The sequence below is a fragment of the Silurus aristotelis genome (assembly GCF_946808225.1).
Source record: "Silurus aristotelis genome assembly, chromosome: 1".
NCBI classification, from domain to species: domain Eukaryota; kingdom Metazoa; phylum Chordata; class Actinopteri; order Siluriformes; family Siluridae; genus Silurus; species Silurus aristotelis.
This window is the reverse complement of record NC_139574.1, coordinates 25,889,569-26,171,876: the sequence shown is the minus strand read 5'-3', so window position 1 is coordinate 26,171,876 and position 282,308 is coordinate 25,889,569. Positions and strand designations below refer to the sequence as shown.

The 282,308-nt window shown below is 38.5% G+C and overlaps 10 protein-coding genes and 1 long non-coding RNA gene across 33 annotated transcripts in view; 6 read left to right on the top strand and 5 right to left on the bottom strand.

Annotated features, from left to right (window-relative positions):
- Window positions 1–13,082: 13,082 nt before the first annotated feature.
- On the bottom strand, window positions 13,083–15,661 carry snx10b (sorting nexin 10b). Its single transcript, XM_083556928.1, has 4 exons — window positions 15,216–15,661; window positions 15,028–15,128; window positions 14,225–14,326; window positions 13,083–14,066 (listed from the first exon to the last, which is right to left on the bottom strand). The coding sequence occupies exons 1-4, from the start codon at window positions 15,306–15,308 to the stop codon at window positions 13,865–13,867; spliced, it is 498 nt and encodes a 165-aa protein (XP_083413054.1). The 5' UTR covers window positions 15,309–15,661; the 3' UTR covers window positions 13,083–13,864.
- Window positions 15,661–19,308, bottom strand: cbx3b (chromobox homolog 3b). 4 transcript variants are annotated; one of them, XM_083556885.1, is made up of 5 exons: window positions 19,104–19,308; window positions 17,420–17,565; window positions 16,909–17,074; window positions 16,536–16,696; window positions 15,661–16,417 (listed from the first exon to the last, which is right to left on the bottom strand). In XM_083556885.1, exons 2-5 carry the CDS (start codon window positions 17,557–17,559, stop codon window positions 16,300–16,302), a joined length of 585 nt encoding a protein of 194 aa, XP_083413011.1. In that variant the 5' UTR covers window positions 17,560–17,565; window positions 19,104–19,308; the 3' UTR covers window positions 15,661–16,299. The 4 variants fall into 4 exon arrangements, with proteins under 4 accessions (XP_083413011.1, XP_083413009.1, XP_083413008.1 ...); XM_083556883.1 differs by having other exon boundaries at window positions 16,903–17,074; window positions 19,104–19,301; XM_083556882.1 differs by having other exon boundaries at window positions 16,281–16,412; window positions 16,531–16,696; window positions 16,903–17,074; window positions 19,104–19,301.
- Window positions 19,309–43,052: 23,744 nt separating this feature from the next.
- pde11al (phosphodiesterase 11a, like) lies at window positions 43,053–60,741 on the bottom strand. Of its 3 annotated transcripts, none has more exons than XM_083556634.1 (21): window positions 58,798–60,741; window positions 55,454–55,612; window positions 54,842–54,931; window positions 54,351–54,491; window positions 54,198–54,262; window positions 52,896–53,016; window positions 50,049–50,124; window positions 49,378–49,445; window positions 49,151–49,243; window positions 48,987–49,037; window positions 47,593–47,739; window positions 47,327–47,434; window positions 47,130–47,239; window positions 46,902–46,992; window positions 45,715–45,815; window positions 45,218–45,295; window positions 45,043–45,106; window positions 44,853–44,927; window positions 44,573–44,656; window positions 44,334–44,491; window positions 43,053–44,254 (listed from the first exon to the last, which is right to left on the bottom strand). In XM_083556634.1, exons 1-21 carry the CDS (start codon window positions 59,545–59,547, stop codon window positions 44,197–44,199), a joined length of 2,688 nt encoding a protein of 895 aa, XP_083412760.1. In that variant the 5' UTR covers window positions 59,548–60,741; the 3' UTR covers window positions 43,053–44,196. The 3 variants fall into 3 exon arrangements, with proteins under 3 accessions (XP_083412760.1, XP_083412761.1, XP_083412759.1); XM_083556635.1 differs by having other exon boundaries at window positions 43,053–44,491; window positions 58,798–59,248; window positions 59,332–59,695; XM_083556633.1 differs by having other exon boundaries at window positions 43,053–44,491.
- On the top strand, window positions 59,293–72,905 carry spmip4 (sperm microtubule inner protein 4). Its single transcript, XM_083556859.1, has 9 exons — window positions 59,293–59,548; window positions 66,728–66,958; window positions 67,619–67,690; window positions 67,786–67,815; window positions 68,015–68,205; window positions 69,740–69,828; window positions 70,353–70,527; window positions 71,002–71,096; window positions 71,307–72,905. The coding sequence occupies exons 2-9, from the start codon at window positions 66,825–66,827 to the stop codon at window positions 72,153–72,155; spliced, it is 1,635 nt and encodes a 544-aa protein (XP_083412985.1). The 5' UTR covers window positions 59,293–59,548; window positions 66,728–66,824; the 3' UTR covers window positions 72,156–72,905.
- Window positions 72,906–75,966: 3,061 nt separating this feature from the next.
- On the top strand, window positions 75,967–135,423 carry osbpl3b (oxysterol binding protein-like 3b). 3 transcript variants are annotated; one of them, XM_083556660.1, is made up of 23 exons: window positions 75,967–76,423; window positions 100,981–101,189; window positions 104,641–104,757; window positions 105,819–105,872; window positions 108,869–108,982; window positions 109,569–109,733; window positions 110,237–110,348; window positions 110,584–110,687; window positions 111,958–112,047; window positions 115,024–115,183; window positions 116,549–116,679; window positions 120,899–121,006; window positions 122,406–122,540; window positions 123,544–123,637; window positions 123,820–124,064; window positions 128,338–128,475; window positions 128,720–128,783; window positions 128,888–128,966; window positions 130,703–130,847; window positions 131,611–131,755; window positions 132,127–132,253; window positions 133,559–133,681; window positions 134,360–135,423. In XM_083556660.1, the coding sequence occupies exons 2-23, from the start codon at window positions 101,094–101,096 to the stop codon at window positions 134,454–134,456; spliced, it is 2,643 nt and encodes an 880-aa protein (XP_083412786.1). In that variant the 5' UTR covers window positions 75,967–76,423; window positions 100,981–101,093; the 3' UTR covers window positions 134,457–135,423. The 3 variants fall into 3 exon arrangements, with proteins under 3 accessions (XP_083412786.1, XP_083412788.1, XP_083412787.1); XM_083556661.1 differs by having other exon boundaries at window positions 76,085–76,423; window positions 104,646–104,757; XM_083556662.1 differs by lacking the exon at window positions 120,899–121,006 and having other exon boundaries at window positions 76,054–76,423.
- A 9,927-nt stretch (window positions 135,424–145,350) lies between these two features.
- Window positions 145,351–156,395, top strand: gsdmeb (gasdermin Eb). Its single transcript, XM_083556868.1, has 9 exons — window positions 145,351–145,990; window positions 148,444–148,636; window positions 150,805–150,979; window positions 151,941–152,058; window positions 152,194–152,310; window positions 152,884–152,999; window positions 154,228–154,432; window positions 154,565–154,638; window positions 154,947–156,395. Exons 1-9 carry the CDS (start codon window positions 145,759–145,761, stop codon window positions 155,196–155,198), a joined length of 1,482 nt encoding a protein of 493 aa, XP_083412994.1. The 5' UTR covers window positions 145,351–145,758; the 3' UTR covers window positions 155,199–156,395.
- On the bottom strand, window positions 145,988–150,109 carry LOC310734623. Its single transcript, XR_014536103.1, has 3 exons — window positions 149,385–150,109; window positions 146,942–148,985; window positions 145,988–146,667 (listed from the first exon to the last, which is right to left on the bottom strand). It is a non-coding gene; the product is annotated as an uncharacterized lncRNA (long non-coding RNA).
- Window positions 156,396–157,626: 1,231 nt separating the features above from the next.
- On the bottom strand, window positions 157,627–177,594 carry pals2a (protein associated with LIN7 2, MAGUK p55 family member a). 4 transcript variants are annotated; one of them, XM_083556804.1, is made up of 13 exons: window positions 177,398–177,594; window positions 173,324–173,432; window positions 169,127–169,245; window positions 167,966–168,118; window positions 167,542–167,691; window positions 164,329–164,556; window positions 162,492–162,623; window positions 162,282–162,378; window positions 162,073–162,144; window positions 161,790–161,951; window positions 161,432–161,634; window positions 160,767–160,895; window positions 157,627–160,618 (listed from the first exon to the last, which is right to left on the bottom strand). In XM_083556804.1, exons 2-13 carry the CDS (start codon window positions 173,352–173,354, stop codon window positions 160,442–160,444), a joined length of 1,653 nt encoding a protein of 550 aa, XP_083412930.1. In that variant the 5' UTR covers window positions 173,355–173,432; window positions 177,398–177,594; the 3' UTR covers window positions 157,627–160,441. The 4 variants fall into 4 exon arrangements, with proteins under 4 accessions (XP_083412930.1, XP_083412931.1, XP_083412932.1 ...); XM_083556805.1 differs by lacking the exon at window positions 177,398–177,594 and adding an exon at window positions 177,090–177,191; XM_083556806.1 differs by lacking the exon at window positions 177,398–177,594 and adding an exon at window positions 176,704–177,005.
- Window positions 177,595–195,483: 17,889 nt separating this feature from the next.
- LOC310734544 (CREB-regulated transcription coactivator 2) lies at window positions 195,484–219,020 on the top strand. 5 transcript variants are annotated; one of them, XM_083556680.1, is made up of 16 exons: window positions 195,492–195,902; window positions 205,169–205,270; window positions 205,988–206,101; window positions 207,035–207,096; window positions 208,014–208,082; window positions 208,671–208,771; window positions 208,882–208,908; window positions 209,023–209,102; window positions 209,188–209,237; window positions 209,323–209,555; window positions 210,078–210,225; window positions 210,256–210,538; window positions 211,075–211,563; window positions 212,500–212,586; window positions 214,715–214,919; window positions 216,145–219,020. In XM_083556680.1, the coding sequence occupies exons 1-16, from the start codon at window positions 195,729–195,731 to the stop codon at window positions 216,345–216,347; spliced, it is 2,427 nt and encodes an 808-aa protein (XP_083412806.1). In that variant the 5' UTR covers window positions 195,492–195,728; the 3' UTR covers window positions 216,348–219,020. The 5 variants fall into 5 exon arrangements, with proteins under 5 accessions (XP_083412805.1, XP_083412808.1, XP_083412806.1 ...); XM_083556679.1 differs by having other exon boundaries at window positions 195,484–195,902; window positions 210,078–210,538; XM_083556681.1 differs by having other exon boundaries at window positions 210,078–210,538; window positions 214,715–214,880.
- Window positions 219,021–221,502: 2,482 nt separating this feature from the next.
- On the top strand, window positions 221,503–259,298 carry dennd4b (DENN/MADD domain containing 4B; the record flags this gene model as incomplete). Of its 9 annotated transcripts, none has more annotated exons than XM_083556553.1 (29): window positions 221,503–221,950; window positions 244,518–244,822; window positions 245,114–245,366; window positions 245,623–245,692; window positions 245,948–246,117; window positions 246,306–246,547; window positions 246,847–246,913; window positions 247,470–247,528; window positions 247,645–247,789; window positions 247,945–248,120; window positions 248,329–248,429; window positions 248,519–248,734; window positions 248,972–249,117; window positions 249,312–249,445; window positions 249,548–249,662; window positions 249,956–250,162; window positions 250,510–250,638; window positions 250,789–250,933; window positions 251,021–251,155; window positions 252,289–252,508; window positions 252,694–252,970; window positions 253,104–253,208; window positions 253,492–253,667; window positions 254,153–254,312; window positions 254,397–254,636; window positions 254,723–254,822; window positions 255,588–255,753; window positions 256,028–256,086; window positions 256,177–259,298. In XM_083556553.1, the coding sequence occupies 28 exons, from the start codon at window positions 244,527–244,529 to the stop codon at window positions 256,320–256,322; spliced, it is 4,455 nt and encodes a 1,484-aa protein (XP_083412679.1). In that variant the 3' UTR covers window positions 256,323–259,298. The 9 variants fall into 9 exon arrangements, with proteins under 9 accessions (XP_083412679.1, XP_083412677.1, XP_083412681.1 ...); XM_083556551.1 differs by having other exon boundaries at window positions 254,150–254,312; XM_083556554.1 differs by lacking the exon at window positions 221,503–221,950 and adding an exon at window positions 241,960–242,135.
- Window positions 259,299–273,394: 14,096 nt separating this feature from the next.
- Window positions 273,395–282,308, top strand: part of LOC310740093 (immunoglobulin superfamily DCC subclass member 3) — a 19,392-nt gene continuing 10,478 nt past the window's right edge. Inside the window, exons 1-6 of the mRNA XM_083566558.1 lie at window positions 273,395–273,672; window positions 280,087–280,392; window positions 280,953–281,097; window positions 281,235–281,365; window positions 281,476–281,613; window positions 281,990–282,148. Coding sequence (XP_083422684.1) covers window positions 273,594–273,672; window positions 280,087–280,392; window positions 280,953–281,097; window positions 281,235–281,365; window positions 281,476–281,613; window positions 281,990–282,148 — 958 coding nt within the window. The 5' untranslated portion in view covers window positions 273,395–273,593. The remainder of the gene's footprint in view (window positions 273,673–280,086; window positions 280,393–280,952; window positions 281,098–281,234; window positions 281,366–281,475; window positions 281,614–281,989; window positions 282,149–282,308) is intronic.

The following is a 282,308-nucleotide window of genomic DNA, read 5'->3' as shown; positions in this document are numbered from 1 at the left end:
TTAACTCATTCAGCCGGGCTGCACACAATAAATAGAGAAGACATTTTTTAATTTGCTGATTACACAATGCTGCAAAGTATACTAATGTAGAATCATCGTGCCATCCCTATGTAACCAGCATAACAATTATCCCACCATGACCACTACAATTCAGCAACAGTAAGTAAAGAAATATGTCCCTGTAGAAATATCAGTTAAATAAAATTTTCGAACCCTAAAGCTGCTAAATCTTTGTGCCAGAGCCCAGATGCAGATTACATGCGATATCCCTCATTTTCCATCAGATTATGTCTGGTTTATTGTATCAGGCAACAGAGAAAATAACTATATAGGATCAGTTCCATTCTGACTATATAATGATGTTTGTTTGAATATAAAAGGGAAATGTAAAATCCCAGATCCTTTTTATCACTTGGCTTTGCACTGGCTGTAAAATAAATAAGGAGCTTCAAAAAACAAGTGGATGTTTTCTTGTGTTATCAGTGCATATAGAATACATTCTAAAAGAAAACTAAAATAATACTTTTACAACCCTGAGACAAAATTAAATCCATTTGTTTAAATAGTCAAATTATTTTGTATGCTGTGCATGACTGATGGATGTGACAAATAATTTAGGCCACAATAACAGCATCTTTATATGTAAGGGAACATATAATTTGATGTATTACCACTTCAGAATATAGCACTTAATGTGTTTGTGGTATCAATAAGTGACTTCACCAGCACAAATTCATAAAAATGAGAATGAATGCATCTGCTGTTCTTCCATGAACTAACAACGTAAAGTCTGTGAATCATTCACATTACCAATGTTCTTTTTTTTTTTCCCCTTTGTAATGCCTTTCCAGGCCTGCATTGAAGCCAGTTTAGGACTTTCTGGCCTCTTTTTTAGCATGTAAAATGTATGCATAATTAAATTCAGGACAGTTACTCAGTATAAAACATTTCCCATTTTTCCTTCAATGAACTCTATGGTTTGCTTGGCAGCATGTTTTTTATTATAACCAAGTCTGGAAGCATTTTCTTTTCCAGAAATTGGAAGATTTTGTCTCCTTTAGTTTAATCGTTTATAATCATACTGCATACACTGTTTTTTACTAACAATCGACAAGCTCAAAACCTTTCTATTACTTTGAAAGGCTAGACGTCTGTTTTAATCTAATCTACACCTAAACAGTGCTTTCTGGTAGATTTCCATCTTGCAGTGTAGTCATTATAATTCAGCTGGTGAAGTCCTCTGCCAGAAAAGTATTGGCTATCTCAACACTGATTAACAGTATTTTCTTACAGTGCTGTTATTTTCTTTGAACGCTTTGTTGCTGATTTTATAGCCTATTCAAGATTGTTTTAGTTGAGTCCAGTTCTTTTTTTTTTGCCTTTGTTTAATTTCTTTGATTCACAGCTCTGAATTATTAATGTTGATTTATGACTGCAGGCTCCAAGGCCTCCCACCACTTACACAGTAAAGCAAGGACTTTAATATCTATAAATTAAGTATCTGTCTCTAATATCTATAAAATCTATATATTTATATACATTTGTCTTTATTTACTATTGACTTTTGGCCAATACGTGCAGTACCTCATTCTTTGGGTGGAGAAAGTAAATCGTTCTTATGCAAATATTTTAACAATTTCTAAATGGTGTACCTGTGAGAAGCTTATGTCTAAAAATGCAAAAGAATAAGGGAGAATGAAAGAGGCTGGAGATACGAGCAGAGTGGACGTAAGGCACCTGTGGTGGGAGGTGGGGGTTCATTAGTATTCATTCTACATTTCTCTTCAGTTCCTGAAGACAGAAAGAGGAGGGGGGGGGAAGGACACACACATTGGCTCTGCAGCTTTACTTCAAAGACTGAAACAAAGAAGAAAACAATGTTGTGGTGTAGAAAGTCTAACAGTGTAACCAAATTAAAGAGTGTGTCTGATTCAGTGTATGACTCATGTTTAGCTTAATTCAAAGTCTTATACTTTGAAAACATTTGGAACAAACGCTTGCATTCTCCATTGTCTTTGGGTTACCGACAGAGCTTTAGTTTTCTCCCTGTTCTCTTTACTGGTTACCGTGGTCCTGTTTTATAGGACCTGGGAGGGTTGAGGCAGCAGATGGGCTGCCCCGCTGTGTGCCTGATTGAAATGCTGGAGCTGAAGCATACAAGTAAGCACACTCTTCCCAGCTTCAGTCAGCACAGTCCAGCCTGAGAAACAATCAACCTTGCAGGGACTCTGCTATTCTGGGTGAAGGACAAGTGGACCCTGCCAGGACTAGGGACACTAAGGTCTTGCTCGACCTATGACTCCACCATCATTTATACACCTGCTGCCTGCCTGAAAGGGTTGGCTGAGCTTTTGTGGACCTGTGGTCCTCTGAATGCTCTTGACTTTTTTCTTTGTAAAAACATACTAAAGATATTCTAAAGAAAGCACTTTCAAACACTGTTAAAACTCAATCAAAATGAAATCAAACAACCAATGATTAGTAGCTTTTATGTGTATAATTATAATGTCACATCAGTGCTATATTTAAGCATGAATATAGATATAATATAGAATATAATATATAGCATACAAGCACCACCACTGTGATATCTTTATTATTTTTCAAGAAAAGTACTCTATGGTTTTCAAGTAGAAATAATGTTTTAGTAGTGTTAAGAATATCTGCAACCACATTTTACAAAGCAGCATAATCAGTATTCACTGCAGTACCAGCAGGAGATCAGTCAGATGCTGATGGAGCGTTTAATGCAGAAATCACAGATTTGAGTGTACAGCAAAAGAGGTCTACAGACAGTATTCAATTTTCAGGTGTATGATAAGGCTCCTGTTTCAAACTTTAAATTTAATGGATGTGAGTTACATAATCAATAGAAAAGGTCCAAACTAAAAAAAAAAAATTGCTACAAAAATAATTACACTTCATACAATATATAATAAATATGTAAATATAAATATAGATTTGCTGTATCTATGTAATTTTTAATATGTTCACACGTGTTCATAGGTTCACACCACCTACCATCTCACCTATATGAATACAGAAATTCAGTGTTGTTGTTGTTAATTAAAAATAACTATTACAGTGTACAAGTACAGTGACAGCACAATGTCTTTCCCTCACAAATATATTTTTTTCGCTCAAGAAAAAAATTTTTTTTCAAGGCATAAAATATTGGGAGTTTTAAAACTCAATTGTCTCAGCTAAAAATAGCATTTTTATTTTGCAAGTGTCAAGTGGATGAAAATGTCATATTAGATTTAGATAAATAATGGAATAATAACAGTATTGGGCTTAGGTTAAGTCCCTCTGTAGATATCCTAATTTTACCTATAGGTACTTACACTTATTAAGTAGGCCTATAATTCTGGATACAGTGGTAGGGATGGGTACATTTGGCATTGAATAGGGAAGGATGGGGCGTTTTTGTGTCTTTGTGATGATATATAGTGCTTCAGGCTGGGGGCTGAATGATGAGGAGCCAGCCCGCTGTCCTCTGGGTGACATTCAAAGCCCTCATAAATCCAGGCCTTTATAGTAGCAGATCGTCATAAATCCCACAGTCTAATTGGAGGTGTAATGAATTACCATAATTAGTCATAGGCAATATTACATTAAAAGCAGGGTGTGTGTGCTGCAGAGATGAGTCCACTACGGCTTGAGGGAGCGCAGAGTGTAGCTCTCAAACTGTGAATATTTCAAGAAATGGAATTTAATACAATATAAATTTGAATCCTCATACAGCATAAAAAAAAAAATACTTATTTGATTAATATGCACTGACGTGTGTTATGAATTTTCATTCTTAATGTAACCTGCCATCCTGCTTTGAGCTTCAGTTCCAGGTTCTAAACTACAAATAGCTGATTAAATACTTGCAAGGTTTGGATGCTTAGATCATTAAAACCAAAATATACAAAAAAAAAACATTGCCTGGATCCAGATTAATTAATCTATTTTCTGTCTTCATTAAAAATTCTTTAAACAATTTGTCTAAAACCTGTGTGACCTGTTTACTACCATGTACATGAGTTGCAAATAGCTCTTGCAAACACAGGGCAGTGTGGTCCACTTATCCTTTTGCCCCACAGCAAATAACTTGGTACTGAGGGAACTACACTGCGGTGCCAAGGGCTGTTTGGCAAAATATTGCTCGTCAGTTTTATGATGCTAATAAATGATGTTGTTAATGGATCCACACCATGTCGTGTGCCCAGCTCAAGACAGCTCCATCTAAGACTCTTTTATTACAATTTGATCCTAAAATATAAGGTTTTATAGATAAAAGCCATAAACCAATTAATCATGTGGGTGCTAAATTCCATTAATGATACTGAAACATTTCTAATTAAATTGGGCAACTATAAAAGGATATGTTTGATTAGACACAAAGGAAAGGAGAGTTATAGGGGAAGGATAGAAAGGTCAGAAAAAACTGAGAACTGAGAAGCTGCAAGTTCAGACAAGGTGTTTATTTGGAGCTGCTTTTTGTCCTGTATGCTATATTTGGCAGTCATTGATTTTAAGCAACCTAATTGGTTAATCAGGGTTAATGAATGTATGTGACACAACTTGGTGGGTGATATCATTATAGTTATGGAAAATTTGCAGTCTCTCACTTTAAGACTCTGGCAATACATTTTTGGTCTATTATTCTTGACAACTTGAGAACTTTGATAACAATCTTCTATACTTCTGTCTCTTCTTGCCAAAGTTGTTCACATCAAAAGAAAAATGTATCTGACATTTTTTATCTTTTTTAAAAAACCTTTCTTCCCTCATTTTTACTCATTGTCTCTAAATAACTGGGGTGTTCTGATGTGATATTCTGAGGCTCTTTTGGGGACAAAATATATGTACTGTATATATATATTTTTAACTGGCCTTCTCTCAGCAAACCATTAAGGGCACGTCTTCATTTTTTGCCACTAAATCAGACATGGAAGCTGCTGAAATGTAAGCAAATATTAATTGGGGTCATCATCTGGAGATGCAACTCATGCTCAAGACTAACATAAAGCACTTTGGTGGGACCCAGAGCTATACAGACAAGGATGCTGATGCATTACATTTCTCATGATTGCTGGCTGCAGCTGTGATGATTCATTATGACAGGTGAACTTTGCCTTCGTATTTTAGGTGCTGAGTGTTTTAGCAATTAAAAAGGCCTATGTTCATCTGAGTGGCTTTTAAACTACAATCTTTAAATAAATTTGGTCATAAATATCACATGAAGGTGTTCTTTTAATTGTTTTGTATGTTTTCACCCATTTATCCTAGTGTATTTAATAAAGAAATAATATATGGCTGAGTTTTTTTAAGAACAAACTTTTATGAGCCATTGTCTGCAATCAGTGTCTTTGTTTTAAATCAAGGGTCTCTTCTTTTGTCTGGACAGCATTGCTAAGAGGAATATATGAGCAATTTGTTAAAAGCACTATGTCTACTGATCCCTGGGTGTTATTAATTGCTGCCTTTTAAGTGCCATTGGGAACAGTGGGCCACCGGGTCTAAGTAACAACCACATTTTCTACTGAGACACCATGGTTGTTGGGATAGTACTCCTAACCCTTGTGACTCAGACATTATTCATGGAAATTCAAGCGGTTACAAGTGGTTATGCTGGTCCCGTTCCAAATCATTTGAAACAAAGAAACCATGCTTCACATTTTAGATATTTTACAGTGTTTACAGTGGCTAATATTTTGTCAGTATTTTGTTCTTATGGTCACTTCTTTTAAGTTCCAGGTTCTCCTCTTTACTACTGCCTACACAATCAAATGGACTAGCTAATAAAGAAAAGTCATTTTAACTATACACATAAATTAAGTTACGGAAGTTACGTCCACAGCCTACAGAAAAGGTGCTTTTAAATGGATTTTCACTGCACGTACATGAGAGTGAAAAAATAGAGTTAGCAACAAACACAGCGCGATGCAAGAGCTCACCTTTTATGTGCCTCTGACACACCTGGTATTGATTGAGATGCTTGTTAAAATGGAAACTTAACTGCCACACGTGGAAAAAATATATGTGTCCGGTGTGAATTGGACTGAATGGAGCCAGAGGAACACATAACATTACCAAAGAATGAATGAGGTAAATACTCAAACATACCGTGGTAACCATGTGAGATTTGGAGGGTTGCCCTGATGGAGAAGGTCAATAACAGTTACCTTTTAGAAGGGTAGAAATGTAATAGATTTCTTTTGAAATGTTAATAATTTGGAATATTTTGATAGATTTAAATGGTGTTGTCTTACGTGAAAAAAAACAACAACAACAACAAAAACACAGTTGCTAAATCAGGGAAGAAAATACTGTAAGATCTGACCCTGAGCTGCTTTATTAATTCAGTCAGTGCTCGTCATTATGTTTGATATTGATATGATTAGAATTGTGACATTATCACATATGACATAAACATAATCCTGGCCCTGCTTTGTGTTTAAAAAAGACTGATGGGGTTTCATTATATTTATTTCTGACCACAAAAGCCAATGATTTGTTGTTTTATTTTGTAGGAAGCTAATGAATAATAAATAATTTTCAGCTAAATAATTTTAATTGTGGAATTTATAACCCATTTAAGAAGTATTTTAGCTAGACAAATTACAAAAGCAGGATAGTGCCTAAGGAGAAATGTGTATATTTGTGTTTCTCCGGTTCGCTCACATGTCTTTTAATCCTCTGGTGTGGGTTTTAGCTATCATGTTTACATTATCCGGTACATGCCAAATTTTCTTTAATAGCTTGGAGTACAAAATAAACTGATTCGATAATAAACTACTCGCAGAGCACAGAATGAGTAATAGAAAACAGTGGAAACGAGGTGAAAGTTTTATACTCTCTGCTATGCTTTATTTAGTGAGCTAGATTTAAAGGGCTTGCTGCATCTAATAGCCCAACATATGTGCAAAGCCTCAGAGAAAGCCTCTACTTTCACCCTGTGGTCTGAGATTACAAAAGAGCATTCATTTCTCTTTTAAACAGAACTTATATTTTAGCTTGATAGCTAACATTAGCACTGATTTTGTAGGCATTGTACTACAAAGTACTAACTGGTCAGCAGGGGATAAAATATAAGCCTCTATTTGAGAGATTTGGTTGTATATTTGGTTCTAAGAGAGTTATTAATTATTATGTGTATTATGTGCACAATAAAGTTATTTATTTTTTATAACACTTCTGTAATAGTAATTAATCACAACTTGTTGCTATTGCTACATCCCAGACTGCACCCTAATGTACTAAATATTTGCTGGGACAGTAAAAACTCTTCTATTTAGGCATATAGTATTTCATTCTTCATTTCATTGGCTCTGTATATGTACCTTGCACATTGACAATAAAGTTGAACCTAATCTAATATATACAGCATTAATCAGTAAACATGTGGTTTGGGATACAACACATATTGAAATCACTTTGAATAAATGCTTTGGCAGCCAATCCAAAGGCATTGCACAGAACTCCTTACACAATTTTCTTCCGAAAGTGGCATTCAATAGAGATGGTAAAAATCCTCAAAAAAAAAAACACTTTACTGTCTTATGCACAGCAGATCTCTGAAAATGGCATAATCGTTTGATAAATGTGGTTTCACTCACACTATAACATTTCAAAAAGAAGTGGACTGGCAGAGAGAGAAAGAGAGATCAGCTTGGCAGCTAGAAGAGACATATGTGCTGAAGTTTCTCCCAAAATAAATCAGCACTATAAGTATGACAGGTGTTTGTCCACCTGCTATAAACATCTCGCCCATGCCCTTGGCTGCCTCATCATGGCGTGATTATTTACTGGGCTATGGTCCTGTTTACTCTTATGGTCTTCGCAAATATGATTGTACTCCAGCTGTCCAGTTAAGAGACCCAGTGCTTGTTAGTAAATGACGGATGGTTTTGCATGCCCATGGGGTGAGCTTGTCAGAGCAAGGAGTAGCCTGAAATGACAGATGATATTACAGTTATCTGAGATTGGGCATAAGCTGCCAAACTGTTTTTTGCTGGTGGATGCTAAACCTGCAGATACACACATACTGTCACTCTCACGGGTGCCTGTGGATGTTAAACTCGAACTAGCACTAAGTCAAGCTCAACCTTGCACTTTCTTAGTATAACCCCATCAGGGTCTCACTTAAACTATGGATGGATGTGGATGAACCATGTCCACGGTGGAAGCGTTGAGCTTAGCAGCATAACTGCTGAGGTTCATGCCTCTTTTATTTCAAAAGCAATGCTTTCTTTATAAATGGCAATTTTACCAGCATTGATTTGCTTACCAGCAATGACTTGCAATCTAAGTCTAGGAGATATGTATGAGGTTATAAAAAAAGATACTTGCTTTGGTTAATTTAAAACCTATCTAGGTAAGAAGAGCTGTGTCCCTTGTGCATAGTTTGCTGAGAGCCAGGAACTTGAAGCCAGGTCTCCAATTGCTTTGGGGCATCCTTTTAAATTGATATGAGGTTACCAGAATTAGAAAGGTGAGCATCACCTTCATGGAAATGGGGACAAAACCATAGAGACATTAAACATTTTAATATCACTTATACCATTTATATTTTAATTGTTTAATAATTCCTCATTAGAGTACAACAACACTACTGCTTACATGCAAAATTGGCAACTAAAATGCATTAAATGCACTTCTGCCCATATGTGAAATGTAACATTAGGTTGTCCTTCAGGAATTCCTGCCTAAATTAGGTGAGTATGAAGTGCTCATAGTAAGAGCATTATATGAGTAGCAGGTGTGGTAATTTGAGTCATTTGTGGTAGAGCGATGATGAATGGCGTCTGGAATAAACAATCAGACCTGGGCAGTGGATCTATTGCCGAGTAAGGAGAATTTAGTTTCATCATAAAAGAATTCTCCCTCCCTCTATTTCACTCCGACACTTTTATGCTTTTTTTATTTTCTAGCTCGTTGCGGCCGCAAGCTGCATGCTGATTTATATGACCTGGCAGGGATACAAGGGGCCCTCGAGAGATCGAGTCCTCTTCTGAGCACCCCCTCCACACACACACACACACACACACACACACACACACACACACACACACACACACACACACACACACACACAGACACGGCTTACCCAGTGAACACAACCTTCATTCCCTCTAGCTCCCTTTCGTATTTCCCCCCTCTAACAAGATATTAGCTTAGTGCTATTATTTGTCCCACTGTGAGGACTTCAGGAAACCATGCTTCTTAAAGGGCAGCACACAAACCCATTTAAAAGGTGTCAGAGGCAATCACAGACACCCACTGATTCAGGCAATGGGTATAACTAAGCCCTTTTGTAAGATAAGCTTTTTTCATAAGAGCTTGTTCTTCATTGTAGAGCTCTTTCTACATAGTAGAGTCCTAGTGCAAGCCTTTTAAAATGTGTATAGATTCATAGTTGGACATCGCCAGAGGCTGATGACATAAGATCAATCCTTATCGTCTACAGCAACATTATTAATGTGTTTAGGTGATTTTTATTTTAGTTTCATTGTTGCCCACCAGCTTTAAAATTCAAATTTCTCCACAGACATTGTTGTTCTTTGGGTTTTGGAGATTCTTACAATGCATCACATATACCTAATATTCTATGAGGAAGGAATTATTGTGAAACAATCCATATGTGTGGATGAGGTGCTCCCCAGGGTCATGGGCTAGAAAGTACAGGTCACTGATGACATTTAACACCCAGTCAAACAGCACTGCACCAGTGATCAGCTGCTATAATTCCTTTATAATTTTGCTATCTCAAGCCAGTGTGTACCATCACTGTCTGCTTCATGCTGCTGGCACCCAACCAAGTGTAACCACGCAAAGGTAGCCTGTCAGGCTTGATGAATGAGGGACAAGCTACATCCAGCTTCATTTCCTACTCGACGTGTGATTGACAGCGAGAAAATGTCTGGTTCAGGTAGCAGTGACAGAGAGAGCTGTTCCTCAGATTGTGCTAGATGTGGAGATGGGATATACAAAGCCAGCCCCCTCCCTAACATCTTATGAAAGACAAATGAGTTATTGCATGATTTTGCTTGTAGATCAGAGTTTTACTATGTATGTGTGTGCTTAGGCTTTCAGGTGGTTACTCCAACAGACTTAAATAACTTTTTATTTTTATTTTGCAGTGTTTAAATTTTGCAGTGTGTATTTAAATACAACATTTAAACATCAAACAACTGACCTTGCTAGACTAATTCTTGATATGGTCGTTTACTTAAAGGCAGTGATTTATTGAAGGTAGGTTCTTATTTGTGAAGAGGAAAATGGGCATTTGTCATTCACCACCTTTGACAACAAGGAGAGGTGCATAGATACTGATTTGCATCTCATTTCATGCTATTTATATAGCTTATGACAAAGTAAAGGTCAAATTCAAGGTGTGTGAGCATGTGTATGCATGAGTGTGCTGATTTGTGATTGGAATGGACTGAAGCGCTGATGTGCCCTGTAGCAGATGGTTGGAGTCCCCTGTGGAGCCGTTCCTTTCCTTTCTCTCCTTCTGTAGCTTCTGTTTCAGAAACATTCTGCTCATTCAGCACTAATATATAATTTCCATTCATATTTTCGTCCTTTTACAATCTCTCTCTTTTTTTTTAAATGAGACAAATATGAAGCATTCGTTCTTTAATGCCTGGCTATGGCATTTAGTGGGCCTTAATATGGAGGATTTTTACCATTGTCATGGCAGCTGATTGGCATTTACAGCTAAGGTGGTTATTGCTTTCTAGTCTTTTCAAGCAAACAAAGTAACATTTACAGAGTCAGTAGTTCTTCACTGTCCTTTGAAATGTGATACTATGTTTAGATTAAGTGAGTTACTGTGCTTCCTAAGTTTCTACTGAACTGGTAACTCTTTCTAACATCTTTATAATACAATACATACATTATGTCTATGTTCCCAGGTGAAGAAGAAATTTTTGCAATTTTAATTGTCACATGTTTATATGTTCATATACAAGGGATGTGTACTTCAAATTTAAGGCATTTACAAAAATCCTTAGTTAGCAGTAGTGTCTGTACATTCGACACAGCACAAGACCATTCCTGCTGTTAAAGCTGGCCATAGATGATCGCGTATGTCCGCAGTGAACACCAAACCACTATACTGTGTTTGTGCCTCTTGGTGAAGGTACAGGAGGCGTACCTTTGATTGGCCCTGGCCTCTGCCCTCTGCCTTTAATTGGACTATTCTGTCATGAGCAGGTGATGGCTTTCCTATTTGAATATCAGCCACATCCACACTGTGGCAGCCATGACAGCTTCATTACTACAGTGTGTGAACAGGACGGGAGGGGTAATGTAAGCACTGTATACACACATGCACACACACATTCTTTTTATGAGCAAGCCGACAGACCCTGAGAGGATTAATAAGACAGCTTCAGTAGAGAGTCCTCCCATTTCCCATTTTGTGCGCTCGCCCCTGCCCTTCTAGTCCATAGTGAAAGCAGAAGGGCTAGAGGTGCCTTTACCTGTCTGTCATTGAGCTGGGAGCCCTTTGTTTCTTCTCATTATGAATTTATAATGAATATCACTGTCACAACAGGATGGCACAATAAACTAATTAATGTAGCAAATGTGTCAGACATGTTACAGCTTATGGCATGTTACATTAGAGTAGTGCAGCCTCTGCTGCAGCCCTGCATATAGGAAGCTTTAATGCACAGTGTAGTAGATAAGATCAAAATTTAAATACAGATTATTACCTGGTTAAAATAATAAGCAAAGCAATTACAAAAGTAAGTCTATGTACTAAGCACACTGATGAACAAACATATAATAATAAAAATGAGAAGAATCATCAGTTGTTCCAGTTCAATTCACAGAGTTTGACACTGCAAAACTTGTTTACAGTGTTCTTCATATTTTGTGTTTTAATACTGGCCCAATTTCAGTTCAAAATAAAGGTTCATGAAGTAAAGGAAACTATTTATGAATATTTGTAGAAATATTTACGCAGTTGATTTATTTGCAATATGGAATATTTTCATGTATAACTTAATGTATAATGACTGGAGCCCGGGTCATTCAATACATCTTTTCTGTATTAATAGTCAAAATTATAAGCACATTCATGTACTAACATTCCTAAGAAAATACCAAAAACACTATATGACCAAATGTTTGTGGACACCTAGCCATCACACCAAGATGTGCTTGTAAAACATCCCATCCCTTAGTTTGTGCACAGGGTTATAATGTCATGCTGAAACCCGTTTGGGTTTTGTAGGTCCACTAAATGGAAAATTGCAATGATACAGCATAGAAGGACATTATATAAATTGTGTGTTTCCAATAATTTGTCAGCAGTTTGGGGAAAGCCCACAAATTAGTGCAATGGTCAAGTGTTCCTTGAACGTTATCCATAGTGGGTAGCTTGTTTGTTTAGTTGTTCCTTCCCTTTACCAGTGTGGTGAACATTTGCACTAAACAGTAGACCAGAAATAAAATGTTGTTGACATTGCAGTACGTTTAAAATGTCACCTGCTCCATCTGGGTTGCTGAAGAACCAGCTCATGAAGAAGTCGGCCCAGAGTGTTTCAGCGTGGTAGGTGGACAGAATGACGGCTTAATGACATTACCCAACACACCTGTCAGTGTGGTGAGCCACTCACACTGTAGCAAGGGCTGCGCATACAATTCAGGTTTGTATGTGTGTGCACGTCCTATGGCACTCCAGTGGGAGCTCTATGGTCCCAGGCCTGTCAGCCTTACTAAGAGGCAGCTGACTGCATGGGGAGCTTATTAAGACACACTCCATTGTTAGTGAGCCAGTGGCAGGCAGCTGACACGGTCCTTATGGGAATGCCCGGGTGTGGGAATGATGTTCAGGGAGCAGGCGATTAGAGGAATATCTCAACCTGTTGACTAAACCTGAACATAATGCATAATTCTTTAACAGAGAAAGACAGGAGCAAAACATTGGGGCGGGAAAGAGGACATAAGGGCCTCATCTTTTTTTTTTTCTTCTATCTGAGTCTTGTAAGATGGAGAAGGGAAAGAGAAAGCAAACTGGGATTGGTTTGGATAGGTTATTTTATAAATAAAAGACAGGTTTTTTATATATAAAAGCAGGTTTTACATTTTGTATTTATTTTTCTTACTTTGTTCTACTCTTATTTTTAGTTCTATGATCTGTAGTGAAAAAACTGGTCAAACATATCAAAGTGACCTTCACAAAACGTATATTAAATTCCATTACACGCAGACCTGCACGTTAATAGAAGACTACAGTAAAGACTAGACAGCTCTGTAGTGTAGCAGCATTTTTAGCAAATAAATATAGCAGAAGCGCCACCTGCTGACCATAAGCACACAGCATTTTAAACCGTTTTACACATTCACCAATTAGAAAGATTTGTATTGGGAGTCTCTCTGCATTAGGAAGACACTTAAAATAACAACAATCTACACAAAAGCTAAAATTCATCCCTCAGTAGGCACTCTTAAAACATCCTTTCAGTTGGCTTGTGAAGAGACAGTTAAGGATAGTTTGCAAGTGCACAGTAAATTCATCCTATAAAACTCTCAAGACCCATCTGTGGTTCAAACATTAAAACATTTCAGAGACCACACGCTGAATGTTTTCCCACAAATTCAGTCCAATGAGGCTTTATTATTAACTAATAAAGATAAATATTATATATATAGTACATATTCACAGCACAAAAAGGAAAGAGAAGGACCAGCTTCGATGAATCAGTTAGCAGTTACACTTTTACATGCGCATTTATCCCATTTTAGCTTTAACCTAAATTGGCTTAAATTTTGGATCCTGCAACAAATACACTATGATTAAATGTTTTTACAGAGATTCATCACGCTGTATGAGCAAAATAAATATGACAAAATCCAATCAATCTGAGTCAGTTTCTCTTTCCTCTAAGTTCTTTACAGAGCCAAAACGTTGTGTCTGGGAACCCGAGTTCTGAATTGCCTCAGTGACAGTATAGTGGCTCCTGCCCTCAGCACAGTCCTTAATCTTCCTTATGCTGAGTTGAGATTGCAGAAAGAGGTGCAGACAGCTATCAGACAGCAACACTGGGTTGCGAACAATCCTAAAGAAACACACAGGAACAAGACTTTAAACCCTTCAAATGATGTGTTCGAACTTGACTTGCAACACAATGATTTGGACAAACTACCTTGCAGTCACATTTGGATTTGGCATAGGCATAAAAATTATACTTGAGCGCTGTACTTGCAAGAGACTTACTCTTCCAGGAAGTGCCTTAGTCCTTCCATGCGAGCACTAATCTGACTGGCATTGTTGAGGCTGAAGAAGGGGTTTTTGGGGGGAAGCTCAGGTAGATTCACTCTAAATGTCACACCACAGTTAAATTAATCTTTACAATATTATACACTTAGTATTTAAAGCAAATATTTCATACATTTTCTGCAGGAGTAAAATACTTAGATAGTCTATAAGGTCAGATACTTGTGGATGCCTGACCCATATGTTCTTTGTGAACATACCATACTAAAACCACAGAGTCAGTGCGCTTTCGGATTCTGTTTCCCACACCACTGTTTTGAGGCAATTCTACTAGATTTTAGATTATGGCTGTGGGGGTCTGTGCCCATTTTGGCATAGGAGAATTGGTACTGAATTTTGATAGAAACAGCTGGTGTGCAGTCCTTGTTCCAAATGCAGGTCATTCAGGTTTTTCCACAAGAATGTTGGCAAACAATGCCTTTATGGACCCTGTTGCACAGACGTAATGTCCTGCTGAAACATGTTTTTGAATGGTGTAATGCTACACCACATAAGAAACAGAATTGCTTCATTCCTGCTTTGTGGCAACAGTTTGGGGAAAAGCAATATGTACATGATGGTCAGGCATCCACATACTTTTGGCTATGTCATGTCATTAATAGTACATGTTTAGTAAATATGTTAAATGGTAAAAATAGGATTATAAATTAAGGGTAAATTGTAATACAAATGAACTCATAGATAGTAATATAATTTTATATAAAGTATATCAATGTTATATACATGTATTAAAGAATACATACACAAGCAAGGCATTCTTCTGCAGCTTCTGCCTCAACCATACAAACTCGCTGTACCTCCTTCGTACACAAGAATTCTTCTTATTAAAGGCCAAGCTGTTCGTCTATGAGCACCAAGAGAGACAGATTTACTGGAATCACACACATCCTAAATCAAATTCTATAGTTAGTCAGTTAGTTATAACACTTACATGTATGCAAATTTCATAATCCATATATGCATGCCAGAAATCCTCCTTTTGAATGCGAGGATCCCGGACCCACACACTGATTATTTCCTGCATGGGACTATAAAGATGACAAGCAGACAATGCTTTAAGTACAACAAAATGTCAGAGAGAAAATGGGAAGTTGTCAAATTATAGGGAACTTTTTAAAACTTGTAGCAATTCTGGAATTACTCATGATGCTGAGAACTAGTTTTTCCATTTGGGCAAAAAAACGCACTTCTCTCTTTTGATCTGTGAGATTCAGAATCCTCGGTTATAATCGCTAATACCGATGTTAAGATTAAATGGAGGTCAAACAGAAAACAACAAAAACTTTTGAATACTTTCCATTTGTGGCAATCAAGCCTGATATACACATTATCAAAGAAATGTGGCAACAATAGTGTATGGAAAAAGAAACAAGACATTCTGAATTTCGGACATTTATTAACCCCCAACTTTCTCGCTCCTCATTAAAGCACACTAATGAACAATAAAGAGAAAAAACTAGTAAGGACAAACTACATTTCTCAACAATGCACTGTGCTGGTGCAGATGTAATAAAATATCACACTGCTTTTAAAGAAAATAAATGGTCTTAAAATGCTACATTTGTATTTCTTTGTGCAAATGAACAAAACTACAAATTTCACAGATCACTGGTCTTAATCACAGTAGAAGTGCTAAAACAGTTACACAGAGACCAACAGTTACAGTCATTACTCCTAATATTAAAGTTTTCATTAGTACATTATGTTGCCCCAATAGGTCTCTTAAAGTTGAGTCAAACTGGCTAAACATTAAAGCAATTAGGTAACACTTTGTACTTAGATCTACAGTTCAAATACAGCACCAATTATCCAACCATTTATTCTATAATCTAGATAATTTATTATACTTGTTACAAGACATCACTCTATACAGTGCAGTTCAGTGTGCTTTGACATGTTTCACAGTGTCTGGGAATTTACACACTTTCACAACAAGACTTTTCACAGACATGAAAACCCAGTGGAAATGGTGGAGAGGAATCTTCAAAAGCTGCCATGTGCTTTTCAGTTCATTGTCACTGTTCCTCTTCCTCATGCCAGCTCAGTTTATCCTCATAGAAACCAATAACCATCTTGGGCCATCTTACACTGGCCTCCCTGGCCGACAGCAGTGCCACATCATCTGTGTCTTTCCTGAAATGGCACAATTGTTTAAGATCTTTATCTTCTAAATAGCAAAATGTAAATAAACATGGAACTTGATGTCCTAATCTGTAAACAAAAACCAAAAGTAACATGAGAGGAACCGTGCCATTTGATGAGGAACATGAGCTCTCCTTGCCGGTCGGTGGAGCCAATGATGCGTTCTGGTTCTTGGATACGAGGGTGGTTGTTGGTAGTCTCAGTGTTGTGGTCTGCAGATTCCCCAGTCTCACACTCTGTCTGCTCTCTTTCAGAGTGCTGCTGATGTTGCTTGTAGTCACAAGCAAATATACGACAGTAATTACAAGACATAAGGTGAAGTCTGCTATGTGTACATTACAATAATTTCAGCATATCACTAGTGCTTAAAAAGGATTACTGGAAATAAATTGTTTCAATGTTTTTTTTAATGAGTGTGTATTTTTTTTTATTCATATTATTTTATAAGCTGGCAAATATGGTATAAAATTACCTACACTTACAAGATTAGCATCCAGCTCTGTCTGTTCTTCTTTGGGCTGAATAATAGAATCCACAGGGAAAATGTCTGTTCTTTCTGTCTCACCTGAGACATCTAAGTTTCTAAGAAACTCTTCAATCAGCTCTGGGCAGTCCAGATTGTCTTCTGGCTCCCAAGTGTTTTCAGCACTAGGAAGATAAAGTAGAAGAAGGAGCTTAACATTTGCATTATGTCTTGAGGTGTAAGGAAACAACAAGTGAAAGAGTACTTTTCCTGAGCTGATTTTAATAATTGAGAGTCTGATTAAGATGAAATGGGGTAGAAATATAATTGGTGGATTTCAGAGGTTTGTAAATATTAAAATATATAAATATCTGAATAATATTTAAATGATCCAATCAGTTAAACATTTTAATCTGTAGCAAAGCTCCTGGATTAACCCTTTGAAACAGAACAAAAAACACTAAACAAACAAAACAAAACAATGCTGTATACATATATAGCAACCCTCCCAGACATTTCCAGACACTCACTCCGTAAAGCCTTTCCACTTCAGGTAGTATTCCACTTTTCCATCGTTGACTCTTCGATGAATTATTTTTTCCACAGCAAACTCCTGTACAACTGTTGTCTCTTCTGCTTTCCTGTTTTTCACATTCTGCTTTTTTCTCATGTTTTCCTGAGACACATGAACACATGTGGCCATTTAGCCAATAAAGAACACAGACCTGTTTTGTCGCTATAACAATCAGGCAATGTGCTTAGTGAATGCTACAATAAGACTTCAACATCAGGTACTTGGCTGCAATGTAACGTGAACACTACCGTATGTTCTAAAATTTTAGGTCTGTATTTTCAGTGTGCAAGCCAACTGAATGGGGGAATTTTTAGAATGCTACCTATGACACACTGGACTCTTGTCCACTTTGGGCACATGGGCAACCCACCTCATATCAGACCCAGCCAGACATTGGACCCATACATAACCCCCAATGTGGGCTACACAACCATGTTCCTGCATAAGGCCATTGTTGTTGTGTATGAGTTAGGATCAAAACATTAAATAGCAGTTTATCATTGTTTGTAATACTAATCTTGATTGTTAATGATGAGAAAAATTATAAATTTACTTGTGATTCCAATCATTTCAACATATAGCTTTTAAATTTGCAACATCGAGGATTTTGCAATCTTTCAGCTGGTGATGCTTCACAATTTGTTTACTTTTGCGCATGCGCTTAAATTCCTAGAGGCTGCAACAGCATTGCAAACCGGACTTCCGGCTTCTTCGCGATTCGGATTTATTTAACCTATAAAAGACCCTTGGTCTCTTTTTTAATAAGAAAGTTTCTGGTTTTCACCTAAAGGTCATTTCAAGTAGTCTGTAAAATCCTTGTTTATCTTGTGTCACATTACAGTCTAATTTACGTTGCGTTTAAACAAAATAAATATAAAGGAAAAAAGGTGCTACAATTTTGCACATGCAAATTCAGTAGGCTACACAGGTTTCTCTTATTATTGGGCTCTATTGACGATGATGATTCAATACATTACTAGTGCAGATTGTTGTATTATAAAAAGATACCGAATGTTTTAAACTGTTTAAAAGGTTTGATTGGATCTATGTTATATTTTAAGAAACGGGAACAAGAAAACTTTGCTAGAAAAAAAGGACAACTAACAGTGGTCTGCTGTCAAACGTTTAGAGAACAAATAACCAAAAACTAAATATTTTGGGCAAAAATAATGGATTAAAAAAAAAAAAGATTAATGTACACCTGATTTTCACGTCCCCATAAAACACCGCACTTACACACACATTTATCATTATTAAATATTATAATATGTCCTGTGAAATAACATCTTTACATTAAAACTGCACATGCTGATGTTTCACTGGAGGTTGTGACTTGAATAAACTGCGCTATTTAGCCGGAAATAGAAAACCTTAGGAGTCGGTTTAAAGAGTCGACTCCTTAACGAAATGCATTATGACTAAGCGGTGACACTAATTAGAAATTAAAATAAAACGCTTGCACGGCAGTTATGATTGTTATATTGTCATTATCCGGGTGTCTAGACAAATGTTATTAATGACGTTGTCTTCTGGGTGAATGAAGTGTGCGTTAGATTTAGAACATTTCAGCAACATGAAAGTCAGTTTCATAGATGAAGCATGACCACAGAAGAAGGATGTTGTAAGTGTGAACTGCCTACCTGATAATGTTACAGGCTTCTCCCAGTACAGATCCCAGTACAGATTCCAGTCCCGCACTCGTCCTCAACCGATTCTCGTTTGTAATCACTGCTAGCGATCATACGTGTGATGTGCTTTGGGCGAAGGTGATCATCAGATCCTGTAGGAGCTTTGTTGTGTTTACAAACTTTACATGAAAGAGTTAAATAAAAAATGGCAGTGAAGCAGACGCACCGGAAGTGAAGAAGGAGGAAGCGGGGAGAGAGAGAGCGAGAGAGAGCGAGAGAGAGAGAGAGAGAGAGAGAGAGAGAAACCTACTTGTGGACCAATCACAGATCATTTACAGTATAAGCTGTTACACACCAATTTACACACACACACACACACATATATATATATATATATATATATATATATATATATATATATATATATATATATATATATATATATATATATATATATATGTATTTGTGTGTGTGTGTGTGTGTGTGTGTGTGTGTGTGTAAATTGGTGTGTAACAGCTTATACTGTAAATGATCTGTGATTGGTCCACAAGTTTTTTTTACACACACACACACACACACACACACACACACACACATATATATATATATATATATATATATATATATATATATATATATATATATATATATATATATATATATATATATGTATTTGTGTGTGTGTGTGTGTGTGTGTGTGTGTGTGTGTGTGTGTGTGTGTGTGTGTGTGTGTGTGTGTAAAAAAAAAGCCAAAGAGCAGGTTTATGGATGTGGTGAAGGAAGACAGATGTGGTGAAGGAAGACAGATGTGGTTGGGGTGAAAGATCCAGATGTACAGGTCAGAGGGGTATGGAGAAGGATGACCCGCAGTGGCGACCTCTAATGGGAGAAAACGAAAAAAGGAGATTATATCAATCCAGCTGAAGTATTAATGTTCTGGTATGAACTGGCAATGAGGACGACAAAACCTGATTTTTTTTTTTATTTTTACTTTGAACCATAAACAAACTTAATCCTCTTATTCTTCTTTCAGCTTCTATCATTAGGGGTCGCCACAGCGGATCATTCGTCTCCATACCCCTGTCCTTTACATCTGCCTCTTTCAAACCAACTACCTGCAGCATGTCTTCCCTCACCACATCCATAAATCTCTTCCTTGGTCTTTCTCCTTTTCTCCTTCATGGTGGCTCCATCCTCAACATTCTTCTACCGATATACCCCATGTCCCTCCTCTGCACATGTCCAAACTATATAAATAAACTTACTCTATATTTACAAAATCATCAGACTTGCAGTACCAGTAGATGGCCACTTGGGGGAACTATTGATCAGCTGTAATAAGTAATGTGTCGCAAGTCTCTTACAGCAACCTCGAGAGAATTATTTAAAGCCATCGGAAATAAGCAACTTGTGAAACCGTACAATAAAAACGTAACCTGTAGAAGCTAATACAGATACAATAATTTTACAGGTGATCAATTGGCTAAATTTCTTACGTAAAGTTAAATGTATTGCACATATGTTTTTTTTTCTTGTGTATTTTTTTAACACTTTAACGCATGACACAGCCATTTCACAGCCATTTCCATACGTAGACGTAGACGAGTCATTAGCCTATTTTGCACCACGAAGTAGCAAAAGTGATATTAGTATTCAAAGAAATCGAGCCTCGATTCTAAAGCAAAACTTGATACAAAAAAAGCAAAATAAATAAATAAATATTTTGTCAGCAGCACCATTGGTAATTTTATTTATTAAACAAGTGAAAAATAACTGCTATGCTTTATATAAGGACATATTAATTTTTCAAGTATATGAATCTCCTCTTCCTGAGATGCTCCTCCTCAGAGGAACCGCTAGTGGGCAGTACATTTCTGTACCTCCCCTTTTGGAACATAACTGACACTCTCACACTATCCAATCAGAGAGAATGCTGAACCTGATTGGTTTACTTGTTCAACCAATCGCAACTTGCGTTATAAAAAAAAAGTGGTTTGTGATACAGGGTTACTTTTTTAAATTTACATGATTAAAACTAATCTCTTTTAACGAACTTTCTCAGTTACACCTTAAAAACTTAAAACACATTAAAGAAGTAAGATGTTTAAGGTGTATCTTGCAGACCTTTCTCAATTGCTTTGCTTCTTCCAGCTACAAGCACTGAGCCAGAGAGGGAGTTACACTGCAGTACTAGTAAAAATTAACCATCATAAACTTTTACTGCATATTAAATGGTACATTTACCTTTTCATTTATTGCCTCCATTGATTTCAGCCATGATGCAAATTCAAAACCATGAATGAATTTTCTTACAAAAGAAATAAAATACAACAAATTCCTGTCTTCACAACAGAGTGACTAATTTAAGTTTGGAATAATGTCTATAAGGCTTTACCTAAAACATGTAAAAACCAACCAACCAACCAACCAACCAACCAAAAAAACATGCAGAAATTTGCATGGGGTTAACAGGACACTTTAACATCCTCATGCAGTCACACACTGATTTACAGGCCATTCAAAAGTGGAGTCACTTTTCATCCTGCCTTATTTATGATAGCTAAACTCCACAGAGAAGGTAAAAAGTTTATAATCACGGTTACTGTTTCCATTATGGATAAATTTGCTTCTGATCATAGCAATTTATATATATATATATATATATATATATATATATATATATATATATATATATATATATATATATATATATATATATATTATATAGTATAAAGGGTTAACTCTTCTTTTTAGAAGTAGTGCTGCTGTTTGCTAGTTTATTTTTACTTTTTTAGTTGTAGTAAATTTTGTGTATCGAAATTCTCTAAGCTGTGTATTTGCACAAAGAGCTGAAAAATAATGAATTTTTATAACTAGTTTTTCATGACACCATTATTTGTCCAAAATAGCTTTTACACACATAATATGCATGGCTTCACTGTGCCATTTGTGCAACAGAGCTCTCTCTCTCTCTCTCTCTCTCTCTCTCTCTCTCTCTCTCTCTCTCTCTCTCTCTTTCTCTCGCTCTCTCTCTCTTTCTCTCTCTCTCTCTCTCTCTCTCTTTCTCTCTCTCTCTCTCTCTCTCTTTCTCTCTCTCTCTCTCTCTCTCTCTCTCTCTCTCTCTCTCTCTCTCTCTCTCTCTCTCTCTTTTTCTTTCTTTTTTTTTTTTTAAATAAACCTACTCTTATTGTTCCTATGAGCTATAACAGGGCTTGTCAGCCTGAGGGCTGTGTGCATAATGGCTGACAGATGGGTTGCGGTGTGTAAGTGCTCCTGTGTTTCTGTGTCAAAACCCTGCTTTTTGCAGTCCCTTTCCTTAGTCTGCTTTATATCTAGTGCGGAGTGGCAGTTTTGGAACATGCCGTGGGTGAACGTGCTCTTTACTGCAGCCATGGCCCCTGTCAGGCTAGAAATGTGTCCAGATGGAAGAACCCCACTGTGCATGCCTGGCCAACACGATGGGGGTCCAGAGAGCTGATCTGTGAGCTGTTGGTCGGCTGTGACTGGGCTTTTTCTCTGCATTGCGTTCCTGGATCCTGGCACGCTATTTCAGCCTAGCTCAAGTTACGGACGCGCTCATGCCGGTTGTGTCAGACATGTTGTTTTTTCAGTGTGTCAACCCCATGAACCCTGGCCAGATTAGCTGGAGTTTATTTAATGAGAATGTTGCAGGCACACTTAATTCATGGAGAGGTTTCTGAAAGGGTCAACTGATTTACAGTGAGGAATTTTTGAAGGTGGTTAAGAACTCATACAGTACATTCTCCTGTTCCAGCCAGAAACACATAAGTCATGTTTAGTATACTTCCACAGAGTTATGTATTAACTTGCTTATGAATTGAGTTATTTGATTACTGTCAAATCATGTAATAGACTCCCTAAATAACAACGCTCAATGCGTAGATTTCCCAGGTATGGAATATATTTGTAACTCACTTCTGTGTTTCTTTAAAAGATAAACTTTTAACCATAATTTACAACAGTATAAAATTATTATTCCTGGTTTATGTTAAGTGAAGTATATATATATATATATATATATATATATATATATATATATATATATATATATATATATATATATATATATATATATATATATATACTTCTATACTTCACTTATAACATTTAGCTGCAGTTGAAATAGTACTGAATGCATAGAAGAAGAGCTTAACAGAAATACACAAATTATTATCAGGCCTTCAATGTTCCAAGGTTAAATACTAATGGAAGCCCCAATCAATAAATAATCTTAAATTACACATTGCAGCTGTTTGCTGTCACGTAATTAAGATTAGTGACCAGGAACTGATATTGCAACCAGAACCTATTTTTCCATTAAGTGAATAACTGAAGCACAATTATCTTTTGGTTTTGAAATTTTAAGCACACTTTAAATATTGATATATCATATCTATAAACCAATACATTACAGAATTGTCGTTAATGCATAATTTAATGTAAATTATTTATAGACAAAAAAAAAAAAAATTATCTTCAGTCATGAGTGATGAAATTGATCAAAAGTACTTGTTTAAGCCATCTACTATTTAACATTTCTGAGTCTGTGTCTTGTTTAGGTTTCATAAAAAAAAACCCCAAAAAAAACCAATAATAAAATCGGTTCAGTATGAAACAGATTCTACAGAATGTCTGTAAAGTCTTTACATTTCTTTACAAGCTTGCACATTGCAGTTGATAATTTATATTAGGATTGTTTTGTTGTAAAAATTTCACCTGAATCAATGAAATCTGCTGCTTTCGGTTTGAGCGTCTCATACCCTTCACAGTAGTGTATTTGTAATAACCGTCAGCTCTGTGTGTTTTTTGATAGAATATATCTATAACACATCTCACTTTAGTTTTCCATATCAGCACTCAAATCGTCATTATCAGCGGTGTGTCAGCCACACTTAGGGCAGTCATCTGTCATTTTGCACTCTTTGCTTTGAAAAGGCCGAACCTGACACCAGCTGACAGCCTCTGTTGTTTACCCTGCTGCATCGACACGGCTGATTGTTCGGTGAACATGACACTGCATACTGGGCGGGCGCCTGGGCCCCCTCATCACCTAACTCTCAGCACCTCTGTCAAGCCCCAAACCTAACAGAGTATCAGATTTATGAGTTCATATTCGAACAATCTGTGGTGCAGGAGATGATTTGGGTTGGAGAACAGAGGATGGGTTCAGATTGGAACTGACATCCTGGAGAAAGGCCGAGGTAGTAAGTGAAGAAAGACCACCGAATCAGCTTTCAAAGAACTTCTTCTGTAACTCAGTGCTCTACAGTTTATTTCATTCTGTTCAATATAAAACAAGTCTTGAGCCTGACTACAATCTAAATGGTGACTCAACCCTGAAAATCCTTTAACCTGCCGTAATGTAAAGTTTTTAAGGTATCCTAAATAGTGTAGACAATGAGTAAAATTACTTTTTTTAGTTGTCTATTTTCGAAATAATCAAAATTCCATTTTGGTAATATAGATGGATCTCTCTATTCATCCCATGATTTCCATTATAGCATCATGTGGTGTATTATACAATATGATATCTTCTTGCTTAACCTTTTATGCATTACAATTTTTGTTAGAAAATGTAGTTTAGAAATGTTACTGATGCATTTTACTTAAATCATAAACTGAACATCTAAAATTACATTTTCATTTCAAATTGTTTTTGTCAACACATTAACCAAATTGCAGAATGAATTAATCTACCAACTATGATACAAGTGAAATGAAGTCCTAATTACAAGTTCACTATTTTAGCTCTGCTGTACCTGAATGAACTTGTACTATACTATACTATATAAATACTTACTATTTGTAGTAAGTGTGCAAGTACTATGTGTGCAGATAAAATAAGAAATAAATGAGAAAAATTGAGAATTATAAGAGAATAATATTTAGAAAATGTTTATTTAGGATCACCGTAAATTATAAAAAAAAAATGAATTATTGGTTTTCTGTGTATTGGTTATGTAGGCCTATAAACAAAATTTGTTTGCTTATAATAGCAAATATGAAACAAACAACAACATACAACATCATATTGCATAATACACCAAATAAATAATTAGTAAAACTTACCAGACATTTTTTTTTTATTTTCTTACTCTAGGCTATGTGTTTTTAATAATTATTAATGTGAAATATTTTTAACTTGTTTATTTTATTACAGTTCATTGGTCTTTTACATATTACTGTGTAATTGTCATTTTTACAAACACTTATTATGACAGTATTTCTATCAGAAAGGTGTTTAGACAGATAACAGGAAAATAAATTCTGTCGACAAAATAAGAAATGTTTTTTAGATGAATGGGTAAACTTTTAAACTTTCCAACAATGGGTTCAATGTGCAAATGGTTTGAGACCCTTTTTTTTAATAATTGCTTTTTGTGTATTTATCAATTAATATTTAAAAATAATTTTTTTTTTACATAAATGAACAAACATTTTACTATTGAGAACACAAATATGTGTGTGTGTGTGTGTGTGTGTGTGTGTGTGTGTGTGTGTGTGTGTGTGTGTGTGTGTGTGTGTGTGTGTGTAAAGAGGGGTGTTTAGCGTTCTTGAGTGGAAGGGCCTCTTGCTCAATACAGAGACGTGAATGTGTCTAGATGTGTGTGAAAATATCAACAAAGAAAGATCTGTTGGTGTTGCTCCTCTCTGATAAAGGCTTTTCTGGTCACAGTAGTAGACTGTTGGTGCCTCTACATACTTGAAGGAACAAGCATTTAAGCATTTAATGCATAGCAAATTGGGTGGGAATCTCTCTCTCTCTCTCTCTCTCTCTCTCTCTCTCTCTCTCTCTCTCTCTCTCTCTCTCTCTCTCTCGCTCGCTCTCTCACTCTCTCACTCTCTCTCTCATATCATAGACCCACCTTCATTTTTTCTCTTACTTTTTGACCAATAGGGATTAGTACTTTAACAGTGCAGTTAATGCAGATATGCAGTGTTAGTTATAAAGAGGCAGTAGGGTTATGTTGAGTGTGTCCATGTGTGTTTATGGAAAATGAATGTTTAAAGGGGGTGGGGGATCAGTGACTGTGAGAGAGTGTGCAGACATCCTGTGTCTGACAGGGATCACATTCAGCACAGAACCCCACTTATTTCCCCCCTGCAGGCCACACACAAACCTCTCACTCACTCTAATTAAGAGAGAATGCTGTGTGTTCAGCATGCAGTAGTATCGGGAGAAAGTGGTAGATCGGCAGAGACAGACAAGCAGGGAGACATTGAAAAAAAGAAAAATAGGGGGCAACAATTATCTTTTCCTTTTCAGTCTTTTCCGGTAAGCCTTCAAAAGCCCCCTCCTCCTGATTATGTGCTGTAAACCTACTCCTCTTCTGAAGCCGTAATGTCTGTGGTCATTATAAGTGCTGTGCAACACAGTTGAGCAGGACTAGGTATTGACCCGTGACTCCAGGATATTCTCTGAGAGGAAACCAGAGCTTGCATCAGGATCTGCTCCTGCATAGACTGCATTATTTAAAGTCTTGCCCGAGGGGATATGCAGCCTAATGGGCTCCCTAAAAGCACCTGAGCAGAAGGCTGTGGTCAGTGTGCACATTAATCTTCACATCACCTGTGGCATTCTGCTGCATGACAGCTCATGTGGTTCACATTGTAGAGGTCAGATATATAAGAAGAAAGATTGTAGGGGCTTTTTTTTCCGTTAAGTGCAATAACACAATGTAGTGTAATGAAGAGTAGTGCAAGGAGTGTTTTTGCAAGTAAAGTCAGATTCAGATCTGCTCTAACTGTGAGAAACCCAGGAATAGGCTTCCATGCCTAGCAAGCATGACTTGTTACTCAGGATAAATGAATGAACAAACAAATGAGACAGAATAAATGAATTAGCAGATCTGCATACTTTGTGTATGTACCTAATGTTATGCTAACCTTCTTCTTTACAGCAATAAAATAGATCCGACATTCAAATCCCAGGGAATCATTATCAGTAGCACATACCACATACCAAGTAAAAACAAATAAAGTAGTATCAGTTTTAACGATCTGAGATGATAAATTCCAGTGAAATGTTTAGATCCGTAGAAACATCTGTATTAGCTAAATTATTACATTTGTTTGCAGTTGAGAAAAAAATATCTCAGACTAATATGTCTAAATATATAAACAGCAAGTGGAAGATTTTCTCTTTTCTGGTTTTGCATTGGTAGATAAATAAATTAAAATCCCTTGTGACTTTTTCCAAACCTTGGTGGTTTGAACATAGATGAATTCTTTATTCAGTATGATATATTTCTCAAAGTTGTACTATAACATATACTTCTGCCTTAAAAAAATTGAGATGTTTTTGCATGTAAATTTTTATCCTAAAAAAAAAAAAAAAAAGGAATTTGTATGTGAAAAAACATCCAATTCAGATTAATATTTCTTTCATTAGCAGTGCAAGCAAAGTGTTTCTGAAGCGACCAGTTAATATCCAAAATTAACATATTTTCTGTGAGTGGCTGTGTGTGTATTTGTGTTTGGAAAAAAGTAGTATTTCGGGGGAAAAACACACTAGTGGGAAACTGTGACTGCTCTTTCACTTCAACAGGTGTTGATCCCATGGCAGGAAGTTTCCGTAGCACAACACGAAGTCCATTGGAGCTGACATCAAGCTGACAGGCGGGTGAATGACACCAATGAGAATGGAGCGCTATCCTCCGGGCCAAGCCGCCTCACAATGAGTGACAGGGTGCAGGCGGGAGAATAAGCTGCCTTTGAACCTGAAATGATTCTTTTTCCTCTTTTTTCTCAGCCCTTTTCTTGCTTTTCTCATCTCAAGGTGCACGTTCCCCCCCCCCCCCCGCCCCAATTCCTCCATTCCATTCAGCAGCATTTTGTTTCCTCCCTCTCTCTCTCTCTCTCTCTCTCTCTCTCTCTCTCTCTCTCTCTCTCTCTCTCTTTCTCTCTCTCTCTCTCTCTCTCTCTCTCTCTCTCCTTGCATGTGTGTGTGTGGACAGAGTGGAGAGTCAGGCGTGTTAAATGCTTTCCTTTCACTAGTGCAACGTGTCAGTCAGCTCACTGCTCCTGTTTTGTTTGGAGCTGTCAGCCCTGCTGGAACAGGGAGAGGAAAAAACAGAGGCGTGGAGAAAAAAGGAGAGGAAAGTCACAGGGGAGAGTGGGATGTGTGGGTGGAGGTGTGGAAAGGCAGTTGGCAGGCCTATAGGAGAGCTTGACCCACCTCAGTGGCACACCTACAAGTTGTCTGAACTGTTTTAGAAAATTGCTATATGTCTTGAGACTGGGCAATGTGACTACGACAAAAGACATAGTTTAATTTCTATATAGTTAAAATTTAAATTAAAGAAAATAAAGTTCTTTAGCATAAATGTACTTTTTTTTGTCCATAGCATCAATCCAAACCTATATTCAAATACTTCTCAAAATGCCCACATTGTTAAAGAATCAACAGTGTACTTCAAAATACTATAGTAGGCAGAAATCTTTTGCTATGCTGTTTTTCAGGTCTATTTTTTGGGAGTAATTCATAAAGAAAAGAATTAAACTTGTAAGCATTCTGTGTTTTAAAACCCCCTATGTTGTAGTAAACTGAAATATATGTAGACATGTTTTCTACAAAGTTGCTGTCAATTCTCTTCACCCTGTCATCTGGTCTTCTGCATGTTTGATTATAAGCTGGAGGAGCATGTCGTGCTTCTATCTGGCTGTTTGCTTTGACCCGACTCATCTTTTGTAGCACAGCCTCCTCCACTCTGCCTGAAGAGCTTCCTTTAAAGAGTGCCAATCACAATCAGGAGAAGGAGGACTCTTTGACAGCTCCCCCTCCCTATAAGGGCCAAGGGTGGGAGGTTAGGGTCAGGCTACGATGAGTGGGCTCACTGAAAGTGAGAGGGTGAGGAAGGAGAAAGGATAAGGGAATGAAAAATATAAACAAATAATACAGTTAGCAAAATTCAATACAATGTGAAATGATATTACCAAATCATGTAAATTCAAACATCATCTTACGTCCTCTGGGGTTATACAGAGAGGGATTGAGGAGTGAAGTTGCTGCTACAACTGCTCTCCAAGCTGGAATTGAGCTGAAGACTGGCATACATCTGCCCTGGCTCTTTGCCTTGCTGAGTGTCAGGCTGCAGATGGAAGTGCTTATTTGTAATAATAAACCCTGGGAATGAGGGAGATCTGTGGCCTCACATCTCACTGGCTGCATGCATGAATCCACAACTGAACTGCTTCTTATTTTCTGCAGTCCAAAAAGATCAGGAACCAGCCCTATATATTTCTTAGACATATCTTTTTCAAAAAATAAGGAAATGATGCAGGTTTGGGATGCTCTTCTGTGTTGAATCAGTGTTCATTATATTAATTGTTTAACATTATTCCAAGCCTTTATTTCAATAGAACGGATATAAATATAATATCAATTGCTACAATGCTACAAAATCTCAGGTAAGGATGCAGGGACTAAGCATAAATCACTATTGCTAAATTAACACACTGAGGTGAGTTAATACTGTTACCTTCTAATGAATACTGAGTAATTACTCTGTGAGCAGTAATGAAGTATTGGGCTGGTTGTTTATTATGAGCTAAGCAATATTAGTTGTACATATGTTTTGGAGACTGTGGAAACTTATTAATAACATCAGCTCCTCAAATATATTAACCAACTAACACCAACTAGTTAAATGTTAATATTATAAAGATAAAAATAAATATGAAATAATTGCTGTAGTAAATACTAACTTACTTCATATGTACTACTATTAAGGTTACTGCTATTAACCTATTAATGATTATAACTATAAATATATGTACTATATACAGTATTTATTATTAGATAAGCAGAGTAAGTAGTAGTAATGTAGGTTTTTATATAATTAGTACTATTAATTTTTCTGCCATTCATTTTACTTACTAGTTATCCATAGACTTAATCAGGAGAGAACATGCCAAAAATATATAGTGCTAGTGTATACATTCTGTCAGACTTGTGTGGAACAGTCATACTAAATGTGTTTATTTATTTTTTTTATGTTCCTCTGGGCCAGTTGGTTAAACTGGACATTTCTCCACAGTCACCAAAACGGTGTCTTTCATCTCTGTTTTTTTGTGGGATGTTGACAAAAAATAAAAATGAGCTGACATTCAACGCAGTGCCAAAATCAATGTTTACCATAAAATGATTCATACATTTCTTCACTGGTATTGTCAGACCAAATTTACATCAAAGAAAGTATGATTGACCACTCACAGCCATGGCGAGATTTGGATTAGTTGGTTTAAAGTGTTGAATGTCCACAAAATGTCAGCAATTTCCCTCTGCAAATAAACACACAACACTCCATGGTTGCTGCAAGCTCCCATCCCACAGCAAGAAAAACAACACCTTCTTCTTTCTGAAAGTGGCTGAACTCTTACTGCCCTCATATTGGGAACGTGTAGACAGCAACACACAGCAAAAACTGAATGAGGTAACTCTATGTGTGAAATCCACATGGCTAAAGAAGCATCCATTTCTGATCAGAATGCAAAAATGCATTTAAAAGAACTCAACTGCAGCCACAGTAACACACTGTGCCTTTTGATAGTGCTCAAACAGTTTCCCTCATTAAATGGGTCAGCAAGCCAATTATTGTACTACACCTTAATCAGAAGTCAGTTCACTAAGAATAGTCAATTAATGCCAAGCCAAGTTTACTGTCCGCCATATGACTCAGTCTCAGAGCGCCTGTCAATAACAGTGAGTATTATGGCTCTGATTGGACTTGCTTTTGTTAACGAACAGGTCAAACTGACAGGCTTGACAGCACTATGGCATGATGTCTTTGTGGACAAGAGAAGAGTGAAGTCCTGCTAGGCCTCACTGTCATGCTGCAGCTGCTGTCTGTCTCTTCTCCCCCCTCCCTTGCAAAGCTCCAGCTCTGCGTACACAGTCTGTTGACCCTCTGAGCTCTCTGCTCCCTCTCTCTCTCACAGCTGTGCAGCTTTGAACTCTAGATCGGTGTGTTAAAAGCAGCCAGGGCCAAATGCTGTTCGCAGTGTCACCCCAAGGCCTCACAAGCTGTTCTGAGTGATCCCGTTTTCTTCAAGCGAGAAGATCAGATATGCTGGAGGAAAACGAGACTGTTCATATGTGTAGTCTGATTCATTTCTCTGCCTGTGTTTCAGCTTCATGGTTATTATATTATCAAAAACAATACAGCATTGTTTCTTCACACTGTTAGTGGCATGTAACCAGCACTTATTACTTAATAAGGTTTTCTTTTTTAGAAACACACCATGCCCTGGGTGGATTTATTGAGGTTAATATTTTTCATCTAAAAGCAAACCTGCACAATGAGTGCAATTTGCTGCACAAAGCAAAAAAACACTGATATATAGAGCTAGTTTGACTTTAGTCATGTGTACACTCATATACTTTACTTTATGTGTTTATAAAGCACAATTTTAAAAAAAGGGAATTTGAACAATATCTGTTTTATTCTCTTAATTCATGCTTACCTTATTTAAACTTGCTTTTCACACACTTTAACATAAAGTTTCACCTGTAAGATTTTTTTTCTTTCTGCTTTTTAAGAAAATTAATACACTGTAGAAAATCTAATATGTGTTCTCTACAGAGGCAAAGAAATTTATACTATAACTATAACTATAACTGTAACTTTTTTTTTTTTTTTACAAATCTGCCTGAATAGAAATACTTTTTTATTAAAATATTGTGGCTAAATATCCAACCTCAACAGCAGTTAAAAATGAAAAGCAGAGTTGGAAATTTAAGACTACTGAACAGAGCAAAACATGCAGCTTTTTCCTTCTAACAGAGCAGTGAATGCAGGACCATCTTTTTAAGAAAACAAAGCCGAAGTCCACTCTTGTATGAATGTGCACTAATTGAGTGAGACAGGCCTCAGCTGCCTGCCAGTCACAGAACTTGTGCTTTTTTTATTGGGCCTATTTGTTTGCCTTGATTACATCCAGCATCATAGCATGAATCCTGTCATCTCATTGTCAGTCTTGTGGTTATATACTTTGCAGTATGTAAACAAATATGCCAGTGCTTTCAATAGTTGATATTACATTTTACAGAAGTCTGGCTTCAGGCAATAGAAAATTGCATGAAGACATCTGAGAATTTTTAATGCATGCACATTAATTTAAAATAAATTGATGAAAAAGTATGATGTTTAGTAATTTATTTTTTTTTACCTTTGCCTATTTTTAGACTGAATAAAATGTCGTTTAAACTTCCTTTTAAACATTTAAAGCCAGCCAACAATTTCTTCATAATAAAATGCATTTCTGATCAACTACTTCACAGGAACATGTCTTTTTTTGCACATATAGGTTTATATTTTGAAGAGAATTAGAACAATTAAAATTTACATTTAAGCCATGTACCATTGCTTTAAGTCTGTGTACTTAGAGACATGAGAAACAGATGGCAGCAACCTTTTTTTTGTTTGTTTTTCTTTTTTCAAATGTAGCAATGTCACATAGCAAAAATTTGTCTCTATTTGGTGAGTTTTATTCCCCACAAGTCCTTGAAAATGTAGCCTGCGGCTCTTTTTCTGACCAACTACCTGGAACTGACAAAACCAGAAATGGATTTAATTCAGCCATGCTCTGAACTGTCTCTCTTAATTTGGAGGCCATTCTGAAGCAATCTGGAAACTGTTATTCAGTCAGTCTTCACCATAATTGCATGCAGCTGAGAATTTGGTCCCATGTGACTAGTGTAAGGTTTTGAGGGGTCCTTGTATGTAGAGAAAAACTTTAGATATAATAAGCACAATTGATCTTGTTCTAATTCCTTGCAGGAGTGGACTCGTGCTCAGGAAACGGGCTGGCACACGGAAACAGGCCTCTGTTTTTCTACATGTTCAATCGTACTTGTACATCCATTCTAACAATCACACTAATGTATAAATAAACATGCATGCACATTCCTATGGAGACATGCAGTCACTCTCTGTCCATCTTATCTCTCTCTCTCTCTCTCTCTCTCTCTCTCTCTCTCTACACACACACACACACACACATACACACACACATACACATGCATAGACACGCAAATCCAAACAACTGCACACATTGACTTAGATCTGGTCGTTTCCGAGAGCGGAAATCTGCAGCTTGTTGTTTTGGCATATGTGACACAGTAAACAGTCCAGCAGTTTGTTTGATTAACCCTAAGTGCTGTTGACGGCGGGTGGTAAACATTGTGGGCTTTAAGGTTGTCTTCAACTCAGAGGTCAGGAAAAGAACTGAGAGAAATTTGATACCCACAGGAGTGGTAGGAACTCAGGAATCCACATGATGGTGGAGCACTGCCCTGTGAAATTATGATTGAAACTATTTCTTTGTCTGTGTAGTAATTTTACCTTCTTACCTGTAGTCATATTCCCAGGTGGTAAGAGAAACCAGGAAAAAAAGCAAAAACTATTAAAAAAAAAACAAAAAAATATACTAATATTTAAAAATATATAAAATATATATAAAAATATAATAAAAAATGTATATACTAATAAAAGGCATGCATGGCTTTTCTTGTGTCAAAAGCATGCTTATTTAAAGATATTCAATCCCTTACATACCATGATATTACTTTTCTGTCAAAAATGTGCCATAAATATTATGTATATATTATACACATATAAAAGTATATACAAGTCTTAATGTCAATATATGTTTGGACTTGGATTTGTGCATTCAGCCTTTGATTCTGTATGTTCTATCTATTTATGTCAATATATATATATATATATATATATATATATATATATATATATATATATATATATATATCAGAGAGCAAGAGAAAAGGAAAAAGATCAGAGAGAGAAAAAAAGATGGGGTACGACAGGGGAGTGGTAAAAGAAGGTCAAAGGAGGTGAGTCAGGCCAGTCAATGAAGCCATCATTCTTCAGAGTTGAAGACCTGTCTGTGCAGCAGATGAAATATAGGCCTTTTGTGTGTCTGCAGACGAACGACTGCCCTGATCTGTAATGTGAGAAACACAGCTTTATCTGCAGCCGCTGCACTTTCTGTGTATCACACTGAGTCTCTTTGGTAATATACAAGTACACCAATGACCACCCAAGCACATTTGATCTAATCTTTCCCCTCAAAAACATGTTTTATTTGCAAAGTTTTATTTTAGAAGGAGCAAGAGTTAGAGGACTGCAACTGCCCTTTTTTTCCCTTCCTCACAAAGGAGGCAGATTAGACCCAAATTAGATTCAAATGTTTTGTAGAAAGGAGGTCCACAAATGTTGGTGTCTCCAGCCTCAAAAGACATTGCAGGAACAGGCTCATCACTTTTATTCTCTCTAGGGAAGCTTATTAAAAACCGGTACCCTCATTCATGCATATGGTGGAACAGCAAAAGTGTTGCTTCTGGGTTCCAGGTTTAAGTATGAGTTCAGGTTAGAGGTGGACTGGCAATGTTTAAAAATTTGTTTCTGTGTAACAATATCAATGTTTATCATATACTAATTGTTATGCAATGTTAATTTAATATGTTTTCACATCTAAATCACAAAAGACCAAACGCACATAATGGCCCTTTGCCAATTACGATCCTTTCTCAGACCGTGTTAAAATATTCATGCACACTGGAAAGTCTGTCCCTCGGAGAGGAAAAAAATCTATGAGCATGGCACTGGAACCTTAATCTATCACTAGTCGGCCATTATCCCTGCAGCTCTCATACCCGAGTGCCTGGAGACTAAAGGACTCCTCAGCTTCTTGCCCCTTTTTTTTTTTTTTTTACAGCTCCCGTTTCACTTAATGTGTCCATTAGTCTTTGCAAGGCAAGTCAATTCAATCAGCATGCATTTACACCCAGTATTACTTCCTAATCATAGTGGAATTTTTGTCATAAGTTATTGCTGGGTTATTACACAATTCGTAATGGTTTCAAGTTATCAGAAATGTGTTAAAAATTTAAAAGCAATCACAATGTCCTAACAGCTGGTTGGGATTTAATATAGAAAATGTGGAACATTACAGGGCTTTCAGATATTTTATCTTTCCTGTAATCTATCAATCTCTCTTACAGTTTAATTGGGTCATTTGAAAAAAGCCAGAGTTGAGGGGAAAAAAAATATTCACACAGGTTTTGTTTTGTTCTCATGAAAACACACATCCACTGTCATAACTGTCCTTATACACACACTTGATTTCGTTATTATGATTTAAATTCAATTAATAATTTTAGCCAAGTTTTAGTTAGTTGTCAATAGTTTTTAAAGATTTTTTTCAATAATAAATTTTTTGTATATTTTTATTATTTTATGTTTTAGTTTCAGTTTAGGTTCAGAAAAGTACATATGCATATGCATAAGCAGCATACCTAAATTATGTATGTTAATCTTACCTCTTATGAAAACATTCTGTAACATTTGCCCAGTATATAGGCTTGATTGTAGTAATGTTATCCCCCTTTAGCGCTTCAGTAGACCTGCAAACTAGTAAGCTGAGTAGCTGAGTGAGAGGGAAAGTATGTTTTCGCTATGCAACTAGCTGCCACGGAGAGTAGGTATGCATCAACAGAGACAGCCTTAAAAAATAAGATTACATCTTATATTAACAACTTAAACAAGCAAATAACTGACTGAAATTACTGTAAAAATACACCATGTTGAAGTGGTTCGTATCCCCTGAGAAAAGACTTTTGTTTAGATTTCAACATGACTCATTGTAGTGTATAGTCTTGCTGTCTGAAAGGGTTTTTGATTAAAGGACTTAACTAACAACTAATTAATTTTAATGTCATCCCAAAGATCCACCAGCCAAATATCTGGTCAACACTTGTTTTATTGTGTTTTCTTTTCTGGAATATTTCAGAGAAGGGTTTATCTGCTTGCGAGTCTCAGCATCAGATGCCTCCTCTATGACAAACAGATATCTTTTGGTTTCCAAAGTTTAAATATGTTATCCACATTTATGCTATTTTCAGGAAATAGAACACCATGACTCCATAGACTTTTCTGAGCAAGGCTTAATCACTGAGGATTTAAAAACAATCTTAGAATTACATCATTAAAAGTTATTTCAGAGTTTTTTAAGCAGTTAGTGGTGAGTTTTCTGACAGGATCCAGGCAAAATCCGCAGTTGGTCATCTGTGATTTCTGCCAAACTGCCTCTTCTTGTGAAAATAGAAGGCTGGCCATGTTTAGTGATGAAAAGTAGCATACTCTCCAGTAACAGCTGAAAGCCTGGCTTGTAAGACTAGCTGACTGCAGACCTCAGGGCATGTCTCTTAGCTCATATATGAACTCAAGGCCCTTAAATGTCATATGAATCATATGAATACTAACCCATATATGAGTGCAAAGCCAGACAGCTAGCAGTAACAATGAAAATCAGAAACATTTACAAAAAATTAATAATGGCTTCCCATATTAAATATGTGTATAAAATTAGGAGTGAATGTAACTCTTGTTAACTCTTTGTATGTTTGCTAAATACTGCATTATATCTGAAGATATTTTTTGTTTCCACCAGCAGTATTGCCAGACCTTGGATGTTGTCTGGATTGTTCAGCATGTTGCAACACTTCATCATATATCATCATATAATAAATACGTGTCCACTAAGGAAAACACTGACTATGTAATCTAATACTCTAAGTAGCTTAGTTTCCATATTCCCAACAAATTACACAGAGAACTACATTATTTTTTTTCATAGTGTCTGTCAAAATGTCTGTTTTACTAGCATGTTTTTGTACCACTAAATATGATTAAGTTAAAGTTATAAAGTTTCTTACTCCAGTGCAATGTACACTCCTTTGTACAATCACAGTTAAATTTTACTAATATTGAAGTTTCTTTTTCACAAACCACCTTTGGAGAAGTCTGGATTTAAATGCCTAATAAGCATACAACATGAAGATAAAAATTTCAACTTAAAACAGATCTCATCATCTTCAGGTTGACACAATTTTGGATTATAATTCATTGCAACATTAATATATAGAATAGTAGGAAAATTGGCAAATAATTTAAAGAAGGTTTATCATGAGTTTTGTTAATAAGTCTGCAGATAAACCCAAGAAAATGTTATGATTCCAACAGCAGTTTGCAGGTGCACGTCTACAGCATCTAGTTACGATTATACAATCAGGGTAAGGGTGAGATTTGTTGTTAAGCTCTTTTCTTTGGAAAGTCTACATATATTTATGTGGCACCACTCAAATCTGCAGTTGGTGATATAAAGTCACAAACAGAATGCAAAAGAGAGTATCAGGATGAATCTCACATATCTAGAGAACAATTATAGCAGTAGAAATGTGTCAGTGTCTGGCAACATAACATGTCTCACCATTCCATCTTTAACTAATCTGGGTTAGAGAAAATCTTGTGAGAGAAAAAAAATCCCCAGTTTACCAAAATGCTCTTTGCCTATGAACACACAAGATCTGATCCTTATTGTTTATTGTACATTTCATAGTTTTAATTGCCTGACGAACCAACGTAGATTCCAACCTAGTATTAAGATTTAGACTGTGTCTGAGTTCTAAGTATGAGGCCACACTATTGCGGAGTCTGTCTAGGAAAATAGGTAAGCCCCGTCCTTTTGTCTCCCTATTCTAGGTACTGATAAAGAACCTGAACCTTTTGATTAATGTGGGCAATGTAGATTAAAGTAAAAGTAATAGTTTTCATTATGTTGGTAAGATGAAAAAAGATGTCTGTTTTGGACCAAAATTAAATATTATTTTTCACACATGTATAGTACAAGTAAAATACAGTTAATATTTTTCTCTTGTTAAAAAAATGGCACACAACTTACAAAGTAGCTTGAAAAGAAATACAACATAAAAGACTATTCTTCACTTTATTTGCCTCTTAGATGTACAACAATATTCTATCATTTACCTTTTTATAAGTTCCTTTATAATATGGATCATATCTCTCTTTGAGTCAATAAAAGTGGCAATTCAGAAAATAATGCTCTCACTGTTCTGTCAATTTCAGCATACTCTTTCAGTGGCTGGATGTGCAATTCAGCAGAGGTTGTTGTGTATTTTACCTAAGATTTCAGGTACCTAACTGTTCTAACATGACACAATACTATTTTTCATATGTTCTACACATGCCTCCAAATCTGACCAACATCTGATGATGTGTGTTTCTTTACTTTTTCTTTCGGCTGCTCCCATTAGGGGTCCCCACAGTGGATCATCCGTCTCCATACCCCCTGTCTTCTACATCTGCCTCTTTCAAACCAACTACATGCATTTCTTCCCACTCCACATCCATAAACCTCCTCCTTGGTCTTCCTCTTTTCCTTCTTCCTCGTAGCTCCATCTTCAGCATTCTCCTTTCAATATACCCCATGTCCCTCCTCTGCACATGTACAAACCATTTTGGGCCTCCCTCACCTTGTCCACTTTGTTTGATGGTGTTAGAGTTTGAATGCGACATATAAAGCTTCAGTTTAGAAGGCTCTTTTTGGTATTACTTTCAAAAGGCAAACAAGGTTATGTGTTGTATTTTTGGTTAATTTTGCAAAGAAAATAGTAGACACAGAAACAAGTGGTGTTTTATAGTTGAATGAATTCTGCCTGATGATTTCAACCTCAAGCAAACAAGCGTAGGAACTGGAAAGCAATCTAAAATGTGGACCAATCACAAACAGGGGAGGTCTTAGAACCACAGCCAGGATATATACAAGTAGTAGCTGTTCTATTCTAATATGCATATTTGTTTCTGTGAAGCAGATAGAAACTCTGTGAAGAAACTTTCCACCATTTTTGCGGTAATTGTTTTAAGCTGTATGCTAAATTCTATACTTTGTTCAGATGCATCTCTAAAAGTGTTTACTATAATATTCCCTCATATGCTGGACATGGGTTTGTATTTTAGTATAAGACAATAAATTAACACTGATAACAACATTTGCATTTACATTTATGGCATTTTGCAGACGTCCTTGTCCAGAGCAACATAAAAAAGTGCTTTGAGTCTCTATCAATGAATAAATCTACACTGCTAGGCTCTATTACAAACACAAGATAAATCAGCCTACGATTTGTTGAGATAATTTTTATTTTATTTTTTATGACAAAGCAAACATGGAAAAATGCTAGTTTATTTGGTACAAAAATAAGACCATATCAGCCATATGAATGTTTAAGAGGCTTGGGATAGTTAGGAATGCCCGAATCCACCTTTGTAAGGCTGTCTTTTTTCGGCCTGTGAATATCTTGTTCTGAGTGAAGTTAGCATATGAATGACAGAGGTCTTGCACATGTAAAGTTAACGCCTCACTTGTTACTATCTGGGGTGAAATACCCACCCGTCCGTCACACTGATGGCTCTGACAGCCATTCAGCAGAGCCCGAGGAGCCACAGTTTAAAATCAAAGCCCTTTGACTGAAGGAATCCAGGCCCACTCTGCCAGAGAGAAGGGGTGGAGTAGCCTGTCACAATGATGAGGCCTTGTACCAAATGAACCAATCCTAAAAACAAGAACCTGCAGTGTTGATTGGTGCTCTTCATCACTTTGCAGCCGTGCTAGAAAATCAAGCCAGTGTCTAAAAATCTTCGGTGTACATTTGACATCAAGTCAAGCAGCTACACTGTGGGAGGCTTTACCATGTTAACTGTTAAACAAAAAAGACACCACATAACAGGAGACTCACTTAAAAGTCATGAATTCTCTTGACTATCAATTCTCTGTTCCACTGAAGGGGACCAGTGAACAGTTACAGAGACAACTTGTTTTTTTGTTGGTTTTTTTTCTCCATAAAATGGTTTGTTTTGCATGTGTTATGTTGTATAGTTAGTTTTAAAATAGCCTCAAAAACCTGAAATATGGTGCACATAATGCCCTGCTACAACATGTGCTATTTGTTAAAGAGTTATTTTCCTTCTTCAAGAAAGAGCACATAAATTTACTTTTTTACATGAAATATATCCACAGCGTGCCAGTAAATCTGTGCGCTGTTATTCAATACTGACATCCAGAGCAATACCTAAAAAGAGACATTGAATAATGAGAGTTTACAGTTGTTTTTTGAGAGAAGATTAAACAGAAAAGCCTCTCTTTAGGGCCAGTCCAATGAGGTAGTGCTCTTGTGTATTTAATAGTCAGGCTAATCACTTATACATGCAGGACCTCTCGAAAGGTCCAGACTTAAATTGAATATAACAGTAGAATAATTAATGAATTGTGTATGATGATATTGTATCTACTGGCATGTCGTAAAGATGTTTATGCATGTGTGTGTGTGTGTGTGTGTGTGTGTGTGTGTGTGTGTGTGTGTGTGTGTGTTTCATCACTTGGGAATGAAACCGATACAGATTTGCATGACATCTTTTGGAGGTAAATTTCAGGTCAGTTTCCATGTGCTCCCTGAAGAAGTTACTGTAATACTGGCAATGAACACACCTATGTGTAATGCGTTGATCTCACTCTTCTGAAAGGGTAGGTTATCCAGTTGAAAAATATGTTAAAAATAAAATGAATAAAATGGTGATATAATAATATAGTGAATATTTTGTGCCTTATTTATATTGCAGCTGAAAGAGAAGACTTAATCAATGTCTAATAATTTCTAATACATGTGGTCTTTGATAAAGAACATCATATATTAAATTTGTGGCATATGGTTAATAGGATTTAGATAAGCGAGACAGAAACCACTAATCATTAACATATCATTAACCACTTATAAGAAAGAGAATTACACAATACTAGGCATGGAAACTTCAATCATTTAGATGAATTTTTTCATCTCATGTCAAAGCTTGAAAATCTCTTTTAGTGCAGTCTGCCTCCTGAAATTTTAATTCATTGCCATACTGGAGCACTTTCAAGTTCTCATTTCTCACATGTGAAGAGTGTTTGAACAGTTTGTACTGGTAGGTGACGATACAGAGCCAAATGTGCTAATGCTTAGCAGAATGCACAAGCGAACTGAGATTTACACACATAAACACATAGAAGCAGACACACATCAGATGCTGTGAATAATTTAGATTATTAATGTTTGGTGTTATAGCAGAGATTTTATCAATTTCCAACTTGTCTAATAGCCTAAATAATTAGTGTCGGATGAAATCACAAATGTACATGTAGATAACTTTTCCCTTATTGAGCTAGTCAGTAAAATGTATTGAAATAAGAACAATTTTAATCAGGAAGCATTGTATGTGTCATATAGTGAAAGATAAAATTAGATAAAATTAACAAATTCTGTGTATTAGTCTTCTTTGTGAGGGAACATGTTGCACAGCAGCAGTCATTCACATTGTTATTAGATTTCACCTGAAGAAAACACTCAAATGTTTCTTATAACATTCTGTGCTTTTGTTTTCTGCACTTTTTTCTTTTTTAAGCTCTTTCAACACTTAAATAGATACTTCAATGGACTACAACATATTTATATACAAAAAAAAGCAAAAATCAGATATGATTTTCAGCCTGAGCTTCATCTCATACCAGATGGCAAAGTCCACTGGATTTAAACCGTGATTTGTTTTATGAATTTTTGATCTTGAATGATTCATATGCACTAATGCTAATAAGTTCCCATGATCGACTGTTTGTTGGAAAACTTCCTTTGCATATTATGCCAATTTTTTTTAAACTGGATATGAATATTCAAAGACTGCTTGAGTAAACAAGTTAGTTGATAAATAGCTGTCATTTAGCCTTTGCCAAATGTGCATATGATTTACTAAACACTCCATTCTTATTACTTAACTTAATATCATCCCTAAATACTACTTCATTACACATACATTATACATTAAACATTAACATATTAAACGCTACCACTAATGTTTACAGTCATTCTTCTTTACAAATAATTACCTTATTAAAAGGCTATGCTGTGTTAATTGTGTTTAGCTGATATAAGTGGAAAAAGGTGATTATTGAATTTAACTATTAGGTTTATATAGTAAAATATTGCTGTTAAAATAAGAAAGGGCAAAACAAATAGATCTATAGTTCAATAGGGGAAATGTTCAAGCTATACACTGTGTGTAAAATGTTCTGAATTTTTTTCATGCTGTTTTTTGCTGTTTCCTTTTTGAAAAGTCAGTGGAGCCATGCTGAATAATAGATTAAGATTTGTGTAAATCTTTTGCCCGCTTAAGCCCTGTGTGTCAGCAAGACTGTCCAGCACAAAGCTTCTCTCTGCTGAATCAACTTCCAGCTTTATTAAAAGCACTACTTCAAACACTTCCTATTCTCAAGACCCCTTGTTTGTTAACCAGATCAAATGCTCAATTGCAGCTTTAAACTCCTAAGAAGTAAATAAGCTACATGCTCAGAATATTTTGAATGCTTAATGGTTCTGTGACTTGGATTGGTCTCTCTTCTGGGAGAACCTTTAAAAAGCACTGTACAAACAAAATGATTTCTGGGTCTAACCAGTTGAATAGCCTTAAACTTTTTAAATGAATGCACTCAAATAAAAGTGAGTTTGTTTTTCAAGCAAATTAATTATTTTTTTTATGGTTAATGTCCAAAAATAAAAATGAATGACCATATTTTTCATTCAAATATCCAAATATGCCAAAATGGGTTCACAACCTTTTTTTTTTTTTTACATTTGTCTTTGAATTAAGCCGAAAAGAAATCCATCCATCCGTCTTTGAATTAAGCTACTATTTATTTTGTGACTCTAGTAAATGCATGCCTACAGAAAATATAAAAAATGTAATACCAATACCTCACTTATTAAAGATATTTTGACTAAATAAAATCTATAGACAAAAATTAAACATTTTATTGAAATTAATTCAATATATTTTCTAAAACTAGATGAATAAATTGAATACTAGTTATTTAAATGAACATGCCTGAAGTTCAACCTTTGCTACTACTGTTTATTTAAAATGATACAGCTTTTTGTTGTGCTTGTATTTACAGAATTTACCATTATACTGTACTGGTTGTACTCTTAGTGCTATATAGCTCTAAATCAGATGAGAAAAAACCCCACATAGAATCTAGCATAACAGTATATTTTATTTACAAAACTTGTGTTTTTTCCTAAACATTTAAGAATCCAAAAAGTGCAAGAATTATAACATGAATCATTTTTATAAGGCAGACAAATTTTGGAGCACACCAGTATGCATGCTTATAACCTTGAACAACAATCTGCGGTGCATCTTAAAGAAATTTCAAAGCAGCAGACTGCAGCGTGCAATACTGTGTAATTCATTTGCATTGCATTCACAGTGCTGGTACGAATGTTGTGGCAGTTTAAGTGCAGTGAAAAAAAAACAGCAATTTTTATCAGATGTAGTTTGGTGACATTAAACAACATTACATGCTCATAAATTACATGCAAAACAAGTGATTTATAAGCATAGCTTGTAAAGATTGTGACACATTACTCTGGTAAGCCTTATTGGATCTGTCACCAGTTCTTTTTTTATTACATATGACAAAGCCAAATGACCACTGTATAAGTAGTCTAGTACATATGAATGTCTATGTTTCCATCCGAAATCCATAAATAAGTTTGTAATAAGCATGACACTGAAAACAAATAGGGTGTTTAACAATTTATATATTCATTAATGCTAGGATGTAATCAATTCTGAGCTCTCTGACCAGTGTGTCTAATACAGTACTCGCAGAATCAAAACAACCAAACATATTCAGTGTCATGAATAAATTTCACTAAATTACATATTTTGTGTCATTTTATAAATAGCAGTAGTCTGAATAAACCACAAACCCTTAAGTCATGTTCAAAAAGCCATCGGGTGCAAAATAATCACAGTTATATAAATTCACAGTGATTTAAATGTTGATCTGGAGTAATATGATGTCTTATGATTAATTTAACTTAGTATAACCATATCATCACAGTATTAAGCTTAAGAAGTAGCACATATTCTCCTTTTATTTCAGTGCATAAGAGACCAAGTCATTCCTCAAAACTCAACACAGTATAATATGCAATGTGTTAGTATGCTTTCTGTGTTCTGGAACAGGTCAGATTGATCAAAGTTTTAGTTTTATTGACTATAAGCAAGGCTATTAATGTTATTACTTAGAAGCCAAAAGATCCTGTGATGTTGAAATCGCCTGTGCCATGATTCTGAAATTCCCTGTGCATTGCAACTTTAGTTTTTTTACTTTAAAAGCATCTTCCATAAGTTTTGTCCTCTGATTTGTTCTGTTGTGTTCTAATTTGACTCCTCCCTATGGGTGGACTCTGTGATCTGACTGGTTGCTGCAGATTCATAAGACAGCTTAAGGGTGGAGTCTGTGCACTGACTGGATTCTTCTTTATCCGCTTCTGGACACAGATTGGAAGACTCTGAGACTTGGTGTGCTTGCTGATAGGACAAACAGAGTTCCTCCCATTTTTTTTTATTGGCATGTATTCCATCAACCATTGGCTGGAGCTTCCTATTCATCTTCAACAAAGCCTTTTCAAAAAATGACTTCATTAATAATTGTGCCAAAATTACAGGAAGGTAGATTCATTTGGTATGTTTGTTTGTTTTTACCTCATACAGTGGCTTACAAATCCCATTGATCCATTCAAGCTGAAGTGCTGGAAGTTCATCTTTACGATTGCGATCAAAAATGGCCTTGGTGAGAATAGACACGAAATAATAGGATTTAAATTTGATTAATAATAAGAATTCAGCATATTTCTAAGTATTGTTAGCAATAGATGAACAGAGACTCATTTACATTAATAATGCATTGGTAAGAGGGATTATGGGCTCAGAAATTGAGACAGTGTCTTAATTTAAAGGGCAAAGAGAGAGCAAAAAAACTTACAGATGGTGTTAGCTTCAGCTCAAATCGCTCCCTATCACCTTGTTCAAAAAACTCACTAGTCACCAACTCTGCCACCTGCAGTGAGAGACAGCATTACAGTGAATCAACATTCACTACACACCGATGTTGCATCTAACATCCATATTAAGCCTACAATAGACACAAAAAAAAAAAAAAAAAAAAAAAGGACCTGTTTAGAGATCTCCCATGGTCGAGTCACAGCACCTACGTCACACGCGGTCATAAGCATGGACCTGTTATGGGGCAGTATTATGTTTGTCTTAATGTTTGTCAGTATTATATTTGTCAGTATTATGTTCACTTAAATATTTTTGTATACATTTAAATTATTGAAAATATTTTACCTGAAAATGTCTCTGTGCTCCTGTGTTGACCAGCTGAAATCTTCAGCCAAAACATACTGAAAGAATTTGGTTCTTTTTCTTTTATTGAGAAGGGAAAAAAATGGATATGCTGTTGTTTGTTTGACAAAAGATGAAAGGTAGGCACATTATTAACATTATTAAAATCCATTTAAAAGACCACACACACACACACACACACACACACACACACACACACACACGCACACACACACGCACACACACACAAAAAAAAAAGAATATATATATATATATATATATATATATATATATATATATATATATATACAGTGTGTATGTGTACATATATTGTGTACATATATTGTCTCACCAAAGACAACTAGGATTGCCCCTGTTCTAGTGGCGCCCTCCTGTGGCTGCTTCATATATTGTGTGTTCATAGACATTGTGCTCTTTTGCCACTAAATGTTAACATAATGCTGTGGACAAGTTCTTAGTGATTGCTGTGTAAAACTTACTGGAAATGCAAAGTGAGATCTGTAGACAGAATGGCCTGCTTTAACAACTGCATCATGTTGCTGTACTCTTTGGAGCTGAGATTTGCAAAAATATTGTGCCCCTGTTGGAAATAACATAGTGATGGATATTATTGCCCTAGTGAGTTATCATTATACATTACTGAGTGTGTATGCATATTTCTGGGAAAAAGTAACACTTTAATATTGTTCTACCTACTTGAAAAATGAGCTCAACAGAGACAGCATGTACAAGATGATACATTTTAAAAATGCATTTTAAATTTCGGTTCTTCGATGGCTTGGGATTACAATGCTAAACAGGAAATTAGGTTTGTTATAGATGCAAAACTAAGATCAAAGTATAATGAATCTTAGATGTTCTATAATGAACAAATTCAACAGGTTTGTTAACATGTGCATGTACATGTGACAGCTATATGTTTACACTGCACCATAGTTGAGCTGTTAGGGAAAATTCTATACATATAGAAGATGGCAAGTTTTAGATTCTGAAACATTTTCAGATTAAACCTTTAGATTCATGTTATATCTTAACATGACTGTAAATAAGATGGTAAGACTTGGACTTGTTTGAGCAGCTTTTTTAGTCATAATTAGCACCCATTACTACTAGCAGATGCAAGCATTGCTGTGAGGCAGTAATGCTATAAGACAAGTTCATTTCTAATCAAAGAGTGAGAGAAAGCAGCATATGCACAAAGCAGAATATGTAGACCTTGAACATTTCTTCTCTCTGAACTTCAAAAGAGGAAATCTCATCTCCAAGGATGACCAAATCCTGATGCAATGTGTGCATATGCTCTAAGTCTTAGTTTGTTCCGTTCTACAAATTGGGATAAGACTTTGTTATTCAAATAGACACAGTCTTCCATTTTCCTCTTTCTACTTCAGTGGCACAGACCCAGAGGGTGTCTTCTTACCTCGGTTAATTGGCTAAAGGAGCTTATTATACAGCAACAGGAAATCAATATGGAGGTTGGTAATGATTAAACAGCTGGGAACTAAAGCGCCCAATTAATCAACACTGGCAGGGTCTTTAAATCTCCCTTTATTGCTAAAACATACCAAAGGCAAAAGCTTATGAGCTTATGGAAGAGACAGGGGGTCATTTCTCATGGGTTATGTACAGGACAGTATTGACCATTGAATTGCAGAAAAATAGTCACCTCACTCTGCAGGATCATAACAGCATGGTTAAAGTGGTGATGTTCAAGAGTAGCAGACGTTCCATACAACAGTGCCAGTGCTGATCCTGATCTGCACAAGAAAATACAAATCACCACTGGCAAATAATAACAGGTAGCTACAAAATTAATGAAATGAAACTATGCTGCTCTCATTTGGACGGACCCTGGACTGTTAAACTGATTATGTGCAAAATATTTTTGGCTCACTTGGCTTGAAATGCATTGTTGGTGCCACGATGATCCAAGTCATGGCACAGACATCCAACCATCAGTGCCAGAATCTCTGTGTCTGTTAGAACATCCTGGAACCCTGCAGTCTGCCAAAAGACAAACCTTAATATATTTGCTTAGAATCATTGGCTTAAAAGATCATTGGCTTAGTTATTTTGATCAGGTAGACTCACAGTTATCATGACAAACATACACTGGGAGACACTGAAAGCATGTCTCCAGTTGTGGTAGGCCACAGTGCGGTAGTTCTTCCTTACAGTGAGCAGCCAGCGGCACAACACCTGAGCAGGCGAAGAAGAAACATTTGACTATGTCTTGCTTCAATTCCCTCCTACTGAGCATAAATCTTGAGCAGTTCAGCCTCTACTTTTCTTGGGATGCATTAGTAAGTGACAATTATTATGGCTGGGAATATGACTTCAGTGCCTCCTATCCTCACCTCATAATCAATCTTAAACTTTTGCACAACACTAAGCTCCAAGAACATGCGCAGGGAGGCAGTAATCATGGCATCGTTGTCCAGTGAAAAGTCATTGAAGTGGAACGCATCGATTCCCAGCTCACTGCTCAGGGGGATCTTAGCAGCCTGGAAGAGTAGACAGAGGAGGTTATGGGCAAACTGACCAAACTGACAATAATAGTAGACTTCAGATAATTAAACATAACAGCAGTGCTAATATGAAATGAACTAAATATCATTTTCAATTCTCAATGTTAATTGAGGTTATCATAATAATACACCTGAACTCAACATCAGACAACTTTAGCAATGGTCTTGAAACCCTCTAAGGTGGTCATGGGGTATTGTATATTTAATTAATGGTTGAGGACAGACTTTATCATTACAGAACCAACAACAATTAGTTTCTTCTATTGGCCATATATACACTTTGATTGACTAGTTTGTTCCTTGACAGAACCATTTTAAATAGTAGTTTTTATGTTTGCATGCAGTTTTCTGTATGTTTGCAGCTTTCCTTGTGTTCTGTATGTCTGGTTGAGTTAATATACACACCAAACCAGGCAGCAGGATAGACTAGGATTTATTTTATTTCCTTTTCAAAATGACATTGGCTTTTAGCTAAATGTTTCTAGTTTCATTACATTACATCACATCACATCACTTGAACACAAATAAAATAGAACCTTGTTTATATGCTGTGAAATGTGCACACAAGGGTCCATTAACCTATTAGTAGTTTATCTGTACAATTCTATCTCTATTTAGTTGTAGATTAGAGAGGAACTAATGTCCTTCCTAATATCCAATGAATGTAATGTGTAGAAATAAAACTTTCTTTCGGCTTCTCCCATTAGGGGTCGCCACAGCGGATCATCCGCATGTTTGATTTGGCACATGGTTTTACGCTGGATGCCCTTCCTAACACAACCCTCCCCATTTATCCAGGCTTGGGACCAGCACTAAGAGTGGCTGGGGTTGGTTCCCTGACCGGGGATCGAACCCGGGCCACAGCGGTGAGAGCGCCGCATCCTAACTACTAGACCACCAGGGACCCTAAACGTAATGTGTAAGAATAACATACCATTAATCCTAAGAATTTATACTTTTATCAGTTTAAAGTATGCATGTAAATCACTGGCTGACATGAAAAACTCCTGCACTTACATTTTTAAGCAAGTTATAGTTTTTAAGCTCTTTTCTGATGGCATTAAGAGTTTTTTCAATATCCATTTGTTACAACAGAAATCAGTGGTCTAGTGTTGAGACATTTTCTATACTGGCTATACAAATTTTATTCAGGTATAAACTTATTCTTTACAAAAACAGCCAAAGGATGATAATAGTGAGGTTGTGTTTTTGTGTGATGTTACCTTGAGTCGATCTACTTCAGCTTTTGAGCATGTAGCATGATAAGACAGCATCTGAGGACATAGATATTACATATAGATAAACCCTTAAATAAAAGCCATTCTCCATGAATTAGATATTACACATTGTTGATCCAACTTGTATAAACAAATTACATTCTGCTTACGTCCAGAGCCACGGACTGTTTTGCCCAAGCTTTCTTCACCTGGTTGTACATCATTGTATTGTTGATGCCAAGGCCACAAAAAATAACAAAGGCCTGTGACAAGCACAATGCATTATTATTTATTATGAATTATAATAAATGATAATTATTATTATTATTAGTAGTAGTAGTAGTATCTTTCCATTTTCAATAGAAATAAACAGTTAATAATACAGCAAAACTCACACCTCAAATAATCTTTGATCTGCATCATTAAACGTCTTCCTGTCCAAACGATTAAGAATCTGGGCAACACCTTGAATATGTGAGAGAGATTTTAAATGTAGATGCTTTTATGGACATGGACATGGCTCATAGCTCATTCACTCATTTAAGTCGCATTTGCCAGACATTTGATTGTCCAGAAGGTGGAGCTCTTATTCAAACAGACTGTCTAACTGTAACCTGCCAGAAGGACCAGAATGAATTAATATATCTTTTTTGTTGTGTCACAGCAAACCACAAGCTCTAATTCCCAGCAGACACTGCAGCCTACAAACATGACCGCTGTAGACTACACTCACCAGAACTTATGTGCACACCCCTACTTTTAAAGTCACCCAGTTTCTGACTGAGCATACTTTAACTCAATTACATAGATACACACTGCCATAATCTTAAAGCGCTCATTCATTCATTACCATAGCAAAGCAAGCGTTCAGTTTGCCTCAGTGTTTCAGTCTATACCAACACTATTTATTCTGTGATGTTGACCTGGTTTCTCTTATTTCTTTCTACTCATTTATCCTGTTGACTTATATGTTATACCTGATATTAAATAAGGGAAGAAAGAAGGTATGTCTACTTAACAAACAGCAATATGTACATGTATGTATTAACCACAATGCAGAACACTCACCGATTATTTGATGGGTTCTGTTCCAAATGGGCACACACAGCACTGACCTGATGTGAAAGCCTGAGGCCTGATCAGCCTGTGAACAAACACATAATTTGTGTGTCAGAATCAGAATCAGTTTTATTGCCAGATATAGCTAAGGGTTCAGCAAAGAGCACTTTACAGTACTAGGAATTTGTCTTGATGTCAGGTACAAACATATACACAGATAAGAAATGTGTACACTGTTTTTAAATAAACTATAATTAATTAAATAAATACTGTATACAGAAAGTGGATTTGCATGAGAAGTAGTGCAAGTTAGAATGTAAAAGTGAAAGTGACTCCAAACATATATACATACATGAAGTATGTACACAATCTAGAATGAAATAAATATTTTGTACAGAAGTGTTTTTGGAGTGGGGTCATCTGGGGGTTATTGGGGCACTGTGCAGCAGTCCGACTGCAGTGGGGAAGAAACTGTTCTAGTGGCATGAGGTCCTGATCCTGATGGAGGAACTAAAACAGTTTCCAGGATGAGGGGTCGGCTGCAATCTTGGCTGCATGTCTCTGAATCCTGTAGACGTACAGCTCCGGGAGGGAGGTGAGACTAAAGCCGATCACCAGCTCAGCGGAGTGGATGACATGCTGCAGCTTGGCTTTGTTTCTGGCTGTAGCTGCAACAAACCAGACCATGATGGAGGGTGTGAGGATAGATTTAATGATAGCAGTGTAAAAGTTCACCAACATCTTCGCAGGGAGGAGAAACTTCTTCAGCTGCCGCAGGAAATACATCCTCTGCTGATCCTTCTTGGTGATAGAGCTGAGGTTCTGCTCCCATGTAAGCTCCTCGGTAATAGTGGTGCCCAGGAAGCAAAAGGACTCAACAGATGTCACCGGATAGTCACAGAGGATGACAGGGTACTTCTCAAAATCCACTATTATCTCCACCGTCTTGAGAGATTTGAGCTCCAGGTTGTTCATGCTGCACCATGACACCAGACAGTCCATCTCATTCCTGTAGGCTGACTCGTCCCCATCAGAGATGAGGCCAATGAGGGTGGTATCATCAGCAAACTTCAGGAGTTTGACAGATTGGTGACCAGATGAGCAGCCTTTGGTGTACAGGGAGAATAACACAGCTGAGAGAGCTGGTCTCTAAACAGAGCTGGGACAATCGTGTTGAAGGCAGAGCCAAAGTCTACAAACAATATCCTGGCGTAAGATCCTGGGGAGTCTAGATGTTGGAGGATGAAGTGGAGGGCCATGTTGACAGCATCGTCTACAGATCTGTTGTATCTGTAGGTGAACTGTGGTGGATCCAGGAGAGGGTCTGTAATGTCCTTGAGGTAGGACAACACAAGGCGCTCAAAAGACTTAATTACCATAGAGGTCAGGGCGACGGGTCGGTAATCATTAAGTCATGTGATCCTTGTCTTTTTGGGGACTGGAGGTCTTGAAGCAGGCTGGCACATGGCAGGTCTTCAGTGAGGTATTGAAAATGTCTGTGAACACTGGGGACAGCTGACACAGTGTTTCAGGGTGGAGGGGGAGACTTAAAAGATTTAAAAGTTCAGACTTTTAAACAGTCTATTCACATCTTCCTCTTTTATGGTGAGAAGTGTGAGTGGTGTTGGAGAGGTTGGCACTAAGGTGCAGAACTGTGTAATCCAGGTCTATAAATGTAGGAAGGGGCTACTGCTGATGGTCAAATCATATCAAATCAAATCAAATTGAGGAGGACTGTGGCAGGTCAGGTCTGTCCCATTATCTTTCAATGCGGCAGTATTACTAATTCAGACTGTTGGCCAGGTGCAGGTCGTTCACAGAGTCGGGGCTCTAGACTTGTAATTGGTGATCGCCTTAAGCCCTTTCCAGTCAAAGGCAGAGTCGTTGGTTTGGAATTGCAGTTTCATTCTCTCACCATGCTCTGTTTTAGCTCTTTTCACCTCTTTGCTAAATCTCTACTTAGCCTCCTTGTATTTTCATTTGTCCCCAATTTTAAATGTGACCTCTGGTCTAAGCTGTCTGAGTTTAGCTGTGAACCAGGGTTTGTCATGGTTAGAACTCACCTTGGTAGGTGATGGAATGATGCTGTCCTCACAGATGTGTAAAAAACATCACAGTCTGTACAGTCCAAACACCTCTGGAGTTCCCCCACAGCCTCACTGGTCCACTTCTTTGATGTCCTCACAACAGTTTTGTAGAGTTTTAATCTCTGCCTGTATGCAGGAATCAAAAGGTACCACTGATGGTGGTGTAGCAGTGGTCCTGTACGTCCCCCTCTCTGGTTGGGCACTTAATAAACTGTTTGTATTTGGGAAGTTCGTGGGAGAGATTACCTTTATTAAAGTCTCCTAGGACAATACCCAAGCCATCCGGGTTTGTCCGTTCCACACGCAGTATCTTGTCAGTCAGCGCGCGCTGCGCTTCATGCACATTACCTTGCGGCGGGATGTCACCGCCGATGAGAATGAATGTGTTTATAAATCGAAAATCAAACAAATAATTATTTTCCATGCTCCTCTGGTGTAAAGCAGAAAATAACATATGTTTTGATTTGTTGTTGGATGTTTTTGTATTAATTATTAATGTGGCATCCATTTCAATTATTTATTCCATTTGTTATTTGGGTTAATCGTTGATGGACCAGATAAAGACCTAACTTTGAGCAAAATGTCCTCCTGAATTTTTTGTACACCTAGAAGAGTTTGGTTGTATAATACAGAGGATTACTGTAGCAAAAAACCTTCACTTAGCATGTGATAGTATGAGAAATGCTTAAACCAAAAAAACATGAATGCCAACTGATAGAAAAGTATGTACAAAATGCATGTCATTTCATTGCTGCAGCACTATACATACCTCGGAATCAAACCGGGGATCCTGACACACATCGCTTATGTTAACTGGCAGGCCTGTTGATGCCACCAACTCAGCAATACTGTTATTAATCAGCCAGTCAGAACAGGACACCTTCTCCATGCTGACATCAAATGAAGACATATATGTACACAGACACATACACACACAGAGTGAGAAAGAGAGAGAGAGAGAGAGAGAGAGAGAGAGAGAGAGAGAGAGAGAGAGAGAGAGAGAGAGAGAGAGAGAGAGAGAGAGAGAGAGGGAGAGGAGCGGGAGATTTAGTGCACAATTACTGATTGATAAATTGCTATACATTATTCAGCGACTACAGTGAAACCAATATGAAATATATGTAGCCATAAGAGTGAGGAATGTAGAAATTGTTCTTTAATTTAATTCTTGTATAGCAATGATTTACATGCAGAATAACTGTGGTCTTCTTAGAATAACAGTTCTTCTAGTGCAAATTAAATCCTATTGAAAATAAAAAGGAATTGAAAAAGATAAATCTGTGGAGGTGTAAGCATTCACCCTTTCAAATCTCAAATCTGTGTAGAAAATTTAGACAGTTGCACCAAATAAAAAACAGTGTGTTGAAAGTCTAAACTGAATTACTTAGAGGATCAGCTCCTTTTTTCGTTACTTCTGTACTATATTTTATGGCCAAAAGTATTGCACCATCAAACCCATATGTGGGTCATTTAAGACCAGGATGTCTTTGTGTGCTCTAACATTACAATTTAGCATAATTGAAAATGTAGAAACTCAGGACTCCTGAGTAGTGCAACAGAAAAGCAATTGATGTATTGTTGGAATATTGTGAATTTAAATCTTGAAAATTCCTCTGTCAATTGTGGGCATGAGAACAAATGTAGTTGTGCTCTCCAGGTGTGAGTGATGGCAATACTCTATCTATACACTGTGAATCAAATTCACACCGACCAATCATTGTCATCTATTAGCTCATGTTTCCAACAGAGTGTAGATTTCTGGAGTGTGTTCAACTGCCCTGTGATATAGTATGTGCAGCTGCTCCAGAAATACTGGAATGGTCTTTTGCATCTCAGTAGAAAAACATTGTAGTCTTCATCATAATTGATAACAGTTGTGTAATGGAGAAGCCCTAGCTAGTGGGTAGAAATTTGTAAATAATCCAACTAGGAAAAAAAATCCAAATAACAATAAGATCGCTTAAATTTTGGCTGCTGATAATGCAATATCTTGCATTTATTAGATCTATACCACTATTGAAGTGCCAGCATTTATATAGCAATTAGTATAATGTAGTAATAGAGCACTCACTTTATGTCATGGTCCACATTGCAAAATGGAGACATGAGCTCAAATGTTTTTGAGAACTTTACCACCTGCGGGGTACAGAGGGATCAGTTTAAGTATTCAGATTGTTTCACAATTGTTCTAAAAAAGACATAAGAATCCTTTTTTTTTTCTTACAGGTGAGTGGATGTCCTCTAGGAGCAGCACAGAGCAGCGTTCACACTGCAGCAATGTTAGTGCTCGCTGCATGATCTTTCTGACAATCTTCTCCAGGTCTGTCTGCTCCTCAAACAAATCGTTCACCACCTCCAAAAGAGCCTGCAGAAACAGCATGCACTGAATTGACTTGTTGCACCACAGCATCTAAACATTAAGCATGATAGCATGTGGGGTTAAACTTAAAACAAGCTAAAAAAAATCTATAACACAGGTGTTTGCTAAGTGTTCACATTCAAAACACTGATGAACATGTTTTTAAAGGCAGGCTGTTCACCCTCTCCACATGTTTCAATGCATTTCTACTTCACATCAAGGAACTGAATACCTTCAGTTCAGTAGAAACGGTTCAGTAGAAACCAGACTGAGAATCAACCTGGAATTCTGTATGCATTATTTATCAGTGATCTTCAGCTTTTTAAGCAGGACCAGTGTATAACTCAGACTCTCACCCGGCTCCTATCGTATTCTTTGCGGGACTCAGAGAAGAGCTTGGCATTGGAGATCGATATACCACAGAAGGGTAGGTACATCTGTAACACCTAGGCAGAAAACAAAGAATGAGTAAAAGAATGAGAGCGAGAAAGAAATGGAGAAAGACATAAAGAGGGAGATCTCGGTATCAATAAAAAAACAGACACAGATTTTTTTTGTTTTCATGAAGAAATATGAATGTAGATTTAGATCCTTAACGAGCAAAGCCACAGGCAAAAATTGTAAGAAAAAACGTCCTGAAATGACTTAAGGAAGAACCCCTGAGAAGAACCAGATTAAAAAGGAACTTATTATTTTTTCCACTGGATAGTGGAATTATAAATCATTATTCTTCTACAACTCTATATTATTTCCTGTGGTGTCCAAAATTCCTAGAATTTAAATAAACAAGGTTTTTAGAAAATAATTTTATAATGATTATTAAAGAATAATCAACTACAAACTGTGATGTTTTAGGAAAACTAAAGTCACACACAAACTTTAAATGACCAGTTGGTTAATGATAGCAAGCAGAGTTAAAGATTGAGAGTTTGGTATATTTCTGTAAGAGATAGGATGATGCAGCTCACCTTTTCATCATCCTCGGTAAAGGGAGTTCCACTGGGTTTTTTGTTGATGGCCTGCACGACTCCAATCACCTCTCCGTCACTGTTACAGATGGCCATGCACAGGATTGACTGAGTCTTATAGCCGGTCAGCTTGTCAATCTCATCACTAAACCGATGATCCTGTGCAATATGCAATGATTACAGGAACATATTTGGTATTTCCTTATACTATGAAATTTTTTTAATTGTTTAATGATACATACATCGACCAGGCATAACTTTACGGCCACCGTTCAGGCATAACATGACCAACTGCCTAATATTGTGTTGGTCCCCCTTATGTTGACAAAACAGTCCTGCCATGTTGAGCATTATCAATATCATCTTCTTCAGCAATTTAAGCTACAGTAGCTTGTCTTTTCAGCTCAGGGAGCCTTCACTCCCTACGTGCATCAGTGAGCATTGGCCACCCATGACTCTGTCGCTGGTTCACCATTGTTCCTTTCTTTGACCACTTTTGATAGATACTGACCACTGCAGACCAGGAACATCATAGCTGCAGTTTTGGAGATGCTCTGACCCAGCCATCACAATTTGTCCCTTGTCAAAACTCACTCTAGTCCTCATGCTTGCCCATTTTTCCTGCTTCTAAAACATTAACTTTAAGAAAAAAGTGTTTAATTGCTGCCTAAAATATTCCATCCACTAACAAGTGATATGATAAAAAGATATTTTATATGTTATTTACTCACAGGTCATAATGTTATACCTGTTCAGTGTATGAACAAACATACAGTATGACTTTTTGAACTCTTAATGTCTCTCTTTTCTTCATTAAAGAATATAAATCAGTGCTTGCTTTGGTCTATCTATAATCATTTTGATTGAACAATACATTCACTTGTTAATTTTTCTCTTAAATGCAATATGCATACATTATAGTGTTTAATACAGTTTTTGAAGGTGCTTTCCCAGCTGTCTACAGTGGCTGATACTCCAAAAACACAAGATCATACAAATGGTTCCATGCACACACCATAGCAATATCTTAACATTCTGACTTGTTATTTAATAATTGATTTTAAATCATATTATCCACAAAATAATGTTTTATACAACCTATGACATTTAAAAGGTATACTATTATAGTTACAATAGAGGAGAATTAATTCTGGGTCTACTGAAAGACCTGGGAGTTTTGGTAGTTTAAGAGTGCAACGGGTTAAACTGGGCTGCTTGTTCTGTGCTGACACAGATGAAAGATGCTGCAGATTGAGGACAACAGAAGTTCATTTTTCCTAAGGACTTGTCCATAAAAAAGTTAAATGCAGCAGACACTTTATATAGCAAGGTCCCACTGCAGCTAGCTGTTCCCATTCTGTGTCAAGAAGACAGATCTGCAGTCAGAGAATTATTAAGTTCAGCAGCTGACCAATAGGGAAGGCTTTGCCTTTGGCCATATAATAACGATGTCCAGAATTTAGCAACAGTGGGACCTACAACCTGACTGCACTACCAAAAAAAACAGTACTATAAGCGAGAATCCTTCTCGCAAAATCAGGTTTCTCGGTCACGTTGACATAATTTAACTAATCAGGTTTTCGTTTGGCCTGACAGTAGCTCCGCTGAGTCTGGATAGAAACTAAGAATGTTTTGTGTTATTTAGGACATGGGCTCTCAAACCTGAGGATCTGCACTGTAATGTTCTTAGTTTTTCTGCTTCATTAGTTGGATGAATTAAAAAAATTTGCTTTATTTAAGAATGATTATGTAGCCCTTGAAAAAAACAACTGAAAATCAATGAACAATAGTGCAAAAAGAGTGAAAGAATTGTTGTTTGATTACCGATTAAAAAAATATATTTTGTTAAATCTGTTATCATTTACAGAATGTAGATTTATAGCCTCAATTAACACTATAATAATACAATAAAGGGTCTCCCTTTGCTCTCAAAACAGCCTTAAATCCTCATGATATGGATTTAACAAACTGTTGGAAAGAGTGCTCTTATCCAGATTCTGGTCCATCTTGAATCTTCTGTTCAACCACATTCTGAAGATGTAGTGACTGGGAAAACAACTGAAAAACACTGATCTCAGTATCATGTTCATGAAACCAGTTTGAGATGACTTTTGCTTTGTGGCATGGTGCATTATCATGCTTAAAGTAGCTGTTAGCTGATGGTAGACTGTGGCAATGAATGGACGGTCAGCAACACCAGTCGATCAGAATATGGCATTCACCAGATGATTGATTTGGGGCTAACAGGCACAAAGAGTACAACATTACACCTGTTGGCAGGTTAGGTACATGGATTCTTGATGTTGATAATCAATTCCGCCAACTGTGTGCCTCGGTTGAAATCAAGATTGAATAAATCAAGCAATGTTGTTCCACTCTTTAACTGTCCAGTTTTGGTGAGTCTATGCCTGATGCAGCATCAGTAGAAACTGATTTAGTCTTCTGCTGATGTAAGCAATCTGTCAATCAAAAAAGTATTTTGCAATGCTGTTTTGCTCACCACAGGAGGTGAGACAGGAGGTGGAGCTGGAAGTGGCAGGGCTGAAGATGCTGAGCTTTACATTGGAAGTGACAAGAATGGACAGGATTGAAAAACAATTTATTAGATGGACCACGCATGTAGGGCATTTTGGAGGCAAAGTAAGAGAGGCCCGATTGAACATTGGACATGTGTAGGAGGGACATGGGGGATGGAGCCACCAGGCAGAAGAAAAAGAGGAAGGTCAATGAGGAGGTTTATGGATGTGGTGAGGGAAGACATGCAGGTAGTTGGGTTGAAAGAGACAGGGTGGTATGGAGACAGATGATCTGCTGTGGCGACCCCTAATGGGAGCGCCTGAAAAAAGAAGAAGAAGTTTTGTTTACCACAAATGTACAGAGTGGTTATTGCAGCCTATCTGTCAGCTCTAACCTGTCTGGCCATCCTCTCAATAAGGACTTTCCTTTCACAGAATCACTGCATAATGTTTTTTTTTATTATTATTTATTGTAATATTTTGTGAAAACTTCAAAGACTGTTGTGTCCCACTGTTGTGTTTGGCATTAATAATCATGGCATGGTCAAAATCACTGAGCTCACATTTTTCCTAATTCTTAAGGTTGATGTCAATATTGATTTTATTCATTGCACTGCTGCAACACTACTGGCTGATGATGACTATGAGGAGGTGTACAGGTATTCCTAACAAATTGCTAAAGTGTTTGTGTGACATGATTAGTTGATTGTTCCGAATAAAGGTGCACAGCGGTTTCTAATACAGTATATAGTGAGTGTATGTGAGTGTTGAATAAGGCACAAGTGAAATCCTGCTCTGGCTGTTCCGCGAGCGGTGGATGTATTTCACCTCATACGCGTTTGCGACGTTGACCGTCTCGCCGTGCTCTGCCACATAGCCTATGATACCCTTGCCCCAGGGCACTTGCACCTCGGCGAAGGGAATTGAACTGGAACCGGGTCGCCCCGCTGTCCCTGAGTGCACGTCCAGAAACTTGGACACCAACGTCCTCTCGTGCGCCGGACCTTCTACCAGGAAAAGCGAGCAACGGTCTGCGTTCACCATGACGCACACGTTGACTAAGATCTTGTAGCCCAGGTTGGTGATGTCGAGCTCGCCGGAGATGTCTTTGACGAGCTCGATGAAGAACTTGCGCTCGTCTGACTCCTTGAGCGTGTACTTGTAGTCAAGCGCGCTCGAGGCATAGCGCGGCACGTTGACGCGCGACTCGAGCAGCGCGCTCAGGATGTGCGCCGTGGTGGGCGGCAGCGAGCTGGCCTTGCGCAGGAGCGCGCGCCGCCTCACGCTCGCCTGTGACTCGCGCGCCGCCACGCTCGCGCGCTCGTCGTAGGTGTGGTGCGCGGCGCTCGCTTTGGAGCGCGCAAAGGTCCGACGCATCTCCGCATGCGACGAACGCCGTTTGCCGGCGGCCGCCGCGTCCTCGCGCTCCGCCTCCGCAGCGGAGAGGTCACGCCGCCGCGACTCCGCCAGGCGCGTGCTCGTAGCTACACGCTCGCTCTTACGGATCACGTAGTCCTCGAAGAGTTCCGGGTGACGGTCCAGGAACGCCTCCACGTCGGAGAAGTCGAAAGTTGTCATGGTGAACACACTCCTGCTGTATCCTTGCTGAAACACTGTGAGACAAAAAAGACGCGACTCCTGCGAGTCCTGCGTTTCGCCCGAATGATACTGATGCGAAACTCAGTAGTATAGTGCAGCTGGTACCGCACTCTGTCACCACGTTCACACGCGCGCGCGTGCACACACGTTCAGATATGTCCTCGTAACGCTGGTCTGCTCTCTCTCTCTCTCTCTCTCTCTCTCTCTCTCTCTCTCTCTCTCTCTCTCTCTCTCTCTCCCTTGCTCTCTAGTTCTCTCTATTTCTATTCGCTCTCTTGATTTGAGAAGACAGTTAACTCCATCACAGAAAAGCGTTGTGCAACAAGCAGTTTAAGAGACCGAGCCCTGTCAACAAAGTTTCTCTAGAAACATGAAGAGCTCCACTAAAATGCACCAAACTGTTGCTATTGTAACATTTTTCTTTTTCAAAGAATATAAACAGTCATTTCTGCACCATGATCATCATCTTACAAATTTTAAACATGATGTGATCTGTTTGTGCGTGTATGTGTGTTTGCCAGGAGGTGACTGATACGGAGTGGTGTGTGTGTGTGTGTGTGTGCGTGTGTGTGTGTTGCAATCTGTGTGTGTATGGATGAGTAGGTGTTAGGCGAGCGTTTGAGTGTGGGTGGATATAGAAGTGAGAGGGATAAAAGAGACAAGCTTTTTTATCTTTGCAACAAACCAAATGTCGTTGTTGTTTTTGCAATGTTTATGTGTTCTGTATTAATTTACACATTTGATCATAAAAAATAAAAATGCTTAGCCTTTAAATTTACCTGAAAATAGAGGGAGGGCAGTGGAGTGGTGTGGTTGCAGGGAAAAGAGGTGGAGAAGGTGAAGGAGTTAAAGTAGCTGGGGTCAACAGTACAAAGAAATGTAGAGTGTGTTAGAGAAGTGAAGAAAAGAGTGCAGGCAGGGTGGAGTGGGTGGAGAAGAGTGATAGCAGGAGTGATTTGTGATAGAAGAGTATCTGCAAAAGTGAAAGGGAAAGTTTATAGGTCTGTGGTGAGACCTGTGATGTTTTATGGTTTAGAGACAGTGGCATTGAGTAAAAGACAGGAGGTGGAGCTGGAGGTAGCAGAGCTGAAGATGGGTGTGACGAGGATGGACAGGATTAGAAATGATTTTTTTAGAGGGACCAGGTATGTAGGACGTTTTGGAAACAAGGTGAGGGAGGGTAAATTGAGATGGTTTGGACATGTGCAAAGGATGTATTGGGTGTATTGGTAGAATATACTGAAAATGTTGGAGATGGAGCTGCCAGGAAGGAGGAAAAAGGAAGACCAAAAGGGGGTTCATGGATGTGGTGAGGGAAGACATGCAGGTAGTTGGTTTGAAAGAGGCAGATGTAGAGAACAGGGTAGTATGGAGACTGATGATCAGCTGTGGCGACCGCTAACAGGAGCAGCTGAAAAAAGAAGGAGAATAAGATTCAGAACTATCGAGGACCAGACAAAGGAAAGGACATGACTATGGAGACATGAATCTCTGTACAGACAGTGTCTTCCACACTTTTTTTTATGTGACTTTTTAGGTATTAAAAGTGTTCATTGTCTCCTGGCAAGTTTGCCTCCACTGTCATATATTCACGTCATGTATATTTTATCAGTATTTCAGATGGATCTAACTGACCTTTATGCAGTACAAACATTTCTTTTATCATGTCTTATAAACCAACATAAACCTGCACTTCTAAATATATGACATTGTCAGATTTTAAGTACCATTTAAATCCGAAAAATTTTCTCTCCTGAATTATTATGTAACATATTGACTTTATTATACTACATATTGAGTTTTACTTTGGATTACCTAATTTGCTAATATTTTATTTCTTAATTTAGCTGATAACAAAAATAAAAAAATGTTTGCATTGTAGATATTTCTGCGTGCAAACAATTTCGATTTTTGTGTAAAATCTGAGAAAGAAAAAAGTTTTATAACCTCAGATAACAAATCTCTCATAAATACCACTAGGTGTTATACTTTACTGATTATATTACTGGGCAGATCTAGGACATCAGACTTTGTGTTGTATAAAGGACATATAGACAAATAAAAAATATATTTTTTTAATTTGAATATGTAAACTCTGCAGCTAGACTGCTAAATGCTCATTAGCTAAATGAGCCACCGTGAAGTGGTCCTGAGGCTGTGTCAATAACAGTCTGCAACCACTTAGTTGGACTCTCCTGCACTAATGAAATGTGTCCCAAAACAGGGTATTACCCAGCAACTAGGGGAAAGAAATTACTCCAGGCTATGTTACATTCAGATTACAGCGAATGTAAATGTGTTTCCAAAATCCCAACCTTCTCTGAGGCAAAGCAGGGTAATTAACTGCTGAACTGAAGTTCGAGATCTCCTGAGGACTCCAATTAAAGATGTGATGTGCAAAATAAACTGGCAACAAAGGATTACAAAACAAATCAGTGCTCCTGCTTGTCAGGTGTTTGTTTGTGTCACATTAAAGATGATGTAGTGATACAAACCTGTATGTGCAATGGAGTTGGTGCATCAGTGCAAAAAAACGAATGGAGGATTTACATTTGTGAACATGAGAGAGAGAGATGAGGATTTTTATTGTTTGTAGCAGCGATAGTTTACCCAAAGAAGTTGCTTCTATTATGTTGCAAGACAAAGCGACTTACCTAGCATTGGTCAATAAAAAAAACCCCACACTGTACACATATAACTTGCAAAATGGAAGTTATAGCTTAGTGGTAAAGGCATTGGACTCTGGTTTGAATGATCAAGTGTTTAAATCCCAGTGCTGCCACTGTTGGGCCCTTAAGTAAAACCTATTCCTCAACTGCTTAGTTATAAGTTACTTTGGATAAGGGCGTCTGCCATAAATGTACATTTTTTTTTTTTTAACCTTGGTGCCATAAACTATGGAAATTAGTTTAATGATCGTTCGCAAACACTATGTAGTCAATGTTATATATTTAAGAATATCAGATATTTAGAGTTGATCCAAATTAAATACATGTTTATGCAACATAAATCATTTGAAGGTATGGCATGTACTGTGTTTATTTCTAATGCTGTATGCCAGTTTTAAATTACTTCATAAACATGGAAGAAATTTAAGTTTGAAAAGACTGCCCCAAGCTGACAAATTTTTCAGAGAGTCAGAGTCAAGAAGCTTTTATTGTCATTCAACCATGTATAGCTGATGCAGTACACAGTGAAATGAGACAACGTTCCTCCTGAACCAAGGTGCTACACCTGGGTTCAACTTTAAATGAAATTTAAAGTTGAGGAGGCATTTTTTTTCTTTTACTGTCTGGAAGGTTGGGCATTTTATCATTATTGTTGTAAGAGGTCTGTAAAGATGGGAACAACAGAAGAGATTGATATTTTGAAGTATTTTGTAAGCAGCAAGTAAGAGCTCAGAGCTGGAAAATCTGGGCTATTGAATTTTTGGATGGAGGGCAACTGCTGAGCAACATTTATATATGCAAATGTAAGATGACATAAAAACTGAGCATCCTGGACATGCAATCAATTATAAAGTTCAGTTCCACGGTCAGTGTCAAAGGTGGTTTATGTCGAGCAAAGGTGCTTCTAACCTAGAAGTTTTTAAACTGTCATGGAACAATGTGGCTGCAGGATTTTAATTCCAACCAAGGACTTAAACTTGATTCCACCAGTTTAATGATCTTAGCCTTCTATCAGATGTCCGTCCTGCTTAGTTAAAAGAAAATCCTGATCCAGATAAAACTGGACACCTCTGTTTTAACTCAAGCTTAGTTAAAGCTGAAGCTCAGTTATATAAGTGATCAAACAGTCACATATGAGCTCGTAAAGCAAATATACTGTTCATATCATTACGCAATGTGTGGTAAAACAATACGTTTTATTCTCCTTCTACCTCAGCATTTTGCCAATAATTAATTTTTTTTAATTGTCAATAAATACACTGTTTAACCAACTGTTTAATGATGTGGAAAATCCTCAAGACATTTCATTCCTGATACCAGTTATGTAATAGCAATATTGAAATGTCTTTCCATCATCGGTCTGTTTCCTGTCTCTTGTAATTAAAAAGCCAAAAAAAGCTCCCAAGTGTCACAACAGAAAAACATTTGCTTTATTGATAGAGGATGAGTTGTGAATGTCTAGGTGGTAGCTTAGTGGTTAAGGCATTGGACTTCGGAGCCAAAGGTGGTGAGTTCAGATCCTAGCCACATCAAGCTGCCATTCATGGGCCCCTGAGCAAGGCCCTTAACCCCATGTCTGCTTAGTTATATGGATTAGAAAATTTCAGTCATATATATATGGTTTAATTTTTTTTCATCATGAGACATTATTAATCTTTATATTATTTACCTTAGTAAATGTGAAGCCTCTGCCACACGAGTTCAAATGATCCGTTATCTGTTACTATTGAAACCATAACATATACATTTTTTAGTAAATGTATTTAATTTACCATAAAGCATATTTCAATTGAATACATACCTTCATATCTGGGATTTTAACAGTGCAATTGAATAATTATTTTTAACTGTGAATATTTCAAAGTCAATCAGTGGTCCCGGTGAACACACTATGCTCCTGCCAGTTAAAGTTGTAAGAACACTGTTGCTAGGCAACTTATCAATTAAGTCCATAGATTTAATATTGAGGTGTAATTACTGTATAATCGTCCAATACATCTGAGACAAAGATTGAAATTTACTCCGGTTTTGTTATTGTTTTACTCTCATAACCATGCTTTTACATTGTCAGTATGGATGACAAACATAAGCTAGCTACTAACCTAGGTTAACAACCATGCAGAGATAATACAGTTTTTCTCAGTTGCTATAGAGCATTTTTCGAATCATCCTTAATATTTGCAAACCAGTAAGTGCATTCTCAAACACTCTCCTTCATTAGTGACATTCAAGATTCATCTGCACAATTCATCAATTCAAGTCACATTTACAAAAAAAACATAACATTTAGATGACAGATGTTGACAACTGGTTTCCAGTTTTTCTCAGTTGCTTTGGAGTATTTCTTGAATCATCCTTAATATTTGCAAACCAGTAAGTGCATTCTCCAAACAATTTGTACAAACAGCACAAAACATTGGATTTCTTGCAAAAACCTGTACTTTTCTCCTCATCTCTCAAAAGTAAGTATTTGTGTCAATGAACATGTCATTTCCATCAAAATGAAAAGTCCCTTTGTCATTTTTTGCAAACAAGATCGTTGAAAGGTTTAGCCATGTTGTCAGTATGATGCCGACAGTTTCAGGATTTCTTAAAGTCAGTGGTGGCCCATGCATTTGATAACTGGGCCTTCAGTGGGGACTTACCCGAATTAATTCACCTCTTAATACCACCACTATCACGTCGCAATTACAGAAACCATCAATAATATAACAATATAACAATGCGTGGTATTACAGAGAGACAGGCATTGAGGATAAATACCATTTTACAACTGTGCCACGTACATCATCTGGAGCAGTTCAGAATCAATATTTGTCTAATAACATGACAAAAACATTAAAAATGCAAATAAAGAGGCTGTAAGCCAGTGGTACTGCTTAAATTCACTGGTCTGGAAGTGGCGATCAAACCCTTTCCCGGGCTGAGACAAGCAAGCTAGCTTTGGGGTTGGCCGACCTCCTCACAATGTCTAGCTTTTCTTGAAAATGTATTTTAAAGTATGTCCGAGACCAATTAATTTCTCTTTCTCCAAAGGCATAAAAAAGTCTAACTCAAATGTATCAATGTGTGCAGAGCACTACAGACGTGTTTTGGCAGTCGAACTTGTCTGTAACAGTTTCCCTCTGACCGACCAATCAGAGGACAGAAAAAATGCTGACGCCATTCTGTGCCAGCTAGCTGCCCCTGTGAGGCAAATATGAAATCTGATTGGTTAAAGAAACAGAGCTTTTTCTTAAGGAGACTATTTTAAAAAGTCAGCAGAACAGACTTTAAAGGCCCTGGGCAGATTAGATTGACATAGAGTCTTAAATCTGATTGGACAAAAAATTTAACATTCACATACACGTACTGGAAGCAGTGCAGCCAAAAGAAACGCAACGAAATGAAGAGAATAAACTGTTGGGAGTAAATTAATACATTATTTATAGAACAAATATTAGAATTTAGGTTGTAAATGTAGGTCAGTGCTTCTGATAGTGTTTAGGGCAGCAGAGAAGACTTTGCTGGCCCTGACCGCCCACCTGTTTCAGGAAAACCTATCTCTTCCTGAAACACTTAAAATAGCACTTTTCCTGGTTTGCTTTGTGTTTGTTTTAAAAGAAATAAATAAATAAAAATCAAGTTGTAGGCTGATGGTCTCTTAAGTTTGTAATCTAGTAAACCAGTGTTGATCAAATCACTTAGTGCATTGCTCTGGATGAGGGAGTTAAATAATTAAAACATTTTTTTTCCTTATGTGAATGTGCCATTTAACTTATTCCCAAATTTCCAGTTTAATTAAGTGAATGTTGCATATGTTAATATCTTTTAAATGTTCAAACGACCATTTTTCCAGTGCTGACATGATAAAATTATGTATATCTTTTCCAAATCCTCTTATCTAAGCAAAGCATGAATAATGTACCTCACACTGTGCACATTTCTGCAAGTCCTTGCAAGTGTGAGGCTTGTAGGTCACTGTACTCTGACCAGGCTGTAACCTGAGAATTGCTTTCGCAGGCCTCTAGCTCACTCTGCAGAGTCTGAGTGATTACTGGTCTACTCTGGTTTCAGCTTCTCCATTCATAGTTCAAATCAAGCTGTGGTACCTGAATGCCCATGATGACCGAACACTTTTCATTCTGAGCTCTGATTGTAGCTGGGGGTTATAGATTTATTACTTATACTGTATGGTTCTTTTGATATTTTTTCCATTGATTTAAGATTTCATTGTTCTTGTTAGTTTTTGCAGGTTAAAAAAAGCTGAGTAATAACTGCCAAGTCCTTAATTTGATCACATGAAATCTGCATGGTTTCCAATTATATTTGTTTTTGAGAAGGATTAAAGGTGATCTGTCAGTAGCACTGAGCTAGCTAATTAGGGTCTTATATATTACTGCCTTTAAATGGTTTTAAAGACAATACAAAAATCGTGCAGCTCTGCTTCCATAATGTGGCTTCTGCGCAGGATTCGGTGTCAGTCATTGGTTTTTCGTTGCTGTTTGCAGGATTGTTGTCATGACCAGTCTGGGGATTTGAGCCTGTGGGGTCTGGAACAGATTGAAAGGCAGACATGGTCAGCCCTTTGCAAATAAAAGCTTAGAAATGGTTGACCCAAAAGTACCTGCTACAACAGAACTGTGCCTTTTTCCGTTGCCTGAAACAAGAGACTTCCCACCTTTGTTTAATGGCCTCCAGAGCGGGAGCCAACTAAGGAGCAACTCTTGTCCGACAACAAGGTGAGAGTATACAGGATCCTATGATAATTGTGAATTCCTTCCTGTTATTGGTGAGGCCAAATGTTTTTGCAGCTTAACATTTTTATATGTTTGCTTTACATTGTTTTACAATAAATAAGAATGAGAAATTAAAAAAATGGAAAAACTAAAAGCATATCTACATAAATGTTTTATAACAAGCTGGAGTATAAGTAACTGCTAATAAACGTATGTAGAGTAGAACCATTTATTATGTCTTTTATTAAGTGAACAATACTTCTAAAAAAAGATCTGTATAAGCATTTAATTTTCTCAGCAGTGCCAGTGGGGTCATCTTAAGGATTCTTCATAGCAAAAACAGTAACTTTAGTGGCAGCAAAATCGCATCAAATATTCACAGTGGAAGAGTGCCTGCAGTCATTAAAGGACATCGACACTTTAGTTACGCAGGAGTCACATTACCTGAGTGAGCAGCTTCATGTTGTCAATAATGAGAAATAGCATGATAAGTGCAGATTAGTTAAAGTAAAGTTAGTGTTTATTCATGTAGTGTGCACATACAGTATGTTGCAGAAAACTTATTTAACATTGAACGGAATGTTTTGAGTTTGACTAGTATTAGAAGTATTATATTTCCTGCCCTTATTTTATATTTCTGTTTTTTTATATTGCGTTACACAGGTCTGTTACTGTAAAGCAATTCGATGACCTAAATCCATTAAAGAAAAGTAATGTTCGAGTTAATGACGAGATGTGGGTTAAACAATTTTCCTACCAATTCTTTACACATTTTTTTGGAGCATTCTGCAATGTGAAACCTGAGACTAATGTGTTCTGTCTTCTTTTAGAATTCCCAAGCCAACTGATATCAATGTTGGGTAAGAATAAGAAATAGTTTGTTTCCTCTGTTTTCAAGTTCTTTACAATGTTCATAAAGTCTAAATCAGTTAACCAGGATGCTAAGATTGAATCAACCCCATCCATCTCATCATGCCTATGATGCAGTCAGTATCTGTGTTCAGCTGAGTGTTGATTTGCTCTGTTACTGAAGCTCAACCTCTATCTGTATTCTCACAGTGAGAAACAAATTAAGGTCTCCATCCAAAGGCAACACCCATACCAGTCACACATATCCTTCTGTGCCTTGTTCCCCACCTACCACTCCCCAGATGACCCAGACACAGGCGTACGGGCTGCATCCAAACTCCCTATCAATCCTCTACTACCAGCCAATGCATCAAAGGTCATACTGCTCAGCAAGACTAAAGGTCAGAGAACTGCCATTATTCTTTGATCAATGCACAGCCAAAATTGTACAACATGGGTTGTCCATAAAGTAAAGTGCTGTAAAATTTACAGCAACAACTGTAAATCATATTTAGAAAAATACTGTGCTACTAAGCTTTAGAAACTATGTCTTACACAATTTTAAACAACACATAATCCAGTGCATTTGCTCATTGGTTTGATACAAGCTGAAGTATAAGGGTCTTTTGCAAACTATTGCAAACTGCCAATGCATTGATGTGAACACACAAGCTTCTGATGTGTTATTCACAGTCTTAACCACTGAGACACCACAACTAGCACTTCTTTCATTATTTTAACCAGCTCCATTACTAAACTAACTCCCATAAATGATTGCATTAAATCAGTGCAAACTTGTTAAAGAGTGTGGTTTCCCAAATGGCATGTCTCACACAGAAATATAATGAAAATAAAGTCTTCTTGTCTTATGTTGTAGCTATAAGTTACAAACAAATCTTGAGCAATGCTATTTTATCCTACATAAGAGTTGTTTTTAAAGCTATTTACTATACATTTCTGCAATATTTTACACTGCAGTATAATTAATGGGAGGCTTTTCAATGTGATGGACTAGTCCCTATAAAAGAATACAAATGCTGCTTTTTGTTTTTATATAAACATTATTATTAAACACAGACTGTTCAGTGAATGTGAACCTTAAATAGCCTGCCTATTGATCAGAGCTACATTTTGAATAAAATTTCGAAATTTTAATCCACAATACAAATTAAATGTCTTTACTGACTGTGTGGTTACACAAGTAACTACAGTGTAACTACAGAGTACAGAGTCTGATTATAGAGAATTATAATCGAAATTCCATCAATTTAATTTTTGCTTCATGTAAATTGTGCTTATTCAACTGTAACATGATTATCCCCCCAAAAAATCTGATGGATTGACACCAATTTGAATTTTATATTTATGCACAATGTATATAAACTGCACAGAAACTATCCACATATACAGTGTATCCTAGAAACATTTATTTAAAAATTCGCCATTTAAAACAATCTTCTTTTTATGTTACACCTGAAAGTGTGCTGATGTGCTGTAGAAATGCGTAACATTCTCAGTAGTTACATTGAGGTGCATGCGTAGATCATGTGCAACTACACACATATTTCTAATACAAAATTTTATCAAAGCTTGTGCGTTCCGCATTCCGTAAAGAATTATTAGAATCATATGTACTTCAGATGAAACGGAAGTATGATGTGCACAAATAAAATATAAAAAAAATAATGATGATGATGATGATAGATAGATAGATAGATAGATAGATAGATAGATAGATAGATAGATAGATAGATAGATAGATAGATAGATAGATAGATAGACAGACAGACAGACAGACAGACAGACAGACAGACAGACAGACAGACAGACAGACAGACAGACAGATAGATAGATTTAATAGATAGAAGAAAGAGAAGATAGAAAGAAAGGGAAGATAGAGACGTCTCATTGACATATGTAGCTTGATTTTTATAGGTGCAGCTTATCGTCATGAGCTACTTGATATTCCCATGGAAACCAGACGCAATGTTGCAATATGGCCAGGACAGAGCGGCTTCCAAAATGTAAGTTGACCCAAAACCTTAAACATCATAAAGCCAAGCATCAGTGTCAAAATGTATTTACTTGTTGCATTGTATTGTTTTGTTTGTGTAATTGAATGTATTTGGAAAAACAGCCATATAACATTTCATTAAATGATATTCAATATTTTTTAATATATATTGATGCCTATATTTAACTGTAAATACGTATGTGTAATAAAAACATTAATGATTTCATAGTCTTGGTGCCAAGTTGTTGTTGTTTTTTTAGTTTTGCAAAAACTATCCCTTCATAGTGTTAAACTGATTCGTTGTTCATACACTAATCACTAATCATCACTAATTTTACATTAAGTAGTGTTCCATATTTTTGGAGGACCAAAAATTGAATGACTAAGAAAATACATTTTACATTGATAATCATTTCCATTGATGTACTGTATATCCAAAGGCAGTCAAATGTGATTTACCTTGTAGTAAGTAAATAAATAAATAGCATCTCAGGTGCTTGACTGTGACAGCCATTCTTGCCTTTTGACCCGTAGCACATTAAGCCAGTAAAAGGAGACACTCAGGAGTTTTACCCCCAGCCTTTAAAAACACTGTGTCCAAATCAGACTCTGCGAGACTGGAAAAACACACTGCTGGAGCGAACTGCTAATGCGCTGCGCAACCTGGAGAAGTCCCAGTGGCTCACCTCATATCAGCTAAATTACACAGGTCTGGTGCTTCTCATAAAAGTACAAAGGTGTGATCATATATATATATATATATATATATATATATATATATATATATATATATATATATATATATATATATATATATATATATATATATATATATATATATATGGGGGGGGGGGGCATTTGGCTCTTTTTTGACAGGGATAAGGGTTTCTTTTTTCAGCACAATACAAGCAAGAAACCAGTCAGTCAGGGTTGCCTGCAGAATGATAAATAGAAATTCAGGCAGAACTAGCTGTTCAGATTCTCATTTGATTATACTATCTGTTTAAAATGATTCAGTAGCATCAGAGGAAAGTCTTTTATATACTAAGAATTCACTGTGCTTTAAAAAAAAATACAATAAGCCATATTTAATTTTTAAAAAGGATATAAAGCTAAATGTTCTAAGTGGTAAATGTTATCAAGATAGCATTGGACTAATATAGGGTTCTGGGCTCTCTTCCAGGGTCTGGGCCCACAAACCCTATAAAACTGGATGACTTTAATGAGAAGACAATTAGTTTGATTACAGGAGAAATGAACCCTTACACAGCACAGCTGGTATGATACACACATAAAAACTAAAATTATGTAAACACGATGCTAATAAGCCTTGTTTGCCATTTCATTTTCCATTCAACCAGTCAACCATCAAGTGCTTTCTTCTCTCTTTTAAATCACTGTTTTCTTCTTCTGTTGCCCGACATGTGTTTTCATTATTTGGGGAGATTGAATGTACACTAACTATTTATACTTTAATATTTGTCTCAGAGGGAGCGATCCTATCCTGTTCTCATGCCTTCTCAACCACTTGAAGGATGCAGGGCCAGGATACTGCAAAACCAATGTCATCTAGAGAACCCATGCTCTATCATGCACCCACTATCCTTTCCCCCAGAGCCTCAAGATGTCGGCATGACTGCTGAGAGGAACCCCATGCTGAACAATATGCAGCATAAACCATATATTGCAAATCACACAGATGAGGTGATTAAATACAACCAGGTTAGCGAATCAAGTCAAACACGTCAGGTGGTATTTAACAACACTGCCAACATGTGCTGCAAGAGAAGTTGTGTCTACAAGATATCTGAGTCAAATGGCAGTAAACCACAAACAAACATCAACAAACCTGCTTCAAGAGTAATAGAGACAGAGAGTACCCAGCTGGATCTACACAATTTTCAGGCTGCTTTGCAAGAGAAGGAAACAAACAAGAGAGCTTTGTCCAATAGCAGAATCCAAAATTATGTAGTAGAGAATAGCCCATTTGAGTTTAAGTGCACAGCACCACCCAGTGCAGATGAGACAGACAGGCCTGTGAACTTTGAGCAAACTAAGAAAGACTTTGAAGAGGAGGAGAAAATAAAGCAGGGTTCTTGTCTTATTCCCTCCATCCGTCCACGCTTTTCTAGAGGTACCACTGGGTATGGAGTAAAAAGAATCAGCGGGGATTTGGGGTCTGATCTGCTGGAGCTTCAGGACTCTTTCAGCCGAACAAAGGCTAATCGAAACTTTCGTGAATCTTTGCAGGATGCCCCTGTGGATCTCAGGGAAAACCTTCACACAGGAAGAAAGCACTTCTTCTATGGCTTCAACTCTTACTATTTTCATAACTGAAAATAATACAAACATTGAGCTGCTGGAAATAGGAATAACTGCCATAATATGGCATAAATGGCATAAATAAGGCATATGGCATGGAATCAATGCTTTAAATGCATCTTTGCACCTTTTTTGGCTATAGAGTCTCAATGAATCCCAATTTTCCTTTTTGAATGTGTGAGATTAAACATAACTCTTTTTTTCTGATAAATATCACAAGCCATTTGCAGTGATTTCTTTGCTAAAAATGAAGTGTTAGTGTCTTAAAGCCAGCACTGATACTTTACAGCCTCTGTTGAAGCAGTTCTGACTATCTGCAAATCATTTCAGTAGAAAGGTGCTATGATGGCCTTGGCCTTTCTATGAATGGAATTCTGCTTATTCCCACATTTATTAAAAGCTCTTTTAATCGAGTGAAAGGCATGAATTGCTGCATGTGTCCTTGAGAAGACAGCACATGGTTTTGTTCTGCCTTGCTTGAACTTGAGGCATTCCAACAGGCTGAGATGTTTCTCTGCAATACTGAATGTTCCTATTCACGTCCCCTTTGAATGCAGTCATGTTCAAATGTACAGAAAAGAGTGACGATTTCTTGGCAATTTCTTCTACAGATTTTTAAAAACATGTGTTAACTTTGGGAACATAGGACACATTCCACTAAGACTGGACTATGCTTTAGATGCTTTTTCCCTGGCTTTCTTTTTGCTTATTTTGCTTTGCCAGTACCTTTTAATGCTAATTTTGCTTATTAAAAAACTAATAATACATTTGAGTATTTATGTCTAGTAGTTACAGTCCAACAGCATCAAGACTGAGCATGGATCACACCCATACACTGGGTATATTCTTTTAATTAAACATCAAATTGTTGCATGATGCTTTGTTTTCTGTGATCAATGCTACATTCTGCACAGAGCCATACAAGAGTGTTTTCTCTATCAGAAAGGCATCAGTGATATAAACATTTTTTTTATTCTAATAATCTTTGAAAACTCTTTAACTTAGGCAGTAATGCTATGAAAAATATAAAAATAATATTTGGGCCATTGTTAAAAAACTAAAGAACAATTAAGTATGTTGTAAATACATCGATAACGTTTATTACATATTGGATGTGTTTGTAAAAAAATAAATAATATAATAATAATAATAATAATAATAATAATAATAATAATAATAATAATAATAATAATAATAATGAAAACAAATTTGAATTCCGAAAAAAAGTTGTAATGTAAATAAATGTCCACCAGATGGCATAAACCAACTATTATGCTATTCTATTTCAGACGCGTGATGAGAGCCATCTTCACATGATCACATGTTGCTTTTGGCTTGAACAGTGATCACCAAACTTGGCCCTGAAGATTTTCTTACAGGATTTAGTTCCATTCTATGATCTAATCAGTCCAGTCAATCAGACAGACCAGCTCTGTTAGAGCAGGGTCTGATAGAATGGAATGTTATTATTAGTCAAATCTCCTTTTAATAGGTTCAGTGTTCACACATTTATACACAAAAAAACCCCGAATATTACACATAGTTATTATAGTTTTGAAGATCATTTTAAATATCATGGAATGTGACCATTCCTGTCTCATCATTGACTAATGCATATTTTTAGCTGTTAGAATTTATGCTAACTGGATAAATTACATTGTGAGAAACTCCGCAGACTCTTACCAGTTGTAAACATATTAAGGTTTTCAGGAGTACACTGTGGTAGCCCACAATGCTTGCACAGTCACACATACCCACTTCTGATGAATGATTGCTTGTTCCTGTGACATACCTGAGCTTTCTGTGATGACGCAGTGTGTAATACCCCATGAATGTGCTAAAAATACATATTCCGAAGCATAAACGCCCCCACAACACACAACACGGCTGAAAATACGTGTATAGCATCACTAACAACATTTCTTATACCATGTGAAAAGACAAAGGAAGATTTGTAGGTGTTGAAGAATGATTTACACTCCTCCACTTTCAAACATTTGAAATGATTGTAAGGAAATGAACTTTCCACTTCTTTTTCTAAAAGAAATCCCTTTGACCTTGCAAATATTGGCACTTCTTGAACAAAGGTTGACTCCATGAAGGATTTACTCTTTTGTATCCATGCATGAAACATTCAGTATCACTTTCATTCCTTTCCCAGCATTTATCCTCTTATTGGTGTTGTCATGGTGATGAAGGGACTATACTGGGTATAAATGAGCAGATGTAGACCACATTTAGCAGGAGGATATGACATACTGTAGGCATGTTAGCAAGTATCATTGAGTAATTTTTTCCTTATTTTTCGGTACAAACTGCTTCTACTTTGTTCATGTGCAGTTTGTTCCAGTGATCTGAGTCCAGGAATAAAAAGCACACTTTTCTTTAATTTTCAAAACCTTACACTCTCCTCAACTCACATCTACAGGTTAGTCAGTCTTCTTTAATTTTGTGTGAGTAGTGAGTAAAATTAAATGAATAAAATATTGTATCTCCCCGAATCTCAAAGTGCTGTGTACTAGTCAGTGGTGTGTAGTGCATTTCACATCTAGGCCTTTAATGGTATCCTATCTTATTCCACCTCTCAGCTGCACCTTCCACATACATCATCCCTAGCAGAAGCTTCAATATTAACCTAATAAATTGACCCTGGGTTTTCTGTGCAATACATTTATCCAGGGGATTTAAAATGAAGGCAGATTGTCTGCTTTTGTGAAAATGTAATGGGAACTTTTGACCTTTCCTAATGATATACATGTACATGTCTCCTTGTAAGTATGTCTACGGCCAAATACATAAATTTTCTTCTGTCAGACAGCTTAGAGGAGGCCTTGCTGGCCCTAATGGCCTTCCATTAGTAGTAGTCAAGTCAAGAGGCTTTTAAGTCAAGAGGCTTTTATTGTCATTTCTACTATACACAGTAGTATACAGTAAAACGAGACATTATTCGGAACCCTGGTGCTACACTAAACAACAACATAGAGCTACAACACAACACAAGCTACATAAAGTGCATTGAGTGCAACCTAATGCAAACAGTGCAGACAAAAAACAGTACAGACAGACAGTGCAGACAGACAACACAAGACAAGACACAAACCCCAATATAGCACTGACCAGTAAACCTACTGTATACTTTGATTAAACAGTACTGTGGGAGGAGAACTGTCAAAACTATACCCGGGAGTCAATATAAACAGACACAATGTAGTGCAAGAGCAGTCAAGAGGTGAAAAAGACAGCATGTAAACAATTTGGTATAATACAGTGAAAGGTGCAAAAAACAGCATGTAAACAGTGTAATACAGTGAAAGGTACAAAAAACAGCAGGTAAACAGAGTAGTATGGGCAAGTATAAATAATAATAAATACATGATGGTGGAATGCCAGTTAGTAATAGTAACAGTAATAGTGCTAGCAATAGTAGTAGTAGGCAAGTATTTCGATTTTGATTGGGTTTAATCAAAAGTTTACAATCAAATACCTACATACAATACAATACAATATAATACAATATAATACAATATAATACAATACAATACAATATTTTGCCTCTTAATGTTAACTAGCATTTGAAAATTCCTATATGTAGATTATGTATAATGGCTCTATAAATAATCCCAAAACACGATTGTACATATTTGACTCTGATATTTACATAATTTGATAGTTTTACTAAAATAAATATACACTAATGTGATCCCAGGCTGTGAAAAGTTCGAGCAGCACTGCTGTACACACTCCGAATGAGAACACTTTTGCAGTTCACTCAAAAGGGCGGCCGCTTCTGGGAGATGCTGCACCTGCGTCACGGAACGACGTGATCAGAGAGGCGTTGCCCCGCCCATTATTACGACAAACTCATTTCTTATTGGCTTGGGATCGTGCCAATCACTGTCCAAAAAAAAAAAAAAAAAAAAAAAGAGCGCAGACCACCTGATTGTAGAGTGCCCTTTCTGAATCTGAAAGTAGGCGCTCATCCTCGGACGAGACATCCTCTGCCGCTTTGTAAGAAACCCGCAGGAGCTCAGCAGACGAGCGGAAATATCTGTTCACCGCTTCGTTATTAGATTTGAGAAAAAGGCAATAGTTTTCAAACCATACAACGTTTTCGATCTATTATCCAAAGTGGCGAAATGGTAACGTTTACGCTACTTTTACTTTATTTTACTCCATATACATGTTTTGTTCCTGCGATTTAGTGCACCATCACATCCGACGCGCGGACCGGTTGACTTTTTGTCTTTGGCCGGAAATCGGATCTGATACACGGGTTCACGAGGGTAAGTGACGTGTTTGCGGCTGCATTATTACTTTATTCTATTCAGTAGTTATGAAGCGCCTGCGTTCCGTGCGATCCAGGAGCATGTTTTTACCTGACTAGTCATGCCAGGTAGACTGAACCCTGAGACATCATGGAGGAAATGAAGCTTAAACTCCAACAGTACACTCTCATAAAGTTCCTCAAGGCTTCGTTTACACACATCTCTGAGATTCAAGAGAGGTTTCTCTAAAAGGATTCCCAGCTTTCAACTGTTGATCCCCGAAATGTTCTGGGAACGTTCATTATTGGTTAGTAAAACGTTCCAAACAAGTTTTCAAGTTCCCGTTGGGTTTCCCAAATATGTTTCTTTTCTAACTTTTAAATCAAGCTGATTTTTTTTCTCCTGAAGATCCCTAAACATTGAAGTAACATTCCTCTACAAACGTGTTACAATACTGATATAACATGGTCATCAGGTTCCCATCGCGTGTGTATGCAATACAACAGAAGCCATATAACAGCATTATAATAATCATAATCAGGATGATTCAGAAAGGCACAGTGGGTAGAACTGCCACGTCACAGCTTCAGGGTCCTTGATTTAAACCTGTGTTTGGGTTGCTGTCTATGGAGCTTTGTATGTTCTTTGCAAGTTCCCATGGGCTTCTCTGGTGCCCCCACTCTCTCTCCGAAAACATACAGGCAGAAATAGTGAAAGTATGTGCGCATGGTCAACTATAATGAACCAGTGTCCCATTTGGAGTGAATCTCTTCAGCATTTCACCCAGTGTTATCAGGATGGGCTGCGGATTTGCCATGATGATGATCAGGACAAAGCGTTCACTGAAGATGGCTGAATGAATAATCACAATCACAACTGCATTTCCAAAGCTGTGAAGAAAATGGTTACCAGAAAAGTGAATAAAGTAAAATCAAATAGTGCGGGGGAAAGTGCTTGAAGATATTTTTAATCTGCACACACTGTTTTGAGCTAAATAATCTATAGAATTATAAAAAGATCTGACACCAGATGATATTACTGACACTCAGGAAATCATGATTATGTGTAATGATACTTTTATACAACAATAATATTATCGTACTGTAATATTGCTTTGTCCTGTTTTTTGCAATATTTGGCACTGTCCTTGCGTTAAGGGCACTGGTAGTCATTTCTGTTAATGCACCGCACCCCATCCACAGCTTCTGATGGAAAGTTTTGTTGCTAGGCATCCTGTTTATTCAGAGCCAATGTATTTGACATACAGTAAGAGATGCTCAGCCACAGACTTTTCTTCCCTGTAGCATGTTGAAGCACGTCAGATTAATATAATTTTCTCACCACTGTGAAATTCTGTGTAATTTTTTTCAGCCGGATTACTATATCTTGCTCATTTAATAAATAGCATTGTTCAGAAGTTTGTTTTCCCAGTGAAAACCAGTGCAAGGTAGTGTGTTTACCCAGGTGTATAAAGAGCCAATAAGAACCCAAGGTTGTAGCCATGATTGCGTACGAATGGAAATAGTTGTGCTGTGTTCAGTCAGTAGAGTCTCTGAGGTTGAAACTAGATCAGGACACATGTCATTTCTTCTGTAATATGTAACAAAATAGAGATTAATCATATAGTGTTGACCAACAATATTAATCTAGGCAAGGAGACTTTATGTGTGTTCATGAACGCATGGCCTTAGAGAGCTAAAAACTGCAGTGAGTAACAGCAAATATTTGATTCTACTGCTAAGTGCATAAACAGTGCATAAACCTTTGCCTAGCTCACTGTCAGTTCTTAATATACGTAATGTGACTATTACATACTTTTAAGTGTGGTAAAGTTGTAGGCAAATATATGGATATGTCCATAGTTTTATTAATATGGGTTAATGTTTGCAAACATTTTATACATTATATAGTATTTTATCCTTTTATTCATGCAATGTGGAATATGTAAAAGGGGTGATGGCTCGGCTTTGAGAAAATGACGAAGGCAGGTAAAGTGTCAGATTCATGTAGTTACTCATACTTTAGACTGTAAATTATTAATATTATAATTTTTGCACAATAGATGCAAGATGAGCTGAGATTAGTTTGCATAAGTTCACAGAATGTAGTCATCTATCATTAAATATTTAGAGGGTGTACAGATCATAGATCACAGAGTCTATATAGCAAATAAGAAAAGATGCTAGCTCCGTGGCTACCTGACAGCCATTCCAATGCACAGCAGAGGAATAGGATGTTCTGTCATTGTGAGTCAGAGGTTATAATATAGACCTCAATTTCAGGAAAACAGCTGTAAGCAAGGGGATGTCCAAACAGTGCTGAACTTTTCGTCTCTCAGTGATCTCAGTTATACACGTGTGGATGCAGTAGCAGCATTAATGTTTCAGCTGGAAATTAGGTAATCACTCCCGACAATGTATTAAATGACAAGCGCCAAGAAGGTCAAGGAATCGTTTACACTCCTGTAGCATTTACGTGCATTGAATGATTTTAAGATATGCTTGTTCTATATCCTTGTTCTTTACCTTTATGAAGTGGAAAATAACTTTACTTTCATTCACTGGCAGAGTACAGGTCAGAATGCTGTATTTTGTCTTCTAGTAAAATTCTTAAGATGCATCACAATTTACTGTATGTCTAAGAAAAAAAATCTTTAATATTTCTGTGTCACCATGGTAGCAGACTGTGAAGTGCATGTGCAGTAGAGTTGTATGCCAAGAAAAAAAAAAAGATCTGTTGGAGAGTTGCTAAAATACCTTCACTATTATTATTGGGGCTAGTACATCAATCAGCAGGACAATTAACTACATAACAGAACAATATTTATTTAGCATTTTGAATCGGACATGTTGTCTGACATCTTTTTCCATACTCGCTCGGTGTTGGAGTTTTGAGGAAGATCTGCTTTTTTTGTGTTTATTTTACAGTGTGTGTTTTTGTGAGAGCGAGACAGCTATAGCACTAAGCAATGAGGCACAATAATACAAGTATTCCAAAAAAGTGGCTAGAATATCAGGAGTTTTATTGCATTCAGGAAACAACCTTACAGCAGAAGTCTGATTAGCATTGAAACATTCCTAGCAGAGCTAATTGCTGATGTAATGTTAATATTCACGCCAATGATCCATGTTAAGCAATATTATATCATCTCAGTTGTATTATGTGAGTGTAAGAACAATATCTTTTGCCAAATAAATAAATGTTATGGACATTTCTAAAGCACCTTAAACACTATATGGCCAAAAGCATATAGACACCCAACCACATCTGCAGTATATGTATTGCCACTAAGTCATAACTGTGCTATGCTTTAGCATTTTACTTTCCCTTTACTGGAAGTATAGGATTTAGTGATGATTTAGAGGAACCTGAGTGACCCATATCAATGTGGCATACCTATATTGAGGGATGTCATTTTTTATTTAACTTATTCGAATTTCTGGTCAGTCTATAACTAAAATCTTTACCTCAGCACTGGTAAAGTCTCTGGTCTGCTTAGAGGATTTTGATACATTTTTGAATGCCAGCTTCAATGCAAATCACACCTTTATAGTAATACACTTCTTTTTTTATAATTTCTGATCATTAGGATACTTCCTACCAAGCTGGACTATGCACAAAAAATCATTTAACTGTATTTTATCGATATGTGACAAAGGCTTTGATTATCATAATCTTCTTCTTCTTTCTAGTAATAGCTAATTTACAGAAACCTACATGGCAAATGCTTTATATAATTGGCGTTGTAAAAGTAAAAAGCTGTAACTCTAAGTGGGTAAGAGTTTGTATGGTTTCTCAGAAACATTTTAAGTGGTGCTTTATTAGTATTATAATTAGCTTTGAGACAGAGAAAAATAGATGCTGATGAGGAAATAACTCAAATCTGCTATAATGTCAATATAAAAGCAAAATAAACCCCAGGAACTAACTTGTTTCCTGGTCATTCCTTAGCATTCATAGCAGTCAGTTGGCAAAATGTTTGATGTGTCATTGTCCCCTATACAAGCATGCAGTAGTACTGTTGCAGCAAAACAAAAAAAAAATCTATCTTGATACCATGAAAAATTCCACTAACAATTTCTGTGCTGTAATAGTTTCGGCACTAATGCCACATTTCTCCTGTGTAGCATTGGCCTAGGGGGAAAACCTGTAAAGGTGTTGTTATGACAGACATTGGGAATTTTACTTGTGTTTAATTAGTAGTTCAGTTTTCTTGGTATTCCTCGGTTTGGTGTGGACATGTGGCTCTCTGTGTGAAGGGTTGGAAAGAAGAAACATGCTGAATTGAATGAGCAGATGTTGTGAATATTCCTCCATGGTTGGTGTTATCTCTGTCTGCCAGCCAAAAGACGCTCTGGCCATTTAAACAATGGGGTGAAGATTTAGCTGCATGACATGTTTTCAATTCTTTTTGTCTTCCTTTCGTTCTTTCTTCCGTATACATGAACAAGGAATATAATGTTTTATGTTTTTAATGCAGTGCCACTAGCTATTAAGCTATGAACAATTTAATCAAGAAAGTGTATGTTGGCGATTGTGTTGTTTTATAGGTGTTATATTTGTTGTAAGTGCCTTTCTGCTGTTAGGCGTGACACAACTGTTGGCTCAGGTTCCAGGTATGAGATATGACATCATGCTCTGTTAAGAGTCCCAAAACAAAAGTTCCTAAGGGAAACAATATCTCAGGTGCCAAATGACAAGGTCTTCTATTTGGCTGCTTCTTAATGTCATTTATAGTGTGACGTTGATGCATCTGCCCTTTGAGACGAACAGCCTCGTCATCCACATCCTGATAATAATGTTGTACATGTGATGCTTGTCTTGTCTCTGCTTTGTGTCTGTGTACTGTCTTTCAAAAGATGATCGCACCACTACAGGACACTGCCTTCTTTCTATCTATTTAAGTACAGCTTCTGTTTTTCAGCCTCCTGTATTGAATTTGAAACACAGGTGCTTATTTTTTTATATCATCTTTTTTCTCTTCTAGTTTTATTTCCTGAAAAGAAAACCAGTGTCTCATTGATATCTTGCAACTCTTGTGCTGCTGTCACATAATTGCAGTTGTATTTTATTTGGCATTAGCCTTGACTTATTGCAGCTCTATAAAAAACTGCATGCTTAAAAAATTTGTTACGGTAATAGAGTGGATAATGTGGCATTCTTATAAGCAACCAATTTACTGCCATTGCACTTAGACATGTTTTCCATATCATCAGGAGCTCATGAGTTTGAAACCAGAGGATGGGATCTGTGGCCACAAGCCAAGGAAAGTTAAAAATGATCTGTGCTCTCTGGGTCTGTACCAATCACAGTGTCAATCACAGTGACAGTAGCCAATCATGGAGATCTGTGAGTTTAGGTAAATAGAGTCTTTCTAAGTACTATATGTTAAGGCAACCTGCCATGCCTCATGAGCGATAAATTCAAACGATGCATCACATATTGTACATGGCAATGAATCTACCTAGTAAAAATCACTGTACCAACAAACAGATACGCATTATCTGATATGCATAATATAGTACCATTTTATGTATATTGTGCAACAGAATTGATAGGCTTTATTTGATAGGCTTCACTAAAGTTTTAAAACATGCATATTAAATCTAAAGTTTTATTTGGAACAGCCAATATGAAGCTTACAATAAAAACAACAAAAAATATTATAGTTTGGACCCAAAGGAATCTGGGCTACTGATTTGTCCACTACTGACACTGATTTGTAAATAGAGCTTATAGCATATTTGTTGGTATTTTGACTCTTAATCTCTGGTTTGAACAAACCTACACACAGACTTCAACTCCACATAGGAGTGTGTGGTATCTCTTGTGTGGTTTTTTTTGAGACGATAGGATTTTTTGGATCAGTCACTCACCTTTTGTCTGGAATTTTTCCCAATTAAATGATCCTAAAAGATCTGTACTTGATATGTGTGTGCACTCTATTTGACAAGACAACAGATCAATGTTATATATATATATATATATATATATATATATATATATATATATATATATATATATATATATATATATATATCACGATTTTGGAATTTTAAAAGTTTTCCTATCAGGCCTGCTGACCACATCATTAAGCTTGTCACATTTTTAGTAGAGAAACACACGTACATTATCTTAAAATGAGATGTATCTCGACTTGAAAAGTAAAGATTTGGACTCATTCTTCTAAACACTGTTGTTCACGAAAGAAGCTTTACAGCTCTACAAAACCAAATCATATACAAAATACTGAACAATTCATAAACATGAACCAATGTGGATTCTGTAGTCAATTCTCTATTCTAGTCATGTTTATTTATGCGAGTTATGCACCTGAAGGCAGATCATAAGACCTGGGGCTAGCTCCAGGGCTAGAAACTTTAGTTGGAAAAGGGAGAGTTTATTATTTTATAATATTATATAACAGACTTTCATTGATTTATTTATTTTTTTACCATCTGAGGTTTCATTAGAGATCACAGCTCATGGATTTAATAAAGTTTTTAAAAAGTTGACCTTTCCAAATTGCAGCCGAAAGCCCTAAATTAGACTTGACTACCAGCAGTGATTTTGTGTTGAGGATTGCAATAGAAATGTAGGCAGAAAGTCAGAAGTAATCTGTACCTTTGTTGCTCTTGGTGACGGCTGTTTCAAAACATAAGGATGGGCGGGAAGTTGTTTGTGTGTGCAGTTACCACTGTGAATGCAAATATCATTTACCCTGAAATATCTTTAGAGTAAAGTCAGCAGACTTTATTGTAGTCCTTTCTAAATGCATTTGGTAAATGCATCCAGATGCTGTGTGTTACCCCTCCCAAAAGTTTACATTTGCATGGCAAGCAAATGATGGTTAGCAGCCACTCCTCTGCAAACAAAACCACAAAAACCCGTGCTACTATACTTTTCTAGCCTGTCACCCCTTCTTACATGTAGCAAGTGTTTGGTTACAGTTTACTATCATTCACAGCTATCATCATTCATAATGCGACAAATCTGTGTTTGTGTTATATTGTAGAGGGGTGAATAAGTGATGTATGAAAGCATATGGCTGTGGATGAACTCTACAGCTGTTCTGAACGCTGTTAGTGCGCCAGTTCTTGCCTTTTTGCTATAACTTGCAGTCAAGTGCTTCTTCTCATACATAGTCACAAGGCCAGATACAGCTGTACAACCCTCTTCTTTCGCTCTGTAGCACCCGTGTGGAAATCACAGAAATCATTTCCTTATTGTTGTTGCTGGTGTACTTCTATATTTTGATTGCAGGTGGCCATATGGAGGCTGTCCATGTGCTGTCTGGAGGACTCAGGTGCTGAAGCTGGTAAAAGATTAACCATGCATCAGTGAGACGTTGCACTTTCCGTCTGCTGAGATGACAGTGTTTCTTTTGGTTCTCTAATCAGTGAGAGTGTTGAGATAAGGAGCTCAGGATGGAGGAAGAGTTTGTTTGTGAGAGTCCCATGCACATATAAGTGAAATAAATGAAGCAGGATGTGGTAATTCACAGGATGCACTGCATAGTAGTAAAAAAAAAATTGTAAATAGCTATGAATGCTCATTGCTATTGAAATATAGGCATGGGTTTTATGAAAGCATCAAATTAAAATATTATTTATCATCTACATGACCATACACAGTATTACTTGCAGTGGGATTTAAGAATAAAAATATAATAGCGGAAATACTTTTACAATGTACTAAAATGAAGTTAAGTTGCTATTAAATACATTTTAAATAGAATTTAAAAAATGTAAATTTACAGCACCATATAGAATTAGTGTGATGGTGGATATGCTAAGAGTGGGCAAGTAATACATGTATTATGGAGCATAACAACTTAGTAAATCTACATTGTGCTGCCCAGTCCAGTGTTTTAATTGCAGCAAAGAAGAATAGACTAAAATGTTTACTGTATGGTTGTTACCTTCTATTATCGTCTTCTAATTTCTTCTTTTTTTATTATAAAATATGTAATGGCACCATGTAGAACTGAATAATTGAATTCAGAATTCAGTAGTTTTGTGTGCAAACATTTCAATGCCTCACACTCTGTCAGTCGGAGTGTTAACATGGCAGACTTTGAATGGAGGTGACACAATGATGGAGCTGTGCACTGATAGTGCAGTATTTTCGGAACACTACATCAAGCAAGCATTCGAGTGCTAGAATGTGTTCTATTAACATGTCTTTTGCTTGCTATAGTGGCAAAAAAAATTAAGTGAATCAGGCATCCTTTGACAAACATCCATCTGTTCAATACATAATATACAGTATACATGCATTATCTGCTCTGTTTACTTCAATGCTTTGAAGAACCTATTCGAGACTCTCTGCTTACTGTCTCTTTAATTAGAAGGATCTTTTACATAAAACTTTGTTCACCTTTTTTTAACCTGTATGTAAAACCAGGCTTTTGGACCACAGACCCAATCTCTGAGTTAATTGTTGCTTGGCAGATTCTGCGACGCAGACTTTTTGGAATCTTGCGAGAAATAGAGCCCATCTGTTTGGTCTCTCAGCAAGCTCATTTGGCCTGAAGCACTGCATATGACTTCAGACCTCTAATGCAGTGTTAATGCTTTTAGTGTCCTCTTAAATGGGCTGTTTTTTTTATTCTTGGTCAAAGCATAGAGACAGGTACAGTGTCAGTATTATTTGTCTACGATGTCTTTTTTTGGCTTTAAATCAGTAAAACTGACAAATTTACTCGACCGATGGATCTGAATCCACAATCTACATGACTGATTGACATCCAATTTAATTCTGTTTATTTAGTTAATGTAACCATATTTCAAACATTAACACATAAACCAGACAATATCTGGTATACATCTTTATTATATCTGTTGGGGAAGTGAAACTAGATAAGCCCTAATATAATTCACTGATAAGGGAGTGATATTGAACAACATGATTTTGATATTGAATGATATTAAAAAACAAAATGTTGAAATTGTGCAGTATAACAGATTTATTTAAATGTTTTAGATATGACTTTTCACTGTGCAGCACTGAGAGCTAAAGTTTTTTTTATGGTTAACTCCATAGTGTGTGAAAGGAGAATAGTGTGTATGAGGTTTGGGTGTCTTGCATGCATCATCATTGGTCTAAATCTGCAGGACCAGCTGGACAGGTATGAATTAACATTTCCAAGAATGCCAGCATGTGTGTGTGTGTGTGTGTGTGTGTGTGTGTGTGTGTGTGTGTGTGTGTGTGTGTGTGTGTTTGTGTGACTTAACTGTGAGGTTTTGTGACCACTCATTCAAACATTAAAAATGTTTCAAGTTCAACTTTTAACACATCTACTCTGAACTCTCTTGGGCTTCATATAATATCTACAGTCTGCAGGTAGTATGCTTTTTTTAAATGAATTCGCAGACACTTGGTTCTTACTGAAAGATCACACAATATATCTGAATATCACTTCAATGGGCCCAACGGATGACAATATATTAGTGATGCAATATCAGCCATCATGATTATTTAGATTAACTCTGATTCCCTGTATAGCTTTTTTTGCACCTGTGCTTGATCCAGTTCTACAGATCATTAGTTTTCATTAGATCATTAGAGAAGCAGCATGCATATAAAATAATCGTGGCTTAAATGCATTTAATGAAAATGTCTTTTACTGACAGAAACAGCATGTAACACAGCGACTCTATTGTTGTAATTTACTTTCATAACATTATAGAATTAAGTATGATTTTCTGCACTAGTTAACATACACATAATGTAAAGTTGAGCATTATTAATCCTTAAGTAATTTTCACTATGTGATTTATTAAAATGAATCCGAATATCATGTGAATATGTTTTTTTGTACAAAAGACATCCCACGGTGTAATATTATTATTATTATTATTATTATTATTATTATTATTATTATTATAATATTATATATTATAGGCAGATGTGATTAATTGCATGCACTGTTAGTGGGTGCTGAAGACTCTCAACTGCATTTTCCATACATAGTTAATGGAGGCCACTTTCGATGCCTTTCTTTTTTTTTCATCCCACAGAACAAGCAAAATAGCTGATTTTAGTAATATCACCAATGAAATCTGTTCCTGTTTGTATAATGATAAGGATATGTGTCATGTGACACTGGTGGATTTTATTCAGGATGTTTAGTCTCAGTGAGATGAAACAGCACAGCAGGTTGCTCTGGTTAGAGTTCTGCGCAGTCATTTGTTTGCCAAGCCATTACACATTCGCCTTCTTGCATCCCCTGTAGCGTTCCCTGCACTGCGGTGAGTCAGACTCGAGAAACACCTATTAACTTTCATAGCTTTTGAAATTGTTCCTTGCAGGGCGTCTCCTGCAAATCGTAACACACCTGATGAAGAAATCCCGAAGCAGTAATGGCGCATGGGTTGCTTTGTGTGTGTTTACGAATAATGTGTGGACAGGACTTTTTAAACACAGTTCCTTAATAGAAAAATTTTGAGGGCTTTAGTTACACTTTTCAAAGCTTGTTCAGAGGTAATGGAATAAAAAGTTTTGTCTGCTTGCACAAAAAGATGTAAACAGAACTTTCTTTCTCTCCGCCACTCACTCTATTTAATCATTCTGTTGGATGTCAGTAGATGTTTTTTTTTAATTATACAGAAACCCCTAGGCAATCATGCATGTGTTCTCTCCTGAAGGCATGGGAGTATCTGTGTTGTATTTGCTGTATTTCACTGACAGGCTGTTACAGCTCAGCTGTTTCAGTGTTTCTGGTAAGCTTATTGTCTTCCTTAAAGGGTGAACAGAAGGCATGCGCACACAAGTAGCAAAGAAATATTGTCATGTGGCAGTGTTCATAACAAAACACATCCATGGACATTTGAAATGTAATTTAGGATGTAAACTCACCGTTGTGCTTAGTATGGGATATCCAAAAATCACAGTCATTGTCAATATCATCGGTCAGAAAAGGTTCCTAATTATTAATGTGCATATACTGACATCCATCTGAATGATGAGACTGATGACGAGAGAGAGAGAGAGAGAGAGAGAGAGAGAGAGAAAGAGAGACAGAGAATGTTGGCACTACGTATTAACAGTGTTAAATAGAAAATTTTACGATCAAAGATCAGGAAACCAGATCAAACAAAGAATACTCTGTTTCTGGAAAACACGCCTCGGACTGGATGTTACAAAAGTGCCTGGAAAGATTTCATGATGAGGGAAAGAAATAACTGGAAAATATAACCAAACTACTGAACTGACTATATGACGTGTACACATTAGGAGATCAAACCAATGATAAGACAGGACAGAGCCTAAACAAAAGCATTTGGCATAACAAACAGAAGCACATGAAAGCAACATGAAAGCAACGTTCGTCACGCCGAGAGGGAGAATTGACCCTAATGGTGATTTGAAAGTACCGTACGCTTACTAGAAATGCAACTGCTCAGTGTTTTGAGCAAATCACAGGAAAATTGTGTGAGTTTTAGAGTCTTTGTTTTCAATTAAGGACAAATAGCATGGGCCCATTTTCAGAATCTCATTGAACAGGCAAAAACTGGGATATCAGTTGAAGAACAAACACACTGATCCGGCTTTGTAGATGTTCATACACAAATACGCCTAATACCGGTATTATGAACTCATGAAAAAAGTGCGCTAATGATATTCCTTTTACAAATGACATTTAAATTCAAAAACCCATTTGTTGAGAAATAATGTTTGACACTGAGGTCTGTGTCCTCAGGCAGTTAAGCCTTGACAAATTGACAAAGAGCTTTCTCAATATAATAGGTTCGTTTGTGATGACAAAATGTTTTTGAGTGTTCGTCATCCATCACAGCTGATCTAAACTGAGTCTGAGGGATTAACTTTCACAAGGCCATTCTGCCTGTCGTCCCCTATTATTTTACGCTCTCATCATTCCTCCTTATCTCATCACTGTTTTTTTTTATATTATAATATCTTATATATATATATATATATATATATATATATATATATATATATATATATATATATATATATATATATATATATATATAAAACATTGATTTGATGCTTGTTTAACTTTTTTTTTTTTTACATTTTATTTACAATTCTCCTGTCAGTGCTAGCAAAATCTACAGTATACATCATAATGCAGATTGTGTATTGTAAAACACACTTTCTGAAATAGACCTAAGATAGTCCTTATTTGATGAATTTGTCAGATATCTAAGATTGTAAAAAGTGCTGTGACTGGTTGAGAGAACATAATTTAAGCCCTGGTCATCCACCATGTCCTCCCCATCTGCAGCAGCACGGTCTCCCTCTTAAACACTGTCATCTCAGTAAACACAGTTGCTCCTCAGCTACATTTGGGGAAGTTGTCATTAACAGTAACAAAAATCCATGAGTCACACCCGGGGTGTGTTTTAAAGGATGCAGTTACCATCAGATCATGTGTTTTTTCTTCTTCTTTTTAAAGCAATGAATTGCCTCTTCTTCTTTTTTCTTGGTTGGTATTAATAGAAACGTCGACCCGTGCTTGGCTGAGCAGCGGCACCCTCTACTTTCCCGTATTAAAATAAATTGCTTGCCATTTGTTTGCACACAAAAAAGGTCATCAGAAATGTAGAAAAAACACAGGAAAAGTAACATATTCAAACACAGCAAGAAATCCTAGTTCTACAATACTGAGCAAGATGGGAAATACCCCAAACCCTGCCCACTTCACAGTGTTCCCCTGCATGACCTACATTTGCATGTTGGTAGATCATTTTATGCTTTATGACAAAATGTCACAAGTCTGTCAGGATTTTCCAGTGAGCAATTTTTCAGATCCCTCTGTTTCTTAAAAGAGAGTAATGAAAGTGATTTTGAACAATATTATGACTCAAATAAATTCCCCCAAACGATTGAATCTCCTAACCACTTACATTTTGATAAACAGCGAGAATACTGTAGTGATGAGCACAAAGTCCTGCTATGATGATGTTACTGCTGGCTGTTTGAAGTATCTTTAGCAGGTTAGAGTTTAAGCAACACTGTAGCTCCTTGGCACATGCAGATAATGTCAACCTGAAAGCCTTTGCGCCATAAGCTTAAACAAAAAAAAGAAATCGGATCTTTAATACCTGTACCACACTAAGGCAGATCATTGAAGAATTTTATGCTTTTTTTCTATTAACACTTTGTGCAGCAAAGAGTACCGTATTTTTCGGACTATAAGCCGCTACTTTTTTCCTACGTTTTGAACCCAGAAGCGGCTAATTTATTAATTTTTCTTGGGTTTTTCCCAGTTTCACAAACTTCAAGCCAAAAAACTGAACCCCATAACATTAGACCAATGAAATTTCTGAACAGAAACAAAAAAAAGGCGCCTCACCTGTGTTCTGAGCTGCACGACATCGGGAGAAAAAACTTTTTTTTTAAACACACGACGATGCCAAAAGATAAACTCTCGAGAGAAATAGTTGTGAAAGGAAGGAGGAAGACAGTGAACAATAACTTTCTTGGTCGGCTACTGTTTAGATACAAGCCGTTGTAACGTGTTGAGTCTGGGTGAAGGGAGAGCTCGCTAACTCCAGTTGCAACAGAAATCATATAAGTACAGACAGGTTTCCAAAACTCGTGCTTTTTTTATTTTTCTTGGCAACAGCGTTACGGGTTAGTCAAAGAAACTTAGAAATGAGCATCAGAAAATAATAAGGACATAATCCTCATCTTGAACACACACAGTAATACCGGAAAAATGCAGTGGCAGGCTATTCCCAAAATACCGCTCTGCTCTTAAAGGAAGCGCAACATATTTCACCTGGTACACCGTGTGTAACGTGTCTTTCGTTAAAGCCTGTGTAAAGTACATTAGTGAAGACACCTGCGGCTTATAGAAGGTGCGGCTTATTTATGTTAAAAATAAAAATATTTGTAAAATTCAGTGGGTGCAGCTTATATATGGGTGCGCTTTATAGTCCGGAAATTACGGTAATAGCTCACTATCACAGCCAGAGATGGCAAAAGTACATATATCCTTTAATCAAGTAGAAGATACTCATGTTTTAAAAAACTCTGGTAAAAGTTGAATAATTGACTATACTTTTTTACTCGTTAAAGTAAAGAAGTTTGGGCTCTGACATGTGCTTAATTAAAACGCCATTACTACTACTGGTTTTAGTGTCATGCTGGTAACTGGACCTCACATCTTATTAATATTAGGGCTGTCAATCGATTAAAATATTTAAACATGATAAAATCGCACGATTGCCATGAGTTAACTCACGATTAATCTAAACATACTTGCACATTTTTATCTGGTCTAAATGTACCTTAAATTAATACTTTTTCATTTTCAATACTGTAATCAGCATGGGCATAGACAAATATTGATGCTTTATGCAAATGTATGTTTATTATTGGTGAAACCAAACTCAACATAGAGCATGAAAACAAAATATTCTTGTAAATGTTTTTAAGTAATTAATGTGTTTTAAATTACGTAAATCATCAGGACACCAAACGGAATCTTTGTTATGTTTCCACATGGACGGTTAATGAGGTGATACCAGAGAAACTGTAACTCCTCTAACTTTCATAAGCATTACATAATTAGAAAATATTTGTTTTCTCTTTTATGTTAAAGTAGACATTCCAAGCGTTCTATTTATATTTTTATTATGTCTGTGAGGCAAGTATTCACTGAGATTCAGGTTGTTTGATTTATGTCTGTGAAGAGAGATGGCAGAGAGCGCATCCTGTCTGTTTTTGTTGTTTTACAAAAGCATAGCATTTTGTTGTTATTATGAGTGTGTACAAATAAAAGTAGAACCTTTAAAGATTTGAATGATGTATTGCTTTTATCGTATACAATCAAAAAAAGACAGTAATTTAAGTTTGTTTCGGCTTCATGAGGAACAATGCCCCAAAACATGCCGGCGCGTTTGTCGACCCCAGAGGGTTAATTGTGTGCATCATAGCGGATTTTGGTGCTGATTCGAGACTTGGCGCATCAGTAAAACAAACAAAACAAAACAAAACTTATTTCTAATTTTGTTACTTGATAAATGTATCTAGGGTGAACATCCACCATATAGAACACAAGCAGAGAAAAGATGATGTTCTCGGTCTGATCCCCAGATTTCTTGTTACCTTCTGCCTGCGCATTGTTGGCTTTGTAAACTAGCCTACATCTGTGGTGTGTGATAACCAGGAAATAATACACCAGTGGTAGATTGAAAAAGCTGCGCAATGACAAGAAATTGGTTGATAGGCTGTAAACAGCGCAGTGAAAAAAAAAAATAGTCACCATATAGATTAAAACTAAAGTAACGAGCCCGTTTAGAAAATTTAAGAAGTAGAAAGTACAGATATTTGTGTAAAAATGTAATAAGTGAACGTAAAAAGTTGTCAGTATAACGTATTGTGAAGTGAAGTACTAATACCAGAAAGATTTACTTAAGTACAGTAACGAAGTATTTGTTACTCCGTTACTTCCCACCTCTGATCACAGCTTATAAGCTAACAAGCTCCTGCTTGTTCATATGCTCGTTAGTACGCTGGATATTGCCCCGTGATATTGCCAATTACTGTGCTCTGTCTCATGACTCTGATTATCCAGTCTGTTTAAGAAAGAGAGAGAGAGAGAGAGAGAGAGAGAGAGAGAGAGAGAGAGAGAGAGAGAGAGAGAGAGAGAAAGAAAGAGAAAGAGAGAGCTAATGAACAATGCACTGCATCTCTTGTGCCTTTTCACTGTGCCCTGATTCTTTACACACAGCCGTGTTCTGTGTATAACACCCCTTAATTCGTTTACAGGGTGGCTCAATCTAGTGATGTTCTGATCAGTATTGTACGCGGTACTTAATTCTAGAATTAAATCTAGAATTAAGGGTGAAGTGAAGCCATGTTGTTTGTTTTTGTGAAATGTCATACGGTAATTATAATGTGACTGTACTACTGCTCTTATTTAAATAGATTATTTCATAAGATGTACAGTAGAACAAAATGCATCATATGCTATATTATACAGACAAAAGGACTGGTACACCTGTCTTTTTCAGTCTTATGTGGCTCTTCCCCAAATTGTTACCACAAAGTTGGAGACGCACAATTGTATAGAATTGTATAGTATGTCTTTGGATGCAGTAACATTAATGCCCAAAGCACAATGTGCACAAAGCCAGCTCCATGATGATAGTTTACATGGGTTAAAGTGGAATATTATGAGTGGCATGCTATAGAACTTTGACCTCAACCCTATTAAACACTTTTGGGGTGAACTGGAATGCTAAATGTCCTAAATGCCTCTACTACATCAGTACCTGAATTTTCTTGTGGCTGCATGATTACAAATCTCAATCAGCACACTTAAAAATCTAAGGGATCTTCCTAGAAGACTGGAGGTTATTAGAACCGCAAATGGGGGATACATGTGGAATAGGATGGTTAAAAAGGCACACTTTCTATCTAAAAGCCAGGTGTCCACAAACTTTTGCCTATACAAACATGTACAAACCAAAATAAATATGTCAGCAGACTAAATAGTTTCCACCTCGAATTATATACAAATACTACACACAAGAAAAACTCTTAGGATGAGAAGTATCATTCTGTGGCATTCCAAGCTTTGCTATTTCCATGCATGGCATTCTTGTTTTGGATTTAGTTTGTCCGTAGGTTTTGAAGTCTGTTATTATAATCTGTATGTTTGTATAATATAATATTGTATAATATCTGTATGACGGACACAAGCAGAGCTGTCACCTTTAGCTGAGTTTGTAATTACACCGGTGTCTCTGTTGCGTGGGAGGGCTGTGAGGAGTTCAGGTCTCCACTGGTGTAGAAAAATATGAGAGCCACGACCCGCGCAGCCGTTTCAGCAGCACGTTCTCCGCTCCACTTAATCTGTTTAACCTTTGATAGGATGATTGTCGCCTCAGTCCATTCTTTCAGTTATATCACTTTAAATTATAGAGCACTCATAGACTGTCTAGCTTTGAATGTGTTTCAGGGCACCTTATTTTTTTATTTGTGCTGTCGATACTTTTTGCCCTTAAAAATCTGGGTTCAAACTAATTTTCTCCCTTTTATGCTGTATAGTCTGATTGTGTGAGTGCTGGAAGAAGAGTTGTTCTTGTTTGTGTGAGTGCTGGAAGAAGAGCAGTAACATCTATTCAACATGCTGTTGAATAGATGTTACTGTTGTCATGTCTGTATGCATAATTAATGGCCTGTACTAGAGGTCCTGATGATGTGTCAGATTTGCCTTGAGCCTCTATTAATCTTTTATCTGCATCAGCTGTGAGATCATCAAGCTTTGTGCTTAATCTCTGGATTGTGTCAATAATACCCAGGTTATTTTTTCTTTATTCTATTCAATATCTAGGCTTTACTAGAGTATTGTTACAACTCAAACGTAACTTTACGTGCTGTAGGATTGATGATTATCCATAGGTGATGTTTCAAGCCCTGGCGGCGATACGCGGCCATAGACAGGTGTGTCTTGATTATGCGTCACTCTGTGTGTGTGTTTGTGTGCGGAAAGTGAATGAATAAATGATTGGCCAGACACAAAGCGGCAGCTGCTCTCTGCTGGCTTCTAAAGATGTGCTCTGATGTGGTGAGGAGTTAAGAAGTGGCAAGTATCGTTTACACACAGCCTGGAGTCTGTTCAGCGGAAGAGCTCAGTCGATGCTGCTACTTAAAGAGGCTCCGTGCCTGTCCTGTAATTAGCTGTGTCCCATGATGCTCAGTGTGCGGTTTAGGAAGCCACAGGTCTGCACATGCTTTGACAGGAATTGAAAAAACATCTGCCTCCATGCTGGCTAGTGAGACTCATATTAGATGAAAGCAACCTGCAGGCACATTTCGGAAAAAAGCAAACGGACCCCAAAGAAGAACGTCCACCTGGATGACTGCATGCATAATCATCAAATGCTAATCGCAGAACACTGTTGCTTGCGTTTAATGTGTTAATGAGCTCTATATGAAACGAGATAAATCTATGTTATAGAAGGAGAAACCTGAATTCGAATCATGCCTAGAGAGTTCTATAAATAACCACTCACGGATTGACCTTCTAAGTGAATTTGAAAGGATGGAAACCCCCTTTTTTGGCTGCCTGAGTGATCCATAATGCTGAAACCCAGTGACGGCAGGTTTGGATATGAGATGTGATAGCTAAAATCTTTCAGTAGCTTGAGAATCGCAACTATTGGATGCATTAATGGCATAAAATGTAGTGATCTGTGATTTCTTTATTTCTGGAATTCTGTTTAACATGTATGTCATCTGTCCTTTTGTGTATTTTGTCTCCTGCTTGGACAGTGTTCTTTTAGTTTATCTACTGTGTAATGGTGGTAGAAATTATGAAATGATGGTAGAATAAAGCGAGTTCATTACGCTTACTGTATTCTCAATCACTTTTAATGTCATGTTATGGATGTGCCGGTAAAACGAGCTGAAAATGATGCACTGAAGCTGTAGGTGGCCTCACCTGATATGGCTGTCATTGGTAGACTGTAATCAATCTACTCCATGGAAAGACTGAAAATCTTCATTTTCAACACTTTAGTCGTTTTTTTTTTTCCTAATGACCATTTGCGTTGTTGTAACAGGGCAAAGTAATTTACTTTGATGCCAAAACTTTATCACAACTTTATCCTGATTTAACCTTTGGAATCACTGCAGTTTAACTATATTAGTCTCCCCTTTGGTAAATTTTGCATCTGTCAAATTTGCTCTAAATGCCTTTTTTCCTTTATAGGTATGTAATTAGAATCAGGTAATTAATGCCTCATTGATTATTGGAACTATTTGGAACTATTTTCCCATACATCAGTAACTGACTTTACTAGTGCCATTATGGCTGAATGAGTCTAAATCTCCACAAACACACTCCAAAATCTAGTGGATCATCTGGAAGTTATTATAGCAGCAAATGGGATGTTCAAAAAAGCACATATCAATGTTATGATCAAGTCTCCACAAACCTTTGCCCATATAGTATAAATTCAGAGAAAATGATAGATAGATAGATAGATAGATAGATAGATAGATAGATAGATAGATAGATAGATAGATAGATAGATAGATAGATAGATAGATAGATAGATAGATAGATAGATACATGTAGACAACAGTAACAGTACAGTAAATAATCTGTAATGAGAAATCTAGGTGGGGTGTAAAGGGTAAAAACCAGGAAGAACAACAAGAACAGGAAACACAGTCAACAAAGGCTGGGATTTAACAGGAATTTCTCGTTGCCAAGTTTAAAGGACACACCAGGGTGCTATATACATGTGCAAATGAATCAAGTATTAAAGCAGTGCAGATCAGGGAAATATACCAATGAGAAGACAGGGGACAATAATAGTACATGACCACATGGTGCTTATCACCATGGGAACCATGATGTGAAAGGGGGAATCTGTGAGATAAGGTTAGGTGGCAGTTTTGCAGTATAGTGCAGTACAATAAAGGCATTCACACTATTTCAAGTTTGAATCCTGACAATGCTAAACCCGTCCATGGCTAGAAGTCTCGAGATCAAAATGAGTGGGGAGAGATGGTGTGCTCTCACTCAACCATGGCTACACTAGCCACTCATTGGCATCTGTGAGAAGAAGCTTGATTGCACTTTCCTCAGGGTGTGCACCTGCTTTGTGACCTAGCATGATCAGCAGTGGGAAAATATGCGGCAGTCAGCAGAATATCTCTACGATGCAGTTATTTTATCGGTCCAGCTCACCAATCACTATACTATGATGTTGCTATTGTCATAGGTCACTGGGTGATGCAAATAGTGTCAGGAGGAGACTATCATGTTCTCCCTTGACTCCCATTTAAATTCTTCATATTTGCATGAAGTTAAACCTTTCTCAATATTTTTAAATCACCTGACATTTGACAACTGACAAATGTCACCAGCCTTTGTAAATAATACACCACTGAAAATTCTGCTACTGGTACACCAAAGGTAGCGCAGCCTCCATCATTTACACTTTTATTAAAAGCATTAACTTCTTCAGAAAATTGAGCTACAGTAGCTTGTCTGTTGGTTCGGACCATACGGGCCAGCCTTCGCTCCCCACATGCATCAATGTGCCTCACCCAGCCATGACCCTGTCGCCGGTTCACCACTGTTCCTTCCTTGTATCATTTATGATATATACTGACCACTGCAGATCAGGAACATCCCACAAGAGCTTAAATCCTTACGCATGCCCATTTTTCCTGCTTTTAACACATCATCTTTGAGGACAAATTGTTCAGTTGCTGCCATGATTAACAGACAATCGGTGTTATTCACTTTTTCCAGTCATAATGTTATAATGTTACCCCTGGATGTATTAATATGCATGTATTATACTGTAGCTTTGGGACATAACAATTATGAATCAGCTACACTTTCTTTACCCAATAGAACTGTTTAAAACTTTAACATTCATCATAGGCATAATTTGTTAAGGCGTCCTTGCGGTCTTAGTGCCCTAAGCAGCAGCTTTATTTAATTGAGCTCCTTTTAATCAAATGTAGATTTTCATTAATTAACTAATTAATTAAATTTTTTTAGAACTACAAACTAAAATAAATATAAATATAAATGAAGGCTCTGTTTTTTAAATCTTATTTCATCAGCCTAAGGGATCAGTTTCCTGGCATTACTTTACTTTTCAATTCAATACTGTATAGGCGTGCAATGAATCATATCGGGTAAAATTTTTTGAAGACTTCCAAACAAATCAGTGAGTCAGATATCTGGGATGTGTGAGTTGTGCGTCTCGTGGCACCGAGGTGGATCGAAATGTTGGCTCAAATTGATGTGTGGGTACTTCAGTGTTTATAGTTTTTCCAATGTTGCTTCAGTGCAGTTCTCCACTGAGAATATCTTTTGTACTGCATGTGAATCATTATTTATAACATGGCTGTCATCATGAAACTCCTACTCATCAATAAGTTTGGTTTCCCTTCAGAAACTCGAGCTGCATCAACAACACTTTGGGAATGCTTCCGCATCGTTCATGAATCACGTGAATCACGTGTGTAATCGGTCCAATGAAAAGTCACGACCAGGAGTGAAACCGGCACTAGCTTCTGTTTGTTCAGGAAGCACTCTGTGTGTGTTTGTCTTTAATGGTAAGCGGTGAAAACCAAAACATAATTAAAGTGACTAAGAAGAAGCTACGAAGCATTGCTTTTGTCTGTGTATTTCTCCCTGCCCCTGCTATATTACGGGGGATTCCCACAACCTGTGTGTCGTTTGTCTGGAAGTGGAGCATGCTATGTTGGTTCTCGAGGAAGCCAACTGCGCAGAATCTGCTCCCATGTCGAAGCAAACGCTCTGCTCCCGAAGAGCACTCTTTGAGGAGGGTGCCCCCACTCCTCGTGGTTCTGTTCTTAGTTTCACTAAGGCAAAGCGGCGTTCAAGGACCTGGAGCTTGCAAATGGACCTGCCGGGTCCACGTTCTTTCGGCGTTTTTTTCCCTTTGCGATGAGAGCTCACAGCTCCGACCATTCTTCCTATGAAGTGGGGCGTGGGGGGTGAAGGTCTGCTAAGACAACCCCTCAGCCAGCTATAAGAGGGAGTGACCTGTGCCATAGCTAAGCTTGAAATAGATTGGCCGGCCAATTAGCAAAAAGCTTGCACATACAGTAAGCTCGACAAGTGCTTTCTGCAACCTGCATCAATGCCTTCCCCGCCGGGGTCTGCATTTTTTCCTGTACACCAAGGTGTCACCCTCGTGTCCACGAAGAGGCACATATGGCTTATCGTTCTGAATAGGGATGTTCGGCAACTATGTTAATGCGGTTGTGACCAGATTCCAGGAGGCCAAAAAGCAGTTGGCGGCATTCCAGCGTTATCTCCCGTCGCTCTCGTGGGGCTGCTCGGCAGGCGCAGTCCCAAGCACCACTCAGCACCTCGGGGCATTGTAAGGTGTAAAGGCAGAGCGTCACGACTCGCAATCCCTTTGCTAGGGATCCTGTGCGCGCTCGAGGCCGAAGGCCTGGGAGTTGACAGATCTGAGGACCATCATCTTCAATAGAAGTGCACCTCAGTATACGGTGCCCCCTACCCCAGCACCCTCAGGGAGCTGGTTCATTAAGCCTGCTACTTTCAGTGCTTCAGGGCATGACCAGCTCCAGCAGACGCCCTCCTTGATTTCTGCCTGGCACCATAAGAGGACTGAAAGGGTTCCCCGCCTCTGAGGAGGCCCCGAGAGCTGCACCAGAGTGTTGCTTCAGCTCTAGGCTTACCAGTGGTCAGTCTCGAGAGTGATTAAGAGACTAGCAGCCTGGCAGGCTCTGAGCTATACTATTCAGTTGGGGCTTTGTTCACCCCGGTTCAACGGGGTGTGCGGCAACCTAATGGGGCCCAAGCAGGCTCTGGTCATGGAAGAAAAAGTAGATACTCTCTTGAGGAAGGAGGCTTTCAAGGTGGTCCCTCTAGACAGAGAGTCCAGGTTCTACAGGCTGTAATTCATAGTCAAAAAGGACAGACGTCAAAAAGGATGGACGTCAAAAAGGGCGGAGGATTGCGTTCTATACTGAATCTATCAACTAAACCATTTACTTTTGAGACTAGGGTCCCAAATCATGTTCAGACTGGTTTGTAATGATGGATCTGAAGGATGCATACTTTCAGGTTTCCATCCTCCAGCTCACAGGAAGTTCCTGAGGTTTGCTTTTGGGGCCAAAGCTTACCAATAACAGGTCCCACTGAAACTTCGGGGCGTCTGAATTGTAAATTATATTGACGTTGGTTGATATTGGCTTAATCGGTGCAGCTGGAAGTCTGGCATCGAGATGTAGTTCTTGCCCACATGATGTGGCATATCAATTGCCTAGAAATGCTGGCTGTGCTTTGAGCTCGGCTTTCCTTTAGAGGCCACCATGTGTTGGTCCATACGGACAACACTTCAGGCTTCAAGCTGGCATGTCAGATCCTCCCAGGCCACTTAATCGGAAGCGGAAGCCCTCTCGGGACAAGGGACAAGGCCCAGGGAATGGCGACTCCACCTGGATGCGGTGGAGCAAATCTGGGAGAGGTTTACCCCCTGTCGCGCTGCTCCGGGGAGTTCTAGAGAGAGTTCTGCGGCCCCTTCTTTCCTGAAATTTACTCCAGGCATGGCCAGTGCCTTTCTCTAATCTTAATCGGGGAATGTGCTTGAGGCATTCTTCCCTCCTTCTTTTCAGGACCCAGACCAGGAGAAACCTGCACTGGACATATACGTCCACAGAACGGAACTATGGTGGAAGTCAGAGCAGCTGTTAGTCTGCTATGGCCCTCTGAGGAGAGTTCTCCTTGTGAACAAGCAGACGCTCAGCAGGTGGATTGTGGATGCTATTTCATCCTCTTTTGAGTCCTCTGGTATCTCGCTCCTTTCGGGGTCAGAGCTCACTTACCTCAGAGTGTGGCAGCCTGCAAGGCTTTGTCCTCTGGACTCTCCTCCAAGACATGTGCAATGCTGTGGGCTGTTTCACCCCTCTGACATTTGTCAGTTTTTTTTAGCCTTGACCTTAGTGCCACTTCAGGCCCTTTTGTCCTTCAACCTAGCTGTGCCCATCCACACTAGGCAGAGATTGGTCAGACTGGCATTATTAGACTCTTCTTCCCAAAGCGTTGCTGATGCAGCTCGAGTTCCTAAAGGGTAATGCCTCCAGGTTAAGTATGTAACTCTGGTTCTCAGAGTGAACGAGACGCTGCATCTCCATGCCACACTGCCTGAATCCCTGCAGCGCTTCCTTCCCTTTTCAGTAGCTAGCACCGGTTTCACTCCATGTGCTTTTGTAGTGAGGAATAAATCGCAGTGTTTCCTCACTCGGCTTTAGTATTCAGGCTTTCCTCGTGAACCAGGCATACAACTGAAGAAAAAAAATTGTGTGTGTTGTTCTGGATTGTGGCACAGAAAAGCTTCATAATGAGTCAGTGCTTGTAATTAAATTAGCATTGCTGGTATTGATTCATGTTGATCTTTTTTTTTTTTTTTTTTTGCAGTAGCAGTAAATCATGATATTTAGGGTCGGAATTGCTTGCACACTTAACTGGTTATGTTAATGGTATTACTAGCACACTTTTTGTGTATTGTTTTATGGTTTATATGAGTGGGTTTATATGAGTGTGCGTGTGTGTGTGTGTGTGTGTGTGTGTGTGTGTGTGTGTGTGTGTGTGTGTGTGTGTATGTGTGTCTTGTTTTCACATTTGAATTAAGTGGCAATGCCCTGTGAGTCAGAGGTCCTAATCAAATTAACCACGAGGTGCAGCGATATAGAGAGAGCCAGTGAGTGAGAGAGTGTTTTAAAGGAAGAAAAGTGCTAAGGGGTCTGCAAACACCAAGAAAATGTTGACGAGTATTTCCAGCTATGTTAAGACAGAGAGATGGAGAAAATTTGAGGATAAATGAGTGGGATGAAACAAGTACCAATTGATAGCTTTTAAAGGAAGAGCATATAGGCAGTTAGTGTAATACATTAGGAATGAAAATAAAATGGAAAAAGTTCATAATGGATATTTTGTGTTTTGCTTTTGGAATATTAATGCTAATTCTGAATATGATAATTAGTGGACAATAACGGTGTGCAATGATTCATTCATTGCCAAGCATAACCTATTTCTCTCTCTCTCTTTCTTTTTTCAGTGTTAAACCTAGACCATTTTTGCACAACTACATGGAGGAGCACAACTGAGTCTCCTTCCCTTTCTCTCCTTCACTTTTTCATTCTTCCCCCAAACTCTGCATGATCCTGGGGGATGAGCTCAGAAGAAAAGAGCTCCACCATGTCCCAAAAGATCTCCTCTATATCCCGCAGCAACAGCAGCACCTCCTCCAAACATGACAGCCGACAGGTGAGTATCACTGTGTGTGTTTTTGTGTCTCTGTGTGTTATGTTCTAATAGAAATCTGAAAGCAATAAACTGTATACACACTGTTTTCTGCTGTAAAATTGCAACTAATAGTTAGCTTAGTGTGTATACAGAAGATTTTAACCCGGTCTTTATTTGTGTTGTGTGGATGATGTGATATGAACTTTCTTTTTTATTTGTTACTTTGCTATTTACCTTTATTTCCCATTCACCCTTCTCCAAAAGTCTTTCAATCTTTTCTACACGGTATTTTACACATTCTGAAAAGTTAATTTGCAATTTTGACTCTTTACCACAGAGAAACTGATATCTAAAGTTTTTAGCGCAACAGGGAATAAAATTACTTTTATTAAAGCATGCTAGTATTGTATAATAACCAGTGTATTAAAAAACAGAACATTATGTTTTCCCTTCAGCAGGAAATTTGTTTCTTTTGTTGAGTAATGGGGTGGATTTGGCAACATAACAGAAAAGGAAGCTATGTAATCACTGGTCTCAATGTTGGGGCAAACATATAAGCATCCGAAAGTAACAGTGAAAGCAGGAATATTTTGAAAACCCTATGACGCACCTCAGAGGAGTTGGGACTTTCCGCAAAGTTTCTATATAATGTCCATATTTTGTATATGCAGCAAAGTTTACTGTTGCTTCCTCACAGCTACAGAATACCTCAGCTTGGATTTTTTTTTTCCCTCTGAAACACCCGCAGCTTGGTGGATTGGTTATGCTAAATTGTCTCTATGTGGCAATATGTTTGTGAAGGAGTTCCTGCAATGTACCTCATAACCTATATTATTTACAAGATAGACTCTTTGGTTCACCAAGAACCTGGCCATAATAAAGTGCTGTCTGAAGATGAATGAATAGCGTATTGCTATTGAAGGGATTGTAAATAAATACATTGAATAACAGTTACTGATCATTTTGCTCTGGCCTGCCACCTACACAAATCTAAAACGATAAATAATACAATTTGAGATGATTGTTATTTAACAAATTGTTAGTGACATAGTTTAGTTATACTGATTCAGGGAGTTAAACTTTGCAAAACATTATCAGATTTACATATGGACTACTATATGGACACCTGACTTAAGATTTGTTTGTGCTTTTTGGACCCATTTGATATTTAATGAATATCAAATGTATAAATGTAGTTAGTAAGAAAAAGACAATGAACAAACTTTTTTTTTTTTTTTTCAACCTTGTCTTGTTATTAATGTTGGCAAAATGATTTGTTAAATGGCGCATTCAAACATAAAAATTTTTTTTTACTATTAAACATGTACAATATGTTATACAGCCTAGTATAATTGGACAGCCAGCATCCTCATTTTTGAACTTTCTAATTTTTATTTTTTTGTATCTTTGTGTGTGGGTGTACGTATGAGTGGGTGTACTGTATTCCTTTGCATACTTAATGAACCATATAAAGGCAGGAAAGCCTGTCCTGAAAAAGAGACTATAATCTCTAAACCCCTGCTTGAGCTACATCTCAAAAGCTCATTACTCCTGAACAGAACCATGCTTCACAGATCAGTGGATTGACACCACGCTTTTGCACACGCTATGATCATTGAGCTTTTGTCACAGAAAGGAAGATGGTAATCTCACCCGGTTGGTTAATGGCCATCGCTGCTGAATGTGGATCAATCGACTTACTGTAGCTGAAAGCTGATCTCCAAGATTCAAAGGAAAAAAGCAATTCTGTTTGGTGTTTAGTGACTTTTTTGCATTAAGGTGCTTTGGAGAAAAAAGATTCCTGTATTAGCCCACAGACTGGCAAACAGATTTAAAGCAAGTGTAGTTGGAAATTTCTTTATGAGTCAGAAGGCTCATTAGAATATAGAATTCTGAATTCAATGACCAAGAACCCAAATGTGACGAATACGGTAGTTTGACTTGTATATTTTTGATCATTAAGTTTATAATTTTCAGTAACTACACAGCACCATTCACACACACATTCACAAATAGGGGGGATTTAGCATAACTAGTCTACCTACTGACGTGGTTTTGGGTTGCATGAAACAGAAGGACCCTGAGGAAACGTATAAGGACACAGGCAGGCCATACAAAATGCTGCACAGACAATTAAGAAGTAACCTGGACCCTGGAGCTATAAGACAGCAACACTACTCACTGTACCACCATGTCACCCTTTTCTTAACAAGGACTGTTAAAGAAAAAGATACACCAGAAATTATCCCGGTGAGGTAGCTGGAGTAGCCTACAACTGCATGGTGCTGCCTGGGTGTTTCCTAGCTCACACACCCTGCAATCACTAACACCATTGGATAAAAACTGTGTTGGATAAGTCTACAGTGAAATGCCATGGCATCTGTCTGTGATCAGGGTGATGCAACAGCAGTGCCATCCACACCACAGGAGTAATGCAGCAACAGAGTTGCTCGCCTCGACCAAATGCTCAATGCATTTTAAAATAGAAAAGCAAAGTCCTGACATCCGTTCCTTTGAGATGCTGTGCTGTGGTCTTATACAGGTCAAAACAAGATGCTCTAAAAATATACATGAACTGAAAAAAGTAGTACCTGCTTGAAACTATGCAAAAAGACTGTTCAACAGAAAGGTTATTGAAAAAAAGAATTTCATTTTTAATCTTGTTAAAGTTTTAATAACTACTATTTTTTTGCTTTTTGAATACCTAATTCCACATTTAGTTACAATTTGTCAATAAACCACTATTCTGGGAATTGGAGTGTGTTTAAGAAGATTTGTACTAATTTTGTCAGAAAAGCAGGTGTGACTAGGTGAGTGAGGACTGGATGGAAGGGAAGGACAGTACTGTACATTACTCAAGTACTGGACAGGCATAAAAAATCTGGGGCATAAAGAAAGTTAAGTGGCAGCGGCGGACACAGCGGGACTTGAGGCTTTTAGCCTCAAAGCCATTAGTAAGCAGGTACTAATGTGCAATCAGGAGTACTGGGGTGCAGTTACCATTGCATTTCATCCCAAAGGTGTTCAGAGCTCTGTAGAAGGCCACTCCAACCCATGTCATCCATATAGAGTATTCATAATCCTGGCTTTGTGTACAGGGGCATTGTCATTCTGCAACAGGTCTGGGTCTCCTGATTCTATTGAAGCAAACATTTAATGCTACAGCATCCGAACACATTCTATAGAATTGTGTGAGTCCAGCATTGTGTTAAATGTTTGGGAAAGAACCTCAGATGGCTGGAAAAGTCAAGTGTCCCAAAACTTTTGTCCATTGAACTGGCCTAATGGTGGATTTCTTTCATTAAGTTTTATAGACATTCAGGACCTCCTGATATTTTTTCTCTAGAATTGTCGTGGGTAAGAAACGTTCAGAAAAGCCTTTATCTATTGTAAATGGTGTACACTTAATATTAATCATTGCTGATTTCTGTGTGTGATTGTGCATGTAATCGTATGGTTTGTTTGTGTACAGGACAGCTGGGAGATTGTTGAAGGGCTGCGGGGTGGTTTAGGAAACATTCAGCCGCCTGAAAAACAGGAGGGCTATATGCTGAAGAGAAGAAAATGGCCCATGAAAGGCTGGCACAAGGTCAGTATGTGTGTGTGTGTGTGTGTGTGTGTGTGTGTGTGTGTGTGTGTGTGTGTGTGTGTGTGTGTGCATGTGTGTGTGTGTGTGTGCATGTGTGTGTGTGTGTGTGTGTGTGTGTGTGTGTGTGTGTGTGTGTGTAGCAGTCACTTTCGCTCACTTGTCCTCATTAAATCAACAGCCTTTTGCTTAGTGGGTTTCAACTGATTGTGGCTGTTTGATGAATGATTGTCTTGCATACTGACCTCTCTCTCTCACACACACACCCACACACACATACATCATTATTATCATCATCATCATCACTGTTTTCACTATGTCTGCTTCTAGAAGTGGGTGTGTGATGCATTAGCTGATTACATACATAATAATAAGAATAAAATAAATAACTGTGTGGGAAAGCGAGTGGGAGGGAGGAAAAAGGACAGCCACACACACCTCCGCTCCCTCGGCTTTTATGCGCCTCCTGATCACTGAAAAGAAAGCACAGACATCAGGTTTTATTAGTTGCAGGTGAGGCAAATCCCCGCTGACCTGCGTCCTGCCCCGCCCCCCATTCACAAACCGAAGCTCGGCCACGCCCCCACTGCCACAAACTGCTTGTCGCTTTCTGAGTGGATTTGTGCGGGTGGATGGCAGGTGATAGTTACAGAATTGAAAATCTTTGGTTCTATTGAAAGCTTGAGAAAAAGCTGTTCTGAGTAATTATAATTAGCTCAGCCTTGTAGGCTGTTTCAAGATTGCATGTGGTGAATTTTGTTTTTTTTTTTCTACACTGTTGCTGGGTAGTCAAGTGGAGATTTTTCAACACATTTATTTCAATTTTTTCCTCGCACCATTAGCATTGCCCAAACACATGAGAAAGGGAGGATGAAACCTGAATAAAACTATTAAGCAATCTAATACAAACTTTCACTTACACTCTGTAACTGACCTGAGGTTTCATCTGTCTCTCTGTCTCACCTCTCTTTTGCCTGTTCTCTCTCTCTCTCTCTCTCTCTCTCTCTCTCTCTCTCTCTCTCTCTCTCTCTCTCTCTCTCTCTTCTTCACCTTTCTGTGCACAGAGATACTTCCTCTTGGATAAGGGAATCCTGAAGTATGCCAAGTGCTCAGCAGATGTGAGTATAAAGAATATCCATCGTTCATGTGTCACATGGCGTATGCATCATCCTCAAAAGCTCTTGCTCACACAAATTCCTCCGCTCTCTATTGTTTGCAGCAGGTGGGGTTCTGCCTCCTCCTCTGCTTTTCATCTTGTTTTAGATTCAGCTTTTAACTGTAGTTTTATGTGATCTCGAATTCATTCATTCTGTTTAAGTGTTGGAATTTAATGAACTAATCACAACTTAATTGCACATTTTTATCTGTTCTAAAATGTACCTTAAATGAATACTTTAAAATGTGTAATACTCTAATCAACATGGGCATGGACAGATATGGATGCTTTATACAAATGTATGTTTATTATTAGTGAAAACATACTCAACATAGAGCATTAAGACAAAATATTCTTGTAAATGTTTGAATATAATTATGGTGTTTTAAATTACGTAACTCATCAGGACACCGAACGGAACTTTTGCTGTGTTTCCACATGGATGGATGTGTGCATCATGGCAGATTTATATATATATATATATATATATATATATATATATATATATATATATATATATATATATATATATATATATATATATACACACACAGTGGTACCTCTGAATACGAATGTACCCCTGAATACATTTAGTTCAGAATACGAATCAAAAATCATAAAAATGTTCGTATCGGTTTACGCATAAAAATTCATAATACGAATCATCTGAATCTCGCGGGCTGAAATTCGAAGGGACGATGGTTTTTCCGTACCGCTTTTCACGCTCTCCCACGCCTCTCAAACCTCAGTTAGCATCTTCAACTCATAGTGGGAGCACTGTCTTGGCGCTTGTTTTTTTTACTGTGTCTTTGTTTCGTTAATATTCAATACTGAACAGTATCGCATACACTATATAAAAAAAAAAAGGCCAAAGTAGTAAAAGCAGTGTAACGAAGCAAAGTGTTTCAAAAAAGTGAAAAATAAGTGATAACAGTGATTCAGGTGACAGTCTGCTCCATATCATAGTGGAAGTAGATTTGTCTCCTTCCAAACAATTATTCTCCATCCTTTTTTCTCCGAACGCTATCTTCATCATGCCAGCATTCACTCTTCTCAAAGGTAAAGTACCCAGTAAAGATAATGTTTTCATCTTTTTGATGTTAATGCACCATTATTAAATGCTAAAAACTAAATAATATTAGTGCATATTGGTTCTATTCTTATTTTTATATTAATATTTGGGGTCGTTTGGAACGAATTATTTAACTTTACATTATTCCTTAATGGGGAAATTCGTAATGGTATATGAATATTCCAGAGTGCGAATCGTGTTCCGGAACGAATTAAATTCTTATTCTGAGGACTGAGGAACCACTATATATAAGGGCTGTCAAAATTAACGCGCTAATGCAAATTAATATCAATTCCACAAAATGTATTAATGCATGATTAATGCAGTGCTCATTTCTGTTCTGTATCATGTCAGTGGTTACCACAGGCACATTGTCTATATTGAAAGTGGCACAAAGCATACACTATGTGGACAAAAGTTTGTTTGGACTACTGACCACAAAATTTGTATGTGCTTTTGAAGATCCTTTTTCACATTTTTTCTCTATTCGACACTCTATCTTGGCCTGAGAACAGAAATCTTTCTTTCCAAACCATGTATCTTCACGGAGCTCGCTTTATGCACATGGACATTATCATGCTGGAACAGGTTTGAGTTTCCTAGCTCAGTGAAAGGAAAATGTAATGTTACCACATACAGAGACATCCTTTACAATTGTATGACTCCAACGTTGTCATAAAAGTTTGTTTATGAACCGCATATGGCAGGATAATTCATGTTTTTTAATACTTTTCTCCATATAGTATACTTATAATGAAACCCTAAGGGCAGCTTTTGGGAGAATCACTAAATGTTTGTGTATTTCACTAGCATGCTTTCATGATTTATTTTGTTGAAGCTATTAATAAATAATGCACAAATAAAAGTCTAGAAAAAAGGTTCTTTAATTCAGGATCCCCATTTAGAATTTATTTGGTAGAAATCTATTTCATAATTGAAATATTAAAAGGGGGAAATAATGGCTGCTTCCCGTGGGCTCACCACCTGCAGGAGGGACCGTAAGGGACGATGCTGTGAGGATTGGGCAGCAGTCGAAGGCGGGGACCTGCTTAGACTGCTGCCCCCGCGACCCCAATTACGGATAAGCGGGAGATAATGAATGAATGAATGAATGAATGAATAATGGCTGTTTCTCCCAAAAAGCCTTCTTTAGAATGCTTTTAAATATTCATTACAAGATTGTGTATTTTTTTAAATGGTTATTGATTTGTCAGAAGGTGCCTTTGAGCCTTTATTATAATTACACACACAAGGAATTTGACTTGGCGACAGGACCTTAAAATTCAGGAAAAAGTACAGTCATAATATAACAAATATAAGTAAAACAGACAATTAAATAATGCACTATATACCGAAGTAGAAATATTGTTTAAATTAATGTACAGATATGTTATTTGCAAGTGTGCAGTTTACAAATGTACCATTTAGATTCTATATATAAATGTGTCAGTTATGATGGATAATGTGTAGTTATGAATATTTAGTTCAGGCTAAGTATAGCTTGCGGGAAAAGTGGGCTGGGTGTATGGGGTCCAAAGTGATTTTCTTAGCCCTTTTCCTCACTCTGGAGTTCAAGATATTGAAGGTTGGGCAGTGGGGCACCAATAATCCTCTCAGCAGTCCTGACCGTCCGCTGTAGCCTTTTGACGTCTCATTTAGTAGCTGAAACAAACCATAAGCGAGTTTCAAGTAGACCATTTTTCTCAGTGCAGGAAAAAGGTGTCCAGATTCTTGTTTGTGGTAACTGCATGTACACAGCAGACACAGTGGATGCACATTAAGTTGACAGATTTTGGAGTACCCAGACTGCATTGTAACACAACTTTTCATAAATCATAGTGTTGTTTCGATTGATGGTTAAGCAGAAAATCCTGCTGTGTTTATAGATCGAGAAGGGCAAACTTCATGGCCGCATTGACGTGGGTCTGTCTGTCATGGCCATAAAGAAGAAGTCCAAGTGTATTGATCTGGATGCAGAGGAAAACATCTACCATCTGAAGGTAAACATCAGTAAGAAATACAGTTAACCTCTTAGACATATAGAAACAAGTGTTTAATGTGATTCCAAAAGACTCTATCTAAAATGTACTATTTAAAAACGCAGCTGGGTTGTACAGCCTGTGATTTCTGATACTTTAGCCATGGCATAGGTGTTGGTGCCATTTTAGAAACTATTGATTTAAAGTGAACTTAACCCTAATGTTAGTGGACAAAGCATCAGTAAAACTAGCTTATAATGTGCCCCTGAACCATACTGTGTGTAAATCTTTTTAAAAGAGAAAGTCCACGTGACAGCATGCTGAAGTGCTTTCATTTGACCCAACAGTCAATAGTGTTTGACATACATCACAGTGCATATGTAATGGAAATGTCATGTATAAAATGTTTTTTTCCCGGATGTATTCTCATATTGGTGTTCATACCACCATAGAAATGCTTAGAAGTTTTAATTTTGTTTTCTTGGGCCCCAAATATCAAAGATAAATCATTTCACAGCTGTGCTAAGATGTCCAAAATAAAATCTCTTGGGGTGCAGATGTGAGAAAAGTGTGCAGACTTCCTGACTTCCTGACTATGTGCGCACAGATTAAGTCCCAGGAGCTGTTTGATGAATGGGTATGTAAGCTGCGTCACCATCGGATGTACAGGCAGAATGAAATCGCCATGCTGCCCTCTGAGAAACCACACTTCAGCCCTCACTTCCCCGCCACCTCTTCTCCCAACTTCAATGAGAGCCAAGCTGCCAGAAAGGTAGATCTCAGGCATGGCTTGAGTCACATGTTTGTTATAGTTCAATCCATCACTGCATTTATTCCACTGTGAGCTAGAAGGATCCAAAGATACACGAATCACAAAGTATAGGTAGGAAATAAAACGTGGTGGGGCACAGTGTTAAAGAACAAATTAAACGGTTTTTAGCTTGGGATTTAAATCATTATACAAATAATTAATTGCAATATGTTTTATTGCATTTATACCACAGCAATTTGGCAACAGTTATGTTGCCTTTATTAATGAATTTATTAATGACAAATTGTACATTATATCCATTTACACTGTTACTATTAAAGTACAATCAGAATCATGTTTTCAGGAATTTGTAGTAAAACTGCTTATAAAAAATAGAGGATGTGACATGTAATTGTAACAGGAATTGATATGTAGGATACAACAAATGTATACGTATTTATATCTAGGGATACAGTAACATTTATCTGTGTCCTTTTTTTGTTGTTTTGTTTTTTTTTGCTCAGCGTGCATCTCTTGCCAAGCAGACTTCTCTTCACTCACCGATCATCTTTAGCAGTCAAGCTAAGGTGGCCGCCTGGCTCCAGTGCTCTGACGACATGGACAGATGTTCCAAAGGTGTGTATTTATGTACACACATGCACAACTTACTATTACTGACTCTGACAGCACCATGTCTGCATGTCAGCTCATATCTCCTTGTTTTTTCTCATGTCTTTATGCCATGTGGATCCAGCCTTCTCCTCTATTATCCTTTCTCTCTGTTTTTCTCCATTTGTTTTTCTTTCTCCTTCCGTTTGCTATATCTGTTACTCTCTCACACCCTCTCTCCCTCTCTCACATGCACACACAGAGCTGTCTGAATGTGAGACTCAGTTGCTGGAGCTGAATCACCTGCTAAGGAGTATGGAGGTTCTTCACCGCACCTACTCTGCGCCAGCTATCAATGCACTGCAGGTATTCTTTTTTTTATATCATAGAACAGAACAGAACAGCATAGAGTCTGCATTTAATTTCACTGGAAATACTAGATGTGCACATATATATGTGAAAAGTTAGACATACTAGAAAAAGGTTTTCTAGGAATTTCACAGTTAATGAACTTAATGTGGGAAGAAATAGTCAAAATAGTCATTAACTACTGAACAAATTATTAGGCTTTTTTTCTGCCAGACACACCATCACATACAAGTGTGAGAGATCAAGTGGTCACACAAGAGAAAGTAGTTATAGACAGATGTGGTAAAAAGGACATCATTCAGTTATTTAAAAACTCATTTTGAAAACTGCATAGTTACGTTTACTGTGATAAAAGCTAAAGAAGCCTTTTGTCACATGTACATTACAGCAAAGTAAAAAAAAAACTTCTTCACATATCCCAAGTTTGTAGGTAGTTGGGGTCTTAGAGCAGGGTAAGCCATGATACAGCAATCAGGGAGCAAAGAAGGTTAAGGGCCCATAGCTGACAGCTATGGATATATATTATCAGGAAGAAAATATATCAATTCTCGTGTTTTATTGGAGGAACTGGTAGTTTAAGATTTTAGACCTTGGATTGGAAAGTTTTAAATTTAAGTCCCAGTGCCTCCCAAACAACCACTGCTGTGCCCTTGAGCAAGGTCTCTGCTCAGTGGGTAAAAATTACATAAATTTAAGGCCCCCCCTTAATTAGGATGTAAAATATTTTCTGATGGTAGGTTTGTGTTCATTTCACCAAGGAATGCACACAAAACACTAGCTATGGCTAACAGCACATCCCACATTCTTAACTATTTAAATGACAGTTGTAGTAGCTTGGCATTTAAAAGAAAAACACATTTCATCAATTCACTGAATTTATATTACATGCTAGAGTTTAAAGTGGCAAAAATGCAGACTTAGGAAGCAGTGTGTGTGCAGCCTTTGCTAGAGCATGATAATGTTATCCAGGCCAGAGGAACTCTAAATGCACTTACATTTCTTACAGCTATTAGTTATTTCTTTTTTAGCTATTGGCTACTGTTGCTACATTATTAATGGAGGCAAAATGTGTCTGACTCCAATCCAAATAGTTCCAGAATCTATTTCCCTGTCTCATCTAAGCATTTTGATTTTGTGAAATGCATCTGTTTAAACAGATACAGCTTTTTGATTGTCTTTTTTCCCATTTAGTTCTTTTATTATGGCCTGCTGCTCAACATGATAAAAACCTATAAATAAAATATCAATTTAATTATCTGTCTTGCAGGCTTTTACATATGACAGCCCTAAAAAAGAAAAAAGACAGAAGAAATGGCTTTCCAAACATTATGGCAAGGACAACAAAACAATGCTGCAGGTATTGTACACTTTGTCCTGAAGCATATTAAATTTCTTTTGTATTGAAATGATTTGTGCTAGTTTATGGCATGTTTCTATTATTGCTGTGAGACGTTTGCAGTTCTGAGCTGCTCGGATGTCACATGGTGTCACGGTCTTCAGGGTTTGCGGCGCGCACTTCAGGTCCGTCAATTGGGCATAGAGACTGAGCCACTGCCTGCCCCCTGCAGGTCCAGGCCTTAAACGGGCACACCCTTTACCAGGCATCTCGCCATACCAAGCCACTGCTTGTTACCATCTTCAAACACCAGGAGTGGCTCTTGTTCCTGGTCATTCCCTCGTCCGATTCTCATGTCATGCTTGGTTTTCCCTGGCTCTGGAAACACAACCCCTATCTAGATTGGAACAGTGGACAAGTCGTGGAATGGGTGGGTGCCCTGCCAGACTCGCCATGTCAGAAGCCTATACCTGATCTCAGCTCTATCCTGGCAGTCTACCATGACTTTCAGCGTCAAAGCATCCTCCCTGCCACCACACTGGCCATACGACTGTGCCATCGACCGGCAACCTGGAACCTCTCCTCCCCGTGGACGTTTATACCATGTGTCTGGACTTGAGCAGGAGGCCGTGCACCAGTACATTCAGGAGTCTCCTGAATTCCGGACTGTGCTCCAACGCCTTCTTCAAAACAGCCTGTACGCCAAGGCTGAGAAATGTGAATTTCACGTCACCACCACCTTCTTCTTGGGGTTCATACTCTCAACCAGAAAGATACAGATGGACCTGGGCCGAATCCAGGCAGTCAAAAGCCAGCCTTACCCTGATTCCCCCAAGATTTATCCGGGTTTATAGCTATATCGTGGCCCCCCTTCACCAGCTCACCTTCACCCATTGGCCGTTCCTGTGGGACTCTGAGGCTGAACAGGCCTTCTCAAAACTTAAAGACCTCTTCACATCTGCTCTTGTTTCGGCCATGCCTGACCCCGCTCATCAATTTGTTGTGGCGGTTGATGCCTCTGATCTAGGGGTGGTGGCTGTCCTGTCTCAGAGGGATGCCTGTAACAACCGCCTTCATTCTTGTGCCTTTTTTCCTGTCAAGCCAACCACAACTCCCCTGTAGGTGAACGGGAGCTCCTGGCTGTCAAGCTGGCCTTGGAGAAGTGCCGTTATTGGCTTGAGGGGGCCATGGTGCCATTCATGGTTTGGACGGATTACCGCAATCTGAAGTACCTACAGCCGCTTTGCTGGGCTGCTCCGCCCCCTTCCGATTCCCAGATGCCCCTGGTCTCATATTGCGCTGGATTTTGGTTCTTAGTTGGGATCTTGGCTTCTCTAAGATGACTCACTTCATTCCCCTCGCCTACCTTCCGCTAAGGAGAATGCACAGCTCCTGCTCCAACATGTGTTCCGCCTTCACGGAAGAATTGGAGACTGGGCACCGTATCCTTCGCTCTGAGGATTTGTCTACCTGGGCGTCCAAGCTCATTTGGGTAGAATATGCCCACAACTCCTTGCCTACTGCCGCCACTGGACTCTTGCCCTTCCAGGTCACCCATGGCTACCAACCTCCCTTAGTTTCCACTCAGGAAGTGGAGGCGTCTGTTCCGTCTGCCTTGACCCTGTTCCGGTGCTGAAGTCAAAGATGGAGAAAAGCCTGGGCCACCCTACTCAGATCCTTCCACATGGGTCCTTTTCCTATTTCTAAAGTTATCAACCCTGTTGTGGTCCACCTCGACCTTCCCAGAGTCCTCCGGATCCACCCTACCGTTCACGTTTCCAGTCTCAGCCTGCGCCTTGGATTTTTATGCTGCATGTTCAGACTGTTCAGATGTTTTTTTGTACTTTTGGGAAGTTTTTTTTATTTTTTTTATTAATTGTTGGTATTTGTACAGTTGTTTTTGGCTTGTGTTCTGGGTCAATTCACCAGGTTACTGGTTGTTAATTAAAGACTCTTACCTTAAGCTCTCAGTCTGTGTCCTGCATTTGGGTCCCTCCAGCCAGTTCCTGACACATGATGATATTACTGATGCAGTTACACGTTAATATGGAAGAAAATGTTCATTAATCCCTGGTTTGAGATGATTGGCGATAGTATCTAGGATGGCTGAAGTGATATCAGTGATAGTCACCATGTTGAAGATGATTTAAATGTCTGTCTGGAAAACATAGTGTGTGCAAGTTTAAGGCAGCCTTTGTTAAATTGTTTCATGTAACATTTTTTCATTTTGGCCTGTTTTGTAGTTCTGTATGAACCTTATCGTCAGACTTCTTTCAGTGATATATTTTACCATCTCTTTTCTTCTTTGCAAGTGGTACATGAATCAGGGTTTACATTTTGGGAAATAAAATTACTATTTTACTGTACAAACTTCAACACGGATCTAAACTGCTGTTTATAATGGAGTATATGCAAACCTAACATATATAATTTACATTTAATACTTATTATAGTTACAGCAAAAAAACAATAATGCACTTGCATGGAGTACCCAAGTGTAAAAAGGAAAGGCCCGCTAAGCAACAAAGAAGCTTAATACAAATGATATTAGACTTTTTATTGTCAAGTGGAAAGCTAGGTTTCAGTGGCTCTTTTTTTTTTTTTTTTTGGCTAGTAAAAGTTTTGAATGGCTAGTGAATAAAAAAAAATGCCTGGAGAATGAGTTTCAAAACTTGTATATAAACACAAAAATTATTAAAATCAACATGCAAACACATAATTATGCATAATCATCAATATCACTGGATGACAAATTCTGATCAATATGAGATATATTATGCCTAATACTATATGGAACAGCCCTACGTTCTGTAAATTCATTGTGAAGCTGTACTATGCAGGAAATGTGTAGTTGTGTAGGTGTATTTTGCTTCCTCAAAAATCTCTGGAAGACGACTAAACTTTGTTAAACCATACAACTGTTTATGTCTGTTACTTGAAGTGAATGAAATTAATTTCTGTACTAATGTGCTCTAATTTTCTGCCTCATTCTTGCAGGTCCCCAGCTGTATCTCCTCAGGCTCTGTGCGTCTTCATGCCTCCAATCCCAACCTTTCCTCTCCTGATCTTGCAATTGAGAAAAACTATCCAGAGCCCCTTGACATACCCATAGACGTGTCCAAACTGCAAGAAGATTTCTGCCGTGTGGCCAACAGCTGTGAGTGCTGCAGATAACCATTTATAGGATTTCTGTATTACAAACGCATTTCATTCAGGGAAATCTTTCATGCTGTGTGATGCGCAACAGCTGCTAATTGTGAAATACACTCTCACAGTTTTCCCTCTGATAAACCTGGGGTCTCCTCTGCCCTTGTGTGACGGCTACTCCAAATGTGAAACTCTCCATCCTGAGCTGTGAACCAGCAGACGCCTGCTGTGCTCACACTTTTGAGGGTTTCCTTCTGTGAGAACAGCTGTTAGAAAAAGAAAAGCATTTGCATACATTGTTTTGTTTTGTTTTGTTTTGTTTTGTGCTATACAATGTCTAGTACTGAAAGACAAGAAGATTATCTGTGTGAATGCAGGCTGCAGCTAATTCTTTCATTAGCATAATTCTTTGTAGGTGCAGCCGTAAAGTTTGAAGTGCAGCATTCTGCTGAATAGTTTTTTTTTTTACCTGTTTCTTTATCTAATATAACAAAAACAGACAATTAATTGTGCACTCTCTATGAACAATGCAGCAAGACTGTATTATAAATCCACATCATCTGTATAATTTTAAACAGTTAAATTCAAACTGAACCGTGCCTTATGCCTTATGACAGACAATTTAATTATTAAATTAATGTAAAAATAATTTTAATTATTGTATGTTTAAAAAGTATTGCTACATAATACCTTAATATGGCATTCGGTTACAGCTATGGTATGTGTAAACTTATTTTATTAAGTGTGAATGATGTATTGTCCTGTTCAGGTCTAAGTGTTTTCTGATAAATGTTCTTCATCAGAAAAGTTTGGAGACAACAGCTTGTAAAGTGACATTACACACAAATTAAAGCTAGCAGCTTCTGAGCTGTAGACTAAGGTTAAGGTATTATTTATTCACAGAGTAATGTTTCTTTTGTGCTTATATATTAATTTAGTCTGCAATATCACTGAATCTTAGGTCTTTAGTTACTTTTAGTGTCACTCTTTGTTTTGAATCCCAAGTCATTTTGTGAATCCCAAGTCATATTGATTTTTAAGGCAATCGAGTAATTTAGGATGACCTACAGAAATGATCAGCACATACAAGATCTTTAAATAAAAAGCTTCTTTCTAATATTTTACAATGTTTAAGATTGTGAGCCATGAAGCTCAATAAAATCAAAGTGAATACAGTTTAACATAATTCATACATATACATTTACATACTGTATATAACATTTATTTATTTAGCTTTTTCTTTGTTTTAAATAACGGTATATGTCTCTTTTTAATATAATTGTGCAAAAACATATATATAATTCACACAGGAAATGTATGTGCTTGTACACATTCTCTTAGATATAAAGTTTTTTTAATGTGTTGGTGATTCTAGTGCACACTAACCTGAAGTCAGCTATGGGCTCCCTGATGTCAGAGAAAGAGAAACTGAGGCAGATGATGGAACAGGAGACTTGTACAGCTCCTTCTGCACAGCTCCTTGGACTGAAAAGTGCTCTGGCTTCTGTAAGCCTGCCACACACACATACACACACACACACTTGCTTTTTTGCATTTTCTACTCTGGCTGAGCTTATTAACACCTTTCTAACTGTACATTGCTTTAACCTGCTGGATGTCATAAATTGTTTGAGCTTTCTGGCCCAATTAACAATTGAATACTGGATTTGTGTTGATGTCAGTGCAATGCTGTGTAATAAAACTCATTGGATACTCAATTTTACTACAAACACTCCTGGGTAATAATAATTACATATATTAATCTTTTAATGGTCTAAACAGCAAATCAATGAGCAGGAATGTATCAAATGGCAAGCATTAGCTCAATGGTTAGGATTTTTGCCTTCTAATTGGACTCATGAACTACGAGAATGGATTTAGACTGTAAATAATATAAACAGTCTGCTACAATTGTATGCATTCAAGCACCTGTTAGTGAACGGTTGATAACCTCAACAATGATGAAACCATAATGAATAGACATTTGGTGTCACCCAGATGGGGATGAGTTCCCTTTTGAATCTGGTTCCTCTCCAGGTTTCTTCCTCATGCAATTAAAGGGAGCTTTTGCTTGTAACTGTCGCCAGTGGCTTACTAATTAGGGAGAAATGTATAGGGACAAATTTATGACATTAAAATATATCAGTGGCGGGCCGTGCATTTGGTTGGTGGCCCTTTAGTGGGGATTCACCCGACTTAATTCACCTCTTAATACCACCACATTCACATTGCAATTATATGAACCATCAATACTATACAAAAACGCAATATAACAACACATGGCATTACAGAGAGAGAGGCAAGTCACATATTGAAGTTGAATACCATTTTTACTAAAGCAAGAACTGTGCCATGTACATCATCTGGAGCAGTTCACAATCAATATTTGTCTAATAACATGACAAAAACATAAAATAAATGTAAATAAAATAAATATAGAGATGCATACTCATAATATATACTCACAGAATTTGCACCGCTCCTCAGAGGCTGTAAGCCAGTGGTACCGCTCGTATTCACTGGTCTTGAAGTGGTGAACAAACTCTTTCCTGGGCTGAGACAAGCTAGCTAGCTTCGGGGTTGGCCGACCTCTTCTCATGATGTATGGCTTTTTTTGAAAATTTATTTTTAACAATGTCTGAGGCCAAATCAATTTCCCTTCTTCCGTCAGCCATTGTGGGCATAAAAAAGTCTAAACTCAGATGCATTAATGTGTGCACAGCTCTACACACATGTTTTGCCAGTCGAACTTGGTTGTAACAGTTTCTCTCTTAACAACCAATTAGAGGACGGAAAAATGCTAACGCTATTCTGGGCCGGCTAGCTGCCCTGTGAGGCGAATTTGAAATCTGATTGGTAAAGAAACAGACCCATTGCTAATATAGTCTATGGTAGATTAGCCAGCACTACTGATTCTGAAGGCCATGGGCAAATTAGATTGACATGGCAGCACATAGAGGCTGGAATCGAATTGGACCAAAAAAATCTAACATCCACATACACGTACTGAAGCAGTGCAGCCAAGAGAAATGCTATGAAATATAGAGAATAGACTGTTGGGAATAAATTAATACAATTTTATTGAACAAATATTAGAATTTAGGTTGTAAATGTAGGTCAGTGCTTCTGATAGTGTTTAGACCAGCAGAGAAGAACTTGCTGGCCCTGATGGCCCACCACTGAAATGTATTTTGGTAAATATGTATTGCTGTAAGGCTGCTTTTGGACAATGCATATGGTTAAACACTCTAGGTGCTTAAGGGTCCCCTTAAGCAAGGCCCTTAGCTGCTCAGTATAAAATGTAAATTGTAAGTTGCTCTGGATAAGGTCATCTCCCAAATGTTGCAAATGTAAGCAAATGAGCTTCTGTGCCACCATTTTTTTGTTTCCTTTTGCTCCAGTGAAATGTTAAGGAAAAAGCTAGAAACAGGAACATTTTGTTATATAGTTTCATTGTACGCTAAGAGGAAATCATGATAATGATGTAAACCATGCTTGTTGTCTGTGTGTGCAATGACCAGATTACAATCTAATTAATGGAACTGGGACGGATATAGCAGGGGGAGATCTACATTTTTTTTTTTTTTTCATTTGTACATGTTGACATATGTCAGAAGTTTCCAAACTTTTTGGGCAAACAACCTCAAATGAACCTAATGAGTTTAATGTGTCTCTCTGAGGTCTTGCCAATCATACATTTAAAATTCTAATTTTTTTGCATTTGAAAACATTAGACAGACAATGTTAGGATGCAAGTCCGTAAACTAAATGTAATAATCACCATCATATTTCCAAGCATTGCTCAAACCCTGGGAAGAGGTATTTGATTAAGCATAATGTATAATCATGAGCAGGAAACAGACGAGGTTTCAAAACTAAAACATATAAAACATAAATATCAAGGGTTATAAATTGAAATTAAATGAATCAGACATCTTAAACTAAGGATGAACAAACAAAAAACAGTTAGAGAGAGTCGGGTGGCGTGCAAAAAAAAAAGAAAAAGGGGCAGAGACTGGAAGTAAAACCAAAACATCATGGTTAGGGTGTGAGCAGCGCACGTCATGAAGAGAAATGTGGTGTGCACTGAGGGGATTTCATATTTTAGTAACACCTGGCCAAGCTTTGAAAGGTTTCTTATATTTCCGATTGTAGTGAGAAGTCCGAGCTTGACAGTTTTTACAAAAGTCCGAATGTAAAACAGAGCAGAGGTAGATAAATAAGGAAAGAGACCCAGTCACAACCTTATTTGCAAGGGGTTACATAGGCTGTAAACCTCTTAGTTTGGGAACCCCTGATATAACCCCACACATACATACACATTATATATCGGATTTCTCTTCTTGTATTATAATATTCCAACCTCTTGTGCTGAAATTTGGCCTGTAGTTCTTCAGTCATGTCAGAATTACAGTAATTACAGACAACAACTTGAAGATTCTGCTTGCAGTCTTGGAAATTATTTATTTATATTACTTTATATATTTTTTCTTGGCACAAAGTTGAAAGCTGCAATGCTGCACTGAAATGTTTATGTTTTGTTTTGAAGGCTGTTACAGAAAGCAAAAGGGGATTTAAAACCATACGTTGCACTGTTCCAAGCTGCTGCCCCTGTTTCTCAGTTGTGTATAACGTCATTTCACACTATATTGAGATAGAGCTGTCAGGAAATTCAGAAGTCTCAACTGCTAATTATAAGTTTTGTACAGATACTTTTTTTGAATGCCGTTTAGCTTGTAATTACTATAATTCTGACATGACTTGAATGCACTATTAAAAAAAAAGATCTGTGTCTACAGCATGCTATTTTGTGCTCATACTGTGTTGCAATTTCTTTTTTTACGTGTCTTACCATCTTTAATCAGACGTCAGGGGCTCTGCTTATTAATTAGTAAAAAACCTTTGTTAAAGTGTACATCATTTCATGTAAATTAACAGAGCACTTTATTAGGAACAAAAGGAAACTTTGTTCTTAAAGCAGCCTCAATTCTTCATGGCATGAACGCTGGAAACATTCCTTTGAGATTGTGGTCAATGTTAACATGACTGCGTCATGCAAGCAGGACTTGCTTCTACTACATCCCAAAGGTGTTTATTGGATTTAGATCAGGTGACTGAGAAGGCCACTGAAATACATCAAACTCATTGTCATATTCATGAAACCACATTCAGATGAGTTTTGCTTTGTGACATCATCATTCTCGAAGTGGAAGTAAATTGTGGCAATTATCAGCAACAATGTAAAATAGTCACATTCAAGCTATGTTTAATTAGCACTAACCATCCCAAAGTGTGCCAAGAAAATATCAACTCCACCAGCTTGGATTGGCAAGTGGGTTCATGGATTTATGATGTTTGGCCAAATTCTCTGACTTGTCTGTGGATCTTAACGTGATCTTCTGCTGTTATAGTCCTTGTTATAGTTACTGCTGTTATAGTTATAAATAAAAGTCTATGACAGGATCTTCAATATTTTGAAATACTTATACTCTGTTTTAATAAGGTTATAAATGTGTTCCAGAAGAGTTCAGATTCTTTAGAGAACACTTTACTCTGCCTGTGTGTGTGTGTCTGTGTGTGTGTGTGTGTGTGTGTGTTTGTGTGTGTGTGTGTGGGTGCGTGTGTGTGTGTGTGTGAGTGTGTGTGTGTGTGTGTGTGTGTGTGTGAGTGAGTGTGTGCGCGTGCGCGTTTGTACGCTTATGCTGGTTGCTGTTTGCTTTTGCAGGCTTTAGCACAGAACTCTGATCTGAGAGAGCGCCTCTGCAAGATACACATAGAGTCGCATATCTCAGAGCCTGCCGTCCTTAAAAACTTCAGCACTGGCGCGCTGCAGGTGGGTGTGAGGAATACACTACCACCAGCAGCACCCTCTTCTTTTCTACTGACCAGCATCATCCCAAACTTTTAGGCATAGAAACTGGCAAGGGTTAATCCATTTCATAAATGAAATGCAAGGTTGACTCAATCCTTCTGCTGCTCCTAGCTATTGTTTGCTGTAACCAAACATGTGCTTAGAAACTCCGACCATTTCTGTGATTCATCAGGAAAGAATTACTCAGAACTGTGTAGTAGTCAAGGAACTTGCTGTTACTGTTTCTTGAAACGAGAATGTCTTGGGTAAATTCGGGAGGTCTGTATTCACCTCCTAAGTAAAATGTATCAGGAATAGTGCTCAGTGTAGGAGTATGATTTTTCCAAATTAATTAAATCTAACTTTGATGACAGATTTAAAAGAAGCCTTTGGTCGTGAAATCTATCATAACTTTTTTAATGTCATCAGGATCAGAGACAGCTGACCACGTAGTTCTGCCATTGTCACAAATGATATTTATTGAGTGTGAGTACTTCTTTAGTTCTCTTTCAATTCAATTTTCTGCACGAGTCCCATTCACAGTGATTGATGTAAGCAGAACTGTCTATTTAATCGCGTGTCTGTACGTTAAAGATCTTCATACATGGAGCACACACATTATTACGTTGCCTGGTATAGAAATTTTAATTCATTATTAAGAATAATTAGTGATTAGTAATTATTTAGAAAGGCTACACTATACACAGTATGTTAAACTGATTTAAATGAAGAATTTGGGTATTTTTCCCACATTATTTACAGAGCAGTAAAACCTCAGGTTAGTCAGTAAGTTATAGATGTTCTGGACCCTATTGCAGTGTATCAAGTAAATAATAAAATAGCCTTTAAAATAGCCTTTAGGAAGCAGTGTATTAGTCTTTTGCCTTGCAGAAACCTTTGGTCGGTAATCATTATGCTGTGCCTCAAAGATTGGGATAGATGAATTCACTAAATCCTGTCAAGCTGTTGCTAGTTAAGGAATTTCCTTGAATACACAGACACTAACAATCAAACTTCCACACATCTAAAAAACACATCACCACGCTTGATATTTCCTGTGGTTTACTCTGTCAGCAGTGGGCTTTCTAAATCAACACCTTCCTTCTGCACTAATTAGCATGGCTTGCAAAACAAGCTTATATCTTTCTTTCCTGGTTAGAAACAGAAGCCATGATGTGCTTGCATCGTCGATTATTGGGTTTGGCAAATGAGTTTCTTCTGTTAATAAAGTGAGCAAGTGGTATTTGGTTGATCATTTTTATTCAGAACCGTGGTACACCATTTTCCATGTATTTAGGATTCCTGTTTGACTGCATTGTAGCAGGTGGATGATTAAATGCAGACATTGTGTTTTTACTAAGCTATGACTTGCCGATTACAGAAGCAGGAATCCTCAGACTCCCGCCACCTCGTCCACCAGGTGTCCAATGAGAGCCGAGCTTCCATTACAGATTCTTTGTCTGAGTTCTTTGATGCGCAAGAGGTCTTGCTATCAGCGAGCTCTTCTGAGAACGAGGTGAGACCCTTCGTGTCTACTCTGTAAATATTGTTTTTTTTGGGGTTTTTTTTTTTTACTTGGAGCGCCATGACTATTTCTACACTTCACCGTCTTATTTTTTGCTTACAGCATGATGTTTTTCCAGAAATATTGCTATGCCCACTTTTACCTTCTCCTCCCTCTGAGGATTATGAGTCATACCCTGGGAGTAGAATAGTTTCTAGTTCGCTGTTGACTGCTGTTTGATGCTACAGCCAACAGTGTGTTGGATGATGCACTATAAACCAACCTTTGACATGTCAGGTTCAAGGCATCAATATCTCAGTTTTCTTTCGCTTTTCACACACTTTTTTTGTCACTTCGGCCAGACTTGTCCAAACAGCTTCAATAGCAGAACTAATGTGAAAATAGAGCTAATTGCTTGCTTCTAAAAATACCCCTCCAAAGAGCCAAGTGAAAATTTGTTCTCCTCCCATGAGAGTTTCTCTCTCTCTCTCTCTCTCTCTCTCTCTCTCTCTCTCTCTCTCTCTCTCTCTTTCTTAATCTATCTCCCTTTATCCCTCTCCCTCTCTTCCTCTCTCTCTCTCTCTCTCTCTCTCTCTCTCTTTCTCTACTGTATGTACTCCACTCCTACTCTCAAATTCAATCATACAAGCATGCACACACTTGAGTGAGACTTCCACTATTATTAACGGTGGGTGGTAAAAGAGGAGCCTAGTGATCAGTGCTCCCGAGTGCATGTGAGTAGCCAGGAGGTGTTAATCTGACAAAACAGCGGAACTACTATAATAAAGATCTCTCTCTCTCTCTCTCTCTCTCTCTCTCTCTCTCTCTCTCTCTCTCTCTCTCTCTCTCTCTCTCTCTCTCTCTCTTTCTCTCTCTCTCTCTCTCACTCTCTTTCTCTCTCTCTCTCTCTCTCTCTCTCTCTCTCTCTCTCTCTCTTTCTCTCTCTCTCTCACTCTCTTCTCTCTCTCTCTCTCTCTCTCTCTCTCTCTCTCTCTCTCTCTCTCTCTCTTGTTAGCCTTCTGAAGATGACTCATACATCAGCGATATCAGCGATAATATCTCCATGGACAACTTCAGCAACGAGGTCCAAAATGAGAGACTTGACTCAGGTGACTCAGGTGTTTCACCTTATTTGCTCCTGCTCTTTCAATCTATCAAGTGACAGTACAAGCACCAAGACATTTGAGATTAGATAGATACCGTGTACTTCTTTCACTCCCCCGACACATTTTCAGAACATTCTCATACTCCAGCAAACATTCTTACTCATCCAGTGAATCTCTGCTCTTAGATTGCACTGAGAACGGTGTCCCTCAGGGAAAGCGGCGTTCTTTGCTCCCGTCTCCAAGCCCCAACACCAGCAACATCAGTCTGTGGAACATCCTGAGGAATAATATTGGAAAGGACCTGTCCAAGGTGGCCATGCCTGTGCAGCTGAATGAGCCGCTTAACACCCTGCAGAGGTTGTGTGAGGAGCTGGAGTACAGCGAGCTGCTCGACCAGGCCGCGCACACACAGGACCCATTTGAACGCATGGTATCCATCAGGGCACACACACACGCATATACAGTGCATCCTAAAAAGTATTCACAGCACTTCACTTTTTCCACATTTTGTTATGTTACAGCCTTATTCCATTTAATATTTTCCTCAGAATTCAATACCCCAAAATGCCAACATGAAAGAAGTTTGTTTAAAATCTTGCAAATTTATTAAAAATAAAAAACTGAAAGAAAAAAAAAACACGTACATAATTATTCACAGCTTTTGCCATGACACTCAAAATTGAGCTCAGGTGCAACCTGTTTCCACTGATCATCCTTAAGATGTTAATTGGAGTCCACCTACGGTAAATCCAGTTGATAGGACATGATTTGGAAAGGTACACATCTGTCTATATAAGGTCCCACTATTAACTATTGGTCCCACTATTGGTCCCACTATTGGTGCCAGAACAGAGAAGAGCCTTGAAATAAACGTACATATTACCATGAGAGAAGGTGGTACCAGTCGAGCAGTGGTACAGGATCTCAGGCAGCGCGGTGGTGCGAGGAGTGTTGAGCTCTCTGAGGTAAGAGGGTGCTGGTCCATTTTTGGCTTTGTAGGCAAGAATCAGTCTTTTGAATGTGATGCATGCAGCTACCAGAAGCCATAGGAGGAAGCGCAGCAGTGGGGTGGTGTGAGAGAACTTGGGCAGGTTGAACACAAGTCGCGTAGCTACGTTTTGGATAATTTGACGAATAGTGTTCAGAGGTAGACCTGCCAGCAGAACACTATTCGTCAAATTATCCAAAACGAATAGTGTTCAGAGGTAGACCTGCCAGCAGAATTTAGCAGTAGTCCACTCCTTTGTGGACAGAAATGGTTGAATTCTTTGGATGTTGTAGAGAAGGTACCGACAACAACGAGCCACATTAGCAACATGTGAGAAGAAGGACAGTTGATTGTCCATAGTTACCCCAAGGTTATTAGCAGTGGCTGAAGAGAAGAGCAGAGAGTTATGAAGCGTTATTCTGAGATCCTGACCTGGGGATAATTCACCTGGGATGACCAGCAGTTTGGTTTTGCTAGAGTTAAGTTTTATTTGAGGAGCACTCATCCGCGAAGATATGTCCTAGCATGCTGAGATTCGAGTGTAAGCTGTGGTACCTGAGGGAGGAAAGGAGAAGATGAGTTGAGTGTCATCAGCATAGCAGTGGTAAGAAAACCCATGTGAGGATATGACTTCACCAAGTGAGTAGGTATAGAGGGAAAAAAGAAAGGGACCAAATACTGAGCCTTGTGGGACACCAGTGGATGGTCCGTGTAGGACATGTTACATGAGCTTCCAGGTAGGAAGCAAACCATTCCCATGCTGCTCCTTGGAAACTGAGGCTTCTGAGGGTAGACAAGAGAGTCTTATGGTTGACTATGCTCCCACTTCCTTTCCGCTGATCTAAATTCTCAGCGATTGCTGTGCAAAACCTCTGACAGCCAGGGGGCGAGACAAGAAGTCTTCTTGGGTTTAGTAGTCTGGGGCAGTGGAGGTCCATGGTTGAGGAAAGAATGAGGAGATGAAAACGTCAGTGGCAGAGTCCAAGGTTAAAGAGGGAAATGAGTCAGGGTCAGGAAGAGATGAAAGAGTACAGGAAACTACTGATGAGGGAGAGATGGAGTGGAGGTTAGAACAGATAAGCGAGAGATGTTGAAAATTGTTTTTAGATAGAATAGTAAGAGTGTTTATAAAGGAAACCAGGTGATGATAAAAAAAAATTTAAGTGGTTAAATGCAGTGATGTAAATAGACATCACAGATGATAACCTGCTCCAGAGTGCTCTGGACCTCAGACTGGGGCAACAGTTCATCCTGCAACAGGACAATGACTCAAAGCACACAGCTCAGATAACAAAGGAGTGGCTACAGGACAACTTTGTGAATGTCCTTGAGTGACTCAGCCAGAGCCCAGACTTAAACCTGATTGAACATCTCTGGAGAGATCTGAATATGGCTGTGCTCATTCTCCAACCTGATGAAGCTTAATAGGTTCTGCAAAAAAGAATGAGAGAAACTGTCCATAAATACAGTTTAGTGCCAAGCTTGTAGCATCATACACAAAAAGACTTGAGGTTGTAATTAGTGTCAAAGGTGGATCATCCGCATGTTTGATTTGGCACATGTTTTTACGCTGGGTGCCCTTCCTAATGCAACCCTCCCCATTTATCTGGGCTTGGGACCGGCACTAAGAGTGGCTGGGGTCGGTTCCCTGACCGGGGATCAAACCCGGGCCGCAGTGGTGGGGGCCGCATCCTAACCATTAGACCACCTTTTTTTTCCTGTATTTATTTTTATACATTTGCAAAGCTTTCAAACACATTTCTTTCACATTGTCCTTATGGGGTATTGTTTGTCAAATTTAGAGGAAAATAATCTATTTAATCCATTTTGGAATAGGGCTGTAACATAAAAAAAATATAGAAAAAGTGAAGCGCTATGAATACTTTGCGGATGCACTGTATATGAAAACTTGACATCTGGATGACATGGTTAACAAACGATGGAACAATAGTGTGTTGAGGTCATAAGCATATAGAACTAGGGTATAGTGAAACTACAGATGCCTTGTACATCCTTGAAATTGGTAAACTCCTAAAATATACAATATTCAACTGTGATCATAATGATGTAAAACATGTAAGGAGTAAAACAGTGTGAGGTGGTGAATAAAAATAATAAACAGCAGGTTGGTGAGATGTGCTCTGGCACAGTTTTCTTCCCTGTACAACAAAATATCCCAACATTTTGATTTGATTTCTGTGTGAAATCAGAATGTAATATAATTGTTGTTTCAACTTGTAGTAACTTGTATAAGACTTGTATAACTGCAGCAGTGGGAGTAAAATAGTCTGATATTTTTATCTTCACCATTTGTATACATTCGAGTCTGTTTTTCATATGATTTCTTCATTCCCCATTGCCCACTTTCAGATAGCATGTCTTGAGCTGTTTCTGTTAAATGCTTGAATTTCACTATTGTAAAATATCCCTTGTCATCTTTCTAAGATGTACAAAATTTGATCATCACCTTATTACAGGCCATGTATAATTTCTTCTGTCAGACTTTCAGTCATCGTAAATGTCGCGCCTCTGTCGAGTCCGATGTCTGATTTACAGTGTCATTTACTGTTAGCTGATCACATTTACCATTACTGGAGCCATGCTTTTTTAATTGTCAGTCTAATCCAAGCTCATCTAGCATCTGATGGCCATTGCTCATGACTGTGTCCTTAGTATGATGGAGTAAAGTAAAGTGAGCTTTGGTCAGCTACATTTAGCAGATCTACACACATTCAGACATATAATTGGAAGTAGAGCTTGTTGCGCTTCCAGTAATATTTATTGTAAGGCTTTCAGATTTAGGCTTGTTCCCTGTAAAAGTGTCAGACTGGAGGCTTGTGTAATGTACCAGGGGTCACATAAATGTAAAGCTCATTAATGAGTAGATGTTTTAAAGAAATTGAACACAACTGAGCAAAATGTGATAGTTAGAGCAAGAGTTATCAAGAAAAGTGAAGTGCTCAGGACAATATAATGGAGAGTTAATAGCCCAAGACAGGCTTTTGTCTCGTATTAAGAGGGGCACAAAGTTCTCCAGCCCCTTCTCTGTGTTCACTGAGTGGACCTGAGTGACCTCTTTTCTTCCACTAAACCAGTGCTCCATTAGAGGAGCTTTCAAACTGGCCACAGTCAGACACTTTGTATGTGAGTACTTCCAGTGTTTATTACACAGGAGAGGGTGAGTCAGTGGTGGACTCTAATGGCTTGATGGAAATCTGAATTGTCTCTCAGCTTTAAGAAGCATTGATGGTTTTATAAGGACCTTTGCAGCCCGAGTGATTATACATTGCTTTCTCAAATGTCCACACTTCAGGAAGTTTTGAGAGTGCACTCATGAACTCAGTGCCAAGTTCAGTGTGCTGTTTTCATGTCATTATCGAAATTTCATCAGTTTTACTACTCCATTTTTTTTTTGACTAAGTAGTGGAGGAATAACATTTTCGAAACATCACTATTCAACACTTATTTGTTAAAGATTCTCATCATTGCAGTGGATTTATCATTGTATTTCGATTTTTTCATAAACCGATCCAAAAAGGGTTAATGTAACACCAAGGCCAAAGATCCAATTTTTTTTCTATAGCCTCCTTCATGTTTAAAGTATACGGTTAGGATTCTATATACTACTTGTTACAACTGATTTTAAATAAACACTTATTGATATATTTGGATAGATATAGATAAGTTTCTAAGCTTGTCTTGTGTGAATGTGTAGGTGTACATTGCAACATTCGCCGTATCAGGCTACGCCTCCAGTTACTACAGAGCAGGAGGGAAACCATTCAACCCAGTCCAAGGGGAGACGTATGAGTGCGACCGGCCAGATAAAGGATTTCGCTTTATAGCAGAGCAGGTATAAGTATGTTTATGCTGGGTTATACTGTAAACTGCATTTAATTGTGTACATACATTATTTATGTACACTAGGTTTAGTAAAACTTTAATGTTAACACAGCCAAAGACATCATATACAATTGTGTGTCTTTAACTCTGTGGTAAAAGTTGGAAGATCTACATATGGCTGGAAAATTCAGGTGTCCCAATACCTTAGTCAATATAGTGTATACACTTACGTCACTCTGTTTTTCCCGCTTTAGGTCAGCCATCATCCCCCCATATCTGCATGTCATTCTGAATCGAAAAACTTTATCTTCTGGCAAGGTAAAAGATCAGTCGGGTGGATATGTATATAGTACAGATGAGCTCTGAGGCTCTGTGAGCAGTTTTCTCTCAAGGTGACCCTGGTGTTTGTGTGGCACATTTAGATGTGAGGTGGAAAAACAAGTTCTGGGGGAAGTCCATGGAGATTGTTCCTGTTGGCACCACTCATGTAGTTCTCCCTGGGTAAGTGCTCTGATTCTCCTGGCTATTTTTCTGACATTCCCACACACATTAATACAGATTCTGTATAAAGATCTTTCCACTGCCATGCAGATTTATGATTTCTCTTAAGCGTCACTGCACAGTGCACTGTAAGCACATTAACACATGCCTCTTTATAACTTATTAGGACTGTCAGATATTTTACTATGTGTGTCACTCTAGGAAAGTCCATCAGATGTTACTGTAGCTGAATTTTGTTTTTAAGAGATTAAAAATTTGTTGATGCTGCCACTTCTAGAGGCAATAAATATATATATTTTGCTAAATTGACAATGACCATTCTGATATTATTGAATACTTTTGGTCTAGTGTATCTTTCCTGCAAAGAATCATAGCAGGTCAACAAATGTGATGCTAAAAAGAGCCAGTCTGCCTACAGGTGCTTTAAAACTCAACTGACTCAGAGATTATGTTTATTTTTTTATATCAAAAAATCAAGGTCAATACAATCTAGGCCAGTACCAAATACAGACAAAATTCACACCAGTCAAAATCAGTACAGGTTCAGTGAATAAAATTAGCAAACAGTAATCTAAGGGCTAGATAAGGTGCAATGTCGAGGTGAGGCAAAACACAAGGTCAGGCTCTCCAAAACAAGATCAGTCTAAAAAAATTACAGTCCAGGTTTCACACAAACACTTCAAATCCATGTGCCTTATATGCTGGGTACCCAGAAATAATCTGGGTAGCCAAAGAGGTTATTTATTATTAAAGGGAACATCATGCAGTGTTGGAGACAGATACATTTGCTGTTTAGACTCTTGATTGAAAGTAGCAAACTCTAATCAGAAATAGGCAAAAGGCTAGCGAATCAGCAAACAGCAATTGAAGGGCAAATAATTCAATAGTAAGCGTGCAAAAATCTGGATATCAAGTACAGGTTTAATAGGTTGTATAAGCCAGGTATGTTTACACGGAACAGTTTTTTACACAGAACAAAGAAACAGAAGGGTTTCAATGACAATATCGAATGAAAAGGACCACAGCTGAAAGACATCCTGATAATACAATCTATGACAAGACATGGGAAGAGACAAGTCACAAACCAAAGCAAACACTCATCGCAACAAATACTTTGACTCTGTAGCTTTGGGGGCTGTGAGGGGGAAATATGGGACAAATGTATGTTTATACTGACCTGGAATATTGACATGATATTTAGGCAGATTTAAGATATTTGTGTAATTAAGATTTTCTTAAAAACTGTATAAATTTTGTAAAAATGATCAGACATTATTAGGGATTTCTGTCACTCATTTTTAAATGGGGTTCTGTTGGAGTATACTGTGTAGTTTCTGGAACATCGTGATATAGTGCACACATAAAGAAACATAAAGTCGTTTGACATTTGTCCTATTTTAAAGGGCACTTCGAAAATCTTTTAAAGAAATTAAATCCATTATAAAGATGGCAGATTATATGTGGATTTTGGAAAGCCGGTGAAATGTTTAATTTGATAGATACCAGTGATTAACTAAGATTATTTGAGTAAATATGAACATGAAGTTTCATGGTATAGTTGTGACATTTGTAGGTATTACACACACATAGTGCAGCTCTATTGCAACATGTGCTCTATTTGTTGAAGTGTTTTATATGTATGTCAGAATTAATATTAATATTTTTAAAATAATCAAATGAATATGATAATTCTTTATGGTAATGAGTATCATTTTAAAACCTGCTTTGTTCAACAGCTCGGGAGACCACTACGAGTGGAACAAAGTGACATCGTGCATTCACAACATTCTGAGTGGGCAGCGCTGGATCGAGCACTACGGAGAAATCTCTATTAAGAACTCCAGCAGCGATATCTGTCAGTGTAAAGTCACCTTCGTCAAGGTGAGCTACGTTCCCCCCACATGCTGAGACGTCCACTTACAGTAAATTAAATCTTTGTGCTATGTAACCTCAATCTTATTCACCACACTGCATGATGTATATATTGTGCTAAAGTCCATGTACACAATGACATATAGCATTCTGATTATCATGAGTCAGTGTACATTGACTCATTTTATGTTGTAGAACACTGTTTAGGTAGAGAAGGAGAAAGATCTTTGTGAAGCGAATGAAATGAAACCATTCCATTACCATTCCATAATGTATGTGGAGGCATGCTGGGATCTAATTCTTAAATTCTGAGAGAATGAATGAGATATTAGTTAATCTACCACAAAAAATCAAGACCTTAGCATAGTGATTAGAGTGCTATTGTAATGACTGTAGAATAGTCATTAACATTGGTGTCATTCCAAATACATGACATCTAAAATGATTGGTCACATTAATGAAGTGAGTATGGGGCAGAAAAAGAATGTGACAAGTTCAGGGAGAGGGAGATGAGAGCAAAGAAAGAGATGATTAATGGCATTTCACCAGTGGCTCAGCAGTGCCATCTTCTGAAGGATGAGAACACATACTGCATGTTATACACAAATAGGCTAATGAAGGAAAGCAGATTTATTAACTTTGCTAATTAACTTGATTTGAACTGATGTCCCATATTTTAGAGTAAACACTTTAAATTAGGAACCTGTAGACGGTGTGTTGATCGGATTGGACTGAAACAACAATGACAGTGCTGTTTTTTTCTGCATTGCAGGCTAAGTACTGGAACTCCAATATGAACGAAGTGGAGGGAACTATTGTGGACCATAAAGGCAAGGTGATACACAAGCTGTTTGGGAAGTGGCATGAGAGTATATGCTGTGGAAGCCCACAATCTGCTACATGCATCTGGAGAACCAGTAAGATACAAACATTTATAGTCCACTGCACATTTAATCATCTCTGCAGCAATCCTGTACCTGACTACCTGGGGGTTTCAGTTGATGGTGTATCGCAGCTGAAACCTTTTATTATAATGAAATGACACATGCATTACAATCAGACATTCTGATTTATTAATACTTTAGCCAGAAAAAAACAATGTGATTGACTCACAAGATCTAGTGACATATGAATTACAGCATACTGTACTTTACATCCAAACTATATATCTTCAATATCACAATTACTGTCACATCGTTCTTGATTTTTTTTTTTTTCTTTTTTTTCATTGATAAATATTAAATTGTGTTTTTTGTTGTCTTATGAGCTTTATTTATTATTTTTGTAGATCCAATGCCTGCTGAGTATGAGCAGTACTACGGCTTCACTAAGTTTGCTCTTGAACTGAATGAACTGGACCCTCAGACCAAACCATTTCTGCCTCCCACAGACACGAGATTACGCCTCGATCAGAGGTAAACCCATCTAGCATTCAGAATTTTTGTACATTTGTTTAGATAGGAGTTATTTGTAAAGACAAGTATTTGATAGCAGTTTTTTTCTTACTTTAATTTCAATTTAACTTAATTGTTCATGGAATAGTTTCCACAAGATGATGGAAACATTCCTTTGAGATTCTGCTCTATGTTCTAGCACTTTTCTAAGGTGTACTATATGATGTATATGATTGTATTGTAGTTCAAAAGCCAAACAGACACAGAGACACAAAAGTCATGCTTAATGCTTAAGAACAAAATGGCTGAATTAAATCTACAAAAAATACATAACTCAAATGAAAGTGTGATGGACAAAAGTCATATAAATCATCGTATTAAATGCAATGCTGAATACATTTTTAAATGATCATAAGATCTTTTTTTTTTTAAAGCATCAGGTTGGACTGCCAGTTTACAGCTCCAGTGTTTTGGCTTCACTCCTGGACTCAGATTAGTGTCTAGTTTCTAGTGGAGTTTTTCTTTTTTTCTTCAAGCATGGTTTTCTTCCATTATCTCATGTTTCCTTCAACTACCCAAAACCATGTTAGTAAGTTGATTGGCTGTGCAAAATTGCCTGTAGCTAAATGTGTTTGTGCATAATGTCCTGTGATGAACTGACTTCCTTTTTAAGCCAATCCCATGTTTTTGCCTCACACGCCATGTTCCTGGATTCATTTTGACCTTGACCAAGATAAACTAATAAATGAATGGATATAAAAAGAAAACACATAATAAATGCTCCAAGTTCTAGCGCAGCAGGGAATTCAGGTTTCAGCAGTGTTTAAATGTGACATACACTTGTGTCCTTGTGCAAATTCAGGCTGCAGTGCTTTAGTAGTCAAGGCGGGTTTAGGATTTTTAATATTAAAGCCAATTCATACAGTCCAGAGAATTCCTGCAGTGCCAGTAATACCTGATAATACCTGATAATACCTAATTTCTGAGTTTCAACTCATTGTGTGTTATTTATGTCCTACTATTTATTGAGACAATTGTTTGTCCTTCATTCCTCTTCTGTAATAATGGCATTAGTCTATTAACCAGTTTTTATACTGCTGGCTCTTTAATTTTTCATAAAGCTGTCTAAGTTTGCAGTTGCGCTTTTTTTAGGTTAAACTTTACATATCCCTCCACACTGCCACGTGATTCTCCATCACCTTCTATTGTAAGCAAAGTCAAAGAAACAATGGCATGTTGCATAGCGTACCATCTGTGTGTGTGTGTGTGTGTGTGTGTGTGTGTGTGTGTGTGTGTGTGTGTGTGTGTGTGTGTGTGTGTGTGTAGGTTATTAGAGGAGGGGAACGTTGAGTCTGCAGAAGCCCAGAAGCAGAGAATCGAACAGCTACAGAGAGATCGGCGCAGAGTCCTCGACGAGAACAACATGGCACATCAGCCACGGTTTTTCCAGTAAGAGCCCCCACAGGAATAATTTCCTTCTCAATGCAACATTTATTCATCTATAATATATTAGTCACTTACTCTGTGTTGGGTTCTCAGAGACTCCTGCGAAATAAATAGTAAACAATGTAACTAGTAGAGAAGGTATGAAGTTATAAAATGAAAGAAAGAAAGGGTGTAAATATGCACTCACTGTGAGTTTATGGTGCAAACTTCTAAGCTCTTATTCAAGCCAAAGACTATATATATATAAAACTTTTACTTTTCCTGAAGAAAATGTGAGTGGCGCTTGGTGGCGTAATAACGCTCACATCTGTGTTAGTAAATGATCATATGGGTAAAATAGTTACTGGTCTATCAGTCAGTTCACTTTACTATGATCTTTTTTTAATATAATAAATGTGATGATAGTATTGGATGATGAGCAAATGGACATGTGTGGATTGATTTAATTAATAGCCAGAAGAGATAAATAGTTAAACAGTTATTAAACAGTATTTATGAGAGACTCACCGACTTCAAACAGTATTAAGGAGAGATGCTTTTTAAAATAGTTGCTTAATTAAATGTTTGGATAACTCTTTCTTTGCTCAAGATGAATCATTAACACCAATGATTCAAAATATTAAAGTGAATAACGTTTCACAATGCTAGTTGCTAAATCCAAGGTTTTATTTTGGCTTGCAGGAAATCAAAAGATGACACATGGGTCAGCAACAACACTTACTGGGATCTGAGGAAAGATCCAGGCTTCAGTAATCTGGATTGCCCAGTGTTGTGGTGAACTACAGATTAACAATGATCACTCATAGGCCTCTTTAGTCTTCTCCTTCTCCTTTCTCATCACTGTTGCCTGCTCTGATCTTCAGCGTATGGGTGAAAAGCACATGTGGAATGTGGAGACTAAGACAAACGCTGACGAAAGTGATTTTTCTCGCCTGATAGTCAAACTGAGGATCTTCACTTGAATTGCAAAACATTTTCTTTATTTCAACACCTTTTGTTATATAATATTCCATTTTGAATGCCTTAATATGCTTCTGATATGTTTTACAGTGTGTTTATGCAGGCACCTTCCTTGAATGTCTAGAAATTATGCAAGCATATCCCAGTGTTTCATGTTTATCACTGCTGTGTGCAACTAGTAGCACAAAGATCCTGACACATACACTGTTGCATTGCAGTACTCTTGTGATTTAGAGCAATACTGCAGACAGTACAATACCTGAAGCCGTGTCTGAAACAAAAGAACCTGCGCATGCACATCTGAAATATGCTGTCGTCTGATCAAAGTAACATTGTCTACCTCCTGAAAGAGATGGTACTCTTGTATGTAATATAGGGAACACATTGGAGTATGAATTTAAACCTGTCTTATGCCTTATGGTCACACATATTCCATAACACCTTTATTATACCCTTTCATTATGATTAGAAAAAATAAACATAATACATATTACAATGTTGCTAGCATCTGAGAAAGATTCACACAGCTTTGTTTCAAGTACTAAATAGTTACCATGCTGCTTTGGGATGTTTTAGCTGATTATTTCAGCATTTTCAGTTTTGTAATCTGTGTTCATCGAGTTCTTCCTTGTAAAGAGAGCAACTGAGGAAATCATATTAACCACTGTTATGATTCCTCTCTTCTTCAATAAACCAATCGTATCTGTGTCTAGCTTTTTATTTTTATTATTATTATTTATGTTATGATGCTCCATTCACTGAATAAAGTGATGCTCTCTGTTTTATCCTGTGGCCTAGTTTATGTGCTATTATTAACTGCTGTTCACAACGCTGTCAATTTGAAAATTAGAACCTATAAAGCATCATCCTTGTGTTATGGAGTCAAGTTATAAATTAAGCAGAATATCTGCTCAGATGTGTGAGGACTTTGGTCCGGCAACAGACCAAAGTCCTTACAAATCTCAGCAGATATTCTGCTTAATCTATTTATAATTTAGCTTGAATATTGTTAAAAGGTTTTGAGATTTTGTATCGGCCTGTCCCAATAGGCTTCTTGTGCCTGTGGATTTGGCACAGGTGGGTTTGCCAACTCCAAATCTTGGTACAGCCAGGTTTAAAAAAGCACACTATTCTTAACTCCAATGAGTATTTGTTGAACATGTCGTATTGAATGAAACAGCTCAGAACCTGCATTTTAAGTCAATCTCAGACAGGTAAAGAACAGTTCTAGTATTTCTTAAATATCACACTAATGGATAAGCAACATCATTTAAAAAATAATTGAATATGTTTTTTTAAATCATACGTTCAAGCAGAATTTTCTGTCTTTCACTAAACTGTTACTATTGACCCCAAAATGAATAAATTTATTTTCAAAGTTATCTAGATCTTTATGTCTTACCAACTAAGCCTGCTCAGTTATGACCTACAGGTGTCTGGATGCCTCTATCTCCACCCATAAATGTATTGTGTTTTCTGAAATACATTTAAAAAGATCCATACAAATGTGTTTTTCTTCACATCCAACTTACTTGCCTGTGCTACAACACTAAAATCCTACTGGAAGAAGGACGGCTTGTTTGATGGTCAGTAGAGCACTTCAGGTGGTTGTATATTAGTGGTCCAAACATTTGTTTTTCTACAAATAACAGCTCCTGGGATGCCACAAAGACCAGATTTATTTTCCACTGGCTGTATGGTATCTCACAAGGACAATACTATAGAAATAAAACTTGGATATATTTTAGAGTAGTCAATGTGCAGATTGAATGGCAGTACAGATTGACTGTCTTCTATATACAAATTTGTGTATCTTGTATAAGAGCGGGTAAAATTTGGTGCTTTGGGTACTATTTTCTCATACTGACCACTGAATGTTGGTCACCTGGCACCTCATGATAAAGAACCCTCTAAAGATTTGATAATTAGAATTGTTGCTACAAAGATGGCCGGGGCTATTAGAAGATCGGTAAAACCCTGGAACTGAGTTACAGTGCAGTGGCCAGGGTCATACATAGGTTTTCTGAGATGAGTTCCAGTTGGACAAGGCCTTGGACAAGGCTTCAAAAAACATTTTGCTGAAGAGAACCCGTTCAAGAGCATGAATTACTGGAACCATGTCCTGTGATCTGATAAGAGTAAGATAAACTTGTTTGTCTCAGACGGTGTCCAGCATGCATGGTGATGCCCTGGTGAGGAGAACCAAGAAAATTGTGTCTTCCCTACAGTCAAGCATGGTGGTCAAGCATTACCAGATTCTCTACTCCACATCTGTCTATGACTCTTGATGCAGGTCATGATGCCTCGGTCACATGTCTTACCTCCATCCGCTACCTTCTTAAACGGGCTGCATAATACATTATAGCTAATTTGAAACCCCCAAGCAAGCAAAATGACCAAAAAACAACACAGTGGATTCACGTTTATTATTATATTTAGAAAATACCAGTTTTTATGCCGGTCGTATCATTTTATTTTGTTGTATTTATTAACCACACTTTAAAGGTCGTCCATGAAATTATTGTCTGACATTAAACTGGTCCGTGAAAATATTGTCCGACATTAATCCGGTCCATGGCGCAAAAAAGGTTGTGGACCACTGCTTTAGGGTATTTCAGCAATATGACAAAAGGAAGAGGTTCACTGTCCTGCATACCAGTTTTTATACAACAGTTTTATAAACAAGTATCAAGTAACTGATATCCTTGGCTAAATGTTTTGTTTATTTTTCTTCTGCCAATGAAAATATTTCCCCTACAATGCACAGCTTAATAGTATGATTTTCATACAACAAAGACTGACAACAGCATGATAACAGCCAATAGGAAGTGTAATAATATTTTCAGTGTAATACCAATGTATTTTTTTTTGTCAGGGACTCTGCTGTACAGACATCTAGGAGAAGTTAATTCCACCACTTCGGTGCCAGAACAGAGAAGAGCCTTGAAGTATACTTACCTCTCATTCTGAGAAAAGGTGGTGCGTGGTGCAGTGCAAGGTGTGATGAGATCTCTGAGGTAAGATGGTGCTGGTCCATTTTTGGCCTTGTAGGCATGCATCAGTGTTTAAATCTGATACATGTGGCTAGCAAGGGAGCGCAGCAATGAAGTGGTGTGGGAGAACCTGGGCAGATTAAACACAAGTCGTGCAGCCACATTTTAGATCATTTGCAGTGGATTAATAGCATTCAGAGGAAGACCTGCCAGCAGAGAGTTGCAGTAGTCCAGTCTCGAAATGACAAGAGACTGAACAAGTACCTGGGCAGCCTGTGTTGACAAAAATTGTCGAATTCGGATGTTGTAGAGAAGAAATTGACAACCAGCAGTTCTGGTTTGCTGGGGATGAGTTTTAATTGATGAGCACTCATCCATGAAGATATGTCTGTCAAGCATGCCAAGGTCCATGGGGAAGCTGTGGTATCTGAGGGAGAGAAAGAAAAGATGAGTTGAGTGTCATCTGCATAGCAGTGGTAAGAACACCAATGTGAGGATATGACTTCACCAATGGAGTGGGTATAGAGGGAGAAAAGGAGGGGACCAAGTACCGAGCCTTGAGGCACACCAGTGGTAAGTCTGCACGGGGCAGATTTGAATCCCCTCCTTGTTACCTGGTATGAGAGACCTTCCAGGTAGGAAGCAAACCATTCCCATGCTGTTCCACAGATACAGAGGCTTTTGAGGGTAGACAAGAGAGTCTTGTGGTTGACTGTGTCGAATGCTGCTAAAAGGGCCAGGAGGATAAGTATAGATGACAGCTTGGCTGATTGAGCAACATGCACTTTCTCAGAAACAGCCAAAAGGGCCGTCTCTGTGGAATGTGCCACCTTGAAACCAGACTGGTTTGGATCATGGAAGTTGTTCTGTGTGAGATAGATAGACAGTTGGTTAAAAACAGTGTGTTTCAGAGATTCAGAAAGAAAGGAGAGAAGTGATACCGGTCTGAAGTTGTTTATGGACATGTATGAGGACAGTGTGACAGCAGGACAGTGTGTCAGCAGTGAAGTGTGCAGTAGGAAAGACAGACTGGTTCAAGGTCGAGGTTGGAATGTATCAAGGATCGTTCTAAACCCTTTCTTGGTCGCAGTGGTGATGGACAGGTTGACAAACAAGGTTAGAACAAGGTTTAGAAGAGCCTGGAGAGGTGGAAGTATGCGCTGGAGAGAAGGGGAATGAAAGTCAGTAGGAGTAAGACAGAGTACATGTGTGTTAATGAGAGGGAGGGGAGTGGAGTGGTGCGGTTGCAGGGAGAAGAGGTGGAGAAGGTGAAGGAGTTAATGTACCTGGGGTCAACAGTGCAAAGTAAAGGACAGTGTGTTAGAGAAGTGAATAAAAGAGTGCAGGCAGGGTGAAGTGGGTGGAGAAGAGTGGCCGACGTGATTTGTTATAGATGGGTATCTGCAACAGTAAAAGGGAAAGTTTATAGGACTGTGGTGAGACCTGCTGTGTTGTATGGTTTAGAGACAGTGACATTAACTAAAATGTTGTTGAGATTGTTGAGATTTTCATTTGGAGTGATGAAGATGGACAGGATTTAAAACCAGTTTATTAGAGGGACCAGGCATGTAGGACATTTTGGAGACAAGGTGAAGAAGGTGCGATTAAGATGGTTTAGACATGTGCAGAGGAAGGACATGGGGTATATTGGTATAAGAATGCTGAGGATGCAGCCACCAGGAAGGAGGAAAAGAAAGCTATTTCTAAAGGTAAATGCTGTGATAACATGTATATGTCATGATATTGGATATATTACTAACAGGCAACCCCTGACTAATTGTGAGTATTTTCGTCTCATTATAATATTGCACATAAAAATGTTAAATAATTTAATTATATTGCACATGATATTGCTGAACAAAAACAGGTAAAGCTAGTGCATCTGTTATTTTTAGACTATTACCACTATGACTACTAGCCCTTCTCCTTACAAAAGGGGGAGGGGTTATAAAGTTTGATAGCCACAGGAAGGAAAGACCTCATGTGATGTTCTGTGGTACTTCTCGGTGGTCTGAGTTTACTACTGCTTCTCCAGTGTGACAAAGTGTGTGGAACGTATTATTAAGAATCCTGAGAAGTTTCTTCATCATTCTCCTCTCAGACACCTCCACCAGAGACTCTAGCTTTACTCCAATGAAAGAGCCAGCTATATGACTATAAAACAATTGTATATACTTGTATAGCACATGACAATGTGAAACAAGAATTAAAGAAGGAAAAGTTCTACATCATGCTGATTTTAAAGGCAGTTATAAATGGGGAAGTGTGTTGGCTTTTCTGCATTTTGCTGAAAAACAGATGTTTGTTTATATTGATATTGTTTGTTTTATTTGAAGCTTGCTTTATATAAACAGGCTTTATATAAAATGAATGAGCCTGGTGAGAAATTGAATGACTTTGGGGAAGAAATTAGACTGTTTTATGCTTGTTGCCCAGTCTAAAATACAGATCTGCAGCTCACACCACATCTATTTAAGTGGAGAGAACAGGTTTGGTGGACTGTATGTTGTGGCCAAGCCAATGTTCCCAACAACCATTCACTGATAACTATATTGTGCCACACCTGTGCATTTCTTTGTTCTTTGTATATTTTCGTAGGCTAACAAAAGGACATTATAATGGTGTGTTTTCCTAATAATCTTCTCCTGTTTTATTTCAGATAAGGACCTAACTTTGTAAATAGCCTAAATTAATAGATTTAATACTTTTTTTCACCACCTGGTGACCATGTTCATGCACAATATGCACACATTTTTTTTTTAATCTTATGCATAATACTTCACTGACCTCCCTCTCATTTACACACATGTACTCTGTCTTACTCCTACTGACTTTCATTCCTCTTCTCTCCAGCACATACCTCCACCTCTCCAGGTTCTTCTCAACCTCCTCCCTACTCTCACCACAAATCACAATATCATCCACAAACATCATAATCTATAGACACTCCTGTCTGACCTCGTCCGTCAACCTGTCCATTACCACTGCAAACAGGAAAGGGCTCAGAGCCAATCCTTAAAGCAGTCCAACCTCCACCTTGAACCAGTCTGTCGTTCCTAATGCACACTTCACTGCTGTCACACTGTCCTCATACATGTCCTGCACCACCCTCACATGCTTCTCTGACACACCTGACTTCCTCATACAATACCACAATTCCTCTCTTGGCACCCTTTCGCTTTCTCTAAATCCAAATACACAATGCAAGTTCTTCTGACCTTCTCTATACTTCTCCATCAACATTCTCAAAGCAAATAATGCATCCGTGCTGCTCTTCCTCAGCACAAAACCATACTGTTGCTTACAGATGGTCACCTCTTCCCTCAGCCTGGCTTCCACTACTCTTTCCCATAACTTCATGCTGTGACTGATCAACTTTATTTCCCTGTAGCTACTGCAGGTCTGCACATCTCACTTATTCTTAAAGATCGGTACCAGCAAACTCTTTCTCCATCCCTCAGGCATCCTCCCACCTTCCAAAATCTTGTTGAACAACCTGGTTAAAAACTCCACTGCCATCTCTCCTAAACATCTCCATGCTTCTACCGGAATGTCATCTGGTCCAACCGACTTACCACACTTCATCCTCTTAATCGCTGCTCTCACTTCCTCCTTATTAATCCTAGCCACTTCCCGCTTTACCATCTCCACACCATCCAACCTTCTCTCTCTCTATCTGATTTTCCTCATTCATCAGCTTCTCAAAATCCTCCCTCCATCTTCTCAACACACTCTCCTCACTAGTCAACACATTTCCATCTCCATCCTTTATGTGCAGCTCTAACTTGCAGCACATCCTCCCCAGCTCGGTCCCTCTGCCTGGCCAATCGGTGCAAATCCATTTCTTCTTCCTTAGCATCCAACTTCTCATACAGCTCCTCATATGCCTTTTCCTTGGCTTTCGCCACATCCCTCTTCACCTGCTGCTGCATCTCCTTGTACTCCTGCCTATTTTTCTCATCACTCTGTCTATCCCACTTCTGTTTTGCCAACCTCTATCTCCTTACGCTCTCCTGCAAGTCCTCAATCCACCACCACGGTTTTTTGTCGTCCTTTCTATTTTCAGATGTCACACCAAGTACCTTTCTATCTGTCTTCCTTATTACTTTAGCAGTGGTTGCCCAATCATCCAGCACCTCCTCACAACCACCGAGCCCCTGTCTGACCTCTTCCCTGAATTTCACACTACAGTCTTCCTCTCTCAGTTTCCACCATCTTATTCTTCTTTTAATCCTCACTCTCCTCCTCTCCTTTCTCACCTCCAAAACCATCCTACAGACCACCATCCAATGCTGTCTAGCTTACAGTCTCCAATCTCCTTCAGGTTGCATCTCCTACATAGAACATAGTCAACCTGTGTGCACCTTCCTCCACTCTTATACGTCACCCTATGATCCTCCTTCCTCTTAAAATCAGTATTTACCACTAGCATTTCAATCATTTTAGCAAAATCTACCACCATCTGCCCTTCCACATTCCTCTCCTTAAGGTCATACCTACCCATTACCTCTTCATCACCTTTGTTCCCTTCACCTACATGACCATTCAAATCTGCCTCAATCACCAATCGTTCATTCCTAGGTACACCTTCTACCACTTCATCTAACTCACTCCAGAATTTTTCCTTCTTCTCCATCTCACAACAAACTTGTGGAGTATTAGCACTGATGACATTTATCCTCAACCCTTCAACTTCCAGCTGCATGAAATATTCTGACTCAGATGTATTAACATGTGCAGAGGTGTTTTGCTAGTCAAACTTGGCTGTAACAGTTTCCCTCTGACCAACCAATCAGAGGAGGGAAAAATGCTGGGCCAGCTAGCTGTTGGGAAAAATTTATACAATTTCATGGAACAAATATTAGATTTACGCTGTAAATGTAGGTCAGTGCTTCTGATAGTGTTCAGGCCAGCAGAGAAGGCCTTGCTGGCCCTGACGGCCCACCAATGATGAACCTTCCCCATTTATGCGGGCTTGGGACCGGCACTAAGAGTGCACTGGCTTGTGCAACCCTAATGGGAAATGTGAAGATAAACACAGAAGGGTAATATTTGAAAGTGACCACAGTAGTGCAGTGACCGTAACAGTGCAAAAAAGGCAACATGAGGTAGAATGGTTTATTTGTGTAACAGTAAGAGAATATGCAACAGTAAGAAGTAATAGAATGAAGCATCATAAAAAAACAATGTAAGTGTACAGTAGGAAGACGTTAATGTACAATGCAGTCTTTATGAGTAGTGTTAAGTTGACTGAGCTGGATGTAGAGATCATAGTTTTTTTAATGATTTCAGTAGACTGACAGCTGAGGGAAAGAAACTATTCCTGAGTCTGCTGTTGCAACAGCAAAGGCTCCTATGCCATCTCTCAGATGGGAGAGGAGTAAACAGTCCATGACTGGGGTGAGAGGCACCTTTGATAATGTTTCTCACCCTTCATAGGCAACATTTGTGGTGTACGTCTCTGATTGAGGGTTACTGAACCCCAGAGTTGTGTTGGCCAGTTTTCACCACCCATTAGAGGGGTGTGATGCACTACACACAATTCTTTCAATTGTGCATTTTGTGTGACACCCAGGAATTTGAAACAAGTCACAAACTCCACTATAGTCTCATGAATGTAAATGGTAGTGTGTGTGTGTGTGTGTGTGTGTGTGTGTGTGTGTGTGTGTGTGTTTGTGTCTGTGTGTGTGTGTGTGTGTGTGTGTGTGTGTGTGTGTGTGTGTGTGCTATCTTGGTCTGCCTTTTGTCCACAATCAGCTCCACACTGTCAGGTGCTGAACCTCTTTCCTGTGAGCCCTTTCATCATTGTTACTGATTATGCCTTCCACTGTAGTGTCTTCTGCCAACGTAATTAAGAAGTATGAGCCAAGCTCAGATATGCAGTCTTGGGTGTAGAGAAAATAAAGGATAGGGCTTAGAACACAGCCCTGTGGTACAATAGTGTTCAAATGGGTCTAATGATGGGGACAGGCAAGTTTTCAGATGAGAGAGGACTAGCATCGTAAAACACTTAGCAATGATTGGTGTGAGTGCAACAGGAAGTATTAGAGGGCCACTGTAGCATCATGTCTTGGTACTGGCTTAATTGTGGTTGTTTTAAAGCAGGTAGGGACAATGGCCTGGGCCATGGAGAGGATGAAATTGTTGGTGAAGGCGTCAGCCAGCTGTTCTGTACAAGTCCTGAGTACTCAGCCAGGAATGCGATCAAGACAAGCAGCTTTATGTGCATTCACCCTGTGCAGGGTGGAGCACACGTCACTGGTGGAAAGTATAAGTGACAGGTCATCAGGTGGGAGTTCAGCTTTGATAGGTGATTTTGTGTTTTTAGGATCGAAGTGAGCGTATAAGTCTGGAAGAGTGACCTTGCTTGCAGGGGGGTGATGTTTGATGGTTTGTAGCCCATGATGTTATGAATGCCTTTCCATGGTCGTTGTTGTTAAATTTGTCCTCAATTTTTAGTTTGTTGTCTTTTGCTGCTTTAATTCCCCTCTTAAGATTGGCTCTGAAAAGGCCATAGGCTTCTCTGTTGCCAGATTTTAAAGCAGTACTTCCAATTTGTTTAGTTTTTTTTACTTTTACCTCATGACATGTTCGTTTAGTAATATCTGACTTTTTACTCTAGTTCATAAAAAAAAAAAAAAAAAAAAAAAACAATCATATTGAAGTGAACACATGCATTGCGTTACATAATAACCTCACAAGGCCACAGCCGTAACCTCACAGTTTTGCCAAGCATTTCTTTAGAGTAAGTGTAATCTCACTGGGTGCATGTAACACTAGAAAAGTCTCTATTTAAAAATGTTTAATGCACAGGCAAATGGAACACTGATATGTATGATAGGTGATAATAATATATGATTAAAATATAGTTCTTATAGGTCAGTACATTTACTAATGATATTAAGTACATACCAATGTCAGCAGTCAAGCATATTTTATAAGGAGAATTTTTACTAAATTCATTTATAAGCAAGGTATATGTACTTTTACTCAAGTACAGAAACGGTGTATATCATATTATTTTTTTTCATTTTATTTTTTACCACTTCCACTTATGTCAATTTCCCTTACTTGTTTCAGTAGCAATTTTTCCCTAATGCATCAATATCCTAATTGCATAACACTGATTCGGAATTATGGTGAGTTGAGTAACATTTGCCTAATGTATGAAATTTTTTTATTCATAATTAACATCATATAACACGGATAATTATAATATAACATACACATTAATGAGTTTTGGCATATCTGTGGCTGTGGCTATGCTGTGGTGTGCAGCAGGGTAGCACAGAGCTGTAGCTTCTAGTTATTTTCAGTCATGTGTCCAAGTCTAGAGAAAATCTTTCTTGCCTACGTAACACGTGTTGAGATGCAAATTTGGCGTGAGTGTGTTTATAGTGTCACCTTTACCCACTTTTTCATCATAGGTACTTCACCCTATGCAAAGAAGACCTTATTCTCAGTTTTGGTGTTTATTGTTTTGGGGGTATTTTGTGTCAGCATATGTAGTTGAAGATGGAGGGAAAATCCTGAACCGCAGTTATGAGTGAGTGAGTGAGTGAGTCAGAGGATTGACCAGGCGTGTAGGTGGGGCTGAGGTTTAATAATCCCCCAGAGACAGAGCTGAGCAACCAAAGACACACACCGATTCGCAGGGACACGGCGTGGATGATTATCTTCACCGCTGCGTTTTTACTACGACTCCGTGTAAAAGACGGTAAGGGATTCTCGCGTGAAGCAGAACGTCCATTGTTACAGCGCGAGACTGTGGGTAGCGCGCGCGCGCGCGGCGCCTTCGTTGTCTCCGTTGTCATCACTGCGCTGAGAAAAAGATTAGCCTCGATATTCTTATTTTTATAAAAAAAAAACTGGATACTTTTACAAACAGATTGTCGTTGTGTACAATAAATTATTTTCAAAAGCTTAGTATTTACTCTTTCTTTAAAAACAAACCCCGTGCTTCTCCGTGCTGTAGGTTTATATGTTTATTGTTTTATAGCATGTAAAGGATACGGTTAGCATACTGACCCTGGACACGCTGTACTGGAATAGTCACATGACCATGCTCTCTCCAGTAATACGCATAGAAAACAACAAATACGGTGCACGCTGTTTATATTACACGTTATGTGTTTCTATTGTTTGAAGATGTTTGCTAAAGCGACCAAAGGATTTGTGGATAAAATCGACCCCGATGGCTGTTTAATTCCCGTCTCCCGGCTGAATGAATCGGATAATTTAATCGTCTCCTCGCTGGTTATCAAGCGGAATCCCTTCTGGTTCTGGCAGCGACCCAGGTACATGCCGACAGACTTCACCCTGAACGATGTGCTGCTCGGGGAGCCACCCATCTCTCCAGGTACTGAGCTTTCACACTTTTTGAACATTCACTGCAGACTCTTAAAAGGGAAAATACTAACACTGTATCAGTTTTGCATAATAATCTGTGTCCAGAGATTGATTTTGTTAGGATATTCTGAGTTGGATTGAGTTCAGTTCCTAGATGACCAACTATTCTATTTGACTGCCTTATGACAAGTGATACCAGTAGGATCCATTTCTTCATCTCGTCTTAGAGTTATTTAAGATCTTCAGTCTGTTCAGGGTGTCCAGTCTTATCTGTGAAGCGCTGGCATGGGTGCAAGTTTTCATCAATTAAATCAAGCAGGAACCTCACCTGATACCACATGTTTAATCAGATGGTCTTGACTTTCAGTAGACTATCAGGTATGGCTTTTGCTTAGTCAGAATGAAAACTCGCACCTACTTTCCGGAAAGATTGGGTATCCCCGTCTTCAGCATTTCACCTTCTCATCTGTACATTACAGATATAGTTCTATCACTTCACCTTTGTGCCTATGTACCCTTCCTCATTTTATTTCTTTATAAACACTTCATCAATTTTATATGCATAGTATTTTTTAACAATAGAGCGCCCAAAGCACTAAAACCTCCATATCACGACATGGGTGAATGAGTAAATGCATCGTATCGCTGCATTGCTTGTTTGAGATAATTTGCTTTTTTCTAGTACTTCTACATTGGACTTCTTAATTTTTTTTTTTTTTTTTTTTTTTTTTTTTTTTTTTTCTTTTCGGCTTCTCCCGTTAGGGGTCGCCACAGCGGATCCTCCGCACGTTTGATTTGGCACATGTTTTACGCTGGATGCCCTTCCTAACGCAACCCTCCCCAATTTATCCGGGCTTGGGACCGGCACTAAGAGTGGCTGGGGATGGTTCCCTGACCGGGAATCGAACCCGGGTCGCAGCGGTGGGAGCGCTGCATCTTAACCACTAGACCACCAGGGGACCTACATTGGACTTCTTAATAATCTGGAAATTTAGAGTATAAATTATGTTTCAACCGCTAACTTCTAACCACTAGGAAGTGGTAGATCAGTGGTTAAAACTCTGGACTTCTTATCAGGGCATAGGTTTAGATCTCAGCTGCCACCGCTGGACTTTTAAACAAGGCTCTTAACCCACAACTGCTCAGTCTAATAAATGTAATTTGCTTTGGATTTGGCCATCTACCAAATGCTGTAAATGTAATCGTATCTCAGGCATAAGGAAAAGCACGAAAAAAAATCTAATCGCATTGCCAACATTTAAATTAATTAGTGAATCAGAATATTTACCTATGCATTTTACAATTATTAATGACCCTGAAGACACACTTTCTTTAAATCTCGTCTGTGAATCAAATCAGCTTTTTTATTTTTTATTAGCAATATGGCTAAACTTTAATACTTTCATGTGAGAAAAAGTGCATGTGAAGGAAACGGTCTATACTGATAACAGAAATTTGTCTTGTGTGATGTACTGGCTGGAGATGACTAGGCAGGATGCAGTTGAATAAGATCACCATGTTTATTAGGTCATATTAAAAAAAAAAAAAAAACATAGTCCTGGTTCACAGCAAAGCACAAGGGCAGAGTGATGACCTCTGTGGAGCAGAGCACTAAAATGACAGCCTTGGAGGAGCAGAAGGGAGGCACACAGATGCCCTTGGCCTGATCAACATTCTCAGAAGGGCATGTAGGTGTACACAAGGCAGATGGTCCGGATTAAGCAGGCGAACCAGTGACCAGTGTCCTTTGCAATGCCGGGAAGCAGGTGATGATGACTTCGGCAAAGCCAGGAGGTGGTCCAATGAAATCGTCTGCTGAGACAGGAATAGAAAAGTAGACTGTGACATCCATGAAGCCAAGAGGTGGAGTGACAATGATCTTCCTGTATCCAGGTGGCAAAGTAACTACATTATCTGCAGAGACACAATGCACAGCAACATTATTAGTGTAGTCAGGGGGGAGTACGATCGTCATGTCGTGATACAGTCATGTCCTCAGCAGAGTCTGGAGACTGATATCTGGAATTGGCCAGAGGGCATCCTCACCAGAGCCAGGAGGTAGAATGTAGAATGTGCAGGTGAACAGGAAGTTTATCCAGTTATACTATGATCCATTTATAAATGTTGGGGAGAGGGTGGTTGTACCTCAGCTGTGACATGGGGCAGTGAAGTCTTCTGTAACTTTTTTTTTTTTTTTTTTCGGGTGAAGAAGCAGAACACAATAGCCTGTATCAGCATGTCAATTAGGGAACATCTAAAAGCTAAGTCATGGTTTGGAGAGTGGGTCAAGCCATTCATGCTGGAAGGTTACCATGACATCTTCTGATCATTTCAAAATAACACATTCATTCATTTGATCAAAATGCTGTTGTGTAAATGGAGTAAAACACTGAATGATAGAAGTGAGTAATAGATTTGTACACTGTGTATTGATGAAACAATGCCTTTCTGTGTAACCCACAGTTGTGATCGAGACAGACTTTTTAAAGTATAATTCCACAATGGAAAACAACACAACTGGAGGAGCTGAAGCAGGTATCGGTCCTGGAAGTCTGAACATCGAAGGAAAAGGTTTGTCCAAACTGGCCTCCTCATTTGGGAGCCTTATGAAGCAAGAAGTAGACCTTCAGAAACTGCTACATAAAATTAAAGATAGGTAAGCGAACAATCAGTGGTCCTGCTATTGTAGAGTTTGCACAATGAAAACACACACACACACACACACACACGCACACACACACACACACACATCAAAAAAAGTCATCATAAACTGGAAGTGGAAATGAAAGTGCTTGCTGGTGGAATTTTTTTGCAAACTGCTGGATTTTTCTTTTATTGTAAAACTTTGGAATAAATATTCAAGCTGTTCCCCAAAAAATTAATTGCTGTGGGTGACTAAGTTAAGGCCAGTTGTGTGTATCTGTGTGTATGAGGTGTATCACAAAAATCACAAAACTAGTTTTCTTTGTTCACAAAAAAACCTTTATTAGTGAATGTAGACAAGCCTTTAAACAAGAACTACAGTAGTTAAGGGTTTATACTACGGCTGCAACAACTAATCGATAACGAAATCCGTTGTCAACGAATGCCGTTATTAATTAGTTGGGCTGCTCAAGTTAGTGGTTTATTGTGATGGGAAGAAAACATGTTAAGCAGAAACTTTATAATCCTCATGATGTGAAAATGGTATAGTTTAATGAAGTGCTATTGTGTAAACTGTTTGTAACTTCAAGACAGTCGTATTGGATCTGTTCGGTCGTGACTCGAATAAACACTAAATCTAAAAGTAGCAAATAACAGCAGCAGTAAACGATTACAGGTTTAGTCACGGTTGTGGTTTTCAGCAAATTATGCATTTGTACACCAATTACTCTTTTTAATTAAACCGATTAGCATTTGTCTACTAGTTATCTGTGTTCAGATGTGATTCACTGCGTCTTTACTACGATTAAATGCTTGTTTTCAATGATATGCATAAACATGTCTATTTTTAACCATAAATTGCCAAAACAATGTATTATATTTTATATTGATTATTTTAAGCAGGTTTTGCCATCTGCAAAAAATGCTTCACCTTGTTTACTCAAATGCTTTGTTTTTTTTTGTTTTTTTTTACACAGAAACAATCCAGCATGATTAAATTTGTTCAATGTAGAAATCCCCCATGCACTCAACAAGCAGCCACTATAAGCTTTATAAAATGTCACAATTAAAGATAGTTCAACTCAATATGTGGCTTTTGCATTTTTAAAGTACACTTTTATACACAAATACCCTGAATTAGGGTTTTATATAGTTATAATTAACAAAACATGTAATTAAAAAAATATTTTTTTATTTTAAATAAAAAAGGAAATTTGATTAATCGATTAAATTAAGAAAAATGTGCCGTCTGATTAATCGATCATCAAAATAATCGTTAGTTGCAGCCCTAGTTCATATTACTTGTATACTTGTTTTATTGAGTAACGGCATGTTACTGCCTACTGTCTTAGTTGACCGCAAAAGATTTCCTATCGGTTACGTTTTTTTGGGGGTTTTTTTTGTATTGGATTTAGTGCTTGCTGTGACTTCCTCATTACACATAAAAAATGTGCTGCTCTAGTGGCCCACTTTAAAATGAGTAATTTGCACCCTCCGTCTGACACCGAAATATCACATCGTGCAGAAGTCTGCCTTATTTCCACTATCAGCCTTATCACAGTGCACATTTTCAGTTTATCGTAAAAGCTGCTTACTCGTCTCACGAAAAAAGGAAGATAAAAATTAGAGCAATTTCAGCACTGGATCGAATCGTCCTGTACATATGTGATGTATATTTACAACATCTAGCATGATCGTTCCTCATGCTAGCACAAAGTTTAGAATGCTATGAAGCAAAAAGCGCCACTAACTTGACCTGGATGTAAAACATACGTGCTTTACATTGTGTTATGACCTGAGATGGCAGTGAGGGTGACAGCAAGATAAGTATAACAATAACTGGTTTTAACTGGAATGCTCGATCGATGGATAGGCTAATTTAAATATTTGGAACTAGTTTATAGTGGATAATGTATGCAGACTGTTAGCTTGCCATACCATAGTAATATGTGGTATATGGACTAATTACAATTTATGGTTGTTTTTGTTTTAATTCATCAGGAGCATTTTAGTTTAGCAGCAGATTAGGGAGAATAATTATATGATCCTGTAACAGTGTGGGATTCTCCTATACAAAGGTGTATTAATTCTGTTTGTGAATGTTCTTTAAAGGCATTTTGTAAACTTATTAGCGTTCTTTCATTTAATATGCAAGTTGTTGTATTTTTCTGTCCCGTGTAGATGTCTGGATTTTCAGCACTCTTTGTTGAAGCAGACGGCGCAGCAGCGGCGGGACGTGTTTGCGCTGGTAAAGGAGCGCATCATAACCACACAGACGTGCAAAGTTACCGAGGAAGTACAAGAGGGAGGCAGCTGCTCAGCCTTTCTTGGGTTCACTGTTCCCAAGAAGATTGAGGTCAGCCCCGCTGGATTACACAGCATTCTAATGTTACAGTAACACGGTGTTAAGCATGAGACCGCTTTAGATGACTTTGGAGCTCAGGTAGCATGACACGCTTCTTTAGAATGACTTGTAAAACACCGGTGACGTGATACAAAACACCTAGCACATCTGTACTAGAGACAACAGAGAGACAGATGCTACTTTTTGCTTGATTTTTCTGTTGGTTACAAAGAGATCAGTAATCAAACAGTAACAAACCAAAATGCATGAATAATAATAATAAAAGTAATAATTTGTAGAAATTCAAAGCAAAAAGAGAGGAGGTGAAGGTGCTCTGAGAAAGGCCTACTTTTTTTTTTTTTAACAAAGGTCAGAGACCTGGGGCTTTTTAGAGTATAGAATGAATCTCATTGCATCAATTGTACACTTGAAAGAAAGGAAATCCTGGGAATGCTAAATAGGAACATAGAAACTTAAGCTTGCAGAAGTTATCAAATGGTGAGGGACTGGTACCCTTTTTTACCCCAAACTATCAGCCTCAAGCTGTATAGTGATGTTTTGCCATTCATTGCCATGTCAGCATACAAACGTCAGTCTATTTTTCCACTGGTTGACATTTAATATATGGCACAGTGCCGGGTCTACATGTAAACACTGTGTCTGAATTGCATTTAAAAAAAATCAATCTGTTTCCATTTAGCAACCTTCAAACAAGAAAAAAGTTAATTTGAAAAACCCAAACTAGGTTATAGTTACTCCTGTAACTTCTATAAAATAAATACCCTTAGGTGACAACCTGACCAATTTTTATATGTAGTAATTACACCTATATGAAGTAAGTTCACCCTATTAACTAGTTTGTTTAACTATAATATGAAATAGAATTGTATGTTATCCTGTCAGTAACCTCAGGGGTTTCTATATGGTATGATTGCTTGACTCTCTCTTCTCATCTTTTCTCAATGCTTTGCAGGTTTCAGTAAATAACGGCAGCCTTCATTCCGACAGCAACGTGTTTCTTGAAATCCCAGCTAAGACGGCCCTGGCTTACAGTTTAATGGAGCTCAATTTGAAGAAAACGGGTCAATTCGGTAATATCTAGTCTCTACTTTAAGAATCACCTGACAAGAGACAATCATTTCCCTTGTGTTAAGTGTTTTTAACCAGTAAATGAAAGTTGGTCACCAATGATTTGGCTGATCAAGGCAGTCTTTTTTTTTTCTCAGATTTGTGCCTGATGCCAGACACGTACGGGTGCATCGAGGTGGACGGCCTGAACGCAACAAGCACAGGCCTAGTCCACAGCACTCCATTTCAATCACCACTCCAAAATATACAGGGTGGTAAGTGCTGAAATCCATGATGGACCATGCAGAGCGTTACATTCCAAATAACCTTTTCAGCATTCAGAAGACAACCCAGTTACATCCGTCTCGCCTGAAACGTTGCTTTAAAGATCAGCAATGTGGTCTTTATGGAAGATATAGTTTCTTTGCTATACTATGAAGGCTGTTAGAGGAAGTCTCAGGCTAACAAGGTGATCAAATGTTAAAGCCTGCTGCAAAATAACACTAATATACTAAATACCCAATGTACAGTGATGTAATGATTAAATTAGTGATGAACTAAGTGCTTGGTGAAGAGATATACAGATGTCTTTCCTGAAAACAAGAAAAACCTGTACATTATTCTAATATTATTAGTGTCTGCAGTTAGTTTATTCTGAATAAGTTTGATTAATGCATTGTTAGCTGGATGATGTTTATAACTTTATTTTGTACTAAAGTAATGCTATGTAGTTAAATGCACAGTAGGCGTCTTTATAACATGTTTGATTTCCCCAGATTTTTTAAATTCCTCAAACAGCTCATCTCTCTCTCTCTCGCTTTCTCACTCTCTCTTTCTCACGCTCTCAGAGTTGGTTCATTTCGAAAGGCTTTCAAGGCTCCCTGCCAGCACACGTTCAAGTCTCTTCGAGCAAATCACTGTTCTCCTAAAGGACAAGACAGCCATCAGTACCCTGGTCCTTGCTGTGAGTAAAAATAAGACCTAGACCATAGTTTACACACAATAATCATATCTTTTGTTTTTACAGAGCAGAGGCAGATCAACCATGGGGAAAGTACAGCTCTTGCATGTGTATTCAATGTTTCTCAAACACAATGTATTTTCCACTCTGTTACTTGTTAGGAAACCATTTTTAAGAACTGGGATTTGTTTCCATTATGCAACCTATTTCATGAACCATGTATGTTTTACAGAATATATTTTAATACCCAAAGGTCTCACACATTACAGACCATAATTACACTTTTTAGCTGGTAGGGTTTTGCATTAATAATAATAATTTAATGATTATCTTCAAACAATCTTTTAAGGCTGGTCATCATTTTCCTAAAATAACTTTTGTCATTCTTTCATTCGTGATGCCTTCCTTCCTTCCTAAAACAGACAAAAATGAAACATTGCAATGTCAGGAGGAAATTCTTAAGATGTCTGGCACCATCTAAATGCCAGGATCTGTGAATCACATGGTGTGTGGTGCGGTGTGTAGGGAGATAAGTGCTGTGGGGTAGAGGGACACTGGTTCATTTCTGTCTTTGTAGGTGAGCATCAGTTTTAAATCTGATTCATGCAGCTACAAGAAGTGAGTAGAAGCAGTGTAGCAGTGGCGGTGTGGGAAAAACGTGTCGCTCCGGGCTACAATTTGTTAAACGTTCAAGTTCAAGTTTATATCCGTAGTTCTTTTCACAATGGATATTGTCTCAAAGAAGCTTTACAGAATTTTTTAATATAAGTGAATTATGTGTATTTATCCCTGATGACTAAACCTGGGGTGACCTGTGGAAAGGTAAAACTCCCATAGATGGTATGAGGAAGAAACCTTGAGAGTAACCAGATTTTAAAAGGAGAACCCTCATTTGGGTAATCTCAAGAGTATAATAAATATATATTAAAAAATACACTGGAGAGTGAGAAATACCATGAGCACCAGAGTGTGTAATTATGACTAATGTCCTTCCTGTTATGTCCTTACAGTCTTGTACAAATCATATTAAAGTTGTGGAACCAGGAGCTCCTGAGCAACTCATAAAAAAGCTCAACATCTGAGATCATTATAGATCCAACACCAATTCCTCCATGCCAGAGCCTTTACAACGTTCAATGATTATGAAACAGCAGATGTAGAATGTTGGAAATGTGCGTGGATTTTTACTAATGCCTTTAATACTAATGCTTTGTTTCTGTCTCACTGTTAGTTGGAGGATTTGAACTGTGGTAGGAAGTCTGATCTCTGCATGTTGGACAAAGTGCCCAATCTGAAAAATGCAGTCCAGACAACACTGGATCTGATCAAGGAGAAAGAAGATTTAGGTGATGGCCCACTGGAAAGACTCACACTTGAAGAGCAGTCACAGCCCTCTGCCCTCACTGCCATCCACATCCTTACTAGTGCTTTAGAGGGTAAGTAAAGAAATATATATATATATATATATATATATATATATATATATAATGATTGTGCTGCTAAGAATTAGACATGAACCGGATGTTAGACGATTGCTATTCTGAATTTACAACCCCCCCTTCCTGTAGAGCTGACCGAGTTTACTTTGAGTGCGTTCGAATCCTGCTGCCAGCGGCCCACCATACAGGCGCTGCACCTGCTTGTGAGTATCTGGTCTCCTTTACAGTCAGTCTAAACACGTGTAAAATTAAATTGAACTGAATGAGACCTGGTCTGTTGAGTTCAGGAAGCAGTGCATTTCTGTGAAATCTACAGTGTGTATTGAGAGCACAGTAAGTCTCTGGTTTGATCCTTATGCTGAGGTTACTCTCCATGTTCTCCATCTGTTCAGGTTCATTCGCTCTCTTTGCTCAGCAGTTGAATTGGATTTGCTTAACTGACCTTAGATGTGAACGAATGGACGAAGCACCCAAATAAATGTATGGTTGTCTGGTCTGTGCTGCCTTACAGGTACAGAATGTTATGGAAAACAAAGAGTGCTCCATGAAGGACAGCACGCTGGCCCCGGTGGCTGAAAAGGACACTTACAGCAAAGTACAAGAGCTCTTTGGATCTTGTAATGTGGTGCTGTATAAAGAGGAGGACGTGATCCAGGCCCAGATCAGCGGCCAGGGGGGACGTTTTTCTCTAATCTTGTGCATTGCCATTTTTGGTTTGGCCTCTTTAGTATCCCCAACAGGAGTGAAAATAATTAAAAACTAGTTTCTAACTAAAAGATTTTATACAGTGAAATAATCATTTTATCGTGTAACAAGCAGGACTTGATGATCTCCGCGTACCAATGCTGCCTATAATCTACTCGCATTCCTTTAAGCTTTCATTCGTAGTAGGGGTGGACACAAACAGCTCGTCTTACATCATTCATTCCAATTTGAATAAACCCTACAATCCTAGACACCAGTCAAATAGGTTTGCTAATGAAACCAGTCGTTTGATATTTAATTTGACTTTTTTTTAAAAAGATAAACGACCCATTTCTTCATATATCTTGCTTTTTTTTTTTTTTTTTTAATGACTGTGCGCTTCTTTGCTGCAGCATCATTTTTGAGGTGGCCTAAAATCCGTGTCTCATCATGAACTGATGTCACTACCATCGTCCTACTCGAACCAAAAGCACAAGCAACGGCTGCAACTTTTTCACCTGCTAGAAATGTTCTTCGTAGCTATAGGAACAAATGTCATTCAGCACAAACGAGACACTGTGAATAACAAACCCATGTAAACACTAGAATAAATAAACCTCCATGAACCAGTGCCACCACGTGGCGGAATGCTGAAACTATGGCTACAAAAAACATCATGTAATTAAGACTATATTTTTTCACATTTTAAAGCTTTTAAATGATTTTATACATGTATTTAACTGTTCATTTTTGTGATTTATTTTTTTTCTAATGTTTTTTTTTTTTTGCTGACTGACCTAAAGTTGCACAAACTAATGTTAGTAAAATATAATTTTGCCTGTTTATTATTACTATTATTATTAACAAAAAAATCCAAAGCGACTGAAGTTAAAAAATGTATGTTGCTTTATTACAATCTGTTGCCTCAGGACACAAACCAGTTTACATCACATGTATTCGTATTAACTAGCAATAACAGGATTAATAATGAAAGGGCAGCTTGGAATCAGCCAATTCAAACCTTTTACTAGGTCAGTCTTATGGCCTGGTGGACCATGTAAAGAAGGCATGAACTTTTTTTCTACACTATTTCTAAAAATACAAGCCAATTATTTGTAGAACATCAGCAAGTGCTCAGATGTGTTTATTAGCTAGGGGCAGCATGGGGGTGATGGGATAAAGCTCTCTCATATAGATGTCATGCTGCAAAATCGAGACTGTTGTAGTTAATGTCTTATGCCTTTCATTATTAAAGTGGCTTGTATTGTAATATTCAGTATGATTTTGTCATGTAGAGGTGTGTACACTATATTACACCCAAAACACTTGGGTGTGTTTGGAGCAGAACAGTAGGCCCGACAATGAGCACATTTAGCACTTTCACTTGAGGACACTGTGTATGGTAAGATTTAGGAAGCAGTTGTGGTCGAGGAGTTCCTGATCGAAAATAATTGTAGGTGGCTTTAAAAAAAAAAAAATTTTTTTTCCTTTTTTCGAAACCTTTGCTTTCATGATGCAGGTAAAGCCTATAAATGTTCAGCCACTTATTCTTCACACTAAACAAGACTCTTGAAATCAACATTAAAACAGAAATGTAACAATAGAATGCCTCCATTAAGAGGGATAAATATCACTGTCTAAATAGCAGTAGTATTCATGCCCCTGGCTGATTGCCAAACCCCTACAATCCTGTGTATTCTAGATCAATAGATTTGAGGAAATGCTTTAGGTAGTCATTTTCTTTCCGTTAGTAGTTAAAAAATGTTATAATCAGTGATATGTACCATTTTGGGGATTTGGTTTTAGTTTCTTCATCGCAAATAATTTTGCTTGTAGATTCAGTTAGTGTCATAGAAAAACACCTGACCCAACTGTCATGACGTGCACAGAAATGGACTCGTTCGTTGAAAGGGGCGAGTTTAAAATAATAGCAGTGTGGAGTTTAATTAGAGAACTCATTCATTCTGTGACAAACCAGGTGTCATTAATGATCCTTTGTTATAGAAGATGGGAAGCACATGTTCCACACATTGTTATAAAATATATCGCATTATGAATGTCTAAGTAAAATGGGCCGTTTTGAACATAATTGAGGAACAAATGAATTTTATTAAATAGTTGATTGGAGAGAGGCGAAAACAAAGAAGTGCAGAAAATTATAGGATGCTTAAGTCAAATGATCTCAAATGCCTAAAAATGGCAACAAAAAGCCAAAACCTGTAAGTACAGTAAGATGATTGATGCTAAACTATCGGCAAGAAGCCCCTGTAAAACCAAATTGTCCAAATTTCTAAATAGACTAACTAAATAGAAGTTTGGTAATTTAAAGTGAAGTTAAATCAGTTATAAACTGATTTCTTTTCCCCCAAAGAGATTTGTTCACTGCTAAGTGTTTTTTTTTTTTTTTTTTTAACAAAAGAATAAGCACTTTTTCCAATTTGTTCATGCTTTGTTATTGAAATTGAATCTGTAAATATTTTCACTAGATTTAAAATATGGCCATGAAAGCTAATAAAAATGTGCATTTTTATTCACATACTGCTATATATTTGAACACAACTGTATCGTCTGCAGTTATACACTTCATTTTATGCAACAACAAGCTCGAATTCACTGGCAGTGATATTGAAGATATTGCTTTGGTTGATGGTTTGAAAGTGCTGCTTAACACAAGTCAAAAAAATAAAAATAAATAAATAAAAAAAAAACATCTCACACAGATGTTCAGTTGAGTGTCTGTGATCTGCAAAGGCCAGGGAATATGATTTTCATACAAAACCCATATAGTGCGCCCTCATGCTGGTTGGAGGGGAAAACTCACTCTGGAAAAGATCACACCAATCAGAATAAAAATAATTCAGCATGGTGACTGGTCAGAATAACTTCTCTCTAAGGGAACAAGTGGCCCGTGTCAGGAAAATATCCCTCAGCACAACAGAGGCACGTTTTTTCCCCCCCTGTTAATCTATCGCTCATCTGGATGTGTGTGCGTCATCCTTGCAGACATTAATGTTTCCATGCGCATTACATAATCATGAACAGTGTTTAGCTTAAAAAACAAAAACAACAAAACACATTTTAATGGCTGTCGGTCAAACGTTAACAGCCTGGTCATAATGAAATACAATATATGGACAAAAGTATTGGGGACACCTGACTTCTGTGTGTGGTTCTTTCCCAAACTGTTATCGCAAAGCTGAAAGCACACAATTGTATAGAATGTCTTTTATGCCTCCACTTGAACTAGGAGACCCAAACCTGTTCCAGAATGCCTCTGCCCCTGTGCACTAAGCAAACTCCATGAAGATATGCTTTGCATGGATTGGAGTGGAAGAGCAACCCTATTGAATGCCTTTGAGACGAATTGAAACGCTGACAACACCCCAGACTTCTTCACCTCACCTACATCACTACCTGACTTTACTAACACCCTTGTAGCTGAATGAGCACAAATGTCCTCAAACCCAATCCAAAATCTAGCTAAACATTTCCCCAGAAGAGTGGAGGGAATAAAATATAGAATGAGTAAATTGGGACTAAATATAGAAATGCTAAAAAAAAAAAAAAAAAAAAAAAAAAAAAAAGCACATTCCATTACTTATGACCAGGTGTCCACAAACTATTGGCAATATAGTGTACATTTGCATGTGCAGACAAAAGGTTAATGGGCACATTCTTACTTTTTATTGTGAAGAAATGGGAGCATTCCACATGTAGTGATTCCATCATCTTACAATAAAAGCTCTGTTCTATCTGAACTGCAAATTAGAGCAGGGAAACATTAAACACTGCAGTGCTGGAATAGCAGGGGTTAAACTAACAGGGAACATATTTTATGTGAGTGGATGTTGCCAGGTTTCAGAACTTTCATGTGACAGAAATGTAAATCATATCATGGCATAATAATGGAATTACACTGTTCTGTAGAAAAGCTTTTACAAGCAATAATATCTGCTGTTTAAACTGCTGCTGTGCGTGACTAGTTTCACTAGACTGTGCTGTATCTTTGCAATGAAACGATCAATGATTATTGTTAACAACTAGAAATCTTAAATGAAGTGTACTGTTCCAATGTTCCCATGAAAAGTCCCAGACCTCTGAATATCAATGTGATATTTTATCGTCTGTGTGTCATAAAGTGAACGCTGAATTTTTCTTTACAATTCTGATCTACAGCTAGTGACCTTTTTTATTCAGCTATAAAGCACCTTCTTTATGTCTCTGTTCCATCAAAACAGTACAACATTCAACACTTTGTGCCTGGTAGGGCTTCTGGATTAAAATTATAATGGTTACAGAACATACATGCACTTAATGGGCACTCGGAATCCATGAAGGCAATAGCTGTACTTTTCCAATTAAAACAGGAGCTAGAGTAGATGCACATTATTAATATGGTGGTAAAACCACATGAGACACTGAGACATTGAAATATAGCACACAAACACACAAGCAAGTGATAGTGTTTATAGAAAAGAAAAGAAAAAAAAAAAAAACTTTAGTTGATAAAACTTGTGTCCCAAAGTCCATATTTAGTAAGAACGTTTGTCACTACTGGCAATTTTGCATGACACTGCAACGGCATTAAGATGAATACTGTGCTTTTTTTTCTTTTTCCTTTCTAAAGCATAGAGACATCGTAGACACTGATCCAATATGACCGCGTATGAACAGATACTCCACAGTGCTGAGCTGATTTTCTACTGCTTCAGTTGCAGCATAATGCAAAATTCAAAGCAGTGTTACATCTTATATTAAAAAAAAAACTAACAAAAATAAACAAATTAGTTGGTAAAATATCCCCCCCTCGCTTCATCAATGAAAAGACAACTTAGTACAACAATATTTCAATATTGTAATGAGTTTCAGTGTAGCAGTACCATGAACACTGCTGAGCACATTTACTAAAATGTAGAAAACTAGAATTAAAGAGATCAATAAGATGAGCTCACTGGCTGCTGAAACGCTCCAGTACAAAAGTGTATCACAGCTAACAGCAATGACTGCTGTCTGTTTCGGCTTCTCACTGCAGATAACATAACTACTTCAAACACCCTGTAAGTACATCGTTTGTATAGTAACACAAGGAACAGTTATGCCTTGAGATGTGCTCTGCTGGTAGATAAAAAAAAATAAAAAATTTCAATAAATAAGTACACTTCCCTTTCCTTTCTCATGGATGGTGTAGCTTTGCATAGCAGGGTTGGACCTTAGGGTCGGGCTGAGACGCACTGACCACTGACAGTCCTGCCGTGGTCCATGACACCAGCGATGAAGGTAAAGAAGATGTTGGTGGTGCTAAAGATGATGAGGATGGATGGTTCAGTAAACCCAGTTAACCGGTACCCACTGAGGCTCTGTGCACAGCTGTTCCACAGCCGCCTGTAGTTTCTCAAATGCCTTATCCAGGTTATCATTCACTATTGTCGAATCAAAGTAATGGCTATACGCCCGCTTGATCCTTGCACTCTCGTCCACCGTTTTCTTTAAGTCCGTTTCCTGAGAGAAAGAGAGAGAGAGAGAGAGAGAGAAGCAAATATCAGCTTTTGTCTTCAAAGCATGCAATTACTTGTACACACACTTACACGTACACATTCTTCAGTGTCTTGCCTGACAGGAGATTACAGTTAAGAAATACGAGACTGACCGTCAGGAGTTTGGTGGTGATTCCTGCATCCACCACTGCTTTGTGCATCGCTCGTAGTGTGTCCAACTCAGGAGCAGCGATAAAAACCACAAACGGCATGAACTCCGCTGTTCTCAGCACCTTCAGTGCCTGCCGATGACATTCAAGTAATTTATGCAGTCATATTCTTAGTCTTAAAACTGGATTTATTTATAAAATACACCTGGCCTGGGACTTCACAAAACACTGCCAACAGTGTATCCTTGTTTTATCTGTAGATGCGGACATCTGTCTTATATTTCCACAATCGAATGCAAATCAAAACATATTCAATCAGCTACTATACATCAACTTTTATAATAACTCTGCTCATGTATGTGCATATGTTTTACCACAGTAAAAAAAAACTTTCTAAACTGCAAAAAGATCCACTGAGATCCATATTACTATCATTTCCACTGGGATTAGAAGGAAAATGTCTGGGATATGATTTTCCAGCCTACTTTCATGCAGTAAACTTCTGTTCCGACAGCCGTGATAAACATTGCCTCTGTGTTTTTTCAGACATAAAATTCAAGACACATTTTGAGTCAATTCTATTTACAGGTCCTCAGCTAGTCTCTAATTATAGCTAAACAAAAAGCCACATTCATCTTGCTTCTGCAATCATTTTCTGTTCCGCTCACCTGTGGGTTGACGTCCAGTATGCAGGTGCGACCGGTGTGAACCACCTCGTGAATCGAGTCGATTTTGGTGCCGTATAGATTCCCATCATACTCCCCATGCTCGAGGTAGCGGCCGGCTTTAATATCCAGCTCCATATCTGCTCTGGACACAAAGCTGTACGACTGGCCATCCTTCTCTTCTTCACGTGGCCGGCGAGACGTGACTGAGGGGAGAGGATCAATATTTGGCCACAATATCTTAACAGTACCACTAACAACATTAATATCAGGTTATATGATATTGTTGAAATTACTAAACTGACTGATGAAAACAGACAGTAGGAAAAACATTCAGTGCATGAGAAGTTAGTGAACCTACAGGGAACGGTGGTGCCAAAGAGCAAAGGGTTCAACATAATCAGCCTGTTCTTCAGGCTCCTGCGGCCCACACCCTGAGCACCAATCAGGATGAGGGTCTTCCTCTGGAATGGAGGCATCCTGGCTACCTCTTCGTAGATCTGCAGCTCATGACGATCAAATTCTAATATCGACAGTAAGTGGCAGGAGGTAAAAAAAGAAGAAAAAAAAAGAGAGAAAATATTAGAGATGATCTTAAAAAAAATATCACTCTTTTCACAAGACACCTTTCCTGATGTGCCAACCTGCATTCTTTGCTGTTAAGTACATCGTTTTCTTTTTCTTCCTTTTTCCAGTTATTGTTCCACATAGAATTCCTAGAATTTATCCAAAGGAAAAATCAAAAGTAGTATGACTGAGACTAAATTTACACTTTCATCTAATAACAACATTCCTAAAAATAACCTATTACTCTCTGAATCTGTTTATGTGGGTTTCATCATTCCTAACATACCTGAGCCTTCGATATCTTTCCGGACAAATGCTTTCCTCTTCTCTTCTAAATACTGGCTTGGGATGAGTCCAGTGCGGTCTCCAACTACGCTACGTGCCTGAGAGACACACCGGTTATAGATTCAGTGAGTGCTTACACAAAGGATTGGGTTCAATAAAATTCTACATGACTGCTATTACACTGTATGGAACATTCAGGTGTGGTACCAACCTGCCACCAGTTGGGGTCCTCTCTGTTCACAATGTGTAAGATCTCCCCTTTGGAAAAAGCCAGTCCTGCTTCTTTACAGGGAATGAGGTTGTCTGTTTCAGGGTTGTAGTTAAAATGAGGTCTCAAATACACCTAAAAAAAAAAATTATAATAATAATAATAATTTTATGTAAATGTTAAGTGAAAGCATTATCTAATTTTGAATGAAATTATAGGGGGTAATGCAGGGGCATGAAGTAAATGTAATATTCAAGAGACATTTTCAAAGAAGGCTTCATTGAAATGATAAGTGATCACAGGATTGAGTATAAAAGAGGACAGGGAAATCATCTTGAACATGCTACTGGCTGACATGCTGCCTTTATTCATGCTGCAGATGGTGTGTATGCATGTGTAATAGGGTACACTCGGTCTATTTGCATGTGTCAGGAGAAACAAAGGTCATCTGATTTTTTTTTTTTTTTTTTTTTTTTAACAAAAATTTTTTGGTTTGCTGTCTGACATTTGTGTCTTTCAGCTGTATGATAATAAAAGAGTTTACATGCAATAAGGCTTCCTTTGTATAGTTTTGTGTTATTCTGGGCCATAAATCCAACCTTTTACAGTTGATAGCCAATTGTGGTAAATATAAAATGATGTGGACAACCATATAATTTATAAATATGGTATATCCCTGCTATTTTATAAAATTTGTTTATTTAAATAAATTCAAATTTCTTATAACAATAGGGCAGTGGCTGACCTCCACAAAGGCTGGATTTGTCTCAGCCTTAGAGCAAAAGCAGAGACGCAAATGCCAGACAACTCGTAAGTCTAAAATCACTACATTTAGAGTAAGGGAAATTTATGCTTATTTGATTTTTTTTTGCCCAACTAATTGCAAACAGTGAACATCAAGCAATTTATAACTACATCAATTAGGTCATTAACTTAATAAACCGACCGTCAGTCCTCTTCAAGCGAGAAGATCTGAAATGTTTGCATGAGATATTAGTGATTTTACAAATGAAAAGCTAAACATTCAGAGTTATAAACCTCAAACTAGACTCTTCATTTGTCTTTCATGCAGCTCTGTGTTTGAGGACAAGGAGGATGTCAACAACATATGCATAGTATGTTTTTACAAGAAATATTTAGATGGCTTTTAACCTTAGTTCCTGTTGTGTGTACTGTCAACATACAAACTCTGCCTGCTCTCACAGGACAGTAAAATAGAGCAAAGGACACTTGTGTGTGAAAAACAGTTCTTGTTATATTACACGTCTGCCTCATATGAGGTTCCTAACAAAACAATTCAATCCGATTTCACCCCAAGAAAGCCATAAAGACCTATTTCCATCCCTTCCCAGGCCGCCTTAAAGAATACGTGCGTCTTTGTATGCGTGTGTCCACGTTCCTCTTTCTAAGTCTCTCCTCCCATCTGCCCTAGATAGCCGAGTGTGTTATTAATAGGAATAGGCAGGTTCAGTTTCAGCTGAGTGGCATTCTTCTGAGTCAGCCTGAGGGGAAGATTCTCCTCCTTGTGTGTGACGGGTACAGATAGAGAATAAATATCATAGCCAGGACTAATGTTTGCCTGGAATTCTTTTTTTTTGCATTTGGAGTACACAGGCATGCACAGTAGATTAAGAATATTTTTCTTTTTACTAATATCCTCTGAAATATAATATTTGGCACAAGAGCTGATACGGCTCAAAAGATGTGTGAATTGTATTTTAGTGCTCCTTTCCAACTCCAGCAATTTCAATACCTATAGTTAGACAGATTCATGAAACTCGGGGTGAGGACATGATTTCATAAAACAAAGTGTACCAGCTTGCTGTCTCCCTTTACCCACCTGTGCAGGTGTGGGTGCGTCTCTGTAACTGGGCAAGATTTTGAGGGTGACGCTTCCGTTGATGTCCTTTAACATCTCCTGCAATGCCGCAGGATCACCTCCCACCTCCTGGCCGTTCAGCTCCCGGATGACGTCGCCCGTGTGCAGCATGCCCTGCTTGTCAATCATGCTGCCATGTAGAATGCGCGCGATCACAAGCTCGCCGTTCTCCACTCGGAATGTCACACCCTAATATAGACCAGACATTTTGAATCATATAGACGTTGTATGCACACACAAAAAACAGACATTCACCTCATTCATTCTGCGACAACCGCTTTCAACACCCACATCTCATAAATTCCACCATTCCCTGGCAGCCTTCTTTTACCGGGTGCTAAAGTTTGAATGACCTCTTAAGTCCTCTATTTTCTCTTTCTAAAAATTGTGGCCCAAGGGGAAAGACATAAGCCATTATATGATTAGACATCTTTTTGAGGCTCAGAAAAACAAACCAAACCATTAACACCCAGCCAAGAACTGTAGATAACTGCCCCCCACACAGCTCAGTGCACATGAAGAATAAATTATCTTTAAATATACATACATTTTATATATATATATATATATATATATATATATATATATATATATATAGAGAGAGAGAGAGAGAGAGAGAGAGAGAGAGAGAGAGAGAGAGAGAGAGAGAGAGAGAGAGAGAGAGAGAGAGAGAGAGAGAGAGAGAGAGAGAGAGAGAGAGAGAGAGAGATGGATAGATAGATAGATGGACAGATGGATAGATAGATGGATAGATGGATAGATGGATGGATAGGATAGGACAGGATAGGACAGGATAGGATAGTTTATCCCCCGTTTATCACGTTGGTTATTTTATGTATACAGTACTATATTATGATTTTGAATGAAATGTTTTATGGGTATAAAAATGTGATTGGTAAATATTAAGAAATGTTAAGCCTTTAATAGTCTAAATCACAAATAATTGGTCAGAAAATGACAACAATTAAAAACATTCTCCTGAGACTCTTGTGCTACCATTTCTGTTCAATGATTTGTCATCAACAGCTCAACAGCTATTTTGCCTTTTTTGAGCTTGGCCCAAATTTTTGCTCTTGATTACAGCCATTATAAGATGGTAAACAGTTGATATAAAGGGATGCACACGGTCAGCAACAATACACTGTGACATTCAAACCACTACAATACAGTGTTTGTCAGGAAACATTCCGCTGTTACACTAACTTTACCAGCCTGAACTGTTGACCCAAAGCAGTTTAGATTAATGCTGATGACAAATTCTAAATGTGAGTATTGTGTGTGAAAATCCCAGGAGTAATTCTCGAACCAGCCCACCTACACCAACAGCCAGGACATTCTGCTGTTTAATGTGACTAAAGCACACACATCCTTCACTACTCTAATCAACATTGGGATGGACAAATATGGATGCTTTATGCAAATGTATGTTTATTATCAGTGAAACCCAATAATCAACGTAGAGCATAAAGACTAAATTCTCTTGTCAATGTTTTAATGTAAGTATGGTGTTATAAATTATGTAAATCATCAGGACACCATATGGAACATTTGCTATGTTTCCACACGGATGGTTAATGAGGTGATACCAGAGAAACTACCTTTTAACTTTCATAAGGATTACATAATCAGAGAATATTTGTTTTCGATGTGAATTGGTTTATTTAAAAGTGTGTGTATATATATTATATATATATATATATATATATATATATATATATATATATATATATATATATATATATATATATATATATATATATATATATATAATTAATTAATTTTTTTTAAATATATATTTTTTATTCTTTCTATCCATATATTTATTGTGCTTGTGAGGCACGTATTCACTTTTATTCAGGTTTTTTAATGTATGTCTGTGAAGAGAGGTGACAGAGATGGCAGAGAGCACCGCATGTTTGTTTTCTTTATTTTACAAAACCACAGCATTTAGTTGTTATTATGAGTGTATAGAAATGAAAGTAGACCCTTTACAGATTCGAATAATGTATTGCTCTTATCTGTAATTTAAGTCAGAAAAAAAAAGCCACAAAAAAACGCTTTACATTTGTCGAACCCCAGAAAGTAAATTCATCAGCATCATTGCGGATTTTGGTGCTGATTTGGGACTTGGCGCAACAGTAAAATGTTTACTGTTTACTAATATTTTTCGGTGGAGTTTATTTATTTATTTTTTTATCTGAATAAAGGAAGGATGTCATGAATAAATGTGTGTTGTGTTGAAGGTTTTAATTTTGCCTCATTTATATTTATTTATTTATATTTGTAATAAAAAAAACGGTCAAACAAAAATGACAATAAATTTATAAATTTAGTGCGTTAAAATGAATTTGCGTTTACATGTTATTAACGCGTTAATTGCGACAGCCCTAATTAATATATTAATACAAAACGAATTTCAAATGTTGTTACCTAATGCCTGTATCCAGGCTGAACATCCACCATATTGAACACAAGCAGAGCAAAGAAGTGATCAGGTGATCAGGAATGTCTCTGTTCTCAGTCATGTTTACATCACTGACTCCCTCTGTCTCATCCACGTTAACCATAGACTTCTTGTTACATTCTGCCTGCACATTGTTAGCTTCGTAAACTAGCCTACACCTGTGGTGTGTGAAATGCGTAAAGAAACAGGATAATGGGCTGAAAAGGGCGCAGTGAGTACAAAAAATATTTACACATCACCAAATAGATTAAAACTGAAGTAACAAGCCTGTTTTGAAAATGTAAGGAGAAAGTACAGATATTTGTGTAAAAATGTTAACGTAAAAAGTTTAAATATAAATAGTGAGGTAAAGAACTGATACCAGAAAAATCTACTTATGTACAGTAACAAAGTATTTGTACTTTGTTACTTCCCACCTCTGATTAAAACACCCTTTTATGCATTGTGCTGCTACAGACTTGCTGGGCGTTCTTAATAAAAGCCAGTTATATGTATAGGATGTTGTCATTTTACATATTTACTGGTGTAATTATAATTAGCCGATGGGGAAATTAAGAAGACCTTCATATCATTTTTAAATAGTTGTTTTCGTTCTTGTTTACATCAGATTATGTGACCACAGCAAATGCAAGAAAAACACCATATGTGATTTAGAGAAAAGATTTCAAGCCCATTCAAATTGCTGAAAAAGAGTATATTAGTCCCATTACCAGCGGCTCTCCTGCCTTCTTCTGGATGCTGATCATACGCACAGTGTCCACTGGCATAAGAGAGGTACTGGTCATGGTAGTGTTGTTTGTCGCAGATGGATATGCTTCAAAAGATTTAGCGGCCACCTGGTCATGAGTTTCTATTAGGGACTGCAAATATAAAAGAAATGTCAGTAACTGAATAAATTAAATATTCATACATTCTTATGGCAACATTTGTGGCCTAGGATCAAGATATAGACACGCCGTAACTAGAACTTGGTCTTTAAGCTTGGAAATCATACATTAAATAATTACCAAAAAAATAATAATTTAGTTGGTAATTACAGGCATTTCTTCTTGGTTGCACATTTAACACCACTTCTAGGCCTCATTAATTAGTGAATATGACCGGAGCTGGTCATTACACCAGGAGCTTGTTTACCTGGAAGTGTGGTTCCTTGAGAATCTTGGAGAGTTCTGCTGCGCTGTCGTTATGCTCGGCCAGGCTACTTATGTCAGACAGAATCTCGCTCACCAGCTCCACATTGTTGTTCCGCACTGCCTCAAGCTTCACATCCTCCAGTCTCTCATGAGCCTGGAGAAAGAGATAGACCACATCACTACAGACAGAACTTTCCCGGGCCTCATGTTATCTTTAGGGTGGTGGTGCCTTTCTCTGCACACTGTTCCCTTGAAACAGTAAAGCATAGTGTTGGTAGTTGCATGTTGAAAGTTGTTCTTGGCCACTAGGTTGCTTCTCTGAATAATCCCCTCTATACCCAGGCACTGGTGGTTGGTTCACACTATGTTGCCATGTTTGTGTCAAACTGATATGTTCTTCAATAGTCTCTAAGCACGTAAAAAAAAAACAATTTCCTTTAAGAACTCAATTATATGCTAATGAGGGTAATACTTCTGCAATACAATAATGAATATTTAATTCTATAGTTCCGTGTTTTTCCTGTCTCTGCCAAAAGCTTGACAAAGTTCCCAAAAAGGGTCAAGTTTCAAACAGCCGCTATTAAACTGAGAACTGCTTAGTAAAGAATACTTTTTTTATTTTAGAAAAAATTTATACATTAATGTCACATCATTGTTAATGACAAAAATCGTTAAACAACTTACGATACATATAAATAAAGAAAATATGGACAGTATGAACCTCTGGTTTTGAAAATGCAAATCTAAAGCTTATGACTGCACATAAAGACATGCAAACTTTAAGGCAAGTAGAACCTACTATTTTTTAACGTTTCTGTTTTAGGTTCTGTCTTAAGTTAATTAATTAGTTTGCATTTTCTGTTTTCTGTCCCATTGCCATGACTCCTGAGGAAGAATGCAGTGGATAAATTCCTAGAGGGGCCAGCTAAATGCAGACATTACTCTTCTGTCACAGTGACACCATGTGTTGGGTGTACACACAAACACGTATCACATTAAGACATTGTACACACAGAGAGACACGGAGACACACAAACAGACTGACATACAAAAGCAGGCCAATGTTTGCTCAAATAAAAATGACTCACATATAATATGACAGACAGACACTTTTGAGTGAATCATTGATCACAAAAGCAAATAAACATATGGTTTGCAGCACCTTGGCCAGAGAACAGACTATAGGACTCTCCATGATGCCACGGAGAAAGATGAGGTCAATGTCTTTGGCGCCAGTGGAAGGAGGCAGCTCTTTGAGGTTGTCCAACACCTTCTGCATAGCTACAGGAGAAATATAACAATTTCTATTAGACAAATCCACCATATAATATTGCATTCCATATTCAAATAGAACATAGCTACAGTCAGAGGAAGATATTATTGCATAATTAATGCATTGTTACAGTCAATTACAGTCTATTGGGATCCCAAATAGCATAAGATTAAATTAAATGATACAAATTCCCCCCCTTTTAAAATAGCAAACACAATTTTACATGAATTTTTTTTATCTGACTTAAGATGAAAAACTGCACCGGGGCTACAATGAACTAGGGCTGTACAATATAATGTTTCAAAGTAATTAAAGTGCTGCATACAGCCACTTTGTGGATTAACATTGCAAGTCTTATGCCATTAGTGTCAACACTTCCAAAATTTCCACTGTACACTGTGGTGAATGGGCTTCCTAATTGGTTTACATCCATCTGTCTTTTTAACAAACAACATTGTAATAAAAGCTGCACAGAAATCTCTATAAAGATCTCTAACAAGCAAACTATAGACAACAAAATGGGAGTATAAATCACTAATATATTTTGGGGAAAAAAAAAAAGAAAAAAAAAAAAAAAAACTAAGGCACATCAAAAACAATACAAAATGTCTTTGCATACAGTTGTTATGCATTTGGTCTTCGACTTGCACTAACAATTTTAATAATACGGATATTTTGCCACCACTTGTACCCTAACAGCTAAAGAAAGAAGCACAAAATCTCACTAAATAAAGACTCTACAAACTTCAGATCAGTCTTTATCTCATGATACTGGGCAAATTCCATTTGTTCTAAAGCACAAATCCCAGAGACTGAGCTGTTTTAACACCTTAAACAAAAAAATAACGAGTGAGAAGCCGTACTTTGTTTTTGGATCTGATTAAATGGGGCATGCTTTAAACCAAACTTGCAACCTTGAACTACTTGTGGGAAAGTCATTACCGCAGCTCTGTCCCCTGTCCTATATGTACATTATTTCACAATAATTAACATTATATAGAAGGAGCCAAAAATAATTAAGAATAATTAGTAACAAAAAACTTTTTTTATTGATGGTTTTCTCTGGCACTGAAGGAGCACTCACAGTGTTTTTTTTGTTTTTCTTTTGGTTTAATCTAAAAGCATAAATATTAGCTAAAGTTAATGATAATCACAATGATTAGAATTTATAAAAATAATTGGTAAAAAAAAAGAAAAATTGTAAAAAGCATTCATTTGGCAAAACTTTATAATATGCATTACTGCTTTGAATTCTAGAGAACAGCTCTAGATCATTTTAAAAATGTGTGGTTTCTCTACAAAAATAATAAAAATTTTATTTAAAAGGTTATTCTTTTTACTTTCTAAATTCTCCTATGATGCCCTCCTGCAAAAATCACCTTCACAAATGCTCCATAAGAGCTCTAAAATCTAATGATCTCTGCAGATCCCTAAAATCTTTCCAGCTTAGGGTGATTTATATACACAGTGAATGTCATGCTTAGATCAAGTTTGTGTACTGTAACATTCCTTAGAACGGAGTTATTTAGACCTGCCAATCTTTACACATCAACGTATAAAGCAATAGCAACCAGTCAAGTTACAATGCATGGAAAGTTTTTTGTCATAAAACATGTAAATAAAGTTTTATTTAATTGTTAATTAATTTAAAATGAAGTCAATCACTGTGTATCAAAGATTGTAAATAAGTTTACAAGTAGGAATGCCCATATTTTGTGTACATGTATATCACTCATACATTAAAACTGTCTTCTTATACAGCTCATTAAAACTTTGTTTTACATTATTATTAATTTGAAGAGAACATCTTCTAGATTGTCTCTGCACAGCTTTTACAAAAACCTCAGTCCAGTAAAGAACAAACTCCACATTAAAGAGTCACCTACATTTCATATAGCGACACCGGCCAACAGGATTGAGTGGCAAAACAAATAGATCAATAGCAATGCATCAAAAAGCACTCAAGCCACAACAAACAACTTGAGTGGTTCTGAATGGGCCAATTCATCACGAAGGGACTTCATTAGCATAGTGCTTACCATTTTCATGGTCAGAACACCCACACAGCAAGATCACAACAAAACACACTATTCCAGTTCCAGATTCGCTACCATCACCACTTCTTCCACACAGGTCTCCATTTTTGTTTGCTTTTGGGAATAATTTCACACACAATTCTTAAAAAAATAAATAAATAATTCAACCCATTCTGCTTTGAAAAAATATGAATTACCCATAGTGCTGCTGCTATACATAAGATGTAAAGTTTACTAGGCTGGGTTTAAGGAAATGTTTTTATTCAAGCCACTGTAAACATTTCCAGCCAGTAAGACATGAGCAGACATGTTACTGATCAACAAACCAAAAGCTGAGCTGTAGTGATCGGTCTGTCTAAAGAAGCCAAACATCGGATTAAAGCAAGTAAAATAAAAGATTAAATAACCGATATGTAAGGAATCACACTGACTTACATCATGTTACATCAGTAAACATCAATTTTCTATTTCGCTTGGTATACAACATGACAGGCAATGCTGAAATAGCTTCCTAAAGAAACTGATCGCCAAAAAATAGGTGGTTCAGAAAGCACACTAACAGCACTACATACAATAAACAGCCGTGACATTAAACCCACTGACAGGTGATGTGAATTACATTGATTATCTTGTTACAGTGGCACCTGTCGGGGAATGGGATATACTAGGCAGCAAATGAATAATCAATTAGCAAAGTTGTTGTGTAAACCAGAGATACTAACCCATCTGGTCTGGTCCTATAGAAGCTCTACTGGAAAAAGTTACACGGTTACAATGATAGAAAGGTTTCAGTTTGTTGGGTATGAAACTGTTTAGTGAAAGACTGGGCCGAGTGCCCGTGCTGATCCCTGTTCACCTCCAAAAGCATCTACAACTGACATGTGAGCATCAGAACTGGACCTTAGAGTAGTGGAAGAAGAAGGTGGTCTGATGAATGGTACTGTTTATGTCCCTAACTTGGGTTAGAAATGGCACCGGGATGCACTATGGGAAGAGAAGGTGAAGAGCAGAGGTAGCATGATGATCTGGACGATATTCTGCTGGGAGAACTTGGGTCTTCGCATTCATGCATTCACCAATCTAAACACTGTTACAGATCAAGTACACCTTCACATGACAATGGTATAGTCTAATGACAATAGACTCTTTCACAGGGATAATTTTCCCTGTCACACTGCACAATATGTTCAGGAGTAATTTGAAGATCCCAACACATTCGAGCATCTGTAGGATCTTAATAGTGAACTCGTGTATGCTTCAAGTGTGTAATGCTGCCCTGTGAAGCAGTGTGAGCAGCAGTTCACAAAAAAAAAGTGGTTGGTTGGCTCTGCATGAGTCAGAAGAAGCACGTTAAATTTTCCATTTTACTTGTATGAGAAATGCGAAGTTGCACCTGGAATGATATTTTTTGACCTATGGACATTCTGGCTACAAAGTAAGAAAAAATACTTTCTCGACAAAACGGTGAACTGTGGACATGCCGAGTCTAAAAAAATAAACTACCACACACGCATCCACTGTTAGACACATGATTCACTCCATCAGATTCACTCACTCTTTGGCTGTTGTATGCAGCTGTTATGTTTTGGGTCTTAGTATACTTTGCTTGTCTTGCATGAAAAATATATTGTGTTTATGTCTACCTTTATTTTCTTTAGATCTCCAGCGTTTGATTTCTTGCCTACACTTCCCCATGAAAACATGAAGCTGGAAAATGTGTAAAATAGGTCACAGATTCAAGTGACAGTTTGCAGTAAGCTGTTAAATTAATGCTTCAATGGATTCAGTGTTCTTTGCCATAAAACTAGTTCTCTGCAGCTGCAGATCTTTCATTTTATTTAAAAGGAGGAAATTCTCCTCTATTAAAAGTTGTCCAAATCATGTGCAGTTCTTCAGGGAAAATAAATGCATTAAAAAAGGAAAAAACCTTAACAAATCCCTTTCACATTGAAAATCCCTCTGTGAGTACAGCACCCTGTCACTGTGTATGTATCTACATGAACGTAAAAATGCTGGTCAGAATCAGGACATCTCTTCCTCGGGGACTCACCTGTACCAGATTTAGCATTAGCAACAGTCATTATTCCGAGATCTTAGATCACGTCACATCTTAAAGAAAATGTGCGAGTCTTCAGAATGAGATCAGCACACCTAGAGGACTGGAGGGAGACAAAAGATAATTTTACAGAGGTGATTTAACGTGAATGTTATGATTCAACAAGGGTAAAGCATGTTGTGCTGTTCACTAACAGACTACCCTTGGCTTTATAAGAAAACTTCACAAATCTGCATTTGTTTTGTATTGTACAAATATACAAGGAATTTGTCTTGTTGTTAAGAACACAGAGTCATTAAACTTACAATTACTTACATCATATAGAGTAATTAACTGTAAACACAAATTCACAATCATCTCATTTATTCAAATGAACAGCTGAGGATTAAGGGCCTCGCTCAGGGGCTAAGGAGCAACAGCTTGATGGTGGTGGGATCTGAATTCATGACCTTCCGGCCTGAAGTTCAACATCGACTGAGCTACCACTTCACTAGTGCCTTGTAAGTCTTGTGAAGTGACATAAGCATTGGATTGGGCGAGTCCCTGAGCTATATAGGTACGCTAGATAATCTTAGCTTGCCTTAGTTGTGATCCTTTATCTGAACCAGGATTTAGCTACAAATTAATGCAACTTTAACAGCTGAATTTTTAGTCCACTAGACATTAAAACCTTTACCTTTTTAGAACACTGACAGACTCCACCGTTCCTGATTTAGCAGCCTGACTGTCAGGACATGACAGGAGCAAACCTTACATACCAAACAGTTCAGGAACTCATTTTGTTGATGTCAGGAACTAATAATAATAGTTACACAGTTTTACACCACCTACACAGAATTTTTTACCATACACCCAACATGTCCAATCTTCTCTCCTCCTACAACACTAACTGGCTAACTCTTTATTATTGACAAGAGTGCACCAGTCATTTTAGCAAACAAATCAAGGCCTCACCCTATTCAAATAAGAAACAACCTACACCAATCTGTGCTTGCTCACAGATTTTGAGCAAATGCTTTCGTTTTATGATAGTGTTTGTGGGAAAAGGAATAAACATTGCCATTTCCACTATTTCAGTCTTATTAAATATTCTAGGAAAACTTCTTAGTGGTTCTAAAGGCCACAGTCCAGCACTATTTACCAATGTCCCTGCTCAAACAAACCTGATTCATCGTATTAGTTCAGTACCAGCTTTAGTGGTGGAACTGGAATGAACAGAAGAAATGGCACTCAACCTTGCATTTTCTATCAAATACTGAATTATGGGTTTTCTGTACGTGTTCGGATACACCATCGGAGCGTGTAATGAAGAGCTCATCTTTTCAATTAATTCCCAAGTAAACCACAGAGACTCTCTGTAATAACCTTTTCAAATGAAAACAATATGAATAAGCCATTTATGCCAGAATAAATATACAGATACAGAACTATACAGATACGGGTTTTCTGTATGTGCCCGAGTACACCATTGGAGCGTGTAATGAATAGCTCATCTTTTAAATTAATTCCCAAGTAAATCACAAGGCTTCGCTATCATACTTTTCCGACTGAAAACAATATGAATCAATCAGGATATATCATACAGTTACACAGATACACACTATATCCAAGATTAACCCACCCTAGCCTGCCAATCCATGGAAAGGAACACTATTATTATATTGCTGGGGGTCCATTTTCAGAACAGTACTGACACCGCGGTATGTGTTTGGCTAGCGTGAGTGTAGCAAGTGCAGAAGTGTTTTAACACCATGTTCTTTTACTGACCACTTGCCCCACATGCCTTTAAGACCAATGTCCACTGGCTTTTTTTTTATTTATTTTTTTAATCAGGATCAATTTCTGACCACACCACTGCTGGCGGCTGGATATATTTGGTTGGCGGACTATTTCTTAACCCGATGCTGACGTTTGTCCAAAGCACCCATGCGACCTTCACACACACACACACACACACACACACACACACACACTGCCATGGCACGATCATATTCACATCAGTGTTCTGCTGAGAATAAGGGTGTAACGATTCAACAAGTTGAATCGAAGCATATATTTAAAGGTCACCATTTAACCTAAATCGAGGGAATATCATGACTCAAATTTTTTATTATAATCAGTTATCAAATTCAATTCATTTTATTTGTACAGCACTTTAAACGATGAACACTGTCTCAAAGCAGCTTTACACAGATAATGTGCTGATAAAAATTAAAAGATGTTCTTTATAATTGCAAGTTTGTCCCTGTTATATACCTGTTATTACTATAAAAGCACAAAAGGTCTGTAAAAACAATTAATACTTTTAAACTGTGTATATCATTCGAAAGCCAAGCACATTTTAGCCAAACCTTCTAAACATTTGCAACTTACAGAAGACCCAGTCCAGATCCTGAACAAAGTCAGTCGCGTGTTAATTAGAGGCTAGACATCACACTGCACCCTATTAAACTAGAAGTCTGAATCATTGCCTTCAGAATTAAAATTGCACTGGATCACGTGGATGATTTTGGTTGAAACTTCAAGGTGAGATTACCGGTTCTCTCTTCTAGATCACTCGTGCTAAATAAACTGCCATCTCAGTGTATAATAATATAATTGATGTTCTGTTTCTCCACCAATGACCAACATTTATGGCACATTACTCATGAAAGGCTTTGACGTCTCTAAACGCTTCATGTTTCCTGATTTACATTGTAGACACGTATGAGCAAGACATGGCAAGGACCCATTTAAGACAGACACACCTACATTTACACTTTATCGCCATTATCCGGAGCGACTTACGAGTACCTGATTTATACAACCAAGCAGTTCTAATAAAGGGCCTTGCTTAAGGGCCCAGACGTGGCAGATTGGTGGTGCGGGGATTTGAACTCAAAACCTTCCTAAGTCCAACATCTTATCTAGCGAGTTACATGCATGAATCAAATGACTTGACGTGACACATGAAAAACATGTCCTTCCCAAACGTATTAGAGCCATTCTGTTGCTGTTTAAATCAGTCTACTCGTGTTATTGATGGCTGCGGTGCTCATGTACACAGCAGGATCAGGACAGACAGTTGAATGAATAAAAAAATTGTCCAAAGTCAAGGTTAAAGCGAATGCTCAGCAAGTAATCTAAAAATTAAATTACTAAAAATTTTAATAACATAAAAATTATTTTATGTACACGGCCACAGCGTTTATTACAGATTCCCATCATGGCCTGTCTGTAGATCTCAGAGTTCCAGACAGATGAGTTTAGAGGAGCATAGAAGCACCAGTGAAACCTCACTAAAGGCTATGGATCATGTCAAAGTGACGACAGGACGCAGAAAAACGAGGAAGAGGAGACATGAGAGAACAAAAGCAGTGAAAGTCTCGACAAACCGGAGTGGATTTCAGTAGTTACAGCTACTTCCTAAGAGCACACGGTTCTGTGGTGCGATCCGAGCTGAAGCACGAGATTCTGACTGGAGCCGCTTCACTCCTCACACCAACTGCTGCTTCGCGTGATCGGGTTGTAGCAGATCTTGGAAAGTGAACCTCAGAGAAACTAGTGCTTTAACCATGAATGAGTCGCGCACGACATTAAACCACCACCACTACTACTACTATTACACACTCGCACGCACGCACGCACACTTCCCATTCAACCCCGAGCCACCCGTGTAGCTTAGCCTAGCTAACACGCTTAGCGAGAGGACCACTTTGGAAGGCTGAGCCAATTAGCTTTACGATATATCAGTAATACCGGGATATAAAAAAAAGTTTACTTCAGGCGCTTGAGCCACTACACCAGGAGCCGAGGTTTGAGCTCCACTGCTTTCTACTGGTTACTAATTAAAGTGGCAGTCTGTAACAGCTAGCCAGCTAACAACCCGTGTTTAGCCAACCAGTATCAGCTGGTTACTATTAGCCAGCTAGCAAACTGGATTTAGCTGGTTAGCTGGGGGAGAAGTAGCCGGCGGCTAATCCTTGACTCAACTGAAATTACAACCACGTGCAGGCCCGTGACACTGTCACTCCATGCTAACAATACGAACACTAGTGGACCAGAAAGAGTGCTAATAAAATGACTTACCCACTATTCCCGTATGGTCCCGTCCCGGTAAAATGGGCACTGGTCCCGTCCCGGTAAAATGGGCACAGGTTCCCCCCACCCGCCCCTCTCTCACTCACTCACTCACTCAATCTCTCACACACACACTCACACACATGCACGGTGTCCCACAGCAGCCCGCTGAAAGCGCTCATCCTCTGCTGTCAATCAAAGTCATTAGCACCGCCTCCATCCAATGACGTCTCTCCGCCATGGCCATCAGACACGCCCCTTTACGATGCAGATGGCACAGATTCATGAGCCTTAAATCCTCCATCTAATTCAGGGGCCAGCAAGGCCTTTTTTTTGCTAGCCTAATCTCTATCAGATTCACTGCATTTGGTTTTAATATATTTTGTCCATGAATATGCATTTAGTTATACCCAAGTGTCTATGCTTTTTATTTCACAGTGTCTATGCTCTTTATTTCACAGTGTCTATGCTCTTTATTTCAGAGTGTTTTCCTCGGACATGCTGCTTCTAGCGCCCTAGTCAGAGCTCGCAACCCGCAACTGTAGCAAACTGCACACGCTCAAATATATTCGTATATATTGTGGATTTTATATGCCTTTTTTTTTTTTTCTATTTTACAAAATGTAATTAAGAGAAGATTTACAAGACACGGTTTTCAAGAAGAGCTGGATATTGTGAAGAAAGCTCAGCCAAAACAGTTCAAAACTGTTGTTAAGCTTTGTCATGAACCTAAACAAAAATATCTAAAGCTGCTAGGGAGATCTTCACTGTTCTGATTTAGAGATGAAAGAACAATTTTAAACATTAAACAGTTTCAGAAAGAACATCTTTTGTGTAGCTTTCACTGTAATATGTGATAAAGTTTACTTTGTCATTCAACATGCATTAGACATATTTTAATTGTTTAAAATAAAACTTCAATAAATGGTCTCAACATTGATATCATTCTTGTTTCTCCTTGTTTAGCTGAACCGAGAACAATAAATATAGCAAAAATGAAGACAATTTGTTGTAATTTCACTTTTTAATTCAGAATTATTCCTGGCACAGTGCTTCGACATTAGACAGTCTGTTGTCTGTCCGGCACAAATCAGAAAGCTGAATGACAATGCTCATGAACAGTGTCAGTTTTGCTGAAACAAGTTCATGTGGTACATAGAGTAATTTCCACTTGATATTTTCCACATGAAATCCCATCTTTTGCAAATTGACATTTAAATCTGTCTGAACTTTGTGCCATAATTAATCATTTATAAAATATATTAAGTAAAATAAATTCCCTAATAAAGCACAAAATATTATAGCCTAATCTCTTCATTATAAGTACACCAGGGTACACAGAGGTGTGGAATTTTTTGCATGACAATACAAAGGCTTGGGGATGTGACATCATACTATGTCCACTAAGATGTCCAGTTTGGTCACATTTAAACCCCTGATTGTTTACAGTTTTGCATACTGTAACATTGACTAGTTATACTCACATCACTGCATGTCTGTTGTTTGCATTGCTAGAGTTATTTCTAAACAGAAATGAATAAAAAAAAGTAGAACTATCTATCATGGGAAAAGACAATGGAGCTTGACTCAGTCAGAAGCTGGGCTCTAGGACTTCAACAGTTGTGAATATGATAACAATAGGATAAAAATACATAAAGTAGGCCACCTTACTGAGATAGCTCATAATTTTGCTTGCTTGTTTTGAAATCTAGGTAAAAACGTGTTATTTCATTTTTTGGGATCACTCACAGTTGCCGTCTCATGTACCCTAGAAACAATATAACAGTCTCTTTACAGCACCTTACTACAAATTTATACCTCACCTGCCCCTAATTTCCTATCTCCACCCCCACCCCCACTGTGTCTCCACCCACTGCCTTCTCATTAGACAATCCTCTTCCTGTCACACCCACACTTCTGTCATTATCTACCACCTCTGCACATCCCCAGGCGCCACTGCGAAATCAGAACACGCCCCTTCAGTCAAAGAGTCAAAGACGAGTGTGAATATTGTGCATTATTAAGGAAATATGCAATAAGCTCCTACTACATACTGTTTCTGAAACGTGTTGGGCATGTCTCTTTTTCTTATATTTAATCAATATTATGAATAATGGTGTTTATTTAACCGTGATGGGTTATAATCATCCATAATTGTAATTATATTGTTAAAGAAACTTCAATTAAATTACTGGTATTATATACCACCATTACTGGCTTATATTACTGGTTGGTTGGTAGACTGTTTACTTTCAGAAGTATGGTATAGAAGACTCATCATTTAAACTAAATATATGCTTGTCAAAACATAATTGCTGTTTATGTTGGGAAAATAATGGTTGTTTTTAGTAACCAATCCAAATTCACAATTCTTTTGTTAACATTTTTTAAGAATAGATGTGAATAATAGAAACTTATTGGTGTATTTGTCAAATCAAAAGGCTTCATAATGCCTCGATTGAGAACTACCACACTGTTGGCATTCAGAGAGGCATGTTTAATGCTGACTTCATGAAGAATATGCAGAATAGGGAGTGCTCCTCACCTTCAATGTCCTATAAACCACATCAGAACAAACTGTAGATTACTACATAAATTGGTGCATAGTGCTACAAGTTAAATACAGACATTAAATAGGCATATTTGTATTTAATACATTGTTATTTGAAATGTATCTACTCCAAAATATCAATTAGGTTTACGGTGGTAGGAAAAATGTCTTCCAATTGACTTTCATTATTTTCTAATGTGCAAGTGTATAAGCAGAAGACACATAGAGGAAATCAGGCCGAGTCCCTGTTTTACCTTCATGATGCAGGTAGCAAAGCATCATATGATTGAACCACATATTTTGGTCTAAAACCTTAAATTCCTCCTTTAAATTATAAGTGAAAATGCCAATCCCACTAAAGTGCGATATTTCTGTTTAAGGATAATAATTATATAAATATAATGATTCCGATTTTTTTTATTTGTGTTCACATAGTCTTGTAGGCAGTACAGTTAAATTCACACTTTCGAGAGTGACTTACAATTGAGCCATTGACAGTTTGGGGCCTTGCCTTACAACAGCAGCTTGATGGTGGCAGCTTGGCAGTACCAACCTTCTGTTCATTATCCTGAAGCCTTAACAGCTGAGTCACTACCACAGAGTGACACTTTGCACTTGCTCCCACAGGCTGCCTGTTACAAATCCTGTATCCAGTTCAGATTTGACATTCAAACATCTGGATCTTGAAGTAAATATTTGTCATCTGGCAACAGCAGGGAAGTTAAAGCAAGAAACACAAAGCAAAACAACAAAAGGCATGATACAGGAGGTGTCTTGATTCTGAGCTGTGATACTACACAGCCTGCTTAGTTCAGCCCGCTTTTTTTATCCACAGAGTAGCTATGGCAGTGACACACACACACACACACACACACTCACACACACACACACACACACACACACACACACACACACACACACACACACACACACACACAAAAAAAGCAAGCAGCTGAGGATTTTAACTTTAATATTAAAGAGCCACTGTGCTACCCAGTCTTATGTTTTTTATACTTCCACCACAACAAATGTAAAGTACTGTACGGTTTGGTTATTAAGTGTTAGGTAAGCAGCCCTAGTGAGAGACCACTGCTGCAAAATTGATCAACCAATAATAAAGTAGGTGTAATAACAGAACACTGGATTCGCCTTCCACAATTAACAATTAGTGCCACATCTTCTGGACAGAACATCAGCACAGAGCTTGGAAATGAAAAACATGGCACAGGGAGAGCATTAAAATGTTTTTTAATGAATATTTGTAGTTACATACAGATGGACCAGCCTCTTAAATTCAGACAGCAAGTTTCCAACTGTTTAAATCTTTTTGAGGTCTAAAAACTACATTCTGTGTGTTTAATTTTTCATTTTTAGTGTTATTAGTTATAAAAAGTCATCTATTCCACCATTCTTTAGCTACTACACTCTAACGATTCATCTCCATATTTTACTGCATATCCAATGTGCCAATGGTGTGTGCTGACTGACTTTGAACTCATCTGACCACAACACACACAATAGGTAACTGCTGACTGTGCCTCAGGACAGAAAAAAGTCCCCTTCATCGCAATGACACAACATTTTTAAATAATGCTCCATTTCATCCACACCTAAATATTTTTTTCTGGTAACCAACAGCAGATTATCCAGTTATGAATAAGCCCAGCTAAAACTTAGCTTAGCTAATTGCACTGTCTCATCTATAATTTCCTGAAAGAGGACAGTCTTTGTTTCAAAAACCTTGTATTTGGTCTTAGCAGCACAGGCAGAACATCAAACTATGAAAGGTTTTCATGATCAGTTAATATCATTGACATACTGTATTTCTACTGTCCACTTTTGTCAAACGTGCTGCAAAAAACACTCTTCAATGACAAGATAAATCAATTATGACATTTAAACAAATATATCTTTAGTATAATATAATCTATGAGTCTTGAATAGATTTAGAAAATGTCAAAAAAACATTTAAAGTAGGTGAATGTAGTTGTTGAATCATGTTTGAACACAGTAATAAACACTAATAAATGTGTTAAATGTGTTCCTGCAGCATGACCTCTAAACTGTTATACACTATAAAAAACCTTTAAGCTGCACTGCATCTCAACTATTATTAAAATTTTTACTATCAGTCAAACTAAATATTATTCTATTTATTTTCTATTATATTTACTTTTTGTAATCATGATCACAAAGCACTTTGTGCATCATTATATTGCAAACATTATTTTCATGGGTTCAACATTTTTCTCATGAGAAGCACAATGAACGATTTATGTTAAGCAGACTTAAGGAAGATTAGTAATGTTGTGTAAATAAACAGTGATAGCAGCAATAAAAACTCAAATGATTGCTTATAGTGACATAAATTCTAGTAGACTGTTAAACAAGAAATATCTGAGAGATGCCTGGCAGGAAACGAAGGAGCTCCCACTCTCCCACACACACCAAACTCCGCCTCAAGGCTCACAGCTGGGTCAAGCAGAAAAACAACAGACAAAAAGTAATCTTATGTCACATAGAGTAGAAAAACATCTTAATAATTATACTTTCATACTATTGTTTTCTTGTATCAATTTATTATGCATAATACACACAAGTGCTATGTTTATTACTTGATAACAAATCCAGAATTTAGAGTAACTGTTATAATTGTCTTTTGTTTTGCACCTTCTGGGTGCTGGCTGCCCAATTATTTAGAGCCCTCAGGAGCTAGTTTCAAAACACATTTGATTTTTCCACTTAATGAATTGCTCTAAACACTGATCCCAAGCATCAGCTGTTAAAAATGATCTAATTCAGTCATCGGTAATCAGCTGAGATCCTGGTAAACAATACAGAGACAATTGCCACACATATTATTACACTGTTGACTGAAGACATCTATTTAAATGTAGCTTTAAAAAGTAGATAAAAAAAAGTGTGTTTTCGTATTTAACTTAAGATATATTAATGTGTTTTAAACCCTCAGGGTCTTCTAAGTCCACTGTTCTTAAAAACACGCAAAGGTTATTATATAGAAAACACATGTTCAATCACTGATATATGGAGCTGTAACATACAGGGGCATGTAGATATATACAAATTCTATTTAGTTGTTTGTGTGTGTGTGTGTGTGTGTGTGTGTGTGTGTGTGTGTGTGTGTGTGTGTATATATATATATATATATATATATATATATATATATATATATATATATATATATATATATTCTTCCCGTGGGCTCACCACCTGCAGGATGGACCGTAAGGGACGGTGCTGTGAGGATTGGGCAGCAGTCGAAGGCGGGGGCCTGCTTAGACTGCTGCTCCCGCGACCCGAATTACGGATAAGCGGGAGAAAATGAATGAATGAATATATATATATATATATATATATATATATATATATATATATATATATATATATATATATATATATATATAACCCAGCCATTAGGGGGGCACAAGCCAGTGTACTCTTAGTGCCGGTCCCAAGCCTGGGTAAATGGGGAGGGTTGCGTTAGGAAGGGCATCCAGCGTAAAACATGTGCCAAATCAAATATGCGGATCAGAAATGAGAATTTCATACCGGATCGGTCGAGGCCCGGGTTAACAACGACCGCCACAGGTATCGTTAGCCAACAGGGTACCGGTGGAAATTGGGCTACTGTTGGCCGAAGGAGGAGAAGGAGAGGAGGAAGGCGTCTACAGAGACGGCAGGAAAAGGAGCAGTGTAGGAGAGTAGAGGTTCGGGTTGGTACTTTAAATGTTGGTACTATGACGGGTAAAGGGAGAGAGATAGCTGATATGATGGAGAGGAGAAAGGTAGATATGTTGTGTGTTCAGGAGACTAAGTGGAAAGGGAGTAAGGCCAGAAACATTGGAGGTGGGTTTAAACTGTTTTATCATGGTGTGGATGGGAAGAGAAATGGTGTAGGGGTGATTCTGAAGGAAGAGTACAGTAAGAGTGTAGTGGAGGTGAAGAGAGTTTCTGATAGGGTGATGATCGTGAAGGTGGAAGTTGAAGGGATGATGATAAATGTCATCAGTGCCTATGCTCCACAAGTTGGCTGTGAGATGGAGGAGAAGGAAAGATTCTGGAGTGAATTAGATGAAGTGGTAGATGGTGTACCTAGGAAAGAACGATTGGTGATTGGGGCAGACTTCAATGGGCATGTAGGTGAAGGGAACAGAGGTGATGAGGAGGTGATGGGTAGGTATGGTTTTAAGGAGAGGAATGTGGAAGGGCAGATGGTGGTAGATTTTGCTAAAAGGATGGAAATGGCAGTGGTGAACACGTATTTTAAGAAGAAGGAGGATCATAGGGTGACGTATAAGAGTGGAGGAAGGTGCACACAGGTGGATTATCTTCTGTGTAGGAGATGCAACCTGAAGGAGATTGGAGACTGTAAGGTGTTGGCGGGGGACAGTGTAGCTAGACAGCATCGGATGGTGGTCTGTAGGATGGTTTTGGAAGCGAAGAAGAAGAGGAGGAAAGTAAGGTTTGCAAGAGTAGTGTAGTGTAGTGTGAGGTTCAGGGAAGAGGTCAGACAGGGGCTTGGTGGTGGTGAAGAGGTGCCGGATGATTGGGCAACTACTGCAGGAGTGATGAGGGAGGCAGCTAGAAAAGTACTTGGTGTGACATCTGGAAATAGAAAGCAAGACAGGGAGACGTGGTGGTGGAATGAGAAAGTGCAGGAGAGCATTAGGGGAAAGAGGTTGGCAAAACAGAAGTGGGATCGACAGAGTGATGAGAAAAGTAGGCAGGAGTACAAGGAGATGCGGCAGCAGGTAAAAAGAGATGTGGCGAAAGCCAAGGAAAAGGCATATGAGGAACTGTATAAGAGGTTGGACACTAAGGAAGGAGAAAAGGATTTATACCGATTGGCCAGGCAGAGGGACCGAGCTGGGAAGGATGTACTGCAAGTTAGAGCAATAAAGGATGGAGAGGGAAATGTGTTGACTAGTGAGGAGAGTGTGTTGAGTAGATGGAGGGAGTATTTTGAGCAGCTGATGAATGAGGAAAATCAGAGAGAGAGAAGGTTGGAGGATGTGGAGTTGGTAAAGCAGGATGTAGATAGGATTAGTAAGGAGGAAGTGAGAGCAGCGATTAAGAGGATGAACAATGGAAAGTCGGTTGGACCAGATGACATACCAGTAGAAGCGTGGAGATGTTTAGGAGAGATGGCAGTGGAGTTTTTAACCAGATTGTTTAACAGGATTCTGGAAGGGGAGAGGATGCCTGAGGAATGGAGAAGGAGTGTGCTGGTACCAATCTTTAAGCATAAGGGAGATGTGCAGACCTGCAGTAACTACAGGGGAATTAAGTTGATCAGTCACACCATGAAGTTATGGGAAAGAGTAGTGGAAGCCAGGCTGAGAGAAGAGGTGACCATCTGTGAGCAACAGTATGGTTTCATGCCGAGGAAGAGCACCACAGATGCCTTATTTGCTTTGAGGATGTTGATGGAGAAGTATAGAGAAGGACAGAAGGAGCTGCATTGTGTATTTGTGGATTTAGAGAAAGCGTACGACAGGGTGCCGAGAGAGGAGTTGTGGTATTGTATGAGGAAGTCAGGTGTGTCAGAGAAGTATGTGAGGGTGGTGCAGGACATGTATGAGGACAGTGTGACGGCAGTAAAGTGTGCAGTAGGTACGACAGACTGGTTCAGGGTGAAGGTTAGACTGCATCAAGGATCGGCCCTGAGCCCTTTCCTGTTTGCAGTGGTGATGGACAGGTTGACGGACGAGGTCAGACAGGAGTCTCCCTGGACTATGATGTTTGCAGATGATATTGTGATTTGTGGTGAGAGTAGAGAGCAGGTTGAGAAGAGCCTGGAGAGGTGGAGATATGCGCTGGAGAAAAGGGGAATGAAAGTCAGTAGGAGTAAGACAGAGTACATGTGTGTGAATGAGAGGGAGGGCAGTGGAGTGATGCGGTTGCAGGGAGAAGAGGTGGAGAGGGTGGAGGAGTTCAGGTACCTGGGGTCAACAGTGCAAAGTAATGGAGAGTGTGTTAGAGAAGTAAAGAAAAGAGTGCAGGCAGGGTGGAGTGGGTGAAGAAGAGTGGCAGGAGTGATTTGTGATAGTAGAGTATCTGCAAGAATGAAAGGGAAAGTTTATAGGACTGTGGTGAGACCTGCAATGTTGTATGGATTAGAGACAGTGGCATTGAGTAAAAGACAGGAGGTGGAGCTGGAGGTAGCAGAGCTGAAGATGTTGAGGTTTTCGTTGGGAGTGACGAGGGTGGACAAGATTAGAAATGAGTTTATTAGAGGGACAGCACATGTAGGATGTTTTGGTGACAAGGTGAGGGAGGCGAGATTGAGATGGTTTGGACATGTGCAGAGAAGGGACATGAATTATATTGGTAGAAAAATGCTGAAGATGGAGCCACCAGGTAGGAGGAAAAGAGGAAGGCCAAGGAGGAGGTTCATGGATGTGGTGAGGGAAGACATGCAGGTAGTTGGTGTGAAAGAGGCAGATATAGAGGACAGGGTGGTATGGAGACGGATGATCCGCTGTGGCGACCCCTAATGGGAGCAGCCGAAAGAAGAAGAAGATATATATATATATATATATATATATATATATATATATATATATATATATATATATATATATATATATATATATATATATATATATATATAAGGGCTCTCAATATGAACACGTTATTATTATTATTATTAATAATAATAATAATAATAATAATAATAATAATAATAATAATATAGTAATAAGTTAACACAGATTTAACACAGATTTATTAAAGTGCGATTAATGCAGTCTGCATTTCTTTTTACCAATTTTCATTAAACATATTAATAAATAAATGGTGAAATCAAAACCTTCAAACTAATCACTAAACATTTGTTTTACTGATGCCCCAAGTCTCAAATCAAGCACCAAAATCCGCCATGATGCAAATATCTGCCAATGAAAACCGTCCATGAGGAAACATAGCAAAAGTTCTGTTTGGTGTCCTGATGATTTATGTAATTTAAAACTCCATAATTACTTTAAAACATTTCCAAGAATATTTTGTCTTCATGCTCTATGTTGATTATTTGGGTTTCACTAATAATAAAAATACATTTCCATAAAGCATCCATATTAAAAACCTGAAACGTATTAATTTCAGATACACTTAGAACAGATAAAACTGTGCACTTAAGTTGCGATTAATCGTGAGTTAACTCATGACAATCATGCGATTAGTTGAGATTAAATATTTTAATCAATATATATATATATATATATATATATATATATATATATATATATATATATATATATATATATATATATATATATATATAGTACAGACCAAAAGTTTGGACACACCTTCTCATTCAAAGAGTTCTCTATGACTATGAAAATTGTAGAGTCACACTGAAGGCATCAAGGGCTATTTGACCAAGAAGGAGAGTGATTGGGTGCTGCGCCAGATGACCTGGCCTCCACAGTCACCGGACCTGAACCCAATCGAGATGGTTTAGGGGTGAGCTAGACCGCAGAGTGAAGGCAAAAGGGCCAACAAGTGTCAAGCATCTCTCAGGGAACTCCTTCAAGACTGTTGGAAGACCATTTCAGGTGACTACCTCTTGAAGCTCATCAAGAAATGCCAAGAGTGTGCAAAGCAGTAATCAATGCAAAAGGTGGCTACTTTGAAGAACCTAGAATATGACATTTTTCAGTTGTTTCACATTTTTTTGTTATGTATATAATTCCATATATTATTCCACGTGTTAATTCATAGTTTTGATGCCTTCAGTGTGAATCTACAATTTTCATAGTCATGAAAATAAAGAAAACTCTTTGAATGAGAAGGTGTGTCCAAACTTTTGGTCTGTACTAATATATATAAATATATATAAATATATATAAATATATATATAAATATATATATATATATATATATATATATATATATATATATATATATATATATATATATATATATATAAAATCATGGAGGGGTCTGAAATTGTCATCGTAGGTGCATGTCCACTATGAGAGACATAATCTAACAAAAAAAAAATCCAGAAATCACAATATATGATTTTTAAACTATTTATTTGTATGATACAGCTGTAAATAAGTATTTGAACACCTGTCTATCAGCTAGAATTCTGACCCTCAAAGACCTGTTAGTCTGCCTTTAACATGTCCACCTCCACTACATTTATTATCCTAAATTAGATGCACCTGTTTGAGGTCGTTAGCTGCATAAAGACACCTGTCCACCCCATACAATCAGTAAGAATCCAACTACTAACATGGCCAAGACCAAAGAGTTGTCCAAAGACACTAGAGACAAAATTGTACACCTCCACAAGGCTGAAAAGGGCTACGGGGAAATTGCCAAGCAGCTTGGTGAAAAAAGGTCCACTGTTGGAGCAATCATTAGAAAATGGAAGAAGCTAAACATGACTGTCAATCTCCCTCGGACTGGGGCTCCATGCAAGATCTTACCTCGTGGGGTCTCAGTGATCCTAAGGAAGGTGAGAAATCAGCCCAGAACTACACGGGAGCGGCTGGTCAATGACCTGAAAAGAGCTGGGACCACCGTTTCCAAGGTTACTGTTGGTAATACACTAAGAAGTCATGGTTTGAAATCATGCATGGCACGGAAGGTTCCCCTGCTTAAACCAGCACATGTCCAGGAACGTCTTAAGTTTGCCAATGACCATTTGGATGATCCAGAGGAGTCATAGGAGAAAGTCATGTGGTCAGATGAGACCAAAATAGAACTTTTGGGTCATAATTCCACTAAACGTGTTTGGAGGAAGAAGAATGATGAGTACCATCCCAAGAACACCATCCCTACTGTGAAGCATGGGGGTGGTAGCATCATGCTTTGGGGGTGTTTTTCTGCACATGGGACAGGGCGACTGCACTGTATTAAGGAGAGGATGACCGGGGCCATGTACTGCGAGATTTTGGGGAACAACCTCCTTCCCTCAGTTAGCGCATTGAAGATGGGTCGAGGCTGGGTCTTCCAACATGACAATGACCCGAAGCACACAGCCTGAATAACCAAGGAGTGGCTCTGTATGAAGCATATCAAGGTTCTGGCGTGGCCTAGCCAGTCTCCAGACCTAAACCCAATAGAGAATCTTTGGAGGGAGCTCAAACTCTGTGTTTCTCAGCGACAGGCCAGAAACCTGACTGATCTAGAGAAGAGCTGTGTGGAGGAGTGGGCCAAAATCCCTCCTGCAGTGTGTGCAAACCTGGTGAAAAACTACAGGAAACGTTTGACCTCTGTAATTGCAAACAAAGGCTACTGTACCAAATATTAACATTGACTTTCTCAGGTGTTCAAATACTTATTTGCAGCTGTATCATACAAATAAATAGTCAAAAAAATCATACATTGTGATTTCTGGATTTTTTTTTTTAGATTATGTCTCTCACAGTGGACATGCACCTACGATGACAATTTCAGACCCCTCCATGATTTCTAAGTGGTAGAACTTGCAAAATAGCAGGTGTTCAAATACTTATTTTCCTCACTGTATATATATATATATATATATATATATATATATATATATATATATATATATATATATATATATATATATATATATAACTGAATAAAATATGTCCCTGTATGTTACATAAGCAGTACAAATGTTAAAGGAGGTTGGGGAGATGTGTGGGGCTCTGGGTTTGCTGCAGAATATCAGTGCACTAATTACGCTCTCTGAAAATTATGTTTTAAGTACGTAGTTTGAACATTATTATTAAAACTACACTAAAACTGGGTAGTGCCTCACTTTACTCTCTTCATGGCATGGATTTCAAAAGATTTCGGAAATATACCTTTTGTATTCTGGTCCATGTTGAGATGATTATCACAAAATTAATGCAGATATTTCTTGCTGTAAATCTTATGTTCTACCAGATCCCAAAAATATTTCAATTGGATTTATATCCTGTGACTTTGAAGAGCACTGAGGAATATTACCATGTTAGAGATGACATTTACTGACGTGATGATTTATCCTGCTGTAAATAGCCAGTAAAAGATTTTCATTGTTGCTATAAAGAGATGTGTGTCTTCAGTAACAATACTCAAATCGGCTGCCATTAAACTGATGATAGATTTTATTAACAGGGCCATAATGTGCCAAGAAACATTCTTCACACCATTATACCACCTCCACCAGCTTGGACTGTTAACACAATGCAGATTGGGTTCATGGATTAATGCTTTTGGAACCAAATAATCACCTTACATATGTACGCTTGTGTGTTACAGACTCCCCTATAACACAAACATTCAGCAAGTCAAACCTTGCCCAATTACACACTGCTTCCAGCTGCAGTGTGAGTCACAGCTGTCTGTTTGTATAACAGTGTTGCTTATGTTATGCAATGTGTGCTCCTAGAATCCGTTTAAATTACACCTAGATTATATCTGTATATATATAATCATGATAACAAATCATTAATTAATATTAATATTTACATATATTTACATTAATATATAAGATTAATGTATATATTTTTTATTAATGTAAATGATTTGCCTATCATTCACCATTTCCATATTACATACATTAAACAATAATTAACAGTCATATACATATATCTGTGTTTAGCTCGATAAGATTGCTGCAATGCCGTCAGGTGAAGAAAACTGGTCAGAATGTGATGAGTACTCTGTTACTTGAGACCCCATTTTACTTAAATACTTACAAATGTTTCACATGTGTAACTGCACTAATTATACACAGTTTTTAATTTATAGCTAAATATACAGGTAGGTAGAATGTTTGGAAAACAGTACAGGGTCAAGTTTGCATCTTCTTCTTCTTCTTTATTAATTCAATTCATTTTTATTAGTATAGCGCTTTTAACAATGAACATTGTCTCAAAGCAGATTTACACAGATAATGTGGTGATTTTAATTAGGGTTTAAGGGTCGTTATTCATTGGTGGTCTAGTGGTTAAGATGCAGCGCTCCCACCGCTGCGACCCGGGTTCGATTCCCGGTCAGGGAACCATCCCCAGCCACTCTTAGTGCCGGTCCCAAGCCCGGATAAATTGGGGAGGGTTGCGTTAGGAAGGGCATCCAGCGTAAAACATGTGCCAAATCAAACGTGCGGAGGATCCGCTGTGGCGACCCCTAACGGGAGAAGCCGAAAAGAAACTATATTCATTGGAATGCCTGATACAGTTCTTAAAATCCTTGTAGAACATTATGAGTGTTATAATGTACATTTTCTATATTATGAAACAAAGTTGTCACAACTGATGATTATGAAGGTTTGATCTAAACAAGCGTTTGATTTGATCTTAAATCTGCTCAGCAGATCTCAAATCTGCTCCTCGCTATTGTAACTACATGTTAGGTACAGTGTGTAACACAGTATCAGTGTCTGTATCTGTATAGTGCTCTTAAAACTAATCTAAAGTGACTGTATCCTGTACACCTCTACCACTCTAATCTCAGATACACTGCAGGAATAATACAGAAGTAAAAATGAGAGCATAGTGTGTGGTTTCTGGCTCAAAGCATTCTCCAGCTTCAGCTATCATTATAATTAGACTGGTGCAAGGAGAGTACAATATTATGACAATATAATGAACTGTAAAAAAATACACATAAAAAAAGAAGAGAAAATTGTGTCAATAAACATATTAAGGAAACATAATAATAATCAGAAGGCACTTTTCCTGTTTTAATGCTTTCCACTAAACAATGAAAATAACAGTTAAATAATAGGAAAAAACTGTTTAGTGTCAAACAATATGTAAGAAATTATGTTAACCACAAAGCAATCCAACAGATTCCAAGCTTATTTTTGTAATAGTAATTACCTGAAAAATGAATGGATTAGCTGCATAGTATCATTGTCAGCCTGAGACAATTATCATTCAAGCATCAAGCAACCGAGCGCCGGTCATGATGGTGTTTTTTTTTTTTTTGAGAGTTGCTGTACACAACAAAAAACATAGTAAATATCATGTTGGAACCAGACCAAAACAAAAAAAATTACTTCAGAAATTTCAATAAGCAGAGCTAAAATAAGATCTGAATCCAAAAATTCAAAGTGGACAAAAATTAAACATTAATTCTTTATCTTTTTCTTCTTCTTCTGCTTTTGGCTGCTCCCATCAGGGGTCGCCACAGCGGACCATTTGTCTCCACGCTACCCTGTCCTCTATATCAGCCTCTTTCAAACCAACTACCTGGATGTCTTCCCTCACCACATCCATAAACGTCCTCCTTGGTCTTCCTCTTTTCCTCATCCCTGGCGGCTCCATCCTCAGCATTCTCGTACTGATATACCCCATGTTCCTCCTCTGCACATGTCCAAACCATCTCAATCTCGCCTCTTTGGTCTTGTCTCCAAAATGTCCCACATGCGCGATCATTCTAATAAACTCGTTTCTGAACCTGTCCATCCTCTTCACTCCCAATGAAAGGGACGAAGTCCTATAAACTTTCTCTTTCACTCTTGCAGATACCCTTCTATCACAAATCACTCCTGCTATCACTCTTCTACACCCACTCCACCCTGTCTGCACTCTTTTTTCACTTCTCTAACACACCCATTACTTTGCACTGTTGACCCCAGGTACCTAAACTTATCCACCTTCTCCACCTCTTCTCACTGCAACTGCACCACTCCACTGCCCTCCTTCTCATTCACACACATGTACTCTGTCTTACTCCTACTGACTTTCATTCCCCTTCTCTCCAGCATGTACCTCCACCTCTCCAGGCTCTTCTATGAAACATACATTCATAAAAAATAAAAAGCAGAAAGCAAACCATTAAAAAGTTTATCACAATGACAGTGACTTAATTCTCACATGAGGGACAGGAAGATTGAGTAATGAAGCAAGAAAAGGGAAGGATACAAATAATCTACCAAATCAGGGGCAGGTGAAAATAATAATGGAGTCCAACAAGGCCACAAAAAACACCACCACAAAGGCAGTATGTCTCCATCTAGTGACCAAAGTCTACGTAATCTAAAATTACTGTATGCAATAACAATAATAATAATAATAATAATTATAATTATTATAATTATTATTATTATTATTATTATTATTTTATTTTTTTTATATTAATGACAGTGCAAAACACACACAATAAAATAAACCCACCAGGAGGCATTCTATACACTTAAAAAAAATATATTGAAAACAGACTCCTCCCACATTCTTGAACAAATTGCATGCTTCCAATTTACCATGTATTTACGCATGTATTCATTCGTTTGTTTTTAATTTCTTTGCTTATGAATATACTTTGCAGATGATTACCCTACTGTTTCTGCAGTAAGCAATCAGCTGTAAAGCTTCACCAGAAACCTGAAACATTTCTATAAATACTTTGAAAGTGTTTTCTCTCTCTTGTAAATGCATTTGAGTAAGAGTACAAGTATTTAAATAATATTTGATTACAGCACAAATCTATCAATTTGTAAGCACAATAATGACATCCACTCATAAGTTTATAAATTTCTACTCCATAAAACTGGACACGTTGCACGTTTAAATAGTAAATAAGTATTTCGTATATTAATATTTCAATACAGTGAATAGACAGGGGTCTCTGAGGTTCTTCTTCTCCTCTACTTCACCACCCACTGTCATGAAATTATCATTTATCATTGTGTTGTAGTTATTAGTCAGTTTGACTAAATGCATGTTTGCATCAGGTTTCTGAATAATTGTTTCTATCTTAAGGGGAAATGACTACATATTAAAATTGTTATCTGTTATTTTATTGGTTCATTATTTAGGTCCTGATTGTAAAAAAAAAGCAGAGTGTATTTCCTTTTTCTCCATGACTGTATTTTGTTATATGCAAATAAAACATTTAATTTGCTGTGGGATTCAAATGTGCACATAGTATTTCCTGTGTAACTCAGATTGTGTTACTGATTCGTCTCTCGTGATGGTGAAATATTTTTTTTTACGAGACTTTGGGGTGTGTCTGTAAGAATTTGTATCCATTCAATCAAAAGAGCATTTGTTAGGTCACTGTTCCATGAGTATGCCTGACTTGTACTGAGCATTACAAATAATTTCTATGGTGTTTATTGGAGTTTAGATCAGAGCTCTTGTGCAGGATTCTGCAGTTTCTCCACATCACTCTCATCAAACCATGTCTTTATGAACCTTGCTTTGTGTACAAAAATGCAGTCATGCGGAAACAGGAAAAGGTCTTTTTTTTTCAAAGTTTTGCCAGAATGTTTAAAGAACACAATTGTCTAAAATATCTTTGTATTCCTTATGCACTAATTGGCCAACAATTGTTATTTTGCATAGAGATCTAAGGCTTATGTGTTGCTACTCAGCCAAGAAAACTAATTTCACAAATCTCCTGGTGCACATTTCTTGTGCTGATCTTTCTTGTGCTTTTAGAGGCAGTTAAGACATCTGGAGAAAGTGATACAACAGAAGACAGCCCTCTCAGCAACCTCACTCTGTATGTTTGTGTGGTCTACTGCTTCTAGCTAAGCTGTTGTTCCTCCAAGATGCTTCCATACACTGACAGCTGACCAGGCAGATCTCACAGGGCAAAATGTTCCTGAAATGATTTGGGCTCCTATAACTGTAGAGTCAGTAAGCTCTTCAGAACAACTCATTTTACTGCCAAAGAGTGTGTATAAAAACTGTGTGCTGAATTTTATCCAGCTCTTAGTAATAACTGAACTCAGGCATTAGGAAGACTCTCCAGGCAGTGAAACAGAAAACGTTTAGTGAGAAATGTTTTAAAATATAGGGTTATTCACAAAAGGGGTGGCACATCTGGTAGCATTGTTGCCTCAGCTCCAGTTTTACAGTTCATCCAGTTTCTCCAGTTTCCTCCCACACAGTCCATCATGTCAGTAAGTAGATTAGCTTTTTGAATTGAGAATATGTGTCTGGATTGTGCACAGTGATGAACTGGCATCTCATTCAGGGTGTTTTCCTGGGATTCTCCAGATTTACCATAAGCCTGAGCAGCAGTTACTTACACAAATAAACAATTATTATAATTTTTTTTTTAAAGAACAAATTTCTTTTAAAACATAAATTTTCTGAGAATATACCAATGAAAATATGTTCTAGTAGATGAAAATATTAACTAATAATGGATCATTAGGGGTGGGTGATAGGGGCGAAATTATATAATGCGTCCAAAAGACATTAAGCGTATTAACTACGTATAGGTTTATAAACAAACAGGCAGAGAAACAGTATTTTAGTTATACTATATTATCTAGTTTATCAATATCAAATACTTTGTATCAAAATAAAATAATTATATTAAAATGTACAAAGAATGAGTCGATTTGTAAAATAAACAATATTCCTCACTGCTTTCAGTCAGTTTGCATTAATAATAATAATAATAATAATAATAATAATAATAATAATAATAAAAATAATAATAATAAAAAAGACAGAGAAAAGATATGTCACGATATCTCAGAAAAGTGTATCGTGAGATCATTTATCACGATACCAATATGTTCTAGTCATATTGCCCAGTCCTGAGTGTAAACTTTATATTTCGGTGTGTGTGTGTGTGTGTGTGTGTGGTCTGAGACACTCCCTGTATTGTAGACAGTCGCTTCTTACGCACGACGATCTAAGGACAAGTATGTTGAGTATTTGTGAGCATCCTCGAGTAAAGCGTGTGTTTGCGTGCGCGCGCGTGTGTGTTGTGTGATCGCGCCCACGGCGGCTCTTCGTCACTCCCCACTCCCTTCCGAAAGCCCTCCTCTTCCCTCAGTAGGCTGAACGCTCGGCCTGGATGTGGGCTGAAAACAGCGGCTTGTAGAAGATGTCCGCCGCGGGTGCTGGAGCTTGCGGTCCCGGACCTGGAGCCGGTAGCGCTCACGTATCCGGAGTCTCCAACCCTCGGAAGTTCAGTGAGAAAATCGCCTTACACACTCAGCGCCAGGCCGAGGAGACCGCCGCCTTCCAGGAGGTCATGATGGACATCACCTCCACCCGGGTAAGCAGCAGCAGGAGCGCAGGGGATCCACAGGATGAAGCTCGTAGCTAAGGCCTGCCGAGGAACCGCGTATACAAACCGCGTACTCTCTACACGTGTGTTCCTCATGCCAGTATCACTATTCTCAAAACATCGGCGATCCGCGTGGAAGTGCGATCGTGTTTACTACAAGAAACTCGCACTTGAAAAGCACGCACGCGCGCGCGCACACACACACACACACACACACACACACTGGTATGCTAACGACACAGCTAACAGCTAGCTAGTCATTAAGAATGTTGTGATGTGGCCGATCGGGGTATCAAGATTAGCATGACGTTCCCCCTCAAAGCCTAAAATCGTTATAACATGAAACTGGGGTAAAAATCCAAATCGTTTTGAATAATACAAAGGAGAACCGATAAGTCTTGTCGCGTTATAGTGTACGAGCTCAATCGCGTGAAGCAGGAAGCTAATGTTAGCGTGTAGCATGTAGGCTAACAGCAGGAGATTGCTAGCTGGGCTGCTCGGTGACGCACCTGAGAGAGGGCAAATGCGTATAAACTGAGGTGTATTTACAATGAAAGCAAGAGGGGAGATGATTGTAAACAACACAACAAGCTAATAACCATGATAGCAGCAGCAGCTGTGTGTGTGTGTGTGTGTGTGTTTGAGTGTGTGTGAGAGAGAAGAGCAGTAGCTCAGTGTGTGGATGCGCGCTGTGATTTCAATTCAGCTTTAATTCTTTCAATGTTCCTATACATTAAAATTGGATCGGAAATCCTCCCTCTGAGCCTATAGACACTAACATGACAGTATATGCAACCAAAGAGACAATATATTCATGTAGAGAAACTTCCATCATATTTAGGAAAACATCCTCTCCCACACTGTGACTCATGTTGTACTTTGCTGTCTATTCGTCCAATCACATTCGGTCTGACACATGTATTATGTCCATGTGGCCACACAGAGATGCTTATTAATAACCAGGAACAAAGATGGCTAGTTTGTTAATCCAATACCCTGTTGTATCATGTCTTATTTTTATGGCACTGTATTGAAATTCCATAATAATAATATTAATATAATAATTGAACAATAATAATAATAAAACACCTGAAACACAATGTTGAGTTCAGGTCTTACATAAATTCACACTTGCAGTATAATGCTAACTGTTAAGTTAACTATTAATTCATACATACATATGTGTGTGTGTGTGTGTCTGTGTGTATGTGTGTGTGTCTGGGTGTATATATATGATCGTCGTGAGTTAACTCGCTATTAATCGCAATCTGTTCATGTCGAAATGTACCTTAAATGAATACTTTGCGTTTTTAATTCACTAACTAATTGCAACAGATGTTTACAATTTTAAGGAGGTGTGTGTGTGTGTGTGTGTATATGTATGTATGTGTATATATATATAAATAAATAAATAAATAAATAAAATCTCAATGTAGCTGTAGCTCTTAATCGTTACTCAAAAAACCCACTCCAGGATTTTGTGCTATTAAAAGTTGATTGAAAATGCCGTTGAATGCGCTGGAGAGAAAATCCTCTCTACTCTTTTCCCCCCCATGTTTAACTTATGCACTAGCTAGCAGGTTTGCATCGATTCAGTGATGGTTGTGGCGTTCCTCGAGCGTGACGCAGATGTCACACTGACATCCTGTTTCAGTAGGAAAAACATCAACATAAAGAATCAGCTTTTCAGGTTTGGTTAAGAAGATGCTGAGATGACTTGGTCTCATCTCATCAGCTGGTTACACTTCAGGGTGTTACTTTAAAAAAAAAATATATATATAAAATATAGTATAAAGTAAATAGATGAACGCGTATATAAGATTTCTCACCATAACTCGAACACTGAATTAATCTGTTTTTCATTTTGTGGATTAGTTACTGTGTATTTCTCTGTTCTTGTCTTCAAGTGGAAGTAAACCATGTGCTTGTGTTTAGATTCTGACATCCGTCTGTTGTATATTGCGCCTTAATGATTTCAACATTTCCAAGTTTTCACATCTTCAGCATTTTTAGCCTTAGGATCATGTAGTGATCAAAGCCTGAATTTTTGTCTTTCTAAGATAATCTGCAATAATAATAATAATAATAATAATAATAGTAATATTCATTATGTGGTATGATACAAAACAGCGACAAATGAAAGCGTCAAAATATTCCTCAGACCAGTCCTGTAACCGTAGTCCCTACCTGTAATTAGTTTTAGTTTACTGTTTGGAAAAATAATTCAGCGAATGTACAGTAAATGTACACATACCGAGACATTATATCCAAAGGGTAGAATGGACAGGAGACTGCTGGTGCCTCTGGTAGTTATTACAGTTATCTTCCACTAAACCTCTTAACCTGAAACCTCCTGCTTGCCACCGAAATCCTAATACACTGCAGAATTGTTCATCTGACCACTGTTTTATTGTTCATCATTAAACCTGCCAAATGTCTGTCTAAGGTTAACAGTCAAGGATAATTTCAGGGCTGGAGTCTGTCTGTGTCTCGTGCTTTGCAGCGGCATAATACTATAGCACCTATACCCAATTGTAGGCTTCTGAATGCACGTTTTGGCACCAGACCAGAACCAGATTGTGTGATTCGAATGCCGTTTTACAGGTTTTTGAATTCTCAAATAAAATCAGCAGGGCTAAATGTAAATATTTATCTGGTTCATCTGTTCATTGTGGTATTGAATTGTGGTATCGTGGTATGGAGCAGTATGCGAAATTTCACCGTCACTTTCAAGATCCTCGTACAATTAAAACATGAAATTCATCAGAATCGTGTGGGCTTACTGGAATATGGCTTGTGATGTAATAACCTTAACAAAGTTATGTGCTGTTTCCTGAGCAGGATTCTCAGACTTAGAATGAGATTCAGAATGAGACTTAGAGTGAGAGCCAGAATGAGACTTAGAATGAGACTTAGAATGAGATCCAGAACGAGATTCAGAACGAGACTTAGAATGATCTACACATAAGCATTTGAGTTGTAGCATTTATTTTTCAGATGTTTGTCTCAGCGCTGAGGTCTGGCAAGTTTCTAAAGTGCAGTTACACTTCTTTTTAACAAGCATTACAGTTCACACCGGCTGTCAGAGGCACTTTAGTGCAGTGTTTTGCCCTTCGTCTTGTTTTACTCACAGATGAGCGAAGTGTAAACTGTTTATAACTTACATTTTTTTGTAGATTTTTTTTTTTTTTTAATAACAATCCTAAAGTACAATGATGCCAATATTGTGCAACTTGTATAGTAGAGATGCTTATGAATAACCAGGAACAAAGATGGCTAGTTTATTTTTCTCTGAATTATGTCACATTTATACGGCACTGTCTTGTAATTCCAGCTGGTTTAACTTCTAGCTGTCCCCTGTGTTTAGTTGACATGGTTTTCGTTTGGCTGTTACGGTTTACGTGCCAGTGGAGCATGTGGAACACAATATTGAACTGTACGGGCAATGGTTTTGTACTGTGTTGGATTTGTTTGGGACAAGTAATAGTCTGTTCTGCTGTGTGGTTGGATGCTGATCTGGCATTGATCTTATTGTTTAATAATAAGCAGAGCTGAATGATGAATGCTTTCTTGGAGTGCAAATGTCAAGATCGCAAAATTGTAGCTGACGATGAATTCATCTACCAGATGATAAATTTCATTTATTTTTAATTTTTTTTGCAGTTGTAGTATGCAGTTTGTCTCAGTTTTCTCTTTTAATTCGCCAATTCCTGACCACCAGCCAGCTCTCTCCTATCATACAGCAGCCACCAAAGAGGAAGGATGAAGATTAGGGATGCACCGAAATAAAAAAATTCTTGGCCAAAACCAAAAACCGAAAAAGGAGTATAGCAAGGCAGAAAACCGAAGAAATTATGGCAATTATTATTACCATTGCATTTATGGCTATGACTGTGTACTAAATTACTAAAATCAAGGCATTTCAATTGCATAAATTAATATTAAAGTCTCAAAGAATTAGTTAATTACAAATTATGAAAATATTTATTTATAGCACAATGCACAGGATAAAATCAATACAAATTCAAACTTAAATGTTTAACTTAAATGCACTCATGTGTACATTAAATAATAATGTACAGGCCCTCTGGCCTGCTGAAAGGTTGTACAATTAAATATGTTCTTTCACAAAACTAAAGTGCATTTAGAACAAGTGCAACTGCTTAAAGATACAATACAACAATATCACTGCGAAACTTCAAAAACGTCCGCCACGACGGAGTGCGCATGCTCGGAGGGGTTTTGCTTTTCTGTGAGTTTGCGTTCCTCTGATATTCAGCATAGCGATCGGATGTTTGGATTTCAAATTAAACCCGACGTGGAGAAAGTCTTTGCAGACGCACCCCCTCTTGATATTTCGTTTTGCAAATCGCTATCCGTGGGTCTTTCTCAGATATACTGAAATACGTCCACACCGCAGACATGTTGTTTTAGACATGCACGTGCAGGCAGCGGTTTCTGTTTGCGTCATCACAACAAACTGTTTTGGCCGTGTTGTTTCGGTGATCAAAGTCTTTCGGGCGAAAACCGAAAATGCACTTTTGGGCACATTCCTCCTCCAAGACATGCAAAACGCGCCTCTCCCACTTTTTTTTAAACTGCTGCGTCACATGGCTGCGTAACACTCTGAGGAAAGCGTCATCTACCCTCTTGGATATACATGAGCTCACAGAAGCCTTTGATTGGCAAGTGTCACTGTGATTGGCAGGGGAGAGAATGAATGTGAATACCAGATAAAGTAAAGTGTTTGCCCCCTTCCTGATTTCTTTTTTTTTTTTCATGTTTGTCACACTTTAAAGTTTCAGATCCTCAAACTAAAATAAATTTTAGTAAAAGATAACACAAGTGAACACAACATGCAGTTTTTAAATGAAGGTTTTTATTATTGAGGGAAAACAAAATCCAAAACTAAATGGCCCTGTGTGAAAAAGTGTTTGCCCTCTAAACCTAATAATTGGTAGGGCCGCCCTTAGCAGCAACAACTGCAATCAAGCGTTTGCGATAACTTGCAATGAGTCTGTTACAGCACTGTGGAGGAATTATGGTCACTCATCTATGCAGAATTGTTGTAATTCAGCCCCATTGGGGGGATTTTGAGCATGAACCGCCTTTTTAAGGTGCACAGCATCTCAATAGGATTCAGGTCAGGACTTTGACTAGGCCAGTCCAAAGTCTTAATTTTTTCTTCAGCCATTCAGAGGTGGACTTGCTGGTGTGTTTTGGGTCATTGTCCTGCTGCAGATCCCAACTTCGCTTCAGCTTGAGGTCACGCACCGATGGCCAGACATTCTCCTTCAGGATTTTTGGTAAATTGCAGAATTCATGGTTCTATTTATCACAGTAAGTCTTCCTGAAGCAGCAAAACAGCCCCAGACCATCACACTACCACCACCATATTTTACTGTTGCTATGATTTTTTTTTTCTGAAATGAGGTGTTACTTTTACACCAGACGTAATGGGACACACATCTTCCAAAAAGTTGAACTTTTGTCTCGTCAGTCCACAGAGTATTTTCCCAAAAGTCTTGGGGATCATCAAGATGTTTTCTGAGCCTTTATGAGCCTTTATGTTCTTTTTGCTCAGCAGCGGTTTTTGTCTTGGAATTCTGCCATGCAGATCATTTTTGCCCAGTCTCTTTCTTATGGTGGAGTCATAAACACTGACCTTAACTGAGGCAAGTGAGGCCTGCAGTTCTTTGGATGTTGTTGTGGGGTCTTTTGTGAGCTCTTGGATGAGTCGTCGCTGTGCTCTTGGGGTAATTTTGGTCGGCTGGCCACTCCTGGGAGGGGTCTCCACTGTTCATGTTTTTCCCATTTGTGAATAATGGCTCTCGCTGTGGTTCACTGGAGTCCCAAAGCTTTGCAAACGGCTTTATAACCTTTTCCAGATTGATAGAGCTCAATTACTTTCTTTCTCCTTTGTTTCTGAATTTATTTGGATCTCAGCATGATATCTAGCTTTTGAGGATCTTTTGGTCTACTTCATTTTGTCAGGCAGGTCCTATTTAAGTGATTTCTTGATTGTGAACAGGTGTGGCAGTAATCAGGCCTGGGTGTGGCGAGAAAAATTCAACTCAGGTGTGATAAAAGTTTTAACAGGGGGGGGCAAACACTTTTTCACACAGGGCCATGTAGTTTTGGATTTAGTTTTCCCTCAATAATAAAAATCTTTATTTAAAAACCGCATGTTATCTTTTACTAATTTTTCAATTAGTTTGATGATCTGAAACATTAAAGTGTGACAAACATGCAAAAAATAAGAAAACACTTTTTCACACCAGTGTATGACATAACAGCTGTCTGGGATTTAGAGAGACTCTACATCAGAGCCTTATGCCGACAGAACATTGTTTACAAGAAAAAACTTGTACATCAGGTGTACTATAAATTACACACATGTTCTCAAGGGACACGAGTGATTGAGGTTTAGTAAGCACCTGTTTCTATAGATTTGCATAACGTTTATAGAAAATAAGGGATATAAAGCACATCGTAAAAATCATGCATAATGTAAGTCACAATTTAAATATTGTGAAGTAAAATTTCTCTTAATAACCACACCATGTTCTTTCACCTAAACATCTGCCTGTGCTCTTAGTTTGCTGACTTTGTTGGGATTTTTCATTTTGCCGAACTTTTTACACGATTGTTTTAAACCGTACTATAGACCGAGCAGTCGCAGGCCAAAAGAGGTTGAAGATAATTACAAAACGATTTAGATAAGAAATAAGTCGATGCGTGGAATTATACGTGATGTTATTTTCAGATGCGCAATGAAGAACAGCTACGGTTCGATTTTTTAATCGTGAAGTATCTCATTAGAAATGTTTGATGATGAGGAGAATGTAATTATTCGATGGCTTACAATCGGAAAAGGTTTGCATAGACTCGGACCTCGGACGCTTACGGTCATTATGTATCGCGTCATATCTCTGAAAGAGCGTTTTTGTTTGTTCTGAAAACTGCTTAACAAGGAACAGGAGTTCGAATTGATTGATTGATTGATTGAAATAAGTCAAATAATAATCGAACCGACTGACATCCAGTTCCTTGTGATTCACACAGCATAATGGAACACGATGTGATTTTTTACAATGCTATTGTCTACTGAGCTGAACGAATCACACTTGTGACAAGTTGCTATTTTAATGACCGCACGAGATCCAAGGTTTCACTCTGCGCTTCGCATCTTCTCCCTCTGCCGTGTGGGGCGGTTTCTCCAACTGCCTGACAACATGCATTTAGACGGATTAGTTGCCCCTTGTTGTGAATGTGTGTGAATGGTTCCCTGTAATGTATTGGCATCCCAGCCTTTGTCTACAGTTCCTAGGATAGACTCTGCTACAGTGTTCACTTAGACCAGAATAAAGCGCTTACTAAAGCTTAATGATGCACAATTTGCTGTTATTAAGATTTTCAAAGCTCTTTAAAAAAAAAAAAAAAGGTTTAGCGCAGGTTGAGAGCTATATTTATCACTCAAATTTGTTTATATTGCAAATTGTACCACTAATTAATGCATTATGCTATGAAAAAAAAAGAATTGGATCTTGGGATGGATATGAAATGACTTTTTCACCTAAATGTGGATTTGTATGTTTGTGTTTATTGTTTTTCTGTTTTTTTTTATTAATAATTTATTTTTCCAAATTGGCTGTAGGTCAACTGCTTATATACAGACAGCAGACAGCCTTTATTTATCACACACATGTTAAGCACAGTGAAGTTATTTTTCCTCACATGTCCCAGGTTGTTAGGATGCTGTGATCAGAGCACAGAGCCACCCACATCATTACACTCCTAGAGCAGGGATGGTTGCTCCCACAGGCCTGACACTGGCAGCTTGCCGGCTCTGTGGCATGAACCTCTTACATTCTGCTTCAAGTCATGTAGCCGTCACTAAATGTTCAAATGCTCATGGCTCTGGCTTCTCCGAACTCTTAATATTAGAAGGATTTTTTTTTTTGTGGTTGAGGATGTGGTTAGTGGTGTTGGGCTGGAGTTTTGAATAAAATGGATCGATCCAGGTTGCATCATTCTGTTAATTGCACGTAAATGATGTCCTCCCTGTTCTTTCTGACATGAATTATTAAGAAGCTAACTTGCAACATTTTTTAACTAGTATCCATTTTACTCATGGCAGGATCTGAGCAAGGAGACCTAGGGGTGTTTTTCAAATGCGGTGAGACACTGTGGTTATTCCAGGCATGTTTTTTTTTTCTTTTTCTTGGGGAATAATAAAAGCTTGCTCAATATTTTGAATAAAGTCACCCCACTGTTTCTGAAGTGTGTAAATGAACGGATACAATATGAGTCAGCATGTTTTGGAATTTAGCTTGGAACCAATACACACACAAACTTTCTGCTGCTTTAAAAATTGTTGAACACGGTGTCTCAAAATCCCTCCAACAAAAGGGCGACTTGGATCGTTCTGATTTGTTTAGTCTATAAATAATTGTGAAGCTTATTCACCAGGCCATTGCACAGTATTTTAATAATTGCGTTGTGTAAATCATGAAATATACACAATCGATTAGACGCATTTGTCTAATTGGGGTGTCCTTGATATGACCTTGTATCACGTATGGCCTTGTCCATGAATGGCACTTTCATCAGTGTTTTCGGTGAAGTGCAATGCTGGCTCTCGCACAAAACAATAGCGTGGCTGTCATTTACGTCCTGATTTTGAAGCCTTTGAAAGAGGCAAAATGTGAATTGCTGTCGGTCCACGTGGACAGAAACAAAAGCTGGATTGTACTGTTTGGAGCGGGTTAGAACAGTGAGGCGGAGGACGAGCACGAACACAATAACACTCGTTTCAGCTCATGCGAAATGACAGCAGACGATTGCGCCAGAAATAAACGCACACTCGGCTCGCAACACTCACAGAAAGTTATGACAGCGTTCTATTGTATTGGAGGATTCATCTTATTCTCTTTCACTGTGGGTTTGATATCAAATACAGCAACAGAGCATGTCTCCTAGTAATCGGCTTTACAAAATAGGCTTGAATCTTTAAAGTGGTTTTTATAATGTTTCATTTCATTTTCAGCTCAGGGAATAGTGCACTATATAACCCCCCCCAAACAAACAAAAACAAAGGCGACATTAAAGTGCTCATAACGATTGATATAATGTAATAATGTAATGAGCATTTGCTAGTTGTGTTTTATTTATTTATGAATTTTTTCTTGCAAATGATTGATTTAAAAAAAAAAAAAAATAAATAAATTTATTCTGCTTTTTTTCTCTCCCAGATTCAGGCTCAGAAAGTGCGACTGGCAAGAACGCAGGGTCCTTACTATGGAGGCTCTTTGCCAAATGTCAATCAGATCGGCAGGAACATGGCCGACCTCCAGGTATGTCACTGCGTCTCCGAATATTAGAGTTATGAGGAGGAAGTTAATATTGCATTAGATAGTAACAGTATATAAAACAGTATAATGATGACCTTTTAGATTCACAAAGGCCAGATTTTTGCTGGCTGGTACTTTTGGTATTCTGGTCCACCTGCAAGTTTAATGATCTTGGCAAAGTCCATACCTTTCAATTCAGTCCATTAGAATTATGGGCAGCATAGCGGATCAGCAGTCAACTTGAGCTGATGTGCATCCAGTTAGGAGCTAGAGTTCTGCTGATCCTGCCATCGTGGCCGGTACAGTAGATTACATCGCTTAAAAAAATAGGCCAAGGCCAAAATGGCAAATATTAAACTTTGAACTGTCTAAACCACAACTTTCTAAACAAATGCACTACTGCGCCACAGTGTCCTTGTTTTCTATTAGTGCAGTTGAGAACCTAGAAACAAGTACATTCTTTTATATAGTCTTTTAATACACAAAGGTTCAAATCATGATGATGATGTTCGATGCCAAATTGAACACGTCTGGGTTCACAGCATTTTTTCAGCTATTTGAAGCCATTGAACATTGAATGGAACAAAACTGACTTCTTTCTGTAAAAGAAAGAAGCCTCCACACAGGCTTGTTTTTTGTTTTTTTGTGTATGAGCTTTTGCACGTTTTGTTAGAGGTGTAATGTTTGTGCTTTTCTATGTGCTCGTGTGCATTCCTCTAGGGCTCGTTTCACTCGACCTTGGAATCCAACCGATCCACACGACACCATGGCCTGGTGGAGAGAGTCCCCAGAGACCGACGCTTCGCCTCCCCCAGCCGACCGTACAGGAGACACGTATCCTTTCATTCAGGACAGTTACATTAGCTCAACGAATATGTATCTGTGGCCATGCATATCTATCTATGTGTAGTAATATCTTCAGGATATGCAGTGTGCAGTTAGAGCAGCGAAATCTGTTTTCTTTCTTTGTTCGTGTGTCGGGCTGAAACGATTCCTCGAGTAACTCAATTAATTTGAAAAACAAAAAGCCATCGAGGCAAATAATTGAATGATTATTTAATTATGTAAGCAGTGTCACCAGTTCCCCTTCTCGCGTTCTGTATTTTCACGTTTATAAATAAGTCCCCTGGACGGGAAAACACAGTAGACGCTGCAGAATGATAAATGGAGGAACGGAGAGAAAACAGCAAGGGAATGAGATTCAGGCCAAAGAACACAACAAAATGTTTCCAAAGTTTGGGATCAAAGCAAACTAAAACATAAAGAAAACACCGCACAGTGTTTTTAAAATTTTTTTTTTTTTTTTTTTTTTTTTTTTTTTTATATAAAGTAATTTGCAATAGATTGTTTATATATTTCAGTCTTTTTTATTTATTGATATATTTGTTTTTGCATTTTGATAAAATATGGCGATTAAATGCAATGAATGGGTTCAGTTTTCACTGATAGTTTTGTATGCAAATGTAGATTTTTCCAAAAAGAAAAAAAAAAAGACGTTCATTTTAAGAGACCCGTCTTTTTCTCTCCTGTATATTTTCTGTTGCTCTTTAATGAAGGAATAGTACTTCTTATCCGATTACTCGATTAATCGATGGACTAATCGGTAGAATGCTCGGTCACTAAAATAATCGATTGCTGTAGCTTTACTCATTTGCCTTAACTGGACATTTTAATAAAGGCATCTATCGATAATCACGTTTGAATGGGTTGTTTACTTATTTAAAAGGGGTTTATGTGTGCTGCTGTATCCTTGACCTTAGACCTCAGATGGACAGCTCTTACTGCAACTCTGCATACCTGTCTCCGCCCCCTGACCCGAGCTGGAGAAGGTAATGCTTACTAATTAGATCTAACTGTGATCTAAGTCAAGACCTCTTTGTGGTGCATGTGTTAACTTGACTGCATTTTGCTTTCTGGTTGAAAGTTAAATGCTGGTCTGTGTGTGAAGATTTATGGCTTGTTATGCATCAACACTAACACCAGCACTGACAGAACTAACGTAGAGCTCTTCCACAGCTTTGTCTTCAGTTGCTTTTTGGGCATTTTGGACAGATTTTCTCCATCTACTTTCATCTTTTGCTTTGACTTTAACAACTTTTCTAACCTTTTTTTTTATATATATAGATATTTGTCTGACTTGGGATATATTTTTTTATTTCTATTGTTCATCTCTTTTCATTTCTGTCTTCATTCATTGGAATAGACTTCGTCTCAGTGAGTGGGATACTGACTTTTCAAACGAATCATTCATTACCGATAGAAACGATTAAGTACGTCCTTGTTTCTTTTGCACCATTGGTTTGTTGGACTGCTCATTTCTGTTGATATTTTCTGAAAATATCTTGATGGTGATGGATCGACCAATTTTAAAACCGGAGGAATCGGTAAACGTGTTAGCATTTTCCGTCGTGTCAGTGAAATCATCGCACTTCGATTAGCAGCCTACCCACACACCCACAGTGGAAACTGGTGAAGTAAGTATAGAGACAAACGGTGGCTTTTCTGTAAAGCCATAAATGGATTGGCTCTTTAGGTGATCTAATGTTCTGCTGTAATTTCCATTTCATATCTTGGTCAGTACCGGCATTGGGTCATAGGGTGAGAGAACAGCTCTATGCACTGTATAGATTGTCAGTGTCCCTCTTTCTGATCTTCTCTTTGGCTGCTTTCGGTACTTTCATACGACAGCTCCATTTTTTTCCTCTTGGTGCTGGAAATAATGGGCATTTTTCTGTCAATCACAAAGGAACTGGTCCAGTAATTTCTCCATGGACAAGAACCCATTGTTCCGTCTTCCCACCACAGCACTCAACAGGTGAATTCGCCTCTCTCTGATGCTCCCTTTCTCTCTTTCTCATTATTTATCTTTGTGTGTGTGTGTGTGTGTGTGTGTGTGTGTGTGTCTCCGTCTTATCTACATCCCATTTGCATTTCATTCCTTTCCATTACTCTTTTGACCCTGTGACAGAATGTGTTTTCCCCCTCTTCTTTTCTTTTCTTTCTGCTCTTGAGTTTTTTTCTGACCTTCTATGATGAGGTGTTCTAATGACACTAGGAGTAGGGGGTAAGTGTATAAAAGGCTTGGAGAGCAGGTGTGAGACGTTTTGTACTTCTTTTGCATAAATTGACGGTTATTATATTATTATAATTAAGTCAGTTCTGCATGCCAGGTTAGAGATCATTACTGCGGAGAATCTGTTGTGGATTTATCTCGCAAATTACTGTGATTTGATTTTATTACTATGTCATTGAAACTGCTTTTCCCACTTGCAGGAAGGAGCAATAAAAGAAATCATTTGCGGCTTTTGTCTTTTCAGTGCCTCCTCTCCTGAGACTGCTACCTTCTCATACGATTTTACACCATCTTCACTTCATTTTCACTCTGTTCTCTTTTGCTTTCTAGAACGAACTCAGACTCTGCTCTGCACACCAGTGTGATGAACCCTCCCACAGGAGATCCATTCAATGCAGGACACACCCTTAATCCACACGGGAGACACGGCGGTAGGTTCTGCATTAACACGTACTTTCTCTCATAGCGATCGCCTGCGGTGCTGCGGATATTTTTTTTTTTTACATTTATGTGTTTCTCTTTCTTCTGTCCCAACTTGTAGGTGTAACTGAGAGTGAAGGGAGGAGAAGTAAGTCAGTGGCCATGAAACATGTGATCAAATTATCATACCAGTAGAACAAGCTGTAAGAATAAAAATAAAACGGTTACCGAGATCTTGATTACCTATCTATTCTATTTTTAGTGTTTCCATACCCAGTCCCTCCCATAGAGGAGAATGTATTAGATGAAGGCAAGCTTCTAAAACCATGGGACACAAAGAAGGTTTTCTGGACTATTATCTTCTTAAAATAATTGTGTTCTCAGTATCATTTGACATGGTTGATTCATTTGCCTTACTCTGCTCCAGTTACCCATGCTGTCCTCACGACCAAAGTCTTGTGAAGTCCCTGGAATCAAGTAAGAATGATTTTCTCCCCTATATGTTTAAAGGCATTTTATAAAAAAGCTTACTCAAATACTTTTCTCTTTTTTTTGTTATTAGTATATTTCCTTCGCCGGATCAGCAGTCCAATGCCCCTCATGTCCAATCTGCTTTGAATACTGGCGGTTCACTGCCTGATCTTTCCAGTCTGCATTTCCCTTCACCGCTGCCAACGCCGCTCGACCCAGACGAGCCGGGCTACCTCTCCCTCAGCGGAGGCAACAGCACTGGCAACCTAGCATCCACCCTCACTCAGCTTGGCATCAATACCACAAATGCCTTCAATTCTCCAGGTGAGTGTCCTCATGACAAAAAAAAAGTTGTCGACCTAGATAATTGGGTCACTGATTATTTTGATTTTACAATGGGGAAGATTTTATGAATGTATTTATATGTATTTGTATCAGGCTTGTTTAGATTGATGAACCAAAAAGCAGTTTAGTGACGGTTTATTGACTTGAAACGCACGGCCCACCGGAGTGTTTATCTGACAGTGAAGGAGGTAGTTGGTGTACATGTAATCGGAAGTAGCAGCTAGTTTTATCAACTCTGGGTGGATTTTGATCACCGCACAGGATGCAGCCTCCTCGCTGCACTCTTTCAGTGTGGTTTGCACAAACGCGTGCTGGAGATTCCCTTTAACAACTAGTAGACTATTATTTTCCTCTTGCCAGATTATTATGGGCTGTGCAATTCAAAAAGCAATGCAAAAAAGCGTTTGTCAATGTCTTGCATGTTGAACTTTTGTATGCCGTGCAATTAAATGAAACACCGAGGCCATTTTGACATTCAAGCTGTATTTTTCACTTTTGCAGGTCTGCTGGCCTCTCTGCAGGGCACATTTAGTAACCCTACTCTCCAGTCTTCACTTAGCAACCCTAACATCCAGTCATCTTTAAACAACCATTCTTTCCCCAACTCCCTTAGCTCTGCCTCACTGCAGTCATCACTAAGCAATCCTTCCTTGCAGTCATCCCTTAGCTCCTCCCCTTCTTTGCAGTCGTCCCTTAGCAATCAATCCCTTCATTCCTCACTGAGTAACTCTTCTCTAAGTGCTCAGTCCCTCCCATCAGTGAATAGTGGCATGGGATCAGGCCAGTGTTTGAGTTCCTATACTACGTTGTTACCCAGCCAGGTGCAGCAACAGTTAAGCTCCTCCCCCCGCAGGCGGGGCCAGCTTTCACCGCTTAACCTGCCCCTGGGCCCAGATTCCCGCAGGCACCACCCCAAACAGTTCTCACCCACCATCTCAACCACGTTGACTTCAATCACACAGGTAAAAACGACTCCCACAGTCACTAAAGAGATGCCCGCACAGTTCTAACATCTACTTGTAGAATGTCTCTTAACACACCAGCAGACAGCAACATTCCTGGTTGCGGCTTTGACCAGTGAAAATGCTGACTAGTTACTAGGTTTGGAAATCAGTTAAACAAAGTGGTTAGTGTTTAATTTCAATTCCTGAAATCACAGAGCAGTTGCAAAGCTCTGAAACTCTCCTGAAAGCTTCACTATATTTCAAATTATACACTTTAATTCAAATAACGTTATTATCTGTTTATTAGCTCTAGTTGAAGTCACGAGTGTTACTATGGAAATGATGATGATGATAATAATGGAACTACTTTTGCAGCAGCGCTGATGCAAAAAATAGCTCAACACCATCTGACCAATCAGATTAAATTATTCAGCAGCATTGTGGCATAACGATCTGCTCACGTTGTTCCGCTTAAAATTGTTTATCGAATCCAACATTTGTATTGATTAATCTATATGTCCGAGTTCTGAAAGCTCTTGCTTCACTTTGTCCAGGGCGTTCCTCTAGATACCAGCAAGCTTCCGACGGACCAGAGGTTACCACCATATCCTTTCGCACAGTCTCAGCCAGGCCAGAGCAATGATGCGCAGAAAGGCTGTTCCTCACCACAGTCTGGCCAGCCACCGGTCCAGCACCAACAATTACAGCAACATCAGCAGACTGCTCAGCCTCCCCTGTGCCACTCCCACCCACATACACAACACCCACAACCCATGCAGCTGCACATGCAAAACATGCACAACCTGTGTAAAACGCAGAACTTTCCATTTGAACACGTCCAACGACAACAGGGCTCCCATCTCCAGCCGCAGCCGAATCAAAACCGCAGCACAGGAGACGCGCCAGGGCCGGTGAACTCGCAGAGCTCGCAGAAACCTGATGTGCAGACGCAGACACAGCCTGTACAGCAAGAACAGAACCAGAATCTTCCTCAACTTCAACAGATCAGCCAGTCTCTAGCCAGTGAACTTGGTCTTTACAATGCAAGTAGCTTCTCTTTCTTCGTTTCCTGACTCTGCACCATGCTCTGTTGTGTTTTACATTTAAGGTATATTCCGAAAAAAAACGCAACAACTATTGCTTTTCTATGGCACATAGGTTTCTTTAAAAATGCAGTCTTAGAAGTTTATATATTTGCAGTCTAATAGCCAATAGGGATTTTCCTTATGTTGTAATGCCAGCGCCAAGTTGCAGCACTTGGTGTAAGTGACTCAACTGAACTGACTGTTAACAGTAAACAGGACATAACCATGCAGTGTTGTATCCATGCCAGTTATAAAGCATTTTACTTGATCGTGGTCGTCCAGTCACTGCGGATGAGGGAATCTGCTTCTCTTAATGAATTGTGAATTACTGCTCTGTATCATTGCAGTGATGCAAATATTCCGTTTTCAGGTCAAACACCTCTATTCCTGCTTGGTCTGTGTTTGTCTGAGAAGGAAGACAGTTGTGTTTACAGTTTTCAACCCACAGATTCAGAAAAAAGGATGTGGTTAGATTCAGAGAGGCCTAAACTAAGGTTGCACCTCCAAGCTGTCTTGTGTTAGTAGTGCTGCAGTTAAGTCGTATTGAATTTAAAACTGTGACCTGGATATGCTGGTTTCATCTGAAATTTAGAAAGTAAACATGGTCTATTGAATGGGCACATGAATTTGAGAGTAGCACTTTGTAGCTTTATCTATTTCTAGGCCTGCCCTAGGCCCTGCTTCCTGGTTTTCTTTTGTTCTAAAGGTCTCCAATATCAGGATCAGAGTAATACAGGCACTCTCAGCAGGTGTCAGACAGCGATCCTACATTCCTAATTTTATAACATAGAGTTTCTCAAGCAGAGTGTGTGTCGCTCAGCCCAGTGTGCAGCATGTGTTTGTGTAATGTGTGCACTTTTCTATATCTAATCATTCTTTTTTTTGTTGTTTTAGGATACCTTATTTCTGAACTCCCTTCTGGATGATCCATACTTGGGCCTACATCTCACGGGTAGGCAAAACCAGAACCATTCCCAGCAGGTAAGAGGCAAATATACTGCAGCAACAACTGACTAGACTAATAGGAAGGGTTTATATGGTGAACTGTTTGCATTTAGTTATTTTTTTTATTATTATTACTTTGCATGCCCTAGAGATGTACAAATAGTACTTATTTATTTATTTATTTATTTATTTATAAAGCTAGTGTTGCCTTAAAATAATGACATCATTTTACCATCCATTTGAAAACCTTTCGATCTGCTTGTTCATGCATCATGTGGCAGCTATGCAGTGGATAACTTTTAAACCTGTACAGGTCAATTGCTTCAGTTAATGTTCACATCAAACATCAACATAGTGAGCCTGTGTCCACTGTAACTGCAAAGACCTGTTTTGTGGCCGTCTTTGCGCTGTTACGGACCACCCATATTACGGTTCTCGTGTTGTGCATTTTACGGTGGTTTTCCGCAGACGTGCAGTTAATTTGACGTAGAGTTTCCCGACTTTTTCTGTCAGCTCGAATCGGTCTGATCTCTCGTCTGACCTCTCTCATCAACAAGACCTTTTCACCCACAGAGATGACAGTCAGTGGGTGGTTTTTTTTTGTTGGGGTTTTTTTGCGTCATGCTCTGTAAATTGTAGAGATTGTGTGTTAAAATCCCAGGAGATCAGCAGTTTCTGGAATAGTCAAACCAGCAGATCTGGCACTAATGAACGTTTTCTGCATTGCACTGCAGTGGCTTGATTTACTGATTGGATAATTACATGAATGAGCAGGCATACAGGTTTTCCTGATAAAAAAAACTTAGTAAGTGCAGAAAGGCTTATTGTTATATCAATTAAAGTAATTAATTACAGAAAAAAAAACAAGGGACGCTGATGAACTATGGACAAGAAAATTGCTCTCATCAGCATATGGGGTGCTTTAAAAGCAGTGGAAGTAGCTTTTTGCTTCTCTAAATTTAGGACTGAGTATTCTAACTGAGCACTCCCTTAATCTTAGGGGGAAATTTGGAAAAAGTGTTCTATTGTATTATGATCTGGTTACGGGGAGGAACGCTGAACTCATTGTTGTGTTCAGGAAACCAGTTTGAGATGACTTTTGCTTTGTGTCATGGTGGATTATCATCCTGTAAGAAGCCATAGGAAGATCGGCACTTGTGCCAATGAGGAGATGCACATGGTCAGCAACAATACTCAAATAAACAATTGCAATATGGATTATTATTATTAAATGCTTAAATGTGCAAGAAAAACATTCCCCACACCATTACACCACCTCCACCAGTCTGGACTGTTGGCAGAAGACTGGTTGGGTCCATGGATTCATGTTGTTGGCACCAAATCTAACACTTTTTGCCTTAGAAATCAAAGTTCCTTAAGTCTATGTTTCAGCTGTTCAGTGTTTGTGAGTCTGTGCCCACCCCAGCTTCAGCTTTCTGTTCTTGGCTGACAGAAGTGGAACTTGGCAGGTTTTTATGCTGTTGTAGCCTGTACACTTAAAGTTTCAGGGTGTTGTGCAGTCTAAAATGCATTTGTAGTTGCAAGAAATGTTCAGACTGCTTATGTGATTTCCTGTTGCCTTCTCTGTCAGCTGAAACCAGTCTGGATATTCTTTGTTGAGCTCTTCTCAAAGGATTTCTGTCCACAGGACTGCTGCCCACTGGGTGTTTTTTTTTTTTTTTTTTTGGCACCATTTTGTGTACACTCTAGAGATTGTGATGTATGAAAATCGCAGACGATCAGCAGTTACAGAAATATCCCATGGTTAAAAAAAAATGGAGATCACATTTTTCCCCACATTCTGATGGTTTATGTGAGCCTTACCCATAGCTGCTGGCCCACATCTATATGGTTTGATGGGTTTCACTGCTGCCACATCATTGGCTGATTAGATCATTTCATGAGTTGTGCAGGTGTATAGGTGTTCTTAAAGTGTTAGTGTGTGTATATCCCTGCATTGTTTAAAAATGTACAATTATTCATATTCATTCTTATTATATTCATTATATTTTTCGTACTACTACATGTCGGTGTCTTCTGCTACACTCAGGTCTGGAACTATTTACGAATTCTTAGCGATTTGGTGTTAAATTTTGATGCTAGATTTTATTATTTGGGTTCTTTATCGTTCTTACAGGTATCTACTTGTGTTTTTATTTTGTAGTACACCATTGATTCTCATGGAGAGGGTTTGTCCTTTAACCACAATCTGGACTGTGGCACCCATAGTAAAGGGCAGGACGGCTCCTACACCAGCCACCAAGGGGTGCTAGAATTGATGGACTCCTCAGATCAGCAGTTCCTCAACCCCAGTCAGATCCAGAATTATGGTACTGGGCACCACCTTGTCCCCAACATCATACTGACTGGTGCGTGCGTGCGTGCGTGCGTGCGTGCGTGCGTGCGTGTGTGTGTGCGCGTGAGTGTGTGTGTGTGTGTTAACTCAGTTTTAGTCTATTCTTAAGACATTGTATGTGAACTTAAATCCACATTTAAAACCTTTTTTTTTTTATTATGTACCACAATTTATTCCTTGTAAAGTAGGGGCACAGGAGTGCATTAATATTGTTCAGTTCTCATGAGAAGCATTCTCATGATTTACCATAAAAATAAATTGTGATTAAAAATGACCTCATTCGGAAACCAACCAGAATAAAAAAAGACAGGAAAATGGGCATTTCCACCAATTATAAGTTAGAGAAGAATGTGAGAGGGTTTCAGAAAAGGATCATCAAAGTCTTAGAATGGCCCAGTCAAAGCCCAGACCTCAGTCCCATGGAAAACCTATGGAATAACCTAAAAATCTGTACACAGACCATCCCCTTGCAAATTAAAGGACCTTTTTTTGCAAAGAAGAGTGTAATAAAATTCCCAAATCTAGATGTATGAATTATATGTTGATTAAATACTTATTCACAAACACCTGATGCTGTAATAAAGGCACCGGTGCTTTCACAAAGTATTAGTTGGGAGAAGTGTGCAGACTGGCCATGCAATCAGGGAGTTGTAGTGGTTTTTTCCCCATATTTCTTGTGTATCTATTTTTTGTTTGTTGGAAGATTACATTAAATATGTAAGATGCCCAACATTTATGTTGTTATTTCTGTCTTTTACAATATAAAGCCTGCAATTACATCAGGGTGTGTAGGTTTTTTTCAAAAAAATAAAGTGTGGGTCTGTTAAAAGCAGAGTAAATGTCACTGGACATCATGACGATGCGAGATCATTTAGAATAATTAAAGCCTTGTATTGCACAAGCCTACTTGCAGTATAATGCTCAGTCTTTTAATGTCGACTGCAGGACTGTATATTCTCTCCGTGTACCTGGATCATCTCTGTTCAAACAAATTCTTTCATCACTTTTGTGCGGATGCAAAATCTCTAGTGTCCATTTTTTATTCTGCCAGTCTGCAGTGTCCAAGTTTGATCAATATAAGAAATAATCGTATGATTAATGTCTACATTTTATTCTGCATTTCCTGGTGTTGCCATGTTAATTTAGCCTGTCATTTATCGTATATGTTCATAAATCTTAAATACTGAATAGCCATGAATAGAAAAGTTTGCCGTAATCTTTTGGTTTTTGTTTCACAGGAGACTCTCCTCCTGGTTTGTCTAAAGAGATCACCAGTGCTTTGTCTGGAGTGCCAGGCTTTGAGGTGGACCCGTTCTCTTCAGACGATGCTCTCAGGATGGAGCCCCTGGCTCTTGATGGCCTCAGCATGCTCACCGATGGAGACTTGATGCTGGCCGACCCGGCCGTGGAAGACTCCTTTCGCTCTGACCGACTCAAATGAACAAGAGAAGGGTGGTTGGAACGTTAAGGAGTCGGGAGACATCCATGCAATCTGCGAGTAAGAAGAATGAAGTCTATAAGGCATTCCAGTGGGATTTCTCCTCACTCTCCACTTGGGCTTGAAATCTGCTGAAGAGATTCCTGAAAGGGACCAACTATGTTTTTTTATTTTTATTTTATTATTATTATTTTTTAAAGTGTTAGTTCAGCTCTTTTTGCTCTAAGCCCCATGCACTTGCTGAGAGTTCTCTTCAGATGTAACCATTAATATAGGCATTAGCTTGTCTAAATCCTTTGCATGTTGACATGTGCACTTCTTAGATTATGTAACGTCAAGCATGCGACGCCAACTCGCCGAAACCGTTAAAATTTTTTTTCTATTTATTGTCCCCCTCAGTGTTGACTTTCGAAAAAACAAACCAAGTGTCCAACTCGAGCATCTGCCAAAATGACCAACTTTACTGTGTCGCTGTATGTCACCGATTGTATACTTTGCATTGAGGGAATGCCCCTCCACTAAATGAGTATTGATTCATTCCAAGCTAGTGATATAGTGACACTGATTTACTATTTTTTAAAGCCCGGTCATAGAACCAATTTTTTCCTTCAGTCTGCAATTGACTTTAGTCTGCAGTAAAGTGGCTCTGATTTATCAGCAGCCTCTTTTTCCACCAAAGTGTCAGGGGGGAAAAAAGATCAAAAACTCTCTCCACAAATTCGATTTTCAAACCGACCAAAATAAGTATGCCTCTAAGTAGATTATATCTTTTTTGTGCTTCAGCTGAAGCGAGCCTGCGTCTTTCGGACCTGACGTGACGTGACGTGACGTGATAGTGGCCGTGTTTAATGGCGGCGTGTGTATTCTGATGTCTTTTTTTTGTCAGGCTGAACTGGTACACTGGAGCTTGGTTCATGTGAACTAAAAGCTGCAGCCCTGCTAATGTAACTTCAGCATTTGCGCTCAAGCGGCTGTTCTTTTTGTGGTTTGCTTGTCCCTGGCGGATTGTGCCGACAGGTGTTTGTGTGTGTGTGTTTGTGCACGAGTACGTGTGTGCTTTGGAGCTCAAGAATGCAGTCCAAACTTCGGTCACTGTGATACGCACCTCTAACTGCTCCCTCTACCTGCCTTTGCACATACCCCACTCCTGAACAAGGCCATATTCAAAGGACCATGTATTTTATGTAACAAATAGTATGTACTATGATTTTTATTTTTTAACAGAGCAAGTCTAGATGTAAGTGTATATAAATGTATTCCTATAATAATATAAATTTTTAAATTAAGGAAGAGAAGCCTATTTCTGAATAGAATGCACCAAAGCGTCATCGTTAAGCAGATTTTTACCGTTTTAAGCCACAGGATACTTGTTTTTTTTTGCCGTTCATGTCAGTGTTGTTTTGTTTTTTATGTCTTTTTTTTTTTCATTATTATTATTATTATGTTTAAATAATTACCTTTGATAATTCTTAAAAAAAAAAGAAAATGTACAGTTGCAGTGTTTACTGTCCCTGTACTGCGTGTGAAATTGAAGCGTAGGCATATCTCAAATGCAGGAATGTCCACTGCAGAAAAGCTTTTCTTTCTACTGTAACGATAATTCAGAACCGTTGTTTAAGTATACGCGCAAGTCCATAACTTAACACAACTTTTTGTTTATTTTTTTATTATTATTATAATGCTTGCGCCTAACAGCTGCTTCGTACCTTAATGGTTTGCCTGATATCTCACCTGCTTATGCTATTGATTGCTGCACCTCTTCATAAACAAAAAAACAAACTCTTTATCTAGCACTATTTATACATTTCTAATTCCTTTCAAATTGTGCATAATTATCAAGCCATTTTTAAATGCATCCACTTGTTGAAATGGTAAAAGGTTTATTTTTAAGACTAAGAACATAACATAATACATAATTCAATTCAGTCAATATGATGGAAGGAAAAAAGAATCAGAAAGAAGAAAGAAAGAAAGCTGAGTTTAGGATGAAAAGGCTGCATTCACGTTCCGCTTCTGTTTGAGTTTCATAAATATTCATTAAGACCCATTAGGATGATTCGAAGTGTATTCTGTCAGGTCCATTCTGTAATGGAGAAAGGTGCTAGATTACAGAGCTTTTCAACCGTGCTCTCTGGTATTTGCACAGAAATGCATTTTTTCAGATTTTCAAATGATTTGCTGAGTACCATTCGGTTGCTAAGCGCTGTGAAATGAAGGGATGGTGGTGTCAAAATTGGGAGTTCTGATCCCTCAGATGGATGCAGAATGTGTTGGTCACTTTCTAGGTAGTTCTACTAAAGGCCTAATGTATGCCTATTGCACTTTAACGTGTGCAGGGTTCCGGTGAACAATAATTTTGTCTAACCACAAAAGTTAAGGTTTCTTTGACTCTAGAAGCAGTTATACTTTTATATATTTATAAACAGGTAAAAACTAGTAGACATGCATGCTTAATACAATGGATATTTGTAGACCCTCTTCAACACCACCGCTTGTTCCTGCAGTTTTAAACAAAAGTCCCGTAATGCCCACCTGCCCTCTTACATATGCAGTGTGTCTTTACATAAAGTAGCCTTATTCCTGCACTAATTTAGATTTATACAAAGACTGCACTTGAAAACAAAGTTGAGGTTTTCAAGCCATTCCTGTGGAGCTGCCATATCGCAAACGTAAAAATACATCAATAAATCAGTTAATTGTTTTAATGCACTCAAATGATCTGCTGTTTTTGTGAATGTCAGGGTGTGTGGGAGGGAGGGGGTTTGAAACATTTATTATGGACATTTGTGTACATGATGAGTGGCGAATGTGAGTGCGAACAAAACCCCTCTTTGGGCGTAGCTGACATTACTTGCTTGTGCTTTTGTGACGATCAATAGATCAGTATCCCCTCTGTGCCACATCATCATCTGGGATCATCTTGAAAACTAAATTTAGACAATCTTGGTCTGCTCACGATGCATGAAATATATGTTAAAACCAGTGCAGGTCACATTCTGTGTAGACGATCATTCGGTTTGCAGCATTTTCCACATTCTATAACAGTAGAGCGGTTGACTATTGTTTACAGCTGTGGTACCCACCAGTTATATTTCTCTCGCAACTTTTTCGCAGAGCTGTAGGATGAATAAAATTGAGGGCTTTTTTCTAAGAAAAAAAAAAAATAAAAAAAGGACACCAAGACTGTGATTAGAAATTTATCAGATATTTAGCAAACTAAGGCTTTGTTACTGAGTCCGAACGGAGTATTTTGATCATTTCTACACAATATATGGAAATAATTTTCAGTCATGACTGTGGAAGATATTTTGATAGAATGTGTGCGAAGAATTTTAGAAAAAAAAGATGAGAAAAAAAAAACCTATTTTCATATGTTACAACTGCATGCCAGGCGGTTATGCACGCTCATGACTTTAATTGCACTGTAGAAATGCGCTATGGACTTTGTCCTCGGTGTATTAAAGGCACTGCTTTAGTAAGGCGCAGTGCTGTTCTCCGCCAGCAGGGAGCGCAGTGGAACAGCGGGTCAGAGCTGAACACAAACTGATTGTGGTGTTTTTTTTTCCTTTCGTTTTTTTTTGACAAAATAAAAAATGTTATGTGCTTTTTATTCCGGTTTTTTTTTCTGAGTGATCGTTTCCAGTCTCTGTTTTTATTAAAGTGTAATATGTGTGTGTGTGTGTGTGTGCGTGTATGTATGTATGTATGTGTGTGTGTGTGTGTGTGTGTGTGTGTGTGTGTGTGTGTGTATTATATATATATATATATATATATATATATATATATATATATATATATATATATATATATATATATATAAAGAAACATTTGCTTTATGTCATGCCTTTGCAAACGTTACATTTGCTTTACATTATTTTGATAACCAGGGAATCCATATTTGTTGTAAATAATAAATAAAAATATAGGTGCTTCTAACGGAATATTTTTAAGACTGTATCCTTGTGATATTTTACAAAAAATAAAGAATTTAATTGAATGTGAAACAAGGGCTTTCTGAAATCATTCACTGACGAACTCTTATGCACAGAATACACTACTTTCTTCACTGACCATTTTTCTCTCAGCTTCTGTTTGAAATCACATACTAAACCAAATAGTGGTCATTTATTTTAATTTAAAAAAAGAACTGTCAGATTACCATTAAACTTGCTTATCCTCTAACCAAATAATTATTACATTTTTGTATGCATTACTAAATTAATTGTAAAAACAATATTGTTTACTGTTTCTGCCCATGCCAATCGTGATAGTATATACAAGACATGCCCAAACTAGGGGTCCTGGGCAAAAGATATCCCATTACGAACTTTGATTTTGCCTGTCATGCCATATGAAAACAAGAAAAAAAGGGGGAAAAAATGCCATTTGTATAAACAAGGAGCAGCTTCATGTTTTTCGTTAGTGATCACTGAACAGTTTTAGGCATTGAATTTTATTTGTACAATAAACTGGACTGTTTCTCATTGAACTATTAAGTTTAACTGAACTGGAACTAAAGCTGTATTAGTTTACCAGTTTATTTATTAGTTTAGTTTTTATTAGTTTAGTCTAATAGTATTTATTAGTTTAGGTTGGTCTTAGTATGTATTAGTTTATTATATTATTATGTATTAATTAATAATAATATTAGTATGTATTAATTTATAATAATATTAGTATGTATTAATTTATTATATTATTATCTATTTTATGATGTATCAGTATGTAGTAGTTTATAATAATATTAGTATGTATTAATTTATTATAAAAGTATGTAGTAGTTTATAATATTAGTATGTATTAGTTGTTTATATCAGTATGTATTAATTTTGTATAATATTAGTATGTATTAGTTTAGTATTAGTTGTTATTTACTTTAGTATTGGTATTTATTTAGTATTAATGTTTTATCATAGTGTTAGTATATTATTTTAGATTCATGCTTTCTGTTTGTTTAGTTTGAAATATTTAAAAATAATGAACGAGATGTATCTCGTTCACTTTAATGTGAATATGAAGTTTGCTTTAATCATTATGTAACATTTCTTTTCCGCTCACTGCTTAAGAGGAAACGTTTTTTTTTACCCTTCATAGGAAAAGTCCAGGCCTCTCGTGTGTACAGTGTGTGGATGGAGTTCTCCTCCTGGCCTGCAAGTGTCGCTGTGTCGTTTCAGCGGCGCCTCCTACGGCTAGAGAGGAGCAGCGCTCTGTCGTATTTGCCTTTTAATATATTTCTGTATTGTGTGTGTATGAAGTTGCTGATGGCAGAGGGCTGTAGGAGCTGTGCGGACTCAGAGCTCAAGCGGAAATCAACGACAAAGAAACCACAGCGGATTTATTTCTAGCTCTGAAAGCTCGTTGGCTGAAGGAAAGTGAATGTGTCTGTGAGCGGCTCGTCCTCGCAGCTGAGCGGAGATCAACCCGTATTGTGTTGTGGTGTGTGTGTGTGTGTGTGTGTGTGTGTGTGTGTGTGTGTGTGTGTGTGTTGTTGATCGGTGTTCTGAGCGGCCGAATGGACGAGCCAGGCTTTAATATGACCTAAGCGTCTTCTCTCCGGAGATGTCACTTAACACCGCGCTGTGTCTGCTCCCAGCACAGGTCAAGTGGTAAGTAAATGTATTTATCCAACACGGAATTAAAACAGAGTGTCGGTTTTTTTCTTCTTATTTTTTTAGTGTCTTTTTGGTTTCCCTTTTTTCCTTTTCCCCGAGCTGGAGCTGGTGATTATATTGAGTGCGTTACGGAGATGTTGCTCTGCTGGGGGGCAGAATGACAGAAAGAACCTGTGAGCACGTATTTGTCACTGTGTGGACACATGAGCAGCAACATATCTATTAATAAATAAACAACCCCAATCAAAAATAAATAAATAAGAAAGAAAAACACGCTTAGATTGGATCAGACGAGGTTTTGGTGTTTCTGCAGCACTCAGCATCACTTCTCTCCAACACCTTGCTCCTTCATCTATGTTTAGTCTATTATTGACTTATGAAATGTTTATAACAGTGTTATGACATATCCCTTTTGGATTCAATATTACAGGACAATACCATATACCAGTTTTACTGAAATTACCTCTCGCTCTGGTCTTGCAACTGTTTCCATCCCAGTCCTTAAAGCTCAATTCCTCCCAGTGTCTACGCTTCAAAACCATAGCAGCTGCTGATGCTTTAGCAAATGCTGAACTTCAGTCCAGACTACAGGCAACATCCTGAATAGTGTGATCGAATTTCTGTATAAAGACCTGTAGAGTATTGGTTCTGGGATCTGCAGCTAAACTACAGTAAGCTACACTCTCTCAGATACACGCGTGTAAGTCACGTGGACGTGGGGCTGTGGCGTGGGTTAACAGGAAGACAGTGCTCCAGTAGAATAGGTTTCGAGTGCGTTGAGAGTATTTGTAGTTAATCCCCACACGGTCTCGTTTTCATCTGATAGACAGGCTTTAACGTGTTTCACACATCGATATCTTTTTATTTTGAAGTATTCGAGCGAGTATTCAGCGTTCCTGCTTTTATAAGTCCATCGATCAAAGTGTAGATGCTGATCCTCAGCTCGGGTTGTGGTCTCTGTACAAAGTTTCTCATGTTCTCCTTGAGTCTGTGTAGGTTGATTGAGACCCCACGAGGTGAGATCTTGCATGGAGCCCCAGTCCGAGGGAGATTGACAGTCATGTTTAGCTTCTTCCATTTTCTAATGATTGCTCCAACAGTGGACCTTTTTTCACCAAGCTGCTTGGCAATTTCCCCGTAGCCCTTTCCAGCCTTGTGGAGGTGTACAATTTTGTCTCTAGTGTCTTTGGACAGCTCTTTGGTCTTGGCCATGTTAGTAGTTGGATTCTTACTGATTGTATGGGGTGGACAGGTGTCTTTATGCAGCTAACGACCTCAAACAGGTGCATCTAATTTAGGATAATAAATGTAGTGGAGGTGGACATTTTAAAGGCAGACTAACAGGTCTTTGAGGGTCAGAATTCTAGCTGATAGACAGGTGTTCAAATACTTATTTGCAGCTGTATCATACAAATAAATAGTTAAAAAATCATACATTGTGATTTTTTTAGATTATGTCTCTCACAGTGGACATGCACCTACGATGACAATTTCAGACCCCTCCATGATTTCTAAGTGGGAGAACTTGCAAAATAGCAGGGTGTTCAAATACTTATTTTCCTCACTGTATCTACAACGAAAATATACAACTTTCTTTCGGCTTCTCCCGTTAGGGGTCGCCACTGCAGATCATCCGCATGTTTAATTTGGCACATGTTTTTACGCTGGATGCACTTCCTAACGCAACCCTCCCCATTTATCCGGGCTTGGGACCAGCACTAAGAGTGGCTGGGGTCGGTTCCCTGACCGGGGATCGAACCCGGGCCGCAACGGTGAGAGCGCCGCATCCTAACCACTACACCACCAGGGAACTATCTAGATATGGTGAAGATGTTCATCATCACGACGTGATATTTTGTTAATCAGCACGTCTACACCCTTACCAGTATAAAATAATATGTCAAGGTTTGAGCTCCGGGTTGGAAGAAGGCGTTGTGAGCAAAAATATTATTCTGATAGGAACAACCCAACCGAGCTGAAACAGCTTGATGCCGTATTCTGTGGGTTTGGTTGGTAACTCGGAAATTGTTCGAAAATGACATTAGGTTTCACAGATACAACAAACGATCCCTCAACTCCACTCCAGTTTCCTAGGTGTTTTATCACGAGGAATCCTGAGGAAAATTGATGAAAAAATACGCAAGTTGGACAGATGTAACGTAAGCTCCGTGTCTGATTGCGTTAGTAACCCTAGGGGTTACTGTGACCCCTAATTTACCATAAATAACTTCCATATGCAAGTCTAAAGCACGACACAAGCGCCACAGCTGGAGCGAACAGAATCTGCCACTTCTTCAACCCATCTCGCACAGATACAGCTGCAGATTGAGCTGCAATGCTCATTGCACAGGAAAAGTCATCTGTTGCACAGCTGATGTCGTTTGAGGAACTGAACTTTTGAAAGTGCTTAGATGGATCCAAAAAAGAGTGCTAGAGGAAATAACACATAAAGTTTCGGATGAGGAACTTGTGCCGCTTAACACAAACGTAGGTGAAAGATGAATGGTGACATCTTTAAATAAACACCACACACAAACCCACAGTCTTCAGGTGCAGTGTCATGTATGTACAGTATACCCATAATGTCATGGGTTCTATAATTGAACTCTAACAAGACTAAACCATTTTGGAGAACATACAGTTGCATGGAAGCAAGTTCCTGATCCGTGTTTGATGTTCTACCATCATAAGCAAATCTGAAAAATAGCAACATATAGTGATAGTATTGAGCTTTAGCATGTGTAAGTAACTGTTTTACTCTTTGAAGATATGTACAGATATTCAAACGTTTGTCTGCAATTCGATAGTTTGTATACAATAAATCATTTGTTATCCTAATAATAGTTCATTATTTTTTAAAGCAACAGTAATGGCTATAGTACAGGTAATAACATTAATATATTAAGCAACTACACACTATGATGCAAAGAATGTAACTTGGAGTGGAAATAGTGTCTTGTTTCGGGAACACTGGACACGAGTCTAGAATACAACCTTAATGGGACACCAGTCCATTTTACAGCATCACTCACATGCACATTCACATTCACACACTGGGACTCTTTTTTTTGTTTGTTTATTTGTTTTTTTGGAGGAAACTGGAACCCCACAGAGACGTTGTTTAGATAGTAACCCAAACTCAGAATCGAACCATAGACACTGGAACTGTGAGGCAGCAGTACGGCCCTCTGCATTGCTCTGAGTTAAATTGCCTATTTGAAATAAAAAATATGTTCCTTTAGGGGATCTTTTGTGAGTCTTGGCACGACGACACTTGTTTATTATCCAACACATCAGAGCTGCACCAGCTGGACTTCAGAATGGAAACTTTTCTCATTTACTCACTATATATATATATATATATATACAGTGGGTACGGAAAGTATTCAGACCCCCTTAAATTTTTCACTTTTTGTTATATTGCAGCCATTTGCTGAAATCATTAAAGTTTATTGTTCTTCCTCATGAATGTACACACAGCTCCCCATACTGACAGAAAAACACAGAATTGTTGACCTTTTTGCAGATTTATTAAAAAAGAAAAACTGAAATATCACATGGTCCTAAGTATTCAGACCCTTTGCTGTGACACTCATATATTTAACTCAGGTGCTCTCCATTTCTTCTGATCATCCTTGAGATGGTTCTACACCTTCATTTGAGTCCAGAAATTTTTGATTATACTGATTGGACTTGATTAGGAAAGCCACACACCTGTTTATATAAGACCTTCCAGATCATAATGCATGTCAGAGCAAATGAGAATCATTAAGGTCAAAGGAACTGCCTGAAGAGCTCAGAGACAGAATTGTAGCAAGGCACAGATCTGGCCAAGGTTCCAAAAATTTTTTGCTGCACTTAAGGTTCCTAAGATAATAGGCCTCCATAATCCTCAAATGGAAGATGTTTGGGACGACCAGAACCCTTCCTAGAGCTGGCCGTCCGGCCAAACTGAGCTATCGGGGGAGAAGAGCCTTGGTGAGAGAGGTAAAGAAGAACCCAAAGATCACTGTGGCTGAGCTCCAGAGATGCAGTCGGGAGATGGGAGAAAGTTGTAGAAAGTCAACCATCACTGCAGCCCTTCACCAGTGGGGCTTTATAGCAGAGTGGCCCGACGGAAGCCTCTCCTCAGTGCAGGACACATGAAAACCCGCATGGAGTTCTTCAAGATGGTGAGAAATAAGATTCTCTGGTCTGATGAGACCAAGATAGAACTTTTTGGCCTTAATTCTAAGCGGTATGTGTGGAGAAAACCAGGCACTGCTCATCACCTGTCCAGTATAGTCTCAACAATGAAGCATGGTGGTGGCAGCATCATGCTGTGGGGGTGTTTTTCAGCTGCAGGGACAGGACGACTGGTTGCAATCAAGGGAAAGATGAATGCGGCCAAGCACAGGGATATCCTGGACGAAAACCTTCTCCAGAGTGCTCTGGAACTCAGACTGGGCTAAAGGTTTAGCTTCCAACAAGACAATGACCCTAAGCACACAGCTAAAATAACGATGGAGTGGCTTCACAACAACTCCGTGACTGTTCTTGAATGGCCCAGCCAGAGCCCTGACTTAAACCCAATTGAGCATCTCTGGAGAGACCTAAAAATAGCTGTCCACCAATGTTTACCGTCCAACTTGACAGAACTGGAGAGGATCTGCAAGGAGGAATGGCAGAGGATCCCTGAATCCAGGTGTGAAACACTTGTTGCTGCCTTCCCAAAAAGACTCCTGGCTGTATTAGATCAAAAGGGGGCTTCTACTTAATACTGAGCAAAGGGTCTGAATACTTAGGACCATGTGATATTTTAGTTTTTCTTTTTTAATAAATCTGCAACAGTGTCAACAATTCTGTGTTTTTCTGTCAGTATGGGGAGCTGTGTGTACATTCATGAGGAAAAGAAATGAACTTAAATGATTTTAGCAAATGGCTGCAAAATAAAAAAGAGTGAAAAATTTAAGGGGGTCTGAATACTTTCCGTACCCACTGTATATATTAGGGCTGCCAATTGATTAAAATATTTAAACGTGATTAATTATGGTGTTTTAAATTATGTAAATCATCAGGACACCAAATGGAACTTTTGATGTTTCCATACAGACGGTTTTTTATTGCCAGATGTGTGCATCATGGCGGATTTTGGTGCTTGATTTAAGACATTAAGACGCATCAAAACACTAAGACGCATTTACTGAGTGATAATTCTAAAAAAATTTATGTTTTTATATATACAGTTAATTCGTGGCTCAAAATTTGCGGGTTCTCATTTGAAATCTAACTAACAGCAAGTTGCGGATGATCTTAAAATTTGTGGGAATCCGCAGCCGGACCGAATGTTCAGGAACGTTGAAATCACATTTTAAACGATGTATTTGGTTAAATACTCGACACACTTTCCGTTTTTTAAAGTGACATAATGTCTAGATTAATTCACTAAGGTACCATCGGGGCTGAGGGTGCGTCCAAAATTTGTGGATTTTCGGAACTAGCGGGTGTCTTAGAACGTAACCCCCCACGGGGACCACTGTATATCTGAGTAAAGAAGGTTGAAGGTTTTAATTTTGTCTCTTTTATATTTATTTATTTATTTATTTATATTTTTAATAAAAAGGTTCTAATATATATTCTTATCAATTCTGTTCTGCATTAATGTTCCACTAGATTTTGGCGAGTGTATGTGGAGATTTGTGCTCATTCAGCTACAAGGGCATTCGTAATGTCAGGTACCGATGTAGGTGACGAGACCTGGGGTGCAGTCAGTGTTCCAATTTATTCCAAAGGTGTCCAACAGGGTTGAGGTCAGAGCTCTGTAATTGGTCACTCCAACAAACATTCAAAAATGTTCTTTTTCTTTTAGGGTTTTTCATTTCCTAAATGTAAAATTTTTTTTTACAGCATGCAATAAATAATAAAATTATTTGTATATAATATGATTGACAACAGATTGTTAGGATGATAAATGTTTTCCATGCTGTTAATTTCCCATCGCAGCATTTATCCAGCGACAGCTGTTATCGCACTTCGTATAGCCGTGTAGTGTCCAATTAGTTTCCTATTCGTTTTCAGTTAGTTGGTTCCTGTTATCACTTACATTTTGACAGATTGGTACAGTGGGACAGCTCATGTAGGACGTTTTGGAGACAAGTCGAGGGAGGCGAGATTGAGATGGTTTGGACATGTGAAGAGGAGGGACATGGGGGATATCGGTAGAAGAATGCTGAGGATGGAGCCACCAGGAAGGAGAAAAAGAGGAAGGCCAAGGAGGAGGTTTATGGATGTGGTGAGGGAAGACATGCTGGTAGTTGAATTAAAAGAGGCAGATGTAGAGTGCAATTTGAACAGTTATGTCTTCATGTCATGAACAGCTGCCCTTTTTTTTTAAAATCTGTTCATTGTTGTTAGGGCAACAGCAACAGCTGAAAAAGTCAACAGCACCGTGGTATAAATGTGCTCTATGCATTCTCACACTTCATTACACCATGCACAAAATGTAAAGTGTGATGTCGGTTGTCTTGTGTCATTCTAACTATAGCTAGAGCTACAGCATCAGCGCATTCAGGTACACATACAGTAACACTGCAATTGCAAACTTTCTCAGACAGACAAACGTAGTTCCTTCTGTACATATTATCCACCCTAACATCTCTAACATCTATTATACCGATGCAACGATTTGCAGAATGAAAAGTGTTTCTTTCTTTCTGCAAGTGAAGTGGTGTGTGTGAGCAGCACTAGCCTTGGCAGGTCATAAGTTGTGTTTAGTTTAACATGATACGGTTGTGTGAATGTGGATGATATTCACTAAAATATGTCACTTCCAGTTACGCAGCTCGCCGAAGCAAATCGGACTAGTTCAGCACAAAATCAATCCTGTAGATGACTTAAAATAAACCCACACTTCTTGTTTTTTTTTCTTTTTTCTGCTTTCACACTCTTTCTGTCTCTCACTTTCTTTTTTGTTACACTCATCCCTTTTGCTTCCTAATCGAGGCCAGCTGTGGTTCTCCAGAACAGCAGTGTCTTTCAGCTGTGATTGATTGATACAAGTTCTTTAGCCAGTACTTAATTCGAGGATGAAGGAAAAAAGTACATTGAGTGCCATTTAATACTAATATTCAGCTGATTTGATTAAAAACCTAAAGCTTTGGAAATTCTTTTTTTTTTCACTCTTCAGTCCACACAAATCACTTCTATGTTAAATACAATGTAATAAATTCAGTCATAACAAAAAAAAACAAATCCAAGATTATACTGAGAGAAAAATCCGTTTGCAGTCGTTGCCAGATTGGATTACAGTGCACAAAAAAACCCTATTTCATCCAGCTATACTGTCATTGAAATTTCCCCACTGTGGGACGAATAAAAGTATATCTTATCTTATTTTTGAACAAGATAAATTATAGTTTGCTCATTTGTACAGAAAGACTGAGTATTGCTGCTGGTAGAAACGGGTTTTTTTTTTGCTATTGGCTATATGTATGTTTGCAGAGGTTGAATGTCACATTATGGGAAGTATAAAAGGGAAAATCCTACATGGTATTTATCAGTGCAAATGTGAAAGGGTACATATCTTTAATAAAAGAGCACAATAAACTCCTTCAGATCCTTCAGAGAGACTCGGGTTCCACATAGAGACCTGTAATCCACAATATCCAGGGGAGTGTTTAATATCTTTTAAATAAATCAATGTTTTTTTTGCCTGGTTGTGTCTTATGCCAAATATTTACCACCGAATTTGACGTGCATTCGCAACTCTGTGTTGAAGAACATGGCTTTGAGGACACGGTCCTAGTGTTCTTCTTCCTGCTTCTTCAATCCGCTGCATAACACTTTTGCCAGATCAGAAACAGGCTCCGCTACTTGTCAAGTCGAGTCAAGGGCTTTTTATTGTCATTTCAACCATATTCTTCTGACGTTTCTCATCACCAATAGGCTTCAATCCACAGAACTTTTGGTCACTCAGTGTTTTTTTTTTTTTTTTTTTCCTGAAGTTTCTAAAGTACTCAAATCTAGTGCATCCATACCATGATCACAAAGCTCACATTTCTCCCCATTCTGAGGTTTGATGTGAACATCAACTGAAGGTTAATGTGATTTGTATGATCGCATGGATTGTTCCACGTTGTGATGTGCATGTATGAACAGGTGTAATTTTTAAGGTAGAGGGCGACTTCAGTGTAGATCAGATCAGAACGTACTACAGTGAGTCCATATTTCCCGTAAACGCTTTATCTCGGTCACAGTCGTGAGGGATCCAGCTGTTATCCCAGTGACACCGAGTGTGAGGTGGGAATTAATTCCAGTCCAGAGTCACAGGAAGCACATGGACATGGAAAGAGAGGAACTCAAATTGAGGATCAGACTGAAGCCACCACCACACTACCGAACACGTGTATATTATTATAAAACACGTTTCTATTTAGGGGAATTTGTGTATTGACATATTTATTAGGGTCTACCTTGAAGTCTTTTAGCAAGCAAAGCATAATCGATTAAAAAAACAACAATAACAAAAAAAACCCCAGCCTGTCCAGAATCTTTTGTTGTATATTCTGGGAAAAGTGTCCTGCACTCTATGATGTCTCCTGTAGACCATTTCATCGGCCGTTCATTCTTGTAGGGAAATGACGTCTTTGCTCCTTGGACTACTTTTACCTAAAACAAACAACACGTACTGAATTATAATTCAATATGCACACAGGGATCAGATGAAGCATTTAAACCCCTTTTACACACACTTTTCACCGCACTTCAACTAATCTAACCACAAACATTTCAAAACGTTTGAAATCATTATGCGTGCAATAACTTATGGTGGAACACAACAATTGGTTGTGTAATTTTGCGTGGTGTTCTACACTTCACTGTTCTTTCCCCGAGCGCGTGCGTTCGTGGGTTCTTGGCTTTGCTCCGCCCATCGGTTTCTCACCACTGCAGTTCGGACAGGGGGTTTGGGAAGATCGCAGCACTTAGTTTATTAAACATCGGGAGGTGAAACTCATTAATTAACCACAGCGGATTAAACAGTGCATCTAATCTCTCTCTCTCTCTCTCTCTCTCTCTCTCTCTCTCTCTCTCTCTCTCTCTCTCTCTCTCCCCTCCTGCACAGACTCGTCTTTCCCACGATTCCCAATCACTGTTCTCGCGCTATTATCTCCAGATCTTTTTACATTTAAATGTTTAAATCTGTAGTAAATTATTTACATTATCTATTAGAATTTAATAGAATTTAGTTTAGCAAAGTAATTGATTATTAGCATAGATTTTTATTAGCATAGACATAAAGACTTACCCGGACATGCAAGTGCAACGCGCACTAATAACCTCCCCGGTTACTATAGCAACGAAACAACCGGGACGTTTTTAAACCACAGTGGACCCTCCAACTCCAACCCTCACCATCACACAAGATGAACACTTTCCACATTGTCCGCTAAGTAAGTAATTGTAGGCATCCAGACTCTTTACCGCTTCTCGTGTAAACCTTTAATGTTATGAGTGAAAAATTGATTAAAGGGTCCGGCATTTCCGTCCGTATATTTTTTTTCTTTTTAGCCTTTATAAATATCTTCACTGTTTTGTTTTAGCTACATTTAAAAAGTACGTGTCAATTTGTTTTGACAGATTCGTAATAAAAAAATGGCGCCACAAAATGCTTTATGAGCAGACATGCGCAGTATCATCACAACGCGTTTGTTATTGTTTCTTCTTCTTCTTCTTTCGGCTGCTCCCATTAGGGGTCGCCACAGCGGATCATCCGTCTCCATACCACCCTGTCCTCTATATCTGCCTCTTTCACACCAACTACCTGCATGTCTTCCCTCACCACATCCATGAACCTCCTCCTTGGCCTTCCTCTTTTCCTCCTACCTGGTGGCTCCATCTTCAGCATTTTTCTACCAATATAATTCATGTCCCTTCTCTGTACATGTCCAAACCATCTCAATCTCGCCTCCCTCACCTTGTCACCAAAACATCCTACATGTGCTGTCCCTCTAATAAACTCATTTCTAATCTTGTCCATCCTCGTCACTCCCAACAAAAACCTTAACATCTTCAGCTCTGCTACCTCCAGCTCCACCTCCTGTCTTTTACTCAATGCCACTGTCTCTAATCCATACAACATCGCAGGTCTCACCACAGTCCTATAAACTTTCCCTTTCATTCTTGCAGATACTCTTCTATCACAAATCACTCCTGTCACTCTTCTCCACCCACTCCACCCTGCCTGCACTCTTTTCTTTACTTCCATAACACACTCTCCATTACTTTGCACTGTTGACCCCAGGTACCTGAACTCCTCCACCTTCTTCACCTCTTCTCCCTGCAACCGCATCACTCCACTGCCCTCCCTCTCATTCACACACATGTACTCTATCTTACTCCTACTGACTTTCATTCCCCTTCTCTCCAGCGCATATCTCCACCTCTCCAGGCTCTTCTCAACCTGCTCTCTACTCTCACCACAAATCACAATATCATCTGCAAACATCATAGTCCAGGGAGACTCCTGTCTGACCTCGTCCGTCAACCTGTCCATCACCACTGCAAACAGGAAAGGGCTCAGGGCCGATCCTTGATGCAGTCCAACCTTCACCCTGAACCAGTCTGTCGTACCTACTGCACACTTTACTGCCGTCACACTGTCCTCATACATGTCCTGCACCACCCTCACATACTTCTCTGACACACCTGACTTCCTCATACAATACCACAACTCCTCTCTCGGCACCCTGTCGTACGCTTTCTCTAAATCCACAAATACACAATGCAGCTCCTTCTGTCCTTCTCTATACTTCTCCATCAACATCCTCAAAGCAAATAATGCGTCTGTGGTGCTCTTCCTCGGCATGAAACCATACTGTTGCTCACAGATGGTCACCTCTTCTCTCAGCCTGGCTTCCACTACTCTTTCCCATAACTTCATGGTGTGACTGAGCAACTTAATTCCCCTGTAGTTACTGCAGGTCTGCACATCTCCCTTATGCTTAAAGATCGGTACCAGCACACTCCTTCTCCATTCCTCAGGCATCCTCTCCCCTTCCAGGATCCTGTTAAACAATCTGGTTAAAAACTCCACTGCCATCTCTCCTAAACATCTCCATGCTTCTACCGGTATGTCATCTGGTCCAACCGACTTTCCATTCTTCATCCTCTTAATCGCTGCTCTCACTTCCTCCTTACTAATCCTATCTACATCCTGCTTCACCAACTCCACATCCTCCAACCTTCTCTCTCTCTGATTTTCCTGATTCATCAGCTGCTCAAAATACTCCCTCCATCTTCTCAACACACTCTCCTCACTAGTCAACACATTTCCCTCTCCATCCTTTATTGCTCTAACTTGCAGTACATCCTTCCCAGCTCGGTCCCTCTGCTTGGCCAATTGGTATAAATCCTTTTCTCCTTCCTTAGTGTCCAACCTCTTATACAGTTCCTCATATGCCTTTTCCTTGGCTTTCGCCACATCCCTTTTAACCTGCTGCCGCATCTCCTTGTACTCCTGCCTACTTTTCTCATCACTCTGTCGATCCCACTTCTGTTTTGCCAATCTCTTTCCCCTAATGCTCTCCTGCACTTCCTCATTCCACCACCACGTCTCCTTGTCTTGCTTTCTATTTCCAGATGTCACACCAAGTACTTTTCTAGCTGCCTCCCTCATCACTCCTGCAGTAGTTGCCCAATCATCCGGCACCTCTTCACCACCACCAAGCCCCTGTCTGACCTCTTCCCTGAACCTCACACTACACTCTTCCTCTTTCAGTTTCCACCATCTTATTCTTCTTTCAAACCTTACTTTCCTCCTCTTCTTCTTCGCCTCCAAAACCATCCTACAGACCACCATCCGATGCTGTCTAGCTACACTGTCCCCCGCCAACACCTTACAGTCTCCAATCTCCTTCAGGTTGCATCTCCTACACAGAACATAATCCACCTGTGTGCACCTTCCTCCACTCTTATACGTCACCCTATGATCCTCCTTCTTCTTAAAATACGTGTTCACCACTGCCATTTCCATCCTTTTAGCAAAATCTACCACCATCTGCCCTTCCACATTCCTCTCCTTAAAACCATACCTACCCAACACCTCCTCATCACCTCTGTTCCCTTCACCTACATGCCCATTAAAGTCTGCCCCAATCACCAATCGTTCTTTCCTAGGTACACCATCTACCACTTCATCTAATTCACTCCAGAATCTTTCTTTCTCCTCCATCTCACAGCCAACTTGTGGAGCATAGGTACTGATGACATTTATCATCATCCCTTCAACTTCCACCTTCACGATCATCACCCTATCAGAAACTCTCTTCACCTCCACCACACTCTTACTGTACGCTTCCTTCAGAATCACCCCTACACCATTTCTCTTCCCATCCACACCATGATAAAACAGTTTAAACCCACCTCCAATGTTCCTGGCCTTACTCCCTTTCCACTTGGTCTCCTGAACACACAACACATCTACCTTTCTCCTCTCCATCATATCAGCTATCTCTCTCCCTTTACCCGTCATAGTACCAACATTTAAAGTACCAACCCGAACCTCTACTCTCCTACACTGCTCATTTTCCTGCCGTCTCTGTAGACGTCTTCCTCCTCTCCTTCTCCTCCTTCGGCCAACAGTAGCCCAATTTCCACCGGTACCCTGTCGGCTAACGATACCTGTGGCGGTCGTTGTTAACCCGGGCCTCGACCGATCCGGTATGAAATTCTCATTTGTGATCCGCATATTTGATTTGGCACATGTTTTATGCTGGATGCCCTTCCTAACGCAACCCTCCCCATTTACCCGGGCTTGGGACCGGCACTAAGAGTGCACTGGCTTGTGCCCCCCTAATGGCTGGGTTCGTTTGTTATTGTTTACTTCCTCGAAATCAATATGGCTGAGCAGTTTAATTCTGAAAGTGGCTTTAAATAGAGATGAATGCGGTCAATCATTACAAATTAAAGTGGAAGTGTTGTTCTGTAATTGCTTAATTATTCTGGCTCTGAAACCTCATTTAGTCACAGGGCATTTCCAGATGTGTGTGACTCGTTATTATGTTGACATTGTTTGCTTTATTTCTTAAAATATGCTCACAGATTAGTAGCCTGATTAAAATGCTGACCGTGACCAGGTATTTACTAAGAATGAATGAACCGAAAGGCATGCAATGTTAAAGAATGTTGCTTTTGTTTGTCTGACGAGCTTCCTATCTGATCTTTTGCTTGCGTCCGAATAAAAGTTTTAAGATCTTTTTTTTTTCATGCAAATGTCTTGTTACATCCTGCAGCATTCCGGCAATGATGCAAATCTACTGGTTTGCTGTATGTATAGGAACAGGAGCAGCTCAGTGATTAATTACAGCAGATCAAGCTATGTTTGCAGTATTGCTTGTTAAGTGATGACACTGGGTAGAAGATGCTGCTAATGATGTGATGTTCGTCAGGCCTCACCCTGGAGCACTCTTTGTGTTATGGTACCAAAGGCTTGAAGAGATGGCTAGGTCCACCAAGACTGATCAGTCTGTAGTACACTACAGTATTGTGGCTATGTGCCTGTGAGGGAAAGACTGCTATTTGTTTGTGATGCAGCAGTAATAATGTGGGTGTCACTGTGTCAGCTTGGGCCTACCCAACCCCCTCTCTTACACACACATACACACACACAAACACACACACACACACACACACACACACACAGTTCCTGACACCTCCTGTCCTGTTTAAACATGCACGCACTCTCTGAATGGCTTCTCTGTCACCCTTCTTCACTTCCTCTGTCAGCACACATTCTGGGTCCACCCAAAGTATCTCACATCACTTATTCAAGAAGAGCTTTTGATTCAGTTTTCCTGGTTAGTTAAATGTCTAATTGTGCTTTGCCTAATAATATGCCAAACCATTTATAAGAATGTATTACAGTCTGTGTGTGTTTTTATGAGTTTGTTGTGACTGGTAGGTGTTTTAGCTGTTATCAGCCGCTGTTAAAGATTACACACACACACACACACACACACACACACACACACACACACACAAACATTGATTTTAAAACTCTACAGCACACTTGGATGATTTGGGTTCACATATGCATTCACCTTTAAATGTCATACAGGTTTCCTGTGTGGCTGTGTGTCAGTGTCTTTGATCTTGTTTTTGCTTTTTTTTTTTTTTTTTTTTCTTTTCGTTAAAACTATATTTGTGACACATTTCAGACTTTCAAGCCATTAGTCTGTGGTTAAAGAAAGATTGCCTGTACTGGCCCATTTACAGTGTACGTGTGTCAGATACCGGGTGTGTCTCTGAGGCATAAAACACCGGTAGTTTGATTCAATAAAAAAGAAAGCTAGAAATACTGTCTATGACAACACATACCTGCAGCGATAAGATGCATCAATAAAAAGCATTCAAAAAGCAAGAGCTTCTGTTTGGCGGGTTTACTCAACTGAATTGTTGACGTTTCGCCTTCAGGGTTAAGAACTTTATCGTTTATCTTTTTTTTTTTTTTTTAATGCCTTTGGAAGGTGCATGCATTATGCAGCTTTGATGGTTTTGTGGCCCTATGCAGGAACCATAAAAGGCATTGATATTGTATTCTGTGTTGTTATCTCGACTCTCTGTGTGTGCTTATTTCACAGCAGGATTGAACGCTTAAATCTGATGGTTAGACATTGTTTTATTTTTGCAGAACAGCGTGGCTCAGGAAGCATGATCTGACTATAACAAAAACATAGGTTCATGATTGTTGTAACACAGTTTCTATAGAAACAGTTAATATGTTGGGTCTTGTATGGTGGATTCCCAGTATAATAAACACATTTATAAAATGTTTGTTTAATATATAATTGCTGATGTGGTGACATTTTGCAAAGGAAACATGTAGTCAACATTTACGGAAGTAGCCTTAGTTATACAGTTTCCCAGCTCAGAAAAGTCTTCAGGATATTGCAGTTTTTTTTTTTTAAAAAGACAGAGAGAAGTTGATGAGTGAATGATGTTAAACCATGTTTAGAAAAACCAAAGTAACGTAGCGCTCAGAGATCCGCAGAAGTGGAAAAACACACGACAGGCCGTGTTATTATACATAAATAATGCACTTCAGGGAGTAGCACATCACCGCTTGCGCATCTTTAGACTTATTTATTATCCTCAGCATTTTCCTACTGCTATATACCCCATGTCCCTCCTCTGCACATGTCCTTACCATCTCAATCTCGCCTCCCTCACCTTGTCTCCAAAACGTCCTACATGCGCTGTCCCTCTATTAAACTAATTTCCTCTCCATCCTCGTCACTCCCAACAAAAACCTCAACATCTTCAGCTCTGCTACCTCCAGCTCCACCTCCTGTCTTTTACTCAATGCCACTGTCTCTAATCCATACAACATCGCAGGTTTTACCACAGTCCTATAAACTTTCCCTTTTACTCTTGCAGATACTCTTCTATATAGAACCCTAATTCAGGTTATTTGTGTATAAAAGTGTACTTAAAAAATGCAAAAGCTACATATTAAGTGTTACTATCTTTCATTGTGACATTTTATAAAGCTTGTAGTGGCTGTTTGGTGAGGAGCGTATGGGGGATTTCTACATTGAACAAATTTACTCATGCTGGATTTTTTCTGGAAAAAAAATAAATAAAAAAACAAAACAAAAAAACAGCATTGAGTAGGCAAGGTGAAGCAATTTGTGTAAATCAACATTTGTATTGTTTTTAATGATAATTGCAGATGGCAAGTTGACAACCAGGCTTAAAATTAGCAATATAAAATATAATGCAACATTGTTTTGACAATTTCTGTTTGAAACAAACATCTAAAATATTTAATTAATTTTATATAATAATTGAATGATATATGCATAAATTTTATATATAAACATTCAAAACAATCATTCGAAATGCAGTAAAGCAGATAATAAAATTTTTTATTGAATCCATCACCATGTCGATGATCGCGAGTCACGGCAGAACAGATCCAACGTGACCATCCCGAAGTTACAAACAAACAGTTTACACAATAGCACTTCATTAAACTACACCATTTTCCCATGTTAAGGATTATACAGTTTCTGCTTAACATGCTGATGTTTCACCTTCATCCGTGACACCACTGTGCTTTCTTTTCATGTGCTCGTGCACCACTGTGGTACTTTTATGCCACACAAGCTCCGCTTTGCAGGTTACAGTCTTCTTTGTTGCGTTTAATATTAAATGCTCCCATGTATGGGGTGCAACAACTAATCAATAAAGTTGATAATAACCGATAATGAAATTCGTTGTCAACAAATGCCGTATTCGATTAGTTGGGCTGCTCAAGTTAGTGGTTTAGCGTGATGGCAAGATATTACAGCCGCTTGCAAAATGGTGGCGAGTACAGAGTCAACCAGCAGCTGGAAAAAGTGTGCGTCCCAGGTCATACAAGGCAACAAAAAAGAAGAACTTTCAGTAAACGATTACATTTTAATTCACTGTTGTGGTTTTTAGTGAAGGCTTAAGCATTTGTACACTAATGCATATTTTTCCCTTTTTATAAATCAAGTATGTTGCTGAGTTTCATTTCATTTTTTTTTTTTATAGCGTTTGTCTAAGACAACAGTTATTATCTGTTTTCAAACAGGACTTACTGCAGCTTTACTATGTTCAAATACTTGTTTTCAATGTTTTTACATTTAATTTATGTATATATTATTGAATTATTATAAAACAATCAAATAAATTATATATTGTACATGCTTATATCTTCACAAATGCATTGAACATTTTTTCACCAAAAATTGTCAAATCAACGTCGTATTACATTTTATATAGTTTTTTATAAACATGGCATTGCTTAACATTTTTAAGCAACTTGCCATCTGCAATTGCCATTAAAAACAATACAAACTATTTGATAATCGTGTTCGTTGACAACGAATTTCATTATCGATATTATCATTTTTATCGGTTCGTTCCTGCTAATAGCAGCCTTAAAGCTACTATAACTAGGTGCTGCTAATAGCAGCCTTAAAGCTACTATAACTAGGTGATGCTAATAGCAGCCTTAAAGCTACTATAACTAGGTGCTGCGTATAGCAGCCTTAAAGCTACTATAACTAGGTGCTGCGTATAGCAGCCTTAAAGCTACTATAACTAGGTGCTGCGTATAGCTGCCTTAAAGCTACTATAACTAGGTGCTGCTAATAGCAGCCTTAAAGCTACTATAACTAGGTGCTGCTAATAGCAGCCTTAAAGCTACTATAACTAGTTGCTGCGTATAGCAGCCTTAAAGCTACTATAACTAGGTGCTGCTAATAGCAGCCTTAAAGCTACTATAACTAGGTGCTGCGTATAGCTGCCTTAAAGCTACTATAACTAGGTGCTGCTAATAGCATTCTTAAAGCTTCTATAACTAGGTGCTGCTAATAGCAGCCTTAAAGCTACTATAACTAGGTGCTGCGTATAGCTGCCTTAAAGCTACTATAACTAGGTGCTGCTAATAGCAGCCTTAAAGCTACTATAACTAGGTGCTGCGTATAGCAGCCTTAAAGCTACTATAACTAGGTGCTGCTAATAGCAGCCTTAAAGCTACTATAACTAGGTGCTGCGTATAGCTGCCTTAAAGCTACTATAACTAGGTGCTGCTAATAGCATTCTTAAAGCTTCTATAACTAGGTGCTGCTAATAGCAGCCTTAAAGCTACTATAACTAGGTGCTGCGTATAGCTGCCTTAAAGCTACTATAACTAGGTGCTGCTAATAGCTGCCTTAAAGCTACTATAACTAGGTGCTGCGTATAGCAGCCTTAAAGCTACTATAACTAGGTGCTGCTAATAGCAGCCTTAAAGCTACTATAACTAGGTGCTGCGTATAGCTGCCTTAAAGCTACTATAACTAGGTGCTGCGTATAGCTGCCTTAAAGCTACTATAACTAGGTGCTGCTAAGAGCAGCCTTAAAGCTACTATAACTAGGTGCTGCGTATAGCTGCCTTAAAGCTACTATAACTAGGTGCTGCGTATAGCTGCCTTAAAGCTACTATAACTAGGTGCTGCTAATAGCAGCCTTAAAGCTACTAAAACTAGGTGCTGCGTATAGCTGCCTTAAAGCTACTATAACTAGGTGCTGCTAATAGCAGCCTTAAAGCTACTATAACTAGGTGCTGCTAATAGCAGCCTTAAAGCTACTATAACTAGGTGCTGCGTATAGCTGCCTTAAAGCTACTATAACTAGGTGCTGCTAATAGCAGCCTTAAAGCTACTATAACTAGGTGCTGCGTATAGCTGCCTTAAAGCTACTATAACTAGGTGCTGCTAATAGCAGCCTTAAAGCTACTATAACTAGGTGCTGCTAATAGCTGCCTTAAAGCTACTATAACTAGGTGCTGCTAATAGCAGCCTTAAAGCTACTATAACTAGGTGCTGCGTATAGCTGCCTTAAAGCTACTATAACTAGGTGCAGCTAATAGCAGCCTTAAAGCTACTATCACTAGGTGCTGCGTATAGCTGCCTCAAAGCTACTATAACTAGGTGCTGCGTATAGCTGCCTTAAAGCTACTATAACTAGGTGCTGCTAAGAGCAGCCTTAAAGCTACTTTTACTAGGTGCTGCGTATAGCTGCCTTAAAGCTACTATAACTAGGTGCTGCTAATAGCAGCCTTAAAGCTACTATAACTAGGTGCTGCGTATAGCTGCCTTAAAGCTACTATAACTAGGTGCTGCTAATAGCAGTCTTAAAGCTACTATAACTAGGTGCTGCTAATAGCATTCTTAAAGCTTCTATAACTAGGTGCTGCTAATAGCAGACTTATAGCTACTATAACTAGGTGCTGCTAATAGCAGCCTTAAAGCTACTATAACTAGGTGCTGCTAATAGCAGACTTATAGCTACTATAACTAGGTGCTGCTAATAGCATTCTTAAAGCTTCTATAACTAGGTGCTGCTAATAGCAGACTTATAGCTACTATAACTAGGTGCTGCTAATAGCTGCTTATAGCTTATAGCAGCCTTAAAGCTTTAAATCGTCTCGTTTAAAAGTGGATGATTTTAATAAACCTGGTATACATGGTTAGTTGTTAGATATAATGCTGTCAGTTGTATTGAAGCCTGGCCTTCCAAATATGTGAACGATACTATAATAACTAGACTGCGAACACTGCCCGCATATTTGCCGGCGTTTATCTGTGGGATAGCATTTGCATGTGTGAACCTTAAAAAAGCGAAACTTTGCTAAGATCAACTTGAACAAATAGCGAGAGCATCTGAAGCAGTTTTTTTCACTGTGACCTTTGCGACTGCTTTTCTGTTTAAGTCTTCATTGCACGATCCCTTCGCGCTTCTTTTGTCGAAACGTCACACTGCAGTTCTCTAATTATGTCATCTCACTTGCATGTGTGCTTATTCACACAGCCTAGTGTATGACTGCTCTGGTTCTCAGCTTGTTGCCAGGCAACCATTCTGCCCTAATGAGAGGGGAAGTTGGCCAGAGTGAAGCAGGTGTCGAGCCGATAGCAATGTGGCACATGAATTTTATTCTAGCTACTGGAATTTCAAGAGTCTTTAATAAGACTAATGTTCAGGGGTGAGGGGGTGAGGGGGTAAGGGACGTCATTTGGCATTAGGTGAGTATAAACATAGAACGTCAACTGAAGTCAACTGTCAACTGTCACGGCACAAACTGACCGTGATCCAGAAGAGATCTCGAGCGGCATGTCCTTCTACGTCAGATTCTGTTTTATGTAAAAAAAAAAAAATGTATTGTGGTTGCAGTGTTCAGCATACAGTCCCACTGCGTTTACATAACAACTGTAACATAGGACCAAAACATCCATTATGGTCACTTCAGACAGGACAAAGCATGAAACAGATCCCAAATGTGAATCACTGAAGTGTCAAATTGTTTCTAATAAACAGTAAGAACCAAAAAGATGTAATGTGTGCCAGTCAATGCTTACATTTTCACAGGTAGTGTTTGTGTAGTTCCTGTGTATTCTGTGGATGGACTAGTTCTGTTCTCTTTAACAGGAAGAAGCAGCCACATTACACCTGTACTCACTTGGGTACACTGTTTTTCTAAAACAGGCAGCTTTTTCTTCGCATATATCTTGGTAGCGTGTCAGGCCTAGGATAAAACACCATGTCTGTAATTTAACTGATCTTTTCACACCAAGGAAGGAGGATGTTTGTGTGACTCACGCCGAGTCTCACTGTCATCATCTAGCCGCAACAGGTGTGTCTCCACAGCCACATGGTTTTCTACCACTTCTCTCACGTGGACTTCGCATCCGCTTAATTATCATATAATAATCTTTAAATTGGGCTTGTTAGATTATAATCTATCAATATTTCTTGTGCTGTGTGGATATCATATATCTGTGCGAGTTTGAATGTGTGTGTTATTTTATTCTTATTTTTTCTTTAGAGAGTGTGTGTGTATCTAGGAAGCAGGTTAGCGTATTCACTTCCTGTGCGAATTAAACCTTGCATGTTGTGCCTTGTGGTTGGCTTTGTAAAAGTATACTGTAGTAAACCTTTGTCTCTTAGTATCTCTGTACTCAGTGAACAGAACAGTTTTATTGAAATACTACGAGTTACGCTTAAATCCACAGATCTCAACTTTGTGCTGGTAAGTTGTAATGGCTGAGTGCTTTTGTATAAATGATGTAAAATGGAGGGCAAATAGAGGCTATGTGGATACATAACAGGATATATGAATGGAGTGGAGGAAGAGTGCAGGGTGAACTTTGGGCCAGCCATCTGTCAGAAAGACAGTGGAACAAGGATTAAAAAAAAAGCTGACGATGAATCCATGAGTAGACAAACTCAACGCATATTACAAAAATTAAGTTTTCAATGTTACACTGATAACTGTAACACTTTTTATTCTGCCTGTTACGCACATTGCACTTTTACAGCAGCTGGGGCACTTAAAACTCCGTTTGCAGGCTGCATGAGATGTATGGAGCATCTGTTACTCTGCTTTGCTGTAGCATGCATAGAGGACCAGGAGGAGCAAAATGCTTCTGAGATTCTGTGCTAAGGCCAAAAACGTGTTTTGTCTACAGCACCTTGAAAAGAAACATTTCTTCTACTGTGTGTGCAAATGTACTTCTTTTCAGACTTTTCTTCCTTTTGTAGTGTTACAACCTGGAATTGAGCTGGACTTATTTTGTATATTTACTGTACACTGATCAGACATAACTTTATAACATTGCGAGCTGTGAGTGAACAGCACCGATTATCTATTCATCATGGCACCTGTTAGTTAGGCAGCACATATATAGCAGATGATATAAAGCAGAAATATTAGGCAGCAAATGAACATTTTGTCTTCAAAATTGATGTGTTAGAAGCAGGAAAAATGGGCAAGCGTAAGGATTTGGATCTATCAAAAGTGTTTCAAGGAAGGAACAGTGATGGACCAGTGACAGGATCATGGGTGGCCGAGGTTCATTGATGCACAGTGAGAGCAAAGGCTGGTCCGTGTGATCCGATCCAACAGACGAGCTGCTGTAGCTCAAATTGCTGAAGTTAATGCTGCTAATGCTCAACAGGTCTGGACTGTTTTGGCAACAAAAGGGGGAACAATATAAATGTAAACAGGTGATCATAATGTTATGTCTGGTCAGTGTATGACTAACACAGTATGTCTAATATCTAATAGTAGAACCCACTGAATGCATAAATACTGAGCTCCTGGGACTTATAGGATGTCTCTATCAGTTTTGTTGATACTGAAGTCTGATATTTTTGCTCTAAATTGCTCAAGTTCTGTCATCTTGGAACGTGGTATTTGTTGAATGGCATTTCTTGCCACAGATTTTCAATTAAACTGCATTCTGGGCTTTAGCAGTACGTTAACATCATTGTCCTGTCGGAATTTAAATCTCTTGCCCAGGTTCAAGTTTTTGCATAATGTAAGAGACTGAATGTCCTGATCCACCCATCTTATTCTCAACCCCACTAGTTTTCCGGTCTCTGTTATACCATGGTGCTACCAGCACCATGCTTCACTGTGGATATGTGCTTTCTGTGTAAAGAACAAACTCTACCCAGGAACAAACCCTAACCTGTCTAGGAACCGATGCATTATATTGAAATAACACTGAACCTGTTCGAACCCTGAACAACTGATGTGACTTGTGTTGCAGTTTTCATACAGTAATTGAATATATTACACAATAATTGTAATAGAATACAGCTACAATAATGTATTTAGTGGGATTTCAACATTTCGGTGAATGTAGGGTTGGTTTAACGCCTGCATCAACTCTTTATGCCATTATATTGTGCCGCTTATAACTGACTATATTTAATATTTTGCTGATTAATCACTTCTTTTGCTTTCCAAAGACTCCTTTATTTTAAAGTATCCCCTGTTCATGCTGATTTTATGTTTTGTTTCCTTTTGTTGAAAATCTTTTATCTATATCAAATGTGTTCAGCTTCATTTAGGAGATTTGTTGATTTATTGATTTCCATTAAATTCTTACATAACATGTTTTAACAGGGATTAATACGCTCTCTCTCTCTCTCTCTCTCTCTCTCTCTCTCTCTCTCTCTCTCTCTCTCTCTCTCTCTCTCTCTCTCTCTATCTTTCTCTGGTGGATAGATAGGCGGTATGACTGAGGAGAAATGTCCTCAGTTGGTGGATTATTTTGTGGTGGCGGGGCTGGCGGGTGAATCGGCTCCACCAGACGATGAATGCCAGCAGAGAGGTGGCCGTGGTGTAGAGCCCATCAGCGATCTGGCTGTGATCGCCCGTGGCCTTGGAGAAGAGGTGCCTGAAGGTTTCACATGCATCGAGAAGACACTGGGGGGCCATCCAGCTGAGCTCAGCGCCAGCTTAATCAACAACCCACACATGTTCCTCTGCTACAGACGCAGCCATGACAAACCTCCTATTGTGGAGCTTGGGTAGGACACACACACACTTATATTTTGCTTAAGCATTTTTAATCTGTATTATAAACTTATCCTTCTTGATCCATCAAATAGCACTATTCTCACTTTGGTGTATAGCATTTCCCAATCCACTGCATAACATTATTCTGTCACAATTTAGTTGCTGAGGATGCATCAGTTGCCTCTTGTGATCATGTGATTGATGCTCGGAGACATTGTGCCTGTGGGAATTGTGAATTGGCATCATTTCTGAAAAGCTCCGAATCTATATCTATAGTTCTCTAATTTTCTCTTGTGTCCCAGTGTGCTGTTTGAAGGGAAAGAGGCAGTGAAGCAGGGTTGGTATGTGATCGAGACAACCCCGTACAGCCGCTGTGCCAGTCTGAGCTCAGGAGGCCCTGCCACCCATAAGACGTTCCTCATGTACCGGCGTGCCCCTGACTCGCAGGCCTTAAACACACTGGGGGTGACTGATATCTCAATACTCATGCCCAGTAAGGGAGAAGTGGCACCACACACCTTCTGCAAAGTTGACAAGAACCTGAACACTGGAATGGTACAGTTTTCCCCTGTCCAACATTCAGCGTATTTTTGATTGAGATATTGTTATAAAAATATTCTTTTTTTCTCTTTTTATTGCTCATATATTTGTTTATTTTAGCATATTCTTTGTGTAGCTTCTTTTTCTGTATTTTTGACTTCTGTGGTTTAGGCTTTCCTGTTTTTGAATATCTGTTTTTGAATAAAAAGGTTTTTTTGGCTCTGTGTGCATGTGTGTGTGTATGTGATGTGTTTGTTTTTTTGTGCTTCAGTGGGGCCCGGCTCTGTACCTATGCTATAAGCGGGCTGTCGCAAAAGCCAACGCCCTTGTGTATGAGGCAGGTGAGTGAGATTTTTTTTTGTCTCTGTTTCAAGTGGTTACAACCAAACCATTCGCAAGCTCTGGGGTTTGAGGTCAGGTACAGGTAAAGAGAAGTGAAATAGCAGAAAATAAGACTATACTAGAGCCTTTCCCTGGAATTGTTGTTTCAATGGACTTCTCACTTAGGTCAGTTGACCTCTTTTTGGTGACAGCAGTAGCTAGTTCTCTTTAAACACTGCATTGTGTGATGATGCATATGTGTGTGTGACTTTCAGGGCTGATCAGCCGTTACCCCGAGCAGGATCTTGAGTCGTTTGCATTGCCGGACTCAGTCCCTGTCTTCTGTCTGCCCATGGGCGTCACTGTAGAGAGCTGGCCACTTAATACTAAGTACCAACTCCCTGTCTTCTCCACCTTTGTTCTCACCGCTGCATCTGGAGATAAGGTTAGCTACTCTACCTCTGCCTGAAGGTTCTCTCACCTCTTCCCCTATCTATTAATGTTTAGATGTGCAATACATTTTTGTAATTTACGCTGCTAATATCTTAGGACCAGTTTTTTCTAATCTAATAATTAAAATCTAATCTCTACTTCTGTCTATTGTTCTGATTTACTGTCTCTTTTCTCCATCAGGTTTATGGAGCTGCTATCCAGTTCTACGAGGCGTACCCACGGGAGGCTCTGTCTGAAAGGCAGCGGGTGCGGCTTGGGCTGGTCAGTGTAGTAGACCGTCGACCCATCACCAACCGCATGGTGCAGGTGAAGAAGAGCGTGTGTGTGCTTTCGCACTGGCCGTTCTTCACCGTCTTCCAGAAGTTTCTCACTTTCATCTATCGCTATTCCATCTCTGGACCTCATGTACTGCCCATTGAGAAGTGAGTGTAAGAGTACACATAAAAGCATAATCTTTTTCCTTTAGAAATGATATGATTTCTAATCCACTGGCTTCTAATTTTTTGGGAGTGTGTTTGTCCAGTTTATTGCCCAGACTGATTCCGTTTCATTTTTCATTTCGAATAGTGCGTCTATAATGTATAGAGTTACAAGCCATTTTCTGCATGTCATCTAATTTTTGTGTAATAAGAATACAGGAATTCTGATCTTGGTTTAATTTTTTGGGGGGTTTATGCCCAGGCGAGCTCTGATTAAAGTGGGCATTGGTCTCTTTTTACAGACATATCTCCAGTTTCATGCACAACGTGCCCTTCCCTTCACCGCAGCGACCGCGCATTCTTGTACAGGTGAGACTAAAGCACTGCATTAACGGGGCTGGGGGTTACAGTAGAACTACGACCGGTAAACATTCAGAACTCAACATACATTATCAAGCTGCAAAATATTGAGTTAAAAATTACACACAAATAGATGAAAAATAAGACGTGAATTACACTGTCAATGCTTTTCCTATTTTTCTGGAGTTGAGTGTGGTGCATATATCACTAACCACCTCACTACCTCCACAGGAGTTTGAAGGTATCACTGCTTAAAGACCGCACAGACGAGCTACAGGGTAACAGAGGGTTCTATGATGCCTCAGTATAATCAGTAGAGATTTAGCTCAATTATTTTTCTGATCCCAGCAAATACTAATTCTAATGCAATCAGAATCATTTGTGGATTTGCATTCAGTTTACATAAAATGCTTGATTCTACAATTGATGAGCAGGGAATAATTTGGGTGAAGCATGGGTGAAGATGACATTGTGTTGATGAAGCAGCAGATGAAGTCAACAGTGATGCAATGCAGTCATGTTACATGTGTATAATTATATTGTTTTTGCTTTTGTGTTTTTAAAGCTGTCTCCATATGATAACCTCCTACTGTGCCAGCCAGTGTCCTCACCCTTACCACTGAGGTAAACCTGGTCCTCTTGGTTTAGTTCATTTTGCACATGTTCATTTTTGATCTGCGTTCATGTTTGAGAAATGTTAGTCAGTCTAACAATCCTAAATATGTGCCGTGTGCCTGCAGTGGTGCCAGCTTTGTAAAACTTCTACAGAATCTGGGGCCGGAGAACGCATGTACCCTGCTGTTGGCTGTTCTCATTGAGCACAAGCTGCTGCTACATTCCCTCCGGCCAGATGTGTTGACCTCCGTCAGTGAAGCCCTGGTGTCGGTCAGGACCGCCATTTTATTCACACTTTCTGTACCTTTGTGTGCTCGGTTTAATATTATGTGCTAAAATAAGATTTCAGTGATCATATTTTGGATATCTTTCTGCAGTGCATTTGTGTTTGATTTTTAAAATTAGCAATGTAATCCCTATTTTAGATGACATTTCCTTTGCGTTGGCCCTGTCCTTACATCCCATTATGCCCGCTACGGTGTGCAGATGTGCTATGTGCCCCAATGCCCTTCATCGTGGGCGTTCACTCCAGCTATTTTGACCTGTACGACCCTCCTTCAGATGTGGTGTGTGTGGACCTTGACACTAACACTATTTTCCAGTGAGTCATTTTGCCTGTTGTCCTGGCAACCAAAGACACAACAGTCCAGTGTGCTCATTCTGCAAATGTATGGCTCTTAGTGTAGCACAATGAAACAGAAAGAACACTACTATCATTATTCTGAAAGCACAAATTAATAATAAATCAGCAGTTCATGTTTATTACTGTGGACAACAGAGAAAAACCGAATGACATATCACACTTTTAGATCAGAAGACAAGAAACCCTTTTCGTGGAAATCTTTACCCAGGAAACATGCAAAAATCCTACTCAACTCACTCACCCACCTGCACAAAACGTTGGAGAAAAGTAAGTATAAAGATTCAACACAAAAATAAATCTGTCATACATGTCAATATAAAATATACAGGAGTGTAAATGGATTGCTTTCTCTGTAGTCTGTACCCCTGGTCAAGAGGAGGCCACTCTGGAGTTTTTGCTGACAGATTACGATCTGATCTATGGACGGCAAAAGCAGCTCGAGCTGGAGATCCAGGAGGCCTTTTTGCGCTTTATGAGCTGCCTTCTAAAAGGCTACCGCTCCTACCTCCTGCCCATTACCCAGGCCCCCTCGGATAGAACCACTGACTGCAGCTCCCTTTTCAATTTGCAAGGTGCGCTTCTGACCTACTCAACCCCAATGCAACTTTATAATCTGTTAATAATGTAAGATCTGGTCTGTTGACTTGTCGTGTCATAGAATCGGGTCTGATACCTCGATTTTAAATGAATGTTGATTCAGTAAATAATTGATGTGGGATAAATTCTTCACTATGGAATATTGTTTCTCCAGGCTAGGATGAGAAGCTCCAGAGTAGAGTCTGGCACAATAATCGGAAATTTGTATGCAGGTTTTTTAAAGTCTCGAGATCGGACCCAGCAGAAGTTTTATTCACTCCTCACCAAGACTCAGATGTTCACACAGTTTATAGAGGAGTGCTCCTTCGTCAGTGACCGACACGCATGCCTTGAATTCTTTGATGAGTGTGTTCAAAAGGTCTGTGGAATCCAAAAATAAAATTGTTATTTTATTATTATTTAATAAAAGAAAGTAAAGGAAAGTACATCATTACTGCAGTCTTGCACTAACTACATTTCTATCAAAGTCTTATATTTTGTTCTTTTCATGGAAAAATATAATCTCACTCACATCTTTTTTCTCTCCTCTCTCACATTCTCTTCCCTGTTTAGGTGGATGTGGAGAAGCCTGAGGAGGTGAGGCTAATAGATCTTGATGAGACTCACAGCGGAGAGCACACAGTGTTTATTATGCCGCCAGAGGAGCCACAAGAATCTGACGGCTCTGAATGCCCTGCACTCTACAGGTTAGGCCTGACACGTTGTTCCTCACACACTTCATTTCTAGCATCAAAAATATAGTCATAGTAATTTCTGTTACTTTAATTGTGCCCATGCGTTGATTATAGCTACGAGACGTTTCCTTTGTTGCATCCCGAGTTTTTTGACCGGCCTCTGGATCAGCTCCGTATCACGGCAAAGGGAAGTGCCCCCAACAGCCCCGCCCCTCGCCGAACCAAACAGGTACACATTACCAAATAAAATATTTAAATAATGTCTAAAGATATTTACAATGGTTTATTATCCTTTCTTTCTGCTAATACGGACCCACTAAGAATCTTAGTGATTTTTTTTTTAATGTATTTAGTACAATGTTAATAATTAAAAGATCCTTTGATGCTTGAAGTTCAGTTTCATTTACACGTATTATATTTTGGCAATTGTTCACAATTTTTTTGCACCTTAGTATCTTTTCTGTGGAGTATAATAACAATATGATGGTGCAATCTATTTCTGTATCGTGCTCTGTTCTACAGGAGATCAAGCTGGCACAGAAATGTGCGCAGAAATACTCTGCAGTACCAGACATGTGGTCTAAGTGTCTGCTGGGTCACTGTTATGGTCTGTGGTTCATCTACCTGCCCACCTTTGTCCGGGCTGAGAGCACTAAGGTGCGGGCACTGCACACTGCCTACGAGGTGCTCAAACACATGGAGACACGGAAGGTAGTGCTTCCTGACGAGGTGAGACCTCATACCAACCACTGACACATAACACAAGTGTGACAAAGTTCTTTTACATGACTCCGAAGTCAAGCAGGAATACACAGTCTTTCCTTTTCAAGAAAATATTTTTTAGGAACCTAATTAATCAATGATGATATATTTAGGTGTTTATGTCATATTTGGGTAATTTAATATTTTTTCCAGATAATGGAATATATTTACAGCCCAAAACAGAGTTTACTTTGCAGTTGTATTCAAAGGAATTATAATAGAATTCTGTAAAACTAATTCAATGTGGAAATATAGCGTGTGGTAAGTTGTGTTCATTTTTTCTGACCTTGTGCAATGTTCTGTGTGTGTTGCAGGTGTGCTACAGGATCTTAATGCAGCTTTGTGGGCAGTACGGGCAGCCTGTGCTTGCTGTCCGGGTCCTGCTGGAGATGAAGAAAGCAGGAATCATTCCTAACACCATCACATATGGCTACTACAATAAGGTAAGTCTTTCAAAAAGGCAAAAATACCACTGACATGCCTGCAACCTTCAATCTTTATGATTGGATTGATCGTTAAATAGGTTTGGTACTTTGCTCTCTCCCGTATTCTCTCACAGTTCTTCATCTTTCTTTCCTTTCTTGTGTTTGCAGGCTGTGCTGGAGAGCAAGTGGCCATCCACCAATCAGGGAGGTCGCCTTCGATGGGCCAAGCTTCGCAACGTCCTTTTGGCTGTGGCACATTTTAGGCAACCAATCAAACAGAGACAAAAGAGCGACTTCTTCAGCCCAAATCAAGGTTTGTGTACATTGAATAGCGTAGCTCCACTAAATGTAGAGTAGCAGGGGTCTTGCCTGAACTTCCAATTATATTTTTACGTTGTAGGTAACTGTACTCTTCACCCGCACTCCACTCTTATACGCCAGACAAGCTGGAGCGGTTTGAGTGAAAGTTCAAGCCATGAATCCTTGACTGGTCCCATCACTAAGAGCAACAGTCTAAGCAGTATGCGTCCTGATAGTAAGTGACAGGCAAAATAGTATAAAATATGTAAATCTATATAAAATGGTATTTTTCTGTTCTGTTTCACAAGAATATACAGATTGCTATGAATTTAGTTAAATTTATGATATGGAATAGAAACAATTAAGAGACCCTGGATGCACATTCTGATCATGCACATGGGCAATACAACCCCAATTCCGAAAGAAAAAGTTGGGACATGGTGGAAAATGTAAATTAAATCAATATTTCAATGATTTGCAAATCTCAGAAATCCATATACCGTATTTTTCGGACTATAAGCCGCTAAACAACGAAGCGGCTAATTTATGGATTTTTCCTGGGTTTTTCTCGGTTTCACAAACTTTAAGCCAAAAAACTGAGCGACATAACATTAGACCAATGAAATTTCCGAACAGAAATTAAAAAACACACTTCCCCTGTGTTCTGAGCTGCACGGCTTCGGGAAAAAAAACTTCTACCGGTGGTGATTTTTAAACGCACGACAATTCCAAAAGATAAACTCTCTAAAGAAATAGTTTTGAAAGGAAGGAGGAAGACAGTGAACAATGATTTTCTTGGTAGGCTACTGTTTAGATACAAGCCATTGAAACACGTTGTATCAGGGTTAAGGGAGAGCTCACTAACTCCAGTTGCAACAGAAATCATATAAGCAGACAGGTTTCCAAAACTCGTGCTTTTTTATTTTTCTTGGCAACAACGTTACGGGTTAGTCAAAGAAACTTAGAAATGAGCATCAGAAAATAAAAGGGACATATTCCTCTGTCTTGCACACATGCAGTAATACCGGAAAAATGCAGCGGCAGGCTATTCCCAAAATGCCGCTCTGCTCTTAAAGGAGCCACAACATATTTCACCCGTTAGACCGTGTAACAGACACTGTCTTTCGTTAAAGCCTGTGTAAAGTTCATTAGTTTCAGTGTAGACACCTGTGGCTTATAGACAGGTGTGGCTTATTTATGTTAAAAATAAAAATCTTTGTCAAATTCAGTGGGTGCGGCTTATATATGGGTGCCAAACCTTTTACGTGCGCAACATTTCAAAAAGAGGATGAATAAAATGTATATTTGAGCGTAGCTGTTGGACTGCGATCTAATTAAACCAATGTGATTATATTCCCTCCCCCACAGAATCTAAGCTAGCTAGAAAAGCAATGCTACAAAATAAAAGCACTGATGACCCGGCCTCCCGCAAACCCCCAATCAGTCCTCGGGATATGGCTACACCCTCCCCAGTTCCTCCTGATGATCGTGTTAGAGTGCGGCGTAGTGAGGTCTGCTTGTCCACCTTTTACAAAGAGTGGGCAGAGACAGATACGGACTGCAGGTGCGAGCCAGAGAGAGATGGCAGGTATGTGCAGATCAGGAGATAATCTTAATTATTCACTATTAAAATATTAGTTTTACATCCGAATAATTCCTAATTGTGTCATTTGTTCAAATAACGTTTGATCTCCGTGATTTCTCTGTGATTTATTCTTTTACATTATAATGTAGACCATAGTTTAGTTTGTTTTTTTTCCCTTCATCCACCAGATCCACAGAGCAGCGGGAAACACTGAATCGCAAGGCAGTAGATGAGAACTATAATAACGTGCTGTCCCCGAGTCGTGGCCTGGCAGGTAAACTGCAGCAGCTTCTCACACCCACACGTAATAGAAACTCATCACGCCGTGCAGCCAGTGTGGACGAGCGACGGCCTGCCACTAACGGTCCGTCACGCAAATCATCTGAACAGAGGCAGTCTCGCAAATCACAGGTGGCCGAGACACTGCTGAAAGCCAAAGAGCGACTGTACAATGCCACCTCTGAGGTCAGAATTAGACTACATCAGTCAAATCACCATAAACCGTATAATACAAGTATATAAAGCATTCTGGCTGGTAGACTTTGTAACATAAGCAGGTGGGAGTACTGACTGTCATTTGCTTTTTCTTCCCCCCCAGAGCTCATTGTCTGTAGGCAGTGACATTGACCTGTCAGACCCCCCAAATTCGGGTTTTTCACTCAGGAAGTCATGGGATCCTACACAGGAAGGGGTAGGGCTTGAGGTAATTTCACAAAGGAGAAAACCCCTAGGTTTCTCGCACTTCTCTATTCTTCTTCGTTTATTTTATACTTGGTTTCCTTGTGAAACATCTGACTCATATCCTGAACGCACAAAACCACCAGTTAAGTAACTGTCAGCATGTTCATGCAAAAACACTTTACTAAAAATACATTATTTAAAATAAAGATATGTTATACTGATACAATTTGAAATTTAAAATAAATGATTAATAATTAATGTTCTGCTTAATACCGTGGTGGTTTTTACCTTATCTTTTTGCCCAGGTGTCTATGTCGAGCTGTACGCTGTGCCGGAGCTGTAACTCACTGGTTTATGATGAAGAGATCATGGCAGGCTGGACATCAGATGACTCCAATCTGAACTCCAGCTGCCCATTTTGTTCGGCATCCTTCGTACCACTGCTTAACGCAGAGATCTGTGATGTCGGGACTGTCAGCAGGTAACAAACACTTCCTGAGCATGCCAGCTTTGTTCTGGAAATTGTGTCACTTCTGAATTTTGAATGTGATGACTGTATCCATGGAAACAAAAACCTCATAAAATAAACCAGCATTTATTTCCCCCAGTCATTATGAAAAAAGCATTATGGTTATCAGACTTATCTTTGACTTTTTATTCGTTTCATTTGTATGCCATCGAAATTGTATTGAGGACAAAATCCGTCGTGCATCCACCAAGTGAATTATGGAAATGCTTAATAATGAGAACGTTCTCCACACTGCAAGCACATTTAGAAAAATGTTTTGTGCTGATTTAATAACTTTTTAACTGTTTCACAACATTTGCCATAAATCTGAAAAATAGATTTCAAGAAAATGAGGATGTATGCAGGATTACGGTTTCCTTATAATTGTACACTAAAGCTTTTCTTATCTATTTCTTTCTGTACATCTATGTAATCATTTAAACTTCACTTGAAAGCAGTCAGTATCACTGTAACTGGAACATAGGGGATGAGGTGGAAAGTGCGGCGAGGCCCCCTAGTGGTCAAGATGGCTTTCTGCAACATCTGTATAACGGTGTGACTGAGCATGACTCTAGTTCAGAGACCAGCACATACTCTGAGAACAGCAGTAATACTCTAGTAAGAATTCTGTAACTTCATCTGCTTTTAAAAATGTCAGTTTCAGCTAGTGAATTGCAGTTGATTGATACCATGTGTTTTCAGAGCTCATCTTTGGGTGGTACGCCTCAGGTAACAGTGGCATACCTGAGCCCACTGGTCTTGCGTAAGGAGCTGGAAAGTCTTTTGGAGAACGAAGGAGAGAGCGTTCTCTCTCAGGTGCAGTTACTGGACAGCCACTCCATCCTTTTCTGGAATCTGGTGTGGTACTTCACTCGCCTTGGTCTCCCCAGCAATCTGCTGCAACTGGTGCGGGCCTCTCCGCTAGCGTCACAGATTTCACAGGTACCAGTGAAACACATATTCAACACTGGCTATTACAAAGGTACAAAGTAGATCAAATTGTGTAACGTTGATGTCTTGTGTTCCAGAGCCTCGAGAGCACTTCAGTAAGGGTGAGGTTACTGTGGGACATCCTGACGCCTGATACGGATTACTGGCCTCCACTCTATATGATCTGGAGAATGCACAGTAAGAAGAATTGCATTCATGCAAAGAAAAAACACACCGAACTTCAAATCCTTCAATTTTTAAACAGATTTTTAAACACAATTTTATCTTTTTAGCTCCAAAATGAGGTTGTTAGTGATAGGGTTAAAAACAAATGTATTCATTATTAGGAGTTATAATTGTGTATGCTGTTGTGTATGCCTTGTTTACATCTGCTTTTATGTTTTTTTCATCTTTAAATCACAAGCTCATTTGGACACATTTTGGTAATGATATGGAAGTTGTTATGTCTATAGTGATAGAAGGAACTGGCTGACTGGCACAGCTGCATTTTTCAACATGTTACATCATGCCCTTGATTGCATTCACTCACTCTGGGACACATAGTGTTTGTATTGGCCAATATCCTCATGTATTAGCAAAAATCCAGTTCCTTTTTTGTTGTTGTTAAAACTGAACTGAAAGCAATTCATTATGTTGCATTTAAAGCAAAGTATTTGGGCAAAGTAGCCCATTTCTATTGACACTTGGCGTCATAAATAGCATGCTGCCACAAAACTGGGTAATATAAAATGGGACAGGATTTATAATCCCGCACTTGAACTCAGGAAGATTGCATTTTGCCGTTGTGTCTGTGCTCAAGAGTGCTTGAGTAGACAGAAAAGTGAACAGGATTTCGAGCTGAAAAAAAGGACTCTTTGAGAATCGGTCGGCATGCAAGATAAAAGATTGTCCCTCTCCGTAAAGCGATAATGTCAAACTGTTTTGCTGCCTCTGTTTTGTCAGGTGGAGTCCCTATGCGTAACTATGGTTGGCGCAGACACAACCACCCCTTCTCACTGAGCTTTCTGGAGGAAGTCCTGCGCTGTGTCGGTATGAATGAGGTACACAAGGCCATCACGTTCTTCCTGGACACCATCGGCAAGCAGCCAGGCACTCCTCGGACACAGAGGTGAGGAAAACAGTTTGATGTGAGCAAATATAGGGATAGGAGTATGCTGTGTGATTAAACAGCTAAAACCTATATATCAGTAATCTTTCAATAATCATCAGTGAAATTTGCTGGTCAACAAACACACTATGCTGAACAGTCACCATAGCCCAGATGAAATATTTATAATTTACTTGAAGGGAATAAAATCGTTAAACTCTTTAGATACAGACTTGAAAGTTGCTGGGGGCAAATTGAAACATGTAACCCACTTTTTCTATCTTGCCTTTCATAGGAGCTTGTACAGGGAATTTCTGTTTCTTACATTAGCTGCTATGGGCAAAGACCATGTTGGTAAGTAGACACAAAACATTACATAAGAACATGAGAACAGCGATATAATATCTACTTGTGTCATATTTATTGTGTCCCCCTGCACTCCAGCTGCTTTTGACAAAAGGTACAAGGCTGCCTGTGCCAAGCTGAGCAGCTCCATGGGTCGAGAGGAGCTGAGGAGGAAGAGAGCTCAGCCACCCAGCACCAAAGCTGTGGACTGCAGGCGCTGTTTCCTAGTGCCCCTGGACTGCTGAGGGTCGAAACACACTCACACAGCTGCTCCACAGCTGGGACACTCCTCTCTCTTTCAGTGACTGCCTCCTGCAATTATCCCTTCAAAGTCAGTCCTAAGTTGGCCTCAAGTTTCACACGTCTCCATAAAACAGTCAGCGGATTAATGTTCTAAAGCCCTTTTTCTCCTGACGCACTGCAGCTTATGCACATGGTACTTCCTGTAGAACTCACTGGGAGAGGAGATAGCTATTCTCTTTCTCAAGAATAGATTATCTTGTTTTTATTTGCCTCAGTTATTTTTTTTCCTGAGCAGATCTTTCTATTTGTAGTAAAGCAGAAATCTAGACATTCACCGCTGAGCTGAGTCTTCTCTTTCGCCAAGTAACTAACGAGGCACCGCAGTCATGCTTTAGTGACATTCTGATCTATGCATTGAGCAGATCATCGTCATACCAGCATCACAGTATGTACAATTAGTTTCACAGACAACGCATCGTCATGCCATTAGTCCTTAAGTGTAAACATTCTGTAATCCTGCCTCTGTGACGTGTATGTGAGTTTGTGTTTGTAATTGTATCGTATCAGACAGCCTCTGTTTAAAAACCATTTATGTTGCTCTCTCTTATAGCCTCTCTCTATGTTAGGTCTTGCCGACTTACTCGCTACTCGTGTTTAACTGTGCCTCTAGCGATTAGGCTGTGAGAGAGGAACTCGCGGTTCTCTACAACACTGGGGGTAAAAATGAAGGCTGACGGCCACTAAAGAGGAGGAACCGGTACGGACTGAGTCTGGGATGCCGAGGGCATTTATCTAAAAATAGGAGCACAGAGGTGATGGTTATAACTGGCAACCCAAAAAAAAAAAAAAGCACTGAAGACTGAATGTTCGGGTACATTGCAATGAAGCAGAGTATACAAAGGTTATGGACGGTGCCCTGCTACAGACTCGTAAAAAAAAAAAAAAAAAAAAAAAAAAAAGACTAAATGGAATTTACTTCTATTATTTGTTCTACTTTGTTTTTTTTTTACTTGTTTGCATTCTGATTTATTTGTTTTAAACACGTGTGTGGTGTGTATGAGATTTGCTAATGTGTGTGGGCAGCTTTCAGTCATCCAGATGTTTAGAGCAAAAAAAAGAAAAAGCCTTAGATTTGCATTTTTCCCTTGTTTAAATGGACCCTTACCTCCTGGTAAACCCTAACCCATGAGACGATGGGCAGCACGTGCAGAAATGCACCAATTAAGAACACGGTTCTCCAGCTTGAAACAGTGAGATGTCTCCACCTCCTGAAGCCGGATCTTGCCTGACATCACGTCATGTATTTTTGGTTTTGCAAGGAGGGTTTAATGAGAGGTGGGGGTGGGGGTGTTAAATGGCATCTGTAGCAGGTGGGGTGGGTTTAGTAGAATGGTGGTATACGCTAGTGATTACACCGGTACGGTAATTCAACCACAAAGTTCTAAATCATCTGGCTACAGAGTGCTGCTACACCACACCCTTTTGCTTAAAGCTTTACTTTTACTGGATAATTGAACAGCTGTGTTTGTCTGTGTGTTTTTGTGTGTCTGTGTGTTTGTGCTTCTTCAGCTGTTTCTGCCTTTTTGTGAAATGCTCCAAAAGGCACATACACACCCAGCTCGCTCCCCAGCACTGTGTAGGACTGTCAATTCTATCTATCGTACTCGCACAACCACTCAGTAATACCCAGAGATACAAACATTAATGTTAAATCCATACAACACAGACAGACTGAACTACAGATCAGTTAATATCAGCAGGAGTGTTAAACTGACTCCATGATCACTCTGAACAGTGACACTTTTGTACTGGATTTGAATGCGCGAATCCTCGTCCCTCATGGCCTTATTATAGCTTCTTTCACACTTTTTGGAGGGCTGTCATGGTGCCAGTGCTTCTCTCCACATATAAACATTCATCTCTACTGCTGATCTGAAAGCAGCTGGTCGATGTAATGTTTCAAACAAACAAAGTGCTTAGGTACCTGGTAGTACATGAATGCCAAGGTTGTCTGAATTCTCATCCATCATTGTGGCTTCTGACCATTTAGCAATAGGGTTAATAGGAACGTCTGTAGATAATCTTTTTTTTTTTTCCTCCTCAATCTATGCTACAAAGTTTAGCCTTATAATGTGACAATGGCCTTTAAAATGTCCTTCACAGTGTCTTTTACCTCCTCTTTTAATTACTATTTTATTTTGTGTCTGTTCTGTTCTGTTTTTTTTTTTTTTTTGTCCCTCAAGCTGTCTGTGATATCGTTTATGATTCAACTCTTATGTGTCTTGTACGTTTCAAGCAGTGAAGCACATATATGTTCCTGTGTGAGGCTTATAAGTCACCTTATAATGAGCGATAGAGTTTGTGAACGAGTCATTACAAAGGTGGAAAGCTGTGATTAATAGAACTATAATCATTTCAGTATAAAAAGGTCATGATGGTAGCAATATGTTATGTAATGTTAGTCCTAGGACAGAAATCTAACACTGACATTACTGTTAGAAATTAGCTACAGGTAAAAAAAAAAAGGGGGGGGGGGCAGTGTAAACAAGTTAACAGTATGTTCCTGGTTAGGAATGAAGTCCTCTTTCTTGCCCATTTGTTGTGCTGTGTTGTATAAGGATGACCAGCAGGGGACAGCATGCCAAAGGGAGAAAATAAGGTCTGCAGTGATTTCACTGTATTTTAATGCATCTGACTGCAACATGAGAAAATCAGAGTTAGGACAGTTTTTATTTTTTAAAAATGACGTGAAAAAGAAATATTTGCAGAGCTATATTTAAGATGTTTTGTGTTTGCTGTAGTAATTTATATAGATGTGAGTTCTGTTGTGAATTGTTTTTCTATGTTTAAAAAGAAAACACCTTGTGGGTGTGTTTCGTTTGATTTGATTGTGGAAATGGTGGATTGGTTTGGCCATGGTGTAACAGCATCCAAAATGTGACCTGACAACATTAAAGTCCCTCGGAAATGACTGTAAACATTTATGTTTAACACTTTTTAGATTTATCTTCACAGCTGAAGCAATATCGGGAAACATTCACCATCAGTGAATATAAACTGCAGACTGAAGCTTATTTTATTATTTCAAGGAACATTTTTTGCAAGAGACCATCTGAAATTTTGGGTTTGTTTTCTTTTCTATAAAATATCATTTACCTTTTCTGGATTACAGAAACTGAATATTTTAACTCCTCTAACACAGAGAATAATTTCTTTCCATTCCTTCGCAAACATAGCTTAAAAGGTTGAACTCATTTGTGTGTTTCTGGACAGCCAGTGACTGCGACTGTGGGCGATATAAACTACAGCATTGTTGGAAGCCTGCCAATGTATCCAAGAGTCGTTATTGCACAGTGACATGCAGTGTTAAGCAGGTCGGGTTTAATAACCCCTGCATGGCAGCGTGGCTAATTTATGTCTTTCTGTTAAAAAACTTTCATTATGAGCAGACAGTGGTGAATTTTTCTTTGAACTCACACAATTAACCTTGACTGATAACAAGACTATAACAAGGCAGTATATCTTTGATTATTTTTCCCCCTTAGTCCCTGAAAAGATGGCTTGGCTTTGATTTCATCAGTCATGTAGATACATTAACTCCATAAATATTATTTAGGATGAACTCGAACAATCCAAATTAAGCTCTGACGAATGATATGGCATTGAAATGCATTGAGACATGCTTTATTGTACGGATTTCCTTCATTTATTTAAAGAAACTGTAGGAAATGAAGGAAGTAAATGATGTGCTGGTTCACTGAACAGTGAAAAAAATAAGTCTTGATTCTCATCAGACATTAACATCTGAAGAAAGATGACACTAGGACGACCCAAAGCTGTTTTTGATTCAAGTGTTCTACAGAATAAAAAGTTTAAATGTGCAAGTTAACATCGATTCTGTAAGAACGACGATAATCTATTTATCAACCACTGTATGAGGAACACCATATTATTACTGCTTCACTTTGCTCTCAGAACAACCTCAATTCTTCATGGTGTTGATTTCACCATGTGTTGGAAGTATTTCTTTGAGACGCGTCATGATTATATAATTGACATAATTACTGCCATCTATAACTGGAACCCAGTCTTATCTTCTACTGGAGCCTTTGTCTTGCGGATTATAAGACACTTGTCTGCTCATCGCAGTTGTTCAGTATGAGTGTTTAAGTTACTGTAGCCTTTAACCAGTCTGACCTCTTATCATCCAAAACATCATTTTAAACTCTACAGACTTTTAAGTGTGAAAATCCCTATAGATTTTTAAACTAGTCCATTTGGCACTCACAAACATGCCACTGTCACAGTCACCAAGAATATATCTTCCCTTTCTGATGTCTGAACATTAGAGCTCTTTACATTAGAGTTTTATTCATTGCACTGCTGCACAAGATTGGCTGATTATATAATTCAATGAATGAGCACGCTTCCTTGAATTGCTTAATAGCAATGCGTTTTTCTAAATATTCTGCACTCGGAAACAAAGAAAAAGCCCTACAAATTTGATCTATAAAATCAATTATATACTAATTGACAAGCAGTGCTGAAGCTCATATTAAGATCTACTATGATATTGTTTACATTGTGTTACTGGTCAATGGTGGTGACAGGAATGTCAAGATAGATGCAAATGTTGAGAAAGTTTATTGAAAACAAACAGGCAAACAAATCACAATCCAGAAACATACAAAGTACAGTGGAGTGCAAAACAAAAAAGACAAGGCAAATACAAAGAATTAACACCAGGTGTAAGCAGAAGTCAAACCGGATTAGCAAACAATCAGAAAAAGTAGTGGTGGGTTAATGGTTAAGGAAATGAACTCTGGATCAGAAGGTAACATGTTCAAAAACCATCACAACCAATCTGCCATTGTTGGGCCCTTGAGCAAGACCCTGAACCCTCAGTTGTAAGTGGCTCCGAATAAGGGCTGCAAGTGCATTGTAGGTCAGCATTGCAAGCAGATGTGGCAAAAGTACACACGTCCTTCACTCAAGTAAAAGTACAGATACTCGTGTTTTAAAAGACTCTGGTAAAAGTTGAAGTAGTGACTATACTTTTTCACTCAAGTTAAAGTAAAGAAGTTTGGGCTCTGACGTGTACTTAAGTAAAAAGTAGCCGCTACTACTACCTGTTTTAGTGTCATGCTGGTAACTGAACCTCATCTCATATTAATACATTAATACAAAGAATTTCAAATTTTGTTATCTAATGAATGTTTCCAGGCTAAACATCCACCATATACAGTGGTGTGAAAAAGTGATTTCTTATTTTTTTGCATGTTTGTCACAATTTAAAGTTTCAGCTCATCAAACTAATTTAAATATTAGTAAAAGATAACACAAGTAAACACAACATGCAGTTTTTAAATGAAGGATTTTATTATAGAGGAAAAACAAAATCCAAAAGTACATGGCCCTGTGTGAAAAAGTGTTTGCCCCTAAACCTAATAACAGTTTGGGCCGCCCTTAGCAGCAACAACTGCAATCAAGTGTTTGTGATAACTTGCAATGAGTCTGTTACAGCGCTGTGGAGGAATTATGGTCCACTCATCTATGCAGAATTGTTGTAATTCAGCCACTTTGAAGGGTTTTCGAGCATGAACCACCTTTTTAAGGTCATGCCACAGCATCTCAAAAGGATTCAGGTCAGGATGTTGACTAGGCCAGTCCAAAGTCTTCATTTTGTTTTTCTTCAGCCATTAAGAGGTGGACTTGCAGGTGTGTTTTGGATCCTTGTCCTGCTGCAGAACCCAAGTTCACTTTAAATTGAGGTCACGAACAGATGGCCAGACATTCTCCTTCAGGATTTTTTTGGTAAACAGCAGAATTCATGGTTTCATTTATCACAGCAAGTCTACCTGAAGGTCCTGAAGCAGAAAAACAGCCCCAGACCATCACACTACCACCACCATATTTTACTGTTGTATCAGTGGCAGGCTGTGCATTTGGTACCTGGGCCTTCAGTGGGGACTTGCCCGACTTAATCCCCCTTTTTATACCACCACTATCACGTTGCAATAATAGAAACTATCAATACTCTAAAAAAAAACGCAATATAACACGTGGCATTACAGAGCGAGAGAAAGGCATAGGATGTATGGAGGGTAAAAACATTTGACTAAAGCAAGAAACCCAGTTAAGACTCCAAACCTCTAAAACACTACCACCACAACTGTGCCACCTACATCATCTGGAGCAGTTTAGAATCAATTTTTGTCTAATAACATGACAAAAACATAAAAATTTAAATAAAATACAATCTATTTACCAGATATGCAAAATCATAATTTGTACCGCTCCTCAGAGGATGTAAGCGAGTGAAGTAGAAATTACAGATATTTGTGTATGTTGACTGTCTGACAGTTACAAAAAAATTAAAAGATTTTATTAGTATCTTTTCACAGCGGATCATCCGTCCCCCTCCTGTCCTCTACATCTGCATCTTTCAAACCAACTACCTGCATGTCTTCCTTCACCACATCCATAAACCACCTCTTTGGTTTCCTCTTTTCCTCCTTCCTGTCCCTCCTCTGAACATGTCCAAACCATCTTAATCTCACCTCCCTCACTTTGTCTCCAAAATGTCCTACATGCGCTGTCCCTCTAATAAACTCATTTCTAATCCTGTCCATCCTCGTCACTCCCAACGAAAGCCTCAACATCTTCAGCTCTGCTACCTCCAGCTCCACCTCCTGTCTTTTACTCAATGCCACTGTCTCTAAAACATACAACATCGCAGGTCTCACCACAATCCTATAAACTTTCACTCTTGCAGATACCCTTCTATCACAAATCACTCCTGCTATGACTTTTCTTCACCCACTCCACCCTGCCTGCACTCTTTTTTTTCACTTATCTAAAAAACACTTTCCATTACTTTGCACTGTTGACCCAAGGTACCTGAACTCCTCCACCTTCTCCACCTCTTCTCCCTGCAACCTCACCACTCCAGTGCCCTCCCTCTCATTTACACACATATACTCTGTCTTACTCCTACTGACCCTTCTCTCCAGCGCGTACCTCCACCTCTCCAGGCTCTTCTCAACCTGCTCCCTACTTTCACCACAAATAACAATATCATCCGCAAACATCATAGCTCATAAAGACTCCTGTCTGACCTTGTCCGTCAACCTGTCCATCACCACCGCAAACAGGAAAGGGCTCAGAGCCAATCCTTGATGCAGTCCAACCTCCACCTTGAACCAGTCTGTCGTTCCTACTGCACACTTCACTGCTGTCACACTGTCCTCATACATGTCCTGCACCACCCTCACATACTTCTCTGACACACCTGACTTTCTCATACAATACCACAACTACTTTCTCTCTGTACCCTGTCGTACGTTTTCTCTAAATCCACAAATACACAATGCAACACCTTCTGAACTTCTCCATACTTCTCCATCAACATTCTTAAAGCAAATGTGTGGTGCTCTTCCTCAGCATGAAACCATACTGTTGCTCACAGATGGTCACCTCTTCTTTCAGCCTGGCTTCCACTACTCTTTCCCATAACTTCATGGTGTGACTGATCAACTTAATTCCCCTGTAGTTATCAGTAAATTTGGGTTTAAAACATGCAGTAGTGAAAAAGTGAAAAACAATTATAACCTGCCTCTTCTCTAGATCCTCAGGCTCCACTTTAAATAATAATAGTTTATAATAACACTCATTGTACCTTTTTGAAAAATGGTGTGTGACTTTGAATATTTTGACTAATCGAATCAAAATCTGCTTTAAATTATGAGGAATCTGACTGGGTGATTGACACCAGAAGGAGAAACAAAAATAAAATACTATAAATATAGTTAAAAAGCTAATAATTACTGCAAGTAATATTGTAGTATGTATAATATACAGTATGCATTGTCTGTGCATGCTATATGATTGTAAATACTGCCCTATACATACTGTACACTAGATGGGTAAATGTTTGTGGACACCTGACTGAAGATTCATGTCTTTTTAGAATATCCCATTTCACATTTAGTTGCCATTTGCTAATATAATAACCTCCACTCTTCTGAGAAGATGTTCCACTAGATTTTGGAGTGTGTTCATTCAGCCAAAAGTGTTAGTACTAATGTCATTGTCAGGTACTGATGTTGTGGAGATCTGTGGTCATCCAGCCACAAAGTAAAGTCAGGTACTGATGTAGGGTAAGGAGACCTGGGGTGCAGTCAGCGTTCCAATTCATCCCAAAGGTGTTCAACTCCAACCCATGTGAGAGTTTTGTGAAGAAGCCAGTATGGCTGGAAATGTCAGGTGTCCCAATACTTTTGTCTGTATGGTGTATATATTGCTTGTATTCAGTGTATTCTGATTTCATTTTCAAACCATGTGCTAATGCAGTCTGTGGGCCCCTTCTTATCTTTTGTAAAATGCTTTTTTTTAAAGCCCCTTAAAGCCCCCTCTAACCAGAGGTAGTCATTTCAACTATATCCCATGACTGCTACGCCCCTAATGGCAAACACTGCACACAAGATTCCCTGCAGGTTTTTTTTCTTAAAAAAAAAAAAAAGGATTTCACATCTTAAAAAACATACCCAGTCATGTCTCATTTGCTGTTCCTCTTTAGAGACTGCAGGTTCCATCCCTCTGTCCCCCTGTGTGGACCATTCACGCAGGCACAATAGAGTGAACAGTTTGTGTGAGTAGGCGTGTGTGGACTGTCAGATTGTATGCGTGAAGCATTTATGTATGTATGTGTGTGTAAGTGAGCTGTAAGCAGTATTCAAGGTGGGTGTAAACTTCCATCAGGAGCCGATTAAGTCCCTGTGATCTTCACTACGTGAAACCAGGAGGGCTTTCTATGACTAATAGGATAAAGCTGGGCTGCCTGACTGACTATGAGCAGTTCACAGCAGGTAGTACGCCACTACCACTGCCCCCACAATTTAACCATAGAGAACCAAAAGACCTTGCTGAACACTCGGCTGCCTGGCTGCATCGAAACGATCAGAATTACTATATACTTATTGTTTAATAATAAATCTGCTGAAAAAACATTGAATATTAAAAACTAAATATTAAGTTGCTCTGAGTTTTATTACATACCTTGAGGTGTGTTTACTGCACTGAGTGGGAATGCCACTGGAATTTTCCAATATAACAGAATTTCTTAAAAACAAAGATACACCAATCAAGAGACCTGTTTACACTGGCCATTTTTCTATACAAAATACAAGTAACTTATTGATGACATGAAATTAGTAGCTAAAAAACACAATAGGTAATGTTTCCTGCCACCTACCAAGTACATACCAGTAAACTAAAATGCCCATTTGTCTGAATGCATGTGAACATGGTGTTCTGTGATTAAATGTTGTTGCATTTGTCTCATTTGCACCCAACCTGGATTCAATGGAAACCCTGACTAAGGTACATTAGTGTACATTTCCAAAGTTAAACACCTGTGAGTCTATAAAACTCATGACTGCATTAACCTTTCACTCTTGAATTTGGACATTTACTATAGGAGAATTGAAACAGTTCATTACATTTAGTACCAGTACTCACCAGTATATAACAGCTGAAGTATGCAATTTTGTAAAATATCTTCAGCAAACAAATATATTTACCAACAACATAACTTATAACATAACTCATTTTTATTGGTTACAAAACATTTGAAGAAGCAGAATTTTTTTTTTTTGCAGATTTCTCTCTTTCCTTTTTCATATAAAAAGAAAAAATCGCAACCTACTTGTGATTCAGATACATAAAAGTAAAAGTATAGAGTGGAAATGGCCATATGACCAGGTTGTTGCTGGGAGTTTTAAATAGAGGTATTTTGTTTTCAGACTTTTGAGTAAACATTGTTGTATTTACATTGGCCATTTCTGAATATGGTAAATTCTTTCACTGTTCCACACAGATATGTAAATAGAAGAGAGGAGCATTTTACCTTGGCTTCTCTACAGCTGGATTCTTTCCATGTTGTTATAGGCTGCAGTGTAGAGTATGGGTATATGTCGTTCAGACCTAATCCCAATTAGATCTCTTTTGCATGTCTTTTAGGGAGAACTAAAGAACGCCCAATGAAAAAACACACTGCCCGCCCCTTGTTTTGCTTTAAGGGCCTTTGTATTGTGTGTGTGTGTATTGGACACCCCACTGCGTATGTTAATGCCTGTTAATTGGCTTTGCTGTCATGCTGTGCAGCTCATAGTGCTCCAACAACACAGGCTTTGAGGCAGTTTTCTCAGCTTTCTCCTCAACCAGGAGAGCCAATTTGGCTTTAGTAATCCCAGGCCTTGCCTTAAAGCCTGGCAAGTATATTCTTGAGTGTAGTTTTTTACTTTACAAGAGGCCTAAAATGATTTTTCTGGATGTTACTTTGGAAGAAATAGGCCATTCATTGAAATGTATTATTAGATATTGAACTATATTAAGATTTACACAGGCATTTATTTTAAATGTAATGATTTTTATTTTCTCTCCAGACATCGGTCTATTTATGGTTAAATCAGATACTGGTTGTCTAAAACGTAGTGTATATGGACTAGTTTTATGTGTGATCTGTTCAGTTTCTTATGCTGGACGTTGTTGCAGTAGATATGTATGAACCTGGTTTTCCACCTGACTTTGTATGGTAACTAAAGGGACAAACCTTGTAATGGGAGCTAAGCTGTGTGATGACTTGAACAGAGCTATAATTATGGTATGACATGGTTAATATTGGCAATGATTTGAAAAGGATGGTAGAAAGTTAAAGATTTGGACACTCTAGATTAAATGTATATTTTTTATCCTCTCTCAAAATAATTTGATGTTAGGAAAATGTATTTTGAGCAGTGCCATGCACACATGATTGACAAAAATAATGTGTTAATTTTCTGATATTATTGTGGATATAAATCTATTTTTATCTATTTAAAACCTTTTCATTGCAAAGTTGCTAAATAAAGAGTCTGGGGCTGTAGGTGAAACTGAAGCAACTAAAACAAAGCTAAGTGAGCTTAATGGGGATTTAAATGCTCTGTAGCATTCCAACTTCACAGTTCTTGTTATTGATTGTGATTATGAGAAGTGCCTATTGCCTGCCCTTTGCAGGCACTATAATTGACTATAATTGACTCCATTATAATAAAATTACAACTTTAAAGCTTATCACATAATTTATCCGAATGAGATTTGATTTGAGTGACTAGTAGAGCACCAGTGCTATTTTAAATCAGCTAAAATAGACATAAGTACTGAAGTACTGTGAGAGCACATAAGCAATAGATTAATTGATTTTAAGTTCTAGAAAAATTATTAATCAGATTTCTTTAAAATGTGTATATTTAGCCAAATGAACACAGAATGTAGACTTTTGTATTTTATCTGGGTTTTGGGGCCATGAAATTGTTAGACACACATTAACAGTGTGCATTTTTCCCTGTATCAGCTTCAAATGGTCAAATGAAAAGCACAATGGCTTTACCTTTTCTGATAAAAGGACAAATCAGGCACATCAGACACATCCTAGTGATCATTTCAGACATATTCTAGCTTGTCCTGTTCCCTTGAATATCTTTGTTTAATACAAAATTAAAAACTTTATATCTTTTGGGTGGTTCAAGGTTTATCCATTGACTTAGTTCCCATTATACAATGGAACGATTTCCTCAGTGCCAATTAAGTCCTATTTATCTGGTACTGTTTATTTAGATTATTAGCCAGATAAATCAAGTTGGTATGTTTTATATGAAATCATACCTCATCTTTACTCTTTCATTTTACTATAATAACATGTATCAGTTGTGTGGATTGACAGTAATTAAAACGAGGATAACACAAAAGAGTACAATTACACAACAATTGCAATTTAGAGTTTTTTTTTTTTTTTTTTAAGATTTCTTTTCCACTACTGTCAGCCAGAAATAGAAATCTGAAACTGTAGTGAATACACACTTACCAAAACTAGAAAACTAAAGACTGAGAAAAGACTGTACCCTGGTTTGATTGAGCTTGATTTCTTATGAGGCACACAGATAGTAGAGGTTAAGTTTGGCACCAACAGCATGAATCCCTGGACCCAACCTGCTTTGTGTCAACAGTCCAGATAGGTGGATTGATGTCATGGTGTGAGGAACACTTTAGGTTTGTTTGTTAATACGAAACAATAATCACTTAAATTCCACGGTTTATTTTAATATTGATGTTGTGCATCCCTTCATGGCCACAAGTTACTATGTGCTAGTGGTTATATTCAGCATAATAATGCACCATGTCACAAAGAATAAGTTGTCTCATACTATCGCTGAAAATGACAATGAGTTCAATGTTCTGAACCACCAAACCAGCAAACCACCACATCTCAGTTCAATAAAACACATATAGGATAAATGGATTCTAAAAATTGTGGATGCAATTTTTAGAATACATTTATCATTTGAATACTTTTAACCATCCCCAGCCACTCTCAGTGCCGGTCCCAAGCCCGGATAAATTGGGGAGGGTTGCGTTAGGAAGGGCATCCAGCGTAAAACATGTGCCAAATCAAACGTGCGGAGGATCCGCTGTGGCGACCCCTAACGGGAGAAGCCGAAAGAAAGTTTTTATCATTAGAATACTTTTATTATACCAACATGGCCCAGGGTCTCAAAGAAACATTACCAACAACTTGTGGAATTTATGCTTTTTTGAATGAAAATGAAATATATACTAATCTGAATGATGGTGTTACTAATTGTGTTCCTTGTGTGTACACAATAAAACAGCTATTTATCACAGCTGTAGATCTTTCCACTGAAATTTCCACCAATTAGTTGCATTAGGTAAAATTAGCTGACATTATTTTATTTAATTCTATTAACCCAGCCATTAGGGGGGCACAAGCCAGTGCACTCTTAGTGCCGGTCCCAAGCCCGGGTAAATGGGGAGGGTTGCGTTAGGAAGGGCATCCAGCGTAAAACATGTGCCAAATCAAATATGCGGATCACAAATGAGAATTTCATACCGGATCGGTCGAGGCCCGGGTTAACAACGACCGCCACAGGTATCGTTAGCCGACAGGGTACCGGTGGAAATTGGGCTACTGTTGGCCGAAGGAGGAGAAGGAGAGGAGGAAGACATCTACAGAGACGGCAGGAAAAGGAGCAGTGTAGGAGAGTAGAGGTTCGGGTTGGTACTTTAAATGTTGGTACTATGACGGGTAAAGGGAGAGAGATAGCTGATATGATGGAGAGGAGAAAGGTAGATATGCTGTGTGTTCAGGAGACCAAGTGGAAAGGGAGTAAGGCCAGGAACATTGGAGGTGGATTTAAACTGTTTTATCATGGTGTGGATGGAAAGAGAAATGGTGTAGGGGTGATTCTGAAGGAAGAGTACAGTAAGAGTGTAGTGGAGGTGAAGAGAGTTTCTGATAGGGTGATGATCGTGAAGGTGGAGGTTGAAGGGATGATGATAAATGTCATCAGTGCCTATGCTCCACAAGTTGGCTGTGAGATGGAGGAGAAGGAAAGATTCTGGAGTGAATTAGATGAAGTGGTAGATGGTGTACCTAGGAAAGAACGATTGGTGATTGGGGCAGACTTTAATGGGCATGTAGGTGAAGGGAACAGAGGTGATGAGGAGGTGATGGGTAGGTATGGTTTTAAGGAGAGGAATGTGGAAGGGCAGATGGTGGTAGATTTTGCAAAAAGGATGGAAATGGCAGTGGTGAACACGTATTTTAAGAAGAAGGAGGATCATAGGGTGACGTATAAGAGTGGAGGAAGGTGCACACAGGTGGATTATGTTCTGTGTAGGAGATGCAACCTGAAGGAGATTGTAGACTGTAAGGTGTTGGCGGGGGACAGTGTAGCTAGACAGCATCGGATGGTGGTCTGTAGGATGGTTTTGGAGGCGAAGAAGAAGAGGAGGAAAGTAAGGATTGAAAGAAGAATAAGATGGTGGAAACTGAAGGATGAAGAGTGTGGTGTGAGGTTCAGGGAAGAGGTCAGACAGGGGCTTGGTGGTGGTGAAGAGGTGCCGGATGATTGGGCAACTACTGCAGGAGTGATGAGGAAGGCAGCTAGAAAAGTACTTGGTGTGACATCTGGAAATAGAAAGCAAGACAAGGAGACGTGGTGGTGGAATGAGGAAGTGCAGGAGAGCATTAAGGGAAAGAGGTTGGCAAAACAGAAGTGGGATCGACAGAGTGATGAGAAAAGTAGGCAGGAGTACAAGGAGATGCGGCAGCAGGTAAAAAGGGATGTGGCGAAAGCCAAGGAAAAGGCATATGAGGAGCTGTATAAGAGGTTGGACACTAAGGAAGGAGAAAAGGATTTATACCGATTGGCCAGGCAGAGGGACCGAGCTGGGAAGGATGTACTGCAAGTTAGAGCAATAAAGGATGGAGAGGGAAATGTGTTGACTAGTGAGGAGAGTGTGTTGAGAAGATGGAGGGAGTATTTTGAGCAGCTGATGAATGAGGAAAATCAGAGAGAGAGAAGATTGGAGGATGTGGAGTTGGTGAAGCAGGATGTAGATAGGATTAGTAAGGAGGAAGTGAGAGCAGCGATTAAGAGGATGAAGAATGGAAAGTCGGTTGGACCAGATGACATACCGGTAGAAGCGTGGAGATGTTTAGGAGAGATGGCAGTGGAGTTTTTAACCAGATTGTTTAACAGAATTCTGGAAGGGGAGAGGATGCCTGAGGAATGGAGAAGGAGTGTGCTGGTACCGATCTTTAAGCATAAGGGAGATGTGCAGACCTGCAGTAACTACAGGGGAATTAAGTTGATCAGTCACACCATGAAGTTATGGGAAAGAGTAGTGGAAGCCAGGCTGAGAGAAGAGGTGACCATCTGTGAGCAACAGTATGGTTTCATGCCGAGGAAGAGCACCACAGATGCCTTATTTGCTTTGAGGATGTTGATGGAGAAGTATAGAGAAGGACAGAAGGAGCTGCATTGTGTATTTGTGGATTTAGAGAAAGCGTACGACAGGGTACCGAGAGAGGAGTTGTGGTATTGTATGAGGAAGTCAGGTGTGTCAGAGAAGTATGTGAGGGTGGTGCAGGACATGTATGAGGACAGTGTGACGGCAGTGAAGTGTGCAGTAGGTACGACAGACTGGTTCAGGGTGAAGGTTGGACTGCATCAAGGATCGGCCCTGAGCCCTTTCCTGTTTGCAGTGGTGATGGACAGGTTGACGGACGAGGTCAGACAGGAGTCTCCCTGGACTATGATGTTTGCAGATGATATTGTGATTTGTGGTGAGAGTAGAGAGCAGGTTGAGAAGAGCCTGGAGAGGTGGAGATATGCGCTTGAGAGAAGGGGAATGAAAGTCAGTAGGAGTAAGACAGAGTACATGTGTGTGAATGAGAGGGAGGGCAGTGGAGTGATGCGGTTGCAGGGAGAAGAGGTGGAGAAGGTGGAGGAGTTCAGGTACCTGGGGTCAACAGTGCAAAGTAATGGAGAGTGTGTTAGAGAAGTAAAGAAAAGAGTGCAGGCAGGGTGGAGTGGGTGGAGAAGAGTGACAGGAGTGATTTGTGATAGTAGGGTATCTGCAAGAATGAAAGGGAAAGTTTATAGGACTGTGGTGAGACCTGCGATGTTGTATGGATTAGAGACAGTGGCATTGAGTAAAAGACAGGAGGTGGAGCTGGAGGTAGCAGAGCTGAAAATGTTAAGGTTTTCGTTGGGAGTGACGAGGATGGACAAGATTAGAAATGAGTTTATTAGAGGGACAGCACATGTAGGATGTTTTGGTGACAAGGTGAGGGAGGCGAGATTGAGATGGTTTGGACATGTGCAGAGAAGGGACATGAATTATATTGGTAGAAAAATGCTGAAGATGGAGCCACCAGGTAGGAGGAAAAGAGGAAGGCCAAGGAGGAGGTTCATGGATGTGGTGAGGGAAGACATGCAGGTAGTTGGTGTGAAAGAGGCAGATGTAGAGGACAAGGTGGTATGGAGACGGATGATCCGCTGTGGCGACCCCTAATGGGAGCAGCCGAAAGAAGAAGAAGAAGAAGAAGAAGATTTTATTTAATTCTATTGATTTAGAGGTTCTTTTTTATATTTTTAATAATGGTGGGATTTTCACTGTGGCAAGTAAACTACAATAAGAATAATTACAGACCCTCTGGCTGTGTTAGGAGACCACTTATTACCAGTAAGTGATTTGCATGGTACACTTTCAGGAGTAAAGGTACTGAATAAAGCGCTGAGACCTCATCTTAGTGCATGTGTTTTTCTTGTTACAAAGAGGGTAGCATTGAGGGTACACTATTTGTACCATGTGTTTAGTGTGTATCTTTTACCTAAGAAGGAGCATATGATGTACATTTAATGAAATTGTACCTGGGTAGGTGTAGATGATGTACATTTTGTTCGATTTATCAGCTTTATGTACAGTACTTAGCATACCAAAGACATAGATGTGCTGATACAACCACAGGACAAGGAAAAGTAGCCTACATTTAGCTACTTTTACTTCTAAATAAAATGTCTAAACCATGTATATTTAGTTAGATTTTATCAGGGAAGGTGCATGAGATGCACATTTAGTTAGATTTTACCTGATTCATGTGGTGTAGTTCGATTTTATCTGGTAAGGTTCATGTGGTGTAGTTCGATTTTATCTGGTAAGGTTTATGTGGTGTAGTTCGATTTTATCTGGTAAGGTTCCTGTGGTGTAGTTCGATTTTATCTGGTAAGGTTCATGTGGTCTACATTAAGTTCGATTTATCAGTTGTATTTAATCAGAATACCAGATGTAGATGTTATTGTACAACCACAGAACCAAGGAAAAGTAGCCTACAGTTAGCTACCTTTACTGCTGACTGTTGCCATTCACACTATCCTAACTAACTAAAGCCCATATGAGTTGTGTTTTTTACCTGTGTGTACCTCACCACAGGTACACAAGCGATAAAGACAGAACTCCTGCCGATATAAACCTTAAATAAACGCGTGCTGCTTCGCTTTTATAAGCGGTATGTCTATGTAGCTCCGCCCCCTTGCACGCTGATTGGTTGCTTCCTTCGACTCGCGCTCCCGTGTTTCAGCTCGCTCGTGTGACTCGAACTGAGCGCGTGAGTGTTTGTTGTGCGCCTCCGAACGCAGAGCGCAGCGCTCAGACTGCACACACACACACACACACACACACACACACACACGCATGCACACACGGCTTTGTGCAAAAAAACATGCTAGGGTCGACATGGTCTGCTGACTTTTCACAAAAATAGGTTGTGTTATTTGCCGTCTTTTTCTTCTTCTTAAAAACATATTTTTTTGGACTGAATAAGTGACTTGAGGACAAATAAAATATCTGTTCATTCTCTGGAATGTAAAATGATGCTCAGGACGGATTACTGCCAAACCATGACCATCAGCGTTGTGCCTCTTCTACTTGTGCTGCCATTATTTCTAGGTAAATATGTCCAATTTATTTGTAATTCTAGCTCTATTTGTCCTGTTTCATTTGTCTTCATGTTTTTTTTCGCTCTCTCTTATTTTGTATATATTGCAGATTGCACATTTATTTGCATATTGTGCGTTTCCTTTTCCTTAAAAAAATCCTTTGTAGGATTTGTAAGATTGCTGGAGACATTGAAATGAGCCCAAGCAGATGTTTAATGCTTTTAATGGTTTCTGTTGGTTGTTGTGGTTGTTTTTGTTTGTTAGTGACGCACGTTGTTAGCTTTTTTTTCCTGATGTAAGCTGTTAGAGCTGAAGTTCAAGTTCACTGCAAGTGTTTCTCCGCTCAAAACATCTGGTTCTTTATTACTCTATCCCATTATTTTTTACATGAAGCTCAGGGTTTTAATTATTAATTTGACCTCAACGTTTTTCTAAATCATGTTGATCATTACTGGAAATATTCGTTTGTTATTTTACTCCTAAACAGCATTCAACATTTTAGAAATTTTGCAAAAACAGGACACTTCTGAATGATTCTGATGTACACTTATTTCTTTTGGAAGCTGTATATATGGTGCAGTAATTATCCTGATATCAAGGCTATGATGGTGTATTATCTAATCGATTTTACTTGTACAAATATGTTATTGCATTATCAGTGAACACAAGTCTTGAGCTATTTCTCGACTTCTATATAAAATCATATTAACGATTATTGAGTTTCTAAACACATTATAAGCTATTGCCAAGATTTTAAGTCACACTGTATTGCAATTCATGCACTTATCATGATGCAATTTGAACTGTAACATGTAAGGCAACGTTCATTAGATCAGAATTTGGAAATGACAGCAGGCTGAGAGCTGATTTGCAATTGTGGATGATGAAACACTTCATTTATGGTGTTATTGCGTGTAAAAGAAATGTATTAATGCGTAAGCGCTTTACTCAGTGTTATACAGATTCTTTGGTCAGCTGATGTTAGCTGATTAATGATGAAGATCGTTCAAAACATTTATTTTTTTAACAAAAATAGGAAATATTGAATATTAAACATTCGGATACATGTAACATTTCATACCTGAGTCTGAAACTTTAAGAAACTTTCAGGTAACACTTTGTGTTTGGTTCAGAAAACTGAATGATTTCCAGGTGTTCATGGGTATTTTATTTAAGTGAAATTTGGTTTACAAAATAAATGGTTACATTATTTTTTTTTAATTAGAATTATGAGGATTATTTGATTTATAAGTGTTTAACATTTTTGCTAGTCCCAACATTTCTAGAAGGTACCTACAATATCAAATGAGTCTTTCCTGTATTTGATATGCGTTAGGATGGAAGCTTTAATTATGCACAGCACCAGATTTTTGGTTTGAAGCTGCAAGTTCATGGCCATCAGTGCGAAGCAGACAGACAGACATAGGCCAGACATTGGCACTGACCTTCAGCTCTGACCTCTGGCACACCCCAACACCCCTCATCTCCATAAGACTTGGAAAGCTTCAGGGGAGGGGGGGATGGCTGCTCTGATTGAGATCTCATTAAAAGGGGTGGCGATTCCTGCAGCTGCCTGAGACCAAGACACAAACACACACACATCTCTATAGAGTCACAACCAAGCTACTTTTAATCCAACAAGGCTCCCCTCTGGTTCAGGGGGTTAATCCAAAAGATCCACACAGCATGCGGCTCAGGCCCAATCCAGCAATGAACAGGAGGGAGGGGTCCAAAGCATCCATTCTCTCTGCTCTGTGGATCAACCCCTCTGCTGCTATATGCTCATGTGCTGGGTCTGTTTTATGTTTACCAATTAGAGCCAAACCTAATTCACTGCTGTGGGAAATCTGCTGCTGGGAATATGCATTAGGGCCAAATGCTAAGTTCTTTATCACAGAGAAATGCAGGGGAATAGGGATTAGAAAGCAAACTGCTTCATCGCTTAGCAGGTGGTATAACGTACAGAACTGCATCACACTGAAGACATAGCATCTTATCTCGTTTGCAGCAAATGGTGTATGTTTTGACAAAGGTTTTTGTAGAAAACGCTGGCTTAAAATTCGGAATATTTGTGATCACCATAGAACTGCAGAAAAAAGCTGTTCTTTCCAGCAACGTTCATGTTCCTCATGCTTTTATTTGCCTTTACAAAGGGGCTATCAGCAAAATGTATGTGATTACCATTTTTGAACACTTACCCCTCTTGTGTGAGAAGTGTCTCTTGTGTTTCAAGAGCGGCATTCTTGAGAACCTGAACAAAGATGTCAGTGTCAAATTCATTTTTAAGTGCAATATAACGAGACAAACCACTATTAGACATGTGTTCCTTACAGAGGTCAGATCATTCATTTTTAAAAATCAACTGCTTTGAATGATACTCATGTGGCTAAGAATGATGTAGGAGGATTTTTCAATAATAAATGATTTGTAATATCATGATAAATGATAAACGCATCACGTGTGTGTTTTAACTTCTTTGTGGGGGGGCAGAGCCTGATTGGAAATGCAGAGAAACAGAGCATATGAAACCAAAACCTGAGTCACGAGATATGCTGATAGAAGATAAGATGTATCCCAAATCTATCAGGTTGAACCTTGGATAAGTCAAAAACTGTCAATTACACAAAGCCTATTGATGAGTTATACCCACTTTCTCTAATTGTTTGTTAATTTAATTACCCTCTCTATTAAGTCCCAGGGGGTAGTGAGGAGAATGTAAGTACATGCCTCACACTTAATTTGGCCCAATCCTCAATCGGAAATGGTCTTGTGTCTTATACACACCCATTCCCCATTTGGCCTGCACACTTTAATGAGCATCCCTCTTTAGACAATAGGCAAGAGCTGTGCGTTTGTGTGCCTGCTCTGGCAGCAAATGGGCACGGAGTCCGCCAGCCAGAGCGAGGAGGTAACTCCCATTAGAGAGACAATGGGCTTGCCGCAGGCTCATTCTCTCCTGCTGCGTTCAGACTTAGAGTTCCACAGACAGAGTCCCTCTGTCCCAAACTATAGAGACCATGGCACTGTGTTTATACTGTGACCAACTATTGAGGCTATGGAAACACAGAGGCTGTGGAGGCTCTGTTACATGTGAAAGAGGCAGCAGGGTGTATTGCTCATTCTATGCAGTGGCCTATAAAACATTTACAACGGGGGCCATAAAAGAAGATTTAAAGATCTAGCACAATATACAGTAGTTCAAACTCTTTTAAACCTGGTTAGGTTATGTTTGGCCTGCCTTTTGTGCTAAAGTGAAGTTGTCTCGTAATACATCAGCTGGCCTGCCTAATACATAGCAACTTTTCCTCTTTTATTTTGAAAGATTTTCACAGATTTTGGAGTATAAGGTGTTTTAAACAAATATTTGGTCTGATACCGGATTCAAAACTTGAAATATTTGCAAGCTATTACATGTGTAGTTTATTTAGTGGTGCTTACGTGATGCATTATATCTAAATAATAGCCTTGGGGAAAACATATTTTTGAATCAAACTGTGAAATTCTGAATGGTGGCCCTAAGCAGTGGTTCCTAGAGAAGAACATTTCAATTTCAGATTTTGCGACAGAATTGCATTTGTCCAGCCCTGATGTTACGGACTTTAAAAAAAAAGGGACACCATCAATAAAGAGATTTACCCATGTTTGTCTTCTATCTATCACCCAAACCCCCACCCCAGACTGTTTGTGGGGGTTTCAGCATGAGGCAAAACCACAATAAAAACTGTGAAGTTCATGGCCAGATTTTGGAACAATAAACAAAAGGATAGGGCGCATTTTGGGCTTTAGCTACCCAATACAAGCTGCTCCCTCTTCCTTGCCCTGCACCCACTCTCTCATGACCTTTAGGGCCTAAGGTCACTGTCTACCCATGGGGGTGGGGTTTAATGGGGTTCGCTCTGTCCAAGTGAATATCCAAAGTCCTCTGCTTATTAATGACACCCAGATGGGAGGTGAGTTTATCCCCAAACTTGCGCTCTCAGTCACACGCAGGGCCAGGAGGTCCCATAGCGCTTTACGAGTGGATATGGGCTCGCTATTGTGGAAGAGTAGAATGCAGATGGCGCTGTAGGCATAACTAAGTGGCTCTAATTTAACAAAGAAGCCATTGTTACCATCGTGCTGCTCAAACTCTTACAAATTGTGATCAGAAAAAGAGCTCAAAAACAAATATTGTGATGAGTTAAATGGATCCAGTGTCACTCCAGATTCTAGTGGAAAGCCTGTGGAGATATTCTAGTTAATGCAAAAATCCATAGACATAAAGTTAATTGGTCGAAGCCTTTGGGTTAAAACAGTGACATTTGGACATTTTTTTGACATGTCTAACATTTTTTTTAAGAAATCTAAATTTAACTTTATGGAAATTGTTTCTGTTTCTATCTTGTGTTAGATGCAAATGCTTAACCAATTTAAGTGAAACTAAAAGAGCACCTTCATACTTTTGTTATATGGAGGAGTATGTGAATTGACTCTGTGCTCTTTAGTTCAGCTTTTGAGTTTCACTGTTATTTTTAGGGACTGAGAAAGTGATGTACATTCAATAAATACATATAGGTAACAAATGAAAGGAAAACTCTAAGTCCATTCTAAACACTCACCTTTATGTATAATGAAACTGCTGATATATGCTGATATTAGAGGCTTCTTCTTGGATGACAAAGTCTTCATCAATATAGGGCACAAAAGCTCAGTGAATGATATGATGAGTATCAAAACATAAACCAGTATATAATGTAAATCATATACTATGATTTTCACAGCTATTATCACTATCAATAAACAGACTATGCAGAGCTTAATGAGTTAAAAACAATTGTGAGCTTATATTGTTCTGAAGGTTAGCATTAGAGTTGAAAAATCATGTGTGAGAATGTGCATCAGACAGGACAGCTGGATTGGAATGATAGAAGATTGTAATGATGTCCTGAGGAGCAAGAGAATGGCAATAAGTGTGGAAAGGGCCAAAAGGCTAGACAGCATTTTATGATGATGGCTTCACGTGGTCATCAGATGTGCTGAAAGGTGACAAACTCTCAATATGACAATTGGATGCATTCAAGTTCAAGTGCGACTGGAGTGTTTTGTTGTATGTTTTGGGGACAGCTGGGAGAGGGAGTATTTGGGTGCAGGGTACGTGAAGGGTCAGGGTCTGTGTCAGTGAATCACCAAACACAGACATCCCCAAAAAAAAGAGAGAATGAAGGGATGGGCGTGTTGGCGGCACAAGCATAGAGACGAAGTTTGAGTGATCGGGTGGCATGGGAAAGTCACCCCCAAGTTCAAGTGAAAAGGGGGAAAATGTGCTGGGGGCAGGGAGAGAGGGCAGATGGTTCCACAGAGTGTGGCGGGGGATGATGAGATTTGGGGGTGGGGTAATGGTAATTATAAAGTGGTGGGAGCAAAGATGGAGTACTATCACTGGTCTACCCCAAACCCCAAATCATGTGACCTTGTTCCCATCTCCCTCAACCCTTATCCTCTCCACTTCTGACTTTGCCATGGCTTTTGTGTGCTTGAATGGGTTTGTGGCATTTGGCAGCATTGTGTTGCTGTTTTTGGGGTGATCGAGAGGGATGGGGGGTGCTAACAGAGCCATCAATCAGACTAGGGAAAGTCAAGTGCAAGTTCAGCTGAAATGAATAGCCTGGAGCAGCCCCTCTTCAGCCAGCCTGCGGCCCCTCCTGCGCTGTTGTCCACAACTTTCTCATGCAAACACCCAGTAGTGTGCAGTAGGAATGAAGATGTCATTGTGGCATTCCCAGCCTCTGACCAATTCCTCCGCATATCTAAGAATAAATCAATCAGTGGCCAAACACACTGAATCATGTATGGACACAGACTAAACAGTACTATGTGCTAAATACACACCGGATGCCGATATTAACGTCCTTGGTGTTAATGGTGCTATTATATTTCCAGCGCTTTAATGTTATCTCTTGGCAGATTAATGAGTAGTGATGTCAATGTTTGTGTTAAAGCATTCTTTCTAATCAATTACTGTAATATAAACCATTACCCCTCTCTCTGCACAGCATTCTCGTCCTGACCTTTACTGGATTTACTGCCTGAAAGTACTAGGGCTTCTTGGAGTAATATTTACAATACTGTTCTTGTCACAATTCTTAAAAATGTCAAAATGAACTAATATTTCTTTTATTATGTGATCTTTGCTTTGTCAGCTTATCATCATCATCATCATCATCCTCATCAAAATCCTCCTCCTCCTCCTCATCATCATCATAATCATCACTATGAAGCTGTTTTTTTCCCTGCCCCACCATTTTCATCATCAAAGCAGGATTTCAGCCACATGATCTTCTTTTCACCATTTGTAAGCAGCTGCCTCATTTCACATCAAAAAGCTAAAAAAACCCCTGTGCTTTACATCACCTGACTTGTCCACTTTTGCTTTTTTTTTTTGAAGAATTGGGCAGCGCTTCTGAGCTGGCCTTCATTAAAGAGCCCCATGATGTTATTGCTGTAAGGGACCGGCCTTTGATGCTGGACTGTGAGGTGGATGGAGAAGGGCCTATTACTATTACCTGGCGGAGGAATGGTCTACCTGTTCAGGTGGGCCCCAGAGTGGCTGTGTTGAGCAGTGGCATGCTTCTAATCCGAAACTTCCAGAAACGGCGGGAGAGCAATGAAACAGATGCGGGAGAGTATGACTGTGCCGCACAGAATCGCTATGGCATGCTGATAAGCCGTAAGGCACGAGTACAGTTTGCATGTAAGTGGCCCTGTATTTATCATTTCATATCTATTTTCAAAAATGTCCTGACTGAGTTCTGATTGCTTAAATAAATTGGCCCCTCGTTTGTTTGCAAAAGAAAATGATAATGTGGTCTTCATGCTTTCAGTGCAAGATGTGCCTTTGTTCTGGTGGAGAATTTGCACATAAGAATCCTAGTTCTAAAAAGTGCACCTTGGGACCCCTTAACTCATACACACCATATTGATAATCCTCTTCCTCATCACTGCTTGGACTTCAATTAGGCCAGAGGCTACTAAAAGAATTCATTTCTTTCTAAGAATGGCCTTCATTATTGATCACATGTCTCTTGATGTTAGAGAGGGCAGATGTCGCCTAATAGTTAAGACTTTGGCCTACTCACCAAAAAGGTTGTTCAGAAGGAATCAGTTCCTGGCCCTCAAGTTCTCAGTTGTACACTGGTTCAATTCAAGTCATTTTTGGAACATGTGTCAGGCAAATATGTGGGGAGTAAAGAAGGTCCACCCTTTTACAGACAATGTGTTAAATCATTTGTTTTAATCTCTGTTCTCTTCCAGCTCTTCCCAAGTTTCACACCCACCCAGAGTCCATGGTAGTGGATGAAGGAGGGGTGGCACGCTTTCACTGTGCCATTAATGGGATCCCTGAGGCTAGCATCACCTGGGAGAAGAACAGGACTACGCTCAGCACAGATGATGACAGGTTACAAACCCACACACATTTTATTCACAGTTAGGGTGGCATTTTCTGCCTTTCTCTCTATTGCGTAGATAAATACAGGAATACATATGTTTATTTCTGTATTATATGGTTCTGAGGTTTTCTTAATCCCTTTGCAGGTATACTCTCCTGCCCAATGGCATTCTCCAGATCACTGGCGTGCGTCACGGAGACAGTGGAGTGTATCACTGTGTAGCCAAAAACATTGCTAACACACGCTATAGTCACGAGGCCCTTCTTAGTGTCACTGGTGAGAAAAAAGACTATACTGTCCAGTATAACTTACACCTTGCTTTTCCCATTAGTATATTTTTTTGTGTTCCTCTCTTGTTGTTTATCTATGTGCCTCTCTCTATACAGTGGCAGCTTCACGTACCTATAAGGAGCCAGTGATTCTTTCAGGTCCTCAAAACCTCACCATCAACGTCCACCAGACTGCCATTTTAGAGTGCATTGCTACAGGCAACCCCCGACCAATTGTGTCCTGGAGCAGGCTGGGTAAAATTGATACCTTCTTACACAAATACTCATAGACATTGCAGCAAATGATGTAAGGCTGGTTTCATGGTGTGCTAGAGTACATACTGCAGACTTACAGAAGCATAATAAACCTATAATACTCTATGATAAAGATAAATTCTTGAAAATGATCTTGTTTTCTCTGTAGCAACACTTTGTGTGGTTAATGGAAGAATAAAAAACTTTTTATAGTCCATAAAAACAGTTTTAACATTTTTTTTATTCAAACTGTTTGCAGTTTTATGTAATCATGCTCATGTTAAAGTACGTTTCTGCTTCTAATCTGCCTTTAATTCACACATTTTTTATATAAACTGCATTTTTTAAATAAACTGCATGTGTATGTCCCTTGCAGATGGACGTTCTATTGGAGTGGACGGGATCCAAGTATTGGGCACGGGTAATCTTATGATCTCAGATGTTTCCCTACAGCACTCTGGGGTTTATGTGTGCTCAGCCAACAGGCCTGGCAGCAGGATGAGAAGAACCGCACTGGGTCGACTGGTGGTGCAGGGTAGGATAAAAATCCCTTCCAAACTACATTATTATCATTTAAATGCCTTATATTATTTTGGTAGATATGCTTGTGCACAAATATTTGTAAAATTTCTTGACTTAAGGTAGACCACAGGCAGCTGATATCTTATTACTGGCCCTTAAATACATTTTGCATA

What these genes read in the sequence shown, in the direction of transcription:
- snx10b (XM_083556928.1), bottom strand. Translation starts at nt 15,308, where the DNA reads ATGCAGGAAATAATCAGTGTGTGGGTCCGGGATCCTCGCATTCAAAAG. An exon ending in ATTATGAAATTTGCATACAT is followed by an intron (nt 15,129 to 15,215) that starts GTAAGTGTTATA and finishes TGGTGCTCATAG; the next exon opens with ACGAACAGCTTGGCCTTTAA. An exon ending in CAGAAGAATGCCTTGCTTGT is followed by an intron (nt 14,327 to 15,027) that starts GTATGTATTCTT and finishes TGTGACATTTAG; the next exon opens with AGTGAATCTACCTGAGCTTC.
- cbx3b (XM_083556883.1), bottom strand. Translation starts at nt 17,559, where the DNA reads ATGAGAAAAAAGCAGAATGTGAAAAACAGGAAAGCAGAAGAGACAACA. An exon ending in AAGTGGAAAGGCTTTACGGA is followed by an intron (nt 17,075 to 17,419) that starts GTGAGTGTCTGG and finishes TTATCTTCCTAG; the next exon opens with TGCTGAAAACACTTGGGAGC. An exon ending in CTCATGTTCCTCATCAAATG is followed by an intron (nt 16,418 to 16,535) that starts GCACGGTTCCTC and finishes GTGCCATTTCAG; the next exon opens with GAAAGACACAGATGATGTGG.
- pde11al (XM_083556633.1), bottom strand. Translation starts at nt 59,547, where the DNA reads ATGACAACTTTCGACTTCTCCGACGTGGAGGCGTTCCTGGACCGTCAC. An exon ending in ATCCCCGGTTTGATTCCGAG is followed by an intron (nt 50,125 to 52,895) that starts GTATGTATAGTG and finishes GTTTGTTCACAG; the next exon opens with GCTGATCAGGCCTCAGGCTT. An exon ending in TTATGATCCTGCAGAGTGAG is followed by an intron (nt 45,816 to 46,901) that starts GTGACTATTTTT and finishes TATTTCCAACAG; the next exon opens with GGGCACAATATTTTTGCAAA.
- spmip4 (XM_083556859.1), top strand. Translation starts at nt 66,825, where the DNA reads ATGGTTGACCCAAAAGTACCTGCTACAACAGAACTGTGCCTTTTTCCG. An exon ending in ACTGCTCAGCAAGACTAAAG is followed by an intron (nt 68,206 to 69,739) that starts GTCAGAGAACTG and finishes TGATTTTTATAG; the next exon opens with GTGCAGCTTATCGTCATGAG. An exon ending in GACAGAGCGGCTTCCAAAAT is followed by an intron (nt 69,829 to 70,352) that starts GTAAGTTGACCC and finishes TTTGACCCGTAG; the next exon opens with CACATTAAGCCAGTAAAAGG.
- osbpl3b (XM_083556660.1), top strand. Translation starts at nt 101,094, where the DNA reads ATGAGCTCAGAAGAAAAGAGCTCCACCATGTCCCAAAAGATCTCCTCT. An exon ending in CCATGAAAGGCTGGCACAAG is followed by an intron (nt 104,758 to 105,818) that starts GTCAGTATGTGT and finishes TTCTGTGCACAG; the next exon opens with AGATACTTCCTCTTGGATAA. An exon ending in AGATTACGCCTCGATCAGAG is followed by an intron (nt 132,254 to 133,558) that starts GTAAACCCATCT and finishes GTGTGTGTGTAG; the next exon opens with GTTATTAGAGGAGGGGAACG.
- gsdmeb (XM_083556868.1), top strand. Translation starts at nt 145,759, where the DNA reads ATGTGTTTCTATTGTTTGAAGATGTTTGCTAAAGCGACCAAAGGATTT. An exon ending in CTACATAAAATTAAAGATAG is followed by an intron (nt 148,637 to 150,804) that starts GTAAGCGAACAA and finishes TGTCCCGTGTAG; the next exon opens with ATGTCTGGATTTTCAGCACT. An exon ending in TACAGGCGCTGCACCTGCTT is followed by an intron (nt 154,639 to 154,946) that starts GTGAGTATCTGG and finishes GCTGCCTTACAG; the next exon opens with GTACAGAATGTTATGGAAAA.
- pals2a (XM_083556804.1), bottom strand. Translation starts at nt 173,354, where the DNA reads ATGACTGTTGCTAATGCTAAATCTGGTACAG. An exon ending in AGGACCCCAACTGGTGGCAG is followed by an intron (nt 162,379 to 162,491) that starts GTTGGTACCACA and finishes TGTGTCTCTCAG; the next exon opens with GCACGTAGCGTAGTTGGAGA. An exon ending in GAAAGATATCGAAGGCTCAG is followed by an intron (nt 162,145 to 162,281) that starts GTATGTTAGGAA and finishes GATAAATTCTAG; the next exon opens with GAATTCTATGTGGAACAATA.
- LOC310734544 (XM_083556679.1), top strand. Translation starts at nt 195,729, where the DNA reads ATGTCCGCCGCGGGTGCTGGAGCTTGCGGTCCCGGACCTGGAGCCGGT. An exon ending in TGGACATCACCTCCACCCGG is followed by an intron (nt 195,903 to 205,168) that starts GTAAGCAGCAGC and finishes TTTCTCTCCCAG; the next exon opens with ATTCAGGCTCAGAAAGTGCG. An exon ending in CCCCAACATCATACTGACTG is followed by an intron (nt 214,920 to 216,144) that starts GTGCGTGCGTGC and finishes TTTGTTTCACAG; the next exon opens with GAGACTCTCCTCCTGGTTTG.